At 38.7% G+C, this 243793-nt stretch overlaps 6 protein-coding genes across 9 annotated transcripts; 3 read left to right on the top strand and 3 right to left on the bottom strand.

The window, feature by feature from the left end:
* Positions 1-3782: 3782 nt before the first annotated feature.
* On the bottom strand, positions 3783-21322 carry SULT6B1 (sulfotransferase family 6B member 1). The gene is made up of 7 exons (XM_070379734.1): positions 21124-21322; positions 19568-19680; positions 16961-17050; positions 14660-14786; positions 11135-11229; positions 8016-8172; positions 3783-5965 (listed from the first exon to the last, which is right to left on the bottom strand). The coding sequence occupies exons 1-7, from the start codon at positions 21320-21322 to the stop codon at positions 5835-5837; spliced, it is 912 nt and encodes a 303-aa protein (XP_070235835.1). The 3' UTR covers positions 3783-5834.
* Positions 21323-29951: 8629 nt separating this feature from the next.
* CEBPZOS (CEBPZ opposite strand) lies at positions 29952-36564 on the top strand. Its single transcript, XM_014477557.2, has 5 exons — positions 29952-30009; positions 33160-33275; positions 34232-34276; positions 34923-35007; positions 36267-36564. Exons 1-4 carry the CDS (start codon positions 29981-29983, stop codon positions 35003-35005), a joined length of 273 nt encoding a protein of 90 aa, XP_014333043.1. The 5' UTR covers positions 29952-29980; the 3' UTR covers positions 35006-35007; positions 36267-36564.
* CEBPZ (CCAAT enhancer binding protein zeta) lies at positions 34923-59722 on the bottom strand. Its single transcript, XM_005893742.3, has 16 exons — positions 59515-59722; positions 55883-57372; positions 50450-50681; positions 49531-49720; positions 47211-47299; positions 45176-45229; positions 44485-44587; positions 44307-44375; positions 41737-41803; positions 40463-40563; positions 39955-40012; positions 39462-39649; positions 39015-39104; positions 35956-36017; positions 35771-35852; positions 34923-35183 (listed from the first exon to the last, which is right to left on the bottom strand). Exons 1-16 carry the CDS (start codon positions 59668-59670, stop codon positions 35032-35034), a joined length of 3183 nt encoding a protein of 1060 aa, XP_005893804.2. The 5' UTR covers positions 59671-59722; the 3' UTR covers positions 34923-35031.
* Positions 59723-59735: 13 nt separating this feature from the next.
* On the top strand, positions 59736-81076 carry NDUFAF7 (NADH:ubiquinone oxidoreductase complex assembly factor 7). Its single transcript, XM_070379731.1, has 11 exons — positions 59736-59863; positions 60145-60308; positions 61844-61924; positions 62870-62980; positions 69705-69918; positions 70960-71018; positions 71733-71843; positions 74315-74458; positions 75279-75452; positions 75968-76258; positions 80940-81076. The coding sequence occupies exons 1-10, from the start codon at positions 59812-59814 to the stop codon at positions 76181-76183; spliced, it is 1326 nt and encodes a 441-aa protein (XP_070235832.1). The 5' UTR covers positions 59736-59811; the 3' UTR covers positions 76184-76258; positions 80940-81076.
* On the bottom strand, positions 78379-166286 carry PRKD3 (protein kinase D3). Of its 4 annotated transcripts, XM_070379728.1 has the most exons (20): positions 166110-166199; positions 160320-160393; positions 157916-158869; positions 124873-125011; positions 122335-122466; positions 121391-121548; positions 116902-117094; positions 113770-113847; positions 110855-111038; positions 108363-108486; positions 99656-99733; positions 98253-98529; positions 95467-95519; positions 93371-93443; positions 92259-92365; positions 87134-87295; positions 86791-86889; positions 84064-84331; positions 82060-82145; positions 78379-81201 (listed from the first exon to the last, which is right to left on the bottom strand). In XM_070379728.1, the coding sequence occupies exons 3-20, from the start codon at positions 158201-158203 to the stop codon at positions 81028-81030; spliced, it is 2673 nt and encodes an 890-aa protein (XP_070235829.1). In that variant the 5' UTR covers positions 158204-158869; positions 160320-160393; positions 166110-166199; the 3' UTR covers positions 78379-81027. The 4 variants fall into 4 exon arrangements, with proteins under 4 accessions (XP_070235829.1, XP_070235828.1, XP_070235830.1 ...); XM_070379727.1 differs by lacking the exon at positions 160320-160393 and having other exon boundaries at positions 166110-166246; XM_070379729.1 differs by lacking the exons at positions 160320-160393; positions 166110-166199 and adding an exon at positions 165618-165944.
* Positions 166287-193441: 27155 nt separating this feature from the next.
* Positions 193442-223292, top strand: QPCT (glutaminyl-peptide cyclotransferase). The gene is made up of 7 exons (XM_005893747.2): positions 193442-193649; positions 201498-201644; positions 209408-209686; positions 215708-215884; positions 218026-218125; positions 220802-220918; positions 222649-223292. The coding sequence occupies exons 1-7, from the start codon at positions 193530-193532 to the stop codon at positions 222792-222794; spliced, it is 1086 nt and encodes a 361-aa protein (XP_005893809.2). The 5' UTR covers positions 193442-193529; the 3' UTR covers positions 222795-223292.
* The last annotated feature ends 20501 nt before the right edge of the window (positions 223293-243793 follow it).

Genomic DNA, 243793 nt, shown 5'->3' with positions numbered 1-243793 from the left:
AGGATACAGACAAGATCTGACCCAAAGAATACTGTTTACATAATGAAAGAATTACCAGATTTCACTAATTTTTATCAGCAGAAATCCAAGAAAAGTGCGTGGGTATGACTCTAAAGGTAACATGAGAAAAGGAACATAGTTCACATTATGCACTCATTGCGCTGGCTCCAGCACTGGCAATGGTTCTAAGAGTTTGTTTAGTTGGTTTACTATAACTTGAGCTCAGTGGTGGCCAACATTAAATGAAATTGTGATGCCAAGTAATACAAAAGAAGAAATCAAAAATACTTAGGGAATCAGGATTGTTCGAGTAGATTAATTGTACGCAACCTATCCACTCACTTTCTAACCATGCCCCCTAAGAATATCCAAAGGACTCTCCTTCACCAGGCCTTGAGCAGTGTATTTTCATCTTTGAAAAGCTCTGTAGTGGCTGTCCACGGTGGGTGGGGAATGTTGACGGGAGATGTTCCCATTGAAAAACTACCTGATTTCAATGGAGATTATGGCTCCCAGACTGGCAGAAGCCATGTGGCAACACTTAACTCCATCCCACCTCCAAAAAAAGGGCCACAGAGTCAGAGCAGTAGTTAGAAAGTTTTGCTCACCAGATACCACTAGCAGTGGTAAACTTCCTGGAGTTTCTAGTACTGAAATAGATGGCAGCCCACAGGTGTGCTACGTGAGCAGATATCTAAGACCTCTGTGACATGCATTCCTGCTCTCTGCTTTATCAACCCACATCTCTGGTCTCATGGGGAGTTCCCTGTGACCAGGTGGCTGAGAAAGGAAAATTCAGGTGAAGCACTATACACTGGCTTTAACTGGAAGTGAACTGATGTGTTCCAACAGCCCTTCAGGGAAGTGGCCCTAAAGGATAGTGGGAGAAGGGAAATCCTTCCAGGGTGCAGCTTCAAGCAATACACTGAGTTGTCACTTGGGAGGAGAGAAAGGTAGCGGCCTACTTGGATATTCGGAGATTTGGAAGGAACAAGGTCAGAGTGTCGATGATAAGGAGGTCTGGGGGAAAAGGATGTGAGTGACCACTTGGAATGGACACAGAGTCTGAGTGTATTGGGTTTCCTTGTGAATCTTCATGAGAGTTACCCCCTTCTAAGGAGACTTGAGAAGCTAGCGTGCAAGAAAACTTCTGTAGATGTCAGTTGGCATTTCCCCAGCTACCCCCATGCTCGTTTAACACAAATGAACAGCCTTGGCAGTAGGAATGGATGAGATAGGTGTGCGATCTTGTCAAGGTGGATCTTACTGCTGAACACCCGACACTCCGACAGCTGAGCCCAACACTGAGACCCCCAGCACAAGTACCCTGAACACCTGTGGAGACCAGCCCGCCACTTGGTGGCAGGTCGGTTACATGGAGCCCTTCCATCATGGAGTGGGCAGGGATCTGCCTTCTGTGGAGAAAGCATGTATTCCAGGTATGGGCTTGCTTTTTCTTCCTCTAGCGCTTCTGCCAGTGCCATCATTGGTAGCCTTTCCAAATACCTTGTTCGCCATAATGATATCCCTTAGTAAGGAACCCGTTTTGCAGAGAAAGAAGTGAGGCGGTACACTGACTACCATGCGATTCAATGGTTTTATCTTGAACTTATCACCTGAAAGCAGCTGGCCTTCTAGGAGAGTGGGATCAAGTATTGAAGATTCAGTTACAGCCCCAGGTAGGAGACCACACTCGGCAAGCTGGGTGTACTGTCCTTCAGGTATAGTAAGTGTTCTGACCCTAGTTGCTATTTCTTCCATGGCCGGAATACTCGAGCCCAGAAATCAGTAGATGTAAAAGGGTTGTTTTCCATGGTTAAACCTAATCAAATGCTTGCAAAATAAGGGCTTCCTGTTTCTATGATTTTGGGCTGTGTTTTCACCACGTGGTTCCTTGAAGGGGAACTTGAAACATGCAGTTTCAAGTTTGCAGGTGCATCTTGCCATTAAGTTATCAAGAAAATAAAGGGGAGGGATTTCCCTGGTGGTTGGTCCACTGGTTAAGACTTCAAGCTTTCAATGCAGGGGGTGCGGGTTCCATTCCTGGTTGGGGAATTACAATCTCACACACCATGTGTCATGGCCAAAATAATAATAATAAGAAGGGGGTTACTGGACTGGTTGGATTGATTGATATGAATTAGCAAGAGGAAATAGTGATGCAGCCAGAGATAAGTATGTCTTCAACCCAAAGGTTTCTCTGGAATTCCTTTCAGTAGTTCCACATTCAGTGATAAGTGATTTTTTCATTAATGGAAATTTAGAGGTCTCTAACACAGGTGGGAATGTTAAGGACTCAGATCCTTCAAGACTGAAGGTCTGTATCACCCTACTAACCAGGGAGACATCTGATGGCAAAGGGAAGAATGAACAAGGAATTATAAACACCAGCTACGGTCTCATGACCAGATGCAAAATAAAGAACCATAGAAGCTATGCATGTATTTCCATAGCTTTGTCTTTGTTATGTACAAATGAACTTTTGTAAATTAATTAATTTATTTTAATTGGAGCCTAATTACTTTACAATATTGTAGTGGTTTTTGCCATACATTGACATGAATCAGCCATGGGTGTACATGTGTCCCCGATCCTGAACCCTGCTCCCACCTCCCTCCCCATCCCATCCCTCAGGGTCACCCCAGGGCACCAGCCCTGAGCGCCCTGTCTCATGCATCGTACCTGGACTGGCGAACCATTTCACATATGGTAATATACATGTTTCAATGCCATTCTCTCAAATCGTCCCACCCTTGCCTTCTCCCACAGAGTCCAAAAGCCTGTTCTTTACATCTGTGTCTCTTTTGCTGTCTCGCATATAGGATCATCATTACCATCTTTCTAAATTCAATATATATGCATTAATATACTATATTGGTTTTTTTTTTCTGACTGACTTCACTCTGTATAATAGGCTGCAGTTTCATCCACCTCATTAGAACTGATTCAAATGCGTTCTTTTTAAAAGCTGAGTAATAGTCCATTGTGTATATGTACCACAGCCTTCTTATCCATTCGTCTGCTGATGGACATCTAAGTTGCTTCCATGTCCTAGCTATTGTAAACAGTGCTGCAATGAACATTGGGGTACATGTGTCTCTTTCAATTCTGGTTTCCTCAGTGTGTATGCCCAGCAGTGGATGAACCTCTTTTAATTGTTCTCCTTGCCCTTTTTACTTGACATTTGCTGATGGTGGTTAATTTTATAAGATAGTCTTTGGGACAGAGTGTCTTAAAGTGGGGTTGTGACTAAAATGAGGAAGAAATATCACAGTGGGCATACAGATTTAGGAGGTAGGATAAGCATGTTTCCATTTGAAGAAGGGAACAACTGCATTAAGTGGACTGCTTGAAAGATTATTGGTAGAAAGAGTGGACTGTACTATATGTTATTAAGTTTGACTTAGCTTCCATTCCAACTCTCTTCCATGTCTCCGCATCTCCTGGATTATAATGTATGGAAGGTTAAAACCACATTTTCCAGATTACTATGGAGTTAAAATTCTCAGTATAATTCAAGTCTAGCCAGTGATGGATAAACAGTGGTGCAAGACTTGGAACATAGAAGGAAGTCCCATTTTTCTGTGACAGACCAGTTGACAAGCAAGCTCAGGGGAGTTGGCAGAAGCTGGACTCATGTTCCCCTGTCAGCTCTCAAAGGGCAGAGGCCATCTCAGGTGTCAGCAGTAGCAATGGCAGTAAGTGACCTGAACTTTGTTCTCTTTTGAGGGCGGCCAGGGAGGGTGGCCACTGAGAGTCAGACACGAGTTCACTTTCACTTTTCATTTTCATGAGTTGGAGAAGGAAATGGCAACCCACTCCAGTGTTCTTGCCTGGAGAATCCCAGGGACGGGGGAGCCTGGTGGGCTGCCGTCTATGGGGTCGCACAGAGTCGGACACGACTGAAGCGACTTAGCAGCAGCAGCAGCAGCAGGGAGGGTGGCTCCACAACAGTGTGGAATCTTAATTCTGACACGCTGTTTCATTTGGTTTTACTTTCTTAATGATGCTGTTTTACATTTTAAATCTTAATGTTGCCCAAAATATAAATTGTTTCCTTTTTGTGTTGTTTTGTTTCTTGCTTAATAAATCCTACTCTGTGGTCATAAAAATATTAACTTGTATTTGCTTCTAAAAACGTAGTCTTTACATCATCTTTTGACATACAGCCTTTTAATTTGTAAAGAATTAATTTTTTTGAGTGATGTGCAGTAAAGGTCTGATTTTATTTCTTCTATATCATAAGCAGTTATCTTAGCATCAAATGTTGAAGAGTTTAATCTGTTCCTATGATATGCAATGCCATCTCTGTCGTATTTGAACTTTCTTTACATTCATGGATCAGTTTGGCCACTGTATTTTGTTCTGTTTGTTTTATTTTGTTTGGCCTATTTGTCTATTCCTGCTCCAATCATATGAGCTTGGGCATTAAAACCCAAGTCTCTGTTTCTGCAGATTTCTCATTGACATCTCAAGGTCATCTCTGATTCTTATTCACTCTAGTTCTCAGTTCTCTCTTTAGTTTTGGTCTCTGTTAAGTCCACTCACTTTATTGGAAGCTGACCAGTGCCACTGAAGGAATTTTTATGTAGCCTTTCTTGGTGTTTTGAGGAAAGAGTCTTCAGTTTACTTAATCTACCATACTGCTAGAAATAGTAGTCCTATAATCTTTCTCAAAGCAATTTTATGTAACTTTTTTACAACTCATTCTATTAACTGTGTAGAACTTAGCTTTACAGTGAAACTAGCTGTAGTGTAAATATTAAGGAGATTGTTGAAAGGGTTTTTTTTTTTTTTTTTCCAGAACACTTTCTGCTTTCTCTTGTAGATTCCACATGCTTACTTGAGGCTCTCTGGTAGGAAAGCCTTCATGCCAGAATAACATAACCTCTAATCTTTAGCTTTAAAGTGAAGCTTGTATTAAGTACAACTATAAAGTCCCTTGAGAGTGGGCCTCCATAGAGCTTTCTGAAATGACACACACAGAGTACATGAGCAATGTGTTTTTCTTGAATCAAATGAGAATAGAGTTTACTCATTTTATTTCGGGGCAGAATTGGAATTAAATTTCCCATAGCAGTAAGTTCAGAAAGGATCAGATCACAAGGGCTCTGATCCACAGTGGGGAAGAGAGGGATTTTTGTGAGAGGACAGAACATTGTGATCATGATCACAGGCCTTCCTGTGATCAGACAGAAAGGCCTGTCTCATCTATGTGCAAACAGATTTAGGTATATCTCTGATAGTATTGGCTTATGGTCATGTGTGAACCCAGAGCATGAAAGAAGTTAAAACCCCAGGATGCATCACTAAATATAGTATCCCTTTTGGATGGCTAAACTTATCTTTTTTTTTTTTTTTATTTATCATTGGACTTTATTGTTTGAATATTTGCAATTATTATTCTATACACAAATGTTAATTTCTTACAAAACTCTGTATTCCATATGCTAGGTCACTTCAATCTTCATTTTATGTCGCATTTCCATCAAGAACTATTTCCCCAAATCACCATCTGCCTGATTGTGTGTTGTTGTTGTTCAGTTGCTAAGTTGTGTATGACTCTGCGATGCCAGACACTAGTCCACCAGGCTCATCTGTCCATGAGATTTTCCAGGCAAGAATACTGGAGTGGGTTGCCATTTCCTTCTCCTAAACATATCTTTCTGTAAAAAGTGAACAAACTTATGTTTGTGCTCAAAATTTTCATTTGTTTTCGTTATTAAACACTGTTTATGTCTAAAATGTTTTTATCATTATTGATTAGATTATTATGTAATTATTGATATTTAAATTCAGTTATTATTAAGGAAAATAAGCTGAATTGACCAGAATCAAGGCTGGCAGTATGAGTTGTACTTCAACTTTGTTCCCAGGGCAGTGCCAGCTAAGCACTCTTTGAATTTTTCGTCCATTTCCTGGTTCTGAGTTTCACTGAACAGGTTTTTCCAATCACCAACTTCACCTACAACACACACAAAAAAACAGTAGACTTAGATACCTGTTAGAATATTTCATCTTGATTTTACCATTTCTCCGTGCAGAGTTTCACTTTGAAATGTGAAATGGACACATGAAAAAAAATTACACAGTCTTAAAAAACTAATGTACTTTTTCTTGTAAAGTGAGCAAGATCCACTTGGGCTTCCTCATTGGTATGGTGTGCTGTGGTAGGTGATGTACTTTTTCAGTGTCACTAAGGGGGCCCGTGACCTCAGTGACCTCCTGCCCCCACCCCTCTTCCAATACCTGGGACCAAAATACCACGTTTTTAGAATCATCTTTTTCTCTCTAAAGTCTTTTAATACTTTAAATACCCATTGTGAAGATAAATTAATATTTTTATAGCAGCTTCTGGTTAAGTCTCCAAGTGCTGAAAATTTTGCAAAAAATTATTATTTTGCCTGAGATTGAGATATATTTTTCTTATGTGCTTTTAAAAGTAAAGAAGTTACTCTTTTCCTTAGACTCTTTTGATGATTTGGGTTGAAGTTGTTAAGCTCCTTGTTGCATAGCCAATGAAATGTATATTTATAAAGCAGTTTTAATGATGTGAGAACATGCTTACATATATGAAGGGAATAAAAAAACAAAACTCTCTACAAATGTCATCAACTATATGAAACATCACAGAATAAGGCTGGAAGAAATGTGTCAAAAAGTCAAACCTGCCTCTGGTGGGGGAAATGTGGATAATTTTTAGTACTTTTTCATTTTTCTGTACTTTCTGAATTTTCTACATGGAATAGTGTAATATTTTAAAATCACTACTTTTTAGAATTTTTTCTATTCTGAAGAGTATTTGATTAACAACATATAGGAAGGTTTTATTTTTCCCCTCTTCTTAAAGCTAATAAAATAGGGCATAAAAATCAGAGTTAAAGTCAGAATGCAAACCAAAGCCAGATTTATATACAATGTTGTATTCACAGTGGATTTTTTTAAATGAGTCTTCATTTGACAAAGTATAGTAGAATCAAGTAGACCTACATTTGTATCCTGTTTCATTAATTAGCTTTGTGCGTGCATGTTAAGTTGCTTCACTCGTATCTGATTCTGTGCAACACTACTGATTGTAGCCCACCAGGCTCCTCTGTCCATGGGATTCTCCAGGCAAGAATACTGGAGTGCCCTCTTCCAGGGGATCTTCCTGACCCAGGGGATCGACTCTGAATCTCTTAGTCTCCTGCATTGGCAGTTGGGTTCTTTACCACTAGCGCACCTAGGAAGCCCAATTAGCTTTGTGACAAAGGATCAATTAATATCTCTGAGTCTTGGTGCCCATATTATAAAATTAAGGATTTAATGTATTTTTGCTATAAAATTTAACCCCAGCAAAGGGCCTAACACATGATTTATGCTTAATAAGTAATAGTTGTTACATGTGCTGCCTCTAAATCACATTACACTTTCATTATATATGCAATAAAAAAGAAAACTGACAATCCTTGGGCTATATATTATCATACATTTGCATAAGAAATTAGAATACTTTAATGAAATTTAGTCATATCATCAGTGCCAGAGAAAACTGGTTGCCTATCCAACACTCATTTTCTCCTTCTCCTTTATTAATAAAACTTTGATTTTAATTGAGTAATAACACACCCACCTTTTTAAAAAACTACATTTTCCAGCCAACAGCACAGTGAGAAGTGACCAATGAGATGTAAGCCACTGAATGAGGCTTCCCACAAAGTTCTGTAAAGGGGGCTCGCTCGGCAAATGCATGTGATTCTCTTGCCACTCCCTTTTTACTTTAATGAAATAACCCTCTAACTTTATTGTAATTCAGGAGCTCTAGCTGCTCTCCTTTTATCAGCAGGTGGCAAGAGAAAGGTGGGAGGAGCTTAGTACTCTAAAAGATAGCGTGGAGTTACCACTTCCAGCTCTGATCTATGTCAGACTTCTTGTTGAGGAAGAGACAAAGAAAATCCCGTCTTCTTCAGCATAGTTGTTTGAATTGCCTGTTATGTGCAGACTGATGGATGGCTTAGAAATCAAGGCAGCTTTACCTTTGCGGAACAGGAACGGGCCCATAGCACCGTGTGTTTCCTGGGACTTGGCTCGCATGACGTGGAAGGTACTTCGTGCCGAAATAGTTTGAATCTGCTCCCCAGATGGAGAGAATCCGAAGAACTCAGCAATTCGTTTTATTCCAGTGGCCAGATTCTGAAAACAAAATTTTAGAGGATAAACTTCTTTCTATGGGAATTGTGCCCCGAGCAAAGACAGGCTTCTTAGAATGCATTTTAAGCCTAACTCTATAATTCAGCTGTCCCTTTCTATCTCTTCAGACTTACTTTGATACTTCAGTATAAATATTTGAAATTTCCCTTTAAGATACTCTGTACTGATTTTACTTTGTAGTTTCAATTTACGACTTACTAAACTATTCAGGGTATAGATAGTGACAGTAAGCATTCATTAGTAGGGTAGAATTTTATCTAAGATGACATTCATTTTGTTAAAAAGCACCAGTCTAAACCAGCTGAGGAAATTAATATATTTGTATGTGCTCATTCAAATTCTCTTTTCTTTTAAATCCTGTTTGTAGCTAATATTTAATTCTATCAAGAAAGGCTCATTTTTAGAATCATAAAAGCTAGAATGAGTCTTGGAATATATCATTTAATACCTTTGTAAGTATCATCAACCTTTTCAACAGTATCATTGACCAATGGAGATTTAGAAATCTTCTAGCACAGTTTCTTAAACTGTACTCTACAAAACATTAATATATTTCATATATTAATGAAATATATAGGTGAATATATAGGTGCTTATAGATGTTTCATGGGGGGAAGGAAGGTTAAGGGTTGCGGTCAAATAAATGTGGAAGCCTTGGATTAGTAAAGGTAAGGTTTTGTTTGTTTGTTTGTAGAATCTGTCAATCTTTAATATGCTAGTGTGCAATGTGAATTTCCCAAAGGAGCAGGCTATATACTACAGCAGTCCCCAAATCAATTTGAACAGGCAACCTCCTACCAACTGCAAGAAAGAATGATTAACATTTGGGACAACACTAACATCCATGAATCACAATTTTTTTTAGCAACATTCTAGACGAGACGGGGAAAAGACTACATGAGTATGTTCTTTCATGTTGGGATAAACAGAAGGGATGAATTCAATTACACTTTTTTTTTTTTATAAGACTGTCAGGAGAAACTAGTGTTAAAGACTCAACTCCGTTAGAGAGCATTTGAGTCTCTTCTTTAACATGCTTTCTTCCCTAGAGCTCCAGGACTCTGGTTTCCCTCTTATGCCATTAGCTACTCCTAGGTCACCTTTGCTGATTCCTCCCTTTTTATTCAAACTTTTCATGTTGGAGGGCTGCAAGGCTCAGTTCTTGGTCAACTTCTCTATCCATATGCTTACATATTAGATATGTAATCTCATGACTTTAAATGTTATTTGTGGGCCAGATTTACATCTGTAGCTCAGAACTCTCTGCATTTAAGACTTCAATACCCGACTGCCTACTTGGCCTCTCCATTTGGATGACTGATAAACATCTTAGCCTTCTGATGTTTAAAACCAGATCCCTGGTCTTCCCCACAATCCTGCTTCACCTGCTGCCGTCTCCTACTCCCATGGTGACAGCTCAATGCTCCCAGTTGGTTGGACCAATAAAATAAAAGTCTCATTTGACTTCTCTTTTGTTCTCACTCCTCTTTCCCTCATCCAGTCCAGCAGCAAATGCTATTGGCTTTTCCTTCAACGTAAGTTCAGAATTCAACCACTTCTCTTCCCCTCCATGGCCCCTTCAGGTCTGAGCCACCATCTTCCTTCTGTTGCCTGGACTAGAGCAATAACCTCCTCATGGGTTTCCCTGGGTTCTCTTTCCCTCCCTCTAATATATTCTCACACACCAGACAGAATGATCCTGTTAAAAACACATCAGTTCCTACCACTCTTATGCTCGAAATCCTACAATGACTTCCCATTTCACTCAGAGCCACTCCATTTCTCACACTCCAGTCCACCCCCTTACGCCTGCCCTCATCGGTTGGCCTCTTCGGGCTCGTCCCCACAGCCAACCCACATCTGCTCCTTTCCATTCCTTAATCCTTGCAGGAACACTCCTACCTCAGGGCCTTTGTTCCAGTTGGTCTTCTCTGCCTGGAAAGCTCTTACTCTGGTTACCTACTTGGCTCACTCCCTCATCTCCCTCCGATCTTGGTTCATGTCGCATGCCTTCCATGAGGTTTCTTTCCACTGACCATCCTATTTCATGCTGAGATTTGTTCAGTATCCCGACACCCCCACCCTTGGGGATTTCTAGTTTTCCTTAATCAGCTGTGCTCTTTCTTCATTCTCACATATTATATACATTTAAAATTTCTATTGTATTTATTGTTTATCATTCTGTCTCCCCACTTTCTCCAGCTAGAATGTAAGCTCCCACGTAGTGAACTTTAGTCTGTTCACTGATAAATTACAAAGGCCTAAAACAATACTCAGAGAAGCAATGGCACCCCACTCCAGTACTCTTGCCTGGAAAATCCCATGGACAGAGGAGCCTGGTAGGCTGCAGTCCATGGGGTCGCTAGAGTCGGACATGACTGAGTGACTTCACTTTCACTTTTCACTTTCATGCATTGGAGAAGGAAATGGCAACCCACTTCAGTGTTCTTGCCTGGAGAATCCCAGGGACGGGGAAGCCCGGTGGGCTGCTGTCTATGGGATCTCGCAGAGTTGGACACGACTGAAGCGACTTAGCAGCAGCAGCAGCAGAACAATGCTGAACTCACTAAATATTTGTGAACAAGCAGTTTTTTAAAATAACATTATATGGAAAAATTAATTCACAGCCAAAAGCATATTGAGTTAAACCTCAATAGAGACCTATCATTTCTGCCATTCCTAATTTGGACTATCTATCACAGAGGGGAAAAAAACAGTCACTGTTAGTAGTAAGTTCCTAAGAACTTTATTATTTCTATTAAATAAACAATCTAAACACATATGCATTGTTTGGTTTTTTTCCCCTAGTACTGTACGACATATATGGAATATTTTTAAAAATTGAGTATAATATTTGTTCATGCAATCAGACATTATGAATAAATGTTCTATGTTGTCATTTATAGTAAACCTTGCTATAGAATACCAATAATCATAATCTCACCTCTCTCAGGTCTTCATATAATATGAACATAACATTTTCATCATCAAGATGTTTGTTCCAATTAATTGCAAAATCAAAATAGCTTCCCCAGGAAACTAAAAATACAGGGAAAAAATAACTTCTTAAGAAATTTTAAATAATTGAGGTTAAAATGATAGAATGATAGAATGAGGATAAAATGGTTAATGTGTGCCCTAAAATATAAACTATATGTATGTGTATACGATCAAACAAGACTATAAGATTACAAATCCCTGCTCCAAAAGAACTGACATAAATCAGTCCTAATGTCAGATTTTCTCATTTTCTTATTTTCAGGAACAGTGGCACAACTAAGCAAGTTGTAAAAATGGTTTCACAAGAACTACAAATTTTCATGAACATTTAGGTGAATGAAGTAATTCAGAAATAGTGAATGAGACATGAAACCCAACAGATATAATGTCAGAAAGAAATGATGAGACATGTTATCTAGACTAGCATTGTCCAATAGAAATGTCATGCAAGCCACATCTGTAACTCTAAGTTTTCTAGTAGCCATGTTAAAAAAAGTGAAAAGAAGCAGGTGAAATTAATTTGAATAGTTTAATTTATTTAACCCACAGATCCCAAAATGTTATCATTTCAGCATGTAATCAGCATAAATAATTATTAGTGAAACATTGCCCTTATTTTTTTTTAATTCTAAGTCTACAAAAGCTTGTGGGTGTTTTACACTTATAAGGAACATCAATTTGATTAAGTTTTTTGCCAAAAATACTTGATGTGTATTTAGACTTCATGAAACTTATAGTTAAAAAAACAGATTCACACACTCATACCAAACTTACTTAAAAGTTTCCAGCAACTGAACTGAGTGTCTTAAAATATAAATTTAAATTAAAATAAAATTTAAAATTTAGCTCTTCACTTGCACTAGTCACATTTCAAATGCTCAATTTCCACATGTGGCTAGGGGCTACCATATTGGACAGTGCAGATCTAGACAGCTGTGTGCCTTTGAGAAAATCCCTAAACCTCTTTGTACTTTAGTTTCCTCATCTGTAAAATGGGGTTGTTGTGAATTTTAAGTGAATTAACACATGTCAAATGCTTAAAACAGTGCCTGATCACTAATACCCACTCAAATATTAGCCAATATTAACATTATTAGTAATAATAATATTGTCATAATTATTATGATTTGAGCCAGGCAGTGTCTACATGTTTTGTTGTACAAAATACTGTAAATTTCCTGCCCCAAATATAGTACACTCCCTTCTTTGTTGCCAACCAAACCCTTATTAGTTGGGTCTAAGCTAATCAGAAAATTCTGCTTCTCACTTTCTGCCTCCCTTTGGACTCTGGTCACATGAAGTAGTCCTAGCCAGCAATCAGGGGTCTGCTGGAAGGTTTCTAGAACAATTATTCCTGTCACGATGACCCTTCTTCATGATCTGAAGGTGATGCTCAGAGGGACAGTGGACAACTTGAGAGAATGTTGCAGAAAGCATGATAGAGGGGCCCAGGGAATCTCAGAGCTGCTGACCCAACGTTACTGGTCTACTGGGTCAGTTGCTATCTCCATATTTCTTAGTTAAGTGAAGAAGATAAAACCTGATCTGTTTATGCCACTGTGGTGGGGTTTTCTGCTTTTCCAAATGTTTTACTGATATGCATGTATTTCATCTTTCACTTTTTAAAGCAATCCAATATGATAGGTACAATTTTATACCCATTTTATTGATGGAGAATTAGAAACCCAGAGGAGCTAAGTAACCACTTTAAGGCTGCACAATAAGTTATGTGTTATTGACATCTTTTAGTGTTAGTTCAACCCCAGAGCTATTGCAACCAAACAAAATACAGTACTGTGTTACCTCTCATAGGTTGGGTATTCCTATTTTCTCTTTACAACTAGGGAAATCAAAGTTTAGAGTCTTTCTCTGCCTCTGTTTTCTTCTCTGTAACATGGTGATAATAATAGTATTATCCTCATTTGGTTATTATGAAAATTAAAATAATGTGTGTTAGGAGTAGCATGCCAGCATGCCTGGCATGTGGTAAGTGCTCAATAAATGGTAGCTGTTTTATTCTATCTAGTGTTACTAATACATAATAATAAGTGATGAAGCCCAATCCAGGCCTTCTCATTCTACATCCTGTACATTTTCAGTACATTCAGCTGCCTCTCTGTAAGTTGACTTTAAGAAGTTTACAAGGCAGAAAATCCATCCAAGTTATTAATATCAGTGCCACTTCTTATCATTGTTAATCAAAGGATTAGACTAAAAGGATGGACAAGCAACAAAGATTCCCTAAAATAGATTGTCCCAGTGATGATGCGTTTCTCCACCACTGAATGTTCTCTTGTGTTATATGAATGGAGTATAGTGTTTTAGACTTGACTTAACCGCCTCCATCTGGTCTTAGTGAGTAGTTACTAAACAAGCCAAATCTTTCCTATCAGTGCTTCATAAGCACCTTCTGTACACTTTCTTTTTCTCTCCTACACCCCAATCCCAAGACTTAATCTTTGCTAAGGACTCGGTACTGTCCCCAGTGTCTAGTCATATGGGATAGTGTTGCATTGCTGTGCTGATCCCCTTTAAACGTGGTCCTTTTAGAGGGACTTGGTAGCAACTCTAAGGTCATCTGGCATTAATTCTTCCTTGTACTATACTGTAAGCACTCAACAGAGCCACTCACTACTAAAAAGAGACATTTATTCACCTCTGGCCACTATACCCACGGAAGTAGAGTTGCTGCCGGATGCAAGTAACTGAGACCGTTGGCAAGTGATTTAAATTTTTTATAGTTAATACTGCCTTATTCATAGTTGGTATGGTCTTAAATGAGATATGTGTATATAGTACCTAGTTTGGTAGCCGGAGCATTTGTGGGCACTTATGAAATTATGGTTATCAGTAACCAGAGGTAAAACCTTCAACATAATCTAACAAAACCTTACTTGCTTTCTGGCAAACAAGTATCTTATGTGTGGCTGCTCATTGTCATGGTTTTGTTCTTTTTTGGCTTTTATCATTGTGCTATACAGAGACTTGTGGGAAGTGAATTTGAAATGCTTTTTGTACAAGTCTATTACAGGCCTTTTTGTCCCATGTCTGTTCTATGGCTATTTAACATTCACCCTCAACATATTGAATTGTCCAAATTATTTTTAAAAACAGTAATGTATTGTTTGATGCCTAGAAAGCTTTATTTAAAAGTAACATTGTGGTTCCTGGATCTGCCTTAATTTATTTTTTCTTTCTTTTTTAAAGTTATTAATTTTTTTAATTGAAGTATAGTTGATTTACAATGTTGTATTAGTTTCTGGTGTACAGTGTAGTAATTCAGTTGTATATATATTCACAAATATGCAGTCTTTTTTCATATTCTTTTTTGTTGTAGGTTGTTGCAATATATTGAATGTAGTTCCCTGTCCTATACAGTAGGTCCCTGTTGTTTCTTTCTTTATCCTAAAACACATTTGAATTTTTGTATTTCTGTGATCATCTGTTGTTCTTTTACCAACAGCCATACCTTGTCCTTTCATGAACTGTCTGAAGAAGTCATCCCAAGAGCCATAGCTTGGAATATCAGGAACATCATTGTGGAAATGGAAAAAAGATACTGCTGTGTCTTTAGGGTTTCGAAATATCACCAATATCTGGAGAGAGAACATTAAGTTATCTTAACTTAATTTTAGGCGTTGAACTTTGGAAAACTGAAAGCATGAGCATTGTGTCCTATTGTATACTACCTGATTTTGTGGAGGTAAAAAGAAAGAAAGAAGTTGAGGAACAGGAGCTGGCAGATAAGGAAGCCTGGGGAAAAGGGGAAAAGAAAGAAGAAAAAGAAGACTGATATTGTAACACTGAATTTTTGGTAACAAACTGAGACAGTAAAATATCATATGTAGACCATGTGAAAAGGAATGAAGAGCAGGCTCACAAGAGCATGGTCTGAAAAGTTAAACCACCCCAAAAGTAAAAACAACAAAATAATGTTAAGGACAACAAAAATAATGTTTAGAGTTTCATGGGAGAAGATCAAAGAAGGGCAGGTTGGAGGTATGATGGGTGATGTGGAGGAAACAGAACCTCTGAATTTCAGTGTTATATCTGCCTTCTCTGATGAGGCACAAATTCATTTTTCTGAATGAAAAGTGTGAAATAAATGTTGTAAAGAGCAAACTGAAACCCAAGAAAAACTACTAAATTGCAGACCACTTCAAGTGGGTTTGGGCCCTCTGGCCAGATTTCCCTTTAAAGAACTGAGAATGTTGTGGAATACATTATTACTGAGCACTGTTAATGACCTTGAAGGAATTGGAGACAGCATATAAGAGGTTCGGAGGACCGGAAACAGGCAAGTAGCATTTCCCTTTCCGAAAGAGCAAAGTGTGGGGTTTGCAAAGTACAAAATGACCTCCATTTTGGAGATATTTTTGGAATTGACTTGTGGCCACATAAAAGAGCAAGTAATAACCACCAGGGAGCAACAGGGGTTCTCTAAGAAAAAGTCATTTCTAATTGCAGTTTTTTCTTGGACATAGTTCTTAAATTAGTAGATTTGCTGCTTATGACTTCCTCTGCAAATGGAAGAAGGCATGCCGGCAGCAGAAGCATTTAAGCACATAAAACTGATGCAAAGGAGGCTGAAAAACTAACGTAAAACTGCCCAGAGATTTTTAATAAAACTGTCCTGACTAGACCATCATCAACATTTTAATGAGGATTTCAGATTAAGATATAGAAGCTCTATTTATCAAATTTGTAGATGGCATGAAAGTGAGAGGGAGTCTGGATTCCAGGACACCTCGTCAATCTAAAGACATGAACTGATGGTAGTAGGGTAAAACTGAATAGAGATGAATGTGCTAGTCTGTCTTTGTTGAGATTTAAAACTCTGCCCCCAATCCAAATACAGCAGATTCTTGTCACTTGAGGGTCTTATATTTGGGGCTCTGGTTACCACTCAGGAATCTCTCTGGCTCATAGCAATTTATAATTTTGCAAAGACATAAGTTAGCATGGTGAAGGCCAGCAGGCTGGACTGTATGGATAAAATCTCAGTATCAACTTCTTACCTTAACTGTCGTTCATCTCTGGCCCTGCTTTCTTGTGAAAGTAAAGCTTTGTTCAAAAGGCTGCTTGCTCCAAATCCAAATGCTTTATACATTACTTTAGCTCTGTGTCTCATGGAATAATTGAGGGGGGAAAAAGAATCACTGGGGTTTGTGATTCTACTGAACTGCATTAAACTGGGAAAATTATGGATTAAAGCGGTATTTCCAATTTGGGAGATTCTCAGTATAAAGAAAAACTGTTTTACAGAGCCATCCACACCTGGTAGAGGGGACAGAGGAGTCCCTTGTAATGGGAGATGTGAGTAGTCCAGACAGCCACTTGGTGGAATTCAAATACCTAATGGGGTTAGGGACTTCCCTGGTGGCTCAGTCAGTAAAGGATCTGTCTGCAATACAGAAGACCTGGGTTTGATCCCTGGGTTAGGAAGATCCCCTGGAGAAGGAAATAGCAACCCACTCCAATATTCCTGCCTGGAAAATCCCATGGACAGTGGAGCCTGGTGGGCTACTTTATGTATATGTTTTATATCCCGGCTGAAAATACATTTCATTTGAATGCAACTGTAGCCAAGCGACTTAGCAGCAGCAGCAGCAGCATAGCCAATTTATCTGAAGAAAAAACAAGAAACACCAAACTGCACACTTTATTCATTAAAATTCTGTGATGAGTAGCAAACTCATCCTATACCTCAGAAAGCCAATATCTATACATGAAGAACTTCACATTGAAATACGAGTGGAGGGACACTCACCTTGGCTTTGTTCTTGAAGATGGACCCAGGTAATTTGTCATAATGGAGATGAGTTGCCAAAATCCTTGGTGATGGAAACTGTTTCATTCTCTTGAAAATATAAACAATAAAGTTAAAGCTTATGTGTTGTGTGTGTGTTGTGTGTGTGTGTTGTGTGTGTGTGTTGTGTATGTGTGTGTGTGTGTGTGTGTGTGTGTGTGTGTGTGTGTGTGTGTGTGGTGTGTGTGTGTGTGTGTGTATTGTGTGTGTGTTGTGTGTGTGTGTGTGTGTGTGTGTGTGTGTGTGTGTGTGGTGAATCACTCCTAGGTTTAGTACCTGAAGAGGAGTTTCAGTCATTACTATCATTCCTCTTCCACATCCTTCTCTAGATTTTCTTTATTTCTGTTTTCTTTGTGGGGGATGAGGAATGGAGAATCACAAATAAATATGCAATTGAAAACTTCCTTTTGAACTTCCTTCTTCTGTCCTGCTTTCCATTGCCCAATCTTTTTTTTTTTTTTTCAGAAAAATTTACCTTTTCCCACAGCCATCCCCAAATCATTTTCTTCAAGACAGCTCAAAATCTGCAATCCACTCTTTCACTTAATGTGGATCTTTTCTACATTCAAAGTCATTAACAGAAATGTTCAAGTCTTTCTATAGCTTCTCCAAATTCATTTTTAACATCTTGGTCTTTTTTTTTTCTTAAACCAGCAAACTCCATGCAGTCAAATATCCTAACAGAACCTGAAAGTGCAGAGTCACTTAAATATCTGAGAAATACCTTACGAGAGAAATTCTTGTCAATATAAGGACTCCATGATTGATTCTTTCTGTTTTTGTAATCTACTTCTACTGATAATTTACAAAATGAAGCTCTGTTTAATCGGATAGGATGAAGGCTTTTATCTCAAAATCAGACCTTTAGTGTATGTTCTGTGGTGGGCTAATGCTTTCAGTGTTTTTTTCCATGCTGGTCATCATTTCAAGCAATGAAATTATATTTAGATGTTTATAGCCAATGCTTCTGTGAAAAATTAACTAGAGATCCCAACTCAAGCAAGGGAGCAAAAACTGACTTAAAATTTTTTTTAAATCAATGCTATGGGCCCAAGTGATGATTAGTAGTCATTGTTCTTGATTCCAGTTTTGGAAGTACTTTTACATTCACTCACAATAATCCTTTCAGGTAGATATTGTAACCCCCATTTTAAGGATTAACAAGAGACTTTGAGGTTTTAAGTCCTTTGTGCAAAATCACATGGATGGTAATTTTCAGATTAAGTGATAGAGTGCCATTTCCACCAAACTGCATGGCCAAAAATCTCTTTAAGACATGTGAGAAATGGTAAAGTTCCTTAAAAGGGTTAGAAAAATATCCAGCAGGAAAATGGAGGTTAATTGTAACAAAACTAGATAAATGTATAATTATATGTTCACAAAAATGCATGATATAGCCAACTGTAAGCAGTGTAAAGTCGAAATACAGATACATCTTAAGAAAAAAATGTATATATTTTAGAAAATTTTCTGTATAAAGTGAATAACCATTAAATGAAGCTTATCCTCTCACTCATTTCCATTTTAAAATAAAAGACGCATTGCATAGAAAACTATCCTTGTATATGAAAAGTGAAAGTGAAAGTCACTCAGTCGTGTCTGACTCTTCCATGGACTACAGTCCATGGAATTCTCCAGGCCAGAATACTCGAGTGGGTAACCTTTCCCTTCTCCAAAGGATCTTCCCAACCCAGGGATCGAACCCACGTCTCCTACATTGCAGGTGGATTCTTTACCAGCTGAGCCACAAGGGACAATTAAAATGCAAAAAGTGCTTTTAAAAATACTCAAGAGAAAAATGAACATTTCTGATAAATTATAGACATCAAAAGACTTCGAAACCCAAATCCCTGAACACCTCATTTACAATATATTTTTCTGTTACTTCGGCCCAGTCCATGGAAATAAGTTTCCTTCCAACTGGGATCCAACTTTTAAGTTTGTATTTGTCATCCTGGCAAGTGTCTCCATCTCTTTCCAGAAATTTTCTGAACGCCCTAAGTGACTTTATTTCTAGTAAGTGTGTTCTGTCTGCCTGTTGGGAGTTTTGTTGGTGAGCACTTCTGCTAAGTTTTGCTGGGAATGCGGTTTCCAGTTGGATACCGTCTTCCCTTCCCACATGTGTTTGTGGTGTGTCTAAGTGTGGAGGGGGGCTGGATGGTCCTCCTCTCCCCTGTTCTGTCCAAGCACCAAACTCTCGAGGCAGATCCTTCCTCCCCCTTTTTCTTGTCCTTCCTGGCAGGGAGAACAACATCCTATCTCACATCCAGGCCTTAGTTAGTTAAACTGACAAGGTGAGTAATAACATGCGATAAGATAATATTAATAACAGGTAGGATGACCTGTTACTAACTTCACACACACACACTAATGATTTAATCATTTTTAAGTAATAGTAATAAGGTGATTCTGTAGTAAAATGAGATAATTCCTGAAAAGTGCTGGGATTATATGATAAGCACATAATGAATTATTTAGTGTTGTATTTTCTGAACTCAAAACTAAAAATCCCCCAATTCTACTTTCTAGAATAATTTGCTCTAAGTTTCAAGGCTCTTTTGTACCAACCTGATATTTTTCTGGGTCCCCACATTCAAGAACTGGGAATTCTGGATAGTCATACTTTTGTTTAGAATCAGCAAACATTAATTCACTAATGATGTGGAGAATCCAGTTAGAACCTATAAGAAAAATCAGAGAACCAAAGCTCATTAAGGAGTCTTGATATAATAAAAGCATGTTACTTAAACATACATATCATAAAAATTAAAATCTACAATGAGAGAATTCCCTGGCAGTCCAGTGGTTAGGACTCTGCTTCCACTCCAGGGGGCCCACGTTTGATCGCTGGTCTGGGAACCAAGATCCTGCAAACTATGTTACAGCCTAAAAAAAAGGAAAGAAAACCTACAACAATTCCCTGATGTGTACAGCTGGTTCTTCTGCACTCAGCATAACCTGGGCTGTGGAAAGAAGCATTTACTTACTTCCGTATAAAAATCAGATTATCTTGTTTCTTAAATTTCTCCTTTAACAAGAGGCAGTGCTTTTTAAAAAATCTAGAATATCTTCTTTACACAACAATGTTATACTATAGAAATGGTTGTTTATTGTGTATCATATATTTTACCTTAATATGTTCTACAGCAATGTGGGATTTTGATTTTTATAAAAATACAGCATCAGTTAAAAAGGAAATATGAAATGGAGTTGGCTTTAACAAACAGAGATGGAATAACAGTTAAAAATGATCAAAAGTAGGACTTTCCTGTGGTCTAGTGGTTGAGACTCCACGTTTCCACGGTGGGGGTGCAGGTATGATCCCTGGTCAGGGAACTAAGATCCTACATGCCACCCAGTGTGGCCAAAAAGGAAACGAAAAAAAAAAAAAAATCAAAAGTAGATTGTATAAAATAGAGTAATTTAGTTTCTTAACATCTTATCCTCCACTGATGAAGGACCACTATAAAACTGGGTTGAGAAACAGGAGGATTGGTCTTTGATCCTGAAAAAATAACATGGAAGGCATAGATGTTTATAGACAAGCCCATGCTTGTCTTCAGTCAAAAATCAAGATGAACATCTTGGCTACTCTGAGTACTCCATGGAAAGTGGGCCCTGTTTCTGTTTGCTAGCCCCACCATACAGCTCCTTCTACACTCATCATCGATCCTGTTCTTTTCACACAGACCTCCTCCCTCAGACACTGCGTCACGCGTGCTCAGCAGTTTCAGTCGGGTCTGACTGTTTGCGACCCCGTGGATTGTAGCCTGCCAGGCTTCTCTGTCCATGGGATTCTCCAGGCAAGAATACTGGAGTGGGTTGCCATGCCCTCCTCCAGGGGATCTTTCCCACCTAGGGACTGAACCTGAGTTTCCTGCATCACAGGTGGATTCTTTAATACTGGGACACCAGGGAAGCCCTCAGACACTGGGGTTTCTAAATCTACCAGTTCTAGTTACTGCTTTTACAGGCTTTGTTCTGATTCACCACAGCTACCCGCCTCTCCAATTTCTGGCTTCATGTAGAGATGAGATGGCCTGCCCTCCTCCCACCTTCTCCGTGCACCTTCCCCACCTACTCACTCTGAAAAAGTGCCCTTGTAGAAAAGTTTTGTTAGTTACCACACTTTGGATAAGATGCTAGAACTATGTCATCGCTTCTGGCTTCAAAGGCGTCCAGGGCTTTGAAAGTCTCTGAGGTGCACATGGTGACTGGGTAAGGAATCCCCTGATAGGTGAAAAACAAGTGAGACAGTACAGTTTCTTTTGATTTTTCCAAAGCTTCATTAATGTAGTCAATAAATTTGGAATTAGCAGTCATTCTGGCTCCCTGCTAAAGAACCTGCTCTGTGGTTGTCCGGGGCAGTGACAGCTTTTAATGGGGGTTTTCAGGAGGTGGAATAAAGGGCTCCTCCCATTCACGTGAGAAAGAAATACTTAATTCTCACCCACCTCCACCCTTGGCTTTTTGCGTACCCACCTCTGACAAAAGGCACGCCGCAGGTGCAAAACGGGCTGAGGATCGGGGAATATTACCCAGTGGGTGGATTATATTACCACTCTACACAGCCCTCCCAAGGACAGAGTAGACTTTCTTAATAGACAATAATAGATATTAAATGTCTAACACATAGTTATTTAATTCAATCACATATAATATTTTAATATTAGCAAAACAATTTATGGAGGAAACCTCTCTCGTTGGTTGATAGTTTTACACATACATGTCCATGGTGTGAAGTGAAGTGAAAGTGAAAGTTGCTCAGTCGTGTCCGACTCTCCATGGAATTCTCCAGGCCAGAATACTAGAGTGAGTAGCCTTTCCCTACTCCAGGGGATCTTCCCAATCCAGGGATCAAACCCAGGTCTCCTGCATTGCAGGCGGATTCTTTACCAGCTGAACCACAAGGAAAGCCCAAGAATATTGGAGTGGGTAGCCTATCCCTTCTCCAATGGATCTTCCCGACCCAGGAATCCAACCAGGGTCTTCTGCATTGCAAGTGGATTCTTTACCAACTGAGCTATCAGGGAAGCCCCCATGGTGTGATGCAGGGTGTAAAATTTTTCCCTTTTTCCCATCTAGGTTCTTTGCCTGGTCTAATAATTAAATTGATGTAAGAGCAGTCAACAGGAGAAAAAAACAAAAAAATTACGTACTTAATGGATGTTCCATTATAATACACAGATTCAAAAGGCCATCAGGTAATTGAAGTTTAAATAACATCCTGTTTATTAACAGGGGTTTATGAAAGGGGTATGGGTTTGAGGATACAAAGGGGAGGAAAGCCACTCACAGGAAGGCAGAGAAGATGTTTGGAAAACTAGGGTTGCCCTGTTCTGCAGATGAGTTTTTTGGATAAAAATATATCCCTGGTAATAGGTATCTTCCTGGTACAGCCCTTCTTTCCAATGTAAATTTAGGTAACTAAAGGGGGAAGTAAAGAGCTTTTCCTTAATTGGCTGGGTTTTTTAATTGCCTTTAGTTCAAAATTATCCTCATGCCAACATGGCATATTGTAAGATGGCAAAACCTGGTCTCCTTCAGTGACAAGGAAGTGATGGAATTGCCCAGTAATTTAGTGGGGTGGAAAGAGGCACCCAACTGAATCTATCATTTCCCGCTGCAGTAGACTCAGAAGACTATAGACCTGAGTTTGAATCTCAGCTCTACCACTTACTTGTGTTTGTTTATTTTGTTTTATTGAAGTATTGTTGATTTACAGTGTTGTATTTGTTTCAGGTATACAGCAAAGTGATTCAGTTCTTTTTTCAGATTCTTGTCCATCATAGGTTATTACAAGATACCGAATATAGTTCTCTGTGCTATACAGGGTCCTTGTTTATTTTGTGTATAGTGGTGTGTATATATTAATCCCAAACTCTTAATTTATCCCTCTCTCCTCCCCCTTTCCCTTTGGTAACCATAAGGTTTTTTTTTTTTTTTTTTATTTATTTATTTAGCTGTGCTGGTCTTAGCTGTGGCATGTGAGATCTAGTTTCCTGACCAGGGATCCAACCGGCTCCCCCTGGATTGGGAGTGCCAAGTCTTAGCCACTGGACCACCAGGGAAGTCCCCCTAAGTTGTTTTTCTGTATCTGTGAATTTCTTTCTGTTTTGTAAATAAGTTCATTCATTTACAAATAAGTTGTAAATAAGTATCATTTTCTTAGATTCCACCTACAAGTGATATCACTGACCTAGAGCCAGACATCCTGGAATGTGAAGTCAAGTGGGCCTTAGAAAGCATCACTACAAACAAAGCTAGTGGAGCTGATGGAATTCCAGTTGAGCTATTCCAAATCCTGAAAGATGATGCTGTGAAAGTGCTGCACTCAATATGCCAGCAAATTTGGAAAACTCAGCAGTGGCCACAGGACTGAAAAAGGTCCGTTTTCATTCCAATCCCAAAGAAAGGCTATGCCATAGAATGCTCAAACTACTGCACAATTGCACTCATCTCACACGCTAGTAAAGTAATGCTCAAAATTCTCCAAGCCAGGCTTCAGCAATATGTGAACCGTGAACTTCCTGATGTTCAAGCTGGTTTTAGAAAAGGCAGAGGAACCAGAGATCAAATTGCCAGCATCTGCTGGATCATGGAAAAAGCAAGAGAGTTCCAGAAAACCATCTATTTCTGCTTTATTGACTATGCCAAAGCCTTTGACTGTGTGGATCACAATAAACTGTGGAAAATTCTGAAAGAGATGGGAATACCAGACCACCTGATCTGCCTCTTGAGAAACCTGTACGCAGGTCAGGAACCAACAGTTAGAACTGGACATGGAACAACAGACTGGTTCCAAATAGGAAAAGGAGTACATCAAGGCTGTATATTGTCACCCTGTTTATTTAACTTATATGCAGAGTACATCATGAGAAACGCTGGACTGGAAGATACTCAAGCTGAAATCTAGATTACCAGGAGAAATATCATAACCTCAGATATGCAGATGACACCACCCTTATGGCACAAAGTGAAGAGGAACTAAAAAGCCTCTTGATGAAAGTGAAAGAGGAGAGTGAAAAAGTTGGCTTAAAGCTCAACATTCAGAAAACAAAGATCATGGCATCCGGTCCCATCACTTCATGGGAAATAGATGGGGAAACAGTGGAAACAGTGTCAGACTTTATTTTTCTGGGCTCCAAAATCACTACAGATGGTGACTGAAGCCATGAAATTAAAAGATGCTTACTCCTTGGGAGGAAAGTTATGACCAACCTAGATAGCATATTCAAAAGCAGAGACATTACTTTGCCAACAAAGGTTCGTCTAGTCAAGGCTATGGTTTTTCCAGTGGTGATGTATGGATGTGAGAGTTGGACTGTGAAGAAAGCTGAGCGCTGAAGAATTGATGCTTTTGAACTGTGGTGTTGGAGAAGACTCTTGAGAGTCCCTTGGACTGCAAGGAGATCCAACCAGTCCATTCTGAAAGAGATCAGCCCTGGGATTTCTTTGGAAGGAATGATGCTGAAGCTGAAACTCCAGTACTTTGGCCACCTCATGCGAAGAGTTGACTCACTGGAAAAGACTCTGATGCTGGGAGGGATTGGGGGCAGGAGGAGAAGGGGATGACAGAGGATGAGATGGCTGGATGGTATCACCGACTCGATGGACGTGAGTCTGAGTGTACTCCGGGAGTTGGTGATGGACAGGGATGCCTGGCGTGCTGCGATTCATGGGGTCGCAAAGAGTCGGACACAACTGAGTGACTGATCTGATCTGATCTGACAAGTGATATCATATATTTGTCTTTGATTTGCTTCACTTCATATGAAAATCTCTAGGTCCATCAATGTTGCTGCAGATAGCAATATCTCATTCTTTTATGGCTGAGTAACAGGGGAGCCTGTTGGGCTGCCGAATATGGGGTCACACAGAGTCGGACACGACTGACGCGACTTAGCAGCAGCAGCAGCAGCAGTATTCCATTGTATATATATCACATCTTCTTCATCCATTCACCTGTCAGTAGACAGTTTGCTTCCACATCTTGGCTATTGTAAGTAGTTCTACTATGAACTTTGGGGTGCACTTATCTTTTCAAATTAGAGTTTTCCTTTTTTCCAGATATACGCCCAGGAGTGAGATTGCTGGATCATATGGAAGCTCTATTTCTGTGTCTTTAAGGAAACTCCATACTGTTCTCTGTAGTTGCTGCACCATTGTCACCCACAGGAAGGTGAGGTGTAGGACGTGTAGGAGGCTTTTCTTTTCTCCACCCTCTCCAGCATTTGTATTTGTACACCTTTTGATGATGACTAGTTGTGTTATTTTGAACTCATAATATACCTTCAGTTCAGTTCAGTTCAGTTCAATCGATCAGTCGTGTCCGACTCTTTTCGACCCCATGAATCGCAGCACACCAGGCCTCCCTGTCCATCACCAACTCCCAGAGTTCACTCAGACTCATGTCCATCGAGTCATGATGCCATCCAGCCATCTCATCCTCTGTCGTCCCCTTCTCCTCCTGCCCCCAATCCCTCCCAGCATCAGAGTCTTTTCCAGTGAGTCAACTCTTCGCATGAGGTGGCCAAAGTACTGGAGTTTCAGCTTCAGCATCATTCCTTCCAAAGACATCCCAGGGCTGATCTCCTTCAGAATAGAGGGATAGTAATAGGTGGCCTATTTGACAACAGATATGTATGATTCCTAGAAGGGAGATGCTTTGTCAAGGGAAACATACAATATAATGGTGTCTCCTGTTCTCTGAGTTCATGTCCTTCTGGTTCAAGGTCCCTGAAGTGAAACGCTTACTCTCTGTGACATAGATTTTCCCCAGCAATACTCTCTTCTTTTTTCTTTGATTGAACTGGACTATTATCCTCACCTCCTTTGCATCTTGGTGTGGCCCTGGGGCTCATGGGAGCTGAGTAGAAGTAGTGTGTGCAAACTTTTCTTCAGGACCTGGACACAGAAAGTTGATTGTTCTCTAATTTTTCTCTCTCCCCTTTCCTACACCTGGAGGACAGACATGATGCTGGTAAGCCAGACTTGCTAATTCAGACAAAAACAGCCCTCTAGGAGATGGCAGACCAACGAGATACAGGAACTCAACATGCGATCACCATCCCATCACCTACCCTACATAGAACCAATATCATGAACTGTGTGTGGAAGAATACAATTGCCTGTCTTGTGGCAGCCACTGGATTTCTGCAGTCTCTTTGTCTCAGCAGTTTAGCATACATCTTGTCTAGTATACTTTCTGGGTCAAAATGTATTCTCGTTGGCTTCTTCTTAAGTCGACTTTCGGTATACATCTAGTGAGCATTTTTTTCTTCTTTATCCCATTCTCTTCTCCAAATCGTTCTCCTTACTCTTCCTCCATTTTTTTTCCTATAGCCTTATGAACATAGTTTTTTAAAACCCACATTTGCCTTTCTCTAAACTCATGCTAACACTGAGGAAGTTAGCTCCTAGTTGTGCATCATTACCTCGCTGCTACAGTCATTCATATCCATATATAAATTAAAATAACACCCAACATTATTGATCACCTGTATGTAGCAGACATCCTGCCACGCTGGTAACATTACATGGATGATTTCATGTAGCTTCACTAAATAGCCCTATGAAATCAATGTTACTGTTGTTACCATTTTACAGGTGGGTTAATTGGAGTTTTACAGGAGGGAAGTAGAGTCAGACATTTGAGGAGCTGGGACAGGAATGTAGGCAGTGCAGCTGAATCCCCTGGCAGACAGATGGTTACAGCAAGATCTCTGTTAGAGGCCCCAGTGTAATTGTCTCTACCAATGCATTTCCGGTGCTACTTTGCAGGCTATGAGAAACAAGGCCCCGCGACTTTTCACTGAAAAAAAAATCTTACCTCCTAAGGAGATGGATTTTTATGACCGCAAGGGAAATAAATTCCCTGGATTCTAGAACATTATATTCAATAACAGCATTTGGGGATAAACACAGTATTAAATGTATCCATTGATTGTGAGGTGCATTCCAATTTCAGAAATGTGGAAAGCATGTCCATCATAGAGTTGACGAAGTTATACCGGTCAACAGAAAGTGTCTCAGTGAGGCAGGTGGTGGATGTGGGACAGGAAGTTTTAATCTCCATTTTACTGAAGGGAAAGAACTGACCTAAGAGGTTTCAGAGTTGGGTTTCATTATATTTGTGATTATTTTTTTTAAGTTAGTAAAATTAAAATATTTGAGTCTTGCTATTTTTCTATGTCTTTTTACATTTTTAATTTTATTGATTTATTCATCTTTATTTTTATTTTTAAATGTGCCAGGCCTTTGTTGTGCTCAGGCTTTCTCTGCTGGCAGAGAGTGGGGGCTATTCTCTAGTTGCTGTGCACGGGCTTCTCATTGCGGTGGCTTCTCTTGTGGAGCACAGGCTCTAGGTACATGGGTTCACTAGTTGCGGCTCCCGGGCCCTAGAGCATGGGCTCAGTAGTCGTGGCGTACAGGCTTCATTGCTCCATGGCATGTGGGATCCTCCAGGACTAGGATCCTCTCGGACTAGGGATTGAACCCATGTCCCCTGCACTGACAGGTGGATTTCTATCCACTGCACCACCAGGGTGGAGAAAGCAATGGCACCCCACTCCAGTACTCTTGCCTGGAAAATCCCATGGACGGAGGAGCCTGGTTGGCTGCAGTCCACGGGGTCTCAAAGAGTCAGACACAACTGAGCGACTTCACTTTCACTTTTCACTTTCTTGCATTGGAGAAGGAAGTGGCAACCCACTCCAGTATTCTTGCCTGGAGAATCCCAGGGATGGGGGAGCCTGGTGGGCTGCCGTCTATGGGGTCACACAGAGTCGTGCACGACTGAAGTGACTTAGCAGCAGCAGAAGCACCACCAGGGAAGTCCTGTTTTTGTATTTCCATACAGCACTACCCCTTGAAGCTCTTATTACCGTACATAATAATAGGACGTTATTCAGTGTAGGTGGAAAGGTTGTGTATTTCAGAATCTCCCTCCCAAAAAAGAAAAGGTGTAAGACTGGACTCCCTGCCAAGTGGCTTAGTGGGATTATCTCTTATATTGTACAGAGTCTTTGTTTCCCTAGGGAAGGTAGAACTTAAGACATTAATTCAAACAGTGACATTAAAAAAAGAGTGACTGGATCCTGTTCTGATACTAATGCCTGTGATTAGGAAGATTTAGGGGCTGTCTAGAATTGGTAATGTGAGGTCTGATTTTTGTTAGTCTCCCTAAACTCAGGGCAACCTGTCAACCTTCATGCATGATTGCAGAATAATCGGGATTAGATGATGCATTTGCAGGTGGACCTCTGGCTCTGCAAAATCCCAGCTTCCTGTTCAGCTGGATCCACCCAGGCCTGAGGCAAGTGGTGCTGGACCTCTCAGATGGTACTGATTCTTGGCTCTGCTGAGTCTGGGAGGTTTATATGAAGCTCCTTTCCTTCAGTTTAAAGAGACTGGTCCCTCTTGCCTTCTTTTCCTTTAATTTTTTCTCCCAGGCTGTGAACTTACACACACACATACACACATAGACACTTCCACCCACCCAGAGTACAGGTGACTTTTTAAAAAGTCTAAGGAGATTGAAATCAAGACTGATGAGCAAAGCAGGTATTAGATAGCAGAGGGCTCCTGTGTGTTGATTGACCCAAGGCTGCTTTTTAGAGGCAGGTAAACTGGCCCTTCCTGTGCCATCTTCCTTGGGGTGCCCCTTCAGATTATGTTGTGTTTCCTCCCCCACCCCCACCCTCTTCTTTAGCAAGAGATGTTCTACTTTCAGGGCAGTTCAAGATTCAAATTGACCTTGGAATCCAATACGTAGGGAAAGGGAGTAACCTCTGTATTTGGAGAGTTTACTAAAAACTGGCTCCCCTTATCAGAAGTTGACCATCAGGAAGTCAGGATGGAGTCCGTGAGTTAGTGGATGATGGAAATATTCGGGATCCAGGATGGTGTATCTGGTAACACTTTGGTCTCCTAGGCTGAGGGTGATGGGAGAGCCACTCCCTCCAGAGCATAGCAGCTGGCAGAACAGAGATTCTGCCCCTGCTGCCCCTGCTTCAGGGACAGTGCCCGCCCGCCAGAGGCCACAGCTCCCCACTGCTCTGTGTCCTGGGCCATCTGAAGGGAAGCCTGCGCCATCACCAACATCCTGGCCCTTCTGTCCAGTAGGTGCCCTTTGGCAACCAGCAGCAGTGGATTATCTAGACTAATCTCTGCTGCCTCATGTCAGGTAGTTGGAAGGATTCAACTCGAGGATTCCACCAGATTGACTAGCTAGTCTTCCTCTGAGATGTCCGTGGGAGAATGGACAGCAAACTTCCTAGGTCCCTGTTTGTTTTTAATTGAGGTATTTGTTTATTAAGTACATAATTGAAGGATTTATTTTAATTGAAGTATGTTTTTAATTGAAGTGTTTATTTATAAGCTCCTAGTTTCTTCCTTTTTATTTAGTTGTATTAGTTTCAGGTGTGCAGCAAAGTGATTCAGTTATACATACATATATATCTATGTATTTTTTCAGATTCTTTTTCTCATAGGTTATTACAAAATATTGACTATAGTTTGCTGTGCTAAAACGTTAGGTCTTTGCTGGTAATGTATTTTATATGTAGTACTGTGTATATGTTGGGCTTCCCTGGTGGTTCACATGGTAAAGAATCAGTCTGAAATGTGGGAGACCTGGGTTTGATCCCTGGGTTGGGAAGATCCCCTGGAGGAGGCCATGGCAACCCTGGAGAATCCCCACGGACAGAGTAGCCTGGCGTGCTACAGTCCATGGGGTCACAAAGAGTTGGCCCTTCTCCAGGGGATCTTGCTGACCCAGGGATCGAACCTGTGTCTCCTGTAGCTCCTCCATTGCAGGCAGATTCTTTGAGGCTGAGCCACCAGGGTAGTAAGAGCACTGCTGGTGCTGCTGCTGCTGCTGCTACTGCTAAGCCGTTTCAGTCATGCACAGTAAGCGGTAATTACGGTCTGGGGGCGGGGCCAACGCCCGGGAGAGGAGGGCTCTGCCACACTTTGCGCATGCGCAACCCCTGGAGTCCGCGCCTCAGGTAAGGTACTTGTGCAGGCCTCTTGCTAGACTTTTGGCTGTAGCTCTTCGTGCCCGACAGGGTCTCCCCAGAGTGAGGAGGAGGGCTGAGGTTTGTAGGGACCACGGCAGAGTTCTGGTATCATAAAGAGGACATTCCTTGACTGTGTTGGTCTGCACGAGGGGCGGACCCGAGTGTTTCCGGGTCGCTCAGTGACCTTGGTCCGGCGACCGGTCAGTGTTCCTTCCGCTGAGCGTGCATGTGGGCACCTGGCCGGGCCGGAGTGTGCTGGGAGTCCCGGCGGGTCGGGAAGAACCCGGGAACTGGGGAGATGGCAGGAGCCCAGGCACCGGGGATGCGGGGGCTGCGAGGGGCTGAGGATCCCTGGTAGCCAACCTGAGACCACGCTTGGGGGCCTTGTTGGTTGCTTGGCTCTTGACACTGAAAACCTGGAAAAACTGCTTTTGTTCATTGAACTCAGGGTCGGAGCTGGGAAGCCTGTTGTTTAGAGTGGAAGGAAAGACGTTGCTGTTTGAAATGTTGCCTGGAGATGCTGAGCAGTGTCCATAGCCGGCTATGGTGCACAGCTGAGGTTTTTTGGAGGCAATATGCGTATTTGTCTTAAGCTTGTGCATCCTGAGTCAGCGTCTCAGCCCAGTGTGATGTTACCCTCATGACACACAGCCCTGCTTTTTTCCCAGCCCACCTGAGGATTGCTTTATTATTTATTTATTTTTGGCTTTGCCCTGCTTGCCAGATCTCAGTCACAGGGATTAAACCCCTGCCACAACAGTGAAAGTTCGGAATCCTAACCACTAGACCACCAGGGAACTCTAAGGACTGATTTATTTTAAATGTCACCTGAATTCCACCATTATCCAAAAATCTTGTCTAATCTTATTCCATCTCCACCAGTTAGTAACCTGTTGTGGAATGGTATGCCTTTGGTGTTCATTAAATTGGTTTTATCAGTTGTTATAAACACCTTTTCTGAAGCTGAGGGACTTGGAATGTGAAATGTACATATATCTGTTTTTAAGAAAGGTAAATGTTTTTTACAGTGTTATTTGAACTTTACTTTTTTCCTAGTCTTTTAAAAATTTGCTTTATTTATGGACTTTACTTTTTTGAACCTTTTTCCTTGCTTTCCTAACAAAACAGAATTCTACTTGAATTCCTTACTCTCTGGATCTGCCTGTAAGGCTGGCTTTATGGTGTGTTTGTTTGTTTTTTCAGCACTTGAACATTAAAAAATAACCCCAAGATAGCTCTTGTACTGGTTATGGCTTATTTCCTGGCAGTAAATGTGCTTAGTCATGTCCAACTCTTCAGGATTGCATGGACTGCAGGGTACCCCCCAGCCCCAGGCTCCTGTCCATGGGGATTCTCCAGGCAAGAATACTGGAGTGGGTTGCCATGCTCTCCTCCAGGGGATCTTCCCAACCCAGGGATCAAACCCAGATCTCCCACATTGGAGGCAGATTCTTTACAGTCTGAGCCACCAGGGAAGCCCAAGAATACTGGAGTGGGTAGTCTAGCCCATCTCCAGTTGATCTTCCCAACCCAGGAATCAAACTGGGATCTCCCACATGGCAGGTGGATTTTTTACCAGCTGAGCTACCCAGGGAAACCTATAATGTACAGCCTATAATGTAATGTCTAGCAGTACACAAAGGAAAACAAATCTTCCTTCCTACTCCCTCACTGCCTCTTAGTTATGTGTAAGTTTTAAACTTTTCTGCTTCATTTCACTTAGGCATGAATAATAAAGTTTTAATCTTTCAGGCCTCAGGGTGATCACATTATCAAAATGAGAGAAGGGATCTTGGGGGTGGGGTGGGAGGGACACCTGGTAAGGATATTAGTAGGATAATCCTACCAAAGTATTTAATTACCCCCACCCTCAGACTGTTGAAAAGAAGCTAAAATTGAGTGGAATGAGAGGAGAGCTGGGTAGAGTATTACAGGCTGTGCCATTTCACACAGAGAATGGAACAGTATGACAAATCATACACAGGACAATGCTGAAATCCTGAGTTTAAAAACCACTGGTTCTCCTGGCCTTCTTGACTTTGAGGCAGAGTAAAAACTTTGGTCTATATTTCATTTATTCAGTTAGAGTCAGATATGCTAGTTTGTTATATAGATCTTTCCTTGTTAGCTTTTACCTTCATGAAAGAGAATACAGACTCAAGCACTTTCTTCTGATGGGCTTTTATAATACAGGGAGAGAATCAAGAGTTGAAGTCTAGTCTTGCCACTTAGTGGGTGATCATGGTCAGTGTTTCCCCTCACGTGGTCCAGGAGCCTCTTGTATAAAAGTCACTTGGAGTTGTCTGTAAAAGGGCAGATTACGGGGTGCCAACTCTGGACTTGCTGAATCAGATTTGGGGATTGGGGAATTGCCCGTTGAGGCCCAAGAATATGCTTTTTTTTTTTTTGGCTTCGCCTTGTGGCACGTGGTATCTTAGTTCCCCAACCAATTATTCAACCTGCTTCCTTCCCCTGCACTGGAAGCATGGCGTCTTAACCACTGGACTGCCAGGGAAGTCAACAAAGAATGTGCATTTTTAACAAGGCTTTTGGGTGATGTGATTAGTTTGAAAAAACTTAGAATAGCAACTCCTTAGGAGCAAGAACCAGTTTATTGCTCATCTTTATAGAAAATGCTATGAACTATGGCACATACTTCAATATATTACATAAATGAAAACTTCCAGCTATAAAACACGTATTGATCTAACCACTTACAGAATAATCTTGCTTTTGTAGGCTACTTCATGAAGAACTCCACATATCATACTCATTAGAACATATCTTAATTCCTAGTTTAGCTGAAACTAGGAATTTCTAGTTTCAGCTCCCTATCTCCCACCATTCTATATTCTTAGGCAGTTTAAAAATCTTAGTTCCATAAGTTGTTAGTTTTCACAATGCCTTCAATTTTGTCTCCTCTCTGCTTTCTCTAATCATGTCTCTGGTTCATTGTGCACCTTAGGCATGGAGATTGAAAACTAGGAAAGTGAGACATGTCTAATACAATTTGCATACACTAACTTTGGGGTTTTATTCCTTCCTATGTAATCACTCAAACTATTGAAATGTATTGAAGTTCAATGTTATTAAGTTTGAATATGTTTATTCAGGTTTACATTTATTTGTTAAACTTAGGATGTCCCGTTCTATGGATCCACTGGCAAAGAAGATCTTTAAAGGAGTGTTAGTAGCTGAACTTATGGGCATTTTTGGAGCATATTTTTTGTTTAATAAGATGAACACAAGCCAAGGTAATCATAATTCAGAAATTAGTGTTTTTTAGGGGGATGTACAGTTCACTAACACATTTTAGGTTAAATGGCTTTTTTGGAGAAACTGCTTCTTCAGTCAATGTATTAGGCATTTTATGGGCACAAGGGGAGGAAGCTAGGTGTTAATTATTTGTATTATAGAATAAATGACTTACTTCTCCCCAACCACCAAAAGTTAAATGTCTATAGACTAAGGAAAATGTTTCATACTTCCATGGATTTTCCTAATGGGAAGCATAGAGTAGGTGTCCTTGGTCTGGCTTAGTTTGGGAGTATAGATGGAAAAAATCCGGCCTGTCCCTTACATCTCATTGTTTGACAAACTGAGAAAACAAGCAGCATAGCTGAATTGTCAAGTAACCAGTTGCTCCGGTTAGAGTTCTTCCTCTTCTTCAGCATTAGGCACTAACAGCCTTCCTCATGCCATCAGCAAGTGCTACTTTCCCTTTCTCTAAAGCAGGGAGTAGTCGTCCTGGGGTGGTGGCCATCTTTGAAACTTGTCATTTATCTTAAAGGATGTAAGGGTATAAAAGAAAACATACAAATGGTATTTAAAAGCAAACTAAGGTTTAAGGTCAACTTCAAAAATTGGGTGTAGTACAGTCTTATTTCTAATTCAGAGCAAGGTAAAATGGCATCCATAAAACAGTTCATAAAATTACACAAGGGAATTTCACATTAACACTGTAAATCTGCTTTTAAAATACCATTTTGAAATAAATTAAATCATATATATAGGTCAAATCTTAAAAACTCCAAAATAGCTATGAAGACTACCTCTAAGTGTAGTTTTGACCCTATTTTAAAAAGATAGCTTCTCTAATTTATAGGATTCCTGTCTTATAGACCCTAAGGCTAGCACTAAATTATGGCTCCACGTGTTAATACAGTGAATTTCTAATCATGCCTAATTTTAAAACTTTTTTTTTCATTAGATTTCAGGCATACAATGAGCAAAAAATTCCCCTTCATCTTAGAAGGTATGTTTTTCCTTAAGTAAAATTTGTGTGTACAAAGCAAGTTCTTCAGGTAAACTTTATAAATTATTTATGACCAATTAAGGGTTAAATCACTTTTTAATTTTTTGATGTCCGTTTCCAAAAATACTGTTCATCTCTACTTTCACTCCTTTTGAAGAACACAGTGGAGAAAATTCTCATCGCAGTTACCCAATGAGTTAATCCCAGTGATGGGCTGGATTCTTAATTCTTCCAGTGGGTTAAGAATGTAGACTTTGGAATGAGACTTATCTGAGGGTGATGGGAATCAAATCACTGCTTGAAACTCAAAACTCATGTCTGGTTTGCTACTTTCTTGGAGCTTTTTCTTTCTCCATCAAGTAGAGATAATGCTCATCTCATGAATTGTTATAAGGATTAAAAAAGATAACATTATGTAATTACTTCAAACAGTATCTGGTATAAAGTAATGCTTAGTTAACAGTGTTCCTTACAAGGATTAGTAGAGATTAGAGATGCTAGAGCTTACACACAACATATGTATCCTGTCGTCTTTTTCATTTTAGTGTGCAGAAATAAAGGGGAACAGCTGGATTTTTTTTCTCAGTATAGTTTAATTTTAACACTTTTACATGATTTTATAAATGACAGATATTTTTATTTATAGTGTATTACAAATCCATTGAACAGTCTGGAATGTATGGAATCAGAGAGCAAGATCAAGAAAAATGGCTGAGCAATAAAAATTAGGAGTAAGTGGAATTTTACTTTGTAATTTATTTAGAAAACACTGATTTTCTTTGCTTTTTCATTTTTTGAGTGGTTCTTGGCCTCTTTCTGAAATTTTTCTTCCTCTTGATGATGCTTTTCACATCTCTGTTGTGTAACCAGTCATCACGTTCAGCCTCCCATCTAAGCTGTTTGAGACCTTTGCAGGGGAGAAGAAAGATGAGTGCACGGTAGATTCTTGGGGCTCCAGAGAACACCCTGAGTGACAGGAGCTTCCAGTCTGCCATGGCTTATAGTCACTTCCCATCTGCTGCACAAACCCCTGCTTGTTTGCTGCTTTCCTTCTGTATTTATCATCAAAGATTTACTTACAAATAAACAACTAGGACAGGAAAGGAACAAATGCTCTAAAGATTTTCTTTTCCCTGAACACTCACTGGTGAAAGAAGAGCAGCCAGTTAACTATCAATATCAGAAATAATTAAAAGATGTATAAAATATTTATAAGGTTACTTAGCAAATTTATACTATATAAAAATAGCCTGCCTCCATTAAAAAAAAAAAAAAAAAAAAAAAGTAGTTTTTGTAGGCTGTAGTCTTTTTTGCTGTAGTGTACTTTTTAATCCCATATGCTCTGCAGACAGAAGTGAAAAAGTCATTCCTTCCAGGTTGTAAGGAATCATTTTTCCCTTCTTACTATCAAAAGGTCCTCCAAAAATATTTAGATCTTCAGAAATTATAACTTAAGACTATTTTAAAACCTCAATAAAAATTCAAGTTACTTACTTGCATTATCTTTGTTAGCCATGGCATTCATGCCAATGTTATCAAACTTGGATCCCATATTTTCATCCAATAGGTGGCCAAACTTAAAAAGAAGAGTGGGGGGGGCGGTGCGGAGAATACATTTATTAGAAAACTTAAAAAACAACGTACAACAGTAAGTGCTTAAAACAATGTGTTAGCCTTACCTCTTCAGCAGATACAAATAAATTGGAGTCATCAAAGTCTCTTTTCTTTTTTTTTCTCGGTCCTAAAAAAAGTATAAGCCTACATTATTAAGTTGTAAATCCAATAATTTTGTAGAAGTAAGATCTTCAATGTAGTTTTGTTAATATATATTTATTTGGCTTAAAACACACAGTTATAATTATCTTCTATGAGCATCATTAGGCAGCTGGCATTTAAAGAGAAAAAAATAACCTGAGTTAGTATACAGTTTTTTTAAGTTAATATCCTAATAGAACTGTTCAGGTGACAATAGTGTCTTCTTGTCTTTCAGATCTGACCATCAATCAAAGTTTGATTTCAAAGTATTTCAAAGTATCAGGCAAGATTAAAATTCTGAAATTGACGAGGATGTATTTTAAATATTTAAGGTTAACTGTAAATTTTAACTAAGTAAGAGGTTTTGTTCCTTGGAGTGACTGTGAAGAAGTGATGGAGGGTTTCTTTATTGTGTTATAACTAGAGTTTTGTTTACTACTTGAAATAAAGTGGTTCTTTAAAAAAACCTCCCCTGTAATTCTAAATATGTAAACCTTTCAAAACAGAAGAAATAATAAAACATTTTTAATATATGTTACATTTTTTCATTTCCATTACAGTTTATTACAAGCCATTGAATATATAGTATTCTGTGCTGTACAGCAGGACCTTGTTTCTTATTTATCCCCCACTTCTTTCCTCCTTGGTAACCACAAGTTGTTTTCTGTGTCTGTGAGTCTGTTTTTTAAATAAGTTCACTAATATTTATTACATTTTAACTCACATTTAAAAGCATTATCTAAAACTATAATAATTCAAAGTATTGCTTTTACCCATTTTCACTTTACCTGAAACAATATTCAAACTCTATTATCAATGTTTCTGGTACTAACAGCCACTTAATTATCCCTGGTGCCCATTTGCAGTCCCATGCTCCCTTCCATGGAAGGCTTCGCTTTTTCTGGCTATTTCATGTAAATGGGATCATGTGATATGTGGTTTTCAGCGACTGGCCTCTTTTACTTAGCATAACTTTTTTTTACCTGGCTGTGCTGCGTGGCTTGTGGTAGCTTCCCAACCAGGGATTGAATCCAGGCCCCTGGTAGTGAAAGCCTGGAGTCCTAACTACTGGACTGCCAGGGAATTCCCAGCAAAACATTTTTGAGGCTCATTCACCTTATAGCATGTATCAATATTTCATTCCATTTTATTGCTGAACAATATTATATGGGCTTCATCTATTTTTTGCTTGTACATTCAACAGACATTTGGTTGTTCCTACTTTTTGGCTATTATGAATATTGCTGCTATGAACAGTCATGTACATGTCTCTGTATGGATATACCAGAGCCATTTTTGATAGACGTTTCTAGAGCATTTCATCTTCCAAAGTGAAATGTGTATTATTTCAGAATTGTGCATAATGCTATTTTTCTCCTAAGCTAAAATTTCCACTTGTATAGTATTAGGAAAGGTCTTGGTTTTCATTCATCCTACAGGCATATATCTAAAGCTTCAATTAGCAAGTACTTCTGCTGAACTGCTTCCTTCAAGTTTATTCTTTTTTTAAAAGATTTATTCTTAGACTAGCCAACATTAGCAAATGCAGGGTGAATTCCCCCACCCTCATCAATTCATCTGTTTGCTGCTTCTTTCCTTTTTAAATCCCTTTGTTTCTTTTTAAAAAAATCAATTCTGTCACATCCTTTAATCTGTATCCAAAACTATTATCCACTGAGATTTGATGTCTTTTCAGGCTAATATCTTCTGAAATGGCACTTTATTAAAAATAAGGTCAATGAGAGAGCATCTTTTAATACAACAGGCTCAGTAGGATTTAAAGCAACATATCTTTTCTGAGGGATTTTGAGGAAAACTGCCTTATGGGCAAATGCTACTATTAAAAGTGTGACCTTCTATCATTCAATGAAAGACAAATTCTGAATGGTAACACATTATGATGTAAACATGCATCAGGTAAATCTAAGAGAACTGTGATGTTAGCAGTATTTAAACTTTGTAGGCATCAACGTCTCTAAGGGACTATTACCCACCCAGAGTTACTGTTGATATTTACTGTCAAAAAGTTTTGTATTATTTAATTTTAACAAAATATTGTCAAGCGTTTTAAACTTCGCAGGTCTATTTTTATTCATTAGCATTTACAGCTGACCCTTGAACAATGTGTAGGTTAGGGGCATCAACCTCTGTGCAGCCAAAAACAGGAATATACCTTAACCTCAGCCTTCCACATCCTCAGATTCAACCACTGAGGACCATGTAGCACTGCGGTACGTGTTTATTGGTCCTGTACCAACGGACCCATTCAGTTTAAACTCATGTTATTTAAGGGTCAAATGTACCATAGTACTAGTAAGCAGAAATAAAGAGGCATTATAATCGAAGTTTTTGTTTTGTTTTTTTAAAGGTAGGTGTGTGTGTGAATTTATCCACAATATTAAGGAATATTTGTATTTATTATAGTGCTTTCTACAATTTTATCAAAAACTATTATCACCTGATAAATATATAGTGCTTTTTTCCTTTTATTAGTACCGTAGAAGTATTACACTAAAAGGCATAATCTGTTAGGATATACTTTAAAAAATATGAGAGAACAAATTAGCAGAAATGAAAACTCTCATTTTACATATTTTTGAGATCAGAATCATTTTGTCATGGCAGCTCTCATTAAAAAAAGAAAATGATGTTAATAAAGAGCATGGGTTTTTAAATAGATGGATCAGATGGGAAGGTAAGAGTTGATAAAAGGAAAAATGCAACAGGTGTCTATGAAAATCCTGGGCTTACATTATTATTGAAGGTTTAAACATTCATGAAAAGATGATCCAGAGGTATTTAAATGAGAGGAGTGAATTCAGGAAAGAAAATAATTGGAGGATGTGAAAAACAACAATATTTATGTATTAAAAATTCATAAAACTTATTACCCAATAGAACAGTTAATTTCCCAAAATGATAATGAACAACAGCTTTCACATGCAGTGCTTAGGTGCAGAAGAGACTAAATACATTTTCTTACCTTGAAATGACCCAGCAAAGTCACAATCATTTGCACTTTTTCTCTTGTTTTTCTTATTATTGACTTTGAGTCTGACCTCATCATCAAGTTCTGTTACCAAAAACAAAAACATAAAAACTCTGTTGTTATTAAGCAATTTTAAAAAACTGCTGCAGAACTACTATGATGAATATAGATTAACATTATTGCAAATTATCAATCCAGTATTTTTAAAAGGCAGTATAACACGACAGGTCAAGAGGAAAAGCATAGACAGCCTCAATATTGATTAAACAGAAGTCCAAAACAACTCAGCTGGTTAAAAACCCAAAACTTGTGTCAAGTGAGATGGGAAGATCTTAAATTTCTGGCTGATTTGAGTATAAATCTGAATACAAGATAATATTAAAAAACCTTTAAGAGAAAAACTAGCCTCTGCTAAGGCAGAAAGTTTGTTTAAAGGTTTACCTGGAATGCCCTCATTCTCATCATCTAACACATCCATGAATGTTCCTCCATCTTCCTCAATTTCAGCGAATTCTTCATTCATACTTCCTAAGGAAACTTCATCATCATCCAAATTATCAAGGTCGTCATCTTCTGAATCTTCATCTTCTGAGTCATCCTTAGCTCCTTTTGCTTTCTTCTTCATGTTGCTGAAGAAAAATAACAATTAGTAAAGTAAATGAGGACTCTGTTTTCTAAAGTATGTGTTGGTGACCAGCAGGGTATTAGGCTATTAACAGAATTCAAAGGAAAATTACAGACAGCTCAGAGCCTTTATTTAACATACTAACAAGCATTATAAAAGTCCAAAAATGAAAGTACTATATTTATTTCCCAAAATTCAATACCTTTCTCCTATATAACACATAGTCCTGTGCTCCACTGTTCTGAAAGACAGTAATTTGAGAAATGCTGGGAAAAAAGTTAAAAAAAAAATTTAAGGAAAGCATATTACCTAGCAAAATCAAGGTCATCCTTTCCAGAGGTGAAACAATTATCATCTTCAAATGTGTCTGCCAGAGAGCAATATACAAATTGTGAGATATAGCAAGAAATAACAAATGACACGTCTTATACTAAAATCAACACATATGACTGTTGTTTGTGATAAGTAAACACCAAAATGATATACATCTGACACTGCTGCTTTTTTATTAATCTACACAAATCCATGTACTATGCTGGCCTTAATTAAATCCCTAAACTAAATGGGTTCTGGTTAATTTTAGCTTCTTTCTACAGTTCTTTTATTCAATGAGGGAAAATGTCAAATAAAAGAGTATTTAGCAATTGCAGTCCTTTTTACTCCATTAGAACTGTTTAAGTGCTTATTTTTAGTAGGTGTGATATAATATGCAACAAGTGAGCTCAATGTAAACTTTTCTAATTTCCCAATTTTTGCTTCAGTCCAAATTTCAATAAAAATTTTCAAGCTCTGTGGATTATAAAGGTAAACAAATTACCAATCATCTTTTCAAATTCCTCATCGTCCACATCTTCTATACTTTCTTCATCTTCGTTCCGTTTTTGTTTCACTTTAACATTGGTAACTTTTTTATAATACCTAAAATAAAATGCATGTTATACATTGACATTTGATGATTTTATCAAAGGGCCTGTTGTTCTATGATCATCAAAAGACTTACGGTCAATGCCACAAACAAGTGTAAAAGCTGTCAACTCAGTGGCATATAAATGACTAAAATTTGTATTATAAAAAAAAGTTTTAAATTCAAAACAGTTGGAAACGTTTGAAATGTGAAGGATATAAATTTCAATGATCTAGGCTTGGTTCTTCATAAAAACACCATAAGTCATCTTAATTAAATGGCACAGTAAAAGGTTATTTTAGTATCAACACTAAATGGTACAAGTATTCTAATGTTAGAAACTGGCTCTAAATGACTTCTAATCTCAATATTTTATCAGTTCAACCCATTCTATCAAGGACAATGAAACTTAGCATTCTGCTGATGGGATCATACCCTCAAAATTCTTTACACAAAATGTATTTACAAAGCAAATCAAATCAAACCAAATTAACCAATCACCCAGATGAGATAACAGTTCCTTCACTAGGCAAAGAATCAGTAGTAATAACTCTTAATAGTAGGTTTAGGACTTATCTCCATAGTGCAAAAGTGTCTGACTCTTTGCGAGCCTATGGACTGTAGCCCTCCAGGCTCCTCTGTCCATGGGATTCTCTAGGCAAGAATACTGGAGTGGGTTGCCATGCCCTCCTCCAGGGGATCTTCCCAACCCAGGGATAGAAGCTGTGTCTCTTACATCTCTGGCATCGGCAGGTGGTTCTCTACCACTAGCACCACCTGGGAAGCCCTATCTCCACAGTAGTGCAATGAATTTTACTAATTTTCCTTAGAGCCATGTTTTAGACAAATAACTTATGAGTTATTTATCATTATATTAGATTGATACAGATTTAAGACTTTAAGAAAACTAATATACTAAAACTGAAGATTAAATTTCACAAGATTCTTAAAATGTGTGCTAAATTGTTAAAAAACAAAACCCTCAAATTTACTTGTTTTAGTTTCATTTAGATATCTTAACATTTAGCAAACTGAACATTTCTAAATTCCTCCAACAAAAATGGAGTGACATATCCTTCAATTTGTCCATAACAGGCCTATGTTAACAAAGCATTTATGGAATCTAAAAATTTTAAATTTAACAGCTCTTCAAATGAACCAGTGAACCAGTATATTACGTATATTACCTGTAGAAAAACACTTCATCTGCTGGTATCTGGCTTTCTTCTTTTGCAAGGAACTCCTTACTGTTAACTAGGAAAACAAGTTAAAAATTTTAAGGAATTCTTTTTATGTTCTTCAAGCTTTTAAGACTAAGTACACAATACCTATAAATCTAAAGTCTCAAAATGTAAGGAAGTTGGAAAGAAGTCGTCTTATAATGTGAAGGACAGTCTGGAAAAGTCTGTGTGGAGGAAACCCAACATCTGAAATTTTATCAGCTACAATCATTTGTAGCCAACAGTGATCACAGTGAAAGAGCAGGGTTCTCTTGTCCTCCAACTGCACCCAGGATCCAAACTTTAAGAGAAAAAAAATTAATAATCACTTTTACTGTTTCCTTATCAGCATAAAAATATTCAGAATCATCTTGATTAAAAAGGGTATTTGGCTTCTCTAATTCCAACCCTAACTTTGGTTAAGTCTTTTTATGTCTCTGGACCTCTGTGAGATGTCAATTAAAATTAAATGATTTATAAGTTGTAACTGAACAAAGCTAGTGGAGGTGATGGAATTCCAGTTGAGCTATTTCAAATCCTGAAAGATGCTGCTGTGAAAGTGCTGCACTCAATATGCCAGCAAATTTGGAAAATTCAGTGGCCACAGGACTGGAAAAGGTCAGTTTTCATTCCAATCCCAAAGAAAGGCAATGCCAAAGAATGCTCAAACTACCACACAATTGCACTCATCTCACACACTAGTCAAGTAATGCTCAAAATTCTCCAAGCCAGGCTTCAGCAATATGTGAACCGTGAACTTCCTGATGTTCAAGCTGGTTTTAGAAAAGGAAGAGGAACCAGAGATCAAATTGCCAACATCCTCTGGATCATGGAAAAAGCAAGAGAGTTCCAGAAAAGCATCTATTTCTGCTTTATTGACTATGCCAAAGCCTTTGACTGTGTGGATCACAATAAACTGTGGAAACTTCTTCAAGAGATGGGAATACCAGACCACCTGATCTGCCTCTTGAGAAACCTATATGCAGGTCAGGAAGCAACAGTTAGAACTGGACATGGAACAAGAGACTGGTTCCAAATAGGAAAAGGAGTGCATCAAGGCTGTATATTGTCACCCTGCTTATTTAACTTATATGCAGAGTACATCATGAGAAACGCTGGGCTGGAAGAAACACAAGCTGGAATCAAGATTGCCAGGAGAAATATCAATAACCTCAGATATGCAGATGACACCACCCTTATGGCAGAAAGTGAAGAGGAACTCAAAAGCCTCTTGATGAAAGTGAAAGTGGAGTGAAAAAGTTGGCTCAAAGCTCAACATTCAGAAAATGAAGATCATGGCATCCGGTCCCATCACTTCATGGGAAATAGATGGGGAAACAGTGGAAACAGTGTCAGACTTTATTTTTTTGGGGCTCCAAAATCACTGCAGATGGTGACTGCAGCCATGATATTAAAAGACGCTTACTCCTTGGAAGGAAAGTTATAACCAACCTAGATAGCACATTCAAAAGCAGAGACATTACTTTGCCAACAAAGGTCCGTCTAGTCAAGGCTATGGTTTTTCCTGTGGTCATGTATGGATTTGAGAGTTGGACTGTGAAGAAGGCTGAGCACCGAAGAATCGATGCTTTTGAACTGTGGTGTTGGAGAAGACTCTTGAGAGTCCCTTGGACTGCAAGGAGATCCAACCAGTCCATTCTGAAGGAGATCAGCCCTGGGATTTCTTTGGAAGGAATGATGCTGAAGCTGAAACTCCAGTACTTTGGCCACCTCATGCGAAGAGTTGACTCATTGGAAAAGACTGTGATGCTGGGAGGGATTGGGGGCAGGAGGAGAAGGGGACGACAGAGGATGAGATGGCTGGATGGTATCACTGACTCGATGGACGTGAGTCTGGGTAAACTCCGGGAGTTGGTGATGGACAGGGATGCCTGGCGTGCTGCGATTCATGGGGTCACAAAGAGTCGGACACGACTGAGCGACTGAACTGAACTGAACTGAACTGAATCTTAGACTCTGAACAAAAAGGAACTGGGATCTAATATGTAAATAAATGTCTGCTGTGAATACAAAGAGAATTAGATTCACAGGATGAGTACTAAATACCCATAGAAATAAGTTTAAAATAACGCTCAGTGACAAAAATCTGTTGTAGTTATTCTGCCAAGCCCATATTAGAGAGCTTAAGATGGTCTGAACTATAAAAGATAATTATATATGGGGGGTGGGGTTGATGTCAGTGACAGAGCTATAGCTTTACCTATGGATGATACAAGAATAGCAAAATGTTAATTGTTAAAAGATGGGTGATGGTTACAAAGGTGGGGTGGGGTGGGGGGGAAGGTCTATCATACCACTTGTGTATATACTTTGGATATGTTTGAAATGTTTTGTAATTAAAAAGAAAAAAGGCCCAGTCACAGTAAACTTGAAAATGTATACATTCTTGAACACAAAGATGGATACTATCTGTGGTGCTTAGGTTTTACCCTGATAAGCAGAGCAAAGACTAACACAACCTGTGTGCTACTAACCTGCACTACTGTCAGTTTCAACTGTCCAGGCTTTATACTTACCAGCAAGACTACGAATGTCCTTCATAAAATGTTTTCTTTTTGGCTGCATCACAACACTGTCTGTGTTTTCTGAAATGTAAAATCAAGACAGTGTAATGTAAAACCTAGTTATATATGCTTATGTTGTTTATTAAATATCAACAGTGGAAACGGAAAAGTTCATCAAACAGAAGTATACCTTTGCCTTTATGTGGCTTTGGATTTCGATATACAAATCGATCCAAGAACCTCATTAGTGTGAAATCCTGCAGTGGATCCCCTGAATACTCAATATAATTTCCCTGAAAGATGAGGGGAGGGAATTAAGATCTTAACTTGAAATATATATATATACTCACACAACACACACACACACACACAGAAGAACAAGAAAAAGATAAGCATCTACTACATTGCTTCAAAGGCACAAATGTGCAATAAAATACCCTTCAAATATCCCTCACATGCACATTATTCTTTCCTTGAAGAAATTAAGCACACACGCATACATATTCTATAATGCACTGCTGATTTTATGAATAGGCAAACAGTATTAATACTATAGGTCATCTAACCATGAACCAGGAATCAACGCTGAGTGAAAAAAATGGCAAAAGGGAAAGGGGAGGGTAGCCTTTCTCCAGGAGCAATAAATAATCAGGATGTAATAAATAACTGTTGTGGTTCTATAATATCCATGTATTTCCACTCATCTCAGAGTGGGAGGAATTATCTGTTGCTCTTTATCAAACAAATCATTGCTCCTTTACAAAAGCAGAAAAACATACACAATTCTATCTAGTAGAGAAAACACTGACCAGTTAGTGACTACTTCAAACAGGATTACTTATTTTCTTTAATTTCTTGTCTTCTGAATATTTGAGACTTACCTGAAGAATAGTCTTTGCAAAAAGGGCCACAGAAGGATGAAAATGCTCAGATAGCTGGAAAGAAATATGTGAAATAAGGTCAACTACCAAAACTGCAGGTTATTTAAGAAAATCCCCCAAACTGAAACTGAAGCCAATACATGAGAAGAGTGACTCTCAACATTCTGGTCTCAGGAACACTCTGTATACTTCAAAATCAAGGACCTTAAGAGCTTCTGTGAGTTAAGTGGGATATATCTACTGATACTTAACTTTATTAGAAATTACAACAAAAGAAAATCTGAACACTTACAGTTCATTTAAAATTAACAATAAATCTATTACATATTAATATAAACAATAACATGTAGAATGAAAAATAACTTTCAAAACAAACATTAGTGGTAAGCGCAGCATTATTTTACAGCTTTGCAAATCTAATGTCTGGTTTAAGAGAAGCCAGCAGATTCTCATATCTACTTCTGTAGTCCATGTTATTTTAGTTCACGTGTGTTTAGGAAATTTGGCCACACACATATATACTTGGAAAAAATGGGGGATTAACTAATGGTCTTTCACATAAATGTGGATTTTTTTCCTTTGATACTATACCAAAGATGAGCTGCAATATGGAGTCTGAAACCCTATCAACTTTTGGTATTTGCTACTTAAAATTAACTGGTCTACAGTGGATGAATCTTTTATTCATGTTTGACTTTTAACACTGTGCACTGGTCATTTATAAAATACTGATTTTGTGAATTATGCAATTCTTCAAAATGTTGCTGACATTTAATTAAACATCACAAAAACCATAGTATCACCATGAATTTCATTAGAAAAGATACCAAGAAACTGTTAAGCTTAAGATGGTGGTTATAGGAGTTCTAAAATTTTAACCAAAGCTTGAATTTCATCACTGATAACAGATACTGTCAGCTGTTTCATTTGAAGTAAAAGATTTACTTCATTCATTTTCAAGAAATATCTCCCAAATACAAAAGCATGACCAGTCTGTCAGCCAGTCTTTCATGAAAAAAGTAGCTAGCTGCATTTCCAACAATTATATAGGCACTTTTCCTTGAGATGTGAGAAAACTCTCATACTTAGGTATTCTGGGGTTAAAATAATAAAATCAACAATTTTCCTTGCTTCATCATACTTGTGTGATACTGGCTTTCCTCCTCCCTTTCAAGTATATGGCAATGAAGAATATAATGGCCATCAGTACAGCTTGGTACTACTGTTTTTATTTCTGCTAAAGTCACCAGCAGTTTAGCCATCATTTCTTTAATACCACCAGTGCATCAACAGTGACAAAGGCAAATAATATCTTGGTATCACTTTCAAAGTAGTTGTGACCTTACAGATTCACTAACAAGGTGTCAGGGACCCACAGGAGTCTGCCTAGGAAGACACTTGCGTTAGCAAAACTCCAGAAAGGTTATTAGAAATGAGTTCCTCTTATACATTTACAAGGTAACTTTGCTTGCAAATAGTTCTACTACCACAAAATTTTTCAGAGATACCCAATTGCGGTAATATGGTTGCTAAGTTGTGTCCAACTCTTTGTGATCCCACGGACTGTAGCCCGCCACTCTCCTCTGTCCATGGAATCTTCCCAGCCCAGGGATTGGACCTGCATCTCTTGCATTGGCAGGCAAGTTCACCACCAAGCCACCAGGGAAGCCCTGAGATATCCAATGCGTAAAGCAAAATGTATCCATTTTACAGAGCCATTATATACAACAGCATACTTAGGAAAAGCAAAATTTATTTACAGCCATGAATAATAACCTTATTTTGTACCCACGTTATTTAAGATTTTCTACATATGAATGCAGAAATGTGTAAATTTAATGTTTATTACAGGCAACAGAAATATGGGTTATAAGGCATTACAGCCAGGTGACATATTTCAAATTGCTTATGCTGACTAATTTCTAAATAACTCCTCTATTTATCATTTACAAGAAAAATGGAAAAGAAACTATTAAATCCATGGGGGCAAATATACGGCACAGATGAATTAGGAGACAATTTGGAATTACTTTACCTTTTTGAGTTCCCAGAGACTTGTATTTTCAGCTCCACAGTACAAAGGGTTTCTACTGAATGGATCATATGTGTTTAACTGTTTGCCACCTGTGAACAAAAATAGAGTATTTCTCAAATGCTCTGGTCCTAGCCCAAGTGGTCACTAACCCACCAGGATTAATGCTGTCACCGACAGCGCTCTTAGTTTCTTTTAGGTCAGTTAGATCCTAAGTGTTAAGATGACAAAGGACCTGAAGATGAAACAGGTCTAAATTCTTTTGGAACTTTAGAGTGCAGTGAATATTTGTCATTAAATTATGCCTAGAAGTAAGTATCACTTGGAACAGGTTTCATATTATCTTCATGTTTTTAGCAATTCTGCATTACAAAATTTACAACAAGGAACCTTTAGAACACAGAAGGAACTGTCTACTTCACAATGTACATACTGGTCATCCTTCTAAAGGATTATTCCTAGGTTAGCCCTCTGATGGATTCTTTAAAAAACTTTCCTGGTGGCTACCATACTTTTCTTGTACACTTTACAGGCTAAGGTTCAGACAGGTGAACTACTCTGACCAAGAGTTCCACAAATTTGAAAAATGGGTCTGGCAACTTTTTAAAATATGTATTTTAATTGAAGGATAATTACTTTACAATCTTGTGGTGGTTTCTGTTACACATTGACATAAATCAGCCATGGGTGCACATGTGTCCCCATGCACATGTGTTCATGCACATGCTGAACCCCCCTCCTACCTCCCTCCCAACCCCATCCCTCTGGGTTGTCCCAGAGCACTGGCTTTGAGTGCCCTGCTTCATGCATCAAACTTGCACTGGTGATCTATTTTACATATGGTAACAATATATATGTTTCAATGTTATTCTCTCAATTCATCCCACCCTTGCCTTCTCCCAGGTAGTCCAAAAGTCTGTTCTTCACATCTGTGTCTCTTTTGCTGCTTTGCATATAGGGTCATCGTTAGCATCTTTCTAAATTCCATATATATGCATTAATACACTGTATTGGTGTTTCTCTATCTGACTTATGTCACTCTGTATAACAGGCTCCAGTTTCATCCACCTCATTAGAACTGACTCAAATCTGTTCTTTTTTATAGCTGAGTAATACTCCATTGTTAATACTTCCTTATCCATTCATTTGCAGATGGACGTTTAGGTTGCTTCCATGTCCTAGCTATTGTAAACAGCTGGCACCTTTCTTGATCCTCAAGGCTAGTGTGTTTTTCTTTTAGCCTTAAATGAAGAGGCTGCATTTCTACAATTTCTTTTGGCTCTAATATTCTGTTAATAGATTCAATTCAGTTGATGTGTGTATGGAACGCCTAAGTTTCTATTTGAGTTGGCCAAAAGGTTCCTTCCACTTTTTCTGCAACATTGTATGGAAAAACTCAAAGGAACGTTTTGGCCAACCCAATATACCAAAAAGAGTTTTCAATTCTCAAACATTTCTTTAAGGAACTACAGAGGGTAAATATGATGCTCAAACAAAATAACCACAAGTTTTATACTTCATGTGTGTGTTAGTCGCTCAGTCGTATCTGACTCTTTGCAACCCCGTGGACTGTAGCCTGCCAGGCTCCTTTGTCCATGGGATTCTCCAGGCAAGAATACTGGAGTGGGTTGCCATTTCTTTCTCCAATTATACTTCATAATATGTAACAAATACTTTTGTTTGTAAGTCAAACTTTTGTATACACGTGTTTTTTTCATATATGTTCCATTAGGAAGCCTTTACATCTAAAGATCAAGAAACTAAACTTGTTCAAAGGTATAAACTGACTACATTTACAGCTGAAGAGAGATCTACTGTGCATTTAACATGACCACAGTTTTCTCACTAAATCTTCACAACTCTAAAAGGTATCTGCTTTAATTTCTAGAATTTAATTTAAAAATATGTACTTACTATCTGTGGTTTAGACGCTAAATTGTGTCCGACTCCTGCAACCCTATGGACTGCAGTCTGCCAGGCTCCTCTTTCTATGGGATTCTCCAGGCAAGAATACTAGGGAGGGTTGCCATTTCCTTCTCCAGGGGATCTTCCCAACCCAGGAATCAAACCTGGGTTTCCTGCATTGCAGGCAGATTCATTACTGAGTATGCTACTTATTATCTGTAGTACTGTTCATAAGTAAATCAATGATTCATTATGTTAAAAATTTTAGTTCTAAGACCTAAATATACCTAGTGATGAGAGCTCCCATCTAAAAGAAAACAATATTGAGAACTTCTAAAGTGCATAATGTTAATTTCTATTAAGATCGAAAGGGAATCCTAAGATTCAAGAGAAAACTTTAAAGATTTTAGAAACTCACCTTTTAAATTATCAAAGTGCACCCAAGAAGCAGACTCTACCTTTTTGGTTCCCACATGACTTTCAGACTCAGTTTTTTCCATCTCAGCTTTTTTCACGGTATCTGTTTCTGTTTCTTTATCTACATCAGTGAATTTTTCTGCTTCTTCATCATCTGCTATGTCAATAAAATTTTCTTCCTCATCAGACTCCTAAAAAAATGGTTTAATGAATCTGGTTTAATCAACTGGAAGTCCACATTCAATTATGTGAGGTGGTTTTGAAGAAGACTCGCTTATTGCAATTCTGATGAAACATGAAAGTTCCAAAAATGAAATTTAGATGAGAGGAGATCATATTCTTATTGCTAAATGGAATAAAGTTTTGAATCAAGAATCCATGAGACTTTGAAAGCATTCAGCCCTCAAATAAATTTTTGACTTGTTATAAATTATAAGGCAGGTGATATTATGTCCATTTCACAACTGAGAGACAGGTTTAAGAGATCTACTAGTTCTAAACCCTCTCTGCTGTTGTTGTTCAGTGGCTAAGTCCTGTCCAACTCTTTGCAACCCCATTGACTGCCGCATGCCAAGCTTCCCTGTCCTTCATTATCTCCCAGAATTTGGTCAAACTCATGTCCATTGAGTCAGTGATGCAATCTAACCATCTTATCCTCTGTTGACCCCTTCTCCTCCTGCAATCAGTCTTTCACAGCATCACAGAATCCCACTTTATGGTAGTTTATTACCAGTAAAGGGTCAAGCAATATGCCCACCGAGTTGACTTCACACCAGGGACTAAAATCCAGGTCAGTCTGATTCCAGGTCTCACACTCTGGATGCTCCAGAGAACTGAGTATGTTACTGTCATCATAGCAAAGAAAAATATCAAATACAGTTCAGAACCCACTGGATTTAAAAAGCAGTTGTAAAGTATACCGGATGATCATCCAGTTGACTTCTTAAACCTGGTTTTGCTTTGAGGATCTCAGATACAAGATACAAAGCTCCACATATAAATGGTGGCATCTGTTCACAAGTGACTTGAAGTAACCTCTTCACAAAAGCCTTCACCCTCCGCAACACAATGTCAGCTTTCAGAGACTTGTAGACAAGGTTAAGAAACATGGCTTGCTTAGAACACAACATCAACCCCGGATCCAGCATCTTCCTGCAAAACAGAAACAAGAGCACATGTTTATTTATAAAACATCCCCAAACCCAGCGACTAATAAATATCCTCATCTTAGTTAGGGATAGCCTTCCCACTATTTTAGAACAAGAGATCATTTCTGTCCTAAGGAGTAAGATCGAAGTGAATAACCAGAACAGGAAGAATGATGATAGTACCAGAGGGAAAAACTCCACAGGAGCAGGAAACTTTTCTGGGGTTTCTTTTCTCTTTTCCAAATGGTTTTCCATTCTCTAGACCAACAGGGCACCTCCCTAACAGTATAATTTTCATGGAAGGCTAATTCAAAACCAAACAATGAAAACTGCCCTTTGAAAGCAGTGGACTAGACCAGCGTTCTTATCCTTGCATCACTGCCTACTAGCTGGGTGACCAGAGGCTGCCTCCACACGGTTTGGGTGAAGACCGTACATGCATAGTAGAAAAGTGAACTGTGAGACTCTCTTTGAGTGCATATAGGAAGGATTTATACAGTTAGTACATTCAAAGGGAGTCTCACAGTTCAGTTTTCTACTACGCATGTATGGTCTTCACCCGAACCGTGTGGAGGCAGCCTCTGGTCACCCAGCTAGTAGGCAGTGATGCTCTTCTCCAACTGTCTGCACATCCATAGATTCCTTCATCATTCTTGGTCCTGTGTTTATGTTCTTTATAGTTGAACACATTTTGTTGCCTTTCTTTTTCCCCTCAAAGTCCATTGGAACAGGGACGGTGCCTGTTATTCACTGCTGTAACCCTAGTGCCTTGCACTTAATAAGCACTAGAATGTTTGCTGAATGAACAAATGGTTCATGATATGGTAAGTGGTTGTTCAATATATCTTGTAACCGCAGATTGCTCAGTCTCTCACTAGGAATACAATCCGATTTTGGACAATTTACTTTTGCCAGAAAACAAACACCTTCTTTATCCACAGCTGAAATCTAATGTGTAATTTCTAACTATTAATTTTACTATTGCCTTCTGATGCAACACAAGCAACAAGAGCAAAAATAAACTAGTGGGACCACATCAAACACTTCTTCACAACAAATGAAACCATCAACAAATTGAAAAGGCAACCTATGCAACGGGAGAAAATATTTGCAAACATGTAACGGATAAAGTAGTAGTGTTAGTTGCTCAGTCGTGTCCAACTCTTTGCAACCCCATGGACTACAGTCTGCCAGGCTCCTCTGTCTATGGGATTCTCCAGGCAAGAATACTGGAGTGGATTGCCATTCCCTTCTCCAGAGGATCTTCCCGACTCAAGGATCAAACCCGGGGCTCTGCATTGCAGGCAGATTCTTTACCATTTGAGCTACCATGAAGATCCAATCTCTGATAAAGGGTTAATATAAAAAACATGTAAGGAACCTCATATAATTTAACAGCAAAAATCTCCCAAAAAATCCAACTAAAAAATGGGCAAAGGATCTGAATAGACATTTTTCCAAAGAAGAAATACAAATGGCCAAAAGGTACATGAAACAGGTGCTCAACACCACTAACCATCAGGGTAATCAAAACCACACTGAGATACCAACTCACACCTGTTAGGATGGCTATTATAAAAAAGGCAAGAGATAACATTGAAAAGCACATGGAAAAAATGGAATCCATATACACTGGTGGTAGGAATATAAACTGGCACAACCATTATGGAAAGCTGTAAAGCAGTTCCTCAACAAATTAAAAATAGAATTACCATATAACCCAGCAACTCCACTTCTGGGCATATACCAAAGAAAATGAAATCAGTCTGTCAAGGGATATCTGCACTCCCACATTCACTGTATTATTCACAACAGCTGAAGTATGGAAACAACCTGTGCGTGTGTTAGCAGATGAATGGATGATGAAGATATGTTATATACACACAATGGATTATTATTTAGCCATGAGAAAGAAGGAAGTCCCACTTGTGACATGTATAAACCTGGAGAGCATTATGCCTAATGAAGTCAGTCAGAAAGACTACTACTCTGATTTCATGGATGAACAGAATCTAAAAAAAAAAAAAAAAATCAAATTCATAGAAAACAGAGAAAAGACTGGTATTTGCCAGCGGTAGGGGGTGGGGAGTAGGGAATAGGGAGATGTTGGTCAAAGGGTGCAAACTTCCAGCTTCATGGTGAATATTTAATGATACTGTACTGTAGACTTGAAATTTGCTGAGAATAGATCTTTAGTGCTCTAACCCCTCCAAGGAGTAACTATGTAACTACATGAAGTAATGGAGGTGTTAATGAACTTGAAAATGGTAAACATCACAATGTATACATGTATCAAATCTTCACTCTGTGTGCTTTAAATAATACAATTTTATGGGTCAATAAATTGGTTACACAACAAAGTAACCTAAGTATACTTTTACAGCCTTTTAAATACTTGACCCTTTACTATAGCTATTATTTGTCCATCCCCCACCCCCTACCCCTTTGGCAGGCTGCTGAACTATTATCTCATGTAACTTCTAAATTCTCTTTTTATCCTGTTTGTTGAATCCTAGAGATGCTCCAATTGGTCTGGACCCCCAGATATTAGGAAACCCAGAATAAACACAATCCTCCAGATATCTACTCCAAAAGCAGAATCATCACTTTTGTTCTAAGAACTTTTATTTTTTTTACTAACACTAGAAATGAAAATATTTAACTTTGTGAAGCATATTTTCATATTCTTCACCTATCTAGTTTCCCCCATTTTGTCAATTCCACAATTCTAGTACATACTGATGATATTCTGAGATAGTCAATGTCATTCAAATAATGTTTTATTTTTGGCTGTACCACATGGCATGTGGGTACTTCCCTGACCAGGAATGGAACCTGGGGGCCCCTAAGTGGAAGTGCAGAGTCCTAATCATTGGATTGCCTGAGAATTCCCCAAATAAACTTTGATAGTCCACTTTTTTCTCATTTAAATTTTTCAACACTTCCATCCGTTCTGCCACTCATTTTTAATAAGTTCCATTACACATCAATAGAAACATTTGAGAATTTACAGGGATGTGTCTCTACCATTTGACAGAGAGTATGTTCCTGAAGTTTTTGATAAATTATGTTTTTGTAAACCAAATCATCTCTTCATTTCTTTTATCCGTCAATTAATAGCACGGAATTTTTACTTAAAATATTTTTAATACAATCAAGAGAAAATACATACTTTAAAAAACCTTAAAAGGCCTTTGAAGTAATCCATCTGTGAGATCTCTTGGCAAGCAATAATTTGAAGAGTTTAAGAATGCACTCCTCAGACATGTTAGACCCCTGTGTTTAACACTGAGATATTAAATGGATATTAGAAAAATACGTTTTCCAGTAGATTTCAAACTTTCCAAAAACTAGAAATTCTTATGACCCTCAAAAGTTGCTAAAGAACCTAACTCTGAAACCTCTACACTTTCAGCCTTGGAAGTCTTTCCAAACTAAAAAATTAAGGATTTATTACTTAAAATTTTTTAAAAATTTTTCATTTCTGGCTGTGCCTCATGGCTTACAGGATCCTCATTTTCCAACCAGAGGTTGAACTTGGGCCACAGCAGTGAAAGTGCTGAGATGAAACCACTGGACCACCAGGGAATTAGGGCTAGAGTACTTAGACTCTTCAAATTCAAGTTTTATTTTTTGGAACTTTATGGAATTTTTCCCCAAAATATTTTCCATCACCTTCAATTGGCTGAATCCACAGATGTAGAACCTGCTAATAAAAAGGCTAACTGTAAAAAAAAAAAAAAAAGAATTATGGAAAGAATTCTGAAATCTTTTTTAATGTATAAGCCCAATCAGTACCATGAAACACCATGAACTCCAAGTCACTAGGCCTGGATTTGCCACCTAAGTTGACTTCATGATGTGTGTGTGACCTTGCACAAATTATTGTACCTCACAGACTAGAGAGCTTGTAAAAGGATTAAATTAAAGAAATGTAAATGAGCAGTAATAGCAGCCAGCACTTACAGAGCACTGAACTATGTGTTGGGCTGTGTTAAAAGCATAGCTGCTGCTGCTGCTGCTAAGACACTTCAGTCGTGTCCAACTCTGTGCAACCCCACAGACAGCAGCCCACCAGGCTCCCCTGTCCCTGGGATTCTCCAGGCAAGAACACTGGAGTGGGTTGCCATTTCCTTCTCCAGTGCATGAAAGTGAACAGTGAAAGTGAAGTACAGCATACACTGACAATCACATGGGTTTACAAATACAGTAACTCACTATGGCTGATTCATGTTAACATTTGGCAGAAACCAACACTGTGCTGTAAAGCAATTATCCTTCACTTAAAAATTAAATTAATTAAAAAGTACATTAACTCATTAATCTTATTAAAACCTCAGCTCTATCATTGCTTAGCTGTGTAGCTGTGCGTAAGTTTCATAATCTTCATTAAAAAACCTATGAGATAGGTGCTTTCCTTTTCATTTTACAGACAAATAAAAGCACAGTACAACGGGATCAATCATGTTTACCAATAGGGATTTAATGAAAATTAAAGCAATTTGTCCTTTGGATAAACTATATAAGTCAAATCTAGGTTTAGATCTAAGATATTAACCAATATATTATGTTTCTTGCAAGCTGTATGTATGTAAAATTAGAAAAATGAATTAGAAATAGTTTACTGTACTTCAATAGTTTCCAAGTATACAACCTTCAAAATATCTGCCCTGAATGGGTGCATTGCAGGACAGTTGCAAATTCAGTAATTCTAGTACCAAAATCTTAATACTAACATTTTAAAATATATTCCAAAACCGCAATGCTCCTCCTCAACCTTTCTATGTAAAAACTTTGTTTACCATTTATTTGTCTTCCCCAACATGAATGAAAGTATTTTAGAGGTGGGAAATTTGTTCACTGTGCTATATCCTGAGTTCTTGAATAGTACCCAGCACGTAGCTGACACTCAAAAAATTCTTGTTGAATGAACAACTAAATGGCAGTGTGAAGGACAGAAGGAAAGAAATATAGGATCAAGGATGGGGACTTCTCAAAACAAAAAAATAATAAATGACATATTCAAAGCATATTAATACAGATGCCCAACAGGGAACTAAAGATTAAGTGACTCAAAAGCTGGTGAAGAGCAAGTTACCAAGGAGTGCCAAAAACCCTACTTTCTTTCTACTGCCCCCAAGACGGACACTGCAGTATATTATACCACATTTTTCTCATTCACGTATTACAATGCTAAGTACTTACCGATACAATGCTGCATAATATCGATCTGATATTGTCTGCTGAGAATTCATGACTTGGAAGAGTAACATTAAAGCCTGCACACTGGTATTAAAATTCACAACATGCAGCACTTTGAACAGCGTATCAACCTGCTCCCTCACTTTGTCATCGGCAGTCTGGGCATAGGGGTATGCCCTATTCACTCCTGTTAAAAGGGCACTGAGCATTTTTGATTCAATATCTTTTTTCTTGATGCAAGTCCGAAAAAAACAAAAATAAAGAGTTATTAATTTGTTAGCTAGTTCACTTTCTTCATGAGAGAGGACCATTTGATTTAAAAAGCAAATTGCATAATACTGGGCTTTGGAGCTGATATTTGAGCGGAACAGCAGTCTCTCTACTTCACCACACACAACTCCTTTCATGTTGGGATGTTTACAAAGCAGTGTCTCCAACAGATGGGAGGCTTTGGTGGCTATTCTGTTCTGAGGATCTCCCAGTTTATTTACCACCTGCACAAGAAAGGCCTTTTCTTCCTCAGGTTTGTTACAAAGAAGCTCATGAGCCACCATGAGGGCTCGAGTTTTGGTGGCTACTAATGAATCATGACTTAAAGTTTCTAAGACTTGCACAAATTCAGCCACTAAGTGTTTCAGCTGGTGTTCAAAATACCATAATATGAGTCTTCTGTCTCTGGAGTCCCTGTTGCCGCTGGACAACTGCTCTAGTTTGTTGAAAGGATGCTGGCTGAAAACCCGTAGCTTTCGATTATCCGGCAAAAGGTCTGTAATGAGTAACTCTTTGAAAGTATCCAAAGCCATGAGGCACTGCTGTTTGCTGCCCTTCTTTTTAACAAGGTTCACGAGAGTTTCCACAAACTGGAGTGTGTGAATAGCATCATCCTGAATAAGAAGAATCATGGCTGCCATTCTGTCACCTAGAGTCCCTGATGATACAATCGCCTTCATCCAGGTAGAAGAGGCTCCCTTTTGGTTATTCGTCTTATTTTTGAATAAATTGATTTCATGTTCATACAACTTCTGAGCCAAGGCTTTGTACTTGGACACAACATCCCGAGGCTGGGGTTCCAAACAATATTCATCGCTATACTCCATATCATACCATTTGCCGCCAGACTTAAGTAACAAAGTCTGTCTCTCAAAAAATTCAAAGATGTCCTGTTGCTTATCTTTCTTTGCTTTTGTTATGGCACTGTTGTTCTCATCAGAATGCTGTTCTGGCCTCTTCTTATTTTTCACCTTACTTTCACTTTCTGCTGCTTTTTGCTTTTTACTATCCACTTTAGATACTCTTGATTCCTTCTTGCTATCATCTTCTTTTTTAGCTGGTTGATCTTCTTCAATTAAGAAACCTTTTGCGTACTTGGCCAAACTAAGATTCTGAATAAATGCTTCCAATTCACCTTGCTGAAAATCATCAATTGCTCCTTTTTTGCCTCCATCCACAACTTCCTCATTCTCATCCAAAGCAGCCAACATAAGATAATCTTGCTGCATAGAAACATATGAAAAGTTAAAAATAAATTACAAATCTAACAGTTTCATTAAAACTTCAAAAGTTAATGATATTTATATTGCTGAAATCAATTATCCATGAAATTTAGTTATAGTACTGCCTGGGCTCCCTTCCACACCCAAAGTACTTGATAAAGCAAAGATTTAAATGCAAAGAGAATTTTCTGGCAGTCCAGTGGTTAGGACTCTGTGCTTTCACTGCCTTGGGCCAAGGTTCAAACCCTGGTCAGGGAACTAAGACCCTGCAGGTCAAGTGGCACAGCCCTACCCCCCCCGCCCCCCAAAAAAATAAATGTGAAAAACAAAACTATAGAGTAACAGGAGAAACCACAACATTAGGGAAAAAAAAAAAACCAGGGTAGGGAAAAATTCTAAATATGACATAAAACTCAGGTCCCATATGGAAAAGAATGGATAAATTTACCATTCTCTCATATACACAAAACATATACAAAAATCAGAAGACAGATAAGTTGGAAAAAAACAGTAACTGGCAACTTATATCAAAGTAATCTAGCTTAATATAAAAGTTCCTCTGCATCAGTTAAGGAAGTGACAATCTGACAGAAAGATGTGCAAGTATATAAACAAATAAGAGGTTTTTAAAAAAATGAAAAGATGCCTAACCTCACTCACATTGAAAGAAGTCCAAATTAAAATCACAATGATATATCCATTTTTAAACACGTCAGACAAGCAGAGATGACACTAAGACAGGTGGTGCTGGGGAGAGGGTGAAGGAAAAAAGCACTTTCCCATACTGTTGATGGAAGTTCCCTATAGAAAGCAATTTGCCAACTTCAATCAAAATACCTGACAGACATCCTTTGACTGAGTCAAAGTTCCATTTCTATAAATTTAGGTGTATATACATCCACTTACTAATGTGGGGAAAGATATACATACTCAAGGCTATTTACTGAAGCATTATTTAAAATAGCAAAAGACTGACAAATATCCGCAATCAATGGCTGGTTAGATAAATTAACGATTTATGCTGACATAAAACCAATGACAGAACTTTATATACCGATATGGAAGCATCAAATAGTATAGATACACTACACCTTTTGTGTAAAAAATAACACATACAGGGGTGTGTGTATTTGTTTGAAAGATATAAAAGACACTAAAATGATTGCTTCCTGAAGAGGAAACTGCATGGCTGGAGATTAAAGTGAGAAAGAAGACCTTTCATTATGCACTTGCTCCTTTAAAATGCAACCCAAGTACAGACTAAACTGTCAGTCTGCCCAGGGAAACTGCATTTCTCCTGCCTCTAATCACTGACCCCACTCCGCCCTCTCCCACACTGCTCAGAAAAGTCTACCCTCAAAACAATTAATACAAAGCCAAACTGTCACATATTTGCTCCGAATCTTCTAAAGGTTTCCCATAAAATGAGAACATAAGTCCACCCTCTTATGTCTCTGACCTCATTTCTTACCGCTCTTCTCTCACTTCACTTGACCTCAGCTGCACTATTTTACTGTTCCTGGGACAACAAAACCAAAAGGGCTCACTGCTTTCTTCCCTCCAGTTTTCTGCTAACTCACTGGTGGATTCCCCAATCACCTAGTTTAAAACTTTAAGTCCTTTCCCACTCATTATCCTCTCTCGTTTTAGCTTTCGTCATAGCTCTTACTCAGCGTTAGATACACTGTGTATTTCAAAGTTTGGTTACCGTTTCATTAATATGTAAATTCCAAGAACGCAGAAAGATTCTTGGGCGTAAAGTGAGCAAGTGTGTGTACTTAAGATTCTAACACCAGTGGGATCCCAAACACGGATGTCAAGAGGTCGGAACAACAAACAGTCCTCTCCGACCTGATGGAGTGCCATTTATACACTACGTCAATAAAAAGAGAAGATAACCTACATTTTAAGAAAAGACACGGCAAAAAAAAGTTCAATTCTGAACGACGTTTTTCTTGCAATATTACGGGAAAGAAGTGCAGGAAACGCGCAGAGTACATTTCGAAGCTGGAGTCTGAGCTGTGAGCTCCTGCTCCGCAGCTCGGGGGCTGCTGGGCCACTTAACCCGCTACTCGCGGGGCAATTCCACTCGCGACCCCTCCACACGCCTGTCTCCTTTCTTCGGGAGCCCGCGGCCATTACCTTGGTGCCTCCGAGCCGTAACACTTCCTGAAGGGAGAACGCATCCTCGGTTTCATCGTTATCATCCTCTTCGTCTTCGTCCGGATCTTCTAGCCCTTTCTCCGGGCCCCAGGGCCGCTTGGCATGGAACTCCAAAGGTTTCTCGGCTGCCGCCATAGCAAGCGAAGCACGCGCGCAAAGGCCCTAGCTTTCTTCCGCTAGGCCGAGTGACGTACTTCCTGTAAGGGGCGTGGCCCTCACTGGAAACAGGCGCAATCCCCACTTCCGGGCGGAGCTTTACTGCAGGCGAAGTTAGGCATGAACTTCTTGGCGGCAGCCGGCGTTAGGCGGCTGTGCGCAATGCGCGCAGGTAAGAGATTGCGGTGCTCAAAGCCTTGTTGCCTTGGAAACCGTCCGGGACGCCTTCCTCAGTTGAGAGGACTCTGGGGCGCTCTGGGCTGCAGACTGGAGTCCAGCCTAAGACATGGAATGGCTGTGTGGTCTTGGGCCGATTGTGGCCCGAGACCGCTTTCCTGGCTTTGGCTAAGTGAAAGGTTGACGAAGCCGCCTTGAAATCACTCAGGCTGCTGTGTCAACACTTAAGATTTCTAATGAGTTCCGTTTAATGTTTTTTTTTTTTTTTTTTTGCAGTCCTTCCTTGCCTTTGGAGAGGAAAGTACTTCAGCTCTGGGAATGAGCCTGCAGAAAACAATACTGTGACCCCCATGCTGAGGCATCTTATATACAAAATCAAGTCTACTGGTCCCATCACTGTGGCCGAGTACATGAAGGAGGTCTTGACGAACCCAGCCAAGGTATGGGTCGGGGCACCAGGCCACCAGGCCCACTCGAGCAGCGCTGTCAGGTGTGAAACAGGAGGATGTGCGCAGAGGAGCCCGAGGGCCCTCAGCCCTAGCGGGAGCCTCCCAGGGCAAAAGTCAGGCTTGAAAACCTTTAGTTCAGTTCAGTCGCTCAGTCGTGTCCGACTCTTTGCGACTTCATGGACTGCAGCACGCCAGGTTTCCCTATCCATCATCAACTCCTGGAGCTTGCTCAAACCCATGTCCATTGAGTTGGTGATGCCATCCAACCATCTCATCCTCTGTCGTCCCCTTCTCCTCCTGTCTTCAGTCTTTCCCAGCATCAGGGTCTTTTCCAATGAGTCAGTTCTTTGCATCAGCTGACCAAAGTATTGAAGACCTTGGGACAGATAAATCGATCTGTCAATTGGTCAGAGCTGGGTGAAGTCAGCGGCAGTGTCATTAAAGAGAGGACACGTTCCAAAGATGTTAAGGAGACAATGTAACCAATTGGATTTATGAGATGAGGAAGGATGACTTCCCTACTTGGGTTTATGGTAGTTGTTGGAGTTATTTTTCAGGAAGAAGAGAATACAGGAGTAGGAAGAGGTAGGTAGGACAGAGTTGAGTTCAGTGGATGAATTTGTAGTGTTTGTGGGACTCAGGTGGCATGTGCAGTAGGCAACAGGAAGTATGAATTTGGTGCTTGGAAAGCTGTGTTGTGAAGGCATCAGCAGGCATTGGAAGCATATTCCATTGAGAATGGGAGGTCTGGACCTTTATGTTACAGCATTAGGCATTGTTACAGCTTTCTGACTTTCGTTTCCTTTCTGCTGTACAGAGCCACTTGGTGAAAGCCTGTGGTTCTTTTATTTCAGTGTTTCACTTTTTGTTGGGTTGAATTATGAGATCTGTGGAATCCCAGGGTTCATCTTCCTTTTGCTTTTGGATGTAGTGGAATGACTCAGGGTCCAGAGGTTTAGTAAAAGAAGGGATCCTTTAATGCCTGTATACAGTGCTACAGTGTACCAAAATTTCAGGTAAGGAGAAACTTTAAAACACGCTTACCTGGGTTAGAGTTGAGATCTGCTCTTCATTTATCCATTTGTTGAGGCACCAACTATGGTGCACACTGTTTCAGCCTCTGGAAATACTGCAGTGGACAGTGGAGCACCGCACTTATGTGCTGGTGAGAAAATGAGCCATAAACAAGGAAGCAAATAATTGCACAAGATCACTGTGGATTGTTTTAATTAATTCTGAGGGTGAAAAAGACAAAACCCAGATTGATAGGGATTGGAAGCAAATAGTGTGGTAGGAATAGGGGTTGTGGAAGTGCCTTAGTTATGTTTTTCTACCAGTTCTGCAAAATGACTGTTACTTTGTAAAATCTAGGTAAAGACACTGTTTATTTTGCTTATTTAGAAGAGAGAACTTTCTTATGAAATACTTGTTTTTCTAGTTGTATACGTTATATAAGATTTTGGAGGGGTGTTTTAAAAAGCTTATTTGAAAATTAATGTTTTCTCCATTTTTTTCTTCTTACATAGGGCTATTACATGAACCGTGACATGCTAGGAGAAGAAGGAGATTTCATTACTTCACCTGAAATAAGTCAGATGTTTGGGGAGGTAATATTCAATGTAAACTATAGAAGAAACTAATTATTACAAACATTTGAGAAAAAAAATCAAGTAGTATTATTCTACAGTAGTGTTTTATAAGTTTTGTTTTTTGTGATTCATGAAGTTTTAATTTTTTAGTGGTTTATATACTGAAAGAGAATAATAGAGGTATATAGAGGACATTTAAAAGGTTTATACTTCATGTAGAAAAGGAAATGTAGCCATATGAAGAACAAAAGGAAAGAGAAAGAAAAGAGACAGAAGGTGAGGCATTCGAAAAGAGGAGAACCAGATGAAAAATGAGAGTGGAAGGATGGAGAGAGACAACAGGTGAGGTGTAAAAGGAAGTTGGGAGTACCCAAGAAGGAAGAGAGAAAAGATTAAAAAAAACACTGAGGAATCAGTGGGATCAAGATGTGTGCTAAAGCCCCTGTTTCTTATTTAGCTGTATTTATAGTAGATGTCTCCCTTGAGGAAACTTTGAATTCTTTTCAGGAATTCTAGTTCATTTATTTCCTTGTATAATCTTGGATCAATTTAGAAATAGGAAATAGTACACAAAAGGAAGAAGAATCTAGGCATTCAAAAATATTAACTATCACTTAAAGCCGTGTAATTATTGAAATTGCATGAATATGAAGAAATGGCCTAATCATACTTCGTATGTCTGTTCGCTTTCAAGTACTAGTACCTTTCAGTATGTGTCATGAGACCTTTTATAATGGAGGCTGCCTTTTAGCTAGGTGTTTTCTTCTGTGACTAAGCATCGTAAGTGGTATGTGTTGTACTGCGAAGTTCCTATGTGTGTATACATATATGAACTTGTTGAATAACATGTATAGTTGTTTGCAAACATTTTGCTTTCTGGTATAAAGTCTGTTTACATAGTTTTATATCCTGGTATCCTTTTATGCTTTATAATGCTCAAATGTAGTTCTTTCCTTCTCACAGCTCCTAGGGATATGGTTCATCAGTGAATGGATAGCCGCTGGAAAAAATGCAGCTTTCCAACTGGTGGAACTAGGCCCAGGCAAGGGAACCCTCTTGGGAGATATTTTGAGGGTAAGTAACAAAGTCTCATGTACCTGAATCTTGTTATCTGTTTTAAAAATTAGTTTCATTTATTTTTAACGTGCATGGGCTTTCTCTAGTTACAGCAAATGGGGGCGACTCTCTAGTTGTGGTGCGAGGCCTTCTCACTGCAGTGACTTCTCTTGTTACAGAGCACAAGCTCCAGGGTGCATGGGCTTCAGTATGTTGCGGGGCGCAGGCTCTGGAGTACAGGCTGAGTAGCTGTGGCTCAGGGGCTAAGTTGCCCCACATCATGTGGAATCTTCCTAGACCAGGGTTGAACCTGTGTCCCCTTCATTGGAGGTGGATTCTTAACCACTGGACCACCAAGAAAGTCCAGAATCTTGTTACTTTTAACCGAGTTTGAAAACTTTGTTGATTTCCTTGGCTTTCAGCCTTACTTCCTTCTCTCATATTTCTCAGCTAAAATATAATGTCAAGGTAATATAATGAATCATTACTTATTATCTGTTTGTAATCTTAAAAAGTGGGGGTTTGGAGAGAATGTGAGTTAAAAAGTATAAGACATTTAGAAGACATTATGGAAGAATGTATTCATCTTTTGAGTAGGGAGTTTTTAAAATTGATGTAAAAAAGCAGAAGCCACAAAGAAAAAGATTAATAATTTCCATTATGTTAAAATTAAGAACTTCTTTGTTCTTTAAAAAAACTAGGACCTTTTTGTTCTTCAAAGATACCGTAAAGTGACAAGACAAAGCACAAAGTGGGAGGAGATATTTTTAACACATACAACTAACAAGGAACTGACATTAGAATACAGAAAAAACTCCTTTAAATCCATAAGAAAGTGACAGAGAACTCAACAGAAGGGCCAAGCCAAAGATGTAAACAGACCTGTCATAGAAGAGGAAATCCATATGATCAACAAATACAAAAAGATGCTCAGACTCATTGGTAGTCAGAGAAATGAAAGTTAAAATCACAGTGAGAAACCATTCTACTCAAAATTAGAAAGACTTGGTGAGGATGAGGAGCAAGGGGACTCTCACATGCTGCTTATAAGTATAATTTGGTGTAACTCCTGTGACTAGCTACTGGACATTATATGTTAACATCAAAGTCACTCATATTGTGTGACCCAAAATAAATTGTGAGTTTATTTTGCATGTACGTGACAATTTGTGTAAAAAAAAAAAAAAAAACACCCATTCAGTTTCAAGAAATTAAAATTTCCTGATGTTATGTAATTTCTGCTTGAAATTAGGAATTGAAATTTTTTTTTAATTTACAATTGTCTGATGAAGAAGAATCATTATATTGTATGGCTTGGAGTGGAAAAGACCTACTGACTTACGTTTTCAGGGGTCAATTTTGTATCTTTTTAAATTGACAAAGTCATTTGAATATAAAATAAAATTCTCAAACAATATTTTGTCTCAAGCACCTTAAAAATTAAGCCCACGGGTATTTTTCTTGACATTTTTTTTTATTGAAGTATAGTTGATTTACAGTGTTTCAGGTTATAGCAAAGTGATTATATATATTTATTTTCAGATTATTTTCAATTCTAGGTTATTATACTAAATATAGTTCCTTGTTGTTCACCTGTTTTATGGTTCTTGCTGGTCTTGTTGTTCACCTGTTTTATATATATGGTAGAGTATATGTGTTAATACCAAGTCCTTCATCCTTGCCTCCCTCTAATCCAACTGTGAGGTTTGTTTTTTGGAAAGAAAATGTTTGGCTTTATCAATTGCCCTGCCTACGCGTCTTCAGTAGCTACCCTCTGACCAATACAAGATGTTCACAACCATTTGCCATACCCTAAACACTGTGCTCCAAACTATATGCACCAAACTACCCACAGGTCTTAAAAATGTCTTGAGGATGCTTCCCTATTTCAAGTTCTAAGAACTCTGAAACAGCCAAAGAATATAAGGAAAAATAGCCAAAGGCATAATTACAGATGTTTTATTTTTGATCAGATTTCTGAAGGATATTTCTCTTCGCTTCAGTTCAGTTGCTCAGTCGTGTCTGACTCTTTGTGACCCCATGAACTACAGCATGCCAGGCCTCCCTGTCCATCACCAACTCCCAGGGTCTACCCAAACCTATGTCCATTGAGTCGGTGATGGCATTCAACCATGTCATCCTCTGACGTCCCCTTCTCTTCCACCCTCAATCCTTCCCAAATCAGGGTCTTTTCAAATGAGTCAGCTCTTCACATTAGGTGGCCAAAGTATTGGAGTTTCAGTGTCAACATCAGTCCTTCCAATAAACACTCAGGACTGATCTCCTTTAGGATGGACTGGTTGGATCTCCTAGGAGTCCAAGGGACTCTCAAGAGTCTTCTCCAACACCACAGTTCAAAAGCATCAATTCTTCAGAGCTCAGCTTTCTTTATAGTTCAACTCTCAAATTTCTCTGTTAGGAAGAAGTTTTCCATATGTAGTTTCATCTCAAAACTGAATTTGAAAAAGTCGTCTTGTCCTTATCAGTCTGCATCTGCATATACAGATCTCAAAAGTACGATGCATATCACCAGTGAATATTAAATTCAAGTGAAAAAAAATTGATGTACTTACACAGTTAGCATTGAATAGTTTGCATTAATGTGTATTGATAAAACATTAGTATATTTGGTTTTTTTCTCCTTATGTTTACAATGGCAAAAAAAAACAAAGAATATGTAGCTAAGGAAAAATTGAAATGGAAAGAATCTCAAAGTTAAACTGTGAAGTTATTCAGTTCAGTTCAGTTCAGTTGCTCAGTCGTGTCTGACTCTTTGTGACCCCATGAATTGCAACACGCCAGGCCTCCCTGTCCATCACCAACTCCCGGAGTTCACTCAAACTCATGTCCATCGAGTTGGTGATGCCATCCAGCCATCTCATTCTCTGTCCTCCCCTTCTCCTCCTGCCCCCAATCCCTCCCAGCATCACAGTCTTTTCCAATGAGTCAACTCGTCACAGGAGGTGGCCAAAGTACTGGAGTTTCAGCTTTAGCATCATTGCTTCCAAAAAATACCCAGGGCTGATCTCCTCCAGAATGGACTGGTGGGATCTCCTTGTAGTCCAAGGGACTCTCAAGAGTCTTCTCCAACACCACAGTTCAAAAGCATCAATTCTTCGGCGCTCAGCTGTCTTCACAGTCCAACTCTCACATCCATACATAGGGACCATTGGAAAAACCATAGCCTTGACTAGACGGACCTTTGTTGGCAAAGTAATGTCTCTGCTTTTGAATATGCTATCTAGGTTGGTCATAACTTTCCTTCCAAGGAGTAAGCATCTTTTAATTTCATGGCTGCAGTCACCATCTGTAGTGATTTTGGAGCCCAGAAAAATAAAGTCTGACACTGTTTCCACTGTTTCCCCATCTATTTCCCATGAATTGATGGGACCGGATGCCATGATCTTTGTTTTCTGAATGTTGAGCTTTGAGCCAACTTTTTCACTCTCCACTTTCACTTTCATCAAGAGGCTTTTGAGTTCCTCTTCACTTTCTGCCATAAGGGTGGTGTCATCTGCATATCTGAGGTTATTGATATTTCTCCTGGCAGTCTTGATTCCAGTTTGTGCTTCTTCCAGTCCAGCGTTTCTCATGGTGTACTCTGCATGTAAGTTAAATAAGCAGGGTGACAATATACAGCCTTGATGTACTCCTTTTCCTATTTGGAACCAGTCTGTTGTTCCATGTCCAGTTCTAACTGTTGCTTCCTGACCTGCATATAGGTTTCTCAAGAGGCAGGTCAGGTGGTCTGGTATTCCCATCTCTTTCAGAATTTTCCACAGTTTATTGTGATCCACACAGTCAAAGGCTTTGGCATAGTCAATAAAGCAGAAATAGATGTTTTTCTGGAACTCTCTTGCTTTTTCCATGATCCAGAGGATGTTGGCAATTTGATCTCTGGTTCCTCTGCCTTTTCTAAAACCAGTGTGAACATCTGGAAGTTCATGGTTCACGTATTGCTGAAGCCTGGCTTGGAGAATTTTGAGCATTACTTTACTAGCGTGTGAGATGAGTGCAATTGTGTGGTAGTTTGAGCATTCTTTGGCATTGCCTTTCTTTGGGATTGGAATGAAAACTGACCTTTTCCAGTCCTGTGGCCACTGCTGAGTTTTCCAAATTTGCTGGTGTATTGAGTGCAGCACTTTCACAGCATCATCTTCCAGGATTTGAAATAGCTCAACTGGAATTCCATCACCTCCACTAGCTTTGTTTGTAGTGATGCTTTCTAAGGCCCACTTGACTTCACATTCCAAGTTGTCTGGTCTAGGTGAGTGATCACACCATCATGATTATCTTGGTCGTGAAGATCTTTTTGTACAGTTCTTCTGTGTGTTCTTGCCACCTCTTCTTAATATCTTCTGCTTCTGTTAGGTCCATACCATTTTTGTCCTTTATCGAGCCCATCTTTGCGTGAAACAGTCCCTTGATATCTCTAATGTTCTTGAAGAGATCTCTAGTCATTCTGTTGTTTTCCTCTGTTTCTTTGCATTGATCTCTGAGGAAGGCTTTCTTATCTCTTCTTGCTGTTTGGAACTCTGCATTCAGATGCTTATATCTTTCCTTTTTTCCTTTGCTTTTCACTTCTTTTCTTTTCACAGCTATTTGTAAGGCCTCCCCAGACAGCTATTTTGCTTTTTTGCATTTCTTTTCCATGGGATGGTCTTGATCCCTGTGTCCTGTACAGTGTCATGAACCTCTGTCCATAGTTCATCAGGCACTAAGTCTATCAGATTCAGTCCCTTAAATCTATTTCTCACTTCCACTGTATAATCATAAGGGATTTGATTTAGGTCATACCTGAATGGTCTAGTGGTTTTCCCTACTTTCTTCAATTTAAGTCTGAATTTGGCAATAAGGAGTTCATGGTCTGAGCCACAGTCAGCTCCTGGTCTTGTTTTTGCTAACTGTATAGAGCTTCTCCATCTTTGGCTGCAAAGAATATAATCAATCTGATTTCAGTGTTGGCCATCTGGTGATGTCCATGTGTAGAGTCTTCTCTTGTGTTTTTGGAAGAGGGTGTTTGCTATGACCAGTGCGTTCTCTTGGCAAAATCTATTAGCCTTTGCCCTGCTTCATTCCGTATTCCAAGGCCAAATTTGCCTGTTATTCCAGGTGTTCCTTGACTTCCTACTTTGCATTCCAGTCCCCTATAATGAAAAGGACATTTTTTTGGGGTGTTAGTTCTAGAAGGTCTTGTAGGTCTTCATAGAACCGTTCAACTTCAGCTTCTTCAGCGTTACTGGTTGGGGCATAGGCTTGGATTACCGTGATATTGAATGGTTTGCCTTGGAAATGAACAAAGATTATTCTGTCTTTTTTGAGATTGCATCTAAGTACTGCATTTCGGACTCTTGTTGACCGTGATGGCTACTCCATTTCTTCTAAGGGATTCCTGCCCACAGTAGTAGATATAATGGTCATCTGAGTTAAATTCACCCATTCCAGTCCATTTTAGTTTGCTGATTCCTAGAATGTTGACGTTCACTCTTGCCATCTCCTGTTTGACCACTTCCAATTTGCCTTGATTCATGGACCTGACATTCCAGGTTCCTATGCAATATTGCTCTTTACAGCATCGGACCTTGCTTCTATCACCAGTCACATCCACAACTGAGTGTTATTTTTGCTTTGGCTCCATCTCTTCATTCTTTCTTCTGTTATTTCTCCACTGATCTCCAATAGCATATCAGGCACTACCGACCTGGGGAGTTCATCTTTCAGTGTCCTAACTTTTTGGCTTTTCATACTGTTTATGGGGTTCTCAAGGCTAGAATACTGAAGTGGTTTGCTATTCCCTTTTCCAGTGGACCACATTCTGTCAGACCTCTCCACCATGACCCGTATGTCTTGTGTGGCCCCACATGGCATGGCTTAGTTTCATTGAGTTAGACAAGGCTGTGGTCCATGTGATCAGATTGACTAGTTTTCTGTGATTGTGGTTTCAGTGTGTCTGCCCTCTGATGCCCTCTCACAACACCTACCATCTTACTTGGGTTTCTCTTACCTTGGACGTGGGATATCTCTTCACGGCTGCTGCAGCAAAGCACAGCCACTGCTCCTTACCTTGGACAAGGGGTATCTCCTCACGGTTGCCCCTCCTGACCTTGAACATGGAATAGCTCCTCTCCGCCCTCCTGCACCCACGCAGCTGGTACTCCTTGGACGTGGGGTTGCTTCACTAATAATGTGAGGTTATTAGTGCTGTTCAAATCCGATTTCTTGTGGATACATTCTGATCATCTCGGTGAGACTGTTTTATAGACAGGGAAGCTTTTTAAAATCAAGCCTAGCTCTCTGTCCATGAACATGCTATGTGGCACCAGGTGTCACATATTCAATTTCCAGGTCTTACAAGTAATAAATCTCCATTTTTTCAAAGTTAAAATCAAGGCCATATAAATTTTATTTCCTTGGTCTTTTTTAGACTCCCTAATCTGGATAATTGTTTTTATTGGATGCTAAAGCTTTTATTTTCATTTGTTAGTCATAATTCTAATTTTTATCAGTAGGAAAGCAAATGGTACTGTAGACTGTTCATTTCTCATATAGACTATGTTTAATAACTCCAATAAGTTTTGGTTCTTACAGACTGCTGGAGAGTGACCTGTGTGAAGAAGAAATTTCTCTGAAACCAGCTATTACTTCTACTCTGATACTGACAAATTATTGAAATAAATGGCTAGAAAAACCTAAAATCTATTCAACAGTCTGTATTTTGCCAATTTCTTCTTTTTATATTTAGGTATTTAGTCAGCTTGGGTCTTTGCTGAAAAACTGTGACATTTCACTACATCTGGTAGAGGTGAGCCAGAAATTAAGTGAGATTCAAGCATTAACGTTGACTGAAGAGAAGGTCCCATTAGAGCGAAATGCTGAATCCCCAGTATATATGAAAGGTGTCACTAAATCTGGAATTCCAGTTTCCTGGTACCGAGATCTTCAAGATGTTCCAAAAGGTAATTATTTTACTTTGATTAATGAAAGAATTTTGATCACAGCCCCTCACAGTGATATGTGAGCACAACCTTGTTTTGCAATATAATAGACTGAGTTAGTGCTGCCAATTCCCTTACTTATAGAGATTAACAAACATTTTTTTTCTGGAGAAGAGCATTGTGTTAGAAAATAAAATCACCTAACATTGAGAAGCAGTGAATTTCATGCAGTGTTGGAAAAACCAGACAAAACCAAAATAGGGATCTCTGTTGTATACTTCAGTTTTTCCCGACCCCCTAAGATAGTACTGATGATGAAGCAGCCCAAGGCAGTCGGGCTGAAGGAAGCAATGTTAGGAGATGAGTTTACTTTTTTAGTTAAAAATTATTTATTTGGCCACACTGGGTCTTAGTTGCGGCTCATGGGAACTTCCATCTTTGTTGCGGCATGTAGAATCTGTTATTAATAGTTACAGCATATGGGATCTAGTTCCCTAAACAGGAATTGACCCAGGTACCCTGCATTGGGAGCATGGAGTCTTAGCCACTGGACCACCAGGAAGTCCCTTAGATGAGTTTAATATTGTCGTCTTTGGATTATCCTTACTTGTAAAGGGTGGTGGAGAAATCCTAGTATTCCTCAAGAATGTTATATTGACGAGCCCCAGGTCAAACCTAAAGTGGTATCGCCTGACCCTGGCCAAGGTGCCACAGCCGTTCCTGGCCTTCACCATCTCATTTGATTTTAGGAAATTCAAATCCTCTTCTTGCTAACAGATTTGAGTTCTGATTCATTTCATTCTTAGTGATGCATTAAAGATTAAACTGATGATTGGGATCCTCTGTGTGGAAAATGAGAATAGTGATAGTTCCTCCTGTGTAAGTTCTGCACCGTAGGTTTCCTGTGAAGAGGTGGATGATTCTGTGAAAGTGGTAATTACGCAAGCACCACAACTCCCCATATGAAGAACTATGCATTCTCTTTTTGCTAATGTCCAAAAGAACCAATTTATTGCCTTGAAAATGCTGAAGTGTTAATTTCTCTCTTCTGTTTTTAAATAGAGTACAGCTTTTATCTCGCACATGAATTTTTCGATGTTCTTCCTGTGCATAAGTTTCAGGTACTGATGGGAAAGAAGTCACATTTATAATTGAATAACAAAGGGCCTTTTGTTGTAAGAATAAACATTTATGGTGTTTAATTTTTACTGTTTGAAGCTAGCTATATTTGGAAGTTTGATGAATATAAATAATTGAAAATAATTGAAACGCAAAAGTGAAATATTAAGGATTCTTAATTCTCTTAGGATAATTATTAAGAATTCTTAATTCTTCTGGGATAAAGATGTATGGGAATATGAGATGGTAAATGATTATAGTACAATGAAGGATAACTTTTTTAGGAAATATTTTTAAATTCTAAGAATTAAAATTTTTCTTCATTCTTTATGTGAGGAAATTTAAAATTTGGTAGCAGTGCATGTGTACTGGTAACTTCTAGGGCTAAGAGTATATGTTAATATTATTATGTAGCAATTTGTTGTTGAAGCTTCTGATTAGTCCTTCTAAGTCTGTTTTCTGTTTTGGGGGCACTTACCATGTTGCTTACTTTCTCCTCCATTTCTTATCTAAGCAACATTAATAGTTTGCATCTGTCAGTCTACTCATATTATTCAAAGGAAATGAAGTAATGCCTTTAAATAATTTCAAGTGGTAAAGTGTTCTGTAAATGTTATTTATCTAGCTTATATATGATAAGAAGAGAAGATTTGCTATTTTGATAAAAGCAGTTTTGAGAACAGGCTTGCAGAAATTTCTTTGTTATTTGTGTTTAGAAAACCCCACACGGATGGCGAGAAGTACTTGTTGATATTGACCCACAGGTTTCTGATAAACTGAGATTTGTTTTGGCGCCGTGTGCCACCCCAGCAGAAGCGTTCATACAAGTAGGAATAAGTTTTTTTTTTTTCGTAAGTTTATTGCCAACCCAATCTTCGGTCTTATTTTCTGAGTTCCTATTTTAGAGTTCCTTGTAACATTTAAGAGCTTTTTATTGATAGTGGAAATCCATAGGATCTGTCAGAATGGGTTCAAGTCATTCCTTGGCTGTGTGAACTTCATGTAATAAGAATTTAAGTGCTTACTCAGCAAGTTCCGGGTCTGTCTGTCTCCTGCAGTTCTCCATCAAATGGTGACAATATTGTTTACTTGACAGGAAGTTATGTGTCTGTGAAAACAGTGTTGTACAGTGTATAGTAAAGTAGCAATAACAATATTTGTTAAATACCTTGTATTACTCTAGTTTCTCATTCAATTCTCAAAACTACCCTTAGGTCAGTTTTATTATCACTCTCTTTGGGCTACTGTTGGAGCATGCATTTTTTCTCAAATCTAAATTTGGGTGAAAGAGAAAAAAGGCATGCTTCAACAGTATGGCACATGATTCTAGTCTGATTTTAGTCTGCCAAATGGTGGATGTACTGCTGCATAATCTCAAGAGGCTACAGATCTTAGGTTTGGGTTTAATGATTCAAAAATCCTTTACTTCCCAGGCATGTTTGGGCTTTAGATTGCCTGTTTTATCCCACCCACCTCCTCTTTTTTGAGCTGAGAAAAAAAGGATTACTTTCTAGACCATAACTAAGGATTTCTGCCTCAGAAGTTATTGATTTTACAAGCTTTTAAACATAAACCTGTGAATTAAGTTTTCTTTGCAAAGCATAGATTTAAAATATCAGCCTAAGTGTTTGTGAACATTTCTGTGTTTTCATATTGTGGCTACCTAATTTTACCTGAGTGAGAATCAAATTCATAAAGCTTCCAGAAGCTGACCCTCTGAGAGTTGATTGTTGTTAGTTCTTCACTTGAACAGTGTACACTTCGGAGAGATGGGGTGATGACTTCTCTCTCTCATTTGGACGGAGCAAATGGGAATGGAAATCTGTTGTCCTGAAGAGCAAGCAGTGTAGGATGTAAAGAATGCCAGCACAGAACGCTGAGGCCTGTCAGCTTATGCTTGAAACTGGCCCTGTGATTTATGTAGTCACACCACGGAATTTATCAAATAGCATGGGGGGCTTACTTGGTAAAGCCAACTAAGTTAGGATTCCCTGGCGGCTCAGTTGGTAAACAATTTACCTGCAGTGCAGGAGACCTGGGTTTGATCCCTGGGTGGGAAAGATCCCCTGCAGAAGTGAATGGCAACCCACTCCAGTGTTCTTGCCTGGAGAATTCCAGGGACAGAGGAGCCTTGTGGGCTACAGTCCATGGGGTCGCAAAGAGTCCGACACGACTGAGTGACCAACATACACTGGGGGCTTAGTGGTTTATTATTTCATTTAATCCTCACAGTAAGGCTAGAATATGTACTGAGGAACTAGACTGTGAAAGGTGAAGTAACTTGTCTCTAGTAAGCAGTGGATGAGCTCAGACTCACAGGCTGAGTCTGCCTGACTCTATACCTCTTAGACCTGTGCTATTATAGGCAGAGACTTTCTGTTGTTTAGTCACTAAGTCATGTCTGACTATTTGTGACCCCACGAACTGCAGCACGCCAGGCTTCCCTGTCCTTCTCCATCTCCCAGAGTTTGCTCAGATTTATGTCCATTGAGTTGGTGATGCCATCTAACCATCTCATCCTCTGCCACCTCAGGGTCTTTTCTAATAGGTGTTAAGAGGGAGCAAAAGTTAATGTATAGTTGCATAATGAAGAAAAAATTTGGTTCAGTAACAGGAATTAGTCAAATTTAATATATACTAATCCAGTTGGCAAGTATTATTATTTATTGTTCATATACTTTCTAAGCCAATATGTACTTCTTGAAGACCCTTAACAGTTGAACATCTTGGGAAATAAGGGCTTCAGGTACATTGACACTGGTTTATAAGCTGGTATTAACTTACAATGTTTAGGGTATATCAGTGGGGTACCTTTTGCCCCCAAAGAAAGCAGATACACTTAATAGGCTCTGTTTTGTTATATTGGATTTATTTCATTTGTTCTTCCAGAACAAGTTTTTAGTGTCTTTTATGTGCCAGACACTGTTCCAGGCAGGCAAAAATCCCTTTCCCATGGTTTCAGCCCAGTGGAATATATTTATATGAATTATGATATAGAAGTAAAATCACTGTAAATAAAATGATAATGTACTTAGCCATCTGGAGGGTTCGGAGGACTTATGGCTTTTTATAAAAGGCATCAAAATAAAATGTGTTTGTAAACTGAGTGGATGGCATCAGAGAACCAAGGAGTTCTATATAATAAAAAGGGTGTCATGTGAAAAGTTGAGTGTAGACAACATATTCATATTGAGAAGGAATTTGTTTTTGTTATAACTGAGAAATGCTCATTGTAGGAAAACCCTAAGGAAACAAGTTTTTTGAATGATGTATTTTGATTCAACTATTCCCTTACTAGAATGATGAAACAAGGGATCATGTGGAAGTGTGTCCTGAGGCTGGTGTTGTTATTCAGGAACTTTCTCAACGCATTTCACTAACTGGAGGTGCTGCTCTGATCGCGGATTATGGTCATGACGGGACTAAGACAGACACCTTCAGAGTATGTATAATCCAGTCACATGATTTATCAGAACTTAACTGGTACAGTTGACGTAGTTGTCATATGTTAGGGCTGAAGTTCGTTGAAGATATGTATCTCATTTTGGTTTCTACAGTGTCTGTCCTTGCTGCATGACATATTTTATAATTAATCTATGTTGTTATAATCACCCTTAACCCGGTATTTTACTGTCTACCTTTCCTTTGATTGTCTACATTATTCCTTAAGTTGCAGAACCTAGGTTTGCATAGATTCTAGTAAACATCTGAATAATTCAAGTGGGAATTTTCTTAAAAGTTCTTAAAAATTTCTCCTCCCTTCAAAAAAAAAAAAAAAAAAAGTTTAACTTTATTATTATTTTTTTTAAAGAAAAACCTGGAGAGTTTTTTTTAAAACACTGTTCTCTAGATTTACCTCCAGGATTCTGATTTGCTAGGTCTGGGAAGAGTCCAGTAACGTGTTCTCAGGTGATTACGATGCATATAGCTGATGGATACACTTTGTAAAACACCGTCTCAGTTCTGTTAACCTGAGTTCATCTGGAGAATTCTCTATCACCATGGGCGTTAATGAAAATTTTCAACAGATGTCAAAGGCAGCATGTCCAGGCACTACAACACAGTACTTCATAGTGGGTTTTCCGCATAGTATCTCGTTTGAAGAAAGGGTGCTATGTTGTAAGAGTCTGTAAACCCCTGACGTAGGCCATATATTCCTTTTTAACAGTTATGTAAAGTGGACTACATGATAGCATTTCTTTAATCTTGATAATGATAACCGTAAAAGTACAAAAACTCATCATTTAAAAATTATGTTCAAGGGGTTTTGTGGCCACAGGCTTCATGATGTCCTAACTGCCCCGGGAACAGCAGACCTAACAGCTGACGTGGACTTCAGTTACTTGCGTAGAATGTCCCAGGGGAAAGTAGCTTCCCTGGGTCCAATAGAACAGCAAACTTTTTTAAGAAATATGGGCATTGACGTCCGGCTGAAGGTAATGATTTATCTTATTTCACTATTACTAACTAGTTTAATTTCATAGTATTTCAATAAGTACTGTAAGTAGTGAGTTCACGTGGTCTCGGTGCTCTTATAGTCCAATCCATGGTGTTGTGGTCTTTTCAGCAGTGTGGGGTTCAGTGTAACCAGACCACTTGAGGGTAGAGCAGATTGTAAGTTTCACGCATCTCTGTAAGACTTCCAAATAGTGTTAATGTTTGTTAAGAAAACTTAACTGCCTGTATGGGTATGAATTTTAGAACTGTCTTAAAGACAGCTTAACACTTCAGCGTAGATCAAACCACCTGGGAATGTTTGTTAAACATACAAATCTGTAGGTTTGAGTCACAGCAACCTATGTCTTTAATAAACAGGCCATGATTCTGAGGTAGAGGCTCAAAATCACATTTTTAAGCAGTTTTATTGAATAGTTAATAGTCATTGTATTACTACATATACCTAGGAATTGTTTCTTCTGGTTATTTTTACTAAGACATTTTTTCTTTTCAGATTCTTTTAGATAAAACAGATGACCCATCATTGAGGCAGCAGTTACTTCAGGGGTATAATATGTTAATGAATCCTATGAAGATGGGAGAAAGATTCAACTTTCTTGCCTTGGTACCTCATCAGAGACTTCATGGTAGAAATCATCAGACGAATGCACGTCAGTCAAAACCCTCTCCATCACCTGTAGCTGGGTTTGGTGAACTTGCTTGGCAGTGATATTTCAGTTTGGACTTTTCACCCCCAAGTTGGCCTAAGAAACCAGAATAAAGGGAACATATTTATATATCACAGGTAAAATAAGTATTAAAATATTTTATCTCTTCATAGCCAATAAAAATAAACCATACAGTACCACTGGAAGTTGATCTTTTAAGGTTGTATTTGATTCTTGGTACAAATGTTTGTTCTCAATTTAATGAAACAAATTATTGAGTATCCTCTAATTAATAAAGCTGGTTGTTATAAAGTGTAAACATGAATACTGATTGGTTTAATAACAACTGGAAACAACTGGCCATTCACAGGGGGCTGATTAAATAGAACTAGTTGCTCCGTGGCGTGTGAAAATCTTCTGGACCAGGATCGAACCCGTCCCCTGCATCGGTAGGCAGATTCTTATCCACTGTACCACCAGAGAAGTCCGAAAGTGAAAGAAAAATGAGTTGTTCAGTTGTGTCTGACATTGTGATCCCATGGACTGTATTCCTCCAGGTTTCTCTGTCCATGGAATTCTCCAGGCAGGAGTACTGGAGTGGGTTTGCCTGTTCCCTTCTCCAGGGAATCTTCCCAACCCAGGGAATCGAACCCAGGTCTCCTGCGTTGCAGGCAAATTCTTTACTGTCTGTGCCACCAGGGAAATCCGAGTATGATGTTAAATGGCCTTTATTATACTGAGATAAGTTCCTTCTGTATCAGCTTTGTTGAGTTTTATCATGAATGACTGTTGAGTATTGTTACTTTTTTCTGTCTGTTGAAATGACTGTGTGATTTTAATCCTTTTATTAACGTTGATCACACTGAATGATCTGCAGATAATGTGTCCCTGGAATATATCCCACTTGATCATGGTATATTGTTGAGTTCAGCTTGCTACTTTATGCGGATTTTTGTGTCTTTATTCATCAGAGATACTGGCCTGTAATTTTCTTTTGTAGTCTTTATCTGGTTTTGCTACAAGGGAAATCGTGGCCTTGTAGAATCAATCTGGGAGTGTTCCATTCTCAGTTACTGGAATAGTTTGAGAATAGGTATTAGCTTTTCTTTATATGTTTAGAATTCCTTTGTGAAGCCTGGAGTTTTGGTTTGCTGGTTTTTTTATTAATTACAAAGTCAATTTCACCACCAGTGATTGGTCTGTTCAGGTTGTCTTGATTCAGTCTTGGTGGGGTAAGTTTCTAAAAATTTGTGCATTTCTTCTAGGTTGATTTGTTGGCATGTAACTATTCATGGTATTCTATTTTTTTGGTATCTCTAGTATTATTTCTCTTTCATTTATTCTGTTTGGGTCCTCTCTTCTCAGTGAGCCTGGCTAAAGACATATCAATTTTATCTTTTCAAAAAACAAGTGCTTGGTTCACTGATGTTTTCTATTGTTGTCTGGACTTTATATTTCCTCTCTTACTTCCTTCCATATGCTAAGTTTGGGCTTTGTTCTTTTTCTAATTCCTTTAGATGGTAGATTAGGTTGTTTACTTGAAACTTTTTTTTCTTGAGGTAGGCCTTATATTTGCTATGAACTCCCAGTAATCACTATGAAATTTGCCAGTCTGGTTTGAGGGGTGAGAAGTCTTTTTTAATTTGTCCTCCTTTTTGGTATTTGAATTTTTTACAATATGCTTCTGTGAATTTTATAATTAAAACCAAAATTTGATTAAAAAAATTTTAAAGTCACAGTAAAACCAATCAACCTGACATGTACTTAAAACATGAATGAGAGTAAATGCAGACTTAGGAGGAATAATTTTCTAAAATTAGTTAATTCTCTCATTTCCAGATAACTGTCAAGATTTATTTCTGTAAGTTCCCATTCTTTTGGTTCACAGAACTTTTTAATAATACCAGACATGGACTTTCTGAAGAATTATAGTAATAGCCACACAAATTTGAGAGATTAAAAGAATGTTAGCTGTATATCTTCAATTTATAGCTTAACTATATTGGAAGTTCACTGGCAGAGTGTTCAATGAAAATGTCCATAGTTGGCCCTTCCCAATTATTTAATAGTTTTCATGATTAAGGGGAAAGAGTTAGCCAGTGCTTCTTAAAACCTAGAAAAACATAAATTAACTTACTTAAGTCTTTTGGCAGTTGCAATAGTTGAATATTTAATGGTAGTTTCTGAAAAACTTTTAATTATTCCAAACTTTTAAGAAATGAGACCTTGAGGTAATAACCTCAAATTTTGTATAAAATTGTAATAATGAGTTGTTTTTTATTTTAGTCAGATAAAAAAAATCTGTGTTCTTAAATATAGCATTAGTTTCATTTACAAATACTATTTCCAAAACAGTTCTCTTACCAAAGCCTGGGAAAATAACACAACCAAATACAATTTTCTCTGGATACCTCTACTAGCTCAGGTTTCCACATGGAAAAGTACAGTGATATGGAAATACATTTTATTATCAAACTTCAAGGATATTTACAAAAAGTGGGATATAATTAAAAATGTACTAAACAATGTCATTATAGACTTTGTATACATTATCAAATGTTTCTAAGAGTTATTTCTTATACAAACATGATGACTTCAAGACAAAAAAGGTTATGCAGGTTATACAGTAACTGGAGAAAATTACTCAATTCCAAATTATCTGACAGTGCCTTTACATTTTTTTCTAAGAAAACTTCTCAATAACAAAAACAAAGAGTGCAATTAATTTTATGGCTTGTAAAGTTTTATTATATAAGTATAGAAAACAGCATTCCAGTTAATTTTCATCTTACACAGTAAAACCACAATAGGGTGCCTAGTGACTCAGAAATTACTTCATTTGAGCACACTGATTGTATAAACAGACTTAGAGAAATTAGGGGAAGTTACCCCCTATCACAGGGAAAATACATTTCCCAAAGGTTTTACATAATTAATTTGCTTTTAGTTTTTTAAATTCCTGTATGAGAATGAAATAGTGAGAGACACTGTGGAATGTCTTCTGGGAATATCTAACGGTAGGCAGTATAGCAGAATGGTTAGCAATAAGGACTCTGGAGACACACTGCCCGGATTCAAACCCACATCCTAACTGTGTGACCTTAGGCAGCTAGTTAATTTTCCTGTGCCTCACTTTCCTTATCTGTGAGACAAAGTTCGATGACTTATCCATGTCTCCTGTGAGGGAAAAACATGTAAAGAGCTCAGAACAGAGGAGCACTGGTGTTTGCTTCCATTCTCTCAAGGGTATTTTTAGCCCTACACAAGGGAGCAGCTTCAGGGATCTCTGAAGGCCCTCTCATTCTGTTCACAAGAACATTCTTTTGCTATCTCAGATTCCATGGGAAATGACAGTTAACACTTTTATAACTTTTAGCTTATAAATATCTGATCTTCACAACAACATTAAGGAAGACAGAGGCAGGAATTATAATCTTTATTTTATAGATTGAGGAGCTCAAAGCTCAGCCAGGTTGTCACCTGCCGAGGTCAACACAGCTTAAGAGTGGAGCCAGATTTTTGGGCTTCACATCTTTTGTTCTTTTTGGAGGGGGAAAAAAAACATTCACAGTGATTATTTAGGAATCAAGAAACACAAAGCCCCTAGATTTTTTATAAGTGGATAGTCCTAGATCTTTAACTTTTTTGGGGGAAACTATTAATAACTTTTAAAAGCTATGAAAAAATCTAACCTCTTAAATATGATGTTAGGGTACAAAAACTGTCTTTAGCTGGCTGCTGGAGCTGCAGTGTTTTTAAAAATACTTCATTCTTTCATTTGCTCAGCTGATAATACAGCCCTACTCTTTATAAACTGTTTCATGCTCTACCCCACCCACTCCCCTAAACTGCTGAAAATAATTGATTTAAAAACATTCCAGATATCTGTAAAGCCTTCCAATAAGCTAAGGGAAGAAAAAAAGAATATTGTTTGTTATTCTTTCCTGTAGCATCAACTAACCCTGCACTGTCCCTACTTTTGGCATGTATTTAATTTTCTTCCTCAAATTATACAGTCCCATGTAAAGAGAAATTGTGTGATTAAGAGTTCAGATCTGTACCCATTAAATGTTGGAATCTAATGGTGACATCACAACAGCATCAATGGGAATGTGATTATTTAGCAGCGGAGTTGAACTACAGGAAGACGTATGTAACAACTCAGCACTTAGACCAGCAGTTCCTACTCCTGATTTTGTGTATCAGTTGTCCCAAATAATCTTAGGGGCTGTTGCAACATACAAACAAAAGGTGACAACTTTCCATGTTAAGAGCATATTCAGAATTTCAACCCCAAAGAAATTAGAGCAATACTATTATTTTGGAGTTTAACTGACCTAAAAGAGAAGGGTAAACCAGTTCAGCACTCCCTTTCTAGGCATCTAGGAAAAACCCCTCAGTGCCTCTGTGGTCAGTTAAACAAATGTTTAAAGTCCTATAGGAAATGGCATGTTGGTAGCCTCTCAGTTATCTCATAAATGCAAATCTGTTTAGTTATAAACTGTGTAATAACTCTTGTATGATTTGATCAAGCTATGCAATAACTGGACTCTGGCTTGCCTTTTTTCTCCTTTTAAAAAAAACGATGTAAGAACAAGAAAGGAAGATAAATTAAGTGCCACTATTGTACTAAAATGAGCGCTTAGGGAAAAACACAAAAACCAGTTATTGCTTACGTTGTAAAGGTTTATGAAAAGCTTCATCTTGGAATCCATTATGTTTTTATGACTCAGTTTCCCCTCTTGTACCTACTCAGTATGAACTACAGTATCGGTGTCACTGATTCCTTATATTTTCCATATCTTTGCATCCTTTCAGATGACACCATACAAAGAACAACAGTTACGCAGCAAAATACCAGTCCATGACATGACATGCTTCCTTACTGAAGTTAGCTCACTGATAACTAAGGATCTTCTTCCATGTCGTCTGGATTGGGAGCCATAATGAAGTGCTTTGGGTATACAAGGTTGTGTGTGTATGCATGTATTTCCCAGCGGGCATCGTCACTTTCGTGTGTAATGTAACGTTCACCAATGCGAGTTTCAAATTCTCTAAGGTCAAGCCAAGTCTGATAGTCCTAGGGGGAAAAAAATGAAGATTATGAACAGTAAAAGAAACAAAATACTGTTAACTTGTTTTTTTGCTTAGCACCCTAGTTATGTAATTGACAACCCCTACCCCCTGCTGCTGCTGCTGCTAAGTTGCTTTAGTCATGTCCTATTCTGTGCAACCCCATAGATGGCAGCCCACCAGGCTCCCATGTCCCTGGGATTCTCCAGGCAAGAATACTGGAATGGGTTGCCATTTCAAATACTAGCTATACAATAAGTTCCATTTGTAATACTTTAGGTTAGCAATGTTATACTTTTTCAGATTTAGTCTCTCTCATGAAGGAAGTAACTCTTCTAAAATTAAAAAAAAAAAAAAAATACTGCCTCAGCCCTCTGAGGTGGTTAATAATAACTATTAATCTGATTACACCTTACTCCTCAAAACAGGGGAAACGTGCTTAGACTCTGTTGTCAGGATAATTTAACAGTTACTGAGATTAATTATGATTACATCTGTTCTAAAGTTACTTATATCCCTCATTCCCTTTACAGTAATTGTTCTAAAGCTTCTCTCTAGTCTGAAGTTTGGGGGTATCTTTTGATAAATCTATGCAATGGCTTTTAGGGGAATTAAACCAAACATTTAAAATGGCGTATCTGATCTTTTCAATACAAAATATAAACCTTTTGGTGGACATTTTAAAAATAAAATATATTTGACAATATAATGTGTTATGCTCATCTTACAAAAAGGTGAAATAAACACCATAAGGCCCTAAGACATGTAGAATCTGATGATCTATTAAGAGTGGTTTCATTAAGTAAGACAAATCACCACAAACTGCTCAAATGAAGATTGCTAAAGAGAAATACATTGCTTTTACCTGCAGCCAGGGATGACTAAGAGACTTGTCTACGCTGTAACGTTTTCTCATCTTCACTTGAAGTAGGTTGTTTATCAAATCAATTGCTAAGGGAAAAGACAAAATAAGCTATGTGAATCTGAGCACTGACCACCCCAAACCTGTGACTCTGCCCGGAAGGCAGTTCAATCCACAGAAATACACAGTTCAAGATATTTGCTTCTCAAGGACATAGCCTTTAAGCTAACATGTTAGTGACTGATAAATATTTATTGAATTCAGTATACCTGGTTTATTAAGGAGACAGTACAGAATACAAGTTAAAAGTATAGACTGGAGCCCGCCCGCTTGAGCCCAAGTTGTAACTGTGTGTGACATGGGGTCAGTTACTAACTGCACTTTGCCTGTTTGCTCATCTGTAAAATAAGGTTGTTGAGAAGATGAAATAAACTTAATACACACAAAGGGCTCAGAATGACGCTTTTATGTGCTAAGAATTAACCATTACTTTTAAAAATGAATAAAACAGACTCTCTTTACAGTCTGATTTTGTTTTTTTTTTCCCTCCACAATGATGCTATGCTAGTTTTGGGCTTGGAATGGAAAAGAGCCAAAGCCATTCATTGCCTTGCTTCTGCAGATGTAGTTATAGTGAGGTAATAACTTCTTACCAAAAGTTCGTACTTAACAGGTTTTAACAAATAAGTTCATGGTATTTTGGTGTATGTGGTGAGATCTTAGCATGCATATTTTATCCAATTATTTGGAGATGTGGGCTAACTATAAAACCAAAGCAACCATGTAACTACACACTGACAAAATCCTTATGTAACAAGGCCATTGTTACTAAGGTCTGCATCCAGGGATGAGCCACACTAAGGACTATCCTATACTATTTCTAGTTCTATATACTGTCATACCAGTCAAGATTTTCCAGATTTTTTTCCACCCTGTTTTTTCCCCCCAAATTAGTTTAAGTACTAGTTTCTCTATATTCTAAATATCCATTGTTCCTTAAATGGCAGTCTGCTATGTGCATCAGGATCATTCAGTGTGTTTACTAAAATGCATTCCTGAGTAGCAGTACAGCTGGTGAGTCTGAGTCTTAGGGACGGAGCCAGAAGGTCTTTTTAATAACCTCACCAAGTGATTCTGATGTAAGAGGTCTATAGACCACACTGTCCAAGGGGCTCTAAGGTGACTTTGGCAACATCCCCAAACCCTCATATATACTTCTTCCATCAGATCTCTTCATTAACAAGTAAGCCTACTATTTACTATGTTGTCCCTCAAACTTTACCCAGTTTTATTAATCCCTATGATTAGGTCTCATACTGGGCAGAATTTTTAAAAATGTTTTAAGTGGTGTATAAAGAACCTGATTTAGTTCTGAAGGTAAGAAAAGTGACTGTGAAAAGATAGATTACTTCAGGAAAAATATGCCCAACCAGTAGCCTAAGTAGATCATACAGTTTGGAGGGGTTCAGGGAAGACTTCACAGATGAGCCACAAGATCAGGGATCTCTGAAGGGCTGGAAGGGTTTCGACAGCAAGGAGGAGAGCAGGCAGGGGAAAGGTCTAAAGCAAAATGCAGCAAATGACTGAAAGCAGCTTGTGTAGGGCAGCGGTAGCAGAGACCAGAAGGTGAGAACCTGGGCCGCGTCACAGAGACCTACAGCTGCAGCCTGGTTCCAGGGAGGCTGAGGTGTCTGGGAGCACAGTAAGACGAAAGCAGCATTTCCAGGAGACGGACTTGGCACCGGTGACTGGGGAGCACAATTACAAAGCTGTTTCAGTAGTTTCAAAATGAGGCAGTTGGGACCTGGATTAGTGCCCTGCCTGGAAACTTAGGAAGATAAAGAAACCATATATAAAAGGAAGTATTCTTCAAACAATGGTAAATAGCTGAATTTGGAAGATGAATGGGAAATATTAAAAAGAGATGTCAAAACAGGGTGATGTGGAATCATGAAGGTTTTTAAACTAAGAGGCACAGACCAAAAATTTAATTTTTTTTTTTTTTACCTTCACCAGAAATTTCTCTCCATGGATTTGGTGGGTACATAAATGCAGCATTCTGGATTTGGTCATTTATATCTTCATCTTCATTAAAAGGGAATGTGCCACTGAGGCTCACATAGACGATAACTCCCACTGACCACATATCTAGAGAACGGTTGTAACCTTTGCTCCTGAGAACTTCAGGGGCCAAGTATGCTGGAGTTCCCACCACAGATCTCCTGAATGACTTTTCACCAATGATGCGTGCAAACCCAAAGTCACACAGCTTCACCTGGAAATAAGGATGATGTTAATTTTATATTATTGATATACAGATAAAATATATATCAATTCATTTATAATTACCTGTCCCTAAATATGATATGGAATCATTTAAACACATTTGCCAACTGTATTATGAATGCCAAAAGATGATACATACGGAAATTGTAAAATATCCTTTTCCCAAAAGGAAGATACATTTATAACTCTATGTTCCATTACTAACAGTATGAAGAACTTTGCTAAGAGCTTGTTTCAAACAATCACTTTTGAAATGTAGCTTCCAGAATGCCAAATACCAGAATGGTGTTATGAGTGCTCATCATTTTTGATGAAATGGAAGGTGCTGATCTTTTATCATTTGGCTTGGAGACCCCTTTCTATCATCTATAAGCAGGAACTGTTTCATTTTTAAATCCATAGTGGCCTCACAGTGCCTGTATAAAGATACTCAAGTGTTTGCTGAATGAAAAATAAGTTATGATATTTAAAAACTTACCCTTTATTTTACTTAATCCTAGAATCTCTCTTCCCAAGGTCACTATATATTGGCAAGTATATATACATACCAGTCCAGGTGTGTTAAAAGGTAACTATTAATGTGGCCAGTAAAAGAGTAATACTAGAGATTGCTTGAAAGAATTAAGAGTAGCTTTTCTATGACTATGGAACAAAATATTGCCAGTTAGATGTTTAGATTTGAAAAGAGTTATGTCTGAGGGTAGCCATAGTCACTACCATGCTCTTTTGGAAAGAAAGCTCTGGAAATGTAATGAGCTTGCTGCCTATCCTCTAGCAGAGGTTCAAATTCTGGTGATTAAGGATACATCCATGCTGAGCAGCAAATGCCAAGTACTTCCCTGAGGGAAATGCCCAGATTCACAAAATGTCTTCACTAAAAACGTTAAGATGAGTTGAGAGATGAGGGATTTGGCCTCTAAAAACCAGTGATATACATAATGACTGGAAAGCAAAGATGGACCTTCATACGTGTTTTTATGATGTTTGTTTTGTGTCATTACTGAATTTGGCTACTTCCTCTGAGATTCAAATCCTATTTGAAGAACAGGATTATCAACCATGAAGAAATGTGAACTCTTTTCCCCCTCATTAAATGCCATATTTCAGCTAACATTTTGATAAAGATGACTTGGCAGTTTGGCACCTGAAAAAAGAGTGGCCATGCCTAGCATTTGATGAAAAAAAAAAAGATTATCAAATAAATGACATTATTTTCCCTTTGATCCTAATGGAGGTTAGAAGGTTCGAGTTTTAACCTTAGCTGGAGGGGTGTGCATCCTTTGCCCATACTCCTTTGAAGATAAAATGAAATAATATATTGAAGCACTTTATTTAAAATATAGCATCATTAACTAATATTCAATAATTAATATATTGAATTAATAATTGAATAATTAATATTCAAAACAGCACCAGGCATACAGGGATTCACTATTGAATTCTACCAAACTAAAAAAATAAAATAAAATAAAATATAGCATCAATGCTCATGGCACCTTTTTGATCTCATAAAGACAGGGGATTACTTTTATTCTCATATGCATTCTAAGAGGAATATGATTACTTCCTTAAATGTAAAAAGAGTTGAATAATTTTTTAAAATATATCTTTTTCTTTGAAGGACAATCTAAGTTGTATTTACCAACAGAATAGTCATCTGTTGCCCTCTTGTCTAATTGTTTTTTAAATAAATGCACATAAACAATAACTTGGAAATAAATTATTCGAGTTGATGACAGTCATGAGAAACATTCATAGGCAACACTAACGTACAGTCCTTAGGATAAATGATTCAGACTTTGGGTTAAGAACCATTTTTAGGTTATGAGATAAATCTGAATCAAGATGAAGACGTTTTAATGAAATAAAATTTAACCAAGTGAAAAACAAAATGAGTATATCACATGCAGGAGACACATTATCAACATACGTATGTGAGCCCCAGTGGTGATGGGAAATGTAATTCTTCCATGGGTTTTGTCGAGAATGTTTGAAATACAGTACTCTAAAGAGGAAGAGTTGGCTGCCTGCCTCAGCCAAAATCTTGTCTTCCCATTTCAGGGTTATCCCTCAGTTTATTTCATAGGGAATTTGTCCTGAGGACCAAGCACCAACCAAGGCTACCTCTTCCTACTATATTCCCAAACTACAGGGGAGTGGTGAACTGTGCACAAATCACAAAAAAATTACTCCTTAAGAACTGGTCTAAAAAGTTATTAGGTGTAAAAAGTCTTCATGAACACAAACAATATATCAATAATTAGTAAAATCTCAATTCAAATTATTCAGGTATAAATCCTCCCTGGTAGTTACAAGCTAAAAACTTTATTTCTGTAGATAGTTATGAACTGAATCTACAGCACTGCCTTTCATTACATGTGTGCTTCACAATGTTGTCACACAGATACTTAAAACCATACTTTAAAAAGGTTCTGGAGAATATCTCACCTGAGGAAATGGCTCTGCTGATGCGAGTAGCACATTTTCTGGCTTTAAATCACAGTGCACAATATTCTTAAAATGTAGATTCCTCAAAGCAACAAGTATCTGTTATTGAAGAAGAGAGAATTTTTTCTGTTCCTGGAAAAGTCACAGCTAAATCCTAATTGGACCCCCCTGAACAGTATAATAATTTGGAAAGTCCATTACAGTTCATAAAGATTTAACTCCAAGTGTTATTGTCTTCTTCAAAGTAACAACACCCACAATATCCTGATATGTGAAAAACACTACTATTTCCCATAGTCCTTAATTTTTCTCTAGTTTCAAAAAAAAAAAAAGTTTAAAATACCTGTGTGACCATGAATTTAGTTATTCGTTCTGGAAGTCGACTTTTCTCACTAGATAAAATCATTTCCAGCATATCTCCATGTAGCTTTTCCATCACTACAAAAACTCTTTCCGGGGTTTCGAACATACATTCCAGGTTTACAATCCCAGGATGGTGCAAATTCTGAAGAGTTGCAGAACATTATGTGACCAACTTGAGTAAAGTTTTACTATGCAAGTATCTAACAATGTACTGCAGTTAACTGTATGGAATAATGGCACAAAAGATAGCTCAGAAAAATAAAAGCAAACAAAAAGGATCATGGAGTTTGATTTTCAAAGTTCTGTACTGAAGAGAAGATGCACGGGAAGGGAAAGAACGTCTCCCCAGTTTGATTATATAACTGCCCTTGTCCATTACTGCTTTTCCTTTTTTGTCATCTTTTTAATCTTCTGATGGTACTCTAACTTTATGCTATCCACAAATAGGCACCAACTACCAAAGTTTTAGCCAATTACACAGCTTTGGTTCTTCAGGGCTGTTTGTAAAGGTCTTGGCTCAACAGGTGGCTTTGTCTTGAAGGTAGTCATTTAAGTCCTGATCTCATATTATATCTTGATTTGGTCTTCCCTCTTTCAGGTTCAGCATCTCTACCACCATCACCCCATTTTTCTTAAGCACTATTAGGCGCACAGGTTGGGGCTTCCCTGATAGCTCAGTTGGTAAAGAATCCACCTGCAATGTAGGAGAGCCCAGTTTGATTCCTGGATTAGGAAGATCTGCTGGAGAAGAGATAGGCTACCCACTCCAGTATTCTTAGGCTTCCCTTGTGGCTCAGCTCATAAAGAATTCATCTGCAATACAGGAGATCTGGGTTGGGAAGATCCGCTGGAGAAGGGAAAGGCTACCCACTCCAGTATTCTGGCCTGGAGAATTCCATGGACTGTGTAGTCCGTGGGGTCACAAAGAGTTGGACACGACTTAGTGACTTTCACTTTCAGGCTCACAGGTTGGAAAAATACAAAGCTGAATGTGATACTGTTTTGTTTTTTTTTTTTTTTTTTAAAGCAAACTATCTTACTGGTATTAAAAACAAAACTTCCTCAAAAGTGAATTTGAGAAACCAGCCATACTCAAAAACATTTAATGGTTCTTTATGGACATAAATCTAAATTTCTGGATGAATTTTAGTATCTTCAATAACCTAGTTTCATTTTTCTTATTCAAACTTAAATATGTTCTTAAATACTGGCCCAAGTGATTAAATGTTTTAATCCTCATTAACAGAAATAGTTTTTTCTTATGCTTTTTTTCTCACACTATGGATATCTAATTACACCAAGAGGGCAAACTTTTTTCCAGCCTGTGTGAAGTTGGGCTCCATGTCTAAAATGTGTTTTGAATCCACCATCATTCTCAGTTCCCACCGTAATGCCTTAATTTTCGCTCACACTACCTCTCCCCTGGACTACTGCAGCAGGTGCCCCTGCACTCTCCATGCAGCGGTACTTATCCCACAGTACTGAATTACATGTATACATATCTTACTCTCTAGTACAGTACTGACAGCAGAGACTGTGTCTTAGTCATTTTTAGCTTAACTTCTGAATCATGGTTGGTGTTTTAAAACTGTTTAGAAAATGCACAGCAAGCACAAAGTAAATATTATTTATAATCAGCTTAAAATAATTTAATGATGGTGTTCCAGGTGGCAAAATAAAAAGTGATACAATCTTATAGTAGATAAAGTGAAATACCCCAGTTGTGGGGCGTGATAATGGCAGTAAGCAGAAGAGTCAAAACGTCCTAACTCTGATCAATTTAGAGCTATAAGTGTGGCCAGCTGTCCCCTATACACCAAATTACCTCTCAAGTTTCTCACCCCCAACCCCTGCCATCCTTGAGAACATATGCATGAACACACCAAAACAGAAGTATGCTGTAACATAATTCTTATTAACAACGTCTTCTACTTATTTAATGTCCCATTTCCTCTGGAGTCTGTTTTGGTAAATTATAGTTTCATAGAGAATTAATCATCTTCTCCAGGCTTTCAAGTTTACCTAGTAGAGTTGCACAATATAGTATCTTAGTGAGTGAGAGTCGCTCAGTCGTGTCCAACTCTTTGTGACCCCATGGACTATACAGTCCACCGAATTCTCCAGGCCAGAATACTGGAGTGGGTAGCCATTCCCTTCTCCAGGGGATCTTCCCAACCCAGGGATCGAACCCAGGTCTCCTGCATTGCACGCGGTTCTTTACCAGCTGAGCCACCAAGATAGTATCTTAAGATTCCCTTAATTTTTTTCAGTATTTGTGATCATCCTCCCAAAATGTTTTTGTTTTCTTATATTTTGATTCACTTATTTTGTTGTTATCCCACCCACATAGCTAACCAGCTTTTGGATTTACTGTACTAAATTTATTAACTTCCAGTTTTATCTTTGTTAATTCTGTTTTCCTCAGGTTGACTGTTCCTCCTTTAACTTGAGTTGGACTCAATTCATTATTTTCATTCCTTCCGCATTAAGTATTTGACATTTCTATGAGTAGTAGTTTAAAAGCTCTGATAAACAGTATTTTCATAATTATTTTCTAAATACGTGGGTCATGATTTTACTCTCTGATTCAAGAATTAAGACTTTAAAAGTTTTTTTTCAGATGGTGGGAGATTTCTTTTCCCCAATTTTATAATTTATTTGCAGTTTTAGTACATTAAGATAAAAAACTGTTTTTTAGCTAATAAAGTATTTATTTATTTGTGGGTACAGAGTTCAATATAAACTGGTTATATCTACCTTATAATGTTTAGGCCTCTTCTGTTCTTACTTAGCTTTGTCTACTTCATCTGTCATGGACATCTGTGTATTTGTCTGTTCTTCCCTGTATGGTCACTGCTGCTGCTGCTGCTAAGTCGCTTCAGCCGTGTCCGACTCTGTGCGACCCTATAGACGGCAGCCCACCAGGCTCCCCCGTCCCTGGGATTCTCCAGGAAAGAACACTGGAGTGGGTTGCCATTTCCTTCTCCAGTGCGTGAAAGTGAAGTCGCTCAGTTGTGTCCAACTCTTAGCGACCCCATGGACTGGCAGCCCACCAGGCTCCTCTGTCCATGGGATTTTCCAGGCAAGAGTGCTGGAGTGGGGTGCCACTGCCTTCTCTAGTATGGTCACTAGTTTTCCTTTAAAGTTATTGACGTCATTTGGTTTAACGTGATTTGCACTCTTCCACTGAGTGCGCCCTTCTTAATTCACTTCATGTTTTTTCTTGAATTAAATCTTACTAGGCACTTTCTTCTATCTGAGAGAAACCCAGAGAGGCTGTCATGACTGTAGACCTCAGAAAGAGCCAGCAAAACCAGTTCTTGTTGTGATGCCTCTTTGTACATTTGCCCGGTCCATCTCCACTGTTTTTGGAAAAACTTCTACCTATTTTGTATATCTGAACTTTCTATCTATATTAGAGTATGCTTTTCTGTTTATCATTTTTCGTGTAGCTTCTGGGTGATTTCCAAGAAGAGAAGGGGAAAATACTGAATTTCCTATTTACATAGGGAGCCAGGAGAGCACTTCATCTTTTCTCCCACTACTCTACTACCCTCTTCAGGCAATAACAAAAGATTTTACATTACCACATTGTTATGAAATGAAAGGAACAAAATCCCCCATACTACAATTATTTAATTCTGTTCCCAGTCAGGCAATATCAATGAAAAGAACCAGAGTGATATAATAATAAAGTGTTTACATTGTATATTACCTGCAAATTCCTAAACTTAGTTTTATTAACATCTGCAGTTGGTAACATGGGAGATATAAGCTTCAGTATTTAGTTCAGAACTGTATTTGTGATCAAAGTTATAAGGAGAACTTATATCTGGAATCTAAAGTCTGACACAAATGAACATTTCTATGAAACAGACACAGACTCACAGAAATAAAGAACAGACTGGGGGGAAGGGGTGGGGGAAGGATGGATTAGGAGTTTGGGATCAGCAGATGCAAACCAGTACACACAGGATGGATAAGCATCAAGGTCCTACTCTACAGCACAGGAACTATACTCATTATCCTATGATAAACCATAACGGAGGAGAATATATATGTATGTGTGTGTGTGTGTGTGTGTGAGTTACTTTGTTGTATAGCAGAAATTAACACAACATTGTAAATCAACTACAATAAAACTTTAAAAAGTGACAAGGAGAAATCAAGTCTTATGAATAAATCCTTAATATTTATTTTTTGCATAAAAACTGGATATTGAGAAAGAGTCCAAAATTAGATATGAAAAAAGATCTCTAACAATATTTTCAAACCCTAATGCAGAGTCTGAATGCTACTATTCAGACTATTTTAAAGGTAGCTTCATAGGAGGAGGCAGCCTTGAAGTGACCACACAGGTAGCTTGTAGACCACCATCTTTTGATCATCTGGGAAAAAGTGAGGCAGGTGTTAGTAACAGTGACCAGTAATGTAATAAATGTAAACTTAATTACATGTTTACAACTTTCTTACCTTCTTCTCCAAAGTAGCACCAAGTTCAATAGGCTGGGTCTTCTTGAACTTCACCCACAAGCAAATAGGGCTCTGACAGCATTAACTATTACATTTTCTTAAATACCATGCAAAAGCTACACAATGAATCAATAAACATTTGCATATTATAAATTAAATGTATTCAGAAAAATAAAGCTAACTTTTAATCTTCTAGATGACTTCCAAAATAGATAAACATGTTACATGAGAATAAAAACTCATAGTAATTTATTTTATGGAATTTAACTCACTGCCAATATATCTTTAAAAGTATAGCTTGATGGATTAAACTGTTATAATGAAATCCGGTGGTAGAAGTATCAAAGTGTTTTTTATAGTTCATGGAGTGATGAGTTAAGAATGAAATTTGAGCTTTTTAAATTTAAGACTTTACTTATGAAAACGTGTTCCAAACAACCTACTACCATAATGTCAGTCCTTTTAACTCCTAGATTACTGTAACGTAATTTTGCCCTTTTTTAAAAAAAGGGAGTTAATTCAGAAGCTCACTGGCCTCTCACTGAGCCAAAATGTTATAAGATGCGAAGAAAGAAAACAAAAACCAAATCTTGCTGGTTCAAAATGAAAACCAATACAAAGCAACTTTTTACCTGTAAAATAGCCACTTCATTACGGAGCTGACTTTCCTGTTTTGTGGGGAATCTCATCTTATCAATTACTTTAATAGCCACATCCCTTCCAGTCTTTCTGTGTTTTCCTATTTTTCAAAAAAGTTCAGGTAAGAAAGAAGATGCAAATTGATGTCACATACAATACAGAAGTTTCATTAGGAAGTCGTCCACAAACTGAAATTGATATGTATTTACTTTTGTATTTCTTTTAGGGGGCAGGCTCATTTTGTTCTTTCTCCATCACTCATCTATAATTACTATAATTTTCCCTTATAGTAACTGCCTCTAATAAAGGCTGTTTTGTTATTTGAAATAGCAGGGAATTTGAATGAACCTGTCTGCTGAAAAATAATCCACCTTATTAAATAAATGAAAGTTAACTATGTGACTTAGTCTTCAGAAATTCTGTCAAGATAGAAACACTGTACCATGGAATTCATTTTATTCTAGGTTCTTTGCAGAGTGATTTAACTATATATTAGGGTAAATCTTCAAGCAGAAAGACCAACTAGTTGTGGTAAGGAATGCAAATGGTTTAACATTACTTTTCTACCTTGCATCATAGCTTGTAAAGTAGCTTTACATACATTAATGGATACAGGCCAGGCTGTATAAGCCCCATTAAACTGATGAAGATACTGAGGCACAGTGAGGTTAAAAGGCTTCGGCAATGTAGGTCAGAGTGAGGTAAGATTTCAGGTGTTAGACCTGATAAATCATGTGTGCCAACCGCAGACAAACGGGCAACTGTGTGGGAAAACCAGTGGGGCACATACGTCAGTAAATGAACTCTCAGAGTCCAACACAAACTTCAAGCCACACAAACATCTTTCTGTGTAAGCTACAAGAAACGACGAAAACTACTGTGAATTTTCTGATTCTCTGTTTCTTTTTAAAGTTTTCAATTTAAATTAAGAAATTAATACTAAGTTATAGTGAAAAGGACTTACCTAAAACTATGCAGATTAATCTCTGAGGAAGAAACCACTTGCAAAATTGTGAAAACATGCTAACAACTGGCAGATGATTTTTAGATTTCCTAATTTTATACATTATCTACAATATGCAAAAGGCTGCCACTGCTTACTTACCTCCATAGACGATACCAAACTGGCCTGAACCAAGTACCTCATCTGCAAAGATCTGGTAAACGGTACTGATGTCCTATTTGGGAAAGAATAAGTGTTATTAGTTCCATGAAACCATGTCCATATCTCTGATTCTTTTCATTCAAATACTTACATACATTTCAGTTTTTAATGGTTGAGGGATTTCTTTTTCACAAAATACTTTATGAAATACTGACATTCTCTGTCCTAAAAAAGACCAACTTTACTATGACTCTTAATGTACAACTATAATGTATTCTGTAAGACCACCACTGGGGGAAAAATGATTTGAATTAAAAAATATATTTATTAAGTAGTGATCTATAAAAAGTAAATTAACATAAAAATTAAGAAGAAAGTTTTACCAACTTTACTATTAAAGAGATTTGCTATTTTTGACTTCAAAGAAAACTCAAAGTTTTGTATTTTTGAGATTTGTATTTTTGAGACTTATTTTGAAAGACTGATGAAATATGTGTAACTCATATCCACTCCTCAATCTTCTTCCTTCCCTTTCCTCTTTTTTTCCCATTAGTGGCTGCTGCTGTCAGAATATTCTTAGAAAGCATTCTCCAATCCTTTCCACAGATCCTCAGTCAAGGTCTCATTTGGGTATGTGCTACAGTCTCCAAGACGCCAGGGACTACACTTATTTTGTTCAGTGTTACATTCCCAGACAGTGCTTTCTCATGGTAGTCACTGGATTGAATAAACCAGGCCTCATTCCCTCATTAGTAAAGCAGATATAATAACATCTATCTTACTGGATTTTTAAGTGAATTAAATGAAGATATATAAAGTGTCAAGTCTAGTGCCTGGCATATAAAAATCAGTACTTCCACAAACCCCTCATTTCCACTTAAATTAGGTAATCTTAAATAAGCTGAATTCCCTGGGACTTGGTCTTTTCATCTGTAAAAATGAAATGAGAAAACTTCTTTCTCTCCCCAATACTCTGGTTCCTTTGCTACCTACCAACCCACTCCAATATTCTTGCCTGGAGAATCCCAGGGACAGAGAAGCCTGCTAGGCTGCTGTCCACAGGGTTGGACACGACTGAAGCGACTGCACATGCACACATGCTGCCTGGACAAGAGACACACAGATCAAACCTCCCTGAAACCCTCCATCCCCCACAACACTACTGGATATCCAGTTTCTATACAATCTTAGAAAACCCAACGTTTATGTGTTACTGAACAGTAACAGCTGGATGCCCCAAGTTGAAGAGTAAGAGAGATGTGAATCAAATAAATTTATATACAGCTTTTGGGCTTCTTTTTCTAGCCTTTTTTCTAACTAATCCAGGAGCTGGCAAACTAGGCGTGTGGGCCAAATCCAGCCTGCTGCCTCTTTCTGTATGGCTTCTGAACTAAGAACAGTTTACATTTTTAAATGGTTGAAAAAAAAATCACAATAATGTCATCTTGTAAAACATGAAATTATATGAAATTCAAATATAAGTGTTCACAAAAAAACTTATACTGGAAAACACTCAAGCTCATTCCTGTATGTACTGACTATGGCTTTCTCACAATGGCAGCAGAGTTGAGTTTATAACTGTATATAGTCTGCAAAGCCTAAAATATTTACTTCCATCCCCTTATAGAAAGTATGCTGACCCCTAATGTAAACCCCTACGTGTACGCTTCTCTGTACTTTCATGAAATTTTCTCTCACTGCCATCCTCTCAGCACTCGTGTCAAAACTCTTTTTAAGTATATTTCAAGTTCTACTTCCTTTAGGAAGTTTTCCCTGCTCTGACCCAGCAAGTAGCCTCTCTCTTCTCTTTGAACTAGTCTATCACTCTGTAATATACTAATGTCACTTATGAAAAAGTTAACTTTATTTTTATAATTTAAAAGGAAACTGCCTCAGTTTCCTTCATAAAGCAGAACTCCTCCAGGAAGTTACCACCCACACAGTTCAGTCTAGTGTCTTCAGGCAAACTGCACAGTACTCTGGGTTATAAACTTATTTTCTTTCTTTTTTTTTTAAACTTATTTTCTAGTAAGACTTTCACATTTTATTTTCCTTAATTACCCAATCTTCATATTTCAGCTGTAATATTTACTTACCACATTCTCTTGGATCTGACAATTAGATACAGAGATACTGGTAGACAAATCTTCTGTAAAATGAATGATAATATGGGGAAAAAAACTTAGTATATAACTTAGTAATACTAATATTTACTGACATGTGAATGCTTACAGTACATTAAATTTTAAAAACTAGCTAACATACAGTTAATAGCATTACATTAAAACAAAATTTATCCCTAAACAATACTAATCCATCAACAGGAAACTGGTAAAATAGAATACACATCCATACAAAAGAATTCTATCTACACATTTAAGGATGCAGGGCTGTAAGTACTGAGTCAGAAAGCTATTTATATTATTAAGTTAAAAAGGTATGTTTCAGGGTAGTGGCATATGAAAAGCAAACAAAATATGATCACTTCTGGTGAGGGAGAGAGATGGGGTTGAGGAACAAAGATTTTTTTATATGCTTCTAGACTGTTTAAAAAATGTATAGAAAGTATGCATTATTGTCATAAAACATTAAAATTATATAAACATATAATTCTGAAATATATGATATTAAATAGTTCATAAAATCAAGTTGTAAAAAGATCATCTTTTACAACAAACATGACTTTTATGAAAATAAAAATATAACAAGACCGTACAAATAGAATAGACTTCCCTCTTCCCAAGCCACCCCCAAAAGAAATATACACCAAACTATTAATAATGGTTTTCTGAGGGGGGAGATATACAACTGGGAATAGGGGGACATGTCACATGCATATAGGGAAGAGATTCTCATTTTATATTACATATTTCTATAAAGTTTAAATGTCTATATTACTTTGGTAAGCAAAGGAAGTAACTGACAAGAAAATTAGAAATGAGAAAAGTAAAGCAAGAGACTAGTTCTCAAACATCTAGAATCTCAGTGATAAAGAAAAAGGTAAGAAATTTCTTTTATAATCCCAAATATAAAAACATAAAACTTCATTAAGAAGAAAATGTAAGCAACTATACATCAAAAAATAAGTAAATGACTGTGGAAACTCCATTTTAAAATATTGTCAATTTAAAAATATTAAGTCAACTTTAAATAACCCCAAAAATCAAATATTAATGCAAGAGACCAAAAAAGCACAGCATCAATAAAATGAATGAGCCTAAAACTCTGCTTTTCAGTAGTTCCAGTTTTCTAGTTTAAGTTAATATTTATTATGTTTCAAAGGCCTCCACTGTCTTAACTCCATCCAGTTTTCATTTCTATCGCTTCCCAGGAGAACTCTGCTCCAGACTGGTTGTTATAAGGACAGCAGCAACAGCAGCAGCTGCATAGTAAGAGTGCCACAACTAGGTCAGGAATGGTGCTAAGTGCATCATATGCAATTATTGTATCATTCTCCTTTTAGATGAGAGAACTGAAGAAGCCAAGACCATGAAGCTAGCAAAGTGGCAGAACTGGGCTTTCATTCTCCCTTAGCCCTTTTGCAGTCTGTCCTTAGGGGCTTATAATCCTAGGAAGAGTCCATGGATGGGCTTGAGAAGGATCCTAAATCCAATTATATATAAAATTTGTGTTCTGTATCTGCATTATTTTCTGGGGTGAAAGGTCCAACTGAATATCAGACAGTTTTAAAATCCCCTCAAATTTAAGAAACATTGTGATTATCCATTTTATTCATCCTTTCAGAATCAATATTCAACACCAGACATTTTCATGGTCATTACCCTCATGCCTTTGATCACAGGTCCCCTTAATTCCACGCACACCCCTAGGTTGGCTCTGCCTATCCTAACTTATGTGAGATCCAAGGTCAAGGTCCAAATCAGGCTTCTCTATCATGAAGTCTCCACTTACCTTCCTATCTGTATCTGAGTCCTTGAGAAATGCACTGCTCCTTTTTGCACTCTACTGCTTTATGTACCTATTTCCCTGCCTATCTTTAAAAAAATCTCTGTATTTCTTTTGTATTCTAGCTCAGGGCCTAGCATAATGCCAAGATGAGGTATACTAAGCAGCATAGCTTAACTGAAATAAAAGGCATACAGAAACTGGTTGAGGGAATTCCCTGTCCATCCAGGGGTTAGGACTCGGTGCTTTCACTGCTGGGCTCAGTCCCTGGTCGGGGAACTAAGATCCCACAAGCTGTGCAGTGCAGCTAGAAAAGAAAAGAGGCTGACATCTCTTTCAATTTAAATGTATTTGCCTGATGAATGAAAGCTGTTTCACCATAAATGACGTAATGTCAATGGGGGGGTGGGTGCAGGGAAGTGATATTTTACTATGGCTTTGTGATTAAGTATTCACTTGAAACTTAAAACAAATTTAGGTTTTATTTTATAAATTTTGTTGGTGCAAAGCACATGTGTTTCAATATATTTTTTTAATGTTTCTGAATGTTTTAATTCAGTTAAAACGAATGCAGCATTTCTGACTTCATACATTTTATAAGTACTATGTGAACTGCAACGCTTTACAGACTGAAAATCCCACCATGAAGCACCATCCTAATACTTAACCCCTTCTGGTTCTCTTTCATTTAATGCTGACAACTCTATACAGCAGGTTCGTTACAGAAAAGGAAAGTACTTGCCAAGATCACATAACAGGTCAGCAGAGCCAAGATTTAAATGCAGGCAGACTTGACTCTGGAGCCTCGCTCTGGGGACTGCAAGCACATACTATGACCAACATAATTTTATAAAGCAATTGACTAACGGTATTGATTCTAAAAATGAGGCTTAAAATAAATACAGAAACACAACTACACCCACAAAACACTTAAGAACCAAATGGGGAAAAAGTCATCAAGAAGCTTATTGCTTACTGTGATCTTTCCCTTGGCCTGGAGAAGTACAGACACTGGCTTGAGGCGTCACAGGCATGAGAGCTTGGCGAATTGCTTTTTCCCAGCTCTGTGCTACATCAAGTCCCACTCCAGTGGCAGCAAGAACAGGATTGTGAGAGCTGTCCCCATTGTTCTCACCAACAAAGTATACCATAGTATCAGTGATGATTTCAAAACAGTGTGGGTTGCTGCCTTGGGAAATGCTTGTGAAATCTTGTGGTGAAGATATGCGGAGAATTTCTGAAAGTGGAATTTCCTGAAGTAAAGAACTAAGCGTTAGGAAACATGAATATGTGGGCTTTTTTCAAATACACTAAACAATCAAAGATATGCATTTCTAATGAATACCACTAAAGACAAACACAAGTATGTGAATGTGGCACATGGACACACAGTCAAGTCTTACGAGGGTATCTGCTCTGAACGATCTGCATGTCCATCAAGGACAAAGGCAGAGAGCATGGAGTATAATAACCAAGCTAGTAATTCAGGCCTGTAGCAGATCCTTAGAAAGAAAGGATTTAGAAGGGCGGTTGCTGCTATAGCCAACACCTGCCATATCCCAGCTGTCAGGAAGTCATCTCAACAACAACTCTACTGGCTGCTATCTGCAAGATATGGCCCCAAAGGAGAACGAGAAAGAAATAACAGCAGCAAAGGAGGATGTCAGAATAAGTGTAAGTGCTCTATTCTGGTTCTGTCCATAACTTTAACAATCATTTATATTTAGTCTACTTCCTAAAGTAGAAAACTTCTTTAGAAAAACCCAACCAATTCAAAGCAATTCATTAGTCTCTATTTTCTTTCTTCCTGATACAATCACTATACTAACAATTTTATTTGGTGTCAACTGGTGACATGGCAAAATGTGGAGCAAGTTGAGCAAAGAGAATTATATAAAAAAGAGCCAAAAGAAGCATCTGGGAATTGGGGTCTAAGGTAAAATGGAAAATGGAAGAAATGCTGAATACCACAATGGCTTCTTCTGATCAGCAATAATCACAGGACTTCTCATAGTCTAATCTAAATCACAGTCTAGTTGTCTTTTCGTATGCAAGGGTCAAGTCCCTTATATAAAATGGCTAGACATCCACTGATACGGAGGACCACTTGGTACCCAGAAGGAAAACAGCAGCAACCTCATAGGCCAGAAAAAAAGAATCGCACAACAACAAAAAAAACTTCGGCAGCAAGGCTGTTGCAAGGGATGAGATGGAGGGGCAGAGGATACTTGCTTTTACAAGGATCTTAACAGTGACTTCTAGAAACTATATTAGGCAGAGCTGTAATCCAATATAACAACTAATAAATATTACTTGGATATATTTGGAAAACACACAGTATTTTAATGTACATATTTTTAAAAGATGTGAAATTTTTACCTTATAATACTTTGATCCAGATTCGTTTTGAAACAGTGTAAGACATTTGCTGTCCAGTCTCCAATAATGCCTTTTTCTCTACAAAGAGCACAAAACTGTAAGGTTCAAAAGTAATGATTCCTCCAAAGTGTCTGAACTCTCCATTCCCTCTCATCTCTTATCTATAAGTTTGTACTGGTATAAAATTCATGAGCTTCAAAATTTGAAAAATTAAAAAGATAGTGAAAAGTATACTTCCATCATCACCCCTATCTCACTCCCACCTTTACTCAAGGCAAACAATGTTACTACATTTTGGAGGTTTCTTTTCAGGAATCTCATGCATGCACACACAAATACTTAATTTATCCATGGACTAAATTTCTAAAGTATGCCTTACTGGATCAAAAGATAAATGCATATGTAATTTTTCTTGACAGTGTTCAGTTATTCCTCTATTTCTGGATCCAACTTACAGTCTCATCAGTAACATGAGGGTGTTATTTACTCAAACCTTCACTAATACAGCTTATTACTAACCCTTTTCATCCTGTGCTACACTGATAAATAAAAACTAGTATTTTCGTAACATTTTCTAAAATTTATTTAATTGAAAGGTAATTGCTTTACAGGATTTTGTTGCTTTCTGTCAAACCTCAACATGAATCAGCCACAGGTGTATATATATATATCTCCTCCCTTCTGAACCTCCCTCCCATCTACCTTCCTATCCCACCCATCCAGGTTGATAAAGAGCCCATTTGAGTTTGAGACATACAGCAAATTCCCATTGGCTATTTTACATATGGTAATGTAAATTTCCATGCTACTCTCTCCATACATCTCACCCTCTCCTCCTCTCTCCCCATGTCCATAAGTCTCTTTCCATGTCTGTTCTCCACTGCTGCCCTGCAAATAAATTCTTCAGTATCATTTTTCTACATTCTGTGTATGTGTTTAGTTCAGTTCAGTTGCTCAGTTGTGTCTGACTTTGTGATCCCATAGACTGCATCATGCCAGGCCTCCCTGTCCATCACCAACTCCCAGAGCCTACTCAACTCATGTCCACCGCGTTAGCGATGCCATCCACCATCTCATCTCCTGTCGTCCCCTTCTCCTCCGGCCTTCAATCTTTCCCAGCATCAGGGTCTTTTCCATTGAGTTGGTTCTTCACATTAGGTGGCCAAAGTATTGGAGTTTCAGCTTCAGCATCAGTCCCTCCAATGAATATTCAGGACTGATTTCCTTTAGGATGGACTGGTTGGATCACCCTGCAGTCCAAGGGCCTCTCAAGAGTCTTCTCCAACACCACAGTTCAAAAGCATCAATTCTTCGGCGCTCAGTTTTGTTTATAGTCCAACTCTCTCATCCATACATGACTACTGGAAAAACCATCACTTTAACTAGATGGACCTTTGTTGGCAAAGTAATGTCTCTGCTTTTTAATATGCTGTCTAGTTTGGTCATAGCGTTTCTTCCAAGGAGCAAGCGTCTTTATTGTAAAGCTATAGTCACCATCTGCAGTGATTTTGGAGCCCCCCAAAATACAAGTCTCGCACTCTTTCCATTGTTTCCCCATCTATTTGCCATGAAGTGATGGGACTGGACGCCATAATCTTCGTTTTCTGATCTTCGTTTTCTGAATGTTGAGTTTTAAGCCTACTTTTTCACTCCTCTTTCACATTCATCAAGAGAATGTTCAGTTCTTCGCTTTCTGCCATGAGGGTGGTCTCATCTGCATATCTGAGATTATAGATATTCCTCCCAGCCATCATGATTCCAGCTTGTGCTTCATCCAGTCTGGCATTTCGCACGATGCACTCTGCATGTAAGTTAAATAAGCAGGGTGACAATACAGCCTTTCCCGATTTGGAACCAGACGCATTCCTTTCCCGATTTGCTACCAGTCTGTTGTTCCATGTCCAGTTCTAACTGTTGCTTCTTGACCTGCATACAGATTTCTCAGGAGGCAGGTCAGGTGGTCTAGTAACCCCATCTTTTGAAGAATTTTCCACAGTTTGTTGTGATCCACACAGTCAAAGGATTTGGCATAGTCAACAAAGCAGAAGTAGATGTTTTCCTGGAACTCTTGCTTTTTTGATGATCCAACGGATGTTGGCAATTTGATCTCTGGTTCCTCTGTCTTTTCTAAATCCACTTTGAATGTCTGGAAGTTCACGGTTCACGTACTATTAAAGCCTGGCTTGGAGAATTTTGAGCATTACTTTGTTAGCGTGTGAGATGAGTGCAATTGTATGGTAGTTTGAGCATTCTTTGGCATTGCCTTTCTTTGGGATTGGAATGAAAACTGACCTTTTCCAGTCCTGTGGCCACTGCTGAGTTTCCCAAATTTGCTGGCATATTGAGTGCAACACTTTGACAGCATCATCTTTCAGGATTTGAAATAGCTCAACTGGAATTCCATCACCTCCACTCAGATCAGATCAGATCAGTCGCTCAGTCGTGTCCGACTCTTTGCGACCCCATGAATCGCAGCACGCCAGGCCTCCCTGTCCATCACCAACTCCCAGAGTTCACTGAGACTCACGTCCATCGAGTCGGTGATGCCATCCAGCCATCTCATCCTCTGTCGTCCCCTTCTCCTCTTACCCCCAATCCCTCCCAGCATCAGAGTCTTTTCCAATGAGTCAACTCTTCGCATGAGGTGGCCAAAGTACTGGAGTTTCAGCTTCAGCATCATTCCCTCCAAAGAAATCCCAAGGCTGATCTCCTTCAAAATGGACTGGTTGGATCTCCTTGCAGTCCAAGGGACTCTTAAGAGTCTTCTCCAACACCACAGTTCAAAAGCATCAATTCTTTGGCACTCAGCCTTCTTCACAGTCCAACTCTCACATCCATACATGACCACAGGAAAAACCATAGCCTTGACTAGACGAACCTCTGTTGGCAAAGTAATGTCTCTGCTTTTGAATATGCTATCTAGGTTGGTCATAACTTTCCTTCCTAGGAGTAAGCGTCTTCTAATTTCATGGCTGCAGTCACCATCTGCAGTGATTTTGGAGCCCAGAAAAATAAAGTCTGACACTGTTTCCACTGTTCCCCCATCTATTTCCCATGAAGTGATGGGACCAGATGCCATGATCTTCGTTTTCTGAATGTTGAGCTTTAAGCCAATTTTTTCACTCTCCACTTTCACTTTCATCAAGAGGCTTTTGAGTTCCTCTTCACTTCACAGTGATGCTTCCTAAGGCCCACTTGACCTCACATTCCAGGATGTCTGGCTCTAGGTGAGTGATCACACCATCGTGGTTATCTGGGTCATGAAGATCTTTTCTGTATAGTTCTTTTTTTTTTTTTTTCCTGTATAGTTCTTCTGTGTATTCTTGCTGCCTCTTCTTATCCTCTGCTTCTATCAGGTGCATACCATTTGTGTCCTTTATTGTGCCCATCTTTGCATGAAATGTTCCCTTGGTATCTCTAATTTTCTTGAAGAGATCGCTAATCTTTTCCCATTCTATTGTTTTCCTCTATTTCTTTGCACTAATCACTGAGGAAGGCTTTCTTATCTCTCCTTGCTGTTCTTTGGAACTCTGCATTCAAATGGGTATATATTTCCCTTTCTCCTTTGCCTTTCACTTCTCTTCTTTTCTCAGCTATTTGTAAGGCTTCATCAAACAACCATTTGGCCTTTTTGCATTTCTTTTTCTTGGGGATGGTCTTGATCACTGCCTCTTGTACAAAGTCACGAATCTCCATCCATAGTTCTTCAGGCACTCTATCAGATCTAATCCCTTGGATCTAATTGTCACTTCTACTGTATAAGGGATTTGATTTAGGTCATACCTGAATGGTCTAGTGGTTTTTCCTACTTTCTTCAATTTAAGTCTGAATTTGGCAATAAGGAGTTCATGATCCGAGCCACAGTCAGCTCCCGGTCTTGTTTTTGCTGACTGTATAGAGCTTCTCCATCTTTGGCTGCAAAGAATATAATCAATCAATCTGATTTCAGTGTTGGACATCTGGTGATATCCATGTGTACAGTCTTCTCTTGTGTTGTTGGAAGAGGGCGTTTGCTACGACCAGTGTGTTTTCTTTGCAAACTCTGTTAGCCTTCGCCCTGCTTTGTTTTGTACTCCAAGGCCACATATGCCTGTTACTCCAGGTATCTCTTGACTTCCTACTTTTGCATTCCAGTCCCCTATAATGAAAATGACACCTTTTTTGGGTATTAGTTCTAGAAGGTCTTGTAGGTACTTCACAGAACTGTTCAGCTTCTTCAGCATTATTGGTCAGGGCATAGACTTGGATTACTGTGATAATGCATGGTGCCTTGGAAATGAACAGAGATTATTCTGTCATTTTTGAGATTGCATCCAAGTACTGCATTTTGGACTCTTGTTGACTATGATGGGTACTCCATTTCTTCTAAGGGATTCATCCCCACAGTAGCAGATATAATGGTCATCTGAATTAAATTCACCCATTCCAGTCCATTTTAGGTCACTGATTCCTAAAATGTCGATGTTCACCCTTGCCATCTCCTGTTTGACCACTTCCAATTTGCCTTGAGTCATGGACTTAACATTCCAGGTTCCTATGCAATATTGCTCTCTACAGCATCGGACTTTACTACCATCACCTGTCACATCCACAACTGGGTGTTTTTGCTCTAGCAGTACACCTGGGAAACCGAGTGGCCGGGACGAGGAGGTCATTAAGGCACATGGCCCACCTGGGACAGTGCAATCTCCAAGCAGTTGGTCACCTGAGCTGCTCAGACCTGGGAAGGTCACAAAATGCACACCCAACTCACAAAGACTGATCCAGAACTATGTCTGAGTGTCACCTGTGGAGGTACGGGTCAGCAGTGGCCTGCTGGAGGGGCTCTGGGGGCAGCAGACCTGGGTATGGCATAAGCCCTCTTGGAGGAGGTCACCATTAACCCCACCATAGAACCACCAGAACTTACACAGGAACTGAGGAAACAGATTCTTGGAGGGTACAAACAAAACCTTGTGTGCACCAGGTCCCAGGAGAAAGGAGCAGTGACCCCACAAGAAACTGACCCAGACATGTCCATGAGTACCCAGGAGTCTCTGGCAGAGGTGTGGGTCGGCGGTGGCCTGCTACAGGGTTGGGGGCACTGAGTGCAGCAGTGCGTGCATGGACCTTTTGAAGGAGGTCGCTATCATCTTCACTACCTCCACCACAGTTTGGCCTCAGGTTAAGCAACAGGGAGGGAACACAGCCCTGCCCATCAATAGAAAATTGGATTAAAGATTTATCTGAAAATGGCCTGGACCATCAGAACAAGACCCAGTTTCCCCCTCAGTCAGGCTCTCCCATCAGGAAGCTTCCATAAGCCTCTTATTCTTATCCATCATAGGGCAGACAGAATGAAAACCACAATCACAGAAAACGAACCAATCTCATCACATGGACCACAGCCTTGTCTAGCTCAAGGAAACTATGAGCCATGCCTCGTAGGGCCACCAACGACAGAGGGGTCATGGCAGAGAGTTCTGACAAAACGTGGTCCACTGGAGAAGGGAATGGCAAACCACTTCAGTATTCCTGCCTGAGAACCCCATGAACAGTATGAATAGGCAAAAAGGTATGACACTGAAAGATAAACTCCCCAAGTTGGTAGGTGCCCAATATGCTACTGGAGAAGAGTGGAGAAATATGCATTAGTATATGATATTCATCTTTCTCTTTCTGACTTACTTCACTCTGTGTAATAGGTTCTAGGTTCATCCACCTCATTAGAACTGACTCAAATGCATTCCTTTTTATGACTAATATTCCATTGTGTATATGTACCACAACTTAATCCATTAATCTGTTGATGGACATCTAGGTTGCTTCCATGTTCTAGCTATTGTAAATAGTGCTGCAATGAACAATGGGATACACGTGTCTTTTTCAACTTCAGGGTTTATTCAGGAGTGGGATTGCTGGGTCATATGGTAGTTTTATTCCTAGTTTTTTAAGGAATCTCCATACCGTCTTCCATAGTGGCTGTATCAATTTATATTCCCACCAACAGTGCAAGAGCGTTCCCTTTTCTTCACACCCTCTAAAGCATTTTTGTTTATAGACTTTTTGATGATGGTCATTCTGAGCGGTGTGAGGTGATATCTCATGGTGGTTTTGATTTGCATTTCTCTAATAATGAGCGATGTTGAGCATCTTTTCATGTGTTTGTTAGCTATCTGTATATCTTCTTTGGAGAAATGTCTGTTTAGGTCTTTCCCCCACTTTTTGATTGGGTTGTTTGTTTTTCTGGTACTGAGTTGTATGAGCTGCTTGTATATTTTGGAAATTAATCCTTGTCAGTTGTTTCATTTGCTATTATTTTCTCCCGTTCTGAGGGATGTCTTTTCACCTTGCTTATAGTTACCTTTGCTGTGCAAAAGCTTTGAAGTTTAATCAGGTCCCACTTGTTTACTTTTATTTCCATTACTCTAGGGGGTGGGTCATAGAGGATCTTGATTTATGTCATCGAGTGTTCTGTCTATGTTTTCCTCTAAGAGTTTTATAGTTTCTGGTCTTACATTTAGGTCTTTAATCCATTTTGAGTTTATCTTTGTGTATGGTGTTTGGAAGTGTTCTAATTTCATTCTTTTACATGTAGCTGTCCAGTTTTCCCAGCACCATTTATCGAAGAGGCTGTCTTTGCCCCATTGTATATATTTGCCTCCTCTGTCAAAAATAAAGTACCCACAGGTGCATGGGTTTATTTCTGGGCTTTCTATCTTGTTCCATTGGTCTATATTTCTGTTTTTGTGCCAGTACCATATCATCTTGATGACTGCAGCTTTGTAGTATAATCTGAAGTCAGGAAGGTTGATTCCTCCAGCTCCATTCTTTCTCAAGACTGCTTTGGCTATTCAATTAGTATACTACTTGGCTAGTATTTTCGTAACATTTTAAACTGTATTTTTTTTTTTATTAAAAATGAGATCAAGATCTTATGTTTAAGAGTAATTTGCATTTCCTTGTCTGAGACCTGTCTGTTCAGATTCATTGCCTTTTTTTCTATTGTGTTCTGGGTTGAAAAAAAAACTTTTTCCAGTTTGTTGTTTGTCTTTGTTTCTGTTCTTTGCCATGCAGCATTTGTTTTTTAAACATGTGTCTATAAACAATTTTTTAAAATTAATACTTTACTTTTTGGGAACCATTTAAGGTTCATCGCAAATTAAGGGGAAGGGGCAGAAATTTCCCATATATACTTCCTGTCCCTAGGCATGTATAACCCCAGACCCCATCATCAACACCCTTAACAGAGTGGTACAATGGTTACAACTGGTGAACCTACATTTGACACATCATAATCATAAACGTCCATAGGTTATATAACTCAGCTCACTCTTGGTGCTGTGCATTCTATGCGTTTGGACAAATGCATAATGACAAGTACCTATCATTGCGGTATTACATAGAGTATTTTCACTGCCCTAAAAGTTCTGTGTTCTACCTATTCATTCCTACTTGTCCCCACCCTGTACCCTCCACAGGTCTGCCTTTTCTGGAAAATAATATAGTTGGAAGCATATAGTATGTAATCTTCCTACATTGGTTTCTTTCATGTAGCAATATAGACTTAAGATTGCTCCAAGTCTTTTCATGGCTGAACAGCTCATTGCTTTTTAGTGCTGAATAACATTCCACTGTCTTTAGAACAGTTTGTTTACCCATTTACCTACTGAAGGAGATCTATTATTTCCAGGTTTTTGGCAATTATGAATAAACCCATTATAAATATCCATATGCAGGTTTCCATGTGAATGTAAGTTTTTATTTCCTTTGGGTAAACAGCAAAGAGTACGACTGCTAGATCATCTGGTAAAAGCATTTTAGGTTTGCATGAAACTACTAAACTGTCTTCAAATGTTAGCAATACCATTTTGCATTCCTACCAGCAATCAAAGAAAGCTCTCGTTGCTCTACATCTTGTCAGAATTTGGTGTTCTCAGTGTTTATGATTTTGGCTGTTCTAACAGATGGGCAGCAGTATCTCACTGTTTAATTTGCATTTGCCCTATGACATAAGATGTGGTGCATCATTTCATATGCTTATGTGCTATCTAGGTATCTTCTTTGGTGAGGTACATGTTAAGGTCTTCAGCACATTGTTTAATCAGGTTATTAAGTTTTCTTACTGTTGAATTTTAAGAGTTCTTTGTATATTTTGGAGAAGAGTCTTTTACAGATATCTTTTTTGTAAATATTTCTTCCAAGTCTGTGGCTTGTCATCTCAATCTTTTAATACTGTCTTTTGCAGAGCAGAAGTTTGTGAAGTGAAAGTTGCTTAGTTGTGTTCGACTCTTTTCGACTCCATGGACTGTAACCCACCAGGCTCCTCTGTCCATGGGATTCTCCAGGCAAGAATACTGGAGTGGGTTGCCATTCCCTTTTCCAGGAGATCTTCCTGACCCACAGATTGAACCTGGGTCTCCTGCATTGCAGACAGATTCTTAACCATGTAAGCCACCAGGGAATACCAATTCTTTCTTTCAGAGATTGTGCATTTGGTGGTGTACCATCAGACTTGCTTTGACTCTGTACTGTTCTACCAATTTATAAAAATAGTACATTGAATAGTCCACCTTTTAAATATTCCTAACATCCTAAATATAAAGATGGTTCTGGTGTACTATGATGTCTTAATATATATCTCATTCTCATTTGGACTTAAAAAACGCACGAAGTAAAGCACATAACAGAGTTTCACTACCATAATAAGATGCCTGTGATTACTGACCAGGGTGTCCCTGCTGGTGTAATGGACCATCCACCCTTCCTTCACCATTGTGCTGCTCTTCCTCTTTGTGTGCTTGATGGACTGGACGACCCTCATCAGCGGAATGTTATTGCTCGTTGATGGACTACAAAATATTTTAAATTTATGACAAATATTTATAATGTTAACTTAAAAGATCATCAATACAGTAAAATCAAACCCTTCTAAAGATAATTAAACTAAAATTCTTCAAAATATCTTACGAAGACAATGGCTTAAGAAGATAAATTAATCCTGTTATGATGATACACAGTTAATTTATAAAAGACAAAGATGATACTGTTAGGGGAAGCATACTGACTGAAACCGCCCACCCTGGCCAGGCTCTCTAGTAACCATTTGCATGAGTTGTTTTACAACAGGAGGTCCTGGTAAGGCATATGGAACTAATAAGCCACTACCAACCAAAAGAGTTCGGGAAAGGTCAAAAGGAGACACCACGTGTCCACCCACTTCCCAGAATCCCTCTCGCTAGCATCCATCTTTGCTGAGCAATGCATGTGGCACCAGGAAGGACTCTGAATCAGAATGATTGGCCAAAGACAACCTGGAAACTAATCTCATCACCATAAAATCTGAGACCAGGAGCCACATGGCAGAGCTGTTCTCCTGGGTTCCCTTTACTGCTCTCCACCCGGGTGCCCTTTCCCAATAAAATCTCTTGCTTTGTCAGCACGTGTCTCCTCCGACAGTTCTTTTCCGAGTGTTAGACAAGAGCCCGCTCTTGGGGCCCTGGAGTGGGGTCCCCCCCTTCCTACAACAATACTGTAAATCATCATTATTTGTCATGAATATTTCTGGAGGGCCACAGGACATACGAAAACAATAAACAGAGCAGAAAGAATCCTCTCCGGTTGGCAAATCTGGAGCCTGGGAGAGGGTCTCATTTGGGATTGCTACTAGAAATCGTACCCTAGATAACATGACAAATTAATAAATTCATAACAGGACAAAATTCAAATATCAAAGTCCATTATTCATGTTGTCAGCAACAATTACTTACAGAAGACACTGAAAGAAAAATGATTTACAGGTATTAAGAAAGTAAAAATAATAAATAATGAAATGAGTCACATCAGGTAATACTGAAACACAGGTCAGTAACAGTGTAGCTGGAGAGAAAGAGCACCTTGGCAGAAGTGTGTGAAAAATACACTGTTTTTCAATTGAGTCTCAAACAGTTAAATACTTGCTCTTAAACTGTGAAGTATCCATGATTAGGAAACAAGCTTAGTTCTCTTAAGTCTCCAATTTGGGCAAACATTTAGTTAATAATGATAATGATAATAATAGCTGTAATTTATTTATTATTTTTTTTTAATTTTATTTTTAAACTTTACATAATTGTATTAGTTTTGCCAAATATCAAAATGAATCTGCCACAGGTATACATGTGTTCCCCATCCTGAACCCTCCTCCCTCCTCCCTCCCCATACCATCCCTCTGGGTCGTCCCAGTGCACTAGCCCCAAGCATCCAGTATCATGCATCGAACCTGGACTGGCTATAATTTAATGATAAGACAAACTGAATAAATGACTCAGCCATATGAGACTGACATATGATGAATTTTCTCTAAACACCTATTTGCTGCCAATGAAAAACAAAACCTGCTTAAAATGTTAACACTGTATCACAAAGTAGTATATCTTATAGGCTATATCTAAAAAAACTGAATTTCTATAAATATAGGAGGATATATAAGTTTCATAATCCAGGAGCATTTTTACAAAGAGCTAATAGATGAATTGCAATATGAAAACTGCCCCCAAATTCATCACCATCATCTCTGTACAACATTCTCAGGTATAGATTCTTACTGGGGTTTGCAACATTAGCTAATATGCCTGTGTAAAGAAACTGGTTGCTTTACCTGAAGTCCAATGCTGGCACTTTGTGAAAGACTGCTACACAGCTAGGTATTTAAATACAGTATTTAAATAAAGCATTTTTCTTTTTAAGAAAATGGGATTCTCATACCTTCTCATCTTGAGTGGACAGCAAGAGGAATATAATTTATTTCAGAAAAATAAATGTACATGTGGTACATGTAAAAGCATTAGCCACAATTTAACTGATTTTAAATTACATTTTAGGGGGTGGAAGGAATTGGGAGATTGGGATCGACAAGCATGTAGTACTGTATATGAAACAGATAACTAATGAGAACCTACTGTAGAGCACAAGGAACTCTAATCAGTGCTCTATAGTGATCTAAATGAGAAGGAAATCTAAAAAAAGAGGGATATACGTTTATGTATAACTGATTCACTTTGCTGTACAGCAGAAACTAACACGACATTGTAAAGCAACTATACTTCAAGAAAAAAAATTTTCTTTTTATAATTACATTTCTAGGTTCCACTTAAAGAGATATGATTTGTTATTTTTTAACAGAACTCCTGGACTGACCTTGCATTTGGAAATATCTTGTAGTCCATACCCACGCATTACCTGATTGTTTTAACAGCTTCTTCGTCTCTTTCCACATCAAGATCAGATGGATCCAAGAAAAACATTTTATCTTCTGGAGGAGATGGTTCTTCTGTGTCATCCAAGCCCCGACTACCGTCACTGTTCATGTCACTACTGTCAATATCCATTGGTATATCTGTATCTGTTCCCAAAGTAGATGGCTCTGGCAAAGTTTTAAATGAATTCAGAATTTTACATTAATGGAATATCAATATACCTAAATAGAGACAGTATATCAAATGTGAAAACCATTTTTAAAATTCTTAAATGAAATTACAGAAAAATATTTTTATGATTCAAGTTAAAGAAATATTTCTTAGGATGATATAAGTATAAAAATCATAAGGCAGAAAATTAACTTGATTGCATCAGAATTTTAAATTTTGATATGACAAAAGATACTAGAAGCAAAGTAAAAGGTTAGCCACTATATTATAGACCTGGTCAGCTCATTTTCCACAAGTGTCTAAGACAATACAATGAAAAAAGAACATTCTGTTCAGTGTATGGTCATAGGAGAAATGGATATTTATATGCAAAAAAGAAAAAAGAAAATTGGGAAGATTTCCTTAAATCAATTACAAAAATTAACTTAAAGTAGATCACAGACTTAAATAATCTATAACACTCTTAGAAGAAAGCATAGGAGTAAACTTTGGGATTGTGAGTTAGGCAAAGCCTTCTTAGCTATACCACCAAAAACCTAAATGACAAGAAAAAACAAATATATTGGACTTCATCAAAATTTAAAACTTCTCTGCTACAAATGACACCTCAAAGAAAGTGAAAAGGCAGTGTACAGAATGGTAGAAAGTATCTGCAAATCATGTATCAAATAAGGGACTTGTATCCAGAATATCTAAAGAATTCTTACAACTCCATAATAAAAAGATAAATAAATAACCTAGTTAAATGGGCAAAGGACCAGAAGAGATACTGCTCTGAAGCAGATATAAAAATGACCAAGAGGTATATAAAAAGATACGCAATGTCAGTTAGCCATCTGGGAAATGCACATCAAAACCATAATGAGACAACACTTCATACTCACTAGGATGGTGACAATCAAAATGACAGACAATTAACAAGTGGTGGAAAGGATATGTAGAAATGAGACTCCTCATACACTGCTGGTGGGAATGTAAAATGGTATGGCTGCTTTGGTAAACAGTTTGGCAGTCCTCAAAATGTTAAACAGAGCTACCATATGACTCAACAGTTCCATTACTGGCTATCTACCCAAGTGGAATGGAAACACATGTAGTCAATTGTACTCAAATGTACTGCCTTGTTCATAATAGCTCCAAAATGGATACAACTCAAAGGACCATGGCTGACTGGTGATGAATCAAGTGTGGAAACATTCAGGCAGAGGAATACTACTCATCAATAAAAAAACAATGAAGTATTGATACATGCAACATGGATGAACCTTGAAAACATTATGCTAAGTGAGAGAAATTAGTCACAAAGACTATACATTGTATGATCCTATTTATATGAAATGTCTAGAAGGGACAAACTGATACAGATAAAAGTTGACTTAGTGGTTGCCAGGGGCTAGCAGGGAAGAGTGGATGGGACGTGACAACTAATTGGTATGGAGTTCTTCTCAGGATGATGAACACGTCCTAAAATTAGGCTGTAGTGATGGCTGCATAACTGGGAATAAACTAAATGTATGAACTGTATGGTATACAACTCGTATCTCAATGAAGCTGACAAAGAATTAGTAGAATATATAACATGTGAACAAGTAATTTAGAGGGAAAAAACTCCTAATTAAACAGTAAATATCTGAAAGAGATAAATAAACATTAAAATAAATATAAATGTACTTCATATCCATTTGTCAAAAGGTAGACAAGGACAAAAATACATGAACCAGCTAAATCTAGAAAAGACTTCAATCATGTAGAAAAGCTGTATTAATTCTGAGCAACTGAAACGAAGAAACCAATCATGCGCTGTCAATGGTCTTAAACAGCAACCACAGAAAACATGCCACGTGAGAAAATGTTAAACTCTTAAGGAGATTAATTTCCACTCCTCATGCTTTTCCTCCTATATCCGTTCTCCTGGTAATCTTCCTAACCTAAGGCTTGAACCTAGGGCTCCTGCACTGCAGGCAGATTCTTTACCATCTGAGCCACCAGGGAAGCCTTTCCTATAGAACTACTTACATTCAATTTTTACCAGCCATGTAATATTAAGGAAAAATTATGCTGCAAGTTTACTCCTTTCTTTCAAAAAAGGTAATCACTTTGAGTGATATAATCTTGAAAAGAGGGGGAAAAAAGGTAAAAAAGCAACAATGTTCAGCTAAGTGATTATTTGATGGAAAAAGAGAAAGTGAGACAGTACAATGACTTCTAAAGACTATGAACTTAGATGCTAGACCACACAGATTCAAATCCCAACTCTATCACTACTGGTTGTATCTCTTAGGCAAATTATTTAATGTTTCTGTGCCTAAGTTTACTCATCTCTAAGTCCTTATCTCAAAAGGTTGTTCTTAGGTTTAAATGTCAATATATATAAAATGTTTACAACAGTGCCTGGCTTTCATTAAGTAGTTAATAAATACTAGAAATATGCAATAGTTCTAGGGACAACAGCACGGTTACAAAGTAAGTTTTGCTATGTCTAAAGATAAATGAGAATATGCAGCATCATTTGCCACATATGACTACAGAGTGGTAGGTGGTTAAAGGAGACCAGAGGCATAATTAAAAGTATACTATTAGCGATATCTGTATTTTGCTTGATTATTAAATCAGAAAAAAGTCAAAGAAACAAAGTAAACAAAATAAAATATGCAAATATAACCTTATATAAAGATAATACACAAAAGAATTGTGATCTTTTCTGGAAATTAAGAAAAAGACTTTCACCTCCATTGAAAGTAACCTCTCCAAGGCAGTCTCTCGGTACTTTAGATGCACATCGCTTATGGCAGTTGAATTTACAATCTAAAACAAAATATTCATCTTATTAATTTATGTAAAAAGTCAGGCAGTATCAGATATGGTTAAAGACTTTCTTTACTCACACATACAGTATTATTAATAATGATGATGAAATAATAAAGATTTCCTCTACAAGAACTCAGGTCTTAAAAGGTCTGGTTTCATATTCTGATACCATCTCTTAATAGTTGGTTAATCCCTCAGGGATCATTCAGTCTCTTTATCTGTAAAATTAAATTTATACCACTTGTTTAACACTTTGCCAAAATGCTACAGATCCATGCTTCCCTCCCTTACGTCGCATTCTTCTTTCTATATCCCCCTTAAAGAGTTTCTCAGGCTGATTAAATCCCTTTCCAACATATGTCAGGCAGTTACTTTCAATTCCTAATTATCAGGACCTGGTACATACGCAGAAAAGAAATTGCAATGCTACACCATTTATTAGGAATTAGTAAGAGCTTTCCTAGACAACCTTGCAAGAAAGGACTGAGCTTCTCACGCATAAGGTCCCCCACCTGTAGTATATAATGGCTCTCTTCAGCCTGCAAGAACCTCAGAGCTGATTGTACTGCAGATGAGTGTCAGTGACGTCCAAGCTGTTCAATACTACTGTGTAACTCATGGTTCTCAAATTGTGGTCACCAGGCCCGGAACATCAGCATCTTTTGAGATGCCCGATCTTGTTTGGGCCCCACCCCTAACCTACTACGTCATCAGCTCTGGGAGTGAGGTTGAGAAACGGGTACTTTAATGACTTCTTTAGTTAATTAACATTAAAACTGAAACCCACTGCTATAACTACTATCTAACACCACCTTCAAAATAATTCTACCAACAATAAAAGGGTAAAAATAATTTCAAGTCCTGATTTAGAATAATTTTGTAACTTCTATAACTGAAGAAAACTCTTGGTATCATGCCAATAGAATACAGAAAGGTCATTATAAGAAAAAGCTCTATGAAATAATAATTTGGTGGATGAGAAAACCTGCATTACGTAATGTCTTTAAAAAGGTGAGGCCCTAGGAAAATTCACATGAACTAGTATTAACACTGGCATACATTTAAATGTTTTTTATCTCATGAAGTTTGCAAATTGTGAAAATAACAAGGTTTCCCTTTCCCTCTGAAATGTAAAGCCAAGTTTACCACCCATATGCAGTAAGTATGTAGTTCTAATGACAGTCATTTACACTTCTCTATATTCCTGCCCATGTTTTTTATTAATTTATTTATGTTTTCTTTTATCCTATATGTGCTTATATAAGCTGCCCTGAAATTTTAATATAACAAAGTGGAAAACAGATGAATGAATAAATTAACTGCTCTTAGAATTGTACATTTTTCTCAAATGATTCTGCATAACTGTTTTATCTTAACTATTTTTTTTCTTAGCTTAACAAGTGAATGAAAATGTCTATTTTACTTTTGAAGTAAAAATACAGGGATTACTAAATAAATTATGACTTTTTGATACTTTCTGAACCAATATAAGCAAAAAACATTATTCTTTTAGAGCTCTAAGAAGTTAAACTACTAAGCCAGTCACATAGTTAATTGATTTTATTTCAAAATTCATTAACCTACTTCCATATTTTATTCTTTTAAAAAGTACTGTGCTTTTTTGCATGTGGTTTTAGAATGTTTCTGTTCTACTCAGCAGAACGGCATATTTACTACCTTTACTAAGATTATCTGCTGGCTAGAATTTGTACATCTGTTCTTAATGTTCTTTCCCAAAACATTCTTTAGTGGCTGCTTGCCAGTACACTTTAGTGTTGATATTTAAAGTATTAATTTATATATTAACTCATATTCAAAAGTAAGCTGTTGAAATAAAATTTCAACATTTAATTAAGCTTGCCTGATGGTTATTAAATATTGGCAACAAATGTACAATGTATTCTCTATGTATGTAGCAAAATATTGCTAAAAAAAGTTTTCTTATATACTTATAAATTTATACATAAATTATTTAATTCAACACTGAAAACAGAACTTATTGTTGCAAAGATCTCAATTCCAATGTTTTACCTAGATAAAACTAGGTAATTCAATTCCACAAATACTTTTACATAAAAAGTATGGTATCAAGAAGTAATGATAATTACAGTAATCACATGAAAAATAAGTACATAAGATTATAGACAGATTACCTATATCTTATCTTGGCTCAATGCCTAATAACACATTTAATATCTCTATTTTGGTTTTCACATAGTTGTGCAGCACTGTTGAGAAGACGTGAGACAAAAAGATAAAAGCATCTTTTAAAAGCATTAAAACATTATATAACTACAGGAAACCATTACTCTATTAAAAACATAGTTCATTAGAGATGTTTTTGGAATTCTATGACAGTGTTTTGGGTTAGTATCTAAATATAGATGGTCCCCATAATAATTCCAGTAGCTTCTACTATTTCTGCCTGTTTCAGTGTGATTGTTTAGAATGACAATTTTGGTACGGCTCTCACAGCCCCATAATTAAAGCAAAAATAAAACTCTTGTAACATGTTGCTGTGTGTGTGTGTGTATGAATACTTAATGGAAAGTTCAGTTCAGTCACTCAGTCGTGTCCAGCTCTTTGTGACGCCATGGACTGCAGCATGCCAGGCCTCCTGTCCATCACCAACTCCCAGAGCTTGCTCACTCATGTCCATCAAGTCGGTGATTCCATTTAATGGAAAGAGGAGGGCATTATTTTATATTTTGGGTAGTGTCTGGCTCTGGAATCAGAAAGACTTAAGCTCAAATATTAGCTTACCTGCTCACTAATGGTTCCATATTGACAATTGTTAAGCAGCCACATCTCACAGATTCAAATTCTAGTTTTTCTGTTTACACTCTAATTTTTCTTTAGCATAGCTCCTGGTACAGAACACACATGTTGCAGATAGGAGTCATCATTAATAGATACACATATATGCGTATTTCTTTCTTAACTATGAGACCAATTTATTTGCTTAAGGCTTCTGAAGTAAAAAATATTTTATGTTATATTTGCTAACAAAAACAAATATGAATTTTACTTCAGAAAATCATGCAATCCTACCTTTACACTGCATTCCCTGGCGAAAGAGGCCTTTCAGTAACCGCTTGCAGTACTGACATATCGTGGGACGGGTGTATGAGTGAACAGCAAACGTGTGTGGGACTTTCACCCTGCACATGACCATCTTTTCCATCCAGATTGGGCGACCACTCCAAGAAGGAATTCTCTTACTAGGTTCTTGGTGAACATGTGACTAAAACATAAGCAATTTCCATAGTGTAAGTCAACATTAAAAACAAAGTCTTCAGATCAGGGTTTGACAAGTCATTTATTTCAAACACTAAAGCCACAAATAAAAAAACGTGGATCTCAGCAGTTTCCCTTGGAAGCTTAACTTACCAACCCTTGAAAAAGAAAAGTGTAGAATTTTTTTGCTATTATTTATGCAAGGTATTTTCATCCTCACAGATATGTATCCATTGATTAATTATTATTTGCCAGGCACATATGACATTTCACAAATAAAAAACAAAACCTTAAAATGAGTTTATAACGTTCAAATTCCTTACCAAGAAATTAATTACAGGAAAATTAAGTAAATTTAGAAGGGTTAGTGCTGCTCATGTTGAGCTACTGAACACAACGTCTGAAAATATTTTGAAACAAGTCTTGGTTTTTAAAATCTATTTTAATAAATACTAAAATAAGTATGTAAAAATCTTTCATTAATAATGGCAGATGTAAATTAAAACAACTTTACCCTTAGTAATAATGCTTTAAGAAGTTCCTTGATATTTTAAGTATATTTCAGTTATTTGGTTTTTTCCCTCTCAGGTGAGCAAAAAGGAAAATTAAAGAAGACGTTGGTTAAAAATTTTTGTGCCATTTGAGGGATAAATGGATTTTTAAACTATGACCCTTTTTATGTATACCAAGGAAACAATCAATTTAATTCCAGGTCAGATCAATATAGCCCATCATATTCATTCAACATTCATTGACTGTCCTTTACTATGTATTAGAAATATGAAAATGAATACGGTCCTTATTCTCAAGGACAAAATCCAGATACCTAACTGCCTTCTAGATGCACCGCAGACCTTGCTGTAGCTGCTTGCCTCGTCACGGCCAGGACTGCCTTCTATAACCAGTAATGTGGGTAACTTAGAATTGAGTCCCTGTACATTGATATGTTCAACCAACAGAAGCCAAAAGAAATCAAAAGACAGAGAAGTGTACAGGAGAAATGAGAGAAGAAAATAAAGGGCTTTTTTTCTGAAGGAAGTAGGAGGAAGGAAAAAAGAAAAGGACTGACCACTGGAGGAAAGCACTATAAAAACAACACAAATAGAGCCTCTGCTCGATAGTTTTTCAATAATGTGTAGCCAGAAACGTTCTAAAGCAAATTATGAAGCAATTTAAGAAACGTACAAAAAGAATGTTAAAACCCAAACCAAACTTGCAGACTTCAGCTGTCTAAGGTGTCCTGCTCTGGTCTGGCCCAACCCTCCTCCACGTACAGAGCACCGTCAGCAAAAGGAACACTGAAGTGATTCCTCAAAGCTGATAAAGCAGCCAGCAGGAACCAGAAACGGATGCCTTCAGCTTTTGCTTATCCCTGGGCCCCCAGTCTAGTGGTGACTCAACACTGTATTTCTCTTGCTCTGCTTCAACCACTTAGTCTATGTCTCAAGCTTAAAACAAACACGTGGACTGACCTGAGTTACACCTGGGTCTTCTACTTAGCAGTACAGTGATTCTTAACCTTTTCCCCATCTCAACACCCTTGAGCAGACTGCAATCTAGCCAATAACAGTGGTTTACCATCTACTGAGTGAAGAAGGCAAGAAAGGTACAATAGACTTAATCAGAATTTGGAGGACGGAGAATGCTGGTAGAATTACCTAGAGCACTTGGCTAAAACGGGACCAGTGAGAGTAACTAGAGCGGAAGCTCTTTTCTTACATTGCTTTAATGGCCCTCTTTACAAATCACTTATTAGCTTAAATTTTCCTTTCTTTCTTATTGATGTGTAGACAGAAATTTTCTGAAAGTAATCTAATTATTTCCACAATGTGTGTTTAAACTAATTTTGGCTGAATTGCTCATAAAAACTTCATAACAATATTGCCAACTCTCAATCATATAAAATAATAAAGGTGATATAAAAAATTTAAAGGGGGCAACTCCCCAATTATATATATTCGACTTTGGAACATTTTTCAGTGAAAGAAATATCTCCACTTTTAATGTGCACACTTAAGAATCAAGAATTTCTTTCTACCTTGATTCTGTACTGTTCCTGCAGAAATTTTCCCAAATGGGAACGCCCTGGTGGTCCAGTGCTTAGGACTTTATGCTTTCATAGCCAAGGGTGCAGGTTTGATCCCTGGTCAGGGAACTAAAATTCTACAAGTCATGCAGTGGGGCAGGAAAAAAAAAGTTTCTCCCAAATGCACTGAGATGAACGTTAATCTCTCTCATCTCCAAACAGCCATCACTCAACATTGGTTTCTCTAAACCTGGTGGTTCCATTTTAACCAAATTCAATGAACAGTCTATTTTCTTCTGCCTCTCCACCTCTTTACTTGATTCCCTTTACAAAGTGATTTCAGACAATGACAGAAACTGCCTTATTACATGACAACCCAAGGGTCAGATTCAAAGGCTTCTATTCCAAACTGGCCTTCTCTTATGTCAGTAGTCAGTGAAGTTTAATATTTTGACTCCTTAGAAACTTTTCTTCCTCATGCTTTATCTATGAAATCAAGACAACAGCTACATGCCTGCCAGGATTGTGGTGCGGATTACACAAGAAAAGTAAAGCATCCCAGCATGAAGACTGGCATCTGACAAGTTACAAGGCACTTCCTGCAGCCACTTAGAGTGAGTTCTTCTCTAAACCTGGTTCAGTCTCGGGCGCTCCCATCTCTTCAATGTTTCCTCTACTCCTTTAGACTGTCCGCTTTTACCACTCTTCCTCCCCTCTGATTTTCCTCCATGAGCTCTCAGCTCTTCTTACTGAATGTACCTTCATTTTTGAGATGGTATTCTTTACTACAGTTTCTACTTGTTCTAAAACACTCTGCACAATCTATCCAATTCAAACATGTCACTCTCCTTATACTTCTGTAAAGAATTTTCATCTTCCGGGTAAAATATAAATGAATAAATTAAAACTGAATACCTTATTCATCTGCTCGGTCCTGTTATTTCCTAATCTTGTAATACTCAGTGGGTATGGCTGACAAACCAGTACCATTTGTGGGGTTCTTAAAACAATATATGTTCATTCTACAGTCCCCAATTCGAGCCAAGTTTCCCTGTGTAGCTTGTGTGTAAAATGCATTAATTTTTCTATTATCAATCTTTCCCTAAACTTTTGCATGTATTTATAATAACTTCTCATTCTCAGTTCTAATGCTATAGCACTCATCTTATACTTTAAAAATGTCATAGTAGGGCTATGCAATATGGAAATGTGGGATTTTTGTGAAAGAATTTCAGAAGCTTCTATTTTAGTTCCTCAATTTAGCAAAATCTTGTGATGAAGCGGTCAAGACAGCAGTCCAATGGCTTGATTTTGCCATTAATATATAGAAGGCCAAAGGGGTTACAGAAATAACTAAATTAAGACTGTAATCTACAGATGGAAGTTATTTAAAGTAGTACCAAATAAGTAAGGCAGTTATTTCTTTCTTCCCCAATCTACTACATTTGATTTACACATTAGCAGATCTGGGTTAAATTCTAAAATTGCTTACTAATTTCTGTGACTTTAGTCAAGTCACTTGATAATTCTGAGTGCCAGCTATCTCACAGTATACAGACCTCACTGGAATACCGTAAAGATCAGTGATGTCACTCAAACACTTATTCATTTATGGCTGAGCGCCCACTAAAGCACAAGATACGGAGCTTGGGCATGGTGAGGCAAAGACAGACATGAATACTGTCTTCTCTAAATAGTTAAACTCCTTGAGGACAATCTAGTATACAAATGCTGTGATATTATGGTAAAATGCTATACACACCATCAAGGAGGTTTGAAAAGTGGTATGGCATTCAGAAAAATAACTTCTAGGTAAAGGGAAATCAAGTAAGGTAGCTGTTGAGGTAAGTCTAGAAAAAGCATACAGGATAGATATCAACAAGAGCAAATGTAGGGGGCTGGGGAGAAAGGATGTGTTCAGGGAATGCTGAATACTACAGATTGTCGGAAACGCAGAATATATAGAGGTCTCCTTGAAGGGAGCAATCTAATTGGTTGCTGACTATTAAGCTGTAGTGCAGTGTGGAGAGCAGGAGTCAGGATACTGGTCAGGAGACTGATCTCCTGGTTCAAGTGATAAGGTGATCTCAAACTATACAACATGCAATTCATTGCTACTGGTAAGCCCTGTTTACAGTGATACATTTTAAGTTTCTTAAGTGTAGGAACGCTACTGTTCTTTAGTATATAACTTATGATTTAGGATGACATCATATATACTGTAGAAACATAAAGAATAAGTGGTAAAAATGCCCTCTATTATCTTAGAGTACATACCTCTTCAGTGGGAAGGGCTACATAGTCAGTCTGCAGGAGTCTTGGAACTGAGAGGCCAGGTCCTGGCAGGGATACATTTGAGAGACGTCTCTTTCTTACACCACTACAGTTATTTGGAATCTTGAAGGCACATCGTTTATGATAATTTAATCCACAGCCTAAATATATTTTAAAAGGTTAAAAAAAATTTTTTTAACTTAACCATCTAAGTGCATACATAAAAAAAAAGGTGCTTCTTTTATTTTCTCTGGCAGCAGTAGCTATCCTAATGAAGAACACAGATAACAAGCTAAGAATAGGAAATGTGTAGAAAGGTTTATTTAGAAAGGTTAGGTTAGCTAAAGCAGTGGTTTCTTCAAGTGTGCTCCCCAAGGCAGAACCCAAGAATTTGTTAGAAATCTAATAAATGATTGGGCTTCACCTCAGACCTACTGAATCAGAAACTTTGGGGATGGGGCCTTGCAAAGTAATGTTTCAGCAAATCCTCAAGGTGATTCTGATACATAGTGAAGTTTGAGAACCACTGGCTTAAATAACTTCAGCAAACTGTGAACTATGACATGTGAAAATTACATGCAATTCAGATTTCAGTGCTCATAAATAATTTTTTGGAACACAGCATTCTCACAGTTTACCACCTGCCCATGACTATTTTCATGCTGCAACGGCAAAGTTAAGCCACTGCAACTGAGACCACATGGCCAGAAAAACTTAAAATACCAGTATGTACCCTCTGGTCCTTTACAGAACAAGTTTACTGACAAATCAGATGTGCACCTGCATCCTACCCCCCTGGCAATTCTAACACAGAACAACCAGATTGCTCTGCTTCCAAACCTTGGGTACTACCTAGTCACTGACCAATGATCTTATTTTTTCATTGATGATTAAAGAACGTCAATGTGAAAACTTATTTCAAATTATCAAAAATTTAGAACACATACCTTCACATTTCAGTCCCTGGCGTACCAATCCCCAAAGCATCTCACCACAGTAATCACAGAAAGTAGGCGCTTTGTAAGAATGCACATAGAGAGTATGCGGACGAATTTGGAAGTCTTCTACTGTGGCCAAAGCTTTAAAAAAAATAAAAATATTCAAATAAACCCTATACTTGCAGTTGTGATAAGATTAAGAACATCAACCATAGTCATTTATGTCAAAGTATACAGATTTCTTTTTCTGAAACTTTCATCTTTCACCCATAAAAAATTATTTTAAGACTTTAACATCATGGTTTTCGAACTTTATTTAAGAAGCTGACAAATTTAAATAATTTGATCTCCAAAAGTACGTATTTTGACCTCCAAAAGCATTTTCTTGGAGTTAGATTGCAAATGATTGTCATATTTATTTTAGCTAGTTAAAAACTATTTAACTTATAATGTACTGGGAAATAGAACACTAAATTTTAAAAAATTATAAAACTTAACATTAACTTATAGCAATGTTTCTGGGAGAAATGCACTCAGTCCTCATTTAGGATCCCAGGATACACTCTGTCTGTTCTCCACAGTCCCAGCGGATAAAAAAGAGACTCTTTTCCCCTCTGTGAGCAACTCAACAGTAGCAGATGCATCCATCATCAGACATCCTTTCAACATCACGTGCAACTCACTATGGATATCCCTGTGGGCTGATGTAGGCTCCAGAGCAAAAAAGGAATAGATATGAGCATGACCACTGGGATGACAGGGAGTGAAGCCCCTCTACAATGAAAAGGAAGACAAGGACTGGGATGTGTACAGAATTTGGGGTTGTAGTGGAGAAGATAAACAGTAAGGATTAGAGACTAATAAGGAAAGGTGGTGATCAGAAAGAGTCTCAAGACTGCAAAGACGAACTGGGAAGAGGGAAAAAAATGGTGGCAGAATGCTGGACTCTAGGCCTGGCCTTTCTTCCTTTCCTTCTCTCCCATCTCTTTATTTTTTCCCTCCCTCTACGTCTCTCCCTCCCTCTTTGCTGCCAAACACAAGTTCTACAGGCCTACTATACACATTCTTTATTCCTTGCCACTTCTCACTAGCTCTCCTGCCCACCTGCTGTCGGATGAGGTAAGAAATAGCAGGGCTAAGGAACAATGGATGGCAAGAATGGGTGAGAGGGGAAAACAGAGAATAAGAAAATGTCCACGAAGAAAAAGCAGAGAAGGAGCATTGTTTAAGTCATGGAATCAACCAATATTGCAGTTTCCTCTTCCACATTTTCATTATTTTTTTCCTTCTGATTTTCTTCTCCAAATCGTCACAGAAATGGGAAAAGGAAACAGAATTTCAGTGTAATTGTTTCATTTCTTTGAGTCAAAAGAGGAATATGGTCCTCTTCCAATTCAACTGATAATTCCCTTAGCTTAGTAACACTTTAAATAATTCAGGGCTTATTTTCCTGGGGGCTTCCCTGGTGACTCAGATGGTAAAGAGCCTGCCTGCAATATGGGAGACCTGGGTTCGATCCCTGGGTTGGGAAGGTGCCCTGGAGAAGGAAATGGCAACCTACTCCAGTGTTCTTGCCTGGAGAATTCCATGAACAGAGGAGCCTGGTGGGCTATGGTCATGGGGTCACAATGAGTTGGACAAGACTGAGCGACTAACACTTTCTTTCTTATTTTCCTATTTTCTCATCTGTGATGTAACCTTCCTGAAAGTAAAAATCATGTCAGTTCAGTCGCTCAGTCGTGTCCGACTCTTTGCGACCCCGTGAATCGCAGCACGCCAGGCCTCCCTGTCCATCACCAACTCCCGGAGTTCACTCAGACTCACGTCCATTGAGTCAGTGATGCCATCCAGCCATCTCATCCTCTGTCGTCCCCTTCTCCTCCTGCCCCCAATCCCTCCCAGCATCACAGTCTTTTCCAATGAGTCAACTCTTTGCATGAGGTGGCCAAAGTACTGGAGTTTCAGCTTCAGCATCATTCCCTCCAAAGAAATCCCAGGGCTGATCTCCTTCAGAATGGACTGGTTGGATCTCCTTGCAGTCCAAGGGACTCTCAAGAGTCTTCTCCAACACCACAGTTCAAAAGCATCAATTCTTTGGCGCTCAGCCTTCTTCACAGTCCAACCCTCACATCCATGCATGACCACAGGAAAAACCATAGCCTTGACTAGACGGACCTTTGTTGGCAAAGTAATGTCTCTGCTTTTGACTATGCTATCTAGGTTGGTCATAACTTTCCTTCCAAGGAGTAAGCGTCTTTTAATTTCATGGCTGCAGTCACCATCTGCAGTGATTTTAGAGCCCAGAAAAATAAAGTCTGACACTGTTTCCACTGTTTCCCCAATCTATTTCCCATGAAGTGATGGGACCAGATGCCATGATCTTCGTTTTCTGAATGTTGAGCTTTAAGCTCAACATAGAAGTAAGCAACTATAGTATTTACAAAGTATAATTAAATATAGCATTTAGTTGAAGCACCCCCCCCCCAAAAAAAAAGGCTCTTTGGGAGGGAAAAAAAGGCAACAAAATAAAAGAAACTATTTACTTACCTGAGAGAACAACTTCTACTAGGTCTCCTTCGTGTATTTCATCTGCTGAGGTAATGAGCTGCAGAATATTTTCTGAGTTCATATCATGGCGAAAAAGAAGAATTTTGTCATACATGCCAAAGAATCCACACTCTGGAAACTGTAGGAAAACAGTCCTATATCAGTATACTCATTTTGTAAGTAAATGTCTCAATCTTATGAAATAATTTTAAATGTACTTTTGTTGTTGTTTAGTTATCAATTCGTGTCCAATTCTCTGCAACCCCATGGACTGCAGCATGCCAGGCTTCCCTGTCCCTCATCATCTCCTGGAGACACTATTTGCTAACAATTTTATTAATATCCAAATAAGATCAACCATGTGCTCAAGCATCTTGGTTAATTCTCAAGTTCAAAAACATAAAAGTAAGCAATATAAAGAATTACTGATATCTTAGAGACATTTGTCTCTTAGAAGTGTAGAATTTCTTTACTCAGTTATTGATGAAGAATACAATCTTCAACTTAGTGCTATTCTTACAAAGACTGAGAGATGAGCAGTTTTTCCTGTCCTTTAGAACTGAGCTTCCCATCTAGTCAACTTCCAGCCATATTGTTGTTGTTCAATATGGACACATGTAGTTATTTAAACGTAAGCTAATTAAAAATAAATAAAAGTTGAGTTTCTTAGTCTAGCCATATTCCCTGTGCTCAATCACCACGCTCATCTAGCTTGAGTAATACTTTCCCTTAACTTTTACATCTTGATGGTTTACCAAGTTTAATATCTTCTTTATGGAGTCAACTCACTGTATCCTCTAAATAAGATATCCTGACCTTGGATGATTTTTCCTTGTTCACATCCAGTTGGTTTTGTAATGAGCAGTTTGATCATGTAACTAATCAGGTTTTCCTGTTTACTTTGCCCACTGAAAAAGGCCAAGCCAAACTTGTAGCCCACTTCTACATCAATTAAGGATCTTACGGCATATATTTTAGGTGCAGATACCAACCTGGTTCATCTTACTTTATGGCCTTAATTTTCCCATTAAAAATTCTTATATACATCTCTAAAAAGGTCTCAATTCTGGGGGAAAAAGTTAAATTTTTAGGAATTGAAAATAATGACTTAATTAGAAATTTTAAAGTTTACTTGCATTTTAAGAAACCTCAGTTAATAAAGTATAGAAATATTTGGAATTTTTATAATACTATATCTCTTTTCAATATTTGAGTTACGGATATTTTTAAAACTTCATAACATGCTGTAAACAGATCTAACAGCATAAGAATTTTCCATTGAAAAGAGTAATACAGAATCAAAAATTATTTTCATTAGATGTTAACTTAAAATTTAAATTTACTAAAATTTTACTTAATTATTAAATTGGAAAACATCTAATGGAGAGTAAAACTTAGCTGCAACTAAAATACAACCTTAGTTGCAACAATTCTTAAGAATTAATAACAAAAGGATTCCATATTCCATCCTTATAAAATCTCTAACAAAATATTTGTATGAATAAAACTCATTTTAAAAAGTCACAATTTTTTTTTTACATGTCTTCTAAGTGTACAGTCCTATGGTGTGTAAAGCTAAGAGTCAGTCTTTGCCTTCCAGGGGCTTACAACCTAGTAGAAAGAGAAATAAAACAAATATATAACATAAGAGAAATGCCAAGAATGAAAAAACCCTAGAAGAGGGAATAAAAAAGATAGACTATCCCTTTAAGAGTGCTATTTGAGCAGAATCATAAAAAGAGAAGCAAGATTTCCAAGGGCAGAAAGTGAAAACGAAAGGGTCATCACTGAGAAAGTAGAAGGTAAATGACAGAAGGGAAGTGGACTCTGACGACTGGAGAATGAGGTGGAGGTGGCGGTGGGCGGCGGGCAGGGACAGAAAAAAGGCAAAAATGTACACCGGAGCCCCAGATGGACCATACAGACAGAGAAACTCAGCATCTGCAGAGCTGGGTTCTCAAGCTTTGCAACCTACAAACTATAGCACCTTAGATAAGCTGCTTAACCCCTCAAAGCTCAGTTTCTTGTCTATGAGTTAGGAATAGTAAGACTACAAGCTTTTATTTTTTTTGGTGCACCACATGGCATGCAGGATCTTAGTTCCCAGGGATCGGACCTGTGCCTCTTGCAGTGGAGGCATGGAGTCTTAACCACTGGACCTGCAGTGAAGTCCCCAGGAGTACTAGCTTTAAGTGGTTCTCATCAAAATTAAATTATTTGATGACTATAAAACACTCAGCACTGTGATCAAATAAACACCAGTGGTTCATGTTATTCTATACCCAAAGTGGGAGAGACAAGGGGTGCCAGAGCAAGGCACGAACATGATCAATTTTAAAAGGATAATGCTGACAGCCCTGAGTAGCCGGGACTGGAACAGGAAGAGACAGAGCAAGCTCCTACAGAAGGCAGAGGCTATGGGTCAGGAGAGAGGTATTGGGGTCTGGATTATATAGAAGATAGGAAGCAAGACAAGAAACACTTCCCCCTAGAAACTATATTTGGTAAAGTATATGGATCACTAATACCGTTTTGACCAAATCAGAACTCCCCACAACTAAACATATTAATAAGAGAAGAAAACATAAAAAATTAATGGCTTAGCAAAATTATGAGTATTAAGAATATTTATTTAAGACATACATTGTGTACCAAGCTGGAAAGCCATCAGTGATGATAAAGAACAAAGTAACTTTCTGGACTAGCAAATGTTTATATACTATATTCATCTATATGGTTGAGAAATTACACAATTCTCCAAGGGAAAGAAAATGTAATAACAACTCTGTGAAAAAGAGTCTTTTGTTATTCATGATTATATATGTGTGTTTGGTAAGACATTTAGGAATTCTCTGAAAACAAGGGTCCTCACAAAATGAAGTAACAGAAACTAGCCTGAAAAAAAGAGCCAGAGAGAATATTAAATATTGTCACTGAATATCAGGAAACAGTGTTGCCCACCATTAAAAATATTATGAATCTTGAGGCATGAGTATTTCAAAGATAAAACACCTAAAAAGTAGAAACAAGGAAACAAACCATAAACACTCATTTAAAAAAATCTAAACAATTGTAAGGAACAACTCCATAAAAAACAACAACAACAAAAAACTCTGTTAATAAGCTTTGAATTTATAAAGATAGACTGTTGATGATTTTTAAAAATTCAGAAACTGGTTTTCAAGCAGGAATGAATTTGTAACATCATGTCTCACCTTTGGTCACATGCTGCAATCATCTGTGGAGCTTAAAACCATCCTATTTCACCCTAAGCATCTTTATCATTCACTTCTTTGCAGCAAGCATTTTTGCCACATAACTTACTGCCCATAAGGCAATTCTGCCATCAAAGATAAAATAACTGGTTGACAGTTTGGTTTCAAAATATATTACCATTTCTTCTAGTTGGCAACATTATCAATGGCTTTACTGAGCTGACAAATGAGTCAGACGCTTTACTGTCTGAGCCACCAGGAAGTCCTGACAAATGAGGATGATTTGCCCCAAAATGATTTGGTTTCTTATTTTGAAATACACTACACATCAGAGGAGAAAGAGGCTGAGGGTCTTAAAGGTACAGAACTCATCCCATATTTCTCATGGAATTTTGGCATGTCTGCCAACAGACATGTGACAGAAACAACACTGTAGAAGAAAGCTTTCACAACACAATACAAAGCTTGGTTACAAATAGGCATGCCAGTATTTGGAAAAGGACACCTCTCTTAATGAAGGAAGAAATTTTAGTGAAAAAGAATAAGTGCAACGCGGAACGATAAGAAAACTGAATAAGCAAAAAACCACATACAGCTGAACAATCTGTGTGGGCTAGGAGTGCCAACCCCCATCCAGTCAAAAACCTATGCATAATTTGACAGCTGGCCTCTGAATCTGCAGTTCTGCACCGGCAGATTCAACTGACTGCAATCATGTAGTACTGTAGTATGTGTGAACAAAAAACTTAAATCTGACCAAAATGCCTGTGGCAAAGATATCCACAGCAAAGATGCTTAGGGGAAAGTATCAAGAACATTTTAAACAAACAAAACACATGAAGATTATTCCTAGATTTATGGTTAAGCTCTAGGGACTAGGACATGGACACCTGATTTCAAAATTTACTTTTATATTATTCAGTGTATTCAATATTAAATATATATATATGCATGCACGTGTGCATGCTAAGTCATTTCAGTTGTGTCTGACTCTTCGTGACCCTAAGGATTATAGCCCACTAGGCTTCTGTGTCCATCGGATTCTCTAGTTAAGAATACTGGAGAGGGTTGCTATGTCCTTCTCCAGGGGATCTTCCTGACCCAGGAATCAAACCTGAGTCTCTTATGTATCCTGCACTGGCATGTGGGTTCTTTACTGCTCAGTTCAGTTCAGTCACTCAGTCGTGCCCAACTCTTTGTGACCCTATGGACTGCAGCACACCCAGCTTCCCTGTCCATCACCAACTCCCGGAGCCTACTCAATCTCATGTCCATTGCATTGGTGACACCATCCAATCATCTCATCCTCTGTCGTCCCTTTCTCCTCCTGTCTTCAATCTTTCCCAGCATCAGGGTCTTTTCCAATGAGTCAGTTCTTTGCATCAAGTGGCCAAAGTATTGGAGCTTCAGCATCAGTTCTTCCAATGAATATTCAGGACTGATTTCCTTTAGGATGGACTGGTTGGATCTCCTTGCAGTCCAAGGGACTCTCAAGAGTCTTCTCCAACACCACAGTTCAAAAGCATCCATTCTTCGGCGCTCAGCTTTCTTTAGTCTTTACTGCTAGCACCACCTATATATATATCAATAAAGAACCCATACAGGAAGACATATATATGTGTGTGTATATATATATATACACACACACACACACACATACATATATACAAACACACACACATACACATTTATCAGTTCAGTTGCTCAGCTTTTTATAGTCCAACTCTCACATCCATACATGACTATTGGAAAACCCATAGCCTTGACTAGACAAACCTTTGTTGACAAAGTAATGTATCTGCTTTTTAATATGCTGTCTACGTTGGTCATAGCTTTCCTTCCAAGGAGTAAGCGTCTTTTAATTTCATGGCTGCAGTCACCATCTGCAGTGATTTTGGAGCCCCCAAAAATAAAGTCAGCTACTGTTTCCCTATCTATTTGCCATGAAGTCATGCGATCAGATGCCATGATCTTAAGCTTTCTGAATGTTGAGCTTTAAGCCAACTTTTTCACTTTTCTCTTTCACTTTCATCAAGAGGGACTTTAGTTCTTCTTCACTTTCCGCCATAAGGGTGGCGTCATCTGCATATCTGAGGTTACTGATAATTCTCCAGGCAATCTTGATTCCAAGCTTGTGCTTCATCCAGCCCAGTGTTTCTTTTGATGTACTCTGCACAGAAGTTAAATAAGCAGGGTGACAAAATACAGCCTTGACATATTCCTTTTCCTATTTGGAACTAGTCTGTTGTTCCATGTCCAGTTCTAACTGTTGCTTCCTAACCTGCACACAGACTTCTCAAGAGGCAAGTCAGGTGGTCTGGTATTCCCATCTCTTTCAGAATTTTCCACAGTTTATTGTGATCCACACAGTCAGGTGGCTCAGACGGTAAAGCGTCTGCCTGCAATGCGGGAGACCTGGGTTCAATTCCTGGGTCGGGAAAATCCCCTGGAGAACGAAATGGCAATCCACTCCAGCACTCTTGCCTGGAAAATCTCATGGACGGAGGAGCCTGATAGGCTACAGTCCATGGGGTAGCAAAGAGTCTGACACGACTGAGAAACTTCACTTTCACTTTCTTTCACTTTCACACAAAGGCTTTGGCATAGTCAATAAAGCAGAAATAAGATGTTTTTCTGGAACTCTCTTGCTTTTTCCATGATCCAGCGGATATTGGCAATTTCATCTCTGGTTCCTCTGCCTTTTCTAAAACTTCCAGCTTGAACATCTGGAAGTTCATGGTTCACATATTGCTGAAGCCTGGCTTGGAGAATTTTGAGCACTGCTTTACTAGCCTGTGAGATGAGTGCAATTGTGTGGTAGTTTGAGCATTCTTTGGCATTGCCTTTCTTTCGGATTGGAATGAAAATGGACCTTTTCCAGTCCTGTGGCCACTGCTGAGTTTTCCAAATTTGCTGGCATATTGAGTGCAGCACTTTCACAGCATATACATATACATGTACAGAGACATACATATATACTCTTTTTAAAAATGGACTTTAAATAGTTTGACATAGAAAAATTAAGACAATAGCAGAGTGAGTTTCCCTATACCTATACCCATGTACCAGATTCCCCTATTATTGACATTTTCACTGGTAAATTTCTTACACTAATGAACTAATATTGATACATTATCATTAACTAAAGTCCACAGTTCATTCAGATTTCCCTAGTTTTTACCCAATGTCTTTTTCTTGTCCCAGGTTCCTGTTTAGGATACCATACTTCCTTCAATTGTCAGATCTTTTTAGGCCCTTTTTGGCTGTGCCAGTTCCTTAGACTTTGCAGAGTTTTGAAGACCTTGACTGTTTTGAGGAGTACTGTTCAGGGGTTTTCTCAGATGCCTCATTGTCAGAATTTTTCTCATTATTACACTGGAGTTACGGATCTTGGCAAAGAAGACGTCAGAGGTAAAGTGCCATACTCATCATATCAAGTGTTCCTACCATCAACATGATCAACTGCTGTTGACGCAGACCTTGATGATCTGACTGGGCCGCGTCTGTCAGGTCTCTCCCCTGGAGAGCTATTCCCCTCTCCCACTGATAACATACTCTTTGGAAGTAAGTTACTATGAGCAGCCTACGCTTAACACTTGTTAAGGAACAAGTTACTTCCCCTGTCCTTCAGGGCAGAGAAGCTATATAAATTATTCAGAATTCTTCTGTAGGGGAGATTTTTCTATTTCCTACCATTTATTTATTCATCCAAATATATTATATGTATCTCTCAGTATGGATTTAAGGATAATTATATACTTTGGGATATAATATATATTCTTTTAAAATACATTTCTTATTTCTTAGTATGAAATTTATTTCGATGGCTCAAAATTTTACAAGAGTGGAGTGCAAAACCTAAGCTCCAGTTGTCCAGTGATCTCCGCCATAGTCAACAACACAGCCAGTTTTCTCAATATCCTTCTGAACATATTTTATACCTAGATAGTAGACATGGATATATCTTTTCCTCATTTTACACAAATGGTGGCCAACTATAAAAAGTGTTCTGCACATTTTTTTTCACTTAGCAACATATTTTAGAGATCATTTAATAACAATATACAAAAATGTTTTTCTTTTTTTTTTTAAAACAGCTGCACAGTTTTATTTTACCAATTCCCTACTGATGGGATATGGGTTGAGGAGTAAAACTAAAGCTAAATAGTCTTGAGTTCACTTACAAAGTTGGCCAAGTTACTTAACCTCAGTTTCTCTATTTGTAAAACAATACCTACTTTATAAGGTTATCATGATAATTAAGTAAGTGAATATATGTAAAGAGCTCAGAGAACTCCTGATGTTTTGAATGCCGTATGAATTGAAGATACTGTTCCCAATCTTTTTTATTACAAACAATACACAGTATATAATTTTGTATATACATTTTCCCCCCATCTTTTGAATATATGAGTAGGATAATTTCCTAGAAGTAGATTTGCCATGTCAAAGAACATACACATTTAACATTTTTTGGACACTCCCCAAATGCTCTTTACAGAGGCTATACCAATTATACTTCGAAAAGTAACATATTAAGAATGCATGTTTTTCCCTTCATTTCTCTTTCTGTGGCTGTTCATTATGGTTTGTCTCAAGGCATTTTTAAGTTTCCTCTGGTTGCATCACAGATCCGCTGTCTTTTAGCAACATATTTAGTTTACATGCAGTTGTTGAGATGGAGTGTGCAGGTGGAGAGACTCTTCCTCCAGTCTTAAAAAGCCACCAATCCTCCTGGATTAGAATCTCACCCTGAACGTCTTCTTTAACCCTAAGTACCTCCTAAATTTCCTATTTCCAAATATAATTACAGTGAGGGTTAGGGATTCAACAGATGAATTGAAAAGAGGAGCACAATTCAGTCCATAACAAGTATACCATCAAACTTGTTGACTTTAGGTTAAAAAAATGTATTTCAATGTAGTTTTAATTATAAGAAGCGATGTTGAGCATTTTCATATGCCTAAGAGATAGCTATATTTTCTGTAAAGTGGCTATTCATTTTTGCCTGTTTCATGGATCCATAATCTTTACAACTTTAAATCCAACCATCCTCAGAATGTTTCTCATTGTGTGGGACATCCTTAATAAGACCAGAACAACAGACCAAAAAACACAAACAAAACCCCTGTATATTTAGCAGTATATATGTTGAATTTCTCAATATGGTATGATGCCTGTAAAATACCCTATACAGAAAAAGGGAGCTTTTCCAAGATAATGGCTTGTTTTTCTCAGCCAGGCTCCAGTATAATAAAGAAAAAAGGATAACTTCCCCCCTTTCAATTGTATAATTTTTAAGAGGAAGAAATATTTTAGCAAACTAATGAAAACCAATTATTGATTACATTGTGAATTTCCATTTTCAGTGGACTCCTTTCTATTCTCATTCCAGAATACAAGTCTTACCTAATAAAATGGTACAATTCTTTCTAAGCATTCTTTTCTCACAAGGGGGCGGGGGGTGGGTGGGAGCTACTTGTGACCCAGACCAAGATTAGAAAAGGAGGAGAGCTGGTAATAAGCTTAGTGTGAAAGTGAGTGAAAGTGAAAATCACTCAGTGGTGTCCAAGTCTTTGCAACCACATGGACTATGTAGTCCATGGAATTCTCCAGGCCAGAATACTGGAGTGGGTAGCCTTTCCCTTCTCTAGGGGATCTTCAAACATTGGAGGATTCTTAACCAGCTGAGCCACAAGGGAAGCCCATCAGTAATTGTCCTCTAGGAAAGTAGTTCTTAGCTGGGGTAATCTTGCCCTCCAGAAGATCTGGGGCACATCTTAAGTGTCTCAAAAATGTCTTGGGACACTTTTGGTTGCTACAACTTGTGGTACTGGTACCTGGTGTGTACAGGCCAGCGATGCTACCAAACATCCTACAATAAGCACTCCACAAAACAAAGAATTCTCTGGCCCAAAATGTCGACAGCGCTCAGGCTGAGAAATGCTGCTCTGGGGAATAAAGGAGTCAAGAAAATAGAGGGACTGGAATATGTGGAAGGAAGCTGAAAACCTTCTGAAATCTAAACATGCTTTATTTCCTTCCCTTGCCCACTTCAGCCTTGATTAAAAGAAGAAAGAGGAAATGAGAAAAACATCAAAAGAATTAGCAGGGTAGAAGCAAAAGGCCTTTATTTTAGCCTCTTTCCAAATCCCCATTCCCCCCTTTCTGGATTTTCTTTCTACAACTGTGCCAATGACTTCTCTTGACAGTGCAAATGAATTCTGTTCTCAGTTCATGTGGGAAAGTAACAGAATTTCATCACAAAGTTATCAAATTCTCACCCCTTATGCACCCACTTCGCCCACTTTAGACTCATCTGTCTTTGTTTCTGCATTAAAGATGGCTTCAGGAATAAAAAAACAGATCATCTTATCTTTCTATAACTATCCCGTGAAAGTCATTTTCCATGGTATTAACTTATACTTGTCTTAAGTAAAAAGTTTTTAATACTTGCAAATAAAATTCCTTCAAGTCACACTATATTTTGGGAGTTTAATGTGAATAAAGTTCATATCATTAAAATTTTGTCAATAAAATGTTAGATGAAGGCTTCCTTGGCGGCTCAGTGGCAAAGAATCTGCCTGTCAAAGCAGGAGATGCAGGTTCGATCCCTGATCCAGGAAGATCCCACATGCCATGGGAAACCAAACCTGTGCACCAACAACTTCTGAGCTTGAGCCGCAACTACTGAAGGCTGCGTGCCGAGAGCCTATGCTTTGCGACAAGAGACCACTGCCACCAGAAGCTCCCGCACCACAACTAAAGATTAGCCCCTGCTATCCCCAATTAGAGAAACGCCCTCACAGTAACGAAGACCCAACACAGCCAAAAATAAACAAATAAAATTTGGAAAAAAAAAAACCTGCCACTGTTTTCTATAACATCTCTGTGAACATTGTTTAAAAAAAAAAAGTTAGATGAGTTAAGAAGTTTTCAAGTTTCTATTTGATCAAACACAATTTTTACACATTAACATAACAGCTTCAGGATTTAACATTACCTCAACATATAATTTATCACTATATACTTTAAAAAAGGAATATGAGTTTTAGTTTAATGGCAATGGAAAACCATTGGAGAATTTTAATGTACATTAAAAACATTTTTTAAAGGAAGTATAATGAATAAAGTACACGAATGTTAATTAGAAGATAGATAACTCTACACTCTCATGCCACATAAGCAACACCCAGGTCAAGATTAATAGAACATTTCTAGCATCACAGGTTTTTTCATATTCACTTAATTTGAAAAGATGAAATACCAAAGTCATTTGATGCCAAGTAAATCTTCACAGTAAGTCTTTCTAATAATAAAACAGATGATAATAAATAAGTCCAAGAGGGCAAGGGCATTCTCTTTGCAATGTTCCCTACTGAATGCCCAGCACCTAGAACTTAGTATCTAACAGGCACTTACTGAAAAAGACTGTTGACTGCTGAGCAAAGCTAAACTAATTTAACACTAAAATATTTCCCAGAAATAAATATAATTATTACGTTAACATCACTTCTTAGGAAACAATTTTATTAAAGAGAAGAATTTCAAGGACTCTGTTCCCATACACAGATAGAAGACACGAAAGTCTAGATGAGTCAACGAGAAAATTATTCAATGTGGACTCTGAATTTCATCATTAATCTCTAACAGAATGTTCCAAATATGGGATGCTAGACAAGTTGCTTCATTTAATACCACTTCTCTTTGACATAAACCAGAACGATCTTTTTTTCATTTTTTCTTTGTTTTTCAATTAGTTCTGATTATCTTTAATTCAAACTTTTTGGATCTTTCTATTCTAGCCAAGGTCTTAACCTGAATATCTAGCAAAATTAAAACAAAACAACCTTCTTCCAGTTTGAGCCTCCAGATTAGTCAATGGTTGCCTGACAGACACTGTTTTGCCAAGATAAAAAAACGCTGGGATAGGGTAAAGAGTAGAATGTCACCTAGCCATTGAACACAGCTGTAATGAAAAGAATAGAGAGGGGAAAAAAAGAGAATGACAACTGGTTTCTAGAACACAAAAGACACAGCTGGGGTTTTCACTCTACTTTGGCAGGACCTGAAAATTACAGCATGTCTGCAGAGACAGTGTATTCAGTCAAAGAACAGACCAAAATCCTCCTAAATCAGGATAGGTAAACAAAGAGCCTTCAGGTCTAGTGTCATGTAAATGGTCAAAACTAAAAACAAATGTTTTAAATCAGTTAAAAGGAGACAGTCAGTCTTAGTTAGGATCATTTCAATTTCAGTAAACACCATTATAGCTTAAAATGATTTACTGTCTGCCAATTTCCTCTCTTACTCCAATTACATCTACTATCTTCATTCAATAAATTAACATAATAGCAGTAGCGTTACAATAGTATTTCTAAGCCTCTTGGCAATATGAAAGTTGGAAACTAGCATTCATTGAGTGTAATAGTTGCTAAACATCAAGCATTATATTATGCAGAGCACTTGATCTCATTTAATTTCCTCAGAATTCCTAAAACAAGTAACCCCAGTCCTCTAATAAGATGAACATTTTGTCTCCATTTTTAATAGTCTGTCATATGCTAAATACTAAAATCAAAGGTTAGGAATAAAGCTAAGTTACTGTCATGGCTATAGCATGAATGCTATACATGCTTTGGCGTTTACTAAAATTTTAACAACACTACAGGATCAATGATCTTTCCAGATTTAAAGAGATTTTAAAACCATGAATATTACTATTTGGAGGGTACTAACCATGTGCCAGATGATGTATTAAGGGCTTTACATTAATTACATTTTAAAATGGAGGTAAGTATGATGACCCTTGCATTACAGATCAGGTTCAAAAGTCAAGTGACGGAAGAAAGGGTCTATAACCACAAAACACAAAAAAGCTGCAGAATCAAAATCTTCACTTGCATCTGTCCCTTTGATTTGAAAACAGTTACCTCTTTCTTAGATTATTAAATCTTTTAAAAACACATGCCAATAACAAAAAATAGAACAGATTTTAAATGCTAATGTAATTTTGACACGGGGAATCCATGCATGAATACTCTGTTTAAATGGGCAAGGCCTGCTCCCTCAGTTTTGATTTTCTCATTTGCAATCTGACTCTCTGGTAGTGGCCTCCTGGCAGAGATCTGATCAGCCAATTTCTGCTTGGCTCAATCCTAGTTCTACCTACTGCTCAGCTCCGTCTGCCTTCTTCTCCTGACTGCCAGTCCTACCAGTTCTTTGGATTTCATCAGTATAAAGAACACTCCCTTTAGCGTATAAACTCCCAGAAGGCAGAGATACTGTGAGTTGTTAAGTTTGCTTTATAAACCAGTATGAAGATACAGATATCTAATGCAATGAGATTAAAAACTTACTTTCTTTGTGTAACTATATCCATATTCATAATGGAAACTGTGTTGTATTTTTAAACACACTAAAGGCAAAATACAAATCCAAATTTAAAGCTCTCAAGCTACAATTCACATCTAGAAGACATTCATATTTACTAATTTACTAAGACCCTACAATAGTACTAACAGAAGTTTTTTATTCCTTCCAACTTCATAGATTTTATTTCTATAGACTCTAACTCCACGTTTTTCAACTTCAGCACTACTGGCACTTTGGACCAGATAATCCTTTGTTGAGGGGATGGGTGGGGCAGCTCTCGCGAGCACTGTAGCCGCATCCCTTCCCTCTACCCGCTAGATACCAGTAGCACTTCCTTTCCCCTAACTGTGACAACAAAAACAAAACATTTCCAGACACTACCCAATGTTCCTGAGGGTGGCGGGTGTCAACCCACTTGAGAACCACTGGCTTAATTTAATTGTATATGTTAAAATTAGGTACTGGGGCTGTAACAGTCCCAATCTACATTCTTGGACATCCCTGGTGTCTCAGTGATAAACAATCTGTCTGCAATGCAGGAGACTGGGGCTCAATTCCTGGGTCAGGAAGATCTCCTGGAGGAGGGCATGGCGACCCACTCTAGTATTCTTGGCTAGAAAATCCCATGGACACAAGAGCCTCGCAGGCTGCAGTCCACAGGGTCACATAGAGTAGGACACAACCAAAGCGACTAGGCAGTAGCAGCAGCAGCAGCAGCAAGCTACATTCTCACAAGGAATATGAAGTTCACTGGTGTTTTCAGAGTGAAAAACTTTGAGAATTTCAAGTACTTTAGGAGAACCTGGCCTTTTACACAATCCCAGAAAAGACAGAGCTCCAGAAACTAAATATGTGACCACCTAAACTAGTGACAGCAGGTTGGGCAAAACTAAGGCACTGATACATGAAACAGTACAAAAAAGAACACTGGTGTGTATTCACTCATTCCTTTCTCTCTGTGGTTCTAGCAACTTTATGTTGTTTCATCAGGGAAATAATTAGCACTAAAGATTATTTGCAGTATCATGTTTTTAGCAGTAAATGCAGGTACAATGTCTCTTTTTAACAAATGGCTACTGAGTATAAGGCGCTGGGGAGACAGAAAGAGGAATAAGACATAACCAACCTCAATGTAACATAAGTGTTGGAAGCATTTCAAATTTTCAAAAAAAGGAAGCTAACTTTTTGGCCAAAGTTAAAGACAACAACAACAACAAAAGACACCCCACCCACTCCACCCTCAGGATGTGTCATGAAATTGGAGTGAATTCAAAGACTGACCACTTTTGGTCACATCCAAGTTTTAAGCAGAGCTCAACTATGAATGATTTGCTTGTTAAAGAGATACATTCTTCAGGGGAAAAAAATCTGTGTACATGTTTTATACTATCTGTGTTAGTTAGAACTTGATGTAGTTTTTAACTTTTGCTTAGAATCATTGATTGCTCTCTGTTTCTATGAGGTTTTGCCATATCTCACCTCTAATGGAAATACCAATTTCACTTTCCCCCTAATTGAACACATAATACCTAACATTTATTTAGTACTACTATATTGAACATTTCCCAAGAGCTTCTTTAATCGAATATCTTTGTGAGATATATTTTATATGAATTAACCAAATATTTAGAGATTTCTCTTACTAATATGCAAGCTCTTTACAGAATAAAGATATTAATCTTATGTAATATTTGGTGCAGTATCGCCCTAAACTTCTTTTTATTATTCTTACATCTGCAAATATTACAATTTGGAATATTCAAATCTGCAAGCTATTCTTTTCCTTTGTTTTTTTTTTTACTGTTCTGAAAGTAAGATATCTACTCATAAGTTGATAAATACTCAACTCCACTATATTCTAATTTTCCTTTGATTTAAATTCTCATCAGTTCAGTTCAGTCACTCAGCTGTATCCGACTCTTTGTGACCCCATGGACTGCAGGGCACCAGGCCTCCCTGTCCACTGCCAACTCCCAAAGTTTACCCAAACTCATGTCCATTGAGTCGGTGATACCATCCAACCATCTCATCCTCTGTCGTCCCCTTCTCCTCCAACCTTCAATCTTTCTCAGCATCAGGGTCTTTTCAAATGAGCCAGTTCTTCCCATCAGGTGGTCAAAGTATTGGAGTTTCAGCTTCAACATCAGTTCTTCCAATGAACACTCAGGACTGATTTCCTTTAGGATGGACTGGTTGGATCTCCTTGCAGTCCAAGGGACTCTCAAGAGTCTTCTCCAACACCACAGTTCAAAAGCATCAATTCTTCGGTGCTCAGCTTTCTTTATAGTCCAACTCTCACATCCATACACAACCACTGAAAAAACTATAGCCTTAACTAGATGGACCTTTGTTGGCAAAGCAATGTCTCTGCTTTTTAATATGCTGTCTAGGTTGGTCATAGCTTTCCTTCCAAGGTATAAGCATCTTTTAATTTCATGGCTGCAGTCACCATCTGCAGTGATTCTGGAGCCCCCAAAAATAAAGTCAGCCACTGTTTCCCCATCTATTTGCCATGAAGTGATGGGACGGGAAGCCATGATCTTCATTTTCTGAATGTTGAGCTTTAAGCCAACTTTTTCACTCTCCTCTTTCACTTTCATCAAGAGGCTCTTTAGTTCTTCTTCGCTTTCTGCCATAAGGATGGTGTCATCTGCATATCTGAGGTTATTGATATTTCTCCTGGCCATCTTGATTCCAGCTTGTGCTTCTTCCAGCCAGCATTTCTCATGATGTACTCTGCACAGAAGTTAAATAAGCAGGGTGACAATATACAGCCTTGACGTACTCCTTTTCCTATTTGGAACCAGTCTGTTGTTCCATGTCCAGTTCTAACTGTTGCTTCCTGACCTGCATACAGATTTCTCAAGAGGCAGATCAGATGGTCTGGTATTCTCATCTCTTTCAGAATTTTCCAGTTTATTGTGATCTACACAGTCAAAGGCTTTGGCATAGTCAATCGCTTTTTCAATGATCCAGAGGATGTTGGCAATTTGAACTCTGGTTCCTAACCTTTAATTCCTGTAAAAATTTATCTTGGTGTCAGGTATTAAATGGAGGTCTATGTTAATGCCCCTTTAACTGCTTAGAGAGTTTTCTAAACTCAAATTTCTGAAAAATGATTCCCCTTTATTTCTCTCACCTCCCTTGACATGCACTGAAATGCACCTTGGATCTGTTACTGTGTTTAGTAGTATCTGCTTTCAGTTACTACAGTTTTTCACTTCCCTTTCTCTCTTATTTTTCAGATTTTAAACAATGCTTTTGACTACTTTTTCTCCCTAATGAACTTTAGAAAAACATTATCGGAGTAGAAAGAATCCCAATAAATTTCTCTTCCCCAATAAAATTCTGAGTGGAAAAAATAATTTAATTTGGGTAGTACAAATTATATACTATCAGTCTTTCTTTTTCAGGAATATAATGATACGTTTATTTCACAAAGCCTTTTTCTTAAGCATTACACAAAAATGTTAAATTTTGTTTGTATTTGTATTCATTTAATTTCTTAAGATAATTATCAATAAATACTTTCAATCACTTTTCCCCTAATGGAAATGGTCATGTACTCTTGGTTAGTTTTATGTCCCTCCCTTTAATATCAAAAGATCTAACATAGTTTCAATGAGCTCTCCTCTCCCCATATCTTTAAAGTTGCTCTTTCTGGCAGTTCAGTCTTTGGGAATGTTCATACAATACCGGAAAATCTCAATTCCACTGAATTAACCATAGCAGCCTATAACAGTATAGAAACCCAGAAAAGCACGTTTGCTCAACAACAGTAAATAACTAGTTAAATCAGTGGAACTCAAAATTATGACCCTGAAGTCATATCTGTAATCACATTAATCTAAAGAAACTTATTCCCTGAGTAATACAATATACTACAATCTTCTAAGACAAAAGTCACAGGTTTTCAGGAGCTAAAAGACTGCACATGAAACTCACACATACAGCCCAAGAACAGAAGATTAAATAAACCACAGAAATGATACATCATTAATCTCCAACTTTCTGCATCAATAAAAAGGAGCATTAGTGGACCTAATAGGAAATTTCAAATAATTCACCCATACTGATCAGGGAAGGAATCAGTTGTCTTATACAAAGTAGAAAACAGATTATGACACAAATGTACATTCCATAAAGGACAAAACCAAAAGTTAACATAAACTTAACTGGCAGGTGCTTTCAGTGATTTCTGGATCACAATTGATTTCTTATAACCCTCAAATGAGAAAGGATCCCAAAGTACAAGGTGGTTAAAGTTCTGTTTAGTTTCATTTGGAAGCCACTAAGATCAAACAGTGGAAACAGTGTCAGACTTTATTTTTTGGGGCTCCAAAATGACTGCAGATGGTGACTGCAGCCATGAAATTAAAAGACGCTTACTCCTTGGAAGGAAAGTTATGACCAACCTAGATAGCATATTCAAAAGCAGAGACATTACTTTGCCAACAAAGGTTCGTCTAGTCAAGGCTATGGTTTTTCCTGTGGTCATGTATGGATGTGAGAGTTGGACTGTGAAGAAGGCTGAGTGCCGAAGAATTGATGCTTTTGAACTGTGGTGTTGGAGAAGACTCTTGAGAGTCCCTTGGACTGCAAGGAGATCCAACCAGTCCATTCTGAAGGAGATCAGCCCTGGGATTTCTTTGGAAGGAATGATGCTAAAGCTGAAACTCCAGTACTTTGGCCACCTCATGGGAAGAGTTGACTCATTGGAAAAGACTCTGATGCTGGAAGGGATTGGGGGCAGGAGGAGAAGGGGACGACAGAGGATGAGATGGCTGGATGGCATCACCGACTCGATGGATGTGAGTCTGAGTGAACTCCGGGAGTTGGTGATGGACAGGGAGGCCTGGCGTGCTGCGATTCATGGGGTCGCAAAGAGTCGGATACGACTGAGCGACTGAACTGAACTGAACTGAAGATCAGACTAATATGCAATATTATTGTTGAGCTAATATTTACTGTGTGATTACTATGTGTTGGGTTAAGCATTTTATAAATATAATCATTTAATATACATGTACACACACACACACAAAACCATGAAATGAGTATTATTTTAAACCTCATTTTCCAGATAAGAAACCAAACACGCACTAGTAAGTGGTAGAGACAAACCCAAATTTGACTCCCAAACTCATGTTTAACTACCAAACCACACTGTTTCTAATGGATTCTTTTCTTTACTTATTCAATTAAGAAACATCTGTTGAGCACCTGCTGTGGACATGATGTTTGACCTCACAGAGACGACAGTTTTATGGTGGATAGTTTCAAGTAAAAGGACAATTACAATCAATATGATGAAAGTTAAAATACAGGTTGTACAGGATACCAGCATCTAACCCCGGCAGAGGAGGTCAGAAAAAGACTTCCTGGAGGTGTAAGCAGAGGATATGGCAGGAGAAGGGTGTTCCAAGTAAAAGAACAGCAGACACAAAGCCCTAGTAATAAGACAGAAGATGGCAGATTGGAGCTTAGGAAGTAATCTGGACTAGTGACTTGCCTTTGGAAACCATAAGCATTTTCTCTAAGTATTCTTGCAGTAATACCTTACCTAAATAATCACATATTTCTGTTAGTGGCTCACTGCCAGCAACCAGAAATGTTTGTTGAGTTAGTTGCAGGAAGGTGAAGAGAACAGAAATTACCACGAATTCTTGAATAACTAGGTCTAGTGCATATAAAATTTAGAACACTACTAGGAAGCAGAAGCACAGAGCTTTATTCATTTGACTGTGAAAAAAAAAAAAACTCCATACGTGCACAAATAAGACAGGTTTCTGTTCTTCACTGACTACTAAAGGACGTTAAAGGCATCCTGCTGTATTCATGCTACAAGCTATCAAAGTAGTCCTGGGGCATTGTACCAGCAGCTGAAGTTCAGTTCCACAGGTGAAGGACTACAGTTGGTGATAATAAAAGTAAACAGTAGGGCTGAAAACACTGTCACAACTCCCCAATGAGATGACAGTTCTCCCTCTGAGTCATGTACCATTTTATGCCTTTATTTCAGGACTTAGCGTCATCTATCCTACCAAACAGTAATTTGACATTCACTCACCTTCTCTTTTTCTAGAGCATAAATCACTAGGGGCAGGGAATTTATCCTTTATCTTGATAAGCTCCACAGTAGCGGGCACTGTGATTGAACAGTTTAAGTGTACCACAAATGTCTACTCAACTGCATGGAGTAGTAACAGATAACGGCACTGAGAAAAGGGATAACTGGATTATACTATCTAGCTGTCTGTAATCGGACAAGCAGAAGAAATGAAATCACCAGCATTTTTTTAATATAAGATTTTGAACTGCCATATTAACCTATAATCAGATGTAGACCTTACTGAATTTTTTTTTAATTGGAAGATAATTGTTTTCCAATGTTGTATTGGTTTCTGCCCTACCGAATCTTTGAATTACCAGATGTCTTAAAAATATATTATTTATTACCAGTATGTAGAAAACAATGATATCAAGCTCATACAACAAATTATACAATTTTAAATACTTAGAAAAAATATCTTCAGATTATTACTTATCTGGCCATTTAGAAAAAATATCTTCAGATTATTACCTATCTGGCCATTTATGCTTGTCAATTTCCATTAAAGTGGAGGTTCCTGATTTGGGCTGCTCACGAGAACCACAAACAGAGCCACAGATGGAGTTCTTATGCAAACTCTGAACCCCCAGGAAGCATGACTTCACTGGTCTAGGAAAGGGTCTGTTAGGCTCCCTGGTTATTCTCAAGTGTAGTTAAGGTTGAAAACCACTGTTACAAATTAAGTCACATTTAAGTTGCACAGAAGTACCCAACCATATACATGGAGCTTGTAAATACTTTTAAAATGTTGACATTAAAACAAACAAACAAAAAAAAGCTGCTCATTAGGAAATGTTCATGAAGGGTAATTAGAAAATTTTCCAGTGTACCTGCTTAAAAGTATTGGATAAGATTTTGTAGGAAAAAGACACAAACACTGAAGTAAAGTCTGCACTGGTCAAAGTACATGTAACCAATTGAAAAACTTATCAAAAATGACTGAATCATGGCAAACTGTGACAAGGAGCTTGGTTTACACTCCAATCTACTTTCACAGTAGGCTGGGATTGAAAACAGTTTTAATAATGCTCTAGCTCAGGTGTAGTCACAGCACAACCTGGAGACAATTCAAATATAGCTTTCTTACTGCACTAAATGGGCTTCCCAGGGGCTCAGTAGTGAAGACTCCGCCTTTCAACACAGGAGATGCAGGTTCAATCCCTGGGTCAGGAAGAAGGAAATGGCAACCCACACCTGGATTCTTGCCTGGAGAATTCCATGGACAGACGGAGCCTGGCAGGCTACAGTCCATGGGGTCAGAGAGAGTCAGACATGACTTAGCAACTAAACAACAACAACTGCACTACACGTTTCAAATCAAAGTCTGGATTAGATAGAAAGAAGACGAGGAAAGCAAACAAGAATTCTGAAAGTGTGGTAGAAATAATACAGGAAAAGACTAAGAAGGTTCAATGAATACAAAATTCTCAAAAGTTGAGGAAATCATATTCTCAAGACCAAGCTTAAATTCCAGCAACAAAACAAAAAGAAAACCACAATAAGGCACATGATATTCAAACCACTGAAAACCAAGAAGAGAAAAATCTAAATGAAGACTGAGAAAAAGACATGTTGCATACAATTCAGATCCAACATTAAGTAATAAAGAGTACTGCAAGTGTTAAACTGCAAGCGTTAAGTAGGTGAGTGGATAAATATAAAAGATCATTTTTCTCGGTTCTAACTTTCTAAAAACCTAATTTACTGTTAAAAGCAAGAAGAATAACAACTTACTGAGAGATCTGTAACAAAGGTCAATCCTCATTATTTACAGATTCTGCTTCTGTGGATGTGCCTACTTGCTAAAATTTACTTGAAACCTCAAAATCAATATGCTCTGTGCTTTATCAGTCATTTGCAGACATGCAGAAAAGGTGAAAAATCTGTCACTCTGCATATTTCCAATTGAAACTGAACAAGGTGATGCTTTTGCCTTCTTGTTTCAGCTCTCATAGTGTAAAATGCATGTCCTTTTCATGGTCTATTTAGTGCCATGTGTTCTGGACTTGGGGGCTTTTTGATGGCGACTTCTCTGCTTAAAATGGCTGATGTGCTGTCTGCTGTTCCTAAATGCAAGAAGGCTATAATGTGCCTTATGGAGAAAATGTGTGCTAGATAAGCTCCATTCATGCGTGAGTGACAGGGCTTCTGTACATGAGGTCAATATTAATGAATCAACAATATATACATTAAATAAGGTATTTTTAAGCAGAAACATATACAAAACAAGGTCATGTATTTCCTGGTTGACAAAACTGTATCCTGAATGCTCACAGGGACGTAGCCCTGTGTTTTCCCTGAAGCAATGGTGCAGTATTCACTAATACAATGTTTGAGATCATGTTATAAATACCACAAGTAATGAGACTCAACTGTATGCAGTAATCAAGTATGTGACAACAACAGCACAAATGACGACAGAAAAAAGAAATATACTATTCCAAGGACGCACTGCATCACAGTAGTGATTTACGTCACAGTAGTGCACAGCACAGCACCACGCGTTTAAACAGGAGGATACTGTTTAAAGGCAGTTTATGCTAAGATTATGATAAAGCGACAGTTGGCAAATATTTTCTATAAAAGGCCAGAGAGTAATTATTTTAGGTTTGGTGGCCCATACAGTCTCTGTTACAGCTACTTAAGTCCACTGTTGTTCATGAAAGCAGCCATGGGCAAGATACAAATGAACAAGCATGCCATGTTCCCATAAACTTTATTCGTAAAAGAAGATAATGGGGCAGACTTGGCCCAAAGATGTAGTTTGTTGACCGTTGCACTCGAGCAACTGCTAAAAGGAATTTTAGGAGTATAATAAAACAACAGTTAAAAACAAATGGAATTACATAACATACTCAATTTAAAAGAAGGCAGGAAAAAGAGAAAATGATTCAAGACCTAAAGAGAAAAAACAATATATTTAAATTCATTTATACTAAAACTTGTGTTAAACACAAAGTCTAAGCACTTGAAAAGCAGAATTTGACAGAGTAAATTTAAAAAGCATGACCCAACCACATGCACTCTACAAAAAGCCCACATTACACATGAAGGTACAAGAGAGATTATAAGCAAAAACATGTGAAAAGGTACCACAATGCAAAAACTAAACAAAAAAAAGGCAGGAATGGTTATATTCTACCAAAGTTGACTTCAGAATAGGATATATAACCAGATATAAAGAAGAAAAGTTATACTAAAAAAGGGATCAACGTATCAAAGGATGTAAAAATCTCAAATGTGCTTGCAAATTACAGAGCTTCAAAAAACATGAAGTAAAAATTGATTAAAACTGAAAGGGAAAAAAACTGAAAGGAGAAACAAACAAAACTAAAATTATAGCTGGGAGATTTTAATACTACTTTCTTAGTACATTACAGAATAAAAAGAAATCCATAAAGATATAGAAAACACGATCAACCACTTGACCTGTTATTTATAGAAAACTCCACTATACAAAAGCAAATACATGTTTTGTAAACTGCAATTATAACACACAGAATATACTGAAGGACACAGTCCTACACCATAAAACAAATCTCAATAAATATACAGGTTGAAATCATACAAAGTATACTCTTGAGCCAAAACTGAAATAAAAGCTAGAAATCAATACAATAGAAAAATATCTGAAAAACCTCCAAATTCTTCCAAATTAAACAATCAATGGACCAAAGAAGATATCATAAGAGAAATCAGGCAGTTAACTGAATAAAATAAAAATATATCAAAGTCTGTGATACGCAGCTACAGTAGTGGTTGGAGGGAAACTTATACCACCAGATTTATAGCACTTATATTAAAGGGAAAAAGACTAAGCTTCTACCTTAAAAAAACTGAAAAAATAAAGCAAGTTAAACCCCAAAGGAGGTAGAAAAAAGGGGGGAGAAAGACAACAATAGAGAAAAATAATTAAAACCAAGAACTACTTCACTGAAAACAAAGTTGATAAAAACCTGTAGCCAGAAAGAACAAGGACTGAGAAGGGGAATAAACACAGAAATTATAAATATTAGGAATGAAAATGACACCATTACCAGAAATCCTACAGATTTTAAAGGATAATGAGAGAACATAATGGATTTGATAACTTGCATGAAATGAAAATTTTCCTCTAAAGACACAAATTACCAAGGTTCACTCAGAAAGAAGTAGACACTTGAATAGCTCTATGTGCACTGAAGAATAGAAATTGAGTTTAAAACCTCCTCATAAAGAATATTTCAGGCCCAGGTGGCTTCACTGGTGAGCTCTATCAAACACTTCAGAAAGTAATATCAATTTTACACAAATTTCTTCAGAATACAGAAGAGGGAGGGAAATAATTCCAAAATCATTTTGTGAGACCAATAATACCCTGTTAACAAAACCACACAAAGATAATAGAAGAAAAACGACAGGTAAATCCTAAGAAAATATAGGTAAACTGAATCAAACAAAGTATAAAAAGGAAAATATATGGTGACCAAGAGAGTTTGTTCCACAAATGCAAGGTTGGTTCAACATTTCCAAGTAAGTCAATGTAACTCATCATATCAACAGAGAAAAATACATAGATGGAGAAAAAGTACTTGACAAAATTCACAATCATTTGAGATAAAAGTTTTAGCCAACTAGGAACAGGAACTTCCTCAACCTGATGAAAAACATCTAAAAAACTTTATTTGACACCTAATGATAAAAGACTGAATGCTTTCCTTTTAATATTGGGAACAAGGCACAAACGTCCTCTCATCACTTCTATTCCATATTGTACTACAGGTTTAGCCTCCAGTACAAAACAAGAAATGAAATATTGGAAGATGAGACATAAAACTGCATTTGCAAAAGACAAGATCATCTATGTAGAGAACCCTAAAGAAACTTAAAAGTTACTAGAACTAGTTTAGCAAGACTGCAGGATAGTGTGATGTACAAAAAAAATTATATTTCTAAATGCTAAAATGAAAAATCAGAAATTAGAAAATTTAAAAACCTCATTTAAAACTGCATCAGAAACATGAAACACAGGTAATAAATAATGTACACAATTCTGGTGGGCTTTTTGATATAAACCACAAAGCTGATTTTAACATTTATATGAAAATGCAAAGGATGTTAATCGGGCTAAACAGTTTTGAAAAAAAGGACAAAGTTGGAGGACTTTACACACCTGACATCATATCGTCATAAAACCAGAGAATTCAAGACAATGTGGAATTAGTTTAAGGATATCCCTGGGGGGGGAAGATCCCCTGGGGAAGGAAATGGCAACTCACTCCAGTATTCTTGCCAGGAGAATCCCACGGACAGTGGAGCCTAGCGGCTACAGTCCATGGGATCACGAGAGTTGGGCATACTGAAGCAGCTTAGGACAGACGCAGTTTAAGGATACACACATATGTTGACAAAACAAAACAGTATGACTGTGTCCTTACAAAAGGGAAAAATTTGTAGACACAGTCAGATACTTGTAAATAGAAAACGAAGTGAAGACACAGAGAGAACATGACACACAAGCCTTGGCTTCGCTGGTGGCTCAGCTGGTAAAGAGCCTGCACACATGTGGGAGACCTGGGTTCCATCCCTGGGATGGGAAGATCCCCTGGAGAAGGGAAAGGCACCCACTCCAGTATTTTGGCCTAGAGAATTCTCCAGTCCATTGCAAAGAGTCAGCCACGATTGATCATCTTTCACTTTCACCAGAAGCTGGGAGAGAGGCATGGAACAGATTCTTGCTCAGTCTTCAGAAGGAACCAACTCTACTGATCTCCGATTACATGTCTAGCCTCAAGAACTGTCAGAAAATAAACTCCTGTTGTTTAAATTATGTAGCTGTGGTACTTTCATATAGCAGCTCCACGAAACTAATAGATCACCGATAAAAAGAGCTAAAATTAGGGCTTCCTTGGTGGCTCAGTGGTAAAAAGTATACCTGCCAATGCAGGAGACATGGGATCAATCCCCGATCCGGGAAGATCCCACATGCCACACAGCAACTAAGTCTGTGCGCCAAAACTGCTGAGCATGTGCCCTAGAGCCCACGTGCCACAACTACATGTGCCTAGAGCCCACGTGCCACAACTACATGTGCCCTAGAGCCCACGTGCCACAACTACATGTGCCCTAGAGCCTGTGCTCCGCAACAAGAGAAGCCACCTCAGCAAGAAGCTCACGCACTGCAGCTAGACAGTAGCCTCCGCTCACTACAACTGGAGAAAAACACCCACACAGCAACAGAGACCCAGCATAGCCAAAAAATACATGTAAAAAAAGACCTAAAATTATGAAACTTCTAGAAGAAAACATAGGACAAAATCTTATTTTCATTTAGGCAAATATGTTTTTCATATGAAACAAAAGCACCATCCATAAAGGAAAAAATTTATTGTACTTCATTAAAATTAGAAACTTTGGCTCTCCAAATAACATTGTTAAGAGTGACAAATAAGAGTATGGTATAATTAAAAGTATTTAACTTATATCAGATAAAATAGAATTAAAGCCAAAAACTAAAGTGGTCAATTCAACAAGAGGATATACATTTGTAAATATGCACCCAAACAGAGATACCTCAATATATAAGCAAACATTTTAAAAAACTGAAGGGAGAAATAGACAGCAATACACTAGTAACAGGGGGCTTCAGTATCTCACTGTTGGACTTCCCTGGTGGTCCAGTGGTTAAGAACCTGCCTGCCCATGCAGAGAACATGGCTTCAACCCCTGGTCTGGGAAGATTCCACATGCCATGGGGCCAATAAGCCAGAGCACCACAACTACTGACGCCTGCATGCCTGGAGTCCCTGCTCTGCAACAAGAGACCTCACCACAACGAGAAGCCCTCACACCACAGCAGAGAGTACCCCCACTTGCTGCAACTAGAGAAAGCCCGCATACAGCAATCGAGACCCAACTCGGCCATAAATAAATTAAAAAAAAAAAAAAACCCACTGTCAATAATGGATAGATAATCCAGATGGAAAATCAGTAAGGAATACTGAATTTAGGCTACAAATACACTTAATGATTTAGGCAAATATGTTTTCATGAAAAACAAAAGCACCATCCATAAAGGAAAAAATTTATTGTACTTCATTAAAATTAGAAACTTTGGCTCTCCAAATAACATTGTTAAGAGTGACAAATAAGAGTATGGTATAATTAAAAGTATTTAACTTATATCAGATAAAATAGAATTAAAGCCAAAAACTAAAGTGGTCAATTCAACAAGAAGATATACATTTGTAAATATGCACCCAAACAGAGATACCTCAATATATAAGCAAACATTTTAAAAAACTGAAGGGAGAAATAGACAGCAATACACTAGTAACAGGGGGCTTCAGTATCTCACTGTTGGACTTCCCTGGTGGTCCAGTGGTTAAGAACCTGCCTGCCCATGCAGAGAACATGGCTTCAACCCCTGGTCTGGGAAGATTCCACATGCCATGGGGCCAATAAGCCAGAGCACCACAACTACTGACGCCTGCATGCCTGGAGTCCCTGCTCTGCAACAAGAGACCTCACCACAACGAGAAGCCCTCACACCACAGCAGAGAGTACCCCCACTTGCTGCAACTAGAGAAAGCCTGCATACAGCAATCGAGACCCAACTCGGCCATAAATAAATTAAAAAAAAAAAAAACCCACTGTCAATAATGGATAGATAATCCAGATGGAAAATCAGTAAGGAATACTGAATTTAGGCTACAAATACACTTAATGAAAATTTACAGAACATTTCATGCAAAAGCAGCAGAATGTATATTCTTTTCAAGCACACAGAGAACACTCCCCAGGGTGGATCAGATGTTACAGCACAAAACAAATCTTAATAAATTTAAGAACAGTGAATCATATCAAGCCATCTTTTCTGACCACAACAGTGTGAAACTACAAATCAATCAGAAGGGAAAAACACTGGAAAATTCACAAATACGTGAAGATTAAACAACATACAACTGAATAGCCAACAAGTCAAAGTGAAATCAACAGAGAAACAAAAAAATATCGAGACAAATAATGGAAACACAATATACTCAAATTTATGGGACGCAGCAAAAGCAGTTCCAAGAGGGAAGTTCATAGCAATAAACACCTACGCTGAGAAAAGAAAGATCTCAAATAAAGAACCTAACTTTATATCTCAAGCAACTATAAAAAGAAGTAGTAGTAGTAGAAGGAGGGAAATAAAGATCATAGCGGAAATAAATGAAATAGAAACTAGAAAGACAACAGAAAACAAATCAATAAAGCTAAGAGCTGGGTTTTTAAATAGATAAAATAGAGAAGCCGTTATACAGACTTAACAAGAAAAAAGAGAAGTTTCAAATACAATTACAAATGAAAAAGAAGAAATTACAACTGATACCACATAAATACAAAGGATAAGAGGCTACGATGAACAATTACACACCAACAAACTGGACATTTAGAAGTGGATAGATTGCTAGAGATGTGCAACCTACCAATCTTGAATCATAAAGGAGTAGAAAATCTGAACAGATCACTTAATAGTAAGGAGGTTACATCAGTAATCAAAAACCTCTCAACAAACAAAAGATAAGAACCAGAGGGCTTTAATGGTGAATTCTACCAAATGTTTAAATAACAATCCTTCTCAAATTCTTCTGAAAAACAGAAGTGGGGGGAATACTTTCAAATTCATTTTATGAAACCACCATCATTATCCTGATAATAAAGCCAGATAAGGACACTACAAGAAAATTACAGCCTAGTATCCCTGATGAACACAAACACAAATACCCTCAACAAGATATCAGCAAACTGAGTTCATTAAAAGCATCATATTCTCTTGGTGAGGGTGAAATAGGAGAGCAAAAATGGCTAGCTTAAAACTCAATATTCAAAGAACTAAGATTATGGCATCCAGTCCCATCACTTCATGGCAAATAGACGGAGGAAAAAAAATGGAAACAGTGACAGACTTTATTTTCTTGGGTTCCAAAATCACTGCAGACTGTGACTGTAGCCATGAAATTAAAAGACGCTTGCTCCTTGGAAGAAAAGCTATGACCAACCTAGACAGCATATTACAAAGCAGAGACATCACTTTGTCAATAAAGGTTTGTATAGTCAAAGCTATGGTTTTTCCAGTAGTCATGTATGGATGTGAGAGTTGGACCATAAAGAAGGCTGAGCACTAAAGAATTGATGCTTTTGAACTATGGTGTTGGAGAAGACTCTTGAGAGTCCCCTGGACAGCAAGGAGATCAAACCAGTCAATCCTAAAGGAAATTAACCCTGAACATTCATTCAAAGCACTGATACTGAAGCTTCAATACTTTGGCCACCTGATGCAAACAGCTGACTCATTAAGACCTTGATGCTGTGAAAGACTGAAGGCAGGCGAAGCAGGTGACAGAGGATGAGATGGTTGGATGGCATCGCTGATTCAATGGACACGAGTTTGAACAAACTCCAGGGGACAGTGAAAGACAGGGAAGCCTGGCGTGCTACAGTCCATGAGGCTGCAAAGAGTCAGGCATGACTCAGCAACTGAACAACAAGAACAAACAATCAAGTGGCATTTATTCCAGGGATGAAAGGATTTTTTCAACACACCACATTAACAAAATGCAGCATCCATTCACGATAACACCTCTTAACAAAGTGACTGTAGAAGGGATGTACCTCAACATAATAAAGACCATATATTATCAGCCCACAGCTAACATCATATTCAATGTTGAAAGGGTGAAAACTTTTAAGATCAGGAACAAGACAGGACGTCCACTCTTACTACTTTTATTCACCATAGTATTTACTGGAAGTCCTAGTCAGAGCAGTTACACAACAGAAAAAAGGCATACAAATCAGAAAGGAAGAAGCAAACTGTACATGTGCAGATGAAATGACACTATATACACAAAATCATAAAGGCTCCACCAAAAAACCTGTTGGGATTAACTGAAAACTTCAGTAAAGTTGCAGGATACAAAGTCAATATACAAAAATCAATTACATTTCTATTAATATACACTAATAACAAATCATTGGAAAGAGAACAATTTTATGTGCCATGCATCAAAATCCAACTGCAGAAGACATAAATAAAAGGAAAGATCTCTATGTTCATGAGCTAGAAGAATTAATATTGTTAAGATGTTCACACTACCCAAAATGATCTACAGATTCAATGTAATTCCTATCAAAATTCCAATGGTATTTTTCACGAAAAAAAAATCTTAAAATTTGTATAGAATCACAAAAGATTCTAAATAGCCAAAGCAATCTTAAGAAGAACAAAGGTGGAGGTATCATGCCTCTGATTTCAAACTATACTTCAAAGTCACAATACTGGCATAAAAATGGACATGTTAAGTGAATGAAAAAGAACAGAGCCCAGACATAAACCCATCATGTATGGTCAATTAATTTATAACAAAGGAGCCAAGAATAAACAAAGGAAAAGGGCAGTCTCTTTGATAAATGGTGCTGGGAAAACTGAACAACCACATGCAGAAGAATCAAACTTAAGTCCAGTCCTACACTATACAAAAAATCAACTGAAAATGGAATGCAGACTTGAACACAAGACCTGAAACCATAAAACTCCTAGAAGAAAACATAGGAGGGTAAACTCCTTCACACTGATCCTAGCAATGATTTTTTGCTTTTGACATGAGCAGCAAAAGCAAAAATAAACAACTGTGATTAAATCAAACTAAAAGCTTCTCTATAGCAAAGGAAACCATTAAAAAATGAACTGGAGAAAATATTTGCAAATCTTATATCTGATAAAGGATTAATATCCAAATCATATAAAGAACTCATAACACACTATCAAAAGAAAACAACAACTAGCCCTACCTATCAATTAAGAGTAAAAAATGGGCAGAGGAACTTAATATCCATTTTTCCAAAAAAGATATACAAATGGCCAACAAGTAAATGAAGAAGTGTTCCATCAATAACCAACAGGGAAATGCAAATCAAAACCACAGTGAGGTTGTCATCTCCCACCTGTTAGAACTGCTATTGTCAAAAGGGTAACAACACATACTGACAAGGATGTGGAGAAATGGGAACCCTGGTGCACTGTCGGTGGGAATGTAAATTGGTACAGGCACTATCCAACAATACAGAGGCTCCTCAACAAATTAAAAATAGAATTACCATGAGATCCAACAATTCCACTTCTAGTATAAAGTCAAAGGATATGAAATTACTGTCTTGAATGAAATCTGCACCCTCATGTCAGTGCATCATTATTTACAATAGCCAAGACATGGAAACAACCTCTATCTCCACTGATAGATGAATGGATACAGAAAATGTGATGTGTATATACAAAGAGAGACAATGATATATTATTCAGCCATAAAAGGAAGGAAATCCTACTATTTGCAATAATATGGATGGATCTTGAAGGCATTATGATAAGTGAGATAAGTCAAACAGAGAAAGACAAATACCATATGATTTCACTTACATCTGGAATCCACAAAAACCAGAGCTGGTGATTATTAGAGCCAAGGGGTCAAAGGTGGGGAAATGGATACAGTGGTCAAAGGGTACCAATTTCTTATTATAACATAAATAAGTTCTGGCAATATAATGTACAACATGGTGACTGCAGTTAACAATATTTTCTATCTGAAAGCTGTTAAGAGAATGGATCTTACAAGTTCTCATCACAAGAAGAAAAAAACTATGTGTTTTTTCCTGGTTCACAGCACCAGAAATTGCTGTGGGGATTAAGTAGAAAGTGTGCATGAAGCTCTTGATGTAGAGCAGGCACAAAATAAATGCTGTCAATTATAGTCTTCCTCTTTTCCGCTCCCGTATCATTGCTCACCCTGATTCTTTTGCCTTGGTATATACTCCTTCCCTCTCATATTGCTGAAAGGTTATTAATTCTTCAAGTATCAGATGAAATGCTACATTTCATATGAAGCCTTTCACATCTTTTTATCAACCTGAGAAGAGCACTTTTTATCTTAGCTTCACGTTTTACTTTTCATATTTTACTGTGGTAAATGTTTCCCTTACCAAACTATAAGCTTTTGGAGGGAAGGGACAAGATATGGTTAATCTACTCCCTAAAATTTACCAGTCCTCTACCTTTAGAAGGTTTAATACATAAATTTACTAAGCACAGAAATAAGAAAAGCAAGTATGCCCATCAGAGTTTGGGGCGTTAACCTGGAGTTGTGCATGTGCAGGTAGTGAAGTAAGTCATTAGCAAGCAAGAATCCAAGACAAGAGAGAAGATGAAAAGAAGAGAACTTCTGACATGGTTTTTCCATCTCTCAGATAAGTTAGGGATCCATGAAACCTCTCTATAGAACCCCAGAAACTGAGCTGTCTCCCTTAAGATTTCTTTTCAGTTGGGACTTGAGTACGTTGTTCCTTGATACTCCATTCTCCGTCTCTAGAGTAAAGACCTAAATTTAGATTAAATGATTCAGAATTTCACAGTTGAAATTACATATTAGATAACACTCCAACTCAATCATTTGACAGATATGGAAATGTAATCCACAGAAGTTAAACTATGCAAAGTTATACAGTTAATAAACAACAGATCTGGGGAATTCCCTGGTGGTTTATGGGTCAGAACTCTGTGTTCTCAATGCTGAGGTCCTGGGTTCAATCCCTGGTTGAGGATCTAACATCCGGTAATCGTGTGGGGTAGCCAAAACAAACATACAAACAAACCCACTAAAGCTGACCCATTTACAAGCTCAGTACTCTTTTTCACTATACTTAAACAGTTAGAATTCTAGCATATGTCAAAATGAGTGTATAATATGACCATGAGACATATATGCTATATATTTTTGCCAAATACATCCCCATATTACCACAATACTGATTCAAATTCAGTCCACCATGGTATTCATTTTATGCTGGCTATCTCTGAAATTAATAATTCTATTTTATATTTGCATGAAGTTTTACCCTGAGTTATCTTTTATTGAGCTGTATCTTGTCTATTTCTTTGGTGTCACTAGAATTTTTCATGGATTATAATTTCCCAAGCACTTGACCAATCTGACCCAATTTTCATATCTATATTAATGAAGGAGCAACATTAACCCTATATAATCCTGTAGATAATCAGTATGCCTCTGTAGAAATAAAACAACTAAGTAAAGTTTCCAAAGGTCAAAAACTCAGTAATAAAAACTCTACCAAAACATTAGTTATGATTTCTAGAGGGCTCAAAAAAAGAGAAATAATAAAAGTTACAAACTATATTTAAGTCAAAAACCTTAAAGTTAAAAGCCAGCAAAAATATTTATTAAAATCTGTTAACATTTGATGAAAGGGAAACTAAAAGCAAAGACACTTAAAGACATATAGATGGTCTACAGATCTACACAAAGATATCTAACCTTACTTTAGGCCACATTTAAATAGATGTCACTGTTAACACAGAGGAGATATGGGTCATTTTTACAAACCACATAACATTTTTTGACTGTTAATTACTTCTACATTAGAAGATAAGGACAAACCACATGAAGCATAAGGAACTGAAACAAAAACAGTAAGAGGAGGAGCATGAACCCAAATATATTAATCTTACTGATAGAATTTTTAAAACATGAAGTATACTAATTTGTTTGAAACATAGGCTTGGTCCATTAAAAAGAAAGTCATACCAATTCATACTACTTATATGCAGAGTTTTATGATAAAATGTAGAACATACCAGCTCATCCATCAAATCAAGAATACTAAAGAAATTCAGCTAAGAGTCCTTAAAAAATGGCAGGGTATGGGGCAGAGGATGAGGGGATGAAAGAAAATAAAATCACCCTCAATTTTTAAATGTTCATGTATTTTGATATATATTAAAAACTCGTTTACCTAATTTTTAAGAGACAGACAGAGTGTGGTCCTCCGGCAGTTTAAGTGAAATCAGGATCAAAAGGGAATGAAGAGGGTGTACAAAAGGGCGGCACACAGGGCCCCTGGGAAGGAGAGGTGTGGACCTGGACTCCGCTGCCTGGATGGCTGGGCCCCATCCTCTCGGTAAGTACCCTTGATGCCTTTTTTGTGCCTCCTATTAATACCTGCTGACTTTTCTCTGAAAACAAGTGAGATTGCTTAAGTCCTCTTGGCTTTACACTGCTTCTCCTGCTCTTAAAGAGACAAACTGAAATAGTATTTTAAAGCTTGGATATAGTCTCCAGCTATTAGACTCTGACATTTCAGACTATAAGCTTTTAGTCTATTAGGACTCTCTCCCAAACGGTCAGAATTAGGATATAAACACCTGATTCATCCATATGAGTTCACTCATTGTTGTATGCATAATTTATAGAAAAGCAACAGAAACAATATTAATTAGAAAAACTGTTGACATAAATAGCATGCACAGTACCTTTTGATAAACAATGGAGCAGACGAGGTCCTTGACAGCAGATAAAGATAGTTCCTGGGCTTCGATGGTAATGCTCTCCCGTGTAAGGCCAATCTGCAGCAGAAATGAGACTGTATGCACTGAGCCTCTGGAGTTCGTGAGCGACGGTGCACTGAAGCTTCCATTAGAGAGTCGCGAAGAGAGTCCTGTTTTAGGACTTGAACACGGAGAAGGAGCTGGAAGCACAGCAGGAAGAGTGGCAGGTATTACAGACTTCTGAGCTGATGGAGGAGAATTGTTTGCAGACATCTGCCTTTCTTTAATCTTTTAAAACAGTTGTCAATTCTTTTTCAATGGTTATGAAGAGGCCTTAAAATCACAGCGGTAAAAAAATGACTGTAGTTTTGGATTTAGTTGAAAGCTTCTTTATTTCCTCTTTTAAGCCACTCATGCTGATGATGGCAAGTTCTACAACTGTGAGTTGACTATACCAAAGGTCCCACTTCCCTTAGTATCAGTCCCATCAAAAAAGTCTTGTTGTTAGGACCACAACCAGGGTTTTGGGAAGGATTTAACATCACTGAATTATCCTCATCAGAAAAGAGTTGGCATTGTTTATCTACTAAACATCTTCACCTATTTTCTTTTAAGTCTACTCTTGTTTCTCTCTTTTAATTTCAGAAAATACATAATGAATAAGAGTTGTTTTTCTGTCAAATAAAATCCTCCTAGTTTAAAAATTAAAAAGTGTTTAGGATTAATCTATTCAGTTCGTATCCTTTGGTTCATTGATCTAATGGGACACTTTCTCAAATGTCCACACCTTATATCACCTTCTCACATGTCCTCATTTTCATTTTGAAGGAGTAAATTTTTCCAAGATTAAGCACAAAGCTTTTTAAAATAGAACAGGTATGTTCCACTTGATAAACGCGTCCATTGAGAAAGGTTGATGCTTTCTGAAATGTAGGTAGCCTGGAAGAAATTTTTTAAAAACTTTTAGTACTTTATACTCACTTAACGTTATTTTTAAATTGCAAGAATCTTTATGCTTTCTTTAAATAAGTTTTGGTTGTATGTTTATAATTCACCAATAAATTTTAATGGGCAGCCATTTTATTGGGGCCTAGTTATCACAGCCCATAATTTCAGGGACAGTCTCCTGCTCAAAAGACAAAACAGAAACAAAACAGACTCCTGACATTCCTCACTAACACTTGAAACTTAAGGAAGGTCAAAACACTTTATTCCACAAACAACTGAGTTATGAGAAAAACAGAAGGGACAAAAAGAAAAGTAAAACCGATATTGTCATAGAAATAACATAAGTACCACTCGGTTGTACAAAAGATATATAATACTGCCCTAATGTAAATAAGAGTATTCTTCTTTGTATTAAAAGTTTAAATCTAGACAGAAAACTAAAAAAGCATATACTAAACAGTTATACGGCACACAAATAAGTGTAAAAGACATAATTAAGACAGGAAGATCGGAAAAAGTGATCTTGTCACAAAAAAATTTCTAAAAGTAAAAAGGACACTAAGCACGGTTATATTTATCACAGTTTTTCATAAAGACAGTTCAAAAACTAAAAGCATGACCTCATGGCTAAGTGAAATGGCTCAAAAAGAGATGGATATTTCCATTTAGGTTCCATCACATACCTGCAAACAATCCTAATAACAACAAAGAGTGAAGCACTCCGAGCAGCTGTAGAATGGCTCTCTGGACAGTGGTTAATAGGACTAAATAAATTAGGATGAACATAACATAAGATCAAAAACATACAGATATAGTATTAGGAATGAGAAAGTTCAGGAAAACTAAGTCTTAAGAAAAAAGTGCCTAAAGATAACAAAAGCTTTTAGAACTACATTCAGATAAACAATTTGTAACTCATCTTACATTGTACAGCACTTAACATCTTATAAACGTTTATACACTTTATCTCATGGTATGTCTTTCGAACTTGACAACGCAAATACTACTTTATTATTTTTGCAGATGAGACAACTGAAGAACTAGCAGATAAAGTAACCTGCCCAGCATCACATGGTTATTAAGAGGTGGAGTAGGAATTAGGACCTACTAGGTAGGCAAGTTTCATACTTTCCGACCCAGTGGTATCTCCACAATAACATACTATTTCTCAAAGAGAACAAGGAACTGAGAGAATCACTGCTCAGTGAGGATGTTGTTAAGGTTGAAAGAGCACAGAGAAAAGGCAGAATTGCTCAACTTGTGCTTTGCTTACCTTCTCTCAGTTTTTAAACTAAAACTGTAAAAGAGCACTGAGAACTGAAACTTGAGCCTGGTGAATAAGAGAGACTAAAAGATCTTTGAGAATACAAGTCTTCAGGTCCAGATACAATCTACTCCATATTGCAAAATCAGTAAGTGCAATCACAAATCTGACTCTTACCTTCCTCAAGAAAGAACTCAGAGAGAAATAATCATGGACTGGAGATGGAGCAGAGCTGTTTGAAGTTTTCTGGGCTAGAGGAATAGGGAAGCAATTTCAGAAACTACAGAATATAACCTTAATATTAACCTTCAGTCACACGTGAAAACAGATTATGAAAGCAAATGGTTTCTGAATACTCAGAAAAGCATATTATGATCACTAGAGGTGAGCTTGAATTCAAACAGAATAACGCCAAATCAACTATATTTACATCTTTGAAAAATGTGATTATTAGCCTTTTTAGAAGGAGAAAATAATAACTTACAGTAATTGAGTTCTTTCTGCCAGACACTGTTCTAAGCATTCCATATGTTTCCTCATTTAATCCTCACAACAATTCACTTTATAGTTGAGAAAACTGGCCTAGATACGAAAGTACTTGTCCAAGATTACACATTTAGCAAAGCCAGAAAAAAATTAAGTGTATTCTGGCTGAAACAATATTCAAGATGCTATTCCAGTAAAGAAGTTGCTTAAGTATAAGCTGGATGTTAGTGTAGTTTGCTACTCTTTATCAACTTAAAGAAACCTTTAGGAGAGTGCCTTAGAACTCTGGCCTTGATCCTGTATTATTTTTGATTATTTATAAGATTATAAAGACATGGAAAACATGCTTATAAAATCCTCAGATTGTACAGTCTGAGAGAAATAAACTAAAATTCAAGTGAACTATAACAATGACAAGTGTAAAGCTCTGCATTTCAAAAGTTAAATGTGCAATACTGAAATGGAGAAATGCTGACTTAGAACCTGTTCATTAGAGGAGTTATCAACCCAAGAGTTTAACAGCAGCTGCTATTAATAATATGGGTGACTAAAAGAACTAACATAAACCCAAATCCCAGGGACACTGAGAACACATCAGCATCAATCAGAATACTGGTTGCTAATCAGGTTACATTACCACAGTTACATTTTAACGGTTACATTACCACGGTTAACTTTTTTAAAGGCTGTATTGATTTTCAAAAACAACAGAGTATATATCCAGATTAAAGTGAAGACAATGTCATGTGACAAATTATGCATAACAAAAATGAATAAAATGATGGTCTTCAAATATCTGAAAAGGTGTTAAGAGAATAACTGTTTTTTCCCCTATTTTTAAATGGATGATTTATTTATTTCTTGTTCTTGGTGACAATATATTCACTTATGAAGTATTATCCCTACTTACACCACACGCCCAAGAAGCTGAGTTGATGGACAACTTGTGGACACAGAGCAAACGTAAGATTAAGGAATTAACAGAATAATTGGTTTATTCAGTATCACTGCAGACGGCAGAAATAGAATGAAGACAACAGCACTATTTACTTACCCTACAGGATGTTACTGAGGACTGCGCGACTATATGTACAGCACACTTCTGGCTTATCGGAGTGCTCAGTAAGTTTTAGCAATTTTCATAGTAATTAAGAGTAAAGAATTAATAATTAAGCTCCCACTTTACATTAAACTCTGCAATTAAGATAAACTTTATTAAACCCTTGCTATGACCGCAGGGGAGCTGTTTAACTGTTTTACAGAAAAGAAGCCAGAGTTTCAGAATAGTTGCTTGCCCATGACTACACAGCTGAAAGTGATGGAACTGCAATTCACATCAAAGTTCCTCTGACTCCAAAGACCATGTTCTTTATACTATTTCATGTCACCTCCAACAATCTGGAACACGTTTTCTAAACATACATACCTGACTTGAGTAGTTTCCAAAAGCTGAACAAACTTCATAAAAACATTAGCAAAATATCTATGAATAATACTGCATGCAGGTTAAATACTTTAAATTACAAGATACTGCTGTGTTCAATAATAATAATTTATTTTTGATGGCTGTCTTCCCACTAAATTTCCAAATAATACCTGCTAATGTTAGCTAAATAACAGTACTTGTCTTATGATTACAATCAATGATCAGTACTATCAATAACTACTGGTAAACTATGTCTTATTTTTATATTAAAGTATTTGTTAAAGTTTCAGCATGAACACAAATAGAAAAAACTAAGTGAGCTGTCTTAGCTTTTGCCCACTCATTCCGTTTTCCCTCTCCCTGTTTTGTTTTATGAACCTTGATTTGATCTGAGATATAGCATTAAACTATTAAGACTAAATACTAAAAAAACCTAATACCTCTAATTTATTTTGTCTTTATGCTTCAATCACAAAACAAATAGTACATTTTACTAATTTATAAATCAATTAGATATGTTTGTTCCTAATAGCTATGAGTTGGCAAGCATTTTTATTTGAAACATCTCAAATACTCTTTTGGGGAATTATCTGTCATATATTTTATTCAAATGAGCATATAATCTGTCACTATTGTTGAATGGAGTAAAAAAGTGGCATACTAAAGGAATCTTGAGTCCAATCTGCCCTATTATTACTACTGGGTAAAAACAAAGGCCCTGGAGGCTGGGGAACTTAACTGAGAGTTACTTCATGGTAACACCACAATTTGAGCTCTCTCTCAATCCTTCCCTACATTTACATTATCTCATTTCTTAGCAAAGCCTCTAATTATAAGAAGTTCAAAAGCAGCATTTTCATTCAACAAATGTGATGGATCAGATAGTAAAGAATCTGCCTGCAGTGTGGGAGACCTGGGTTTGATCCCTGGGGTGGGAGGATCCCCTGGAGTAGGAAATGGCAACCCACTCCAGCATTCTTGCCTGGAGAACTCCATGGACAGAGGAGCCTGGTCCATAATGTCACAGAGTCAGACATGACTGAGCGACTAATACTATACTTTATCATTTGCTAGACTGTTATGAGAAACTCTAGGGTTGTACGGCAGTGACCAAAACACACGTGGCTACTGCTCTCCCTGGAGCTTGTTGTGTGATGTGGGACACACGCATTAAACAAATATTCATATTAATAGTAAAGCAATTACAAATTATGAAAGGTGATATGACAGAGTATCCTGAGAGGACCTGATTTCAACTGAGGTCACAGGCAAGGCACCTTTAAGGAAGCTAAAACCTAAAGGATAAGTGGGAGTCAGGGAAACAGAGAGAGAAGCAAAGAGGATTCCAGAAAGACAAAACAAATCCAGCTAGTAAATACTCCAAAAGGGAAGCTCATTATTTACTGTAGCCAATGTCCTTCTTGTACTCAGTAAAGGTAACAGTGAAGAGGTACAACACTTTCTCTATTCAGAATAGCATAATATTTACCATGACTCTCTACTAGTAACAGGTTTTCCTGGATTGATTTAGTTTTGTGTGCTAGGAATGCTAACGAATGCAGATAATTTTTTTTCTTCTGTTGATAAGCACTGTATTCTTTTAATATGTAAAAAAGCATGTGGCCTTTTTCAGTGCAATACTTTACAGGTGTCCTGAAGTCAGTATCCATGTTCTACCTTGATACAGGCTTGATTTTGCTTAATAATAACCCTGATGGTGCTTTTATAGTGTATAAAAAAATCCAAATAACTTTATAGTTGGTTTTTTAAAAATCATAGTTTCTAGCAATTCCTCCATCTATTTATTTCCAAAAATGTAACTATTACCTTAGATTAATTAAGTACTATTCCTCCTAAGAGCTCAGCATTAACTAAACCGTTGCTGGTAAAATTCTGCTCATCTAAACCATGGGTATTTGCAGTTCAGTCTTTTCCACCGTCAGAGAGAACAGAGAGTAAGCACACCAAGTCCGCTCTCTCAAGCAGTGAAAAGTTTATCTGCTATTAAGCTTACAAACTTCCAGTCTACAAATTTATGTTGGGCTTGATGTATCTACATCACCTCTCTTTGCATCAGTGGTATCTGAGAAATCTGACTAGCTAACAGCCAGTGAGCTATTTCATACGTATGGTCACTATAAACTGACCACAGAAGTGGAGAAAACTTTCTTCTACACTGAAATTAAAATTAAAACATCTCCAGAACATTATCTCAAGTTTTTTCATTAATGAGACAACTGCTCCAAAGAGGCTCACATACAAGTTCAATTTGAATTACATAATCAGACTCAAAGTACTATCTGCACAGATTATGAATCACAAGCATGATTATTATTAAATCAAATTTAAAACTATATTAGCCAATAATTTCCCAATATCAAGTTCTGTAAAAGTAGTTTCTTTTTAAAATGAGCAATTAATATGGTAATATTTTCATCAACTTTAAATGACCATTTATTCTCTTTCCTCCTGTAGATTTTTCCAATTCTTATATAACTTTAAAAACCTAATGTCCGAAAACTTGATGTATTAAGCTTTTTAGGGGATATGGCAGTTTTTAGGTGAAACACGACCTACTAAGAGATATTTCTATTTGAAACAGGTCACCCCATGAAACTGAAAGCTTATGAAATTTATATATTTAAAAGACTCACTACGATTCGTCTCAAGATAATAAACAAGTCAACATTCTTAACTTAGGATGGAAAACTGACTTGTCAAATATTCAAGTTCCTCTGATCAGGTCGACCACCATCTACATGACCTACTGAAGCAAAACCTAACACGAAGGCTTCTGTGACACGTTTTACATACTTTTATTAAAACTTGTAACTTCTTTTTGGCTGAAATGTCCATGCTTGCTCCGAATCCAGATGCTAACAGGAAGGAGAAGCGGGTTCCTCTATTAAGTAAACCTGGCCTAGACCTCAGTCGGGGCAACGAATCCAAAGATATGCCCCCACCCTCGCTGCATTCAAGTTGGTAAGTAAACTTGATCTAAGCAAAATTACAGCCGCTAAAACTTGAAGAACTTAAGCAGTAAGTACAAAGTAGAAACAGTATAAGAATAATACGATAATCGTTTCTAGAGTACAAATTACGGTCTTTTAAAAGTTTTCATTTGCCTCCACAGCTCATTAAGGCTGTGTCGAACCAAGTTCAGGGTGTAACTTATCCTTCCTAATCAAAGATGACACTGATAGTCTTATTTCCTGTGGGGACGGGTGTGGTTGAAGAGACAGTTACGTCCAAGCCATCAATCTGTGTATGGAAAAGTCTGCAGCTCTCACACATGCCGTCGCTCGATTTATATCCGTGCCTGCTGCACACGACAAGGCCTCTGCTTCTGACTGCGATGACTTCAAATAAAATCTCCAACAGGCAATCGAATAGTCTGTGGTTATTTTATTGCTCAAAGAAACACACGCTCTCCTCAGTGCTTCATCTTAAGAAAAACCTCCCGGGGGTGAGACTGACTCGGAACAACGCGGCAACTTGCAAAACTAAACAAGAGTCAGGAAACTGGGGTGGGGGCTTACGTTCCCTAAGCACCAACGACTCACCACTTTGAGACGGCTGCAAGGAAAAGCGGTGTAAAGAAAAGGGAAAGGCTCATCCCGAATTCGGCAGCGTGAGTGCCGCCCGTCTGGCGTCGGGAGTAGTTGGGGAGGGGGGATCCGCTGAGAGATGGAGACCGAGGGGCCGGGCGCGGTGGTCGCCGGCGTACCGTGACTTCAAGTTGGCGTCGGCGCCCTCGCCGGAACTTGGCCCCATCTGCCGGCCGCGCCGGCGCCCCCGCTCGCCGGGGCGCCCACCGCCCGCTCTTCCCGCCGCGCACTCGGCCAACTTCCCGCCCAGCCCCGGCGGCCGCCGCCCAGCCCGGCGCGGGGTCCGAGTCCCGCCGCCCTCGTTGCCGCCGCCGCGTGCGGACGGGTGGGGGAGGGGCGGCCGCCGCCAACGCCGCCTCACCCGACGGGCCGGGAGAACAAAGCGGCGGCCGCGGCGGCGCTAACTTTTTCGGTGTCTGTTCCGCGCTGCCCGAGGCGATTACTTACAGAGCCTGGCTCGGCCGGTCGTGAGAAAGTCCAAGCCTGCCAGCGTCTGGGTCCTGGAGCAGGAGCCAGCGAGGCTTCACGCGCCTCGCAGAATCCCGCCCGCCACAGGCGCCCCTTCTTCCCTCCCTCCCTCCGCCCCGTCCCGTCCTGAGGCCCGAGGGCGGGGGGCCGGGGCGCGCGAGGCGGGGGCGCGCGAGAGGCGGGGGCGCGCGGCCGGCGCGGGGCCTGCCGGGAGCTGTAGTCTCCCCGCGAGCTCGAAGCCGTGGTGGCCGCGTGGGGCTGTGGCTTGACCCCGCGCGGGAGCAACAGGAGCTTCGGGTGCTTTCGGGCTCACTCTGCACCCTCCGAGATACGGAGGGGCGCGACCGTGTACATATTCCAGTTACGCACTGTACTTGATACCCATTATTGCTACTGAACTGCCTTTTTCTCTTTTGTCCTCCGCTCTGATGTAGATGATGGTGGCAAGAGGGCAGGAGGTGGTGACAAGTCCGGAACTTGCTAGGGGTCTACAGTAGAGAACAGTTTCCACACTGAGGTATCTTCTCACTGCTCCTCCAGTTTCCCTCCCCAGTGCTTAGCCTTCAGGTGGCCACTTGGCACTGCATCCCAGGGTGTTCCACACTTAGGCAGATACATCCAGAGCCCTTCACCTAAAGCAGAATAAACCGGGTCTGCCTTCAGTATGTTTTGTGTATCCTACTTGTCCATCTTTAAACTTGAGTGTGTCCCCTATCATCGGAGCAAAGTGAAGTCAAGAATCATGGAACCTAGGCTTCCACGTGGCATTGACAAGGGCGACAATGCCAGGTGAGGAGAGACGTGGGTGGAAGGAGATCTAGAGGGAAAATACCTTAGGTGTTGAATTAGACATGTTTTGCGTGGGAGAAAATCCTAAACAGCTCACAAACACACATAGTCCCAGAAACGGCCTAGTCCTCCTGAGGTCCAAATTTCATCCCCACAGTCCTTAAGTAAAATATATTCAAAGAAGCCGATGGGTTGCAGTCAATAATTCATCCATCCAGTGCAGAGGTCGAGGACAGTCTTTTGAGATTAGGAAGAAAAAAAGCCAAATGGGTCCCCACTTTTTATTCCAAGTCATCAATCTTACTGGATGTCCCTGGCTTTAAAGTTAAATGGGAATTTAAAAATAATTTATATTAAAGATGGGGCAAGTAAAATTGTGTATAACTCTGGTCTACTCTGAAGCTATATTTTTAAAAGACATGTCTGAAACATTTTGGGGAATTCGAAGATACTGCATGTCTCATATTCAGTAATATCTAATTCAATCTAATTATATTTTATATGTAGTATTATTCTGCTATTCTTTTGCATTAAAATTGAAAGTAAACCCACTCAAGGTTATGTTTAAAATTAAAAACGTACCTAGGCTCTTACCTAACTTTGCCTTTTTCTTCCCTTCACTTCCCAACTGACGTTTTAGTCCAACCCCAAATATCCTCTCTCAGCAAGACTCCCAGGAGCTCATTGGACCTGTTTACACCCAGTCCTTCTTACTGCTGCTGCTGCTGCTAAGTCACTTCAGTCGTATCCAACTCTGTGTGACCCCATAAATGGCAGCCCACCAGGCTCCCCCATCCCTGGGATTCTCTAGGCAAGAACACTGGACTGGGTTGCAATTTCCTTCTCCAATGCATGAAAGTGAAAAGTGAAAGGAAAGTCGCTCAGTCATGTCCAACACTTCGTGACCCCATGGACTGCAGCCTACCAGACTCCTCCATCCATGGGATTTTCCAGGCAAGAGTACTAGAGTGGGGTGCCATCGCCTTACTAGTGACTTCCATTTTCACTCGTGGTTCTTAAAGAGACAGAAGTTACTCTTTCTAGAAGTAACTTTTCTAAATGAAGCAAGTTGCTATTTTATAGAGGTGCAAATGCATGTGTGTGTGTGTGTTTGTATGAGGCTTCTCAGGTGGCTCAGTGGTAAAAAATCTGCCTGCCATGCAGGAGACGCAAGTTTGATCCCTGGGTGGAGAAGATGCCCCAGAGTAGGAAATAATAACCTGCTCCAGTTATTTTTCCTAGAAAATTCCATAGACAGAGGAGCCTGGGTGGCTACGATCTATGGGGTCACAAAGAGTCAGACACGCTTAGCACACATGCATGTGTATATATATACATACATATATTGATATATGTATGTATATCTTCATTTCATTTCCACTTTTTCACTTCTCTTTTTAAAAATAAAATCATCTCCTCCATTCTAGTTGAATCTTTCAACAATATATTTAAGACTATCTGTACCTGTAATTTTTTTGCTTGACATGAACTATAATTTTCTCAAGATGTTCCATTCCTATTCCAAGAGGACTGAAGGAATAAAGATTAGGTATATTAAGTAAATGTGAGATTTTTATACTTGAGAGAAAATATAATCAGACTAAGATGAAAAAGATTTTTCTTCCTGCTGGTGTTTTTTGAAAACTAGGAGTTTAGTCTTTGTCTTCTGTGACTGTAGTTGCAAATATTGTCCTAGATTTATTCCACATACACCCCACTGCGCCTTAATGGTTAACAACATAACCATTCACATATGTTACCTAATAGAAGCAAAGAGAGTCAACACTGCTGTGACTTAAGGTAGCAGAGCATCCTGATTCGGAATCCAAAATGCAGTAAAACATGATTTGTTAAGGCCCCACTGGAAGCAATAGTCATTAAAAAAAAAAATTTGAGCTTGTTTTAATTTATATAACATGATTACTGCAAAATTATTTTATTTTTCTGTCTTTTTCCATGACCTTAAAACAAGTGAAAAATTTAGAAAGCAGTTAGGTGCCAATACAGAGTTAGTAAAATAGGTATGGGAAAAAAATACTTCAGGGTCTATTTCTTTTTCAGCACCAATGCTCTTGATATATTCTTCAAAATGTCCTTCTCTACGCTAGTTCAGACCCTCTGTATATGGAGATTTTAGTTGGTCTTCTTCTAGACTAGCATGAACTGTTATACCTTCAAACTGTCTTCTCTGATTTGCAGGCTCTAAATAATTGTTCTGTGCTCTGATAGCCTTGATGGATAATTCTCAAGTTACTTACCACATTTTATTGTGGACTGAGTATATATCAGATCCCCCTGGGCTCTCCGTATCCACCTTTCCCCTTAATGAACTTCGAGAAGACCACTGTCTTCTGTCTGGATATAAAGCCTACTAATAATATCTATCATTTACTAAATACCAGCTCTGGGCCAGGGACATTCATCTTTATTTTTTATAGCCTTCTGAATTTATTCCATATAGCACTTCCTTTTTCTTTACTTGCACCTATATGTAGCTTTATATAATTTACTATTTGATTATATATTATGTTATTGATATATATGCAGATATTAATATATTCACAAGTATATATGTATACAAACATATATATGCATGTATATTTATAACATAGTGTATAATGAAAGAGAGGTGTGGTGAGGAAAGTTCAACTGAAAGGAGAATTAGAAAAATCTGATAACTAAAAGGAGAGGTTACTGCCCATGTTCTACCTAGGATTTCATATGGTGTCCTTAAAAATTAGTATCAGGTAATTTGCAAGAAAAAACAAATTACCTGGTTCATCCACAATAATTCCTGCTTATCTCTGTGCTTGCAAATATATATTCCCCCAAGAAAGAGGAGGGTACATTACCTCCAATGTACCAATGGGCTTCTGGATTTCATTCTGCTGCTGCTGCTAGTTATGTATTAATTTAAAACCTCTGTTTGAAATACTGAAAAATCGGCTAAGCTATATTTAAAATGCCAGTTGAGAAAGAATAAAGGTGCTACAGACCTAGGTAGAGAGCCAGTATTAAAACTCATTTCATACCAGCATTGAGCACAGCAGTGAAGTTAGAGATGCAGACTCCCTCACGCACAACCTGGGAGCTTCCCCAGTCCTCAAGAGCCAACTGGAAGGTAAGGGTTGGAGTAGGACTTTGAAGACAGAGTCCAACCTCAGCTCTGCTATTTAGCAAGTGCATGCTGCTTAATCTCACCAAGAATCTGTTTCTTTACCTATTAAATAAGGGGAGATAATTGCTCACCCTATAGAATTTTTGTGAGAATTAAATGAAAAAAAAAATCTAATGCATTAAACCTGTAATGGGCATTAAGGATGCCTGAGGATGCATTATGAGCCTACAGTTTATCAACCTGTGTGACCATGGGCAAATGAACCTCTATGTGCTTCAAGTCTCATCATCTGTTAACTTGGTTTGTAGTAGTCCTTCCCCCACGATTTGTATAAAGACCAAATGAGCTAGCATATAGAAAAGACCTAAAAAAAATTCACATGGTGAATGCTCAAGAAATAATAGCTATGATTATTCATGTTGAACAGTTAGAGTTTTTCCATCTCCATATCTCCTCCTTTTCAGGCAGCACAGGGAAAGAAAAGTTGCTGAGCTTGAGTCTGTGGAGGGAAACTGAATAACAAAGAGTTTGAAAAGAACAGGAATCCCTATGGCTATAGAGTAAATTCCTTTGCACTTCATCAAAGGAAGATCCTACTGCACAGATTTTCTACACTAGCAGCTTCATGTGTTCGAGTGCAGGATAAAATCACTGAACAGTTTTATCCTTATTGGTTTTATTTTTAATATAGTTAGACTACAAGGACCTGAACATGTTATTATAAATTGTACTCTGATCATGACACCTCAAATTTCACAATCTCAAGTCTTTCCAGAAAGAATTGTGACTATGTAACCTTAGACTGTAAATTGTATCACAGTCACTTATTTGATGATGGAGAGTTTAGCTGAAAATTAGTTGTTATTAATTGTTTGTCTTTTTTTCCTTAGATTTTCCTTGAAACTTAACAATCCTTTGTATATTAATTTACTAAACATTTTTGAAAGACTACTATAAGCAAGGCATTTGATAGGATTTATAGATGAAACAACTCTTGTTCTCAAGAACCTAAAGTTTATTAAGTAAGATATGTGAAATCTATTAAATGGAGAGAGAGCAAAATAAGTAGAAGGCAAAATAAAATGTCAGAGAAGTACAAAGCATACCACCAGCCTGCGGAGGTCTTAAAAAAAAGAGGGTTTTAGCTGGGTTTGGAAGAAAGAAAGAGATTTGAAAATATGGGGGAGAGGAATGGGAGAAAAAAGATTCTGGGAGGAAACAACAGGAGAAAAAGCATATAGGTACGAAAATATGGGGCACATTTTGGATCAAATACTTCAGGTAAGCTGAGCCGTAGAATTTTTTTCTCACATTGAAAAATTTGAGATATAATTCACAAACTCTATGGTTCCCCTTTTAAATTTGTACAAACATCTATTTCTGCTTTATTGACTATGCCAAAGCCTTTGACTGTGTGGATCACAATAAACTGTGGAAAATTCTGAAAGAGATGGGAGTACCAGACCACCTAATCTGCCTCCTGAGAAATCTGTATGCAGGTCAGGAAGCAACAGTTAGAACTGGACATGGAACAACAGACTGGTTCCAAATAGGAAAATGAGCTCGTCAAGGCTGTTTATTGTCACCCTGCTTATTTAACTTATATGCAGAGTACATCATGAGCAACACTGGACTGGAAGAAACACAAGCTGGAATCAAGATTGCCGGGAGAAATATCAATAACCTCAGATATGCAGATGACACCACCCTTATGGCAGAAAGTGAAGAGGAACTAAAAAGCCTCTTGATGAAAGTGAAAGTGGAGAGAAAAAGTTGGTTTAAAGCTCAACATTCAGAAAACGAAGATCATGGCATCCAGTCCCATCACTTCATGGGAAATAGATGGGGAAACAGTGGAAACAATGTCAGACTTTATTTTTTTGGGCTCCAAAATCACTGCAGATGGTGACTGAAGCCATGAAATTAAAAGACGCTTACTCCTTGGAAGGAAAGTTATGACCAACCTAGATAGCATATTCAAAAGCAGAGACATTACTTTGCCAACAAAGGTCCATCTAGTCAAGGCTATGGTTTTTCCTGTGGTCATGTATGGATGTGGGAGTTGGACTGTGAAGAAGGCTGAGCGCCGAAGAATTGATGCTTTTGAGCTGTGGTGTTGAAGAAGACTCTTGAGAGTCCCTTGGACTGCAAGGAGATCCAACCAGTCCATTCTGAAGGAGATCAGCCCTGGGATTTCTTTGGAAGGAATGATGCTAAAGCTGAAACTCCAGTCCTTTGGCCACCTCATGCGAAGAGTTGACTCATTGGAAAAGACTCTGATGCTGGGAGGGATTGGGGGCAGGAGGAGAAGGGGACGACAGAGGATGAGATGGCTGGATGGCATCACTGACTCGATGGACATGAGTCTGGGTGAACTCCGGGAGTTGGTGATGGACAGGGAGGCCTGGCATGCCATGATTCATGGGGTCGCAAAGAGTCGGACACGACTGAGCGACTGAACTGAACTGAACTGATACATGATTTACAATGTTGTGTTAATTACTGCTATACAGCAAAGTGATTCAATTACACAAATATATACAGTCTTTTTTAATGTTGTTTTCCATTACAGTTTATCATAGGATAATGAATATAGTTCTCTGTGCTATAATACAATAGGACTTTGTTGTTTATACATAAAAACTTACATCTGCTAACCCCAACCTCCCAATTCATCCCTTCCCCAACCCCTTCCCCTTTGGCAAATACCAATCTGTTCTCTGTGGTTTCAATCATGTTCCTTTCATAGCTCCTATGCATAGACACTTTATGCACAACTGTCTCTCTTACTAAACTGTAAGTTCCTTGAGATCAGGGCCACACCTAATTTCCTGTGTTCCTTGCAGGGTGCCTTGCACAAGTCTTAGTATTCCACAGACATGGTTTAATACTAGAGATTTGAAAGTCATTGCATAGGGTGCAGAATGAAAATGTGAGAAGGGATGAAATTATCCTGTAGGAAGATCAGGGACAGGAATTACATTTATTGAGGTCCTATGATGGAGGCTTCCCTGGTGGCTCAGTTGTAAAGAATCGCCTGCAATGCAGGAGACTCAAGTTTGATCCCTGAGTCTGGAGGATCCCATGGAGAAGGAAATGGCAGCACATTCCAATATTCTTGCCTAGAGAATTCCATGGACAGAGGAGCCTGGTGACCTACAGTTCATGGGGTCCCAAAAAGTTGGACACGACTGAGTAACTGGGCACGGCACACACACACCAAAGCAGTGAATTTAGGAGATAAACAGAGGCTAGAAAGAGGACATAGACAATACACTGGTAGTTCTCAGACTTTCAGATTTCAAGGACCAAAAAATTTACAAAAAAAAACCACAAAAAACAGATTGAGTTGCCAACTTCTTGCTTTATCAACTGAGAACAATAAAGCAAGAACTCAAGATCACTAAATCCTTAGGGAAATGCAAATCAGAACAATAAGATACTGCCTCATATCCATCAGGATAGCTACTGTCAAAAAACAAAAAAAGTGTGGCAAGGATGCGGAGAAATTAGAACACTTAAGCACTGTTGATAGGAATGCAAAATGGTGCAACTGCTATGAAAAACAGTATCGGGGTTCCTCCAAGAGTTAGAAACGGAATTACCATATAACCCAGCAATTCTCCTTCTGGGTATATATCCAAAAGAACTGAAAGCAGGGTCTCAAGGAAACCACTAACAAAATGAGAAGATAACCTACTGGATGGGAGAAAATATTTGCAAGTGACAGGATGACTAAAGAATTTGCCTGTAATGAAAGAGACTGGGTTTGATCCCTGGGTTGGGAAGATCCTCTGGAGAAGGGAGTGACAACCCATTCCAGTATTCTTGCCTAGAGAATCCCATGGACAGAGGAGCCTGGCGGGATATAGTCCATGGGGTCGCAAAGAGTCAGACACGACTGAGCGACTAACACTACTGCTACTACTATGATGACTAAGGGGTTAATTTCCATACTATATAATCACTCCATACAACTCAACATAAAAAAATGACCTGATTGATTGAAAAATGGGCAGAAGACCCGAATAGACATTTTCCCAAAGGAGACAGCAAGCACATGAATAGATATTCAACATTGCTAATCATTAGAGAACTGCAAATCAAAACTGCAATGATATATCACCTCATACATGTCAGAAAGGCTATCATCAAAAAGTCTATAAATTACAGGACTTCCTGGTGGCTCAGTGGTAAAGAATCTGCCTGCCAATGCAGGAGACATGGATTCAATCCCTATCCCTGATCCAGGAAGGTCCCACATGCCGCGCAGCAACTAGGCCCCTATGTCACAACTATTGAGCCTGTGCTCTGCAGCCCGGGAGCTGCAACTACCGAAACCCAAGTGCCCTAGAGCCTGTGCTCGGCAACAAGAGAAGCCACTGCAATGAGAAGCCTGCTCACCACAACGAGAAAGTAGGCCCCATCTGCTGCAACTAGAGAAAAGCCCGTGCAGCAACAAAGACCCAGCACAGCCAAAAATAAATAAATAAAATTATTTAAAAGTCTATGAATTACAAATGTTGCTGAGAATGTGGAGAAAAGGGATCCCTCATACACTGTTGGTGGGAAGGGAGGTTTCACACAAAAAAAGATAAAAATAGAACAACCACATGATCCAACAACTCCACTCCTGGAGAAAATGAAAATACTAATTTGAGCAGCATTATTTACAATTGCCAAGATATGGAAGTAAACTTAAGTGTCCACCAGTAGATGAATGGGTAAAGAAGATTGGTGTATATATACAATGGAATATTACTTAGTCACAAAAAGAATGAAATTTTGCCATTTGCAGCGACATGGATGAAACTGGAGGGTAATATGCTTAGTGAAATAAGCCAGACAGAGAAAGGCAAACATGGTATGTTATCACTTGTATGTGGAACCAGAAAATGAATGAACGAATATAACAAAACAGAAACTACTGTGTATAAAATAAACTTATAAGGATGTATTATTGTATAGCACAGGGAATATAGCTGATATTTTATAACTTTAAAAGGAGCATAATCTATTAAATATTGAATCGCTATGTTATACATCTGAAACTAATATTGTAGATCAACTGTACTTCAATTTTTTAAATAAAAGGCATTTTCTCAAAGAGACTCAGGTTCATAACAGGCATAAGGCACCCAAGTGAATGAATGGATAAGTAAAATATGGTATAAATATTTGTCAATCTTAAAAATGAAGGAAATTCTGATACATGCTGCAACATGAACCTTGAGGACATCATTCTAAGTGAAATAAGCCCATCACAAAAAGACATCCTGCTTACATGAGTTACTTAGAGTAGTTACATTCAGAGAGATAGAAAGTAGAATGGTGATTGCTAAGGGCTAGAGAGAGGTACGGAGAAGGCGATGGCATCCCACTCCAGTACTCTTGCCTGGAAAATCCCATGGACGGAGGAGCCTGGTAGGCTGCAGTCCATGGGGTCGCTAGGAGTCAGACACCACTGAGCGACTTCACTTTCACTTTTCACTTTCACGCATTGGAGAAGGAAATGGCAACCCACTCCAGTGTTCTTGCCTGGAGAATCCCAGGGATGGGGGAGCCTGGTGGGCTGCAGTCTCTGGGGTCACACAGAGTCGGACACGACTGAAGTGACTTAGCAGCAGCAGCAGCAGCACAGAGAGGGAGAACAGAGAATTGTTTAATGGTTTAGTATTTCACCTTTCCTAGATGGAAATATTTCTGGAGGTGGATGAGGTGATGGTTGTACAACAATGTGAACGTACTTAATGCCGCTGAACTATACTCTTTAAATGGTTGATGGTTAGTTTTGCGTTATGTGTATTTTGCCACAATTAACAATAGAACATGACAATATAAAACAAACTCTGAAATCTATACCAATTATTATGTTAATTAAAATATGTAACATCAAATATGAAGGAAGAGTATAAGAATAAGTAAAGCTTTTTAATGCAATACAGTTATTTTATTACTTTTTCTTAATTTTCTCATTTTGTAACAGACAAATAATATATATTCATGGAATAATTATATTCATGGACAGGCATTAATATGGAACTGAAATTTGAGAACTAGTGGTGCTAATTATATTAAAAATGGAAGTGAAGGGAAAGAGAACAGTAATTAAAGAAGGTAGCAGGGTCAGGGAAGAACATTGCCTGTGTTGTTGGCTAAGCTGTACTTTTATGTACTATGATGAGTCACCTATTTCTTCGTATTTTGGCAGACACTACTTTGAATAATCATAAGGTATTTGTTTTCAGACATTCAGTATTTTATTGAGAACTTGGTATGCTGCCAGGGCCTTCACTCTTCTAAGAATTATATTATCAAAGTCTTTTACACATAAAAGCATATGCTCAAGATGTGTGTATATGTGTATGTGTGTGTGTGTTCAGTTGCCAAGTCGTGTCTGAATCTTTGAGACCCCATGGACAGTGGCATGCCAGGTCTCCCTGTAATATACTATAAAACAATAGTATTATGTAAAGCCGCATAACTTAAAGATAAACATGAAATAATAGCACACAGAGATCTGTATAATCAGGCTATTGTCTAGCTGCTATATCATATTTCCCCTATATTTTCAGTATCTAAAAATCTTGAATAATAATTTTTACTGTATCCTATGTATGTACGGCACGGTCTTGAATGTCATGTATTTTCTGTCTGAGCCATTAGCTTGTTTTCTGATTGGGATTCATTTTCTCTATTCTAAGAACAGAACTGAAAAGAGGGGATAATTTTGCAGGGAGGAGTGGATTGGAAGTTTGGGGATTTGCAGATGTAAACTGTTACATACAGAATGGATAAACAACAAGGTCCTACCGCATAGCACAGGGAACTATATTCAATAACCTGTGATAAACCATAATGAAAAATAAAATATATATGCATAACAGAATCACTTTGCTGTACAGCAGAAATTAATGCAACATCGTAAATCAACTATACTTTATTAAAATAAATATTAAAAGAAATAAAGAAAGGGACTGTTTGACTCAGAGGAGAATGAAGACGCACAATTTTGCTATGGCCACTTCCTTTGCTTATGAAATTTCCTCCCAGCACACTTTCTCAAATTGCAACATTGCTTCTTCCTAATTTTAATAGATATTTAACCCTGGACTATTAGAAGGATTTTCTTAGAGAACTAAACAAATATATTATGAAAGGTAATTATTCAGTCTCTTTTGCTTTCTTATAGATTTCTAGATACAAACTTTAGTGTTTCCCATAATAGATATATATGATTTTCTGAGCAAAAACCATGAAAGACAGAGGTTTGGCCAGTGACAGAAGGGGATTAGTTTTCCTAAAATTATATGCTGAATAATTTAAGCTCCTTTTAAAGGGAAATTTAAGTACACTTGTAGCCTTGTGTTGATTATGAGCTTTGTGGAAATGCTTTTTAAAACATTAAAATTGAAGGTGAATGAGTTCATCTAATTTATTACAGTCTGAACAATGGAGTATATATAAACAGTAGAGTTGAAAGGATTTTTTATGACCACAATCTGCACTGCCTTAGAATGACTAAAACACTCAAAATACTTTGCTAATTTTTCAAGTATATAAATAAAGCAAACATCATACCTTCATCCTATTTAAGCAAAAATAAAGATATATATATAGGAATATATGTGGTTTAAGGCAGAATTAGAGTTATTTATCCTGCATAAATTTAATCCTAAATTTAGGCAAAAATAAATATATATATAGAAACACGTGGTTTAAGGCAAATTTGGGTTATGGTATTATGCTGTAACTTTCTATTATTATTAATAACTATGTGTGCCATAGTCAGCTTGTTCTTTTTTAAATGACTACTGCTGTTTTCTGTGAATTTGTGTCATATTTCTTTGCTGTCTTAACATTCTATTTTTGAATCCCATGGAAAGAGATTTTAGAGCCATTCTTCCTCTTTCATTTGAGATTACTAGGCTTAGCTGAACCTTAAAAACAAGCTTTTTTTTTGTTGTTGGTACGACTTGAAAATTACTCTTCAAATAAGTGTTCTTTTATGAAAAGTCAAAAAGGGCCAATTAACAATCAATTAATGCTGCTTCAAGATTACAAAATTGGGGGAAAGAATGCTTTAACAGTTAAATCTGATTCTGGTCTGTGATCTTTGATCATTAGAAAAACCTCATGATTTCCTATCATTAAAACATAGATAAGTAGAATGTAATACCTAAGAAAACCCATAAATGACCCCAAAGGAAAAGACAAACAAGAACTTCAGTCTTCACTTTTGGATTATATTAATTCATATTTTTTTGTGTGTGAAAAATCCACTTTTCCCCTTCCTAATACATATGGTATTAGACATCTGATTAAAGGAGAGAAAGCAATCAGATCAGATCAGATCAGTTTCCCAGTCGTGTCCGACTCTTTGTGACCCCATGAATCGCAGCACGCCAGGCCTCCCTGTCCATCACCAACTCCCGGAGTTCACTGAGACTCACGTCCATCGAGTCAGTGATGCCATCCAGCCATCTCATCCTCTGTCATCCCCTTCTCCTCCTGCCCCCAATCCCTCCCAGCATCAGAGTCTTTTCCAATGAGTCAACTCTTCCCATGAGGTGGCCAAAGTACTGGAGTTTCAGCTTCAGCATCATTCCTTCCAAAAAAATCCCAGGGCTGATCTCCTTCAGAATGGACTGGTTGGATCTCCTTGCAGTCCAAGGGACTCTCAAGAGTCTTCTCCAACACCACAGTTTAAAAGCATCAATTCTTTGGCGCTCAGCCTTCTTCACAGTCCAACTCTCACATCCATACATGACCACAGGAAAAACCATAGCCTTGACTAGACGAAACTTTGTTGGCAAAGTAATGTCTCTGCTTTTGAATATGCTATCTAGGTTGGTCATAACTTTCCTTCCAAGGAGTAAGCGTCTTTTAATTTCATGGCTGCAGTCACCATCTGCAGTGATTTTGGAGCCCAAAAAAATAAAGTCTGACACTGTTTCCACTGTTTCCCCATCTATTTCCCATGAAGTGGTGGGACCGGATGCCATGATCTTTGTTTTCTGAATTTAAGCCAACTTTTTCACTCTCCACTTTCACTTTCATCAAGAGGCTTTTTAGTTTCTCTTCACTTTCTGCCATAAGGGTGGTGTCATCTGCATATCTGAGGTTATTGATATTTCTCCCGGCAATCTTGATTCCAGCCTGTGTTTCTTCCAGTCCAGCGTTTCTCATGATGTACTCTGCATAGAAGTTCAATAAGCAGGGTGACAATATACAGCCTTGACGAACTCCTCTTCCTATTTGAAACCAGTCTGTTGTTCCATGTCCAGTTCTAACTGTTGCTTCCTGACCTGCATACAAATTTCTCAAGAGGCAGGTCAGGTGGTCTGGTATTCCCATATCTTTCAGAATTTTCCACAGTTTATTGTGATCCACACAGTCAAAGGCTTTGGCATAGTCAATAAAGCAGAAATAGATGTTTTTCTGGAACTCTCTTGCTTTTTCCATGATCCAGCGGATGTTGGCAATTTGATCTCTGATTCCTCTGCCCTTTCCAAAACCAGCTTGAACATCAGGAAGTTCACGGTTGGCATATTGCTGAAGCCTGGCTTGGAGAATTTTGAGCATTACTTTACTAGCATGTAAGATGAGTGCAATTGTGCGGTAGTTTGAGCATTCTTTGGCATTGCCTTTCTTTGGGATTGGAATGAAAACGGACCTTTTCCAGTCTTGTGGCCACTGCTGAGTTTTCGAAATTTGCTGGCATGTTGAGTGCAGCACTTTCACAGCATCATCTTTCAGGATTTGGAATAGCTCAACTGGAATTCCATCACCTCCACTAGCTTTCTTCGTAGTGATGTTTTCTAAGGCCTACTTGACTTCACATTCCAGGATGTCTGGTTCTAGGTCAGTGATCACACCATCGTGATTATCTGGGTCGTGAAGATCTTTTTTGTACAGTTCTTCTGTGTATACTTGCCATCTCTTCTTAATATCTTCTGCTTCTGTTAGGTCCATACCATTTCTGTCCTTTATCGAGCTCATCTTTGCATGAAGTGTTCCTTTGGTATCTCTGATTTTCTTGAAGAGATCCCTAGTCTTTCCCATTCTGTTGTTTTCCTCTATTTCTTTGCAGTGATCACTGAAGAAGGCTTTCTTATCTCTTCTTGCTATTCTTTGGAACTCTGCATTCAGATGTTTATATCTTTCCTTTTCTCCTTTGCTTTTCGCTTCTCTTCTTTTCACAGCTATTTGTAAGGCCTCCCCAGACAGCCATTTTGCTTTTTTACATTTGTTTTCTATGGGAATGGTCTTGATCCCTGTCTCCTGTACAATGTCATGAACCTCTGTCCATAGTTCATCAGGCACTCTATCTATCAGATCTAGGCCCTTAAATCTATTTCTCACTTCCACTGTATAATCATAAGTGATTTGATTTAGGTCATACCTGAATGGTCTAGTGGTTTTCCCTACTTTCTTCAATTTAAGTCTGAATTTGGCAATAAGGAGTTCATGGTCTGAGCCACAGTCAGTTCCTGGTCTTGTTTTTGCTGACTATACATATGGAGCTTCTCCATCTTTGGCTACAAAGAAGAAAGCAATACAAAATGAGTATTCTGCCTAAAACTTGGAAATAAAATCATTTCTAAGGTGTCTGGTTCAGTAAATGCTTAGTTCAACATATTAAAAATTAGAATTTACTAGCTGCTTAAATCTTCTCCTTTGAAACTGGAAAAGCCTGTAGGTTAGAGTAAAAGTATAATGCCTGCATTGAGTTGGTTTTGCATGCCCCTGGGCAGATTATGTGTGGGCTTCCCTGGGTGGCTCAGCCTGTAAAGAATCCACCTGCAACCTCCCCATGCTTTAAGTTTCTTAGCAGTAACTAGTAGGATAATAATATCTCTCATTGTATGAATTTATAGAATTAATGGATCTCAAAAAATAAGTTATTGGCACACCTAACTACTTTAATCATATTTTTAACTTACACCATAAAAATTTAGCTAGTAACTTCGAATGAAAACAAGTTCTCAAGCTGACAGCTTTTTGTCTTCCATGTATTATCATTAATATATTCCAGAAATTGGTGCTTTTTCACGTTTTTCACCTTTTTAATCCTATAAGATGCAAAAAAAAAAAGTGGAATTCTTTGAATAAAAAGTGAAAATATATACATGGTATGTATATATATTCTTTCCATAAAATCAGTTGATTGAACCTTCAACATTGCAGTCAATTTTGATATTGTATATATCAGAGCTGTCCATTCTGTAAGCAGTAAAGAGATGAAGTTTCTTATTGATTCTTCATCTTTGATTCTCTTTCTCTGTCCTCATCTCCTTGAATGGATTAAAATTCCTTACTAGAGATTCATTTCTTTGGATCATGAAGACTTTTGGTTTTCAGAGCCCATGGAGAAAAAAACTGGAAAAAAAGAAAAAAAAAGCAAGACAAAATTAGTAAAGGAGTGAAAGGAATTTTGTTTGGATCCAAGATTAGTGCTAGTGAAAGGAATCAGGGTTTGTAGGGAATGTTCTCCTTCCCAGTTAGAAAGGAGCGTGAACTGTTATTCTAAAGGGTTAGAAAGGGAGAGAGCCAGAAAACAAGAGGAAAGGAGATTTTTTTTCCCAACTTTTGTTGCCACCTTGACTTGACCTCTGATCTGGTGTAAGCAGTTGGGAAGATTTACAGGAAATCTGGATTCCTGAGATTTCCAGGGAACAGCAAAAAGTCTGACTCTGTACTACGGAAGCAAACATTTTAATTTTTTATTCCATTATTGAAAGCAGTGGTGGACAGATTTGGGCAGGGCTATAATACGGGTCTCTTTGTATTCTCTGTGGTTTTTGCTAATGTATTTCTCAGAGTATGTGATCAATAGAGTGATTCTCAGCCCTGCTAGAATTACCTTGATGTCCGTACCACACATAGGCTTATCATATTAGAACCTCTAGGGGTGGTAGGTACCCAGGCAACTTCATCTAAAAAAAAAAAAAAAAAGCTTTTTAGATAATTCAAATATACAGTTAAAGTTAAAACCATTGGCTTGATGTTTTATTTCTCCAGGGTAAAATAGCCTTAACACATGAATTATCAAATATTTCACTCTGTTACAATAGTAACAGTTATTGAGGGCCTCTAGTAGCTTTTGCTTATGTGGATTACTTCTATTAATATTTATTATATTGAAAATTAAACCAGACATTTTATACATATTTAATTATGGACTTATTTTAAAACAACAAAAGCATTACAAGTCAACACATTCTTATGAAAAAATTGCTATGCTTTCTAAAACAGGGTTTCATGAGAAGACTGGCATTTTTTAATGCTTAAAAAGCGTTATTGACTTATTAGAAAGCAACTGGTTTTGTTTATGCATTCAACCTTCTGTGACATGTTATTTTGGGTTGACGTATATAAAAAAAGTGCAGCCTCCATTGACATGTGGTAGGAAAAGGAAGGAGTGTTTTAATCACCTCTTTAGATAATTATGGGTCATCTTTTTTGTTATTAAAACAAAACATGGGAAATAATAATGTCATTAAGGTTAGCTGTAATGCAGAATCTGAAACCATGTAAACATTTTCACTCCGTTACATTGAAATCCATTGGTTTGTCTTATATTTTGGCTGGACCTTTTCTCTGTGATTGGGCATGGAGTGTTTGGAAAATATTGGTTCACTGAGTTATACTGATATTCCAAATGTTGAACATTTCATTATAAAGTATTTTAAAATCACATTTGTTAAAATAACTGACTTTGTTAGAAAAGTTGTTATGTATCAGGAAACTCTCAAACTTACGGTAGCAGATACAAGTTTTCCTAAGTTGTGTCCTACTCTTGGGACCCCATGGACGGTAGCCTGCCAGGTTCCTCTGTCCATGGGATTTTCCAGGCAGGAAAACTAGAGTGGGTTGCCATTTCCTTCTCCAGGGGATGTTCCAGACCCAGGAATCAAACCCGGGTCTCCTACATTGCAGGCAGGTTCTTTACCGACTGAGCTATGAGGGAAACCCAGTTTTCACTTGAAAGATGCAGTTTTATCATTGACAATAAATACTGTTGGTTATTGTCCTTGAAAGCATAGGCACACTTTATTCATTTTCAAACAGATTTTTACCAAATAGCCAAGTCTGAATAATCAGGATATCAGTCAATTATTCTTTCAAGTAAAAGTAGGATTTTATCAAGAAAGCAGATAGCTCATCTCACATCTCAAACAAACAACTGTGTATGTGCTTTTCCTTGAGATAACATTTGTCCTTCAACGTGTAGCAGAAGTACTTTCCTTGAACCTCACCTTTTGTCAGGCAAAAGGCAAGATTCATAGTCTCAACTTCTGCTTCCAGTCGAGATGGAGTAACAGACTAGATTTATCATTCTATCTTCAAATGTATATCAAACTGCTACTGCTATTGCTGCTAAGTTGATTCAGTCGTGTCCGACTCTGTGCGATCCCATGGACTGCAGCCCACCAGGCTCCCCCGTCCCTGGAATTCTCCAGGCAAGAACACTGGAGTGGGTTGCCATTTCCTTCTCCAGTATATCAAACAATGATGTTCAAATATTGGAAAACAGACATCACAGACGAGTCATAAAAGAAGGAAAACAAATGAGATGAACTGGATATTTCCCCCAGCTTGCTGTCTTGAGAGATTTCCCAGTTTGAAAGAATCCAAATGGAGCCAGGTGGTATCTATGAGACGAACAGACAGAGTTGAGAACATGGTAAGGTTGAGTGGATGGCTAAAATTTGAACAGTACAGAAGGAGAAACAGGGAGCTTCGAGGTGAGAGCACTTTAGGAAACAGTAAAGATTTCTCCTCAAGTCTTCAACTGGGTACAGATCAGCACATTCAAGTGAAGAAACTACTCTAGGGTGGAGGGTGGGGGAAAGATCTACTGGAAAGAAGCAGGCATAAGAAGCCCTAGAGAACAGATAAGTTTAAGAATATTTTGTGTTTCCAGCAGTCAGAGTGGAAAAACCTTAAAATACAAAATAGGAAATATAAAATGCAAGTATAGAATATCCAGAGAGCTTTGCTTCAGTACAGTGTTGAATGATACCTGGATCACATGCAGCTATGCTCCACTCTAAGAAAACTGAAGAGCAGGCCTCCAGAAGACCAAACTGTTTCCAACTCAACTGTGTCTCAGAACAAAGATGAAGAACATATAGAGGATGCAAATATGCCCAGCACCCCCCAAAAAATAAAAGTCACATCTGGTATCTAATAAAAATATTGCCAGGCATGCAAAGAAGTAGGAGCCTATAATAAGGAGAAAAACCAATCAATAGAAGCAGATATAGAGATGACATAGATGAAAAATTGGCAGACAAGGGTATTAAAACAGTTGTCATAACTATATCCTATATGTTCAAGACAGTTGAGGAGAGGCTGAGGATGTTAGGGAGAGACATGGATGGGATGAAAATCTAAATCAGACATCCAAGAAAGAAAAAGCAATGTCTGGGATGAAGAGTACACTGAATGGAATTAACAACAGTTAACAACAAAGATTAGCCACCACAAAAGAAAATATTAGTGAACTTGAAGACAAAGGAATTGAAAAAATACAAAGGAAATAGAGAAAAAAACAGGAAAACTAAACAGCACAGGTGAACTGCTGGAAAACTTCACAGAATTTAGTATCTGTATAATAGGACTGCCCAAAGAAGGATGGGGCATGAAACACTTGAAGAAATATTGGCTAAAAGTTTTCCCAATTTGATAAAAGCTTAAAATCCACTGATCCAAGAAATTCTATGAACCCCACCATAAGAGCAGAAAGAAAATTTCACCAAGGCTTATTAAAATTAAATTGTCTAAAAACTGGAATAAAGAGAAAATCTTAAGACAGAGGCACATTACATGTATGGGAACAAAGATTAGGATGACAGCCAATTTCTAATAAAAAACAAAGCAAGCAAGGAGACATTGGAGCAACAGCCTTTAAAGTATAGGAAGAAAAAACCTGTCAGCACAGAATTCCATACTGAGAAAAAATATCTTTCAAAAACAAAGGCAAAATAAAATTTTTATTTTCAAAATACAGAAATTATTACCATACCTGCACTACAAGAAATGTTAAAGGACATAGTTTATGCAAAAGGAAAATGATAGCAGATGAACATATGCATCTACACAAAGGAAGGAAATGGTAAATACCAAATGCAAAATGCCCTTTATTGTAACAACCTCTTTGAAGGAGAATTGTTTAATGCAAAGATAATAATAATGTATGATGTGGTTAATAGCATATTGAGAAGTAAAATATCTGACAATAGACTAAGAAGGGAAATAGAAATACACTATTTTAACATTCTTGTACTATACATTAAGTGACATAATAGTTCTTGATGGTATATAGTGATAATGTTAGAGATGTATACTATAAATACTAAACCAATCACAAAAACAAAACAATGGTAAAGCTGACAAACTACCAAAGGACATAAAGTAGAATAATAAACAACAATAAATTAATCCAAGATAAATGAGAAAAAATGGTAAAAACAAAAAACAGATGGAACAAATGGAAAACGAGTACCAGAGTGATACATTTAAGCTTGGCCATATCAATAATCACATTAAGTATAAAAAGTCCAAATACTCCATATAAAAGCCAGAGAATTTCCAATTAGATAAAAAGCAAGACCTAACTATATGCTACCTACAAGAAACCTACTTTACTTGTAAAGAAGAAAATAGTTTAAAAAGGATGGAAAAAGATATAACATGCTAATGCTAATCAAAAGAAAGTTGGAATGGCTACATTAATAATAGGGGAAAATAGGTTTCAGAGCAAAGAATTATTACCAAATAAAAATGGGTCATTTCACACTGATGAAGAGGTCAATCTGGCAAAAGGACATTGCAATCGGAAATGCATGCACTTAATAAGAAAACTTAGAGATATATGATATAAAAATTAATAGAACTGAAAGAAGTAGGCAAATCTAAAATTATACTTAGAGATTTCAACACCTCTCTCTTTGTAATATATGGTGCAAGTAGACAGAAAATCAGTTATTATATGGAAAATTTGGAGAACATGATCAACTACCTTCACCTAATTGATATTTACAGAACACTCTACCTAATAAAAGAGGAATACACATTCTTTTCTTGTCAGAAAAAAGATAGATCATAATTACCAAGATAGATCATATTCTGAGCTATAAAACAATTCTCAAAAAGTTTTAAAGGATTCATACACACCAAGTTTACTCTCTGGCCATGATGAAAATAAATTTCAAACCAGTAACAAATAGATACAAGGGAGATCATCAACTATTTGGAAACTAAATTCAGTTCAGTTCAGTTCAGTCGCTTAGTCATGTCTGACTCTTTGCCACCCCATGAACCCCAGCATGCTAGGCCTCCCTGTCCATCACCAACTCCTGGAGTTCACCCAAACCCATGTCCATTGAGTTGGTGATGCCATCCAACCATCTCATCCTCTGTCATCCACTTCTCTTGCCCTCAATCTTTCCCAGCATCAATGTCTTTTCCAATGAGTCAGCTCTTCGCATCAGGTGGCCAAAGTATTGGAGTTTCAGCTTCAGCATCAGTCCTTCCAATGAATATTCAGGACTGATTTCCTTTAGGATGGACTGGTTGGGTCTCCTTGCAGTCCAAGGGACTCACAAGAGTCTTCTCCAACACCACAGTTCAAAAGCATCAATTCTTCGGCACTCAGCTTTCTTGATAGTCCAACTCTCACATCCATACATGACCACTGGAAAAACCATAGCCTTGACTAGATGGACCTTTGTTGACAAAGCAGTGTCTCTGCTTTTTAATATGCTGTCTATGGGGTCGCACAGAGTCAGACACGACTGAAGCGACTTAGCAGCAGCAGCAGCAGGTTGGTCATAACTTTCCTTCCAAGGAGTAAGTGTCTTTTAATTTCATGGTTGCAGTCACCATCTGCAGTGATTTTGGAGCCTAGAAAAATAAAGTCAGCCACTGTTTCCACTGTTTCCCCATTTATTTGCCATGAAGTGATGGGACTGGAAGCCATGATCTTAGTTTTCTGAATGTTGAGCTTTAAGCTCAACTTTTCACTTTTTCTTCTTCACTTTTTTTTTTCACTTTTTCCAACTTTAAACTTTTTCACTCTCCTCTTTCACTTTTATCAAGAGGCTCTTTAGTTCTTCTTCACTTTCTGCCATAAGGGTGGCATCATCTGCATATCTGAGGTTATTGATATTTGTCCCGGCAATCTTGATTCCAGCTTGTGCTGCTTCTAGCCCAGGGTTTCTCATGATGTACTCCGCATAGAAGTTAAATAAGCAGGGTGACAATAAACAGCCTTGACATACTCCTTTCCTGATTTGGAACCAGTCTGTTGTTTCATGTCCAGTTCTAACTGTTGCTTCCTGACCTGCATACAAATTTCTCAAGAGGCAGATCAGGTGGTCTGGTATTCCCATCTCTTTCAGAATTTTCCACAGCTTATTGTGATCCACACAGTCAAAGGCTTTGGCATAGTCAATAAAGCAGAAATAGATGTTTTTCTGGAACTCTCTTGCTTTTTCCATGATCCAGTGGATGTTGGCAATTTGATCTCTGGTTCCTCTGCCTTTTCTAAAACCAGCTTGAACATCAGGAAGTTCACGGTTCATATATTGCTGAAGCCTGGCTTGGAGAATTTTGAGCATTACTTTACTAGCGTGTGAGATTAGTGCAATTGTGTGGTAGTTTGGGCATTCTTTGGCATTGCCTTTCTTTGGGATTGGAATGAAAACGGACCTTTTCCAGTCCTGTGGCCACTGCTGAGTTTTCCAAATTTGTTGGCATATTGAGTGCAGCACTTTCACAGCATCATCTTTCAGGATTTGAAATAGCTCAACTGGAATTCCATCACCTCCACTAGTTTTGTTCATAGTGATGCTTCCTAAGGCCCATTTAAATTCACATTCCAGGATGTCTGGCTCTAGATGAGTGATCACACCATTGTGATAATCTGGGTCGTGAAGATCTTTTTTGTAGTTTTTTTGTGTATTCTTGCCACCTCTTCTTAATATCTTCTGTTAGGTCCCTACCATTTCTCTCCTGTATTGAGCCCAACTTTGCATGAAATGTTCCCTTGGTATCTCTAATTTTCTTGAAGAGATCTCTAGTCTTTCCCATTCTATTGTTTTCCTCTATTTCTTTGCACTGATCACTGAGGAAGGCTTTCTTATCTCTCCTTGCTATTCTTTGGAACTCTGCATTCAAATGGGTATATCTTTCCTTTTCTCCTTTGCTTTTCGTTTCTCTTCTTTTCACAGCTATTTGTAAGGCCTCCTCAGACAGCCATTTTGCTTTTTTGCATTTCTTTTTCTTGGGGATGGTCTTGCTCCCTGTCTCCTGTACAATGTCACAAACCTCCGTCCCTAGTTCATCAGGCACTCTGTGTATCAGATCTAGTCCCTTAAATCTATTTCTCACTTCCACTGTATAGTCTATATATAGTCACTGTATGGAAACTAAATAATATGTTCTAAATAACCTATAGGTAAAGATGGAATTGTTCATTTCCTTGATTGTGATGATGATTTTATGGGTGTAAACATATGTTAAAATGCATCAGATTGTATGCCTTAAATGCACTGTTTAACATATTCTAATTCTATTTCAATAAAGTTGTTAAAAAACACACACACACACTTGCTCAAAGGTTGAGATTTAACAATAACCACAACTTTTATTGCTTTGTCAATGATATTCTTAAACTAGACTGGATCTTTTGCCTTTCTTTGGTCTTTCTCTTTTTTTTTTCTTTCTTTTTTTTTTTTTTATTGTGCATGCAGTGAAAAATGCAGTGACTAAAAGTAAGTGGTTTTTTTTTAATAGTACAATTTTGTGTTCTGTCTTGGTAAGTGACTGAGAAGAAAGCTGAGCGCCGAAGAATTGATGCTTTTGAACTGTGGTGTTGGAGAAGACTCTTGAGAGTCCCTTGGACTGCAAGGAGATCCAACCAGTTCATTCTAAAGGAGATGAGTCCTGGGATTTCTTTGGAAGGAATGATGCTAAAGCTGAAACTCCAATACTTTGGCCACCTCATGCGAAGAGTTGACTCATTGGAAAAGACTCTGATGCTGGGAGGGATTGGGGGCAGGAGGAGAAGGGGACAACAGAGGATGAGATGGCTGGAGGGCATCCTGACTCGATGGACATGAGTTTGGGTGAACTCTGGGAGTTGGTAATGGACAGGGAGGCCTGGCGTGCTACGATTCATGGGGTCACAAAGAGTCGGACACGACTGAGTGACTGAACTGAGTTGAACTGAACTGAAGGTGCCAGAAGTTTTAACCACTATTGCTTTAGCAACATCAGTACAAATTTAATACAGTAAAACATAAACATTGTTTTTGTATTATTGTAAAAATTGATTTGACCTTGCAGACATTCCCCAAAAGGGTCTTGGGGAATCCTAAGGGATCCATGGATCACATTTTCAGAACTGCTGTTTTAATACAACTTTCTGGTGATTACTGCTTTAGTCCAATAGTGTCACTTTAAAGGTAGGACTTGGTATATGAAAATCCTGCCAGAAAACTGCATGGTTAGACCTTGTTTTTAGCAGTTGAGCCCTTAATGTACTTCAAATTACAGTACAGGATCTATACTATAATAAAGATGATAACCATTCCACTTGTGACTAATGCTTATCACTGCATACACAAATAAGTTTTTCCATGGTTAAAAATGGTGCCTGCAATTGTCTAGTTAAATGTAATAGTCATGGGTTATCTTCTATAGAAAGAGTTTGAAGACAGAAAAAGTTGTAGTAGGGGAAAAAATAACAGAAGAGATTTGGAAAGTTTACAGAATGAAGGAGGAGAGAAGAGAAGAATGAATGAAGAAAAGGGGAAGATAGATATTTCAGATATGTTGTTGTTCAGTTGCCAAGTCATGTCCAACACTTTGTGATTCCATGGACTGAACCATGCCAGACTTTCCTGTCTTTCACTATTTCCTGGAGTTTGCTCGAACTCCTGTCCATTGAGTTGGTGATGCTGTCCAACCATCTCATCCTCTGTCATCCCCTTCTCCTCCTGCTTTTAATCTTTCCCAGAATCAGGGTCTTTTCAAATGAATTGGCTCTTCACATCAGCTGGCCAAAGTATTAGGGTTTCAGCTTCAGGAAAAATCCTTCCAATGAATATTCAGGACTGATCTCCTTTAGGATGGACTAGTTTGATCTCCTTGCCGTCCAAGGGACACTCAAGAGTCTTCTCTAACAGCACAGTTTGAAATCATCAATTCTTTGGCACTCAGCCTTCTTTTATGGTTCAATTCTCACATCAGTACATGGCTACTGGAAAAACCATAGCTTTGACTAGACGGCCCTTTCTTGGCAAAGTGATGTCTCTGGTTTTTAATATGCTGTCTAGATTTGTTATAGTTTTTCTTCCAAGAAGCAAATGTCTTTTAATTTCATGGCTGCAGTCACCATCTGCAATGATTTTGGAGCCCAAGAAAATAAAGTCTGTCACTATTTCCATCCCGCTCCCCCATCTATTTGCCATGAAGTGATGGGACTGGTGAAAGTGAAAGAATAAACTGAAAAAGTTGATCAAAGTGAAAGAGGAGAGTGAAAAAGTTGGCTTAAAGCTCAACATTCAGAAAACGAAGATCATGGCATCCGGTCCCATCACTTCATGGCAAATAGATGGGGAAACAGTGGAAACAGTGACAGACTTTATTTTCTGGGGCTCCAAAATCACTGCAGATGATGACTGCAGCCATGAAATTAAAAGATGCTTACTCCTTGGAAGGAAAGTTATGACCAACCTAGACAGCATATTAAAAAGCAGAGACATCACTCTGTCAACAAAGGTCTGTTTAGTCAAGGCTATGGTTTTTCCAGTAGTCATGTATGGATGTGAGAGTTGGACTATAAAGCAAGCTGAGAGCTGAAGAACTGATGCTTTTGAACTGTGGTGTTGGAGAAGACTCTTGAGAGTCCCTTGGACTGCAAGGAGATCAAACCAGTCCATCCTAAAGGAGATCAGTCCTGGGTGTTCATTGGAAGGACTGATGCTGAAGCTGAAACTCCAATACTTTGGCCACCTGATGGGAAGATCTGACTCCTTGGAAAAGACCCTGATGCTGGGAAAGCTTGAAGGCGGGAAGAGAAGTGGATGACAGAGGATGAGATGGTTAGATGGCATCACTGATTCAATTGACATGAGTTTGAGTAAACTCTGGGAGTTGGTGATGAACAGAGGCCTGGCGTGCTGCAGTCCATGGAGTTGCAAAGAGTTGGACACGACTGAATGACTGAACTGATGACCTGAGCTGAACTGATGGGACTGGATGTCATGATATTCATTTTTTGAATGTTGAGTTTTAAACTAGCTTTTTCACTTTCCTCTTTCACTGTCATCAAGAGGCTCTTTAGTTTTTCTTCACTTTCTGACATTAGGGTGGTATCATCTGCATATCAAGAAAAGATAAAAATAAAGAAGGAAGAGACATAAATAGAGTTGTACTGGATTCGTTGCTTATCAAAAAATCTGACCTGTGTAAAAGAATAATTTACTAAAATCAGTTTCACTTACTATGCAAATGTTTTAGGGGTACAGGTACATCATAAGGATGCATGAGTAGTGAATACAGAGATGTACTGTTCACATTCCCTTTATCAAAAGACTCTGCTCCAGTTGCTGGCGTGTTTCTGGCAGACAGCCTCTAGCTGTCAGCTCCTTTGGCTGCAGAGAACTGTTTCTTGTAGGAAGAAGACGAGGTGAGGTTATAAAGCTTCAGCCATTCTGGGTCACGGTGGGACAACTCTTCACTCTGGGTGAAGCTGTGGAAGACAGGGCCACTCCCCTGCTGACTCTTGCCTCCACCCAGTGGAGTTCCGCCCTCTCCCTCCCACAGGGGTTTGTCCCATGGGCACTCCCTAATACATCCTGAATGCCTAGCTCTGTCTCAGTCTACATCCTGTAGATCCCAAACTGGAACTGCATCTTACTGACTTAAATATAACCAAAATTGGAGAAGACTTGAGAACCCTAGGCAATGGAAACTAATCATCAAAATTATGTGTTAACCTTTTAACACAAGCATTTATTTTGAATTGCTTATACTCAGCATATTATCTTTAACATTTGTTTTCATATTTCCACCTCCCCTTTCTTGAAGAAATCTTATTGTGGAAAGATAAAAAGGTAGTAAGGTAAGAAAAACAATTATGCTGTTTCTTACCCAGACACTCAGGAAACCCACAATTTCAAGGTTGGCCTAAGCAGCAAAAGAGGAGATGTGAATATATACCAGTAGAAAGTTCTGAGGTTGTCTGATGATCAGAAGTGTTTAATTTTGTTTGAGCCTGAAGATTTGCATGGTTACTCAAAACTCTCAGACATGAACAGGATTAGTCATTTTGATCAGGAAAGTGGGTATTTCCTTCCTGTCTTCCTCCCTGACTTCAGAGGAGGGCAGACAGAGTATTCCCAGGTCAGTCCTCTCCCTTTTCAAACTCTGTTTATAGCCAAGCCTAAAACAGAGTGGGTGAGCCTTCTGACTGTCCATTACCTTCAGACCTTTGCCCTCTGGGAAATAGGTCTGTTTAAGTGTCCTTGTTTTGATTCTTTTTTGGGGATCTATATGTTACTAGGAGATGACTCATGGCAGCCCACACCCTGATCCTCAGTTTGGAAGAAAAAAAGGGTGGTGAAGTAACTGTCCCCGACAACTTAGACTAGAAACGTCTCAACTGCCTAAAATTGAGATACCGTTTTGTTTCTAGGATTACCTGGATAACAGTGATCTTTGATGTTACAAAGTAAAGACGATTGTATTTAGCTTTTCCTTTAGGGGTATGGACTGGAGGAGTTGGCCCCTGTGAACATTTTAGATCTCATTTATTTCAATTACTTCAACCATACTTCTCAGCTTGGGAGTATGATTGTCTCCTATAAGGCACAGTAACTATTTGTGAGAAAAAAAGAGAAAAGATATATGGGCTGTTATAAAGGAAATACTCTGAAGGTTCCATTCAGGCTTTGTCTCCTCATCTGTTAAATGCGATTAATACCTACATAACTTGGTTGTGAAGATTCAATAAGGAAACATCAGAAAAGCACCTAGAACAGTGGCTAGTACAGAAGTATTCGGTAAATAGCGATCCCTGTCTATCCCTTCTAAATGGGCCGTGGGAAAACAATTCTCAACCTCACAGGGTCTCCTCCCCTTTCCATTCCCGTCACAGCAGTGGAGATCGTAAAGATGCTTCTCCCATGTCTCTTCTCTCCTTCCCTTCTTCCAAGGAAGTGGCAGTGAGTCCCCGTGGATTCGGAAGCTCGTGCCTCCTAGGACAGCCCAGTCCCCGGGTTGCTAAGGTGGGGGTGGTGGGTGGAGAGCTGCGGCTTTGGCCTGCGCAGAGCGGCGGGGAGGCGACCCGGAGACGATGGGGAGGCGGGCGCAGTCGACCCATGGGTGGAGAAGGGGGAAGGCGAAGGACGCGCGTTCCCGGGCTCGTGACCGCCGGCGGCTCCAGGAACCGGCACCCAGACAGCCCAGGAGAGATGGCAGGCTGCAGGGACCCGCGCGTCGTGGACACCCTCCACCTGCTGCTGCTGGTGGCCGTCCTACCCCTGGCAGTCAGTGGGGTCCGTCGGGGCGCGGTAGACTGGACCCAAGAGAAGGTGAGAGACTGCTGCTGCGCGATTGTATCTGGGCGGCTCTCTCGCGTGCGGGGACTCAGTCCCGCGACCCCCACCTGGGCAGGATGAGAAGCGGGCAGAGCCGAGGTCCCCCAACCCTGCGCCTAGAAGAGTTGGGGCTCTGCGTGCTCGCCAGGGTGCCTGGCTGGCCGCCGGGAGGCTTTGGAGATGCCTTGGGAGCTGGGTGATGTCACCGGGCTGTGCTCGGCTGCGGTCTGATGCTGGTACTGATAGGCACACGAAGTGTGACTTGCCTGCAGTGGCGGAGCGGGGAGGTGAGGGCGCAGCACCGGCGCATCCGCCAGCTCAGGAGGCGCGGGGCTGGGTCTCGGCGCTCCAGGCGGCCTAGGTGCGGGGCGTGCCTGGGGGTGTGCCACCGCTCCCTCGCCGCGCCGCCGTATCCCGGGACGCCTTCCAGGTGTTGAAGTTTCCAGGCACGGACGTGTGTGTCGGTCTGTTTTAGATTTTTAAGCGAATCAGCGCCGAAAGGAGGAGATTACTTGGAGACCCACTTTACTTTAAAATGGTTTTTTTTTTTTCGTTAAAAGTAAAATACAATTGTTAAAGAAATATATAAAATTGTAGGTGGAGATTTCATGTAATGAACTTAGGATAAAAGGGATTTGCAAGCTCCCTCTGTGTGAAGTAAATAGGTTCACAGTTATTTCCATTTCTTGTGTAACAGTTTTTCAAAACTGTGTAAAACTGCTAGGGACTTAAGCAAAGGTTGGTATACTTTCAAAGATACTAAGAAAAGCAGCAAAGTAAAGGGACAGAGAATGAGATGGCTGGATGGCATCATTGACTCGATGGACGTGAGTCTGAGTGAACTCCAGGAGTTGGTGATGGACAGGGAGGCCTGGCGTGCTGCGATTCATGGGGTCGCGGAGAGTCCGACACGACTGAGCGACTGAACTGAACTGAACTGAAAGGGATATGACCTTTGACAGCGTTGTTGAACAGATCTCTTAAATGCTTGTGGTCTGCCAGTACTGACTTAGAGGGCTCAGGGCGAATGCACAGGCCCTCTCCGGGCTCACCTGTGGGTCCTGGCCTGCCACAGACTATGGATATCAATAGTCCACTTCAGCTCTCTGGGTGATACTTATAGCTTCACCATTCAAGGACCACAAGGGTGCTCCACTTACATAAGGACATCACTAGTCACAGGGAACCTGGGGACGATGAGGGCAATCGATTCACAAATAACTTCATTATAAGAAAAGCTTCCCATGAGAATTCAATAGGACTAATGTCCATAGATGAACATAGGGTTACAGACTTCCATCTTCTCTTTCCTGCCAGAAATTGGGAAGGGGCATTAACTACCAGAATGTGGAGCCACACCAAATGTGTCTTTATGATCCGTGGAAATGGATGGGAATAAGTGAGGTGGGGACAGAAGGAGCTGTTCTGAGGGGTCATTTACAGGCAGGAGGTATTTGTGGGTGTGAGAAGGTGCTGGATTCTTTCAGTCTTTTAAACTAATGAGACTCTAGCTTTTGAGAAATGTCTTTTAAAGCCCGAATCTCTTTTATATTTAAGAATCTTCTAATCGCTGTTCTATTTGTTTCCTTTCAAGATGTGCAAGCAATTGATGCAAATGATAAAGTCAGCCACGACAATGCCTGATTTCTGGTCCCCCAGCCCCTTACCCTTTAAGGCTTTAATAAGATCTATCAGGTGTCAAGTACAATTTGCAGCCTGGGAAATGAATTAATCCACACTAAAATTCATGCCTTCCTGCTCTGCATGATATTTAGCTATTTTAATCATGTGGGGTGTGCCCTTGGCACACTGGTCTGCCAAAAGGTGAGGTGTGGTAAAGGAAGTACTGATTTTGAAATCCATTTCTTTGCTTTGAAATAAAGGTGTGTCTTTTCCAGTGGGATCTAATATGTAAAAACAGTTCAACCCTACTTTATGGTTGTGTTTAGAAGACTGCGATTTGTTTGAAACCTGTAAACGATTTTTCCATAGAAGTCATATTATATGTTATTTGATTCACAGGTGGGCTCACTGGTATATATTTAGGGGCATTGGCATCTGGGTATCAGGCTTCTATATATAAGCATCTGACTTGAACCTCGCAGTGCCCTTGTAGTAAGAAGGATATATTCATCCCCAATTTACAGATGAGGAACCTTGACCACCATTACAGCTGCGAATTGAAGAGTCCTTGTCTTTCCTTAATTCAACCATGCCTTTATTATTGGATGTTTAGGTGGTTTCCAAACTTTCTTTATCATGAAGCTGGGACCCAATGTATTTTACTTGATAGATTTTCCCTTTGTTATTAACAAAAGTAAAAAAGAAAACTTTAAGTCATATGAAGGATGGAGGAACCTTGTACAGGAGAGTTGGCTTCACCTAGGAGCCCTCCTCTAGGATTGTTCTGGAGGAGAATTACTGCTCTCACCAGAATTCACGTTTTTCCACTTCTGGAACCACATATATTCTAAAACCCCATTAGGTTCCCCTCCTCTGTGGTTCTAAAATTCTTGGCCATCTATCCCTCTGCCCATTATGATTCCTGTGAATCATAAAGCAGCAATGGAGACTCCACTGGCAGGGGCAGAGGGCCAGTGGTAGTCTGCATGTTGGTGGTAAAAGGAGAAAGAAAATGTGCTGTTTTTGAGCTTCTTGCATCTGGCTGGTAAGTACTATGACATCCATTATGCAGATACGGGAGCTTTTCCTGGTCATAGCTAGCAAGTGAGGATCTGGGATTTGGCTCTAAATTGTTGTTTTTAAAACCTGCACTGTTTCGCTTTTAGATAGAGGGCTGCTAGCATTAAAGAAGATAGGACTTTATCATATTCACTTCTCAACTGTTCCACAACTTCATTTATCATATCAGTGGCATCTGACCCAGAAGGAGTTCTATAAATGGGTTGAATTTGAAGTAGACACAGGTGTTAATGTGAGCACTGTCTGGGTGATGCTCATATTGGATGGAAACTAGAATTGATTTGGCTGTGCTTCTGTAATGTTCTCCCTTCCATTCAATGGTGTGGGACCTCAAATCCATCTGCAAGCCGGGCCAGTTCTGCAAATTGTGTAATTAAAACCCTCTTTGGCCGGGCACCGTGTGATTAGTCCAGAGGAGATGCTGAAGGAGACCTGGTTCACACTTTTGCAGCTGAAAGATTCTTGTCACCCAAAGCAGACTTATTGTCCTTTCTGCCTGGATGGAAAGACAAGGCAGGGGCTGTAATAGAGACTCACTCCTCTGAGAATGCCCGTACCAATGGAAAATTGTCTATGTGCCTTTTAACTGAAATAAACCTAGAGTGGTTTGGGGTTGACATTTAACATTGAGCTCAACACAGTTTTACCTCATTCATTTACTGTCTTTGTGCCCAATTTGCACTTTATTTTCAGGTTTCTTCTCTACTGCTTCCTCTCAGCTGCACATAGATTTTTATATTTATTGAGTTCTGAGAGTCAGCCTCCGTAAAAATCAAACAAATGCTGTTTAGGTTGGAAAAATCAAATGGTTCTCCATTCAGGGCTTTAATGAATAGAAAAGCTTAGGCAATTAACCGATTATGACTGTTTCCCCTTCTCTAGCAGAAGGCAATGGCACCCCACTCCAGTACTCTTGCCTGGAAAATCCCATGGATGGAGGAGCCTGGAAGGCTGCAGTCCATGGGGTCGCTAAGAGTCGGACACAACTGAGCGACTTCACTTTCACTTTTCACTTTCATGCATTGGAGAAGGAAATGGCAACCCACTCCAGTGTTCTTGCCTGGAGAATCCCAGGGACAGGAGAGCCTAGTGGGCTGCCGTCTATGGGGTCGCACAGAGTCGGACACGACTGAAGTGACTTAGCTTGGCATAGCATAGCTTTTAATCTCTGTGATTTCACAGGGGCATCTTTACTCCCAGAGAGGCAGGGAGGGGAAGGGCTCTTTACCAAAGTGTGTTCATTTAATGCGTAAGCCCAGGAGACTGAGGATCAACACAGGTAAGTTTCTGTATTCAGGAGCACCAATAGACTTATCTAATGAGCTTACCCTTTACTTATCCATTAAGCATTGTTTGTCAACCATGTTTCATTCACAGTATCTGTAACAGGTAGTGATGCTAGAGGATTATTTTGTTCCTGTTTTTTCCTTAAATCTCTTAAGAACTCTTTTTAAGCCTCCGTAAATCACCTATTTACTTATTTACTTATTTCCCTTCTTCCTCATAATCCTTATTTCCCAACATCTTGGGGCTCATGGGAGTTTCCTTGGGCTCCTGTTTGGCTCATGAATTGTTGGGCTGCGCCCTGCAGGCCTGTGAACCTTGTAGTTGCCCAGTTTCGAGGCCAAAGAAAGAGCCTGGAGATGGTGACAGAGACAATCAGTGATTTATTGAACAGAGGATCTTACATGCCCAAAACAAAGGGTCCTGGAGCAACACTCCACCCTGTTGGGCAAGTGGGCAAGCCATGGCGGCAATCTTTATATAAATCGCCCATTTAAATATCAACTTGATTTCCATTCACTGTGGACATGGAGTCAAGGACCACAGTGACCAGATAGGGTCTGGGATGGATGGAGTAATAAACAGTAAATGAAAAGGAGTCCTTGGCCAGACAGCCTTTGACACAACAGTTCTTGATTGTCACAGTGACTTTCCCAGGCCAGCTCTCAACTCTAAACATCACAAGCACCGACTCTCAGAAACTCAAAAAGAACAAAGTCTACCAACATTGAACTACAGCACTTCCTGGCCCTCTGTAGCAGGCAGCCGCTTGTCTTTCCTGGCTCTATAATCTCTGTTCATTCAACTGACTTGGTATATATGATGGGAAACTTCCCATTTTACTTTATTATTATGTACATACCGTCTTAATGAAGTTAGTTTTAGAAAGACAGTTCACTTGTTGATTCCATATTTGATGAGTTAACCCAATTATTATTGAGTGTGCCACGTGAGCTAGGTGCTGTGTGGTTCTGGGGAGAGCATGGCAAGTAAGAGAGATAGTTCCTGTCCTCTTGGAGTTGACATCTTGCATGAAATTAGACATTAAACAAATAGACACACAAGGCCTCTACACTCCAACCTGAAATGAGCAGGAGTTAGCTAGGTGAAGAGGAAGTGGAAAGCCTTCAAGGGTAGAAGGCACCACAATGCAAATGCCCCAACAAGCCTGAGCCTCACTGCCTTGGGTCCTGAAGAATGCCAGGGAGACTGAAGCATGGTGAGTTGGTCTGAGTGGTCCTGCACGGGGCTTGTGGGGCAGCAGGAGAGATCAGAGGCTCTTGTTGTCTGTGTTAAGTAATAATTAACCGTGTGAGTTTTCCAACTTCTTGCCTCCATTCTCTTCTTTTCGCTTCTCACATTTCTATGGTTTTATCTTTTATCTCCCTCTTTCTTCTCAAAGTGCTGTTTGAGTGTTAACAGGAAGACTTAGATCTGAGGTACCAGGGACTTTAAAGGCTACAGCAACAAATTTAGCAAGGAAATATATTTTTAAATGTATGATCAGTAAATAAACACAAACCTTAAGATGTTCAGAAGCAGCATCAATAGACAGTGTTGTGCACTGAAAGTCACAGATAATGCAGGGAGGCAGAGCATGGGATTGGGAATTGACACCACCATGATCCTTTCTCGAACTTACCTGTAACTCTCCTACAACCTTGGGAAAATCAGCTAGTCTCTCTGACTCAGTTTCCACTGACAGCAAAGAGATTGGATTATAATCATCTCTAAGTGACCTTTCCAGCTCAGAATTTTATACCTCTTCAGTGTCTGATAGACAGTAATAGAACTAATAATACTTACCAAATGTTTACTGAGGTAGTTTACATGAGTTAGCTCACTTAGTTATAATTACCCTGGAAAGTAGGTGTTATTACTTCCCTTTTACAGATGAGGATGTTAAGTCATAATGAGGTTAAGTAACCTAGCCAGAGTTATAGATAGTAAATGATGAGGAGTTGAGTTGAGAGGCCAAGTTGAAGGGGGCTGCCTGGACCCACAGCCCCCTATCTTTGTGTGATAATAGCTGAGAGTGCCACTGAGACATAGTGAAGTATAAGTATAATAAGCGTTAGACAATAAAGTGAAGTCGCTCAGTCGTGTGCGACTCTTTGTGATCCCATGGACTGTAGTCTACCAGGCTTCTCTGTCCATGGGATTTTCCAGGCAAGAGTACTGGAGTGGGTTGCCATTTCTTCTCCAATCAGACAATAAGCATGCTCTAATTCCACAGTTTCTCATGGAGTGAAAACACCCATGTGATAACCTGCACATAATCAATTTATACTGGTTTTGGAAAAAGCCATAAAATAGAGAGGGCTCCCATGAGCTCTGTTTTGATTTCCGAAAAATTTATGTTACCTTCATCATTCCCCTCAGAGAAGAAATCAGATCAAGGACTCACTTCCCTATGGGGAGGAGTAACACTTTCTGTCATTGAATGCCTGATGAACATGTAATGAATGAATGATTCATCATTACTGGAATTATAAGAAAATTCAGCAAGTATAAAGTAGTATCCAGAATACAAATTTGAATGTTATGTTTGTTCAGCTGCTTAAATTAAGGTTCACTTAATATATAAGTGTATCAAAGAGTGTGAGCATTAATGGAATATTAAAATAATTTTAACTGAAGACAAAAAATGTACTATTTAGTGGATTGTAGAATCATCAATCTCTGACTGAAAAGAATTGCAACAATCATCCGGTTAGAGCTATTCAATAGAAATATATAATGCGAAGGACATATGTAATTTAAAATTTTCTAGTAGCTCTATTAAAAAAGTAAAAGACAATAGGTTAAATTAATTTTAACACTATTTAACTCAATATATCAAATTTTTTCATTTCAACTTTTAATCACTATAAAAATTCTTAGTGAGCTATTTTGCATGTTTTTTCATACGAAGTCTTCAAAATTCAATATGTGTGTTACACATAAAGCACGCTTCCACCTGACTCTCTACATTTCAAGAGCTTAATAGCACATGTGGCTCCTGGCTACCATATTAGACAATGCAGATTTAGCTCAAATTCCTTTATTAGTATTTTAGGGAAATGAGAATTTAAGTGACCTGGCCAAGGTCATACAACCTGTAAATGGCAGCAAAAACTTTGAATCCAGCTCCTCTCACCCCAAGAGTATGCTTATTCCATAACATCACACTGGCTTTTATAGAACAATTATGCTAACAGAGTATATTGTTTTGTTGGCTGTAATTTTGCAATATTGAGTTTTCTTAAGATTAGGATATCAACAATTGTTATTTGTAAACCTTAGTTTTACAAAGTAATTGTAGCAAAATTATTAAAAGTTACACAGCTACAAGTGTTAAGCATTAATTCTCAGATTCAAAGCATTATCTTAATTCTGTTTTAAAAACAAGCTGCCAAAACAGTCGAACTTGTAGATCTAAGGGGCCAATTTTAAAGTTGAGTAGTTTAATTTACTGGGAGAAGGCAATGGCAACCCACTCCAGTACTCTTGCCTGGAAAATCCCGTGGACGGAGGAGCCTGGTAGGCTACAGTCCATGGGGTCGTGAAGAGTTGGACACAACTGAGCAACTTCACTTTCACTTTTCACTTTCATTCACTGGAGAAGGAAATGGCAACCCACTCCAGTGTTCTTGCCTGGAGAATCCCAGGGACGGGGGAGCCTGGTTGGCTGCCATCTGTGGGGTTGCAGATGACTTAGCAGCAGTAGCAGCAGTTTAATTTACTATGTTATAATGTAAGAGCTATCCCTTTATCTTGAAGTTCAAAGCAAATATTTTACAATTGCAAATGTTTCAGGATAAATCTTAAGTATGTTATGAAATGATGTAAATATTAATGTTTATTTATTATCAGAATTATCACCAACCAGCCCTTTTGAATGTATCATCTCTTCGGCAAGTTGCAGAAGGCACCAGTATTTCTGAAATGTGGCAAAATGACTTACGACCATTGCTGATAGAGCGATATCCTGGATCGCCTGGAAGCTTTGCTGCTCGCCAGGTGAGAAACAGCACACTACTCTGAAGGTTGTCCAACACATTCCGTTCCCATGAGAGATGATGCTATGCTCAAAATTCTGAGTTGTCTTATATTCAGATCTGTCATCTCATCTTATTAACTAAAATAAGCATCCTAGAAAAGCAGACAACTAAGAGTAAATATCTATTCTGAATTAAGAGATGCATGTTAACCTAAATCAATTTATATATGACTTCTCTGTCTGAGAGGGCCAAAATCAGACAGGGTACTAGGTACCCAACTCTTGATTTTTTCTATAACACACCCCCAGGCACCCAACCAAGTTTTCTTGAACTTTAAACACCCAATCTCAACAGACTTGGACATTTCTTTCTTAACAGTTCTGGGTCAAGAGTGAGTTATGGTCTTAACAGGCCTTTATTCCCCTTTTGAAATTGTATTTTACCTGGAGGGAGAGTTAAGACCAGTGATAAACTACTTTTTCAAGTACAGTGCTTCTCAAGCTTCTGACTCCGACACATGGCAAATATATATATATATATATATATTACATTTTATACACAAAAACATAGAGTTAACTAATAAAAAACTTTCTTAAAAAATACTCCTATTATGTGCAATCTGTTGATGTTGTTCAGTAGCTAAGTCGTGTCTGACTCTTTGTGACCCCATGGACTGCAGTAGGCCAGGCTTCCCTGTTCTTTACTATCTCCTGGAGCTTGCTCAAACTCATGTCCATTGAGTTAGTGTTGCCATCCAACCACTTTGTTCTCTGTTGTCTGCTTCTTCTCCTGCTTTCAATCTTTCCCAGCATCAGGGTCTTTTCTAATGAATCAGGTCTTTGCATCAGGTGGCTAAAGTTTTGGAGCTTCATCTTTAGCATCAGTCCTTCTAATGAGTATTCAGGATTGATTTCCTTTAGGATTAACTGGTTTGATTTCCTTACAGTCCAAGGACTCTCAAGAGTCTTCTCCAACACCATAGTTCAAAAGCATCAATTCTTTGGCGCTTAGCCTTCTTTATTCTCCAACTCTCACACCCATACATGACTACTGGAAAAACCATAGCTTTGACTACATGGACCTTTGTTGGTAATGTCTCTGCTTTTAATATGCTGTCTAGGTTGGTCATAGCTTTTCTTCCAATGAGCAAGCATCTTTTAATTTCATGGCTGCAGTCACCATCTGCAGTGATTTTAGAGCCTGAGAAAATAAAAGTCTGTCACTGTGTTGATTGTTTCCCCATCTATTTGCCATGAAGTGATGGGACCAGATGCTATGATCTTAGTTTTTTTAATGTTGAGTTTTAAGCCAGCCTTTTCACTCTCCTCTTTAACCTTCATCAAGAGGCTCTTTAGTTCCTCTGATTTTAATTTTATTTTACTAGTTTTCCTTTTACTCTAGTCATGAACCACTAATCTGATTTCAAGATGCACTGATTTTTGCACTGTAGTTTGGAAGACACTGCTATGGAGGGTGGATTAGGCCATTAGAGGGACTAAACCTGAATGTCTCTCTGACTCCTAAGTGTCTATCCTCTTCAGCAATCTGAAACCCCAGCTCTGAATGCCTGTGTTTTCAAGGTAGCCCCATTTTTAGGGGCAGCTTGGGAAGGAATGGGGAGAGGCTGGCCTCTCTGAGAGTAGCCCACTTGCCTAACTCTTCCAGCAAACCCCTTGGCACTCCACTGCAGTGACAAAGTGATACCCGCAAGGCCCAGCAGCACAGCTGGTGGGCTCTTCCTCTCTATCCAATATATGACTTCTGCCTCTCAAGGTGAGCCCAGATGCATTGTCTGTTGCCCCATTAGCCTCTTGTCTTCCATCCAAACAGCTCTTGCTTTCCTTAAGGACTTAGGTGGAGGAGACCCAAAGACGACATTAATTTCTTCTAAGCTCTAGGCAGAGAGAGGAATAATGCTGATGATGGCAGACTTTTATCCAGGGCTTTTTCCAGCTCTGTCAGGCGCTTGATGGAAAACTTTGCTTGGATAATCTCATTCAGTTCACACGGCAGTGCCACCTTTTTGGGGACAATTATTCTCCCAGTGCTACAGATTTTAAAAGGCTGAGGTATGCAATTTAACTTGCTCATGGTTATACATGTTGTAGAGATGAGGCTGGAACCTGCACTGGGATCTACTTGACTTCTCCATCCAAGCCCTGGAGAGCAGTGGCTGGGCGAGCCTAGCTCTGTGGTGTGTGCTCACGCATGAGTCCAGCTCTGTGTCTTCTCAGGCCCCAGTTGGAGAGCAAGGCACATACCACTCATTTCAATGATCTCCCCTGGGCCTCATCGCTCAAGCATTTTCCAGAAAAGTTCAGGGCACTGACTGGGTCTTTGCAAAATCTTCAGTTCTTCATTTGAAAAAATCTATGTCTGTAATGCTCACCCATCTCCACTTTTTCACTTCCCCATAGCATTGCTCAGAAGGCCAAATATATATCTACAAAATGTATATGCACATTTAGACCTGAGGTTTCTGGCTGTGTCCTCTAAAAAGCAATAAAGACAACAAAATATTGCTATTTTGATCTTTCTCTAGCTCCAGGAGTATAGATTGCAGAAATAATATACATAGATTCTGTTGTGATTTTAAAACTACATATTCATTTAAAAGTTTTGCAAAATTCATAATAACATCTCCCAATGCAGGTGGGGGTGGAGGCAAGTGAGAAATTTATTGACAGTATTTTGGAATGTGCCGGGAACTGTTGCTGGATTCCCTGCATATAGTTGGCTGCATAGCAGCAGTGCTGACAGAATGGTTGTGTTAGAAATCTCACTTAAGACATTCAGTTTTATAATTTGGGGAGAAGAAAATTACCATGAATTTTAGGAAAGCTGCCCCCCCCAAAATGTGGAAGATAAAGAATTCCCTCTTTTGAAAATGAAACAGATGATACTGAGATATTAGGGGGGAACTGCACTAATGACTTTAATTTGACTATTAGTACCTTTTGCTCTGAACTAAATTTAGACAAGAATGGTGGAAAATTATTTTTTCTCCTGAGGCACTTTTGAGGACCCAGTCAGATGTTTTATAATTTATAGAGTTTCAGGGTCATAACTAAAGAACACTTTAAAAATCTAAAAAAAAATGTAGACTTGGTATAAAATTGATTAGTGAATTAACTTTCATCAGTTATCAATAAAGATGTATATTGCTATGAATTCCCTTTCAGAGGATAATATGGGAGCAATATCCCATAGTCTTCATTTTTATTGTCTCTGATCAGTGGGTCTAATGCTGCCTCTTGGATTTTTAGAATATATTTATTTGAGAAGATACTTTATTTGTAAATAATACTTGGAAGGTATTAAATTTTGGAGGATTCCAGTGATTTCTAGCTGAGAGAGGAATAAACAATGAATTAAAAAGTCAAGATGATAAAGTCTCACTGAGGAGCAAGCCAAAAACTTTGTCTAGAAGCAAGCTAGAAATGTGGTGGTTAAAATCCCCTGTAGATGTCCAGTGTATCTGAGTAGCTGAAGCTGGGCTTCTTTAGTGGAAAGTATGTGTATCCGTGAATGGAGGGCCCTGGTTTGAAAGCCTGAGGGGCTAATACGTGGTCCACCCAAGAGGGAGGAAGTGCCCGGAGTCCCCAGTGGCAGCATCCAGGCAATATTTGCAGACTTATTGCAAATAGCACAGAATCTACTTCTTCCAAACAAATCTGGTCTGCTAATGACAGTGTTTCTCAGACCTTGGAAAGGAGAGTGTAAGTTTAATTAACTTGACCCAGCATCATTCACCAATGTTACCTAAAGTCCCCCACGGGCCTTCCTCCCCAGGAAGCAGGAAGCAGAATGTCATGTTTACTTTTATTTTTCTCTTCCTTGCTCTCTCTCCACCCCCAGTCTTGGCCTCTCTTTGTCTCTCTCCTTGTCTCCCCCTCCATCTTCATATGCTTTTCTTTCTCTCTTTACTCAGTCTCACTCTCTCTCTGTCTTCATCTCTCTGTCTTTATCCATCTCCCTGTCTCTTTTCTTCTCTCTCCATTTAAAAAGATAGATGTATAGAAATCCATCTATGTATACCTGTGGTGGATTCATTTTGATATTTGGCAAAACTAATACAATTATGTAAAGTTTAAAAATAAAATAAAATTAGAAAAAAAAAAAAAGAAATCCATCTATATTCTAAATTACATTTTAGCATGCCTGGTAGGCTGAGGCTCCTGCAACCTGGAGTTTGGGAAACATAGCTGCCTTAGACGCCCTCTCATAGCCAAGCACTCTCTGTTCAGGGGCAGTCTAGAGAGAAGAGCAGTAGTTTGTGGAGCCTACCCTGGAGAATTACAGTGGGAACTCGCAAACTAAGTCTGCAAGCCACAAGCACAACAATAAGGGCTATTGGTGACCTAATTAGATTATGCAGCCAATTTGATTGTTTATAAAGAAATTAGTTGCTAAGACAAATAAAAATATTTATACTGAGTAAAAAAGGTTAGTGCAGGGAGAACTCTTTTGGGGGGCATTTGCTGACACTTTTGTGGATTTTAACATCAATACAGGTATCAGATATTATGGCCAAAACCTGTTCAGGGTTGAGAAATGAGTTTGTGTGTGAGACTTCAGCTGAGCAAAGCTAAGAGATACATATTTTTAAAATCCCAGTTCATTTTGTAAGCATGCAGGCTGCTGTTGGTGTTGAACACATTTTATGGAGCAGTTCATCATCTGGATACCAGATGTTCTGGAGATGTGCTTTTTATTTATTTATTTTTAAAGACTGACCCCTTTTTTATGGAAAAATTTCTTTTCCCCAAAGTCTGGGGATAACTTCTTTTCACATTCTCTGGAAAACTTTTCTTAGAGGCAGTGATTTCTCTCTAGTCAAATGATTAATATCCTATACCATATTATTTTATATAGTCTCATTTAGAGTAAGTATGAGTTCTAATCAGTCCATATTTACTGATAGCCTACTGTGGACAAAGCCCAACACTAAGCATTGTGGAGAATGACAAAATAAATGAGAGATGAGTAATCATTTCAAAAAGGTTATAATGGTTCAAAAATTATTTTTATATGAAAAAACAGCCTGTAAATGTATCATAGAAAAGGTAAGGTACGTTGTATACATTGCTCTTTAGGCCAAAGTCCACCTCCTGACAGAGAACAAGGAGTAACTGGGAAACGGTTTGTTTATTTGGCTTTTTCAGGACTGACTATAGAATCACTGTCTTCCCTCTGGCTTAGTTTCCTCTTCCTGGAAGCTTCCTGCCCCAGTTGTTTCAAGGCTCTTGCCTACGTGTCATGTCACACTAGTTAGGGCAGGTCACACAAGACTTGGCTAGGCTAGAAAGTCATTTATTTCCTTGGGGGGGAAAAATTCTCCCATTCTTTTCCAGTCATTATAAGTTATTTGTTTATCACCTCAAGGTCCATCCCCACTGGATGTTCATTGTGGAACAAATTGCCGGATATGTTGATGGGTGACTTAAAAATAATTGTTGTATGACTTGAAAATAAAAAATAATTGTTGTGTGACTTAAAAATAATTTTTTAAGGCAACCTTCAACGATCTATATAATATTTCAAAATGAAATAAATGGAACGTAGTGAGAATTAAGCAAAGAGAAAATAAAGATAGGAAAGGGCAAACTGAACAGCCATGAACTCACCTGCAACTTCTCACATCACAAACTCTAAATTCTTTAAGAAGACACCTCCAGTCCCTGAAGAGATGTTCCTTTTACATCTGTTGCCCTTCCCTGTCAGACATCATGTTGCTCACAAGGCCCAAGGTGATCAGGAAAGATGGGAAAATAGATTCTTTCTTATCTTCACCAGCATTTGCAGAGGATCTGGACCTGCTTTGAATACAAAGGGAAAACTGCTTGTTATGTCATTATGGTTCAATTCAGTTCAGTCGCTCAGTCGTGTCCGACTCTTTGCGACCCCATGAATCGCAGCACGCCAGGCCTCCCTGTCCATCACCAACTCCCAGAGTTCACTGAGACTTACATCCATCGAGTCAGTGATACCATCCAGCCATCTCATCCTCTGTCGTCCCCTTCTCCTCTTGCCAATCCCTCCCAGCATCAGAATCTTTTCCAATGAATCAACTCTTCGCATAAGGTGACCAAAGTACTGGAGTTTCAGCTTTAGCATCATTCCTTCCAAAGAAATCCCAGGGCTTGGGTTCAGAGTTACTGATTGATTCTTAGAGCAGTGTGCTGAGGTGCTCAATCATGTTTGACTCTTTTGTGACCCCATAGACTGTACCCCGCCTGGCTCCTCTGTCCATAGAATTTTCCAGGCAAGATTACTAGAGTGGACTTCCATTTCCTACTCTAGAGGATCTTCCTGACCCAGAGATCGACCCCTGTGTCTCCTGTGTTTTCTACATTGGCAGGTGGATACTTTACCACTAGCGCCACTTGAGAAGCCTTCTTAGAATGGGCAGAACCTCAGATATCCTTCAACCATTCCCTTGTAACTATCCTCCTTCTGTACATTATCCTTAACAGGTGAGCTCTAGTATCTTTTGTTAGTGTTTGTTTGAGGATGAGAATTGCAAATGGCAACTCTTTTTGTCCCAAGCACTTAACATGTGCCCCCAGTCAGCAAATATTTCATAATGTAACAAACACTAACAAAAGATACTAGAGCTCACCTGTTAAGGATAATGTACAGAAGGGGGAGAGTTACAAGGGAATGGTTGAAGGATATCTGAGGTCCTGCCCATTCTAAGAGGGCTTCTCAAGTGGCGCTAGTGGTAAAGTATCCAGTATATCTAATCGGAGAAGGCAATGGCACCCCACTCCAGTACTCTTGCCTGGAAAATCCCATGGATGGAGGAGCCTGGTGGGCTACAGTCCGTGGGGTCACTGAGGGTCGGACACGACTGAGCGACTTCACTTTCACTTTTTACTTTCATGCATTGGAGAAGGAAATGGCAACCCACTCCAGTGTTCTTGCCTGGAGAATCCCAGGGACGGGGGAGCATGGTGGGCTGCAGTCCATGGGGTCGCACAGAGTTGGACATGACTGAAGCGACTTAGCAGCAGCAGCAGCAGTATATCTAATGTCTCAAATCTGTCTTGTTATCCTGCTAGAAATATTAAAAGTGAGCTGTAATATATACTGAACTGGAGCTATATCTCCTTATGTGCAGAGAGGTCCATTGTTGTTGTTCAGTCATGTCGGACTCTTTCCAACCCCATGGACTACAGCATGCCAGGTTCCCTGTCCTTCACTATCTCCCGGAGTTTGCTCAAACTCATGTCCATTGAGTCAGTGATGCCATCCAACCATCTCATCCTCTGCTGTCCCCTTCTCCTCCTGCCTCCAATCTTTCCCAGCATCAGGGTTTTTTCCAGTGAGTCGGCTCTTCGCATCAGGTGGCCCAAGTATTGGAGCTTCAACTTCAGCATCGGTCCTTCCAAACAATATTCAGGGTTAATTTCCTTTAGAGAGGTCCATGATACATTGTTAAGTGAGAAGAGCAAGGGGCAGAGCAGATGTAGAGTAGGATTCTATTCCTATAAGAATATACATCCCTCTGCTAAATATACATGTTTGTGTGCTAGTGTATGTTTGTATAAACAAGAAGGGTGTAGATACACATCAGACTCTTAACATAGGTAGTATTAACAGTTGGTTGGGTTGGATTGGCAGGGGGACACTATGGGAGAGGACTAGATTATTTTTCCTTTCAACATCCTTGCTATTAATACAATAAATATGTATTGCATTTTTAATTGGAGAGGTATTACATAAAATTTCTAAAACAAAACTGTCTAGACCTGAAATTTTGGTTTTTGTTTTGATCAGCACATCATGCAGAGAATTCAGAGACTTCAAGCTGACTGGGTCTTGGAAGTAGACACCTTCTTGAGTCAGACCCCCTACGGGTACCGGTCTTTCTCGAATATCATCAGCACCCTCAACCCCACTGCTAAACGACACTTGGTCCTCGCCTGTCACTATGACTCCAAGTATTTTCCTCATTGGGACGACAGAGTGTTTGTGGGAGCCACTGATTCAGCCGTGCCATGTGCAATGATGCTGGAACTTGCTCGGGCCTTAGACAAGCAACTCTTTTCCTTGAAGGTATCTGTTTCCCTCCTGCAGATTCCTGGGATAATAAAATATTTAGCAGTAACTCAGAGTGAATTCTAGTTCGTGGGGCATTAAGAAAGCCATCTAGAGATGTAGACTTTCTGTGTATTTTGTGCTAATTTATTGCAAAATGAAATGAATTTGAAATATTAATTGGAAGATTGTTGTTGTATAGTTGCTTGGTTGTGTCCAACTCTTTTAGTGACCCCATGGACTGTAGCCTGCCAGACTCCTTTGTCCATGGAATTTCTCAGGCAAGAATACTGGCGTGGATTGCCATTTCCTTCTTCAGGGGATCTTCCCAACCCAGGGATTGAACCTATGTCTCTTCCCTTGACAGGTGGGTTCTTTACCACTGAGCCACAGGGAAGCCCAGTCGGAAGATTACATTATTTATAATGTCCACCATGGGCAATGAACCTTACTTAGTACATGAGAGTGTATTTGTTAATTGACACCTGATTTCTTAGTTATGAATACACATCAAATTAAAAACATTTTTTTTTGCAAAAAATTAAGAAGGTGTAAGGTTGATTCAGGCATATGTAGGAAATATGTTTATTTCTTCTTGTTTGTATAGCCATGAACATTACAGCCTTCTATTCTGAGAGATGGTGGCCTTGAGTTGGGGGAGGGAGTTTCAGCAAAGTGGTTCTGAAGTAGAGAATGGGTAATTCAGACATATCAAGATGAAAAGCATGAAGAAGAAATGCATTATTGTTTTGTCTGTGAATCTCAGCTCAATTTTCTGTAGCATAGCAAAGCTTTTGTTACATTTTCAGTTCAGAATACTTCTGGGACTCTCAGATAATGTTATTTCAGTCTCTGTGTTCTTAAGTGTATATTGGAAAAAAGTGCTACACCAGATGAAGACATTTTGTTCAGATATCTCATAACTGAGTAAACACAGCAAAGCAAAAACAGAAAACTTTGTTCACAGACAACAAATACCTTTTTCCCCCTCAAAGTTTTATGAAGGAGACAGCTTAAGTTGGGGTAAAGAAGTAAAAAAGTTATCTCGTAATGGAAGTAATAGAGATATTTGGTTCTATTTTTGCTGGATATGCTGAACTGAAGAAAGCAAGAATTGTTTATAACCACTCAGTATCCTTTTCACTGTTTTTTTCCATTTGTTTTGTTTTCTGAACCTTCTATATTGTCTTTGTTCCATGCGCTGCCCTGCTTTTAACTAGCATCCTTTGCTAGCAATTGACCGAGAGAGTTCAGAAGCTGATATAAAAGGTTAACTTTTCCTATTTGCATTTCTAGTGTAGGGACATGAAATGAGGTAAAATATGGTTTAAAGACACAGTCTATGCGGTGGGTGTGTTTTCTCTTGGTGAGATCTTTTACATGTTTCCATGTAATTCACTCCTGCTTCTGGTAACCAGAAGTAGAAAGGGCTGAATGATTTTTGAGTAAGGCTCTCCATTAGCAAAATGCACATACATTCTTTTAATTATCCTTTCTTTTTTAAACAACAAAAAAATTTTAATCTGATCTCCAAGTCCTCATTTTAAGTTTTTTATATAGTACAGTAAAATTTTGGAAATATTTAAATTTTGATGTGGACCTATAGATTGGAAATGGCCATCATAGTAGAAAAGTCTCCCCCATTGTCTCCCAAAAGGCCTCTGGTCTTTTCAGATGATCATTCTATTTTAATAGTTTAAGTTCATGTAGGGATTCTTATATTCCCTGTGATAAGTGTCTTTTCTATTAGAGGTAAACAGTGATGTAGGCAATGAAAAATAAAGACTGGTTTTGAATGCAATCCCTGAGAGTATCAGATTTATTCTTCAGTTGTACTTTAGATTTGTATTAAGGAGATATTTTATGTTCTTCGGCTGTCATGAGTTGTGTAAGGGATGATAGAATGTGACCTTGGAGAAGCCTGGATAGGAAACTAACTGGATGATGGTTCCAATTCTTTGCAGTCTTCCCCTTCTAGTAATAAGATTGTAATTATACTTTCACTTCTCTTGTCTTGTAACTTTGCTGTGCCCTTCCACTTGAGCCTACCACTTGAGGTGGTAATTCCTCATTCCTTGACTCTGGACTTGGTTACTTGACTTGCCTTGGCCAATGGGATGCTAGTAGATAACAAACAGAGGCTGGAAATGTGTTCGTGCAATTGGGCTCGCTCTGTTGTGCCTTGGCCATCACTGTGAGAAGAGCATGACTTGGCTAGCTTGCCAGTCCTAAGAGGAGACTAAGAGGCTTGTGGAACAGAACCAACCTTGATGACTGCAGGGTGAAACAGAGCTCCTCCAACCTAAACCAGTTGTCCCCAGTTAACCTGCAGATCCCAGAGAACTCATGATTGTTGTTTTAAGCCACTGAAGTTGGGGTGGTTTTTACACCTTATTTTTATGGCGTTAGCTGATGCAGCCTTGGATGGGGAAAGACTGCAGGTAATGTACTGACTCTACTAACACTGGTAACTAGGCATTTGTCATACTGCCAGAAAGAAGGACTAGAAGACCGTCACAAATCTGGCCATGCATTTTTTCTAGCTCTGAGATACGAGACTGAGTTATTAGAGATTAAAGACCAAAGTTATTTTTCCACCAATCGTAAAAAGAAGTAAAAAGAGAAAGTTGCCTCACAGGACTCAGGGTCATTGTCCAAAACAGTTTACGGCTATCTAAATGAGATGGTGCTAAGAGAAGGGAATGCGAGCAAGCCATTGTACTGAACCGTGGAGTTACCAAACTGTTGACATTTCTGAGGCACCTGAACCTTCAAACTTGCAGAATATGTAAACACTGGGCATGAACAGAGTGTTTCTGGTCCCAAGCCATCTTATTCTGCTCTGGTATTCTATGATTATGCTCTTTGATTTGGAGTTAGAACTTTGGAACCAGTCAAGGCTCTTTGACTGTCTCCACTAATGTTTGTACGATATACCTTTTGCCAGTGAGACAGTCTGTTCCACTACTTCTTCTTGTTGCTCAGTTGCTAACTCATGTCTGACTCTTTGTGACTCCATGGACTGTAGCCCACCTGGTTCCTCTGTCCATGGGATTTCCCAGGCAAGAAACTGGAGTGGGTTGCCATTTCCTTCTCCAGGAGATCTTCCTAGACCAGGGATCGAACCTGTGTCTCCTAGTTCTTATGAAACCCTGAGTGCATATATGTTTCACGGACAGACACATCCTATCTTCAGTACTATCAGGAGTTATGAGAGACTCAAAATATAATAAGCTGTCTTTTTCTTGGGGTATAATTAAGGAGTAATAGTATGACAGTTGAAATAATTACCATACAAAGATAACTTAGTTTTCAGTTGATAATGACATTTTTTTCTCCTTCTTATGAAATCTCCCCAAAGCAGTCAAGAAAAATTCCATCTTTGAAGAATTCAGGGAACATCTGTTCATGGAAACCACCATATGAAGACAGAAGGTGAATGGAGAAAAGACAGATGACATATCAGAGTAGAGAGATGTCACATTGCCCAGAGGGGAAGAAGTCTAAGAAGACAGTGGTCCCCTGATGAAGTCCTGACTGGCTCAGGGATAGGAGGGGACAGTAAGGAAGGCAGAAATGAGGTAGGGGATGGAGGAGGAGAGTTTAAGTCTGTATAGGGAGCCCTTAGGTGTATAAGAGGGCTTCCCAGATGGCACTAGTGGTAAAGAACCTTCCTGCCAATGCAAGAGCCACAGGAGATGTGGGTTCGATCCCTGGGTTGGGAAGATCCCCTGGAGGAGGTCATGGCAACCCACTCCAGTATTCTTGCCTAAAGAATCCTATGGACAGAGGAGCCTGGCGGGCTACAGCCCATAGGGTCACAAAGAGTTGGACATGACTGAACGACTTAACACACACACGTGTATAAGATTTCCACCCCCTACCTGGCAGATAGGTGACTCTTTCACCTGTATCCTTGTAGGAGATGATGGGATATTTTTCTGGAGAAATTGAGCCAGGGAGGTTCTAGATGTGGGGACACCGGAGGGCAGGAATGAGGTACCTCATGGGAATTGGTAAGATGAAGTGAAAGACTACACAGTAAGCAGTGAGCTTCCCCAGCTTTTCCCTGCTTCCAGCCTGAGAAAGCTCGCAGCCAGCTCACACACGTCCGACAGGAAACTGGAGGATCCTTCTCTGGAGAATGCAAACCACCCATAGAGAAGGCCCACAGACAGTGACATTTGGGGATCCTCAGTGAAAACCCTCAGTGGGCATCAGACTGCCTTGCAGTGGAGCCAAGCAATCTGTGTCTGTCGTCAGTGCTATCGTGTCTTATTGCTTCATGCAAATGCACACAAAGGATGATCAGATATTTGAGGACCGTCTCCAGCATGAAAGAAAGAAAGAAAGCAAAACAAATAATACAAGTTGAAAAATGAACTCAGAGGAAATAGGATACAGCCACAGAAAATAACTTTAAAGAATGCTATTTTCATGTCCTTAGAGAGATGAGAGGAGAAGTTTTATCTGTAACAGATTAAAGCAACATCAGAGTCAGTTCCCCAGAACTGCCTAGGGCTGGAGAGAGTGAATGGTTGTGTATTTTTCTTCATCCAGGTTCAGGTGCCTGAGTGCAGGCACAAAGCAGGCAGATAGTTGAACTTAATGTTATGTTTTTGCCACATGAGTTTGACCAAGGTGAAGAGAGGCATAGGAACTGAACATGTACGCAGGGAGTAATTAGAATGATTGACTTCAGAATTTATGATGAATATTAGTCCTTCTGGTACCCTAACCTCCACAGTCCTTCAACCCCATTGGAGTCTCTAATCTATTGATATGTTCGCCTTTTCACAGTCTTTCCTTTACCTCTGTGGTGTCCTTACTTCACTCTATGCATGCATGCGTGCGTGCTAAGATGCCTCAAAGTGACTTAGCATGCACTCACCCACGCATAGAGTGAAGGGGGGACAGTTTAGAGGTAAAGACTGTGAAAAGGTGAACGTATCAATAGATTAGAACATAATAGATTAGAGATTCCAATGGGGTTGAAGGACTATGGGGGTTAGGGTACCAGAAGGACTAATCTGAAAGGTGAGAGCCGCTGTCAAGACAGTGGAAAGTGTAACATCCATCAGAATCCTACTCATCCTTCTAAGTTCCGCTTAAATACTGTCTCTTTCCTGAAGTCCTTGACATTCCAAGGATTCCACCTCTCAATCTGCCTGGTTCCTAGAGGACTTTTCTGCTACATTGGTGACCCTTGATACGTTTTGCCATGGCCACGTATTTATCTTTCCCTAACCCAAGTAAAGTGTAGGTTCCTCTGAGGGAGAAGCTGTAATTACCATTCTTTGTGTCTCTGTTGCATTCCAAGGGCAGACTCTCGAACTCAATACAGCACTGCAGACTTAACTAAGGTGAGAAGCAAGAAAGACTGGTACTGTTTCAGGTTCAGTTCCCTGGGAGGTGTGTTCTGATGTGGAGGTTAGCATTTCCGTCACTTAGTAGGGAGTGGCCTTACCATCACACCTGTGGCAGGGAGGGGAAAGAAATGGGAGTAGGCAGAGGGAGAAGCCGGGCTGCCATGCAGGTTCAGCAACAGCCTCAGCCAAACCTTGGGGAGCTCTGGAGGTAGCATGGCCCTTTAGAGGGCTCCCATGCCTGCTTAGGCCAGTCATTGCATGTAGGAACCTCCATGGCTGAGCCAGTCCTTAAGGGGACCAACCACCGAAGGCCTTCTGCTGACTCCTCTGCTGGCAACAGGGACAACACCTCCTTCTGAAAGGGACCCGGGTGCTGTGTCACAGTGTGCACCATTGTAGTTCCAGAGTTCTCTAAAGAGTAAGAAAAAAAAATGTAAGACTTCTGTTTTCAGAAGGAGTGGAGATGGTGAGATCTATAAGGGTGAAGACTGTAGGATCTCTGATGATTTTCAGAGAGGAAATGGTGCAAAATAAATTCTGACATATCTTCACTTGTTCTGGCTTCTTCCTTTGCTTCATGGCACATCATTTTGTCCAGTTAATAGGAAAGCATGCTATTTTTTAAATTCTGAGAATATTTTCTCTCTTTTTCTGTTTTGTTAAAATTCAGAATATCTCAGACTCAAGGCCAGATCTTTCACTCCAGCTGATTTTCTTTGATGGAGAAGAGGCTTTTCATCTCTGGTCTCCTCAGGATTCTCTGTATGGGTCTCGCCACTTAGCTTCCAAGATGGCGTCGACACCACACCCACCTGGAGCGAGGGACACCAACCAACTGCATGGCATGGTGAGTCCAGGTGCTCTTCATGATGCTGCAACTGCAGACTCTGCTTCCAAGGAGGTCAAAGCTATAGCCAGTTAAAGACCTAAAAATGCCACGGCGTTCTTGGAGCAGAGTGTTTATAATAGAGCATTATTTGGCAGGCACTGGGTTTTTGAGGAATCCCAGAGCTAAAAAGAATGATTCTGGGTTAGAAGTTATGTTTGACTGAGCTTAACTAAAATGATGTAAAAAATCAGAATAAGGAAGCATCAGATTCAGTTTGGTCCCATGGGAGCACATTCCCCCAGTAAGTTTAGAGGTGAAGAGAGCAAGTCCCATCTCTGAGGCCTCTGTCAAGCCAGAGGAGACTGAGGTCTTGGGAAATGGGGTATGAGTGGAACATAGTATAGGGATGGGAGTGAAGAATTTCCTTGGTGGCTTCAAAACATTATAGTGACTTCCAGTGAGTATAGGAAATTTTGATGTGGCGTTTTTGACATGAGGGTAGTGACATTTCAGTGCTTCCTTAAAATTTTGGTCTTATTACCAAGTAGTGGGTGCAACTTATGGCCCCCCTTCATCCCTCATTCTGGCCCCACAACCCATGCCTGGTCCCTTATTCCATCTTTGGATTTCCTTCCTATTCTGACTCTCTTCCCATATTTGACATTCACTGACACCTGCATGGAACCCATGAGACTTCAATCTTCCTGTGGCTCCACCCATCCCTGACTCTCATCCTATCTGTGAACTGGTAACCTGTTTCTAACACCCTCCATTCATCTGTGTCCTTTGTCCTATCACTGACCTTCGCCCTGTGAGTCCAGATGGCCACATGCAGTGTCCTGTAAGACTCCAACACATCTCGTGTTGGCTTTCTCTCTATCCCGTTGCCCACTGGCAGCTCACAAGGGGTCATGCGTACATGCTCAGTCACTCAGTCATGTCTGACTCTTTGTGAGCCCAGGGACTATAGCCCACCAGGCTCCTCTGTCCATGGGATTTTCCAGGCAAGAATACTGGAGTGGTTTGCCATTTCTTTCTCCGGGGGATCTACCCGACCCAGGGATCAACCCTGCATTTCCTGCATTGTGGGTAACTTCTTTACCACTGAGCCATCCGGGGAAGCCCCATACGGTGTCAAGAGAACATAATTGACACCTCATTTAATCACTTTTGCTCAAGTGGTTAAAAGGGTTCAAAGGAGGAGAAGAGGCCTGACTGATCAGCAGGAGGAACAAAGTTATTTGTTTACGAGTCCAAATATATGAATTCATAGTGATAGTTAAGACCATTTTTCCTCCAGAACAAATTCCTAGGAGCTTATCCAACCTGGTGAATATACTCCTATTTCAAACAAGATATTTTTTTCCCGATAAATATATTTAATCATCATTCATGAGTTAATAGATACTATGTCTTAGAGTCATAGACTCTGAAAATATCTATTATATATCAGGATCAATGCTAGATATTACTCATACCTTACCTCACTTAAATAAATCAGGCATTCTTAATGTAGGGGGTAGTCTCCAGGGAGTCCTCAAGCCTGCTAAAGTTTTATGGCTCAAAGAAGAATCACTTGGCTTATTACAGAGGCTTTTAGCCAGAAAGGACCTTTAGAGATCAGCAAGCTAGAGCTTCTAGTTTGACAGAAAAGGAAATGGATATTCAGAGACTAAGCTTACAGAACTCCTAGTCAAGGAAACTCTCTTAGGTGCTGCTTTAAGGAATAAATAGTTCCTATGCAAGTGTTCTCTTTGGCAGTCGTGTTATTACAGGCTAAGGATAAAATGACTGATTAGAATGGAGTAGAAGACAAGACAGGCTTTTAAGCCCATCTGAAAATAAAGCAAATGTATCCTTTTTTTCTATGAAATATTTATCCACGTGTCCTCCTTCTAATTTAGCCTTAGTGATATTGTTCTGGAGTTACAGACATGAAGAATCTACATTTTGCTATTTCTCCACATTGTATAAGCAAGATTTAAAAATCTCCCTCAGATGATTCCTTTACAATGTTATTAAACCTTTTGTTGATTTATACAGCTCCTCATTTCATTCTCAGTTATTAAAATGCAGTTAGTCTTGACTGATTTTTTTCTATTTTTGAGTATGAAATGTGTTTTGGCAACAGTGATTATATAATATTTTTTCTCCCTTAGGATTTATTGGTCTTACTGGATTTAATTGGAGCTCCATTCCCAACATTTCCTAACTTTTTCCCAAACACTGCCAGATGGTTTGGTAGACTTGAAGCAATTGGTAAGCAGCGCTCTTATTATGGTGGCTCAGATGGTAAAGAATCTGCCTGCAATGCGGGAGACCTGGGTTCCATCCCTGGGGGTTGGGAAGAATGGAGAATGGAATGGCCACTGACTCCAGTATTCTTGCCTGGAGAATTCCATGGACAGAGAAGCCTGGTGGGCTACAGTCCATGGGGTTGCAAAGTGTTGGACATGACTGAAAGGCTAACACTTTCACTTTTTCACTCTTAGAGAATCAAACCTGGTTTCTTCTCACTGATAAACACTGCATTCTAAAATTCAGAATTTGTGACTTAAGGGTGTGATCAGAGTACACAATATACTTTACTGGCTTTTATCTTGCTTTATTAATTAATTATTCCTATTCATCTGTTTTTATTTTCCTGCATGAAACTGCATTTTGAAATGGAAACATAAAATACTACATTTCATATATTCATATCCTTAGAAATAGCTTCGAGATATTTTCTCAGAGTCCTGTTTGTAACAAATGGAATGCATTTTTAGGGAAAACTCAGCAAAGCACACTGGATAATGATGAATGTTATGTCCTTATAATGATACCAAAAGATATCCTTTAATGTTTCTTTTTTTCTTCTGTTGTCTTTGTCATCTTCTATTTGCTGCCTTATGTAGTTGTGATATTCTTTTAAATTTAGTACCATCTTTGTCTATTTTCTAAAGCAATAAGTAAAGGGGATGCAAGAGAAAGCCAAAATCCTTCAAGAGTCACTTAAGAGAAGGTTTGCTGCTGCTGCTAAGTCGCTTCAGTCATATCCAACTCTGCGACCCCATAGACGGCAGCCCACCAGGCTCCCCCGTCCCTGGGATTCTCCAGGCAAGAACACTGGAGTGGGTTGCCATTTCCTTCTCCAGTGCATGAAAGTGAAAAGTGAAAGTGAAGTCGTTCAGTCGTGCCTAACTCAGCGACCCCATGGACTGCAGCCTACCAGGCTCCTCCGTCCATGGGATTTTCCAGGCAAGAGTACTGGAGTGGGGTGCCATCACCTTCTCTGAAAAGAAGGTTTAGTGACAACTAAATGAGAGTAGATTAGGCCAGATGAGGTTAGGCCAGGTTAGCCAAGGAAACAAAGTTATCTGTGGCTCAGGAGAGAGGCTGGGGGCTTGGAGAAGAAGAATAACTTCTTTCTCTTGTATCTCTACTCCATATACTCCTCCCTCTCCACACACACACACACACACACACACACACACACACGAACAAAACAAACGATGAAAGATTGGCCTTAGGGAGGGATGAACATGAGATAGATGTTTATTATAGAATTCAAGCCCTGCGCAAAAACATCAGACTAAGAATTCTTTTCTAGCCACACAGACTTCTTGCAGTGGGGTAGGATAGTACTTCCTTCTCAGCAGTGGGGGAAAATGCTGCCATCTCAACTCATACTTTTGCCACAATGTGCCTATATCCAGATCTAGAATATTGTGAAAGAAATGTTTACCTGAACCTCAGATGCTTATCTTTGACAAATTTCAATTTCTAATTTGAAAGACTTGCTATTCTGGTATTAATATAAGCTTTTTGGGACACTTCCTTACAGCATGTTTTCCTTACTCTGAGTAGCCTCAAGAAATTGGGTTTGGCCTTCTGTCATGGGTTTTGTTCCCTTATCTCATTTCTTCCACCAGAATGAATTTATATCAGTAACTCACATGTTAATATAATTTTAACCCATTGTGTAACCCACTGAGTGGTATTTATATTCAAACCGTATCTCTAATTGTATAAGGAAAAGTTGTATATGAGATAAGGAATTATAATTATGAATAAACAGATGGGAATATTGTGGTAGTAAGGGCTTTTTTGATGTTCCTAAAATCATATTACATACGAATGCTTACCCTTTGGTCTAATTTTACCCTTTAAATTTAGCAATGAATATAACCAATCCTGCAAAATTTCATTTGGTTGTCCTAAACTCTTCTAGTGATCTCTTTTCATCTTATAACATAGGCTCACGTTATACGTAACTCATGTAACACATGAGTTCTATGTTACACTATGACAGGAGTGATGGAATGTAGGTCAATGGTTCTCAAATTTTAGTGTGCATTAGAATCACCTGGAAGGCTTGTTACACCACAGATTGCTGGACTGCACCCCCAGAATTTCTAATTCAGTCGGTCAGAGGTAGGACCAGATAATCTGCATTGCTAACAAGTTCCCAGGTGGTGCTGATGCAACTGATTATAGACCACACTTTGAGAACCACTGACGCAAGTCATAGTAAGCATCGCTTTTGCAAAGAGAGGTCACTCAGTATAGTACTTCATACCTGTTCTGTCTAAGTTCCCTTTCAAGCCCAGCATCTTTTGAAACACTCTTTGTTCCGGGGTGAAAATCTGTAAGTATCTACACCTGTGTTTTCCCCCTCTGCTTCCCTCTAGTTTTCTCATTCTCCGTCTCTCCACTGTTCTATTGAGTTTCTGACTCTCAGGAGTCAGAAAGCTAAAGTCAGAGGTGACTCCTCCCTCAGAGATAATCCAAAATGTCCACACCCCAAGTTCAGCTTAGAGGTTTTTTTTTTGTCATGGGTGCACTACTCACAGTGTTTTAAAACCAAGTGCCAAGATTTGAAACTCTTTTTGCGTTCTGACTGTCGATTAGTTAAAAATACGTGTTCATCTGCTGTCTAATTATCATCTGCAGAACATGGACTCCGTGAATTAGGTTTACTCAAGGATCACTCTTCGGAGAGGTGGTATTTCCGGAATTATGGTTATGGAGGTGTGATTCAGGATGACCATATTCCATTTTTAAGAAGAGGTAATGTGTGTATGTGTAAATATGTATGCACATGTGTGGTTTTTGCCTATCATATTCGGTGTATTTTATGTGCATTTACAACAATCTAGAAGTGTGAAGAACCATTAAATTTAATTGCTGATAAATTAAATCATTCACCAATCATCTCATGGCTTTTATTTGTTCATGAAAGTCATTGTAAGTCCCTGAAGAGACCTTTTAATTTTTTCCTACATGTAGAATATTTATCAAGGCTCGTATGCCTCTGACATCCCGCTTTCCCTTTCACAGACCTAGATTGTATTCTTATACTTTGTGTAACTATGTTTTCCTGCTAATAAGGAAGCAAAGGGCCCTCTTAGTGGCTCAGATGGTAAAGAATCTGCCTGCGATGCAGGAGACTCAGGTATGATCCCTGGGTTGGGAAGATACCCTGGAGAAGGAAATGGCAACCCACTCCAGTATTCTTGCCTGGAGAACTCCATGGACAGAGGAGCCTGATGGGCTACATGGAGTTGCAAAGAGTCGGACAAGACTGAGTGATTAACACTTTCACTTTCATTTCATCCTTTCCATCAGTGTTGGAAGTCTAAATTAACTCAACGATTCTTACAGTAGCCATCCAATTCATCTCCTTCTTTTGGTCTTACCTCCTTATTCTTTATGTATGAGCAAATGTTATCTTTAAAAATTGTCAATCAAATTATGTTATTTCCCTACCTTAAAGCTCTGTTGGCTTGCCATCATGGAGAGTAAGCCCCAAAGTCTTCATCATGACCTACAAGGGCTTCCATTTTCTGATTCCTTTCTTCCTCTCCAGCATCACCTCCTACCTCTCTAATTATTGCTCTGACCCAGTCACACTGCTGTTCCACAAGCAGGCCAAGCACACTCCTGCCACAGGACCTTTGGGCTTGCTAATACTGCTGCCTGGTCACCCCCAGGTCTTCACACAGCTTAGTTTCTCCTTTGTTGCATCTGTGTAAATGTTAGCTTCTCAAAGAGGACTTCTTTGATTTTATTTTTTTTAACTGTAATTTATATGTATTTTTGGTCTTCATTGCTGCCTTCAGGCTTTCTCTGGTTGTGGAGAGCGGGGACTGTTCTCTAGTTGCAGTGCATGGGCTCCTCAGTGCGGTGGCTTCTTTTGTGGCAGAACACAGGCTCTGGGGCCCGTGGGCTTCCGTAGCTGCAGTGCACAGGCTTGGTTGCCCCACAGAGCATGGAATCTTCCTGTACCAGGGATTGATCCCCTTCCTTGGCAGGCGGATTCTTAACCATTGGACCACTAGGGAAATCCAGGGCCATCCTGATTTTAAATTCCTTTTTCTTGGCCCTGCTCTCTGCCCCTCATTCTCTATTCCCTTATCTTGTTTTACTATTCTTTATAAACCTTATCATTTTCAAAAATTATTTTTTGTATTTGTTTATTTGTTCCTTTCTCTAGTAGAATGTAAGTTCTATATGAACAGGGCTTTGCCTTTTCACTGATGAACCCTCAATTTCTAGAATAGGGGCTGGCACATAGTAAGTGCTTTATTATTATTTACTGAATTTATTAATATTTGTTTAATGAATGAATGACTTTGGAGTATCAGGGTAAGATATAGGGACATACAGAAGTTATTAGCTGAGTTATTAGCTGTGTTTATATAGTACAGAGCTCCCACTTAGACTTCTCTGAAAAATTATACTTTCTAGCTTACTCATGGGAAATATGTACTTAATTACAAGTCATTTCTTTGTGTTAGGTGTTCCAGTTTTGCATCTGATATCATCTCCTTTCCCTGAAGTCTGGCACACCATGGATGACAATGAAGAAAATTTGGATAGAACAACCATTGACAATCTAAACAAAATTCTACAAGTATTTGTGTTAGAATATCTTCATTTGTAATATTCTGGTTTAGTTTACTGGTGAACTAAATATTCTGGTGATTGCATCTAGTATCATATTCAAAAGTCAAGGAATCCTTTAAAATAATCTGACTCTAGACAATGCTGTGTGGAAACTTCTATCCTATAGATTCTTTCTGTAGGTATCTTTGAATATCCTAGATTTATGTCATGTCCAAATTGCTCATTAATTTTCATCTAGTGATAAAGGCAAATGTAAGAAAAACTGAAGATACATATCTCTAAAAAAACTCCTTTAGATAAGAAGCTATGAAGCTAAATCAGATGCATATAGTTAGTATCATGGTCTTCTAAAATAATATTTAATATGATGGTCAGGTGCAATGTATAGCCTTAGTTTTATGATTTTCTTATACTTGCAAATCTATTGCATATAAAACAAAACAGAGATGCATTTTGAGGACTCAATCTCTTTGAGAAATCTTTGTATGATTTATTTTATGGAAATTAAATCAAAATTAAATGCTATGTTGTAAATGTCTTTCTTTATATATAAATGAAAAAAATCATATGATTTGAAGTATAGCTCAGTTTTATTGTTTACAAATTTTGCATTTTTATTGTAAAATAATATAGTCAGGACAAAAAAACGTAGAAAATAGAGAAAGTAAAAAAGCCATAATTTCATTATATTAACCAAATCATCACTCATTCTAATTTTTCCTCATATATTTTCAATGAAGTTTATATGTGTTTATAATCAAACTCTATCTTCAATTTTTTGGCTTTCTGTCTGTTAAATTATATAATTACCAGACATTTATTTGTTGTTTTGATCTTGGGTTACGATGAAGACAGAGATTGTTGAGTGTGTCCTCCAGAGTCAATATGAAGGTAACACAGAGAAAGCACAGCAATTATGATCATTTCTGTGTATTGTTGTATAAATTATATGATATTCACATTTGTTTAATTACTTATAGCTAATTTCTTATAGGAGATTCATGGAAGCAAAATTGTTTGGGCTGGAAACATGTTAAGAATTCATAGATTTTTCTTTAGCTATAGGAAACAGTTATCTAGAAATACAGACTTGATCACAGTTAAACAATGATGCGATTCATCCTGCCATATACTAATAGATGAAGTTAATTGGGGGGTTGCTGTTTTTCATGTGTTCTCTGTTCTGTGCAGACATTTAATAAACCTCACTGAGTTAGTGTGCTGGGACTGGATAGGGTGTGAGACAAACTGAGTGGGAAATCAATAGCAACCTCAAGTTCAATAGCAAAGACAGTCATTGGAAAAGGAATTTACTTATGAAAACATACTTTCCAGGTCAAAACAGGGGCTAAAATATAATTTATGTATATGACTTTATATAATTTTATACAAGAATAGCCAGAATTATATACAACTATATCTATGTCTGCAATTTCATGATGGTGAATTTTATTTCATTTTAAACAATTTTTTTTACAAATATTCATTTATTCTTAAATTTTGGCCCTGTCATGCAGCATGTGGTATCTTAGTTTCCTGACCAAGGATCTAACCTGTACCCCCTGGATTGAAAGATGCAGTCTTGACTACTGGACCCTGGTGAATTTTACAGAACTGGACTTTTACAGACTTTATTTTACACAAATCTGCTTCTAAAATTCTATAAAGGGAAGCCGTGCATTTGTGAGTTAAATAATATTAAGAACCAACAGTTATTGAGTACTAACTGAGGGTCAATGTTATAGGTGCTGCACATGTTTTTACCAACTTAATCCTCACAACAATCCTAAAGGGTATAGGCTACTATTAGCCACATTTTATGATGCTCAGAGGGCTTCCCAGGTGGTGCTAGTGGTAAAGAACCCATCTGCCAGTGCAAGAGATGTAAGAGATGTGGGTTCGAGCCCTGGGTCAGGGAGATTCCCTGGAGGAGGGCATGGCAACCCACTCCAGTATTCCTGCTTGGAGAATCCCATGGACAGAGGAGCCTGGCAGGCTACAGTCCATAGGGTCACAAAGAGTCAGACACAACTGAAGCGACTTAGCACACATGCATGCATGATGCTCAGAATGGTTAAGTATTTTCTTCAAGATCACGTAGCTAGTAAGTGACAGTGCTGGGGCTAGAACGCAAGTAGCCTGGCGCTACAGCTCATCCTCTGGAGCACTGCAGAGTACCACCTTTTTACATGAAAAGACCTTTGCAGAATATTTTTAATACCAAACACAATGCAACAATGGCGTCTTGAAATTTTTACAGGTTATTCACTCAGTCTGGGAGAGCATTCTTAAATCATTGCTGCAAGGGTTCACATGACAATGTTAGGCTTCAGAGGTGTGTCATTTGTATGCAGAATTATTTCTCTGCCATATCAAAGGCTATTTTTACATAAGCTTATGTATCATAGAAATCAACACGAGTGGTTCCAGGGCTGAAGAATCTAAGCCACAAAGAAGGATTTAAAAAGGCTGAGTTTTCTGGATTAATTTTCAAATGAGTGAAAACATTTGAAAGGGGTTCAGGGAAAACACTTTTTAAATACCAGAAAAGAAATGATTTAAGTGACAGATATTAAAACAGAATGAAAAGATGTTCTAATAAGGAAACTAAAAGTTAGTTGACAGTACTACATATATAATTATATGCCTAAATAATAAATTTTATTTGAGGCAGAATTAAATAAATAAATCTACTATAATCTTTTGGTTAACATTAGTTGAATTATTTTTAGAGGAGGACGTTGGAGAATATGTTGAAATGAGATAAGAGGGAAAATAAAAACATAAGCAGATTAACTCAGGGAAAGTGTCCTTCCTTCTAAGTGGCATATTCTAAAATTCTATTGACAGAGAATTTGTATGTATATGGGAAAAGTAATCATGATACCATAAAGGGAAACATTTTAAGGTATTAATCTTGATATTAATCCCTGAAATATGTTCTGTATAAAAATGCCAGTCAGAAATATTACTTTAAAAATCATACCTGCAAAGGCAGGTTTCCATAAACATTATGTTGTATTTGGAATTTTCCTATATACATTTTGGAGCATTTTACTGCCCCTAAGAGAACAATTTGTAGGCTTTGTCTATTACTGTCAACCCTGCAACACACAGGGCTATTTTTCTTCTTCAAGAGAAATGAGTTCAAAGGAAAATATTCATAAAAGAGTATTCATAACCTTGGCATCTAAGAAAAATCATGAGTCTGTTATTGTAGCTTGAGGGTTGTGGCTGGAAGAGAAAAGACAGATCCTTCAAACTGCAGAAATGTTTTAGATGGTGAAGCAGTTGTCATAAGAACAAAGCAGCCCATGCTTTCAGCTCCAACTCCAAATCCTTAATTGTTTATTCCAGGGAGTTTCTTTCTTCCATCAAAGAGGTGCATTCATTCTGATGCTGCAGCAAAGTCATATGAAAACTGAGCACATGCTCAATTAACTTGGCTCAGCTGGAGGCGGTTACTTCTCACAAAGGAGGGAAGGACAAGGCACAAGACACTTCTACTTCTCTGATGTACAGACAGCCCCACAGGAAGCTTGGTCATGGTCCATTCTGCTGAAAATGAAATCTGTTTCTTTACAAGCCCTAAATCTGAGGAATAAAGGTGTGGGAATAAAAGACATAAAGAGAAGATGAGGGAGACTGTTTATGGCAGCCATAGTAATTTAAAGCAAAACTAATGTAGGAAATTTAGGGAAATTACTTCAGTTTGCTGTTCATGATCTGGGGCTGTGCTTTTCACAGCCAACCAACCTTCTCACCAACTTTTGGCTTCAAAGATGAATGTACGAAAGATTGAGGTTTCAGTCAGTTTCAGGGCCACTTTCTACACAGTCTGAAACACTAAAAGTCATTTTGAAGTGGTTTAACGTCCTCCTGGCACTTCTCCCTCTGTCTCACTTCTCTGACTTCTATGGTACATCTTTCTCAGCCTTCAAATAGCTAACCTTTTACTCTGTTGCGAGGAGTGGGTCCCATTGTGTGAATTCACTGCCATGTTTCATGGAAGGACTCAAGTGGAGAGGGAGAGGTCGTTAGCTGGTTGAGCCAGTAGGGTGCTACAGGACACCCCTATATCCTCTTCAACATGAAGATCAGCCGCAGGGTCCTGGCACACAGCAGCAATACTTTATGGCAGTTTTGAAGGCAGCTGAGATGAAAGGACTGTCTGTCATGGCTGTAGCCTTCAGCCTGAATTTGGTTGGCGTGCTCATGCCGTGTGAAGTCATCTTAGGGTGCTCATATTTCAAAGGAAACACATGGCCCATTCTCCCAACGTATCCATATTTGCCAGGGAGAATTTAGACCATTTGTTTGAGAGTTAATATTAAGAGCACAGAATTGTTAAGAAGAGAAAAAAACTTGACTTAAAACAAAAACAGACAAGCAAGCATGCAAACAAACGAAAAAACCCTATCAACCATCTGAACAAATTAAAACCCCACAAAGATTACAAAGGTAACATTAAAAATAGATTTTAAAACTGATGAATTATAAATGGTACTGAAAACTTTGTTCTATTACGTTTAAAAATTTCTATGGGGTACAAAAGTTCCTTGGCAGGCAAGGATTAAACTATTGTGGTTTTGACTAACAAAGAATGACATGCAGTAAATTTTTTGAGCTGAGAGATTGACACGGAGAAGTGAATGAATCTAGCTGACTGCTGGCCATCAATTGTTATTCATTGTGATTCTCTAAACACTTGGGAAGTAGTAAAATACATTTGTTTGTAAAAAAGGAGTGCACTCCCTGCATTTCCTAAACCAATTGCTCTTACTGGAGGCGTAATTAAAGAGGTCATTTTTGATGGCGGCACAGAGTAGTTTTACATATGATTTTAATCCCTTATTGATAGATGAATTAAGGATAGGAAAAGATCATTAGAAAATTTTAGGGATTTAAAATTATCTTTTTAGGAATTTTATTTTGTTGAATTGTTTCACAAATTTCTAGCCCTAATTCCTTTTGGCCTAAGTGGTGTTCTAGGTTCATTCTTCACTCAGTCTCTGTGCTGGGGACTGGAAAGCGCTGATAGACTTTGTCCTGTGGGTCATGCCTGCCCACAAAGCTGGGGCGGTGGGGTGTGGGGGGTGGGGAGGGTTACTCCCAACAAACCTCAGGGTTGGAGATGGGGATGAAGTCTTTCTCCAAAGGAAGATCTAGAGAATAGATTCTGTACAGATAAGAGCAACAAATGTCCACCAAGGTAAGCATGTGAATTAGGTGACTTATGAACAATACTGCCTTTCTCTTGTCTTACAAAGGATGTGGTACTATAATGTCCCCGTAAAATGAAGATGTACTTGATCCTCCATCAAAGTTCTTAAAATATAGACTCAAAATCTTGGAAGAGGAGCACAGGTGTTATAAGAGTGTATTACGCCTCTTACCACCAAACCAGGTCCATTTGCCATACACGCAGCAAGCCAAATACTGAGATGCTGAGGTTTATAGCCAAGAAATCCCACTCTCTGAAGGTGAGGGTGTCGGGGTGAAGTGAAAGTGAAAGTCGCTCAGTCATGTACAACTTTTTGCGACTCCATGGACTATCCATGGAATTGTCCAGGCCAGAGTACTGGAGTGGTAGCCTTTCACTTCTCCAGAGGATCTTCCCCACCCAGGGTTCGAACCCAGGTCCCCCGCATTGCAGGGGGATTCTTCACCAGCTAAGCCACAAGGTAAGTCCAAGAATACTGGAGTGGGTAGGCTATTGCTTCTTCAGCGGATCTTCCCGACCCAGGAGTCGAATGGGGGTCCCCTGCATTGCAGGCGGATTCTTTACCAACTGAGCTATCAGGGAATTGGATAAGCAGAGTATCTTAGGCATGGGGAGAGGTGATTGGAGGTCAGGAAAAGATGAGGTAATGGCTGTTTTACGCAGGCACATCTGGGTTACATGCGTGTGCCTATTCAGAATAGAGGCATTTAGCTTGACGGGAGGGCGGAATTTCCAGCCCGCCCCCACCCCCTCCGTATCAAGAGACTCTTCATGGGACACCTGTGCAGGCCCAGTTTTAGGGTTGGTGGTCCCAACCAAATCCGGTAGCCTTGCAAGTTCCTGTAAAACGACTGAGCTGTGTGAAGCTCGGAAGGTATGTAGTAAAAGAGAAAAAAGAAAGAAAGAAAAAAAAATAATTTCGTGAGAAACGCTGGGCTGGAAGAAGCACAAGCTGGAATCAAGATTGCTGGGAGAAATATCAATAACCGATGACACCACCCTTATGGCAGAAAGTGAAGAGGAACTAAAAGCCTCTTGATGAAAGTGAAAGTGGAGAGTGAAAAAGTTGGTTTAAAGCTCAACATTCAGAAAACTAAGATCATGGCATCCAGTCCCATCACTTCATGGCAAATCAATGGGGAAACAGTGTCAGACTTTATATTTATATTTTGGGCTCCAAAATCACTGCAGATGGTGACTGCAGCCATGAAATTAAAAGACACTTACTCCTTGGAAGGAAAGTTATGACCAACCTAGACAGCATATTAAAAAGCAGAGACATTACTTTGCCAATAAAGGTCCGTCTAGTCAAGGCTATGGTTTTTCCTGTGGTCATGTATGTGTGTGAAAGTTGGACTGTGAAGAAAGCTGAGCGCCGAAGAATTGATGCTTTTGAACTGTGGTGTTGGAGAAGACTCTTGAGAGTCCCTTGGACTGCAAGGAGATCCAACCAGTCCATTCTGAAGGAGATCAGCCCTGGGTGTTCATTGGAAGGAATGATGCTAAAGCTGAAACTCCAGTCCTTTGGCCACCTCATGAGAAGAGTTGACTCATTGGAAAAGACTCTGATGCTGGGAGGGATTGGGGGCAGGAGGAGAAGGATGACAGAAGATGAGATGTCTGGATGGCAACACTGACTCAATGGACGTGAGTTTGAGTGAACTCCAGGAGTTGGTGATGGACCGGCAGGCCTGGCGTACTGCAACTCATGGGGTCACAAAGAGTCGGACACGACTGAACGACTGAACTGAACTGAACTGAACTGAAACGAGCTTAATCAACGAAGGCAGTTTATGAACCATGGGGTTCTGACAAGCTGTTCCTTTATCTGTTGTTCTGTAACAAGCTCAGGAATTTGTTAGTTATCAGCTTCTGTTAACTCTATGGGGCATGCTTTCACTTCAGGCTTTAAACATCCAGATTTAGAAGATGCCTAATCCCGCTGCTCATGCTTCATTTCTTTGCAGTTGGATCCTAGTGTTGGAAATGAGTGTTTGTCATAGAAAAAAGTCTCTGTCCCTAAAAGCAGATTTTCTTCAAGATCATTGTGTTTCTTCCCCAGACCTATATTGCAAGCTGACAGCTTCGAAAGTTACATTTTGGCAAACCTAAACTTGTTAACATTTCCTCTGGGGGGTGGGAAGACAGAGAGATGAGAGTATCTGAGAAACCAAGAAAAATTGAGAATACTTAGAAGTTGACCAGGAAAGGTACACTGCTCTGCTGTAGGAGGCTGGCAGTCATGATAAAACCTCATCCAGACGCTGCCTGAGGCCAGACAGACTGAAACTGGTAATGATCAGGGCGGCAGAAGGAAGGGTTTGTTAACTCATGATGAAAGTCTCAGTCCAGCAATTCTCAAAATCAAAGAGTTCAAAGCACTTTGATCAAATAGATGTTCCTTATACCCCTCCTCAAAGGCCCATAAATGTTATCAGACCCATGTAGGAGGGCCAGCCAGGTCACACGTCTCCATCAAAGTCATTGTCAGACTGGAGCATGAGTGGAGTCTGAACTGAGATTGTTGTTCTGGGTTTGGGAACAAGAGGCTAGAATTCAAATGTTCTAGAGCTGAAAAGGGCCTGAGAAATCATCTGCTGTGTGGTTTTCACCCTCAGCTTTAGATTTTACCCTGAAGGTGGTGCTGCAGAAAGAGCGCCTCTCCACAGTCATGTCTCTGTCTCAGTAGTACATTGTGCTGCAACAGATTTTTAAGTTCTATGTATGAAATAGTAGAACCCTTTCTTTAGAGATCTCACATGGACCCCCAAACTCCAGGTGATGAGGTTGTTTCCTATCCTCTGTTCTAGACAGTGTTCCTCCCTAGGGATGGGGCAGAAGTGGAATCTTTGTGGTCCCATGCCCTCTCTCTTCTTCCCATTCTTCTCTGCCAAACTCAGTGTGTTTGTTTTGGGCTGAAAGTGATGGATAGCAGGATTTAGTAAAAACATTTTTAAATCAAGAGATTAAACTCTGGTAACAATGGAATTCCATCCATTCAGATCAGATCAGATCAGTCGCTCAGTTGTGTCCGACTCTTTGCCACCCCATGAATCGCAGCCTCTCTGTCCATCACCAACTCCCGGAGTTCACCCAGACTCACGTCCATTGAATCAGTGATGCCATCCAGCCATCTCATCTTCTGTTGTCCCTTCTCCTCCTGCCCCCAATCCCTCCCAGCATCAGAGTCTTTTCCAATGAGTCAACTCTTCCCATGAGGTGGCCAAAGGACTGGAGTTTCAGCTTTAGCATCATTTCTTCCAAAGAAATCCCAGGGCTGATCTCCTTCAGAATGGACTGGTTGGATCTCCTTGCAGTCCAAGGGACTCTCAAGAGTCTTCTCCAACACCACAGTTCAAAAGCATCAATTCTTCAGTGCTCAGCCTTCTTCACAGTCCAACTCTCACATCCATACATGACCACTGGAAAAACCATAGCCTTGACTAGAGGAACCTTTGTTGGCAAAGTAATGTCTCTGCTTTTCAATATGCTATCTAGGTTGGTCATAACTTTCCTTCCAAGGAGTAAGCGTCTTTTAATTTCATGGCTGCAGTCACCATCTGTAGTGATTTTGGAGCCCAAAAAAATAAAGTCTGACACTGTTTCCACTGTTTCCCCATCTATTTCCCATGAAGTGATGGGACCGGATGCCATGATCTTTGTTTTCTGAAGGTTGAGCATTAAGCCAACTTTTTCACTCTCCTCTTTCACTTTCATCAAGAGGCTTTTGAGTTCCTCTTCACTTTCTGCCATAAGGGTGGTGTCATCTGCATATCTGAGGTTACTGATATTTCTCCCAGCAATCTTGATTCCAGTTTGTGTTTCTCCCAGTCCAGCGTTCCTCATGATGTACTCTGCATATAAGATAAATAAACAGGGTGACAATATACAGCCTTGACGAACTCTTTTTCCTATTTGGAACCAGTCTGTTGTTCCACGTCCAGTTCTAACTGTTGCTTCCTGACCTGCATACAAATTTCTCAAGAGGCAGATCAGGTGGTCTGGTATTCCCATCTCTTTCAGAATTTTCCACAGCTTATTGTGATCCACACAGTCAAAGGCTTTGGCATAGTCAATAAAGCAGAAATAGATGTGTTTCTGGAACTCTCTTGCTTTTTTGATGATCCAGCAGATGTTGGCAATTTGATCTCTGGTTCCTCTGCCTTTTCTAAAACCAGCTTGAACATCAGGAAGTTTACGGTTCGCATATTGCTGAAGCCTGGCTTAGAGAATTTTGAGCATTACTTTATTAGTGTGTGAGATGAGTGCAATTGTGCGGTAGTTTGAGCATTCTTTGGCATTGCCTTTCTTTGGGATTGGAATGAAAATGGACCTTTTCCAGTCCTGTGGCTGCTGCTGAGTTTTCCAAATTTGCTGGCATGTTGAGTGCAGCACTTTCACAGCATCATCTTTCAGGATTTGGAATAGTTCAACTGGAATTCCATCACCTCCACTAGCTTTGTTCGTAGTGATGCTTTCTAAGGCCCACTTGACTTCACGTTCCAGGATGTCTGGCTCTAGGTCAGTGATCACACCATTGTGATTATCTGAGTCGTGAAGATCTTTTTTGTACAGTTCTTCTGTGTATTCTTGCCATCTCTTCTTAATATCTTCTGCTTCTGTTAGGTCCATACCATTTCTGTCCTTTATCGAGCCCATCTTTGCATGAAATGTTCCTTTGGTATCTCTGATTTTCTTGAAGAGATCCCTAGTCTTTCCCATTCTGTTGTTTTCCTCTATTTCTTTGCATTGATTGCTGAGGAAGGCTTTCTTATCTCTCCTTGCTATTCTTTGGAACTCTGCATTCAGATGTTTATATCTTTCCTTTCTCCTTTGCTTTTCGCTTCTCTTCTTTTCACAGCTATTTGTAAGGCCTCCCCAGACAGCCATTTTGCTTTTTTGCATTTCTTTTCTATGGGGATGGTCTTGATCCCTGTCTCCTGTACAATGTCACGTACCTCATTCCATAGTTCATCAGGCACTCTATCTATCAGATCTAGGCCCTTAAATATATTTCTCACTTCCACTATATAATCATAAGTGATTTGATTTAGGTCATACCTGAATGATCTAGTGGTTTTCCCTACTTTCTTCAATTTAAGTCTGAATTTGGCAATAAGGAGTTCATGATCTGAACCACAGTCAGCTCCTGGTCTTGTTTTTGCTGACTGTATAGAGCTTCTCCATCTTTGGCTGCAAAGAATATAATCAATCTGATTTTGGTGTTGACCATCTGGTGATGTCCATGTGTAGAGTCTTCTCTTGTATTGTTGGAAGAGGGTGTTTGTTATGACCCGTGCATTTTCTTGGCAAAACTCTATTAGTCTTTGCCGTGCTTCATTCCGTATTCCAAGGCCAAATTTGCCTGTTACTCCAGGTGTTTCTTGACTTCCTACTTTTGCATTCCAGTCCCCTCCATTAGTCAGTGTATAAATCAGATTGTAGAGCTGATGCTTTAAAGGTATTTCCATGTTCTCAGAACTGCAGACATGAATTCCTAGACATTGTTTCTTTCTGAGGGCAATTTCAGCTTGTTGCCAATAAGGATATAAGGCAGGACTCTTGTAGGGGTAATAGGCATCAAGTCTCAACTTGTAGGATGCTCTGGGCTGCTGAGTCTGTCTCTTTCCCCGGATTCTATGCCTCACCTTCTACATATAGCTGAGCTCCCACACGCTGCATGACACCCTGACAGTTTGCCCCAGACAGGCTGGCTTGAATTTCTCTCATGCTGTGTTTTGACAGTGTTGGGTAGGGTGCAGTCTGTGGGGATCTGTTTGGAGTGGCGGTCTCCTCTGGACATGGGGCGTATCAAAGCAGCAGACAGGCTGCCTGCCTGGGCCATTTTCCTGCCATCAGGGCTACTGCCCTTGGCTGCTGTCAAACATACATGGTAATTACATGGAAAGGGCTTGAAATGGCTGAGTATCAAATGCAAAGGAAAATGCACTCAGAGGTATGGAATTTATTTGCACTGGTCCAGGGAACCAAAGAAAAAAGTTATTGGAGAACAAAATATTCTTGGCCTGTGTGCAGGCCTTGTCCTACTGAATCTTCCTGGTTCTCCTCCAGTTGGATCTTTCCCACGTTCTTTTGCTGATTGCTCTTCATCTCCAGACTGGTTAATATCGACAGGCCCAGGGCTCAGCTGTGTTGGTCCTCTTTTCTTCTCCATCTCTCTTAGTTCATTCTTGACCTCATTCAGCTTCAAGTCTTTACCTAAGAACTGATGACTTCCAGAGCTCTCACCTGCCTTCTGGTCTCCCCATTTTCAACTGCCTGCTGAGCAGCTCCAGGTCACATTCAACATGCCTTCACCGAACTCCTGATCTTCTCCCTGCTTACCTGCGCCACCTTCTTCCTCTCCCTAGCTTCATTCTTTCTGTGGCTGAGCCAAAAACATTGGAGTCACTCTTGATTTCTCACCTTCTTTCACATATCCAGTTAGTCAGGAGATAGCCAGTCAAATGTACTTTCAAAGTACATCTAGATCCAGTCACCTTTTACCACCTCCATTGGTGGTGTACTGATCCAAGCCATCTTTATCTCTTGCCTCGATGACTGTAAGAAGCTCTCATCAATCTTCCTACTTCTATCCTAACCCCGGCAGTCTATACTCAATGTAGCAACAAAAATGATCCTTTAAGGAAGTAGGTCAGATAGTGTTGCTCTTCTCAGAACTCTACAATAGTTTCTTATTTCACTCAGGAGTAAATGTCAGCGTCCTTACAGGGGCCTGCTTGATCTCCTGTGATCTGTCCACTAACACCACTCTGACCTCACCCCTGACCAGTCTCTCCGTTTGCTCGCTGGACCAAGCTCCAGCAACACTGGCCTCTTTGTTGTTTGTGCAACATGTCAGACTGGATTCTACCTCAGGATTTTTACGAAGGCTATTCCCTCTGCCTGGAGTACTTTCCCTCTAGATACTTTTGTGGTTAATTTCTTTATCTTTTTCCAAGCTTTGGTAAAGTATAACTTTTCAGTGAAGTATTTCTTGACCCCTCTATTTAACAGTTTAATCTTGTTCTGTTCAGTGTTTTCTTTTATCATCCTCTAATATACTCTACAATTTATTCACTATGTTTGCCTTTTTATTGTCTGCTTTCCACTTTTAAAATGTAAGCTCCACAAAGGCAGGGATCTTTGTTCATTTGAACAGTGCCTGGCATATGGTGGGTTTGTTAAATAAATGAATGAGTGAAATGCAGTGAAACCAAGGACAGTCTTACAAGGCAACTAAATGAAAGGTGAGCAGCAGAGGCTGCAGAGCATGGGTGGCTCAGCTGTGTCCAGGTATGGTTGAGGACCAGAGAGATTCAAAGATGTAATCAGAGCCAATGTTTTGGGCTAGAATGGTCAATTCAGGAACCCTCTGGGGTCTGCTGCATGGTCATTGATAACAAGTTGCTGCTGCTGCTGCTAAGTCGCTTCAGTTGTGTCTGACTCTGCATGACCCTATAGACGGCAGCCCACCAGGCTCCTCCATCCCTAACGGATGGAGTACAAGAACACTGGAGTAGGCTGCCATTCCCCTCTCCATGACAACAAGCTAATCTGACCAAAAGAACAATCAGTCATCCTACTGGTTAGTCCCCATGAAGAGACCTGACTTGTAGATTAGTGTTTCTTCTCACCTTGGTTATTGGAAGGCTACAACATACTTCACGACGCAAAATAATCTGATTCTTGATTAGAATATGGAAATAGATACTTGTTACATAGTTTAACATTCACACAGTCATACAAAGTGTAAGGGAAAGTGAACATTTCAGAGGGAAATGCTACATTCATAGAATTGCAGCTGGAGTAAACTAAATGGAAATTGTTTTGTGGTGAATTTTATTCCCATGCGTACTTGGTGTGTAAGTTGACTTTTAAGTTGTTTCTGACCTTTGCATATACTACAGCCACGTCTGTCATAGCCTATGGGCTGGGGTACAGCACCAGAGAAGTGACAGTGATGTATTGATGAAGAGCAAGTCATTTGACTGTCTCAGGACCACAACCCAGAGGGATGCTCAAATCCAGCTTGCTTTTCCTGCCTCTAGTCTCAGACCCTTGGACTTCTGGTACTCTGCTCTTCGCTAGCTTCTCCTTCCACTCGGTGCTACATTACCCTGTGGATATGGTGACTATAATTATTAGTAGCATTCCCTTCCACTCTCAAGGTACTTACTTAAAGTGATCATTTGGGGACACCTCCTACATCTAGGGTTCTGATTGGCTGGTGACCTTGGAGCCTCCTGCTGGTGGCCTCTCTGCCCTTATGCCCCCTCCCATTGGCTTTGGCAGTTGGTGAAAACTTCACTGTGTGAAAGTTCACTTTCCCCAGAAGTTTCAAAATTTCACTCGGTTCAGAGTGTGTAATTTGGCCATTGAATAACAGGGTGGATCCAAAAGTTTCTGGTTACGAGAAATGGAGAAGCAGAGCTAACTGAGGACAGAAACCACAGCCCTCTCCTTGGGCTTGGGTGACCAGGAACTACATTAGCTGGCAGACTGTGGAAACGATCTTGGTATTCTGTGAAGTTTGTGGTGTTTTTGATGGTTATAAGGGCAAGTCATGTCCCCCTCTGGGTCCTGGTGCCCTCATCTGGTGCAATCATGTAGACTGTAGTTCACATGCTACAGCTAAGAGTTCAGATGTCACAACTAGAGATCCTGCATGTTGCAACTAAAAACCTCAGATGCTGCAACGAAGATGGACGATCCCATGAGCGAAACTAAGACCTGGCACAGCCAAATAAATAAATAAAAATAAATTCTAAGAAAATAAACTCTAGGGATTCACCCTAATAATCTGGTGGATGCCTTCGGGTGCTAAAATGCTATGCAGTAGTACGGTATAGTGTTAAAGAGCCCAACCTTTGGAGATTGAACTAAATCCAAATCCTCGCTCTGCAATGTAAAAGCTGTTCAATTTTGAGCAGGCTATAAACTCAGTTTTGTTTTGAGTAAAACGGGTGTGACACTCACTCAAGCTTTTTATGGTGACTAAATGAAACAGGTGAGAAAAACACCTTGTGGAGTGCCTGACACATGATCACTCAATCAGGGATGTTGGTCACTGTGGCCTTGGTTGTGGTTTGTGTGTGATATTTTCAAAACACATGATCTCATGCAAAGCTCACAGCTGTGGGACTTTAGCAAGTTGGCTGTTGTCATCTGTATTTTATCAATAAGAAAAGTGAAGTGCAAAGATGTCAGGCGATTTCATGGAGCTGGTGTTAGGGGGAAGCCTTGCCAGTTATGCTGGGGGAAGCAAGAAGGGCATCAGTTGGACATTCATTAAGGAGACAGAGCTGCAGTTACTCACCTAGCAGGACAGACCTTCAATAACCATCATTCATGTAAGAAAATTCCACAGAGACAATTGCAAAGGAGAGCCACTTGTAAAGAGCCTGATGACGAGCCCAGAGAGAACAGAACACTTTGTGCTTTTCAGACAATGAAATAACCTCATACTCTCATTCTGTTGTTCCACTGTCCAGCCACATTGCAGTGTTGGATGTTGCTAACGTCAGACTGCTTCTCATAGTCTCTCTGATCATAGTTCTTGAGATCTGAGTGTCAACTCTTCACCTCTGATCTTCACCACTTTTCCATCTATCTCTTCTGGGGCCTCTCTTCTCACTTAAAATGGCATTGAAGCTCTTTTTCCTTTTTAAAAAATACTTTTTAAAGAGAATAGATCTTAAATGTTCTCACAATACACACATACGCAAATTTTAATTATGTGAGGTGATGGAAGCGTTAGCTAACCTTATTGTGGTAATCATTTTGCAATATATGTATATAAAATCATCAAGCTGCACACCTTAAACAGTGTTATAGGTCAATTATATCTCTATAAAGCAGGAAAAAATAAATAATTTTTACTATTTTGCTTTCTATTCACTAAGCTAATACATGCTTGTTGCAGAAATGTTGAAAAATACATAAATATATAAATAAGAAAATACTAACCTCAGAAATGACTGCTATTAATATTTTTACATTTCAAACCATATTTCTCCTCTGAGCATATAGATACTGATTTTACTAAATGAATATTCTATATATGTTTGTTTTATGATCTTATTTTGGCATTAAAATCTTTATGTTAGCATTTATTCATGTTATTAAAATGATTTGAAAACAGCTTAACATGGATGACTAATGGTCCGTTACATGCACATACCAAAATGTATTGAACCCATTTCCCAAATGTTGGACTAAGTCTTTCCAACATTTCATTTTATAAATAATACCTGATGAAGACTTCGAATGTAAACTCTTGTCCACATCTCTGGTTATTTCCTTGACAACATTTCCTGTGAATGAATCTGAAGGATCAGTCCTTGCTGGAAGCAGCTGAGCAACAGGAATGGCCTGTGCAGGAGCCATGCTCTGCCAGCAGGTGTCATCTTTGCCTCATGGTTTCTGCTCTCATCTATTTTCCTCAGGATTGTTTTTGAAGGCCAGGAATAGAATAAATTTGCAAGTCAATGGAGTTCAACTCCAAATTTTAAAGTCTCCTACCAGAGACACAAATCAACAGTGCCTTGAGGGCTGCAGGCCTGATTATTTTGTTTTCTCTGCTGGGTTTATTTCATCCAACCCAGCAGTGTGTTTGCTGCTGACCTAATTCTAAGAAAGAGTTCAATCAGGATTGCTGGCAAAACACTACCCTTTTAGACTCTCTAGGAAAAAAAAATATACAAAAGTGTGGGGAAAAAAAGTGACTGCTTATTGACTGCTTTCAAAAAGCATATGGTTAATTAAAAATTCACAAAATTTTAAAAAGGTAACGATTATCAAAACCGTATTTTGGATGTGGAAACTGAGGCTCGGAGATACTTTCTTGGCCAAGATGCCATGACTTATTTATGGTCTAAGGCAGCATGCAAACCCAAATAGATTTATTCTGAAGGCTGTAATTTTATCAATTTTCCTATTCTAGTTAAAAATACGGATTCCAGGGATTTCCCTGGCGGTCCAGTGGTTGAGACTCTGCAATCCTAAAGCAGGGGGTCTGGGTTGATCCTTGGTCAGGGAACTAGATCCTACAAGCTGAAACTAACAGCCGGTGCAAATTTAAATGTAAATACACTCTGAGCTCTGTCCTAATTCTGTTGGGCAAGAATACCTGGGCCCAGGAGCTTAGACTTTGCCTTTAAATGACTTCCTTGGGAGATCTGTTTGAGCACTAAAGGGAAATGCTCATTTCATCTATTCAGTGACCAACTTAACCAACTAGAGGTCATGAGTGGAGAGGCAGGGTTGATCTTGGGTGGTCTGAGTCTTGAGTCGCTGGTCCAATTCCCATTTTATGTCAGCAGCAAAGGTCTTGAAATACTCTATGGCTGATTTGGCTCAGAGCACATGATATATTTTGAAACTGAGAGCTTTGTTGCCTGGGCAACTGTTATCCTTTCTTTGTTAAAAAGATTCTCTGAAACCCTTTTCATTCCTTAGCCGATCAACAGTGTGGCTTATGGACTGGGTCTCTGCTGCTAAATCAGACAGATTTAGATTTGCATTCTAGCTATGCTACTGATGATTTGTCTGATCCTGGCCAGATGACTTAAGCTTGAAGTCTGAAAAATGAATATATTTATAAGAATGTTATTGAGTTGAAGTGAATATTAAATGTTACAGTAAAAGTAAGATAACTAGGACTTGTCTCATAATTTGTTATTCAGTAGCTCAGTCATGTCTGACTCTTTGCAACCCTATGGACTGCAACACACCAGGCATCCGTGTCCTTCACCATGTCCTGGATCTTCCTCAAACATGTCTGTTGAGTCAGTGATAATCCAACCATCTTGTCCTCTGTCGTCCCCTTCTCTTCCTGCCTTCAATCCTTCCCAACATCAGGGTCTTTTCTAATGAATTGGCTCCATGCATCAGGTGGCCAAATTATTGGAGCTTCAGCTTCAACATCAGTCCTTCCAAGGAATATTCAGGACTGATTTCCTTTAGGATTGATCTCCTTTTAGTCCAAGGGACTCTCAAGAGTCTTCTCTAACACTATAGTTCAAAAACATCAGTTCTTTGGTGCTCAGCCTTCTTTATGGTTCAACTCTCACATCCATACATGACTACTGGAAAAACCATAGCTTTGACTATACAGACCTTTGTGAGCAAAGGAATGTCTCTGCTTTTTAATACGCTGTCTAGGTTTGACATAATTCTCAGAGATTATGGCCTTTCCCTCTAGATCCATTACTAGAAGTCAAGGTTCTTTATGGTCTATCTCCATGAATTACTGCTTTTTTTTTCCATTTGAGGATATCATCCTGTGGGTGTTCAGCCTTTATCAGGAGTCCTTCATCCAGCATCTTATCTTCCTCAGGACACAAGCCTTGTTGCTTATGGCTCATTGAAATTTACTCTCTAGTTTATCAAAAATCACTGGATACTTGGGGGTAGCTTTTTGCTTCAATGTTTAGTTATATTGCTGAATTTGTGCTTTTTTCTTTTTTTTAACAAGTTTGACCATGAAGGATTCCTATTACTTTCTTGCCAACCCTGTTGCTAGGCATTTAACGAAGTGCTTTGTATATTTTTTCAGCATTGGTAAGTGTTTTTTATTACGAGACATTTTCATTATGCTTAGTCAGCTATTTTGCCAGAAAGAGAAACTTTATTTATTTTTTCTGCCTTTTTTTTTAAAATTTTATTTTATTTTTAAACTTTACATAATTGTATTAGTTTTGCCAAATATCAAAATGAATCCGCCACAGGTATACATGTGTTCCCCATCCTGAACCCTCCTCCTCCTCCTCCCATACCATCCCTCTGGGTCGTCCCAGTGCACTAGCCCCAAGCATCCAGTATCGTGTATCGAACCTGGACTGGCAACTCGTTTCTTACGTGATATTTTACATGTTTCAATGTCATTCTCCCAAATCTTCCCACCCTCTCCCTCTCCCACAGAGTCCATAAGACTGTTCTATACATCAGTGTCTCTTTTGCTGTCTCGTACACCGGGTTATTGTTACCATCTTTCTAAATTCCATATATATGCGTTAGTATACTGTATTTATGTTTTTCCTTCTGGCTTACTTCACTCTGTATAATAGGCTCCAGTTTCATCCACCTCATTAGAACTGATTCAAATATATTCTTTTTAATGGCTGAGTAATACTCCATTGTGTATATGTACCTCAGCTTTCTTATCCATTCATCTGCTGATGGACATCTACGTTGCTTCCATGTCCTGGCTATTATAAACAGTGCTGCGATGAACATTGGGGTACACGTGTCTCTTTCCCTTCTGGTTTCCTCAGTGTGTATGCCCAGCAGTGGGATTGCTGGATCATAAGGCAGTTCTATTTCCAGTTTTTTAAGGAATCTCCACACTATTCTCCATAGTGGCTGTACTAGTTTGCATTCCCACCAACAGTGTAAGAGGCTTCCCTTTTCTCCACACCCTCTCCAGCATTTATTATTTGTAGACTTTTGGATCGCAGCCATTCTGACTGGTGTGAAATGGTACCTCATAGTGGTTTTGATTTGCATTTCTCTGATAATGAGTGATGTTAAGCATCTTTTCATGTGTTTGTTAGCCATCTGTATGTCTTCTTTGGAGAAATGTCTATTTAGTTCTTTGGCCCATTTTTTGATTGGGTGGTTTATTTTTCTGGAGTTGAGCTGTAGGAGTTGCTTGTATATTTTGAGATTAGTTGTTTGTCAGTTGCTTCATTTGCTATTATTTTCTCCCATTCTGAAGGCTGTCTTTTCACCTTGCTAATAGTTTCTGTTGATGTGCAGAAGCTTTTAAGGTTAATTAGGTCCCATTTGTTTATTTTTGCTTTTATTTCCAATATTCTGGGAGGTGGGTCATAGAGGATCCTGCTGTGATGTATGTCAGAGAGTGTTTTGCCTATGTTCTCCTCTAGGAGTTTTATAGTTTCTGGTCTTATGTTTAGATCTTTAATCCATTTTGAGTTTATTTTTGTGTATGGTGTTAGAAAGTGGTCTAGTTTCATTCTTTTACAAGTGGTTGACCAGATTTCCCAGCACCACTTGTTAAAGAGATTGTCTTTAATCCATTGTATATTCTTGCCTCCTTTGTCAAAGATAAGGTGTCCATATGTGCGTGGATTTATCTCTGGGCTTTCTATTTTATTCCATTGATCTATATTTCTGTCTTTGTGCCAGTACCATACTGTCTTGATAACTGTGGCTTTGTAGTAGAGCCTGAAGTCAGGTAGGTTGATTCCTCCAGTTCCATTCTTCTTTCTCAAGATTGCTTTGGCTATTCGAGGTTTTTTGTATTTCCATACAAATTGTGAAATTATTTTTTCTAGCTCTGTGAAGAATACTGTTGGTAGCTTGATAGGGATTGCGCTGAATCTATAAATTGCTTTGGGTAGTATACTCATTTTCACTATATTGATTCTTCCAATCCATGAACATGGTATATTTCTCCATCTATTAGTGTCCTCTTTGATTTCTTTCACCAGTGTTTTATAGTTTTCTATATATAGGTCTTTAGTTTCTTTAGGTAGATATATTCCTAAGTATTTTATTCTTTCCGTTGCAATGGGGAATGGAATTGTTTCTTAATTTCTCTTTCTGTTTTCTCATTATTAGTGTATAGGAATGCAAGGGATTTCTGTGTGTTGATTTTATATCCTGCAACTTTACTATAGTCATTGATTATTTCTAGTAATTTTCTGGTGGAATCTTTAGGGTTTTCTATGTAGAGGATCATGTCATCTGCAAATAGTGAGAGTTTTACTTCTTCTTTTCCAAATTGGATTCCTTTTATTTCTTTTTCTGCTCTGATTGCTGTGGCCAAAACTTCCAAAACTATGTTGAATAGTAATGGTGAAAGTGGGCACCCTTGTCTTGTTCCTGACTTTAGAGGAAATGCTTTCAATTTTTCACCATTGAGGATAGTGTTTGCTGTGGGTTTATCATATATGGCTTTTATTATGTTGAGGTATGTTCCTTCTATTCCTGCTTTCTGGAGAGTTTTTATCATAAATGGATGTTGACTTTTGTCAAAGGCTTTCTCTGCATCTATTGAGATAATCATATGGTTTTTATTTTTCAATTTGTTAATGTGGTGTATTACATTGATTGATTTGCAGATATTGAAGAATCCTTGCATCCCTGGGATAAAGCCCACTTGGTCATGGTGTATGATTTTTTTAATGTGTTGTTGGATTCTGATTGCTAGAATTTTGTTAAGGATTTTTGCATCTATGTTCATCAGTGATATTGGCCTGTAGTTTTCTTTTTTTGTGGGATCTTTGTCAGGTTTTGGTATTAGGGTGATGGTGGCCTCATAGAACGAGTTTGGAAGTTTACCTTCCTCTGCAATTTTCTGGAAGAGTTTGAGCAGGATAGGTGTTAGCTCTTCTCTAAATTTTTGGTAGAATTCAGCTGTGAAGCCAACTGGACCAGGGCTTTTGTTTGCTGGAAGATTTTTGATTACAGTTTCAATTTCCATGCTTGTGATGGGTCTGTTAAGATTTTCTATTTCTTCCTGGTCGAGTTTTGGAAAGTTGTACTTTTCTAAGAATTTGTCCATTTCTTCCACGTTGTCCATTTTATTGGCATATAATTGTTGATAGTAGTCTCTTATGATCCTTTGTATTTCTGTGTTATCTTTTGTGATCTCTCCATTTTCGTTTCTAATTTTGTTGATTTGATTTTTCTCCCTTTGTTTCTTGATGAGTCTGGCTAATGGTTTGTCAATTTTATTTATCATTTCTAAGAACCAGCTTTTGGTTTTGTTGAGTTTTGCTATGGTCTCTTTTGTGTCTTTTGCATTTATTTCTGCTCTAATTTTTAAGATTTCTTTCCTTCTA

Source organism: Bos mutus, chromosome 11, assembly GCF_027580195.1.
Source record: "Bos mutus isolate GX-2022 chromosome 11, NWIPB_WYAK_1.1, whole genome shotgun sequence".
Taxonomy (NCBI): Eukaryota; Metazoa; Chordata; class Mammalia; order Artiodactyla; family Bovidae; genus Bos; species Bos mutus.
Note: the sequence above shows the minus strand (reverse complement) of the source record. Positions and strands in the feature narration are given on the sequence as shown.

Excerpts from the sequence above, each read along its gene's own strand:
- QPCT (XM_005893747.2), top strand. The coding sequence starts at position 193,530 with ATGGCAGGCTGCAGGGACCCGCGCGTCGTGGACACCCTCCACCTGCTG. Across the intron at positions 218,126-220,801 it reads TGGTAGACTTGAAGCAATTG|AACATGGACTCCGTGAATTA; the intron begins GTAAGCAGCGCT and ends TATCATCTGCAG. Across the intron at positions 220,919-222,648 it reads TATTCCATTTTTAAGAAGAG|GTGTTCCAGTTTTGCATCTG; the intron begins GTAATGTGTGTA and ends TCTTTGTGTTAG.
- CEBPZ (XM_005893742.3), bottom strand. The coding sequence starts at position 59,670 with ATGGCGGCAGCCGAGAAACCTTTGGAGTTCCATGCCAAGCGGCCCTGG. Across the intron at positions 57,373-59,514 it reads TACGGCTCGGAGGCACCAAG|CAAGATTATCTTATGTTGGC; the intron begins GTAATGGCCGCG and ends GTTTCTATGCAG. Across the intron at positions 41,804-44,306 it reads GGACATTCGTAGTCTTGCTG|TTAACAGTAAGGAGTTCCTT; the intron begins GTAAGTATAAAG and ends TTGTTTTCCTAG.
- CEBPZOS (XM_014477557.2), top strand. The coding sequence starts at position 29,981 with ATGCGCAACCCCTGGAGTCCGCGCCTCAG. Across the intron at positions 30,010-33,159 it reads CCCTGGAGTCCGCGCCTCAG|GATGTCCCGTTCTATGGATC; the intron begins GTAAGGTACTTG and ends TGTTAAACTTAG. Across the intron at positions 33,276-34,231 it reads TAAGATGAACACAAGCCAAG|ATTTCAGGCATACAATGAGC; the intron begins GTAATCATAATT and ends TTTTTTCATTAG.
- SULT6B1 (XM_070379734.1), bottom strand. The coding sequence starts at position 21,322 with ATGACTGCTAATTCCAAATTTATTGACTACATTAATGAAGCTTTGGAA. Across the intron at positions 17,051-19,567 it reads GGGACCCAGAAAAATATCAG|AGAATGAAACAGTTTCCATC; the intron begins GTTGGTACAAAA and ends TATATTTTCAAG. Across the intron at positions 11,230-14,659 it reads ACAGTTCATGAAAGGACAAG|TTTCCTGGGGAAGCTATTTT; the intron begins GTATGGCTGTTG and ends CTGTATTTTTAG.
- PRKD3 (XM_070379727.1), bottom strand. The coding sequence starts at position 158,203 with ATGTCTGCAAACAATTCTCCTCCATCAGCTCAGAAGTCTGTAATACCT. Across the intron at positions 108,487-110,854 it reads GAAGCTGTTAAAACAATCAG|TCCATCAACGAGCAATAACA; the intron begins GTAATGCGTGGG and ends AATATTTTGTAG. Across the intron at positions 98,530-99,655 it reads CTGGATCAAAGTATTATAAG|GAAATTCCACTTTCAGAAAT; the intron begins GTAAAAATTTCA and ends TCTTTACTTCAG.
- NDUFAF7 (XM_070379731.1), top strand. The coding sequence starts at position 59,812 with ATGAACTTCTTGGCGGCAGCCGGCGTTAGGCGGCTGTGCGCAATGCGC. Across the intron at positions 71,844-74,314 it reads CAGCAGAAGCGTTCATACAA|AATGATGAAACAAGGGATCA; the intron begins GTAGGAATAAGT and ends TTCCCTTACTAG. Across the intron at positions 75,453-75,967 it reads GCATTGACGTCCGGCTGAAG|ATTCTTTTAGATAAAACAGA; the intron begins GTAATGATTTAT and ends TTTTCTTTTCAG.